This window comes from Pseudophryne corroboree, chromosome 7, assembly GCF_028390025.1.
Source record: "Pseudophryne corroboree isolate aPseCor3 chromosome 7, aPseCor3.hap2, whole genome shotgun sequence".
Lineage (NCBI taxonomy): Eukaryota > Metazoa > Chordata > Amphibia > Anura > Myobatrachidae > Pseudophryne > Pseudophryne corroboree.
In genome coordinates, this window is record NC_086450.1 from 206,871,320 (window position 1) to 207,159,677 (window position 288,358).

The 288,358-nt window shown below is 46.6% G+C and overlaps 1 protein-coding gene and 1 pseudogene across 3 annotated transcripts; one reads left to right on the top strand and one right to left on the bottom strand.

Annotated features, from left to right (window-relative positions):
• Positions 1–44,401: 44,401 nt before the first annotated feature.
• SMARCAL1 (SWI/SNF related, matrix associated, actin dependent regulator of chromatin, subfamily a like 1) lies at positions 44,402–228,145 on the bottom strand. Of its 3 annotated transcripts, XM_063933958.1 has the most exons (19): positions 228,001–228,145; positions 227,185–227,282; positions 219,428–219,532; positions 193,234–194,002; positions 165,028–165,078; positions 140,050–140,310; positions 135,934–135,984; positions 111,934–112,117; positions 108,807–108,957; positions 107,865–108,023; positions 97,782–97,847; positions 94,377–94,517; positions 94,078–94,296; positions 93,574–93,644; positions 91,908–92,010; positions 67,679–67,861; positions 46,475–46,575; positions 46,230–46,326; positions 44,402–44,918 (listed from the first exon to the last, which is right to left on the bottom strand). In XM_063933958.1, exons 4-19 carry the CDS (start codon positions 193,961–193,963, stop codon positions 44,751–44,753), a joined length of 2,736 nt encoding a protein of 911 aa, XP_063790028.1. In that variant the 5' UTR covers positions 193,964–194,002; positions 219,428–219,532; positions 227,185–227,282; positions 228,001–228,145; the 3' UTR covers positions 44,402–44,750. The 3 variants fall into 3 exon arrangements, with proteins under 3 accessions (XP_063790028.1, XP_063790027.1, XP_063790026.1); XM_063933957.1 differs by lacking the exon at positions 219,428–219,532; XM_063933956.1 differs by lacking the exons at positions 219,428–219,532; positions 227,185–227,282.
• Positions 228,146–250,751: 22,606 nt separating this feature from the next.
• Positions 250,752–250,870, top strand: LOC134946249 (5S ribosomal RNA; annotated as a pseudogene).
• The last annotated feature ends 37,488 nt before the right edge of the window (positions 250,871–288,358 follow it).

Sequence of the window (288,358 nt, forward strand, 5' to 3'; positions counted from 1 at the left end):
GTCTCCTGCGGATCCCGTCTATACCCCATGGTCCTTTTGGAACCCCATCATCCTCTACGGACTAAGAGAAAAGGATTTACCGGCAGGTATTAAAATCCTATTTTAAAAAAAACTTTTTTATACTTAACGATCCACGTGGACTACGATTGGAACGGTAATCTGTGCCGAGCGAAGCGGTAGCAGAGCGAGGCACCTTGCCCGAATGCGAGCCAAAAACGACACAAAAAAAAATAAAAAAACTCATATCGACCTTTTGACCTGTCGACCTAGAACATGCCGACCTTATGACCATGTCGACCTTCTGACCCTGTCGACCTAGTGGCTGTCGACCTATAGTGGTCGACCTAAATATTGTCGACCTAGACACTGTCGATCTAATGATCCACACCCGCTAGAACTATGGAGCGTAGGGCTTCCATGCGAAACTTGGAAACTTTCACAAATCTGTTGAGAGATTTGAGATTGAGAATATGTCTGTATATCCCATTTGGCTTTGGTACAAGGAACAGGGACAGATATAATAGCCCCTTCCTTTTTGAGCCTGAGGAGCTGGCACTATTACTCCTGACTGGAAGAGTGATTGAACCACCTTTTGTAGTATCAAAGACTTTTCTGTGTCTGATGGAAAGCTTGTGCGAAAATATTGCTGATGGGGACCTCCTTTGACAGAGATGGCGCACCCGTGAGAGACAACCTCTTGCACCCAAGCATCTAAAGTGGTTTTGATCCAGACTTCTTCGAAGTGATGAAGTCGGCCTCCCACCCAGAGGTCCCCCAGGGGGACGCCCGTCCCATCAGGCTGTGAGTTTATCAGGTTTTGCTGGGCGTCGTCTTCCTGCCCATGGCTGCTTAGTCTTGGGCTTAGTAGACTTTGAGACATTTGATTGCCTAGGTAACGCTTATCCTTTCGCTTTTCCTTGTGGCTGAAAGGTACGAAAATTTGAGCTCTTAGGCCATGGTTTAGAAGCTGAAGGGAGAAAATCTGTTTTGGCAGCTTCCAAGATGCCACTATTTTGTTTAGTTCTTCTCCAAACAGAACATCTCCCTTAAAGGGTAGTACTTCCAGAGTTTCCTTGGAGTCTAAATCCACTTTCCAAGAGAGTAACCAAATAATGCATCTTGCAAACACTGATGTTGCCGACGCTTTTGCTGCCAACACACCAGCATCAGATTGTGCTTCCCCAAAGAAAGAAGTCGCTTTATTGATACAATCTAAATATATTCTGCACTCTTCTGATATAACTAGAGGCAATTCCTCCTCTATTGCCTGCAACCAAGATCCAATAGCTTTTGCTGCCCATGAGGCTGCTATGTAGGTCAGTGAAAAGACAGATTAGAGGCAATTTCCTTTAATGATGAAATGGTTGTGTGATATGAGAATCCACTGTGGGAGGAGTCTCCCACCTAGCACTATCCTCCAAAGGGATAGGATAGCGAGATGAGAGTAGTTTAGACAGAGGAAACTTTTTACCAGGGGTAAAAAGATTGCGGTCTAATTTTCCATCACATGATCAGAATGTGGAAATTATGATCTGATTATTTTCTGTAATTTAAATACATCTGTATTACTAGCAACAGCCGCAGGTTCATCTTCAGATAACTAGAGGATCTGTTTAATTGCATCTATTAATGCTGGTACATCTACAGCAGGCATGCCCAAACTGCGGCCCTCCAGCTGTTGAGAAACTACACATCCCAGCATGCCCTGACACAGCTTTAGCATTCTCTGACAGCAAAACTGTGTCAGGGCATGCTGGGATATGTAGTTTCACAACAGCTGGAGGGCCGCAGTTTGGACATGCCTGATCTACAGTAATAGAAGCCTCCTCTGCTACACAAGAATCCTTGACAGAGAGTATTCTCTGCACCTTCCTCCTCAGATGACTCGTTTGAGTTTGATAGAATAGTGGACTGAGAGGAAGATGTAGAAATATCTAGTTAATCTAGAATGCTGTTTGTTCCCTGGCAAAATCTTTTGAAATGCTATAGATGTCTGTGCCAGACTTTGAACTGAACTCGACAGACTTTCCACCCAGGGTGGATTTGTATCTGGGGCGGTTCCGGTATGAATGGTCGACCATGTTATGGTCGACAGTCATTAGGTCGACCACTATTGGTCGACATTGACATGGTCGACATGGACACATGGTCGACACATGAAAATGGTCGACACATGAAAGGTCGACATATGAAAAGGTCGACATGAGTTTTTAAAAAAAAAATTGGTGTCGTTTTTTGCGTAAAGTGACTGGGAACCCCAATTAGTGCACCGCTTCGCTCGCCATGCTTCGGCATGGTGCCTTCGCTCCGCTACCGCTTCGCTCGGCACACTTTACCCTTCCAATCGTAGTCCATGTGGATCGTAAAGTATGGAAAAGTTCCCCAAAAGAAAAAAAAGTTAAAAAACTCATGTCAACCTTTTCATGTGTCGACCATGTGTCCATGTCGACCATGTCAATGTCAACCAATAGTGGTCGACCTAATGACTGTCGACCATAACATGGTCGACCATGTGAACGGATACCATCTGGGGCAGGTACTGTCATAGGGGGACCCATTGTTGGTGTTAGTCTGTGCATCAGGGTACCTAAGGGTAACAAGGAGGTTCCTGTGTAGGTACGGGAGTAGTTGACTGATCAGAAGCTGTATAACATACAACACATAGTCCATCTTGTACAACATCCTGTGCAGATAATTAACAAAAAGGGAGGTAATCTGCGCACTGGGGTGGTTTTACTGTATGGGATGTGCTGCTAGTCAAAAGGGTGTCCTTGCCCTTTGGTTCAATATGGATATCTGGTTTTCACCTGACTGCGCTCATCCCCTACAGTTTGAGTACTCGTGAAATGATGCAAATGGATGCTTATATAAAGGTGTGTTTTACTTTCACATGTATCAAATATGACACTCAATATAATGAAACAGTGCGGATAAATATTGTTGAACATGAAAAAGGTGGTAATCACAATGTGTGCTCCACGGGGAGCACCTGTTTAACTCAGTCCTTTAATCACTCAAATTGGTGATTAAATCCTTTAGGTTCTTGGCGTGTGTGTTCTGACACAAAGGCCAATGGGCTGGAAAAAAATATATAAATGTAATGATTAAATCTGGCTGTGTTGCTTTAAAAGTCAAATATAGATTTTCCAGTGGAAATGTCTCTAGTCCTGACCGGACTGTGTGGGCTTTAAAAATCTGTCTTTAGTAATTAGATTCATATAGTTGCAGAGGACGGCGTCCCGTACCTCTGCGTGTGGAAGTCAGGTATTCGTGCACTATCGTTGCGGCCGTACTTGTAAGATGTACAGGTGCGGGGGGCAGCAGGAACCTCCTGGCAGCTCCGGACAGACTCGTCCCTCAGCTCGCGCACCCGCTCTCCGGTTCGTCCTGTTAGGGATCTCCCCGTGTGCCTGCGCCGCTCGCTGGGTTGGTCGTGTTCGCGTGGGGGGGAGCTCAGCCGCAGGATCTAAACAGAGCCTGTGGCAGTGTTGCACCTCCCCACAACGGAGTACTCACCTGTGTGGTCCTCCTGCTGCCCGTCCGTCTGTACTGCTTACCGATGTCTGCGCCGTAGGTCCGAGGGTCTCACAGCACTCTCCTGTCCTCCAATGGTTTGATGTCTCTTAGTCGTCTCCTCCAACGCGTTTCAACCGGATCGGTCTTCCTCTGGGAGTCTTTGCAGTGTTCTGATAGTGGTGGATGTTAAAATGGCTTGCGGGCGGGACCAGCATCAGTTCCTCCTTTGTTCCACTGATTTGATTGGTGGTTGAGGTTGTCAGTATTGGATGTTAAATTGGCTTGCGGGCGGGACCAGCATCAGTTCCTCCTTTGTTCCACTGATTTGATTGGTGGTTGAGGTTGTCAGTATTGGATGTTAAATTGGCTTGCGGGCGGGACCAGCATCAGTTCCTCCTTTGTTCCACTGATTTGATTGGTGGTTGAGGTTGTCAGTATTGCAGGGGGCAGATCACATGTTCCTGCAATCTGTCCCATTTGTAAGTTTCAGAAACAGGGAAAGTATGAAAACATGGCAATGCAAATGAAATTCCTTTTTTTTTTTGGATTGGTGGTTGAGGTTGTTAGTATTGCAGGGGGCAGATCACATGTTCCTGCAATCTGTCCCATTTGTGAGTTTCAGAAACAGGGAAAGTCTGAAAACATGGCAATGCAAATGAAGTTCCCTTTTTTTTTGATTGGTGGTTGAGGTTGTTAGTATTGAAGGTGGCAGTACTCCGTTGTGGGGAGGTGCAACACTGCCACAGGCTCTGTTTAGATCCTGCGGCTGAGCTCCCCCCCACGCGAACACGACCAACCCAGCGAGCGGCGCAGGCACACGGGGAGATCCCTAACAGGAAGAACCGGAGAGCGGATGCGCGAGCTGAGGGACGAGTCTGTCCGGAGCTGCCAGGAGGTTCCTGCTGCCCCCCGCACCTGTACATCTTACAAGTACGGCCGCAACGATAGTGCACGAATACCTGACTTCCACACGCAGAGGTACGGGACGCCGTCCTCTGCAACTATATGAATCTAATTACTAAAGACAGATTTTTAAAGCCCACACAGTCCGGTCAGGACTAGAGACATTTCCACTGGAAAATCTATATTTGACTTTTAAAGCAACACAGCCAGATTTAATCATTACATTTATATATTTTTTTCCAGCCCATTGGCCTTTGTGTCAGAACACACACGCCAAGAACCTAAAGGATTTAATCACCAATTTGAGTGATTAAAGGACTGAGTTAAACAGGTGCTCCCCGTGGAGCACACATTGTGATTACCACCTTTTTCATGTTCAACAATATTTATCCGCACTGTTTCATTATATTGAGTGTCATATTTGATACATGTGAAAGTAAAACACACCTTTATATAAGCATCCATTTGCATCATTTCACGAGTACTCAAACTGTAGGGGATGAGCGCAGTCAGGTGAAAACCAGATATCCATCCTGTGCAGATAACCCCACAGAGCACATTTTACATAAAAGCAATAATGGGGTTTCTGACTGTTTGCAATCTTTTGCCTTATTAGACATAACTGCAAAATATGTGTGTCACACTCACACACTGTTATGGCAACAAATGTATAACCAAGTGTAGTATGTGACAAAAGTCAGCAATTTAACTGCTGCTTGGAATAACCCTGAAAGCACCTGTCTCACAGTGTATAAAGAAAATGCATATATAGCAGAAAAAAGATAGATCAGACAGCAGTACTAGCAAAAGTCACATACAATGCAGATAAATACCCAATAAAATAACTGCAATAGGGCACTTGAATCAAATACTCAGCCTGTTTTTGAAAGCAGGTAGGATATAAGTGTTTGTAAAAACCTGGCTCCTTGGAGATGTTTGTTCAGAGAGACTGAGCCCAGCGTTCCCGGAGACCTTGCTTGCTGGAAATCTGCAGTAGACCGACACCCAAAGCCCGGGGAGGGGCTACAGGTTAAGTGCCACCTCTCCTTGCTGGTCTTCCACCCCAGGAACTAAAGGCCTTTAAAAATTTAGTGTATACACTAAAACCTGTGCCTTATATGCTCTGGTGGTCTAATGGAATCCTTGACTGGAGCCAGTGTCCACACCAGCATCGTCTCTCGGGACATGCGGCGGACCGCAATTTAAATGCAAGTCCTTTAAGATGGGACCCTCTTACCTGCCCTCATATGCTAGCCACACAGCCTTGGTGTCTTCACAGTGAGCGGTGCTAGATGCGGTGTGCGGCCCCTGCCACAAGTACCCATCTCGGGAGTTTCGGCGCCAGCTAGGGGTGATGGAGCTGTAGCACTGACAAGCTCAGAGAAAAAAAAAACTTTTAAAATTGAAAGCATAGGGCCAGGGGTGTATCTAGGGGTCTGAGCGCCCCTGGCAAAGTAAGGAACTGGCACCCCCCACCTCCCCCACCCAGGGACCCAGAGGGGGTAGTTACTGCAGAGCCGGCCATAGGCATAGGCAAACTAGGCAATTGCCTAGGGCATTTGATATGCCTAGGGGCATCATCAGCTTCTGCTGATTAAAATGATATGCAACATGCCTATATTCTGTATGTAGCATTTCATATGCAGATACAGCCACAGTCTCAAACAGTATATTGGCATGCTGCATATCAGTTTAATCAACAGAAGCTTCTTGTGCATCCTAGCCACATAGTAATGCAAATAAGATGCATTTTCATAAACAAAGTGCCCGACGTTAGCATTGATGCAAGATTTGTGAGGACACATCTGTATCCAAGCAGAGGCAGAGGTCACAGTGTTAGTGGAAGTGTGAGTGCTGTGTGCATGTGAGTGGGTTGGTTGTGCAGTAGTGTTCAGAATATGTGTAAGGAGCATTATGTGTGTCATGTGAAAATGCATTAATAATGTGCAACATATGTGTAAAGGGCCACTATGTGTGTCATTATGTGTATAAGGGCATTAATAATGTGCGGCATATGTGTAACAGGGTACTAATGTATGTGTGTCATTATGTGTATAGGGGCACTAATAATGTGCAGCAAATGTGTAGGGGGCACTATGTGTGTCATTATGTGTATAAGGGCATTAATAATGTGCGGCATGTGTGTAAGGGACATTATGTGTAAAAGGGCATTAATAAAGGTTGTCATAATGTGTAAGGTGCATTATGTTTATAAGGACATTAATGTGTCTCATATGTGTAATGGGCATTACTGTGTGGAATTGTGTATAAATGCATTACTAATGTGTGGCATTATGTGTATAAGGTGCTCTACTATGTGGTGTTGCAAATAGAAAGGGCACTACTGTGTCGTCTAATGTGAATAAAGAGCAATAAGGTGTGGTGTAATGTGAATAAGGAGCAATTCAGTGTGATGTAATGTGAATAAGGGGCTCTACTGTGAGGAGTAACGTTTATAAGGTAAAGTGATACTACTGTGGGATGTAATATGAATTATGGACACTATCGCAAGATAAAATGTGAATAAAGTTGCAGTACTGTGTGGCATAATTGGAATTGGGGTTACTATTGTGTGGCCATGCCCCTTCCCAGCAAGAAGATGCCCCTTTTTGGGCTGTGCGTCAAATGTGCGAACTGTTCCTATTTAAAATATAGGGGGTACAAGGACTGCTATGGGTGAGGGGTAATGGTGCTGGGAAAAATGTGCAAGGTCAGAGGCAGAACCAGCAGTGGTGCTAGGGGGCACCAGCCAAAATCTTGCCTAGGGCATCATATTGGTTAGGGCCGGCTCTGGAGTTACAAATAGGCTGAGGTCAGGGACACTGAAGGAGAATTACAGGGAGGGTGCAGGTAGGGACAATGAGGTGGAGGGCTTAGAGGGAGGCTGAGATCAGGGACACTTAGGGGCAATTACAGGGAGGGTGTGGACAGGGACACTGAGGGGGAATTACAGGAGTGGGTGGGCAGGGGCACTGAGGGGGAATTACAGGAGTGTGTGGGCAGGGACACTGAGGGGGAATTACGGGGAGGGTACGGGCAGGGACACAGAAGTGGAATTACAGGAGGTTGTGGGCAGGGACACTGGGGGGGGGGGTCACAGGGAGGCTGAGGTCAGGGACACTAAGGGGGAATTACAGGGAGGGTTCGGGTAGGAAAAATGAGAGGCAGGGCCTACAGGGAGGTTGAGGTCAAGAACACTGAGGGACAATTACAGGGAGGGTGCGAGAAGGGACACTGAGAGGGAATTACAGGAGTGTGCGGGCAGGGACACTGAGGGGGGAATCACAGGGAGGCTGAGGTTAGGAACACTGAGGGAGAATTACAGGGAGGGGTGCAGGCAGGGACACTGAGGAGGAATTATGATGAGGGTGCGGCAGGGAGACAGAGGGGGAATTACAGGAGTGTGCGGGCAGGGACACTGAGGGGGGAGTCACAGGGATGCTGAGGTCAGAAACACTGAGGGAGAATTACAGGGAGGGTGCACACAGGGACACTGAGTAGGAATTACAAGGAGAGAGCGGGCAGGGACACTGAGATGGAATTACGGGGAGGGTGCAGGCAGGGAGACTGAGGGGGAATTACGAGGAGTGTGCAGGCAGGGACACTGAGGGGGAATTACGGTTAGGGTGCAGGTAGAGACACTGAGAGGGAATTACAGGAGTGTATGGCCAGGGTCACTGAGGGGGCAGTTACAGGGATGGTGCAGGCAGGGACACTGAGGGGGAATTACAAGGAGGGTGCGGACAGGGACACCGAGTGGATATATGCACACATACATACAGTTAAAAACCCCTCTCTAGGTGTGATGGCACTACATGTCCCAGCAAATCCAGTTGACAAGGTGTGCTGGGACTTGTAGTCTCAACACAGCTGAACAGGCAGTGACTGGTCTAGATACCTCTCCATACAGAGCTCTTTGTAAGCTGTGATCCAGACTGCCAGGATAGACCATGCAGTGCAGCTACGGTACCGCAGAAAATGTACAGGTATGCTCATGCTGCACTGCTGACTGGTGCTGATTTTAGTGGCTGGTGACAGATCGCGTGGGACCAATGAGAAGGGGAATGGATGAGGAAGAGGAGGTGCAGCTATATTCACCATCATTGTGACTGTAGTCACAGAGAGTGTCAGAGTGCAATACGCTTCTGAGAGTCCGGCAGTGGATAATCACTGCTAAGTATGTACTCAGTGAGTACTATGTCATTCTACCCCTTGGCGCAGTTGGCACTGCCGGGCGGCGCCCCCCTCTTGACCGGCGCCCCTGGCGAGTGCCATCCTGGCCAATAGGAAGATACACCCCTGCATAGGGCTGTATAGCAGCCCCGTGTAAAGATGCACCAACAAAAAACTGATCTGCCTGAGCATGGAGGCAGGGTTATAGGGGAGAGGAGCCAAGCATTCTGGGAAGCTGGAAAGCTTAACTACTTGATGCCCGGACTCTCATCCACTGCCTACAACCCCCTTCCCCCCCGATGTTCTCTCTATGGAGCCCTATGAATCCCTAATTATGTAGAGAAATATATGGGCCTGGGGGTGGTTTAGACCTGAGTGTAGATGTGCTACAGCACATCTACGATCAGTTTCTGACATGCGGGGGGACGCTCAGCACAGGGCTAGTCCGCCCCGCATGTCAGGCCCTACTCACCCCTGCACGGGTGCGACGGCGGCGATGCTTTCACACCCAACAAGTAGCTACCTACCTGCGCAGCCTAGCTGCACTGGCAGGCGGCTACCCATCGCGTTCCAGGTCGCAGCGGCTGCGTGATGTCATGCAGCTGCCCGCCCCCGGAGAGGTCCGGACATGCCTGCGTTGTTCGGACCGCACCCCGCCAACGGCGTTCTAACACCGTTGGCACGCACCCTCCTGCCCCATGACCGCCTCTGCCTGTCAATCGGGCAGAGGCGATTGCACCAGTGAGATGCTTTTAGCATCTCACTGGGACTAACTGGGTGCGAGCACACTCCACAAAATACTTCAAAGTGCGATCACTGCCGTTGCAGCTACCGCCTCTGAATCACCCCCCATATGTATTAAAAATCACGGAAGTGCCATAATGTTTTTTCATTGTACGTGCACAGAAAGGATCCTGCACACAGTGCCCATTAAGCCACAGCCTGATTGACAGGCTATGGTCATTTGGGGGCAGGGGTTGCCACAAAGCGTGTTCCTGAAAATGGGGGCTAATTGCTCTTATTTTCTGGGAGGGCCTGTGTTTTTCGACACAGTTTTACTGGTCCCGGCTTAGCAGATTCACAGACCCACAGAACAGAGAACCAGTGCGGTGGTGGAAGACTTTGCACTTGATAAGATTCAAGTTATCCAAAACCTCAGGCCCACCGGGACTGCCATATTCTCAGTTTTAAAGCCACTCATGACCTGGCTAAAAGTTGGCGGTTATGCAACCATACAGGCAGGTCTTTTAATTTTTTATTTTTCTCTTACGTCCTAGAGGATGCTGGGGACTCCAAAAGGACCATGGGGTATAGACGGATCCGCAGGAGACATGGGCACACTAAAAAGACTTTTACTGGGTGTGAACAGGCTCCTCCCTCTATGCCCCTCCCCCAGACCTCAGTTAGACTTTGTACCCAGGAGTGACTGGACACACACTAGGGGAGCTCTACTGAGTTTCTCTGGAAAAGACTTATGTTAGGCTTTTTTATTTTCAGGGAGACCTGCTGGCTACAGGCTCCCTGCATCATGGGACTGAGGGGAGAGAAGTCAGACCTACTTCTTCTTAGTTAAGGGCTCTGCTCCTTAGGCTACTGGACATCATTAGCTCCAGAGGGTTCGATCACTTGGTTCGCCTAGCTGCTTGTTCCCGGAGCCGCGCCGTCACCCCCCTCACAGAAGCCAGAAGAAAGAAGCCGGGTGAGTATTAGAAGAACAGAAGACATCAGACGGCAGAAGACTTCAGTAACGGAGGTACAACGCAGCGGTAGCGCTGCGCTCCATGCTCCCACACACATCACCAACGGCACTTACAGGGTGCAGGGCGCTGGGGTGGAGCGCCCTGGGCAGCAGTTACTGGGGTAAATCTGACTGGCAAAGACCATATTTGGTGCCCGGGCATCGTATACCATACCCCCGCCAGTATAAATATTTCAAATTTGAGCGGGACTACAGCGCGCCGGGAAGGGGCAGGGCTTAGCCGCACAGCTCACCAGCGCCATTTTCTCTCTCTCCACAGCCGCTGCAGAGGCGCTGGCCCGGTCCTCCAAGCTCCTTCAAAGTAGCAAGGAAACAAAACGGGGGCGGGGGCACATACAATTTTGGTGCTTTTTATTGTTAATGACAGCGCTGACCTCATATATTATTGCTTTGTAGTATATGGGCGCTGGGGTGTGAGCTGGCATACTCCCTCTGTTTCTCCCTGTAGGCTTCCCTGTGGGTCTGTCCCCTTGTTTGGGAGTGTGGGTGTGTCGGTACTACGTGTCGACATGTCTGAGGCGGTGTTCCTCCCCGGAGGAAGTTACTGGGGGTGCAAAAAAGGATTTGGGAATGACTGTCGGCACAGCCGACTGCTGATTGGGTAAATATGTTGAGTACACTGAATGCAAATGTGGCTTTATTGTCTAAGAGGCTGGATAAATCTGATTCTCAGACACAAACATGGAGGAAATCCATGGAGGACGCTTTGTCTCAAGTACAGACCCCCTCGGGGTCACAGAAACGTTAATTTGCCCAGATGGTAGATACCGATGCCGACACGGTCTCTGATTCCGATGTCTATTTCAATGAGGCTACTTTACACCCAAGGGTAGTTAGGAGTATTCAGTACATGATCGTGGCTATTAAAGATGTTTTACATATCTCTGAGGAACCTGCTGTTCCAGACACAAGGGTTTGCTTATTTAAAGGGAAAAAGCCTGAGGTGAAGCTACCCCCCTCTCATGAAATGAACGCTCTTTGCGAAAAGGCTTGGGAGTCGCCGGACAAGAGGTGGCAGATTCCCAAGAGAATATTTCTGGCATTTCCTTTCCCCTCTGATGACAGGTATAAATGGGAGTCGTCTACCAATGTCGACAAGGCTCTATCCCGATTGTTCAAGAAGGTGGCGCTGCCGTCTCCTGACACGGCTGCTCTCAAGGATCCGGCGGATCGCAAGCTGGGGACGACATTGAAGGCCATTTTCGTTAATACTGGTGCATTGCTCAGACCTGCTGTGGCGTCGGTATGGGTGAGTAGTGCTATTGCTAAATGGGCTGACAATTTGGCTTCTGATATGGATACACTTGATAAGGATAACATTCTTTTGACTCTTGGTTATATCAAGGACGCTGCTGATTACCTAAAGGATGCGGCAAGGGATATTGGCCTCTTGGGATCAAGAGCCAATGCCATGGCGGTCTCGGCCAGGAGGGCGCTGTGGATTTATCAATGGAATGCTGATGCCGACTCCAAGAAAAATATGGAAGCTCTCCCCTTTAAAGGTAGTGTCTTGTTTGGTGACGGCCTTGCTGACCTGGTGTCTACCGCTACTGCGGGTAAGTTATCTTTTCTTCTTTATGTTCCCACACAACAGAAAAAAGTGCCGCATCAGCAAATGCAGTCCTTTCGGCCTAATAAATACAGAAGAGGTAGGGGTTCGTCCTTCCTCGCTTCCAAGGGTAGAGGAAGGGGAAAGAGGTTGCCTGCAGTGTCAGGCACCTAGGACCAAAAGTCCTCCCCCCGCCTCTACCAAGTCCACTGCATGACGCTGGGGCTCCCCTGCGGGAGTCCGTGCCGGTGGGGGGCCGTCTTCAGTCAGGTCTGGTTTCAATCGGCCCTGGATCCTTAGGTTTTAGACATAGTGTCCCAAGAGTACAAACTGGAGTTTCAGGAGATGATCCCCCCGCCGCTTTTTCAAGTCGGCCCTTCCAGTTTCTCTTCCAGAAAGAGTAGTAGTAAATGTTGCGATACAAAAGCTGTGTCAACAGAGGGTCGTGGTGCCGGTTACACCGTCCCAACGGGGGGAAGGGTTCTATTCGAGCCTCTTTGTCGTGCCGAAGCCGGACGGCTCGGTCAGACCGATTCTGAACCTATAATCCCTCAATCCATACTTGAAAACTTTCAAGTTCAAGATGGAATCTCTTCGAGCTGTGATCTCCAGCTTAGAAGGGGGGGACTTTATGGCGTCAGTCGACATAAAGGATGCCTACTTACACGTCCCGATATATCCTCCTCATCAGGCCTTCCTGAGATTTGCGGTACAGGATTGTCATTACCAATTTCAGACGTTGCCGTTTGGGCTTTTCACGGCCCCAAGGGTTTTCACCAAGGTTATGGCGGAAATTATGGTAATCCTTCGCAAGCAAGGGGTCACAATTATCCCGTACTTGGACGATTTCCTGATAAAGGCGAGATCAAGAGAACAGTTGCTAAGAAATGTGGAACTCTCCCTGTCGGTACTGCGACATCACGGTTGGATTCTAAATTTTCCAAAGTCTCAGTTGATCCCGACAACTCGGCTACCCTTCCTGGGCATGATCCTAGACACGGAGCTACAGAGAGTGTTTCTTCCGGAGGAAAAGGCTCTGGAAATACAGACCATGGTCAAGGAGCTTTTGAGACCGGCAAGAGTGTCGATTCATCAATGCACTCGAGTGCTAGGAAAGATGGTTGCGGCTTACGAAGCCATTCCGTTTGGCAGGTTTCATGCTCGGGTGTTTCAGTGGGATTTGCTGAACAAATGGTCCGGGTCTCACCTGCACATGCTCCGGAAAATAAGTCTATCTTCCAGGACCAGGATTTCTCTCCTGTGGTGGCTGCAAGGCTCTCACCTTCTAGAGGGACGCCGATTCGGAATCCAGGATTGGGTCCTGCTGACCACAGATGCAAGTCTCCGAGGCTGGGGGGCAGTCACGCAAGGAAGAAGTTTCCAGGGAAAATGGTCAAGCCAGGAATCTTCTCTCCACATAAATGTTCTCGAGTTAAGAGCTATTTACAATGGCCTCCTGCAAGCGAAGAACCTTCTTCAGGGTCTCCCTTTCCTGATCCAGTCGGACAACATAACAGCGGTGGCGTACGTAAACCGTCAAGGCGGAACAAGGAGCAGGGCGGCAATGGCGGAAGCCACAAGAATTCTCCGCTGGGCGGAACAGCACATGAGCGCTCTGTCAGCAGTCTTCCTCCCGGACATGGACAACTGGGAAGCAGACTTCCTCAGCAGACACGATCTCCATCCAGGAGAGTGGGCTCTTCATCAAGAGGTATTTGCAGAAGTGACAAGGTGTTGGGGAATTCCTCTGATAGACATGATGGCGTCTCGCCTCAACAAGAAGCTACCGAAGTATTGTTCCAGGTCGAGGGACCGCCAAGCCTGTGCGGTGGATGCCCTGGTAACTCTGTGGGTGTTTCAGTCGGTGTATGTGTTCCCTCCGCTTCCTCTCATTCCAAAGGTGTTGAGGATCATAAGACGAACAAGGGTTCAAGCTATACTCGTCGCTCCAGATTGGCCTCGAAGGGCCTGGTATCCGGATCTTCAGGAATTACTAGTGGAAGATCCTTGGCTGCTTCCTCTAAGAGAGGACCTGTTACTGCAGGGGCCCTGTGTGTTCCTGGACTTACCGCGGCTGCGTTTGACGGCGTGGAAGTTGAACGCCAGATCCTAGCCAGGAAGGGTATTCCCGGGGAGGTCATCCCCACTCTCCTTAAGTCTAGGAAGGAGGTCACGGCAAAACATTATCACCGTATTTGGAGAAGGTATGTGTCGTGGTGTGAAACCAAGGCAGCTCCTGCGGAGGAGTTTCACTTCATTTTTTACAGGCAGGCGTGGATGCAGGCCTGAAATTGGGTTCCATCAAAGTGCAGATATCGGCTTTATCTATCTTCTTTCAAAAAGAATTGGCCGTCCTTCCTGAGGTTCAGACTTTCGTGATGCATATCCATCCTCCATTTGTGCCACCCGTGGCACCGTGGGATCTTGAAGTGGTGTTGCAGTTTCTTATTTCTCACTGGTTTGAACCTTTGCGTAAGGTTGAGTTGAAGTTTCTCACTTGGAAAGTGGTCATGCTTTTGGCCTTGGCGTCTGCCAGACGAGTGTCCGAGTTGGCGGCTTTGTCTAATAAGAGCCCATATTTGATTTTTCATGTGGATAGAGCGGAATTGAGGACTCGTCAACAATTTCTGCCGAAGGTGGTTTCTTCGTTTCACATAAATCAACCTATTGTGGTACCTGTGGCTACGGATGCTGTGGCAGTCCCAAAATAGGTTTGAAAATTTATGTGGCCAGAACGGCTCCTACTAGAAAAACAGAGGCTCTGTTTGTTCTGTATGCTTCCAACAAGATTGGAAATCCTGCTTCTAAGCAGACTATTGCACGCTGGATTCGTAATACGATTCAGCACGCTCATTCTTCGGCTGGGCTACCGTTGCCGAAGTCAGTAAAGGCCCATTCTACCAGGAAGGTGGGCTCATCTTGGGCGGCTGCCCAAGGGGTCTCGGCACTTCAACTTTGCCGAGCGGCTACATGGTCGGGTTCAAACACTTTTGCTAGATTCTACAAGTTTGATACCCTGGCTGATGAGGACCTTATGTTTGCTCAATCGGTGCTGCAGAGTCGTCCGCACTCTCCCGCCCGGTCTGAAGCTTTGGTATAGACCCCATGGTCCTTTTGGAGTCCCCAGCATCCTCTAGGACGTAAGAGAAAATAGGATTTTAATACCTACCGGTAAATCCTTTTCTCCTAGTCCGTAGAGGATACTGGGCGCCCATCCCAGTGCGGACTGTTCCTTGCAGTTGTTTTGATACTGGTTATTTTCGGTTACATGAGGTTTGTGTATCAGTTGTATTCAGCTTCTTGCTGTTGTTAATTCATACTGTTATCTGGTTTCCTGTTGCTCCAGTTATACGGTATGTTTGTGGTGTGGGCTGGTATGTTTCTCGCCCTTAGTTAACAAAAATCCTTTCCTCGAAATGTCCGTCTCTCCTGGGGACAGTTCCTAACTGAGGTCTGGGGGAGGGGCATAGAGGGAGGAGCCAGTTCTCACCCAGTAAAAGACTTTTTAGTGTGCCCATGTCTCCTGCGGATCCGTCTATACCCCATGGTCCTTTTGGAGTCCCCAGCATCCTCTACGGACTAGGAGAAAAGGATTTACCGGTAAGTATTAAAATCCTATTTTTTGGGGGTGTTCACAAATCTTTTGTACACATTTCTTATATCATCTGGTATAATAAAAGGCTAACGCTGCTTCTCACCTATATAGGGGATTCAAGTGTTTTGCAAGCCGACAGCCACTAGATGGCGCCCGATGGAGCAATTCAATTGTTGCTCCGTTCAGGCATGCACAACCGCCAGCACTGACATTACTGTTATGTTGTTCCGTTATTTTTACGGGATTTGTAACTAGTATACAATAATAGTGTTCCTTCTAGGAATGAAATAGGGCAGGGCGCCGGACTCCGGGGGCATATCTGCGCGAAATGGGGCATGGCCATGTAAATAAGGGGGCGTGGCCATGGAAACTTCATTTTTAGTGGGCGGTGCGGCCCACAGACGTTGCTATAGGGGGCGTCTGTGGCCGGCGACGTCACTGTTGGGGGCGTGCCAGAACCGACGGATGTGCTGGGCTTCCACCAGCTCTCTCCCATAACGTGAATGGATGCACACGCTGGGAGGGCAGGAAGCGGGCGGCTGTTCTAGCAGGGCGCCGCATAAGGGGCAGGGCGGATTTTGCCTTTAAAAAATTGGGCAGGGCGCAGCGCCCTGCTAAAACAGCCTAGCGTGAACACTACTATAAGCGGGGGTCACTGACGTACTTGATTCTAATACAGTATCATGGATATCCTCATTTTGGATCATCCCTTAGTCTCTGTTTCATATGCCTAGTCCAAGTAAGGAGTCCCGCTCTTGGAGGTTTCCTTCCTCCTTGTTACTTATATCATAGTGATAATTTTGATACGTTTCTTAAACACAAGTGGTTTGAGTTCCAAGATGAGAACTTCGAACTTTAGGATACTCGCATATTTTTTGGGGATACTTCCAAGACAGTCCTCCTTGGCCATATTATCGCTTATATATAGAAGCTTCTTAAAAGTACAAAATGTAAATTATTCTTTGCATTCTGCTAGGTCTTACTATTTTCAAGCAACGATCATTGCTTATAAAAAGGTAATGAACGTTTTTTGTTATTTCCAGCTAAGCTTTAGTTGGATTATTCTTGGAATTGGTTTCTAGGTGGAATGATAATGCAGGCAAACTTCTCACTCATCTGTCTAAACCAGAGGTTCTCAAACTCGGTCCTCGGGGGCACACACAGTACATGTTTTGCAGGTCTCCTCACAGAATCACAAGTGAAATAATTAGCTCCACCTGTGGACCTTTTAAAATGTGTCAGTGAGTAATTAATACACCTGTGCACCTGCTGGGTTACCTGCAAAACATGCACTGTATGGGCCCCCAAGGACCGAGTTTGAGAACCTCTGGTCTAAACCTCTTTGTGGTGAAATACCCTGCTCAGCACACTCTCCTCACCCATTCTACTGATATAGTGAAATTATGTCATACTTATTACTCTCGTCTATATATTAGGGGGTAGATTTACTAAAATTTCTAAAAATGAAAAGTGGAGGCCATAGCAACCAGATTCTAGCTATAATTTATATCTGTTGCATTCTAGAAAATTATAGATAGAATGTTGCTGCTATGGACAATACAACCAAATAAACCCGTAGATGTTCACATGATACAACCTTAATTCATCAGCTATTGGCTCTAGTGAAATTTCCGAAGCTGAGCACAGTTCAGAGAGAAATCTAAAACTGACATTTTTGAGGAGGAAATTCAAGGTGCCTTCTCTTTAAGCCTTAATAAATCCCTGGGCCTTGACAGGTTCACAGCATAATTTCATAAATTCCAGCAGCCGGATTCCTTACTATGTAACATGACCTATTTCAACATCTCCATATGATGTGGCCTGATTACCTCTCCCGTAACTCAGCTCATATTACCCTACTGTTAAATCCAGGCAAGGATCCTCTTAAATGTGGATTTTAAATTACTGGCCAAGATTATGGCCAATAGGTTTCAGTCCATTCTCCCTTCCCTCTTGACTGAGCATCAACTTGGCTTTGTGTCAGGACGACACTCAGTTATGGAGATTTTGCTATAGCTTCAACTCCTCTTGCTGAATCTTCTATGCTACTTAGCCTTGATGCAAATAAAGCGTTTGACACAGCTTAGTGGGACAATCTGCACAAGATTTTATCAGAGCTTTTCGGGCAGGGATATACAGATATCATTAGATGCTTCCACAATCTTGCCCCGTATTATCAAAATAGGCTCTAAAGAAATCAATGTCTACATTCACAGAAAATCTCCTGTATATTTAACATTTTTCTTTGACCTTTTCATGCAACAGCTTGAAGATTTGGTACAGTCTCTATCCTCTCATGGGAAAATAAATATATTAATAAATGGTCTAGTTTCAGAATACCCTCTATCAATTACAAACTCTCCCTTGTCCTACTGCCTAGTTAAGATATTACCGAAATCAACACCTTCTTCCGTTGCTTTATCAGGGAAAAAATAAAATCTAGAACTTTATACTCTGCTGCCCAATTCTATTATCTCCGAGACTGGCTCCATGGTGTTGAGATTATGGGGTCTATTTACTAAGCCTTGTACAGAGATAAAGTGGTTGGAGATAACGCCCCTGCCAACGATCTCCTGACATTTTTCAAACATCCTGTATCATGGCAGTTAGGAGCTGACTGGCTGGTACTTTATCTCCATCCAAGGCTTAGTAAATAGACCCCTATACTCCTACATATTTAGAATGTAATTTCTTTTACATCTTGACTCTCCCTCTGTTCTTCCATATAAATGACAATGAGATCCCACACTCCCTACCTTCGAATTCCCTCCTAAGGAACACAAGAAAATTGTGGCACATTTTATGCCATAACTTTAGGCTTAACCAATATCAATCAATTAATTTACCATTTCTGGGTAACCCATCCTTTCAGGAAGTAGGAACATTCCCTTTTATCCTATAGAGAGTGGTGGGCCTCTGTAGAGTCGGTCAGAATTTAAAGTAGCAGTTTAAGAAGCAGATGACTTATAATCACCTGAATAAGGCTTTTCCAAGAGTGACTTCTTTCAATCTAGCCTTTATTCAAGCATAGCATTATGTTAAAATGGAGTCCGCAATTTTACTAAAGCCCATTTGTCCAACCCTCTAAGTGCCTAACGTTTATCACATTCTCCTCCTCATAAAGCCATCTTTTCTCATTATACCTTTCTGCTTAAGCCTGTTATGATGCTCCTAGACTGGACTAAGCAATTGGGAAAAGCACTTTCCTAAACTGTCTACAAGCTCTATATTCCGAACACTTATAATCTCCTACAAATTATTATGTTGAGATGTTCTTTTAAAATCTTTCATAGGACATACCTTTCTCATTTTGAAATGGGTCTCAACTACTCATGCATGCGTTAAGTGTGGCTTTCTTCGGGCAGGCCTATTTGATTGTTTGTAGCAATGCAGGTGTTGAATAAGCATATGTAGGTTTGCTAATGATTTTATAATGGTTGCCCCTTAACTGCAGAATGGGCCATATTTGCGATGCTCCCACGTGGCATTAGGTTATCCATGGGTGGCTGTAAGCTCCTCTTCACATTTTTAGCTCCAGCAAAAAAATAAAAAAAAATCTTCCAGATGTGGATTCAGACAACCCCATCCTTGTTTAGAGAAAAGTTGTTTTATCTTTTTCTGTATGGACTGGGTTGAGGTCTTTCTTCAAATAGAAAGCAGCACCTAACGATTAATATATGGGAGAGCTTTATTGGTATTTTATCATAATCGGTACAACAATGTAACTTAAAGTGTTTCTGTACCACTTCTTGGTATGAAGCAAGCATGTACTCCAATGACTCCCTAATGTTTGGTAGGGACTGATACTTATTTATTTTTTTGACCATGGCATGCCTCAGGGATATCTATACTTTTATTTTATCATATGACCACTGTTGTACCTCATAGATATGTTTGATAAATTTGCTCTTTGTATGTTTCTTCTGGAATGGTCCACTTCTTTTATTATGAGCTATGTGTTCTTTAAGTCTATTGACATTATGCTTCTTTTTTTGGTATGGTCTCCATATCTTAGACTTAACTGTCGTTAGTGCTGTTGGGTAAGCTTGCTGGCAATGTGACAGCCAAAGGCAGAGAATCTCTAATAATATTATGGCACTAGAATCAGTTTAGGGCTGCTTGCTTGGCATCATCAATATGGAAGTGCAGTGGTTGAAGGCAATTTGCTTTAGCCAGGTTTTCTTTGGTGTATCACATGCTATTTTCCATCCATCCAGGCGTAAGTTATTTAGGCACTGTTATGGTACTCTTTTGGGCTCCATTCTGCAGACATGTCCGAAAAACTTTAAACGCTGTCTTTAAATACAGGATTCACTTGTGGGTTGAGTGGAATAGTTGTGGAATAGTTTCCGATGTTTTAATTTCTCCAGCTGTCTGTTAGTTCTACTTGTTGTATATTTCGTACCTCATTTGGAAATGTTCCAGCCTTGTTACAGTAGGTCGTTTTTAAGGATTGTCCATGATTCTGAACAATAAAGTAATATTGTTCTGATGCATTGAATACCATAATTTTTGTGGCAATAGAAATGTTTCATTGGCTCCAGAGGCCTTTGTTCAGAGATGAAAAGGCAGCTGTGGCACAACCTATACGACTTGTGATGTCGCTTGTAGCTGCTATCTGTTGACCATTGATAGTTAAACCCAGATATTTAAAGGTATCCACTTGTTCAATGATGTTTCCATCTAGGTTTAGCTGCACAGTAGTTCCAGAAAAAATGTACTTATTTTTTTTTCTTCCACTTTTATTTGTAAGTCAGAGAGAATGCAGATTGCGCTGTCAACGGCAGCCCGTATGAGGAAGGTCAATTCCCCAAAAAAGATATATAGAATATGGAAAGGTTATACTCGTGCCGGCTGTTGGTCAAATAGTAAATAACAATGTATAAAATGTAACACTTAATTTATTTGAACATTCATAAAAGAAAGTAAAATACTCCCATTCATCAAAGGAAAATGGTATAAATATAGCAACTGCTAAAATTCATATATCTAAAAATGCAGGGTGCCACTAATATTTTTGTTTATTGGATATAGTGTCCACGGCTTCTGGCTAGGGCTCTATTTCCACATTGCTCACAAGTCATTAGATGACACAGTTAGTTACCAGACTTGCTTCCGGATGAAAAGTCCCCCTAGGTATCTTGTGCAGATAAGATCCAGATGGCAGCAGGGAAAAATCCGGGTCTGTGATGTGCTTGTGTTGGAATTTTTTATCCAGTGGATGCAAAGAGTCCATGAATTGCCAGGGGATCTGTTGAAATGAATCCAATGCAGGTGGTCCTGCAAGATGTGGCTCAACGCGTTTCGCTGGTCTGATCACTACCAGCTTCCTCAGGAGCATATTATTTGTAAGTCAAGCTTTTCTGCATCTGTGTAGAGCTTATTTAGAATGTTTTGGACACACTGCATGTTTTTGGTGATAAAGATGGAAGCCATCTTTGTTCACAGACACCATGTTTTAATATGTCTCATTGATATTTGATAAGTCTGTTTAAAATGTTTTTCAGTTCAGAGCTGATTTTGGAACAAGTAGAAGGTTTTGTACTTTGTATAACATATATTGTGACCTTTTAAGTTGAAAAACAAATCTCTATTTTTCAGTACTTTCTTGCTTGAAAAGACATGTAGGCTTCAAAAAGGTAACTGTAGCTAGACATGTAGGCTTCAAAAAGGTATCTGTCCCGTATGTGGAAAGGCAGGTGTGAAAACAATATCAGACAAATGTATGTCACGTTTTTAGCAAAATTCCCCAGAGTTAACCCAATATGTTCATATGTTAATTATAGAAGTTTCTCGATATATAACGTATAAGATAAGGTTTTGTTAGCCAATAAGATAGAGCTTTGTGTCAGGAAACTACGACACTGTATGCAGATTTAAGCTTCTTTGTATTGTACTGTTTTTGAAATTAAATGCTCTGTTATTTCCTACTTCACATGTGGCCAGTCATTACAAAGTTGTTTTCTGGTCACTGGCTACAGCCGTGAATGAACCTGATGGTTTCCCTCTTCAGGGGTTGCCTTTATCATCGGCTAGGAAGACAATGGGGGTAATTCAGACCTGATCGCTCTCTAGCAGTTTTTTGCAGTCCTGCGATCAGATAGTCGCCGCCAACAGGGGAGTGTATTTTAGCTGTGCAAGTGTGCGATCGCATGTGCAGCTGAGCAGTACAAAAAAACTTTGTGCAGTTTGAGTTGCCCAGAACTTACTCAGCCGCTGCGATCTCTTCAGCCTGTCCGGGCCCGGAATTGACGTCAGACACCCGCCCTGCAAACGCATGGACACGCCTGCATTTTTCCAACCACTCCCTGAAAACGGTCAGTTAACACCCACAAACGCCTTCTTCCTGTCAATCTTTTTGCGAACGGCCATGCGAATGGATTCTTCGTAAAACCCATCGCACAGCAACAATCCCCTTTGTACCCGTGCGACGCGCCTGCGCATTGCATACGCAGTTCGGACCTGATCTCTGCACAGCGAAAAAAGCTAGCGTGCGATCAGGTCTGAATGACCCCCAATATCAGCAAAGACTAGAACTGTGATGGCTGTATATTTGCCAGTAACAGTGCCTATTTCATTTTGAAAAGTTTTTATGAGAATCCAGTCCATAGCTATGTTGAAGAGCATGGGTGATACTATAAAACCATGCTTGACGTCAGTTGAGATTGTGAATGGTTGAGACATTTGGTCCGCATGTTTAACTTTGTTTGATCGGTTATTGTATAGAGATTGAGGGTGTTATGTGGGATGTTCTCCACCATAAGGGCACACCAAACATTCTCGGTCCACACTGTCAAAGGCACATTTAAAGTCAACAAAAACTAGAAAAAGTTCTTTCTTTGACTGTAGGTGTGACTCGAGTATTTGTCTATTAGCGAAAATATGGTCACTCTACTGAGCCTAAATCCAGATTGTTGTTCTCTGCAGTTGCTTTCTTGTAGCCTTGAGTGTAGAACTGATGTTAATATTTTGCTGGATGTTGTTAGTAAACCTATGCCTCTGTAGTTTTAATTATTATGGCATTTTTGAAGTCTTCTGGCTCACAGGAGTCTCTCCAGGTAATTGCATATATGTCTCTAAATTGGCTTACTATTAACTATGTTTTTCTTTTTTTATTATGTCTATTTAAATATGTTGTTTATAATGTGAATAAATGAACACAAATATTCTGGTATGTTAGCGTTTCATTATCCATATCAATCTTGTCTGTATGATTTTTTGGAGATTCAGTGATCTCCATTTGTGAAGCTGCTGCATACCTATAATAGATTCAAAGGTTCTTTGAGTTGTCAGCGCCTAGTACACATTTTTCTTTTAAAGTTTTTTACTATTAACTCTCGTCCTTCTTTAAAAGCTTGGGCTGGTACATTATCAATAGGTTTGGTATGATTTACCGGGGCTCGGGATCCCGGCAGTCAGGAGACCAACGCTGGAATCCCGACAGCGAGTCCCCTCGCGGGCTCGCCATGCATTGGGTGCGGTGGCGAGCACACACTATGATATCCTCCCTCAGGTGGTGGCATATCCCTTATCAATGACTGGTGCTTTTCAATTCTTCTGCTTTTTAATTGCTCTTGTAATTTCATCAGCATTTGGGGGGTTATCCGTTACGTCACTACAATATTGAAGGTCATTGTTTTCCAGTAACTGAGGTCTGGGGCAATTTAATAGGTGCTTAAAGGGTTCTTACCATTTTTCAAGATTGCCGCTCATTTATTTGATATGTTGGCCATTTAGCACTTTCATATTTGTAGTGGAGGTTCTAAATTTCTCTTACGTCCTGGAGGATGCTGGGGACTCCGTAAGGACAATGGGGGATAGACGGGCTCCGCAGGAGACATGCACACTTTAAGAAAGACTTTAGATCTGGGTGTGCACTGGCTCCTCCCTCTATGCCCCTCCTCCAGACTTCAGTTTTGATACTGTGCCCAGAGAAGACTGGGTGCTTTTCAGGGAGCTCTCCTGAGCTTTCTGACAGAAAGTATATTTGTTAGGTTTTTTTTATTTTCAGGGAGCCTGCTGGCAACAGACTCCCTGCATCGAGGGACTGAGGGGAGAGAAGCAGACCTACTTCTGTGAGTTTCAAGGCTCTGCTTCTTAGGCTACTGTACACCATTAGCTCCAGAGGGAGTCAGAACACAGGTCTCACCCTGGAGTTCGTCCCGGAGCCGCGCCGCTGTCCTCACAGAGCCGGAAGATAGAAGCCGGGTGAGTATAAGAAGAAAAAAAGACTTCAGAGGCGGCAGAAGACTTCATGATCTTCACTGAGGTAACGCACAGCGGTGAAGCTGTGCGTCATTGCTCCCATACACCTCACACACGGCAGTCACTGTAAGGGTGCAGGGCGCAGGGGGGGCGCCCTGGGCAGCATATAAACCTCTTTTCTGGCAAAAATAGTATATATACAGCTGGCCACTGTATATATATATATATATATATATATATATATATATATAAGAGCCCCCGCCAGTTTTCAGTATATTTGAGCGGGACAGAAGCCCGCCGCCGCGGGGGCGGGGCTTCTCCCTCAGCACTCACCAGCGCCATTTTCTCCACAGCACAGCGCTGAGAGGAAGCTCCCCGGACTCTCCCCTGCTTAATCCACGGTGAAAGAGGGTTTTGAAGAAGAGGGGGGGCACATAATGGGCGCATTTATAAATTACAAACAGCGCTACTGGGTAAACATATAATTATATAGTGTTTTTTCCTGGGTCATATAGCGCTGGGGTGTGTGCTGGCATACTCTCTCTCTGTCTCTCCAAAGGGCCTTGTGGGGGAACTGTCTTCAGATTAGAGGATTCCCTGAGTGTGTGGTGTGTCGGTACGCGTGTGTTGACATGTCTGAGGTAGAAGGCTTTCAGGAGGAGGAGGTGGTAAAAATGAATGAGGTGTCTCCGTCGACAACGCCGACACCTGACTGGATGGATATGTGGAATGTTTTAAGTGCTAATGTAAATTTATTGCACAAAAGATTAGGCAAAGCTGAAGCTAAGGAACAGCCAGGGAGTCAACCCATGTCTGTCCTTATGTCGCAGGGACCTGCGGGGTCTCAAAAGCGCCCACTATCCCAAATAGTAGACACAGATACCGACACGGATTCTGACTCCAGTGTCGACTACGATGATGCAAAGTTACAGCCAAAATTGGCTTAATGTATTCGATATATGATTATTGCAATAAAAGATGTTTTGCATATCACCGAGGAACCCCCTGTCCCTGACACGAGGGTACACATGTATAAGGGAAAGAAACCTGAGGTAACCTTTCCCCCCTCACATGAGTGAACGAATTATGTGAAAAGGCTTGGGAATCTCCAGACAAAAAACTGCAGATTCCCAAAAGGATTCTTTTTTTTTTTTTTTTAAATACAATTTTTTATTGTTTGTAGATAAAGAAGCCAACAAGCAAAAGATACATCGTCAAATACATACTTAGCAGTACGGGTATATTTTAACAAGAAAAACGAATCCAAGTACTATGTAATAATTTGAAGGGAGACAGCAACAAAGGTAGTGCAGACTGGATTACAAATTAAGGATCTGATAATGCTTGTCCATGTAACACTAGGACGATGACATATAACAAGAAATAATTTTAAAAGGATAAAAGAAAAAAGAAAAATTAAGAAAAGAGAGGAAAACAATGAATGGGTGGGGAAAGGAAGGAGGAGGGAGGGGAGGAGGGATGAGGGTCCGATCTCTATTTTCAGGAGGGGTTTGGGATGGTTTGCAGTCATCTAAATAGTATTAATTAGAGGACCAATGTTGAGTGGAATTAGGACTTTGCAATAATACGTAAATGATGCCAATCTGTATTTTCGAATACTTTCATAATTCTGTCTCGGGTGGGTGTGTCTAAAGAATGTATGAATGGGGACCATTTAGCATAAAATTTGACCACATGTCTATCCACATCGGGAAAGGTACTGTTTCTATCAAAATAAAGTAGCTGTAGGAGTTTCAACTTCAGTTCTTGCAAGGAGGGAGAGGAGGAGGTGATCCAATGAGTAAGAATAATTTTCTTTGCAAGTGTTACAATGGTAGCTAGCAATGGAATATAGGGGGAGAGATCTTTGTTGGGAAGCCAATTCTTAAAATTTGCACATAGACAGGCTAAAGGGTCAGGGAATAAATGGGTGGAGAATAAAGAGTTTAGGTATGCAATTATTTTATTCCAGAAGCGTTTTATCTTCCCACACTCCCAGAAACAATGGAAAAAATTAGCATGATAGTAATGACATTTAAGACAGGAGCCTGATGTATCTGGGATCATATGACTTCTTTGAGCGGGGGATATGTAAGCCCTATTTATTGTTTTCCAATGGACTTCCTGTAAGTAGGAGGATTTCAGGTATTTCATGATTTTAGAGTTGTGTTTAGTGAGAATCGAAGGGGAGTCAATGTCTTGTATGTCGCTTTGCCAAGTTAATGACAGAGATTGCCAAGATTTCGTGTTGGAGGATGGTAACAGTAGATTATAAATCAATTTAATACGATAGGGGGAAGAATTTAATTGACGTAACAGTGAGTTAATGGGGTCAATTGAGTTTGGGTATCTAGTTTCTGGATCTAAAGAAAAGACGTAGTGCCGCGATTGTAAGTACATGAAGAAGTTAGAGGTATGTAGGGAGAACTGAGATTGAAGAGTAGAGAAAGCCAGTATTTGGCCTCCTGGGTCAAAAACCTGTGATGTAAGTGAAAGGCCTTTATCTCTCCAAGTGTGGAAAATAGGATTGGATAACGAAGGTTGGAATGATGGATTACCCCAAAGTGTGTTATAAGGGGAAGAAGACGGATTTCTTGTTAATTTTGTATTGATGGTGATCCAAGACGAATAAGTGTCCTGAAACATAATATGGTGCAAAATATTAGAGGGTATTTCGGATTTTTTGGAGTGAAGAAGGGCACTTGGAGAGTACGGACTGAAAAGAGCAGAGTCTAACGAAGATGAGGTGTAAGTAGAGTTAGCAAGAAGCCAGTCTGAGATGTATCTGAAATGGGTCGCTAATGTATATAACTTTAGGTTTGGAAGGGACATACCTCCGTGGGATTTGTGAGTTTGTAATTTGTGTATAGCAATTCGGGGGCGCTTGTTTTGCCATATGAATCGAGAGGTGATCTGATCAAAACGTTTCAAATCAGAAATAGAAAGACCAATTGGTAGCATTTGTAACATGTAGAATATTTTAGGGAAAATTATGCTTTTAACTACTGCTATTCTCCCTATGACAGATAATGGTAGATTTAGCCATGAGTCATATAGAGAAGAAATTTTGCCGAGAGTCGAAGTAAAATTTAGTTTATATAGAGAGGAGAGATCTGATGGAATACGTATGCCTAAATATTTGATTTCTGTTTTGAGTAAAGATGAGAGGGGAGGATCCGAGGGAATTTGAGTGATGAAGCTAGGGCCTTCTAATTGTAGGATTTCCGACTTATTCATGTTTATCTTAAACCCTGCCTGAACGCCAAAGTTAGCAATAAGTGAAAATAAACTAGGTATAGAAATAGAAGGGTTAGACAGAAATAGTAAAAGATCATCCGCATATAAAGCAAGTTTTAATGGGATATTTCCGATTTGGATGCCATGAATGTCTGGGGAGTTTCTGATAGAGATTGCCATTGGTTCAATGGCAATGGCGAAGAGTAGAGGAGAAAGGGGACAGCCCTGACGGGTACCTCGCGAAATTGTGAAGGGAGCAGATAAGTATCCATTACAGTAAAGCTGTGAGGATGGAGAGGCGTAAAGGGATTGAAGAATCGCAATAAAAGTTGAGGGATAACCAAAAAGTCGCATGGATCTAAAAATGTGTGACCATTCCAATAGGTCAAAGGCCTTTTCTGCATCTAGGGCCAGTACAATGTTATCTAATGATGTAGGGTGCAATTTTAAGTGTTGTATTACGGAAAGTACTTTACGGACATTTGTCACAGAGTGGCGGCCCCAAATAAACCCGGATTGGTCTGGGTGAATTATGTGAGGGAGGGAAAATTTTAGACGGTCTGCTAATATTTTTGTAAAAATTTTGTAGTCTGAGTTTAACAGAGATATTGGGCGGTAGGAGCTTGGAAGGGAGGGGTCTCGTCCTGGTTTGAGAAGAACTTTGATTGTGGCACTATTAAAATATAGGGGAATGGAGTTTGATAAGATTATTGAGTTGAACAATGCCAACAGGTGTTTATCAATTTTGTCAATTAGTAGTTTATAGAACTCATTAGAGTAGCCATCCGGTCCTGGAGCTTTATTAGGTTTCAAATGTTTGATAGTAGAACGAACTTCTTCCAGGGTAATGGGTTTGGTTAAAGAAACGAGAAAATCGGAAGGAATTTGGGGTAAGAGTGGAAATGACCAAGGTTGAGAGAGCTCATCAGAGGGGGGAGATTGGCCGGAGTATAATGTTTCATAGAAGGACTTCATGATAGATGCTATGGACTGGGGGTCGTTAGTTAAAGACCCATCAGGGAGTTTCAGTGGATGTACTAGCATGGGAGGAGATGAACCTTTCAACAAATTTGTGAGGAGTTTACCTGTCTTATTACCAAACTTGTGAAACCGGTAATCAACTTTAAATTTATATTTGTCGCCCATCAGGGAAAGAAATTCATTAAACTGGAGTTTTATAGTTAAATATGTGGATTTATTAGACTGGGAGGGATGGGATTTGAACGTTTGAAAAGCTGTGGAGAGAGCACGTTGTAAATCTATATAGAAATTAGCATACTTCTTCCTTAAGGCCGAGGAGTATGAAATGATATTGCCCCTAAGGACGGTTTTGGCGACTTGCCAGAACAAAGAGGGGTCTAATGTTGAGTGTTGTTCATTTGTGAAGTAAAAGGAGTCCCAGGACGCTTGTAGGGAATCACAAAATTTTGTAGAGTTAGTAAGGTGGGAGGGGAATCTCCATTGAGGGGATAGGGAGTGAGAGGGACGTAAAGTGATAGAGAACCAAACTAAGGCGTGATCAGAGATAGCAATAGGTTCAATGGCAGTGTCTGTAACTGAGGGGAAAAGCTGATGTGAAATAAAAACATAATCGATTCTAGAAAATGTATCGTGAGCGGAAGAATGGCACGAATATTCTTTTTCTATGGGGTTAAGAGCGCGCCATATATCGATTAGTTGTAGGGTTTCAGAAAAGGCAGGAATACCAAGTTTAGGGAGGAGTTGAGGGTTTCTAGAAGTGTTGGAGCGGTCTAAATAACTAGAAGAAACTAGGTTGAAGTCGCCACAGACAATAAGGTTATCATTAGAAAATGGTGTCAGTTTAGCTATTAACATCTGGAAGAAGGATTTTTTGTACGTAGTTGGAGCGTAGATATTACAAAGAGCCATACTTTGTGAGTCAATAGTGAGGTTGACGATTAAGTATCTGCCATTAGGGTCACTTTCTGAGGATATTATTGATATGTTAAGATTACGTTTTGCTAAGAGAACAACACCTCTAGATTTAGAGTTATATGGGGCTGCTGCTATGAGCGACCAGTGTGACATCTGTAATTTCATGGATTCCTGTAGAGACAGATGGGTTTCTTGAAGGAATGCTATGTTTATATTCAATTTGGACAAATACATGAGGATTTTGCGACGTTTAGCCGGGGAATTAATTCCACCAACATTCAGGGTACCAATCTTTAGGTCAGACATTTAAACAACCATGAGAGGAGGGAGAATCTAAAAATCAACCATATTCCCAATGATCGGATCCGATAGGGGGAGAAGGAAACGGGGATAGGGGGGGGAGGGACATAGGAAGAAAATGGACATATACAGAAAAACTTGGTTAACGTTTGACAAGCAAACAAACTTCCGGGCCAAGAATTTAAAATAACGACTAAAATTATTCTAAACATAGCAACTGGTCCGGAACAATGCTCCGAATGAATTCCCGACATCGGCATCTGGGAAAAAGCTATAATATGTGGTCTAGTAGAGCTAGTCTAAGGTATGTGACAGTAGGTATGGGAGATGATGAGAAATATTCTTATTTAAAATTAAACATCTTTATGCAAAAAAATTGTGATAATCAAATATGGATAACAAGGCAGGCTCAGATAAGAGTCGATTTTGGTGGCGGCTGTACGATAAAATGATATGTAGAATTCTACATTGAGTTTAGGAACATGGAGGAAATTGATCGACATATTGAGGATTATCACAAGGTTTAATGCAGGATTAACCTTTTCTAAATTAATCTAGGTAGACTAAACAAGAACATATGAAGGGGGGGAAGAACCTTAATGTTACAAAGTTATGAGGAGGGCCTGAAGATCAAGTGTCAGGGATGGGGGTGGCATCTGCGATGTCATCCTGTGTTTCTGTAGGCCCCTCTTGAAGGTAGGACGCTGCGTCTTCCGGTGTGGAGAAATCCAGGTGCTTGTCTCCATCGTAGAGGCGGAGTTTCGCTGGGTAGAGTAAGGAAAACTTGCGCTTGGCGGATACTAGCTTTGAACAAATTGGGTTGAAGGCTTTCCTAGCTCTTGATAATTCAGCAGAAAAGTCTTGAAAAATAAGTAGACGGTTGTTCTCCCACTGTAGGGATCTAATTTTCCTAGACGCAGTCCAAATGGCCACTTTGTGAAGGTAATTGAGGCATCTGAAAAGAGTGACCCTAGGTCTGCCTTCAGCAGAGCGAGGCAAAGGACCCACACGGTGAACACGCTCAATCACTAGGTCCCTGCAAGAGTCAGCAATACCAAGGAGGGTAGGGAGAGTAACCTGGACAAACGGAGAGAGATCTTCTCCTTTAACAGATTCCGGAAGGCCTACCAGCCTTATATTATTTCTTCTGGATCTGTTTTCTGCGTCATCTAGTTTCATCCACAGCTGGTAATTTTCTTTTTCAAGACGTTTGACGCATCCCTGAACATCGGCCATATCATGACATAGGCCGCCAATTCTATTTTCGTTAACAGAGACTTTATGCGAGAGATGTTGCAATTGTAGGGAGATATCTGAGACTGCTTTAGATAACAGTGGAGATACAGCCTGGGTAATGGCTTCCGTCAGATCCGCATAAGTGATAGGTGAGTCAGAGGATCTGCTGGATGTGATGTTACGTGGAGGGGATTGTGATGCGATTAATTTTTTGGGGGCCGGAGATGAAGGGGGGGTAGTAATACCAGGAGCCATAGTGGAGTTAGCTCTTCTTTTCTCTTGTCTGACTGGGAGGGAGGAGGATGATGCGGAGGTTGCAGGATTGGGAGAAAGAAAGCGGTCCATTGACAGAAGAAGGAGGGGAAGGATCAGCAAATATTATTTCCCTGCAGTATATAAAGAAGCTGAATGGCATATGCAGAGGCTGTTGTAAAAGCTGGTAGGAAGCAGCAGAAATTGCTCTCTAAGCAAAGGGTATGCTAGAGGAATGCCCTGAAAGGGAGTGAATTGGTATGTAGGTCGTGCTGAGTTTCACCTGCTGTGGTGATTGGTGAAAGGCTGCAAAAATAATAATAATAACAGCTTACCGCCAAGGGACTCCTAAGTGTGGAGCTCTGATTTTGCCGTTGGTAGATCTAGTAGTGCAGCTGATGTGGCTAGTGACTAAGCCAGGTGAAACCTGCAGCAATAGGGAGATGCAGCGCAGTGAGAATCTCTATGGCGTGGATGTTGTGATCTCTGGGCGTCCAGAGGCAGTATTTGCCTTCGGTGTGTCCTGCCTGGGGTGCTTCACGGTGGTGGGCAGAGTGCTACAGCACGTGGTGTTCAGTCTGGTGCTCTGAGGGGGGTATTGCAGCGGCGTGCTGGCTGGTGAGGGTGCCCCGTCTCGAGAGTGGGGCTTGTCGGAGCAGTCAGAAGGCACAGGACGTTTAGCAGCTGTGCCTGGCTTTAATGTGTCCTGCCAGAGGGAGGTCACGCGGGAGTGCGGTGCGCTACTGACGGAAGCGTTCGGTCTGTGGCATCGAGAGTGTCACTGTAGTGGATTGCTGGCCGACGGGGGAGACCCGTAGTTGATGTGCGATTTGCCGGGGCAGTCAGAAGTTTGAGGCGGGCGGGAGCAATGCCCGTCCTTAATGTGTTCTGCCGGAGATGAGTCAGAAGGGTGACCGAGGCTCTGCAGATCTTGGCACTCGTTCAGGAGCTCTGAGAGGGTCGCTGCAGCGGCGTGCCGCCTGGCGGGAGAAGTCCCGTAGAGGGAGTGCGGCTTGTCTGGGCTGACAAATGTCAGCAGGGACGTGCGGGAAGGATCCGCCGAGGAGATGGGGAGGGTGTCTGCTCTTGGAGACTGACAAGTCAGTCGTTATAGCGATGCCGGGTCGGGAATCTCTGGAGCTCAGCTGTATTGCGTCTCTACAGCATGAGGCCGGAACCGGAACCCCAAAAGGATTCTTATGGCGTATCCTTTCCCGCCAACGGACAGGATACAGTGGGAATCCTCCTCTAGGGTGGATAAAGCATTGACAAGCTTATCCAAAAAGGTAGCGCTACCATCCCAAGATACGGCTACCCTCAAGGATCCTGCGGACCGCAAGCAGGAGGTTACCTTTGTCAAAGTCGAAAAATATCGTGCTTCACATTGCCATATACTAACCCCATGCACATGCCCGCTGCTCGTGCATTTAGTCTGCTGTACGTGCACATGTCCGCAAATTGCGTACACTCGCTCCGGCGATTACGCGCGGTATATGCGTATTTACGGTAGAGTTTATGAGCTTGTAGCGGGCCGACTCGTTTATAGCATAGTTAACCTTTATAGTGTGTTTTGTAGATATTAATCCCCTTAATAATGTCTGCAAGTATGTTTAGTGTAAATGGTTCGTGGACATGGGGATTCCTCTTTGCATGATACGAAGGGTCTGACAAGGGTTGAACAGCGGTGTCTAGTGTCTAACTAAAGAGTATTTTATTAGAAACATTCCGGTGTTGGTTAGGAAGAGATCGGTCGCTCCAGCGTATAGTTATATGTAAAAGTAGTTTATGGGCTTTAAATGTATTTGCTGTTTTATTACACATGAGGTGGGAGTCCTGAGGATGCCTCCCACCTGAGCAGTTGGATAGAGACACATCCCCCCGTACGAACCCACCTATGACCTTTTGTTATAATGCAGAGACAAATTCCTGTGTCCAATGAACAATGAGATTATAGGACCTTTGTAGTGTACAGTATGCTGTGTATATAAAGACCCCCATAGCCAGACCAGCTCTCACTTCTCTCCACAAGGTTTTCCCCGTGATGACTGAGAGCTGGTTTCCAGATAGCGCATGCGATTCATTCCCAAGTGTGTAAGTTTCTCTGTGGCCATTTCGTTACTCAGTGTGTATGCAATTGTTCTCTTTTGTTATCCTTTAAGTGTTTGCCATTTATTCTCTGTTTATTTGTATTTGCGATCGTTCGCTATTGTGTGTATTCCTGTATAGTTATTCTGTTTAGTTATTAATGTTAGGACTGTAGTGTATAAGCTGTTAACTGTACTTTTCCCTTTTACTTACTAAAAATCATCTGGTAAGGTGTTGGAACCTAACAAGTGTTTGTGTGATTCACCATATAAGTGCTAAGGGTTTCAGAGCATCTCAATTGCTCAAACAGCTTGCATACTCACAAAGGTTCAGTGTTACACCATTATAGTACCACGGTATTAAGGTTTACAGTGTAAGCATATTCTGTGTTTAAAGTTTATAAAGGTTACTGTCTGTGTGTACGCTCGCTGTGTGTATTCCGTACACTCAGCGCAGCGTGTGTACGTAACTTGCGTACCACGTGTGAGGTCTTTGTACGCAAATAGCGTACGAAGTGCGTAGCACGTGCACGTGGTTTAGCGGCCATTACGGCTACACGGTATTGGTAAATAGCTTATGTTAAAAGGTAAATAATTAGCTTTATCACCTTGAACAATGGTAAAAAACAAAAATATATAAAAAAAAAAAAATATGCTATACACATATGTTTACATATAGGCGTGATATGATCTAATTGGATATTTATATCTAAGGGTTCTTGAAAAATCAATGCAATAATGTTTTTCCACTTTGCTGTTTTTCCTGAAGTTATAAAAAATCCTTAAAGAATCGTTAGAGGAGCCCATTGGCCCTTGAGAGCGTATCTAAGTTTTAGAAATTATATTATCAGGAATATACATATATATATATTTTTTTTTTTATTATTATAATGACTATTGACACTACCATTCTAATAGAACAAATATATGGTAATTATTTGGCTATGAGACATCCACAGGTATATTTATGTATTTAAATTTTAATAATTGTTTTGTTATAATTCTCCTGCCTCACTGTTTGGTTTTATTTATTCTAAATATTGTATAATGATTTAAATGGCGAGGTATAAAAACCTTTTATTATTTATATTTCCCTAGATTGTCTTGCTATATGAATAGAAGCTTGCAAACACTCATTATATCAGTTTTTAATTGCTTAATTGTTTATAGACAGCTGTATCAATGATTAGTGAGGCTAGGAGTATAAAAATGCCCAAGGATCTGGAGGCGGTACTTCTGATGAAACAGCCCCAGGATTGAGGCTGAGAAACGCGTCAAGCATTCCTCCCAGTATCCTGTCTGGTATCCTGCTTCTCTCCACCACCAGAGACTACAAGCACGTCTTCGAACGGCTCCAGCTACAGGCACGTCTCTGACGGCTCCCGCTATATCACTGCAAGTGAGCGGTTCCGAGCGTTCAGTTCACCAATACATTCTGCTTTATTTCATCCCTTCGGTGCCGCAGTCAAGCGGCGTGGGCAGCCGGCGCCCAACATTTTCAAAGGAAATACCGAATAATTGCAATCAGCAGAGGCTGGGGTAAGCACAATACGAGACTGTCAAAATAGCGTTCCATGCTTAAATGTCATTGTGCTGTGCACGGAATTGTGCTAATTAAAATCACCCGTAAAAAGCCTTTTCTAAAGTACGGAATAAGTATTGGGAGCAGATATTATAAAGTGGACAAAACAAAGGTGAACTGTTTATATTTACACCACGGATGGACTTTTAAATCCATAAAATCATCTTATGAGCCTATACGTCTAATTAACCCACATGTGGAGCTCCCAGCAAGGAGCCCTTTTTTAAATTACAAGTGCTATATTACCATCTGAAGCACAGGTGGTTATATCGTTTTAGGGGATTTTGTTAATATGTCCATCATTTGCTGCTACTAATAAGTATTGATGCTTGCTATACTATATATGCTGTGTTATCAAATTACAGGATACCAGGTTTTATTTTTGTGATTATCATATATATATATTTTTAATAAATTGTATAATACTTTCAATGACAGCGCTTCTTTGTTTTTTACCATTGTCCATGATTTTTTGAGGTTCAGCACCTCAAATTGAGAAGCTGCAGTCAATGTAAAGTATAGTTGTCTCATAGCCAATTTTACTAGCGCTCACTTGTTTTATTTTTTCTTGTGTATTTTGGAACTTTTTGCTGATTAGTGAGCAGCTCAGTAGTTACCATGTCAGGATTGAAATGTATTTCTGAACGTCTAGAGAGACGAAGTAAATACACTGTTAATTTCGTGGATAATGTTGATAGATCTGATTTTGAAGGGAATAACGATATGTTCAAATTATTTAACAAAATGGAGTCATTGTGTTTAGCTGAAACCCGTCACTGGTGGGATCAGATCACCCTCCAAAAATATTTGGATAGGGATCTGATTCCAAGAGGTTTGAGAATATTTAAGAACTCCTCATTTAAAGATGATGAACTATTTATGGAGAAATGGAATAATGCTTTAGATGATTGCTCTAAAAACCTTATGAAATTATTAATTAAACACAGGGCGGAAAGGGTCTTAGAAATACAGAAAGAAATTGAACAAGTCCACGGAGATCTAAAGAAATTTTCACAACACCCAAGTTTTGAGATGAGAGACAATAGGATCAACTGCAGAGTGGAAGAATTTGAAAAAGAACTAATTAATAGAAAGGATGAGAAAATGTACCGAGATAAAGAAGACTATGATAGGGATCAGATTCGCACATATAATAGAAAAACAATAGAACCGAACCATGAGATGTCCCATAGGGATTTTTCTGGAACTAGAAATAACAAGAGAGGCCGTTTTAATTCCATAAATAGGGGTTACCGGAAATACAATACTAGTCCATATAGACAACAACAACATAGACAAAGAGATTCATCACAAAGAGGTCATAGACAATATAATAATAGAAGAGACCTCCCACCCAGAGAGATCTCTACACATAACAGATTTGAACCACTTAGTGATAAGATATCTCAAGCTTCTGGATCCTCTTCCTCCTTTAGAAGTGATAATAGGAAGTTTTCACCCACTCGACAACAATCACGTTTTTTAGAGAAGGGTCACTACACCAATCACCAAAGATCTCCACAATTGCGAGGAAGGGAGGACTACGAACTAAATTGGAATGGAAAAAGGGGAAGGGAGGAGGTAGAAGAAGAAAGAGAGGATGTAGAGGAGGGAGGTTCAACAAGAATTCCAAACAAGAATGCCAGGAGGAGATGAGCCCCACTGGGGTATTCAATCTGTCTGATAAACCTATATCTGTGGATGAGATGACATTGCTCAAAAAGGGCCTTAAATTTGCCCCATCCGCTAAACCGGATTTGTTTGGTTTATTTGTTGACCTTAATAGGTTTGTGAGGTCCTTGAGCCGTAAGAGGTACTTTGCTATTAAGGAATTAAATAAAAAAGAACTCACAGGGAACCCCATTGTACTAGATTCCAATGATCAAATTCCTTTGGAAATGTTGGAATCTTTACTCTCTGTAAATGTGGAAGGTTCTGAAGTACCTCCAACATCAATAAAGATATATGATGTTAATAATAAAGAAATATCTTTTAAAAAACCATCAGAGTTCTATCCTCTCCAATATCAGGGACCATTTGTGGAAAGCTTTTACTCTTCCACCATGGAGGACTTTAGGAAATTATGTCAGAAAGTAGAGTCCAGAGGAATTAAGAGCAAATTTCGTGGGGATAATCTTACCAAGAAGGAAAGATTAGCCCTTAAAAAACTAACAGCAGATACTGATTTGGTGTTTAGACAAGCCGATAAAGGCGGAGGTCTAGTGATACAAAGTAGAAAGGATTATCTTTTTGAAGCTAATAGACAGTTGAATAATATTTCTTTTTATAAGAAACTATAATCTGACCCCACCTTGGGTTACCAGAAAGAGTTAAAAACCCTTTTAGATACAGCTCTTGTTGATGGCATTATATCAAAAGATACATGGCACTTTTTATTTTCTTTGCACCCGGTTATTCCCATATATTATCATTTACCCAAGATTCACAAACACATCACAACCCCACCCGGTCGACCTATAATTTCTGGTGTAGGTTCCCTAACCACTAATTTATCTTCTTTTGTTGATGCACATCTCCAAGGTTACGTAACGTCTCTTCAATCCTATCTAAGAGATTCTTCCGACTTTCTGAATAAAATAAATCAGATTGTCTGGAAAGATACTTATAAAATTATAACATGCGATGTGGAAGCACTTTACACCAATATCCCACATGAGAAGGGGATATTGGCTGTGCAACATTATTTACAAAAAGATCCGAATGTTTCTGAGTCGTTATGTAATTTTTTATTATCATCTATACAATTCATATTATCACATAATTATTTTTTGTTTGAATCACAATTTTTCCAGCAGTCACTGGGGACAGCCATGGGGACCAAGTTCGCCCCGAGCTTTGCCAACCTCTACATGGGGCGTTTTGAGGAGCGCCACATTTGGGGTGGCGGACACGGGGCGAGCTTGGTCTTCTTTGGGCGCTATATAGATGATTTATTTATTATTTGGGATGGGGATTTTACCACAGTCACGGATTTGGTTCAGAATCTTAATAATAATGAATTTAATTTAAAATTCACACACAATGTGAGCGATATCACTCTTAATTTTTTGGACATCACGGTGAAGGTGATTGATAATCAGCTTCATACTGTCACTTTTATTAAAGATGTGGATTGTAATAAGTATCTTCATTTTGATAGTTGCCATCACAGGAGCTGGAAGGCTAATATACCCAAGGGCCAATTTATGCGAGTTCGCAGGAATTGTTCCAATAATGCGGATTATGCTGTTCAAGCAGAGGCTATGTTTACATCCTTTTTGAAACAAGGGTACCCAAAAGAACTGCTAGAAAAAACGTTTACAGAAGTTAGTTTAATGGATAGAAAAGGGCTTCTTGTGTCTAAGAAAGATAAGTCCTCCAATTCTACAACACATAGGAAAACTAATGCTAAACATCCCCTGACCTTTGTGACAAAATACAATTCATCAGCTATGGAGATTAAACGTATCATTAATAGAAATTATAGTCTTTTGAAGCTTGATAAATATTTGAAGAATGATATACAAGAATCTCGGAAAATTGTTTTTAGGAAAGCAGATAGCCTAAAACTTAAATTAGCACCAAGTATGCTGAGACCAGATTCCACTAAAGAGGCGATTACGGGGAATTGGTTGGGGTCAAACCCGAAACCAAAAGGGTTTTTCAGATGTGGCAAGTCAAGGTGCCATACATGTGATCATGCAGCACATCGATGTAATACCGTCACATCATTTAGCAATAATGAATCATATAAGTTAGAATCTTTTCTCAACTGTCAATCATGTTATGTTATTTATGTCATCTCATGTGGGTGTGGGGTTCAATATGTGGGCCGTACCACGAGAACACTTAATGTTCGGTTTCTGGAACATAGGAGGCTTCTTATTAAAGATAATAGAACACATAGTTTACCTTGTCATTTTGGATTGTGTCCTAAGGGGATTCTCAAGGACATTAAAGTACAAGCTATTGAACAGATCCCCCCATCGACCAGAGGGGGAGATAGATATAAGAAGTTGTGCCGCAAGGAGGCCTTTTGGATCTACAAACTTGGAACTATGGTTCCTGCGGGCCTGAATGATACTATCGAGCTCAACAATATTTAATTGTGTGAATAGAGGCTATAGATAGGCATCCCAGGTGCACTACCCTTTTCCATCATTTCCAGAAAAAATTCCTTATTTCTCCCCCTTAGCAGACTTCCAAACACAGTTTCGGTTCTATCTCTCCCTTTATTTTCAGGTTATAATGTTTAGTAAGTTTAGAACATTGAGGAAGTTCTGAAAAGGACTGGCGAAGCCCCAATGATCATCTAGACCCCCCAATATTATACTGGGTTAGGTAGCTCCGCATTAATTTAATCAGTAGTTCTAATTGGGTGTAGTTTTTATGTTTTTTCAAAAAAATAAAATAAAAATATATAAAAATAAATAAATAAATAAATAAATAATTTTTTTTTGATACTATACACATATGTTTACATATAGGCGTGATATGATCTAATTGGATATTTATATCTAAGGGTTCTTGAAAAATCAATGCAATAATGTTTTTCCACTTTGCTGTTTTTCCTGAAGTTATAAAAAATCCTTAAAGAATCGTTAGAGGAGCCCATTGGCCCTTGAGAGCGTATCTAAGTTTTAGAAATTATATTATCAGGAATATACATATATATATATATTTTTTTATTATTATTATAATGACTATTGACACTACCATTCTAATAGAACAAATATATGGTAATTATTTGGCTATGAGACATCCACAGGTATATTTATGTATTTAAATTTTAATAATTGTTTTGTTATAATTCTCCTGCCTCACTGTTTGGTTTTATTTATTCTAAATATTGTATAATGATTTAAATGGCGAGGTATAAAAACCTTTTATTATTTATATTTCCCTAGATTGTCTTGCTATATGAATAGAAGCTTGCAAACACTCATTATATCAGTTTTTAATTGCTTAATTGTTTATAGACAGCTGTATCAATGATTAGTGAGGCTAGGAGTATAAAAATGCCCAAGGATCTGGAGGCGGTACTTCTGATGAAACAGCCCCAGGATTGAGGCTGAGAAACGCGTCAAGCATTCCTCCCAGTATCCTGTCTGGTATCCTGCTTCTCTCCACCACCAGAGACTACAAGCACGTCTTCGAACGGCTCCAGCTACAGGCACGTCTCTGACGGCTCCCGCTATATCACTGCAAGTGAGCGGTTCCGAGCGTTCAGTTCACCAATACATTCTGCTTTATTTCATCCCTTCGGTGCCGCAGTCAAGCGGCGTGGGCAGCCGGCGCCCAACATTTTCAAAGGAAATACCGAATAATTGCAATCAGCAGAGGCTGGGGTAAGCACAATACGAGACTGTCAAAATAGCGTTCCATGCTTAAATGTCATTGTGCTGTGCACGGAATTGTGCTAATTAAAATCACCCGTAAAAAGCCTTTTCTAAAATACGGAATAAGTATTGGGAGCAGATATTATAAAGTGGACAAAACAAAGGTGAACTGTTTATATTTACACCACGGATGGACTTTTAAATCCATAAAATCATCTTATGAGCCTATACGTCTAATTAACCCACATGTGGAGCTCCCAGCAAGGAGCCCTTTTTTAAATTACAAGTGCTATATTACCATCTGAAGCACAGGTGGTTATATCGTTTTATATCGTTTTAGGGAATTTTGTTAATATGTCCATCATTTGCTGCTACTAATAAGTATTGATGCTTGCTATACTATATAAGCTGTGTTATCAAATTACAGGATACCAGGTTTTATTTTTGTGATTATCATATATATATATTTTTAATAAATTGTATAATACTTTCAATGACAGCGCTTCTTTGTTTTTTACCATTGTCCATGATTTTTTGAGGTTCAGCACCTCAAATTGAGAAGCTGCAGTCAATGTAAAGTATAGTTGTCTCATAGCCAATTTTACTAGCGCTCACTTGTTTTATTTTATCACCTTGAAGTCCATTTACTCACATTCTGGTACCTTACTCAGACCGGCGATTGCATCGGCCTGGGTTTGTAGCGCGGTAGCAGCATGGACAGATACCTTATCAGCGGAAATTGAGACCCTAGATAAGGATACCATTTTATTGACCATAGGGCATATAAAAGATGCTGTCCTATATATGAGAGATGCTCAAAGAGACATTAGTCTACTGGGTTCTAGAATCAACGCTATGTCGATTTCTGCTAGACGAGTCCTATGGACCCGGCAATGGACAGGTGATGCCGACTCAAAGAGGCATATGGAGGTATTACCTTACAAGGGTGAGGAATTGTTTGGAGAAGGTCTCTCGGACCTGGTCTCCACAGCTACAGCTGGTAAATCAAATTTTTTTGCCTTATATTCCCTCACAGCCTAAGAAAGCGCCACATTATCAAATGCAGTCCTTTCGATCACAAAGAAACAAGAAAGTACGAGGTGCGTCCTTTCTTGCCAGAGGTAAGGGCAGAGAAGAAAAAAAAAAAGAAGCTGCACAACACAGTTAGTTCCCAGGAACAGAAGTCCTCCCCGGCCTCTACAAAATCCACCGCATGACGCTGGGGCTCCGCTAAAGGAGTCCGCCCCAGTGGGGGCACATCTTCGAGTTTTCAGCCACATCTGGGTTCACTCGCAGGTGGATCCCTGTGCAATAGAAATTGTTTCTCAGGGTTACAAGCTGGAATTCGAAGAGGTGCCTCCTCGCCGGTTTTTCGAATTGGCCCTACCATCTTCTCCCCAGGAAAGGGAGATAGTGTTAAATGCAATTCACAAATTGTATTTTCAACAGGTGGTGGTCAAGGTTCCCCTGCTTCAACAAGGAAGGGGATATTACTCGACCCTGTTTGTAGTCCCGAAACCGGACGGTTCGGTCAGACCCATATTAAATTTAAAATCCCTGAACCTATACTTGAAAAGGTTCAAGTTCAAGATGGAATCGCTAAGAGCGGTCATCGCCAGCCTGGAAGGGGGGGATTTTATGGTATCTCTGGACATAAAGGATGCATACCTTCATGTTCCCATTTATCCACCTCATCAGGCGTACCTAAAATTTGCGGTACAGGATTGTCATTACCAATTTCAGACGTTGCCGTTTGGTCTCTCCACGGCCCCGAGAATTTTCACCAAGGTAATGGCGGAAATGATGGTGCTCCTGCGAAAGCAAGGTGTCACAATTGTCCCGTACTTGGACGATCTCCTCATAAAAGCGAGATCAAGAGAGCAGTTGCTGAACAGCGTATCACTTTCACTGAAGGTGTTACAGCAACACTGCTGGATTCTCAATATCCCCAAGTCGCAGTTGGTTCCTACGACTCGTCTGACTTTCTTGGGCATGATTCTGGATACGAACCAGAAAAGGGTTTATCTTACAATAGAAAAGGCCCAGGAACTCATGACTCTGGTCAGGAACCTATTGAAACCAAAACAGGTGTCAGTGCATCACTGCACTCGAGTCCTGGGAAAGATGGTGGCATCATACAAGGCCATTCCCTTCGGCAGGTTCCATGCGAGGATCTTCCAATGGGACCTACTGGACAAGTGGTCCGGGTCACATCTACAGATTCATCAGTTGATCACCCTGTCCCCCAGAGCCAGGGTATCTCTCCTGTGGTGGCTGCAGAGTGCTCACCTTCTAGAGGGCCGCAGGTTCGGCATTCAGGACTGGATCCTGGTGACCACGGATGCGAGCCTCCGAGGTTGGGGAGCAGTAACACAGGGAAGAAATTTCCAAGGTCTTTGGTCAAGTCAGGAGACTTGTCTTCACATCAACATCCTGGAACTAAGGGCCATATACAACGCCCTACGGCAAGCGGAGACCTTACTTCGCGACCAACCAGTTCTGATCCAGTCAGACGTCACCGCAGTAGCTCATGTAAACCGCCAAGGCGGCACAAGGAGCAGGGTGGCGATGGTAGAAGCCACCAGAATTCTTCGCTGGGCGGAGAATCACGTAAGCGCACTGTCAGCAGTGTTCATTCCGGGAGTGGACAACTGGGAAGCAGACTTCCTCAGCAGACACGACCTGCATCCAGGAGAGTGGGGACTTCATCAGGAAGTCTTCGCACAGATTGCAAGTCGGTGGGGACTGCCCCAGATAGACATGATGGCGTCCCGCCTCAACAAAAAGCTACAGAGGTATTGCGCCAGGTTAAGAGACCCTCAGGCAGTAGCTGTAGACGCCCTAGTGACACCGTGGGTGTTCCGGTCGGTCTACGTATTTCCTCCTCTTCCTCTCATACCCAAGGTGTTGAGAATAGTAAGAAAAAGAGGAGTGAGAACAATCCTCATTGTTCCAGATTGGCCACGAAGGACCTGGTATCCGGATCTGCAGGAAATGCTCACAGAAGATCCGTGGCCTCTTCCTCTAAGACAGGACCTGTTGCAACAGGGGCCCTGTCTGTTCCAAGACTTACCGCGGCTGCGTTTGACGGCATGGCGGTTGAACGCCGGATCCTAGCGGAAAAGGGTATTCCGGATGAGGTCATTCCTACGCTGATAGAGGCTAGGAAGGATGTGACGGCTCAACATTATCACCGTATATGGCGAAAATATGTTTCTTGGTGTGAGGCCAGGAATGCTCCTACGGAAGAATTCCATCTGGGCCGCTTCCTTCACTTCCTACAAAACTGGAGTGAATTTGGGCCTGAAATTAGGCTCTATTAAGGTTCAGATTTCGGCCTTATCAATTTTCTTTCAAAAGGAATTGGCCTCTCTCCCTGAAGTACAAACTTTTGTGAAGGGAGTACTGCATATTCAGCCTCCTTTTGTACCTCCGGTGGCGCCTTGGGACCTTAAGTTTCCTTAAGTCACACTGGTTTGAACCACTTAAAACGGTGGAGTTGAAATATCTCACTTGGAAGGTGGTCATGTTATTAGCCTTGGCTTCGGCTAGGCGAGTGTCGGAATTAGCGGCTTTATCATATAAAAGCCCTTATCTGGTTTTCCATATGGATAGAGCGGAATTGCAGACCCGTCCTCAATTCCTGCCAAAAGTGGTCTCATCCTTTCATATGAACCAACCTATTGTGGTGCCTGTGGCTACGCATGACTTGGAGGATTCCGAGTCCCTTGATGTGGTCAGGGCTTTGAAAATTTACGTGGCCAGAACGGCTAGAGTCAGAAAAACAGAAGCACTGTTTGTCCTGTATGCAGCCAATAAGATTGGCGCCCCTGCTTCAAAGCAAACTATTGCTCGCTGGATCTGTAACACGATTCAGCAGGCGCATTCTACGGCGGGATTGCCGTTACCTACATCGGTCAAGGCCCATTCCACTAGGAAGGTGGGCTCTTCTTGGGCGGCTGCCCGAGGGGTCTCGGCACTACAGCTGTGCCGAGCTGCTACTTGGTCGGGTTCAAACACCTTTGCAAAGTTCTAAGTTTGATACCCTGGCTGAGGAGGACCTCCTGTTTGCTCAATCGGTGCTGCAGAGTCATCCGCACTCTCCCGCCCGTTTGGGAGCTTTGGTATAATCCCCATGGTCCTTATGGAGTCCCCAGCATCCTCTAGGACGTAAGAGAAAATAAGATTTTAAACCTAACGGTAAATCTTTTTCTCGTAGTCCGTAGAGGATGCTGGGCGCCCGTCCCAAATGCGGACTACTTCTACAAGACTTGTATATAGTTATTGCTTACATAAGGGTTATGTTATAGTTTTCATCAGTTTTGGACTGATGCTATGTTGTTTTCATACTGTTAACTGGGTAGTATATCACAAATTATACGGTGTGATTGGTGTGGCTGGTATGAATCTTGCCCTTGGATTAACAAAAATCCTTTCCTCGTACTGTCCGTCTCCTCTGGGCACAGTTTCTCTAACTGAGGTCTGGAGAAGGGGCATAGAGAGAGGAGCCAGTGCACACCCAGATCTAAAGTCTTTCTTAAAGTGCCCATGTCTCCTGCGGAGCCCGTCTATCCCCCATGGTCCTTACGGAGTCCCCAGCATCCTCTACGGACTATGAGAAAAAGATTTACTGGTAGGTTTAAAATCTTATTTTTCCATTGCAGTTGCGTAATATGCTGTACGGCAGCCGTGAATCATGCTTTCTTTTCCACCTCTTTTTCTGCTTTGAGTTGTTTTTTAATTTGTCAACTAAGACGCAGGTCTCCATGTCGATATTTGTTTGTACATGCTTTAATATAAATATGTTTAAAAGAAATAAACAGCATAGTATGATATTTTTACCCATTTTTCCTGTATACTTGTGGAAGTTTGGAAAAATTGTATGGAGTAATAAAAATTACTTGCTGCAAAAAATTATATATATTTTTTCTACTACCATATGCTTCAGATTACAGTGTTCTGCCTCCCTGTGACACAGTCCCAGTTCAGGTGAAGAAGAGAGAAATCATACTACTGTTTATCTTTAATTATGGCATATAATTAACATAATACAAAAATGGTCTATACAATAAAGGTTTTCTTTCTCCAATCAAACAATAAACTTTCTTATTTTGCAGACATTTTTTAAAAGTAATCTTCAATCTTCCTCTTCTTGCACGGGCTCTCTGCTGGGATTTCTAGGTCAACTTCCTCACAGGCCTCCAGTAACAGAGCTTCATCCATATCATCCCCAGCATTTTCCTGGGAGAACGACCTCTGGAATAGGTCATAAATGGTTTTCTGTTTTGGGTCCTGTGGCAAGAAACATGGAGACAACGGATTAATATTAGCAAACATTAGAGCTGCATTTAATGGAGGGATGCTAAAAGTTTATTCTATACTTCAAGCTTGCAATATCATTGCTACTGACCAAGTCATTGCTAATGGCTTGTAATCAGAATATGTTCTATGTGGGGCTGGGAGGGCCTCGTCTGGCGAACAGACCTACAGAAAGTAGATTAGCTATCTGTTCATCATAGATCTGTGGCGTAATTGACACGGCTTTTCTTAGCACTAGAAATGACTCTATGTCCTGAATTTTAGCAGTTGCTATGCGCACCCTAGTTTATTTCAACTAAAAGCATCAGACCAGTTTTCAAATGAGCAGACCGTTTTAATGCTTTGTGGCAAATATAAAATACTGATTGCAGGTGCCTGAAGCTCTCTACTGAAAAGGAAATAGATGCATCCACAGTGCCCCTAGTGTCGGAGCTGGATATAACTAGGGTCTCCCTGTAGATCAGGATGATTTTCTATCCCCTGTGATGTTTTCTCTAACTTTATAGGAAGAAACCTGAGACCTGGGAATGTGAATTTAAGTCGCATAGCTGCATGTGTAAAAAAACAGTACTACTGTATATAAATTACAATATTTTTCTGGCAGGAGCAATCCTCCTCGGGAATACAACTCATGTGCTGACTGAACCAGTGTACAGTAAGTTGTCACAGTGGTGTGGAGACCAAATGCTGTGGGTTTACTTGCATAGTGGCAGCAGCCTAATTCTGGTTAGCTGCAAAATCAGGAGGACAAAAAGCGTACGGTCACCCTTGCCGGTTATCAGCATAGGTACTATGCTCGTAAATGTTTACAAAGCTCCCCGTAATGTCTCATACTGTGCATGAAAAGATACTGCAGAACACAGCCAGCATGTGTGCCTGCTGCACTGTACTCTCTACATACATCACACGAGAATGAAACACACATTCTGAGGTCACCACATTCATTCTTACAATACAGTACATAGATATGACATGCTGTGAGCGCAAATCAACCAAAGTGCGTCATAACATTATTGCAGGAAAAGTGTCAGCTATTTACTATCCATATGTGCTAGAAAGAAAGCACACACATTCTTAATTACACTGTTTAGATACATTTGTGATGGTATAGGGAAGAAAACATTGATGTTTTTTCTCTGTGTTCTTAGGTTGTTTCTGAGGCTCTGCATTTTAACATCTTTAGGAAGATGTATTTCACTACAGTATGAAATTGCGGACTGGCATTTTAGTATCTAGACACCTCAGGGAGGATTTCATTGTTCTGTTTTATAGGTCACATCTTACCTTACAAAAAAAGTCAGTAGATTCTGTTGTTTCTGAAAAATTAGTCTCAGACAGTCCGGCCTGGCCAAGAACTTTCATTTTTTCCTGAATCATTGGCCTGTTGGAAAGTGATTAAACGCACCATTACGTCTACCTTAATAATCAAATACTAATTAATAAAGAAAATCATTCAGTTACAACCTGCCACAAAGGCAGTTCATATAACAACCATTAATACTTAGTTATTTTCATAATATTTTCCTTACCACAAGTAGTCATCTGCGGTCCCTTTAGCTACAAGGTAATGAATATTCACAGAACTCGTTTGGCCTATCCTGTGGACCCGATCTTCTGCTTGAATCAGGACCTAGGAAGAGAAAGTATGTGAAGACCTCTGATTTACGACCTGAATATCACCTGTACATATAACAGAGTTTCCAGTGTAAATGTCATAACCTCTAGGAATCACAGACAACCTGAAATCACACAAGAGGTGCATTGTTGTCTACAGTAGATTAGTTGAAATTTGGCCATTAAGGGGGGTACACACGGAGAGATCCGTGTTTTAAATCTAAGCAATCTGTGTATGCCCCCCCAGCGATAGTGCGTCGCTATCGCTGGTGCTAGATTGGCCTGCATGCAGGCTCAATCTAGCGGGTCGCTCACTTCAGCGCTGTGTGACGTGAGCGGCCCCCCGTCGTCTCCCCCTCGCTCAGCACACATCACACTGTGCTGAGCAAGGGGGGGGGGGGGGAGAGATGTGTGCTGAGCGGTCTGAGTTAAGATCGTTCAGCACACACCTCTCCCGTCAGTACTGGCCTTTAGGGGTCCTGTACTCACGTTATCTGTGCCCATTCCTGCTAGTCATTAAGACAATAAACTTTGGTTAATAGAAGTGAATTTACTGGGAATTTACAAGGAGACAGAGCGAAATACAAACAGAAGATAGAGATTAGGTTAATAACTAAATGCTGTTCAATCAATTTGTCTCCTTCTAATTTTGATATTAATCTTAATCCCTAAATGGAAATTGTAATAGGGTGTAGGGGTCTGAGACTGATGACATTATGGACAGTCACATTTAACACGGCAATGTTTAGTAAGGTAAAACCAACCAGTTTTGTCTTTCTAAACACTGTTGCTTTAAATAAGACCGCTAACTCACCAACATCTTGTCAGTTTCAGAATCCTGCACACTATTACATTTACCCATAAATCTTAAAATGATTACATAAGTAAGTGCGTGTTAGTTAACAGGACATACGGCCCTTCTCATATCTGAATGGTGGGTTTTCCTCTTCCTCCAATTAAGAGACACATGAAGAAAATGGACAGAAGGATTCAACTGGCACAGCCTGCAAATGCGGTTTGTATATAGTGTGGCAGATGCGGTTTGTACCATGATGCACGCACTCACCTAAACCTCCCCACTAATGTAATTTTCTCTTACGTCCTAGAGGATGCTGGGGTCCACATTAGTACCATGGGGTATAGACGGGTCCATTAGAAGCCACTGGCACTTTAAGAGTTTGATAGTGTGGGCTGGCTCCTCCCTCTATGCCCCTCCTACCAGACTCAGTTTAGAAAATGTGCCCAAAGGAACCGGTCACAGCTAGGGGAGCTCCATAGGAGAATCTCTGTTTTTGTTTTATTTTAATAGAGTTTAGGCACAGGGAGGCTGCTGGCAACAGCCTCCCTGCTTCGTGGGACTAAGGGGGTGAGTAGTGTCCGCTCTAAGGGGTCTGAGCCACTATCTCTGCTGACAGGACATTGAGCTCCTGAGGGGAATGAACGTTCGCCGCCACAGGTGATCGCTCACCCCCGCAGCATACCGCCACCCTCTTACAGAGCCAGAAGACTTCAGTGGCGAGTGAGTCACCGGTCCCCTGGCAAGCGGGGAGCTGGTGTGAAGATGGCGGCAACAGGGTAGGGAGCGCAGTGCTAACTGCGCTCTGGGGCTCAGCGGTACATTGTGCGGCGCTGTGAGGCGCGACCTGAGCCAGCGCCTACACCCAGGGCCGGTTCTTGCCCTTGCGGCGCCCCGGGCAAAAGTTAGGGGCGTGGCTTAACATGGGGGCGTGGTCAGTCACGCCCCCCATTTGTAGCGCCGCTGGAAAAAAAAAATGAAAAAAAAAAAGTATAATTACTGTACCCCGCTACTGTTTCCAGACCCTGCAGACCGGCGCCGCTCTTCTCCTCGGATCTATGGCACAGCACAGCATAAGCACAGCATAAGCGCTAGAGGTCAATTATGACCCCTAGCGTCTATGCCACAATGCTGTGCGGTGCGCGATGACGTCATCGCGCACCGCACACCAAAGGTCCTCTCCATGAAGGGAAACTAGACGCTTAGCGTCTGATTCCCTTCAGAGCGGGGGAGGACCAGCGCCACGAAGGGAAACCAGACGCATAGCGTCTGGTTCCCTTCTCACAGCGGGAGGGGGGGCACAGCGGGGGGACACTGCTGGGGCGCACACTGACAGTGGAGGATCTTGCCATGGTGCGGCGCCCTCCGGATGGCGCCGGCGCCCTCCGGAAGGCGGCGCCCCGGGCAAAAGTCCTGCTTGCCCGTGGCAAGATCCGCCACTGCCTACACCCTACACTGCAGTGACGTGCGGTGGGGTGAGGCAGATTCTTTCCCGTCATACTAACGTTCGTGCCAGAGTTTTTACTGTATAAAGTATATGAAAAATACAAAGAATATGTTTGAAATATCTTCTTTGCATTATTCAAATCATTTTTATATCCAAAACTGTGTAAAAAGTCTATGGCAGGTGAGGCAGTGCCACACCTGTGTATCCTTTCCACACATCTCTAATCAAAACTCACAAAATTTTCAGGAGTTTATACTGCTGTACATGTGTATAATGCCCCCATGTACCCATTGGCTCATATATTGCATGTAAATCTGGCTCTGGTGCAAGCCAGTGCCTCCTGAGCAATTTAGCTCACCACACGTCCCTGCTACACTGGTCAGAAGCCTGTCAGGGACCCCGGATCACTGCCAGCAGATATTCCTCAGGCCAGTATAAAGAACCAGAGAGCGGGAAGCAGCGCCATGGAAGGGGGCGGAGCTTCTCCTCAGAGTGAACCCAGCAGTGTTCAGCGCCATTTTTCCTGCATGCAGAGACACTGACAGGGAGAGCTGTTCCACCTCATCGACTCCAGCTATCTTGTAGGGTAACAGGGGCTTGTAGAAGGGGGGGGGGGGGGGGGGGGTTGGGGGGTTGGGGAGGCGGTGTATGTACTGTGTAACCTATAAAGGTGCACAGTAAGCACTGGATAGTGGTTTTCTTATATCTAAAAAGCGCTGTGTGTGGGTTGGCTCCAATCTCTGTGGCTCTCTTGGCAGTCTTGGGGGTAAACTCTGTCTGCTTTTTCCGTGTGTGTGTGTGTAGTGTTTGTTGTCCCCAACTGGCCATGTCTAGGGGCTCTGTGTCATATGCTGCAGAGGATATGTAAACTCAGGATGACCCCATTCCATGTAATCAGGATTGAACTGTTTTAGCACAGATTCCTGCTAAAGAGCCTGAGTGGTTAGCCTCTCTTAAGGGTATGATCTCTCAGATTTCTACTAGGGTAGCGCAAACTGAGACAGCAACTCAGGTTTTACAAAACTCTATGGCTGTATGGTCCGGTTCTGTTCCAGGGGCCCCTAGCATACACTCTCAATAACGTGCTCTTGCCCAGATTATGCAAGATGACACGGATACCGATTCTGACAGGCAGATGGTGAGGGGGATGTGCTGAGGGGTGCGGCATCTCTTGCAAAAGGGGTGCAGTTGATGATTGAGGCCATTAGAGATGTGTTGAATTTTACTGACGCAACACCTGAGCAGGTTGAAGAGGCTTACTTCACGGATAATAAAGCCTCGTTATCCTTCCCTGCGTCTATAGAATTGAACGCTATATTTGAGAAATCCTGGGAAAACTTCCAGATCCCCAGAAAGGTTCTGGTTGCTTTTCCCTTTCCTGAGGAGGATAGAAAGAAATGGGAAAACCCACCCATAGTTGACGCATCTGTTTCCAGACTGTAAAAAAAAGGTGGTTTTACCTGTCCCGGGATCTACCGCGTTAAAAGAACCGGCTGATTGCAAAATTGACACTACGCTCAAATCCATATACACAGCTTCAGGGGCGATATTGTGACCTACTATTGCCTGTGCATGGATCTCTAAAGCTATAGTAAAGTGGTCAGGCACGTTACTTGAGGAATTGGATTCAATGGATAAAAGTGACGTTGAATTGTTTTTACGTAACATACAGGATTCTGCTGGATTTATGGTGGAGTCATATCTTCTATGTCTGTTTCGGCACGCAGAGGACTCTGGCTACGCCAATGGTCTGCCGACGCGGAATCCAGGAGAGGTGTGGAGAACCTACCATACACAGGTCAGGCTCTATTTAGGGAAGCGTTGGATGCGTGGATTTCCACGGCAACTGCGGGTAAGTCACCTTTTCTTCCCTCAGCTACACCTGCTACGAAGAAACCTTTGTCTTCATTCCCATCACAGTCCTTTCGGACAGCAAAAACAAAAAAGGCCAAGCCTTCTAACACCTTCTTTAGAGGAAGTCGTGCAAAATCCCAAAAACCTGCTACTGCAGGTTCCCAAGACCACATCAAAATCTTCAGGTGGACCGCACGGCCTGGAGGAAGGGCCGGTGGGGGTGAGGTTCAGTTGGTTCAGCCACGTGTGGGTGTCGTCCGGCCTGGACCCCTGGGTGCAGGAGATTGTGTCCCAGGGTTGCAGGCTGGAGATTTAAGAACTCCCGCCTCACCGATTCTTCAAATCAGGCTTACCAGGTTTACTGGTAGACAGGGCTGTCCTACAGGAAGCCAACCAAAAATTGGAAAAGTCAAAGGTCATTGTCCCAGTTCCACCTCAGATGCAAAACAAGGGTTACTATTCGAACCTTTTCGTGGTTCCGAAACCGGATGGTTCGGTCAGACCAATTTTGAATTTGAAAATGTTGAACCCCTATCTGAGGGAGTTCAAATTCAAAATGGAGTCTTTGAGAGTGGTGATCGCAGGTCTGGAGGAGGGGGAGTTCCTGGTATCCCTGGATATCAAGGATGCGTACCTCCACATTCCAATTTGGCCGCCGCATCAGGCTTATCTCCGATTCACACTGTTAGACTGTCACTATCAGTTCCAGGCACTGCCATTTGGCCTCTCCACAGCACCGAGGGAGTTCACCAAGGTGATGGCAGAGATGATGGTTCCCCTCCGCAAACAGGGGGTGAACATAATCCCATATCTGGACGATCTGCTGATAAAGGCATCGTCCAGGGAGAGGTTGTTGCAGTCCATTGTTCTCACGACTCATCTGCTCAGGGAACATGGTTGGATCCTGAATCTTCCAAAATCACATTTGGAACATCAGGAGGTTGTCTTTTCTGGGAATGATCCTCGACACAGAGATTCAGAGGATGTTTCTTCTGGAGGAGAAAGCGTTGGTGATACAAACAATGGTCAGGCTGTCTTGAAGCCAGCCTGGGTTTCGGTTCATCAGTGCATTCGCCTTCTGGGGAAGATAGTGGCCTCTTACGAGGCTCTACAGTACGGAAGGTTTCATGCTCCTTCCAACTGGATCTCCAGGACAAGTGGTCGAGATCACCGGAGAATACATCTGTTGCCGAAAGCCAGGATTTCACTCCTCTGGTGGCTACAACTACCTCACCTTCTGGAGGGCCGCAGGTTCGGGATTCAGGACTGGATCCTTCTAACCACGGATGCAAGTCTCCGGGGCTGGGGCGCAGTCACTCAAGGGGAAACCTTCCAAGGAAGGTGGTCAAGACTGGAATCCAGCCTACCAATAAACATTCTGGAACGGTCTTCTCCAGGCGGCCCATCTTCTGCGAGATCGAGCCATTCAAGTGCAGTCAGACAATGTAACGACAGTGGCTTACATAAACTGACAGGGCGGAACTTAGAACAGAGCTGCAATGTCAGAGGTAACAAGAATCATCCTCTGGGCGGAAAAACACGCGTTGGCGCTGTCAGCAATCTTCATTCCGGGAGTGGACAATTGGGAAGCGGACTTCCTCAGCAGACATGATCTCCATCCAGGAGAGTGGGGACTCCATCCGGAGGTATTCATGGAGGTAACAGATCTTTGGGGTGTACCTCAAATAGACATGATGGCCTCTCGTCTCAACAAGAAGCTTAGGCGGTATTGTTCCAGGTCGAGGGACCCGCAAGCCGTGGCAGTGGACACCCTGGTGACTCCGTGGGTGTTCCAGTCGGTGTACGTGTTTCCTCCACTTCCACTCACTCCAAGAGTTCTAAAGCTCATAAGGAGAACAAAAGTTAAGGCAATCCTCATTGCTCCGGACTGGCCAAGAAGGGCTTGGTACGCGGATCTTCTGGATCTACTGCTAGAAGAGCCGAGGCCTCTTCCTCTTCGGGAAGACCTGCTGCAGCAGGGGGCGTTCGCTTATCAAGACTTACCGTGGCTACGTTTGACGGCATGGAGGTTGAACGCCAGATATTAGCTCGGAAGGGCATTCCGAACAGGGTTATTCCTACCCTGATACAGGCTAGGAAAGGAGTAACGTCTAAACATTACCATCGTATTTGGAAAAAATATGTATCTTGGTGTGAGTCTAAGAAGCTTCCTACGGTGAAGTTTCAACTGGGACAGTTTCTCCTCTTCCTGCAAGCAGGTGTGGATATGGGCCTGAGGTTGGGATCCGTAAAGATTCAGATTTCGACCCTATCCATTTTCTTCCAGAAACAGTTGGCTTCCCTCCTGGAGGTTCAGACCTTTTTGAAAGGGGTTCTGCACATCCAGCCTCCCTTTGTGCTGCCTACGGCACCATGGGTTCTTAACGTGGTGCTGCAGTTTCTCCAATTGGATTGGTTCGAACCTCTACAGGAGGTTGAGGTCAAGTTTCTCACATGGAAGGCTGTCACTTTGTTGGCCTTAGCTTTTGCTAGGCGTGTGTCAGAGCTGGAGACTTTGTCTTGTAAAAGCCCCTAATTGATCTTCCATGACGATAGAGCTGAGCTCCGGACACGTCATCAGTTCCTTTCCGAAGGTTGTGTCAGCATTTCATATCAACCAACCTATTGTGGTGCCAGTTGCTACTGACTGCTCAATTTCATCAAAGTCCTTGGATGTTGTAAGGGCTCTGAAAATCTATGTGAAGAGGACTACTCGACACAGAAAATCGAACTCACTGTCTGTCCTGTATGATCCCAAAAGGTTTGGGTGTCCTGATTCTAAGCAGATGATCTCTCGCTGGATCAGGTTCACTATCCAGCATGTGTATTCTACGGCAGGATTGCCATGTCCTACGTCAGTTAAGGCCCACTCTACTCGTAAGGTGGGTTCTTCCTGGGTGGCTGCCCGGGGTGTCTCGGCTTTACAGTTTTGCTGAGCGGCTACTTGGTCGGGGTCGAACACGTTTGCAAAGTTCTACAAATTCGATACCTTGGCCGCTGAGGACCTGAAGTTTGGTCAATCAGTTCTGCAGGAGCTTTGGAACATCCCCATGGTACTAATGTGGACCCCAGCATCCTCTAAGACGTAAGATTTTAATTACCTACCGGTAAATCCTTTTCTCGTAGTCCGTAGAGGATGCTGGGCGCCCGCCCAGCGCTTCGTGATCCTGCAGTGGTTACTTAGTTCAGTACTGCTTAGTTCTTGGTTAAGTACTGTTTTGTTACTTGGTTAAGTAATCTTGTTCAGCCGTTGCTGAGTTTTTAAGCAGGATAGCTTGGTTTGCCTTGTATGTGTGAGCTGGTATGAATCTCGCCACTATCTGTGTAAAATCCTTCTCTTTAAGTTGTTCGTCTCCTCGGGCACAGTTTCTATACTGAGTCTGGTAGGAGGGGCATAGAGGGCCACACTCTCAAACTCTTAAAGTGCCAATGGCTCCTAGTGGACCCGTCTATACCCCATGGTACTAATGTGGACCCCAGCATACTCTACGGACTACGAGAAAAGGATTTACCGGTAGGTAATTAAAATCCTATTTAAAATATAGTAATATGTAACCATATTATTAGCACATGGAATTACATGATAGAACAATGGCTATACAGAAGCAGCACTGCTAGCTGTGTCGTTAGAGGGGACATGTAGATATATGAGTGGTCCCCAGTGCAGACACATCTTGGCTTGTCATGAATTGATGGAAGTCACTAAGAGGGTTTTCTCCACCCTACCTTGCTATACGCAATCAAAAATAAGATTTTACTTACCGATAAATCTATTTCTCGTAGTCCGTAGTGGATGCTGGGGACTCCGTAAGGACCATGGGGATATAGCGGCTCCGCAGGAGACAGGGCACAATAATAAAAGCTTTAGGATCAGGTGGTGTGCACTGGCTCCTCCCCCTATGACCCTCCTCCAAGCCTCAGTTAGGATACTGTGCCCGGACGAGCGTGCATAATAAGGAAGGATATTGAATCCCGGGTAAGACTCATACCAGCCACACCAATCACACCGTACAACCTGTGATCTGAACCCAGTTAACAGTATGATAACAACGAAGGAGCCTCTGAAAAGACGGCTCACAACAAGAATAACCCGATTTTTGTAACAATAACTATGTACAAGTATTGCAGACAATCCGCACTTGGGATGGGCGCCCAGCATCCACTACGGACTACGAGAAATAGATTTATCGGTAAGTAAAATCTTATTTTCTCTGACGTCCTAGTGGATGCTGGGGACTCCGTAAGGACCATGGGGATTATACCAAAGCTCCCAAACGGGCGGGAGAGTGCGGATGACCCTGCAGCACCGAATGAGAGAACTCCATGTCCTCCTCAGCCAGGGTATCAAATTTGTAGAATTTAGCAAACGTGTTTGCCCCTGACCAAGTAACTGCTCGGCAAAGTTGTAAAGCCGAGACCCCTCGGGCAGTCGCCCAAGATGAGCCCCCTTCCTTTTGGAATGGGCTTTTACAGATTTTGGCTGTGGCAGGCCTGCCACAGAATGTGTAAACTGAATTGTATTACAAATCCAGCGAGCAATCGTCTGCTTAGAAGCAGGAGCACCCATCTTGTTGGGTGCATACAGGCTAAACAGCGAGTCAGATTTTCTGACTCCAGCCGTCCTGGAAACATTTTTCAGGGCCCTGACAACGTCAAGTAACTTGGAGTCCTCCAAGTCCCTAGTACCCGCAGGTACCACAATAGGTTGGTTCATGTGAAAATCAGAAAACACCTTAAGGAGAAATTGAGGACGAGTCCTCAATTCTGCCCTGTCAGAATGAAAAATTAAGTAAGGGCTTTATATATGATAAAGCCGCCAATTCTGACACACGCCTGGCTGAAGCCAGGGCTAATAGCATCGTCACTTTCCATGTGAGATATTTTAAGTCCACAGTGGTGAGTGGTTCAAACCAATGTGACTTTAGGAAACTCAAAACAACATTGAGATCCCAAGGTGCCACTGGGGCACAAAAGGAGGCTGTATATGCAGTACCCCTTTTACAAACATCTGAACGTCAGGCACTAAAGCCAGTTCTTTCTGGAAGAAATTCGACAGGGCCGAAATTTGAACCTTAATGGACCCTAATTTTAGGCCCATAGACAGTCCTGTTTTCAGGAAATGTAGGAAACGACCCAGTTGGAATTCCTCTGTAGGGGCCTTCTTGGCCTCACACCACGCAACATATCTTCACCAAATGCGGTGAAAATGTTTTGCGGTTACATCCTTCCTGTCTTCGACCAGGGTAGGGATGACTTCATCTGGAATGCCCTTTCAGGATCCGGCGTTCAACCGCCATGCCGTCAAACGCGGCCGCGGTAAGTCTTGGAACAGACAAGGCCCCTGCTGGAGCAGGTCCTTTCTTAAAGGTAGAGGCCACGGGTCTTCCGTGAACATCTCTTGAAGTTTCGGGTACCAAGTCCTTCTTGGCCAATCCGGAACCACGAGTATCGTTCTTACTCATCTCCCTCTTATGATTCTCAGTACTTTTGGTATGAGAGGCATAGGAGGGAACACATACTCTGACTGGTACACCCACAGTGTTACCAGAGCGTCCACCGCTATTGCCTGAGGGTCCCTTGACCTGGCGCAATATCTGTCTAGTTTTTTGTTCAGGCGGGACGCCATCATGTCCACCTTTGGTTTTTCCCAACGGTTTACAATCATGTGGAAGACTTCCCGATGAAGTCCCCACTCTCCCGGGTGGAGGTCATGCATGCTGAGGAAGTCTGCTTCCCAGTTTTCCACTCCCGGAATGAACACTGCTGAGAGTGTTATCACATGATTTTTCGCCCAGCGAAGAATCCTTGTAGTTTCTGCCATTTCCCTCCTGCTTCTTGTGCCGCCCTGTCTGTTTACGTGGGCGACTGCCGTGATGTTGTCCCTGGATCAATACCGGCTGACCTTGAAGCAGAGGTCTTGCTAAGCTTAGAGCATTGTAAATTGCCCTTAGCTCCAGTATATTTATGTGGAGAGAAGTCTCCAGACTTGATCACACTCTCTGGAAATTTTTTCCTTGTGTGACTGCTCCCCAGCCACTCAGGCTGGCATCCGTGGTCACCAGGACCCAGTCCTGAATGCCGAATCTGCGGCCCTTTCATAGATGAGCACTCTGCAGCCACCGCAGAAGAAACACCCTTGTCCTTGGAGACAGGGTTATCCGCTGATGCATCTGAAGATGCGATCCGGACCATTTTTCCAGCAGATCCCACGGAAAGGTTCTTGCGTGAAATCTACCGAATGGGATCGCTTTGTAAGAAAACACCATTTTTCACAGGATCCTTGTGCAATGATGCACTGATACTTTTCCTGGTTTTAGGAGGTTCCTGACTAGCTCGGATAACTCCCTGGCTTTCTTCTCCGGGAGAAAACATCCTTTTTTGGACTGTGTCCAGAATCATCCCTAGGAACAGTAGACATGTCGTCGGAAAAAACTGCGATTTTGGAATATTTAGAATCCACTCGTGCTGTCGTAGAACTACTTAAGATAGTGCTACTCCGACCTCCAACTGTTCTCTGGACCTTGCCCTTATCAGGAAAGCGTCCATATTTCTTTTAAGAAGAATCATCATTTCGGCCATTACCTTGGTAAAGACCCGGGGTGCCGTGGACAATCCAAACGGCAGCGTCTGAACTGATAGTGACAGTTCTGTACCACGAACCTGAGGTACCCTTGGTGAGAAGGCAAATTTGGACATGTAGGTAAGCGTCCCTGATATCCAGTGACACCATATCGTCCCCTTCTTCCTGGTTCGCTATCACTACTCTGAGTGACTCCATCTTGATTTGAACGCTTGTATGTAAGTGTTCAAATATTTCAGATCTCACCGAGCCGTCTGGCTTCAGTACCACAATATAGTGTGGAATAATACCCCTTCCCTTGTTGTAGAAGGGGTACTTTGATTATCACCTGCTGGGAATACAGCCTGTGAATTGTTCCCAATACTGCCTCCCTGTCGGAGGGAGACGTTGGTAAAGCAGACTTCAGGAACTTGTGAGGGGGAGACGTCTCGAATTTCCAATGTACACCTGGGATACTACGTGTAGGATCCAGGAGTCCACTTGTGAGTGAGCCCCCTGCGTGCTGAAACTCTTGAGCTGACCCCCTACCGCACCTGAGTCCGCTTGTACGGCCCCAGCGTCATGCTGCGGACTTGGCAGAAGCTGTGGAGGGCTTCTGTTCCTGGGAATGGGCTGCCTGCTGCAGTCTTCTTCCCTTTCCTCTACCCCTGGGCAGATATGACTGGCCCTTTTGCCCGCCTGCCCTTATGGGGACGAAAGGACTGAGACTGAAAAGACTGTGTCCTTTTCTGCTGAGATGTGACTTGGGGTAACAAAAGGTGGATTTTTCAGCTGTTGCCATGGCCACCAGGTCCGATGGACCGCCCCTTTATACGGCAATACTTCCATGTGCCGTCTGGAATCTGCATCACCTGACCACTGTCGTGTCTTCGTCTGGCAGATATGGACATCACATTTACTCTTGATGCCAGAATGCAAATATCCCTCTGCGCATCTCGCATATATAGAACTGCATCTATAGTCAATAAAATCTTGTCCCTGTCAAGGGTATCAATATTTTCAGTCAGGAAATCCGACCAAGCCCCCTCAGCGCTGCACATCCAGGCTGAGGCGATTGCTGGTCGTAGTATAACACCAGTATGTGTGTATATACTTTTAGGATATTTTTCAGCTTCCTATCAGCTGGCTCCTTGAGGGCTGCCGTATCTGGAGACGGTAACGCCCCTTGTTTTTATAAGCGTGTGAGCGCCTTATCCACCCTAAGGTGTGTTTCCCAACTCGCCCTGACTTCTGGCGGGAAAAGGTATACCGCCAATAATTTTCTATCGGAGGAAACCCACGTATCATCACACACTTCATTTAATTTATCTGATTCAGGAAAAACTACAAGTAGTTTATTCACACCCTACATAATACCCTTATTTGTGGTACTTGTAGTATCAGAAATATGTAACACCTCCTTCATTGCCCTTAACATGAAACGTGTGGCCCTAAAGGAAAATACGTTTGTTTCTTCACCGTCGACACTGGAGTCAGTGTCCGTGTCTGTGTCGACCGACTGAGGTAAATGGGCGTTTTTACAAGCCCCTGACGGTGTCTGAGACGCCTGGACAGGTACTAAATTTGTTTGCCGGCAGTCTCATGTCGTCAACCGACCTTGCAGCGTGTTGACATTATCACGTAATTCCTAAATAAGCCATCCATTCCGGTGTCGACTCCCTAGAGAGTGACATCACCAATACAGGCAATTTGCTCCGCCTCCTCACCAACATCGTCCACCTTTTATTCTAAGCAGCTCAGGAGAGCCACCTAGATTGCACCCTTCTCGTCGGGCACAAAAATCTAACTGAGGCTTGGAGGAGGGTCATAGGGGGAGGAGCCAGTGCACACCACCTGATCCTAAAGCTTTTATTATTGTGCCCTGTCTCCTGCGGAGCCGCTATATCCCCATGGTCCTTACGGAGTCCCCAGCATCCACTAGGACGTCAGAGAAATAGCAAAGAGATATTCAACGGGCTGAGCTATTTCACTGCTTATGGGGGTGCCCCATAATCCGGAGATTCTGGGTCCAGATATGGAGATATGTTACTCAACACCTAGTTAATTATTTACCACTTACTCCTGAATGGGCAATATTTGGTGTAATGCCGGAAGGAACTAGGATGGCACAGGGCGTTACAAAATTGCTGATGATAATTTCTGCAGCAGCTAAAAAATGTATTCTACAGATGTGGCTACAGCCCTCGGCCCCACCAATATCACTTTTTCTGGGGAAGATCTTTCATATTTTCAGAATGGAATGGCTGGAGGCCACTTTACAAAAGGAAAGGTTTACCATAAAATTTTTCGAGACATGGGAAAGCTATATAGAAACCCTGTCCCGCCCATTAAAGGAACAGGTATGGAGATGTTTTCACAACACTCTGGTACGAAACTAGGGTTTATGGCCAGGACCCCCCAATTACACTTGTGGATGGTTAGTTTTTTTTTTCTTCTATATTTAGTTTAGGGGGGATCACAAGGTCTCGCTCTGGGAGAGAATGGGTGTAGATACTGTGAGGGCATGGATCCGGGCTCATTTTGTTTGTTTTCAATACTTAAAAGACACTTTATCATGACTCATATGTATACCTTGGTTCTTATATTAGATCACAATGCTGCTTTGCACTTATTGCTTGATAAATAAGTGTTCACGCTATGTATCTTACTGATTGTATACCTCATGTTATGGATCTTATTGATTGTATACTTCGATGCACTTTGATGTGAATCTTTGTTATATATAGTATACTCTGCGCTATATAACCACTGTATCAGGTTAAACTATAGTGTGCAGTCTGTCATATAGAATAATTGACTCAGTAGAACTGTGAAGGTATAACAAAAAATTTTTTATCTAATATTTAAAAAGCGGTATACATTTCATACAGAATAAGCAGCATGTATTAGGCAACAATTAATTTATAATCACAATTAGTATAGCATATAATGAGATAAGATATCTTTGTTATATTACTAAAAAATGAATGAAAGTACACTGGCGTCCCAGTGATTAATAAATGTCTCGTAAAAATAATCACGGCTTTATTTAGTAATTAACTTTTGTATATATTGAGGTATAATTACCCGTGTGCAGATTTCTGTGAGTATGGATAAGCAGGATCCGTTAATATATGTGCACATAGATGGGTATGCAGTTAATTGAACTGATTGAAGCTGGTTTGGAAAAGGCCGTATATTTTTCACGGCTGAATTCCGGATAAAAATGGTTCTTATTGACCTGTGTGAAGATCTCCAAAGAACCCACCTCCTCAAACCGGGTGTTAGACCTCACTGCGGAGGCCAGTAGCAGTCATTCGGTACAGGTGAGCGGAAAACTGGACGTCTGTGATAATGGTAATCTCCTCAAGCCGGGTGTTAGACCTCACTGCAGCGGCCAATATCACTCACTCGGTACGGGTAGACAGAGAACCTGACGTCTGCAGCACAGCACCTGGACGGATGTCAGCGCCCTCGCCCAGAGCCGCTGGCCGGAGCGCCCGGCGTGTAACCAAGCCGTGATGGGATATAGCTGTGAAGATCGTTGGCTGTGAGACCGTTTGGCAAGATAGGTCAGCAGGTAGTGCCGAACAGCTGAACTTCGGAAAGTGGGCGTCAACGCGTTTCGTCTCCTTGGCAACCCGGTTCCGGTATGAATGGTCGGCCATGTTATGGTCGACAGTCATTAGGTCGACCACTATTGGTCGACATGGACACATGGTCGACACATGGAAATTGTCGACACATGAAAAGGTCGACACATGAAAAGGTCGACATGATTTTTTTAAACTTTTTTTGGTGTTGTTAATTGCGTAAAGTGACTGGGAACCCCAATTAGTGCACCGCGTCCCCTCGCATGGCTCGCTTCGCTCGCCACGCTTCGGGCATGGTGCCTTCGCTCCGCTACCGCTTCGCTCGGCATAGATTACCGTTCTAATCGTAGTCCACGTGGATCGTAAAGTATGGAAAAGTTCCCCAAAAGAAAAAAAAGTTAAAAAACTCATGTCGACCTTTTCAATGTCGACCTTTCACGAGTCGACCATTTTCATGTGTCGACCATGTCAATGTCGACCAATAGTGGTCGACCTAATGACAGTCGACCATAACATGGTCGACCATGTGAACGGATACCAGCTAACCCGCCGTGGGCGGATGATTTATCTGCTCAATTAAAGAAGTTGAACCAGTCCCTGACTACAAAAAAGTCTGACCATCTCTCGCCTAAGTCCAAGAGGTCCTCTAAGCGAGCGCTCGTCTCCTCACAATCCACTGCTGTCACTGACACCTCGTCTGATGAAGACAGCACATACACTGACCCCACAGGTTCTGACTCAGATACGGCTGATGGGGAGGGTAGTTCACATGTGGATGTTCCTGATCTTTTGGAGGCTATTAAGTTAATTCTGCAGATTACGGATGATCACGAGCCATCCGTTCCTCCTAAAAAAACAGATACGTTCAAGCGTCAGAAGGTGATTAAACAAGTTTTACCTCACTCTGACCACCTAGTGGATATACGTCAGGAACCCTGGCAAAGCCCGGGTACGAATTTTGTGCCTCAAAAGAAGTTGCTGCCTCAAAAGAAGTAGACTCACATGTGGCTAGGATGGTGGTTTCCTCAGCTCTACCGGTCACTACCGTCACGTCTCTAAAAGAGCCTACGGATAAACGTGTGGAGGGTTATCTAAAAGCGATTTACACCCTCACGGGTGCTGCACAAAGGCCCACTATTGCAAATACATGGGCGGCAGAGGCTATTGAAGCATGGGCCTTGGAGTTAGAAGCTGAAATCTCCTCTGACCATGCTAGACAATGCTTGTCATATATTGTCACAGCTTCTCGCTATATTAAAGAGGCGGCTTCTGATGCCGGTATCCTAGCAGCCAAGGCCTCTACTACGTCAGTCCTGGCTCGCAGGATATTGTGGCTGAGATCCTTGCTGTGGATCTGGACTCTAGAAAAACCCTGGAGGTACTCCCTTTTCAAGGGGGATATTCTGTTTGGGGAGGACTTAAATAAGATAGTGGCTGACTTGGCTACTGCCAAAACTGCCTGTCTGCCTAATACAGCTCCTTCTGTGCCGAATGCCAAAGGCACGTCCTTTCGCCCCTTTCGTCCTTCAGGTAAAGCAAAAGGTCAGGCGTACCATAAGCAGGCCCACACTTCCAAACCTGGTAAGCCGAAGCCCAAAAGAGCCTGGCCTGCCAAATGACGGGACGGGCCTCCCCCTGGGGGATCCCAGGGTGGGGGGCCTGGCTTCTAGGGTATACCCAGGAATGGTTGAAAACCACTTCAGATGCCTGGGTACGGGAAGTCGTCACTCGAGGTTACGCCATAGCCTTCAAAAACCGACCCCCTCATCGATTTTGCCAGACAGACGTCCCGTCGGACCAGACAAAGGCAAACACTCTGCATTCGGTGGTACAGACCCTCCTGGATACAGGAGTCGTAGCACAGGTGCCTCTTGCTCAGAGGGGCCGGGGGTACTATTCTCAGCTGTTTCTAGTCCTGAAACCGAATGGGTCCTCCCGGCCCATTCAAAACCTCAAGGCACTGAACAAGTTTGTGAAGGTTTCCAAGTTCCGTATGGAAACCCTTCGCTCCATAGTTCTGGCCTTGGAACCTGGGGACTACATGGTCTCCCTGGACATACAGGATGCTTACCTGCATATTCCTATAGCAGTGTCACATCAACAATACCTGAGGTTCGCTATTGGCAACCTCCATTACCAGTTTCGGGCGTTACCTTTTGGTTTAACAACGGCTCCGCGAGTCTTCACCGAAGTCATGGCGGTGATGACGGTGGTACTCCGCCGTCAAGGGGTCAGGATACTGCCGTATCTGGATGACTTGTTAATCCTGGCAAATTCCCCAGATCTTCTCCTGCGTCATCTGGATATGACGGTCCGGTTTCTACAAGCCCACGGGTGGCTCATCAACTGGAAGAAATCCTCCCTGGTCCCTGCTCAGAGCATGGTGCATCTGGGAGCGCTGTTGGACACTCACAACCAGAGGTTGTTCTTGTCTCAGGAGAAAGTCCTGAAACTTCAGGACAGGATTCGTTGCTTCCTTTCTCGTCCGCAAGTGTCGATACATTCAGCAATGCAGGTGCTGGGCCTCATGGTATCAGCATTCGACATGGTGGAGTATGCTCAATTCCATTCTCGCCCCCTCCAGAAGCTGATTCTAGCCAAGTGGGACGGCCTGCCTCACCGGATCAGGTCTCAAATGATCTCTTTGACTCCGGAGGTCCATCTGTCGCTGCTCTGGTGGCTCCAGGACCGACAATTGTGCAGAGGCCGTCCCTTCTGGATATCCAACTGGATCCTGTTGACGACAGATGCCAGTCTAAGAGGTTGGGGCGCGGTGCTGGAGCAGCACTCCTTGCAGGGTCGGTGGACCAAGGAGGAATCTCTCCTCTCGATCAACATTCTGGAATTGCGGGCGGTCTTCAATGCGTTGAACCTAGCCCAGCATTTGATTCAGAACCGTCCTGTTCAAGTACAGTCGGACAACGCCACCAGAGTGGCTTACATAAATCATCAAGGCGGCACTTGAAGCCGTTTGGCAATGAAGGAAGCCTCACGGATTCTACGTTGGGCAGAACGCCCTCTACCGGCCATATCGGCAATATTCATTCCGGGAGTCCTGAATTGGGAAGCGGACTTTCTCAGTCGTCAGGACGTGCATGCCGGCGAGTGGGGCCTCCATCCAGAAGTGTTTCAACTCCTCGTGTAAAGGTGGGGTCTTCCAGATGTGGATCTGATGGCGTCTCGACACAATCACAAGGTTCCGGTCTTCGGAGCAAGAACAAGGGATCCTCAAGCAGCATTCGTGGATGCGCTGGCAGTGCCGTGGAGGTTTCGGCTGCCGTACGTGTTCCCTCTGGTGTCACTCCTGCCCAGGGTAATTCGGAAGTTCAAGCAAGAAAAAGGAAATCTGCTTCTCATAGCTTCGGCGTGGCCCAAACGGCACTGGTTCTCAGACCTGCAAGGCCTATCGTCAGAGCGTCCCCTTCTACTTCCACAACGCCCAGACCTCCTCGTTCAGGGCCCCTGTGTCTACCAGGACCTAGCCTGGCTGTCTTTGACGGTGTGGCTCTTGAAGCTTCCGTCTTAAGAGCTAAGGGTTTTTCTGAAGAGATCATTAAAACTATGTTGCGGGCCCGGAAACCGGCCTCTGCTCGGATTTACCATCGGGTCTGGCATTCCTACTTTGTTTGGTGCGCATTTAACCATTATGACGCTTCCAAGTTTAGTACAGCCAAACTTTTGGCTTTTCTACAGCAGGGACTAGATTTAGGCCTGCGTCTGGTCTCCCTCAAGGTTCATATTTCTGCCTTGTCGGTGTGGTTGCAGAGAAAAATTGCGACTTTACCTGATGTTCATACTTTCACTCAGGGTGTGTTGCGTATCCAACCTCCCTATGTCCCGCATGTGGCTCCTTGGGACTTGTCGGTGGTTTTGGAGGCGTTGCAGGAGCCTCCATTTGAACCTCTTGGTTCAGCTGACCTTAAATGGCTTTCCCTTAAGGTGGTGTTCTTGCTGGCTATTGCCGCTGCTAGAAGAGTGTCGGATTTGGGTGCCTTGTCTTGTAGTTCCCCATATCTGATTTTTCACCGTGACTGTGCGTTTCTTAGGACTCGTCCCGGATATTTACCTAAGGTGGTTTCTTTGTTCCACCGTAATCAGGAGATTGTGGTTCCCAGCTTTTGTCTCTCCTGATTTGTCTCCCAAAGAGCGGTCTTTGGATGTGGTACGGGCTCTCCGTATCTATGTGAAGAGAACTGCTTCTATTCGAAAGTCTGATTCTCTCTTTGTTTTGTTTGGATTTCACAAACATGGTTGGCCTGCTCACAAGCAGACCCTGGCCAGGTGGATTAGAATGGTGATTGCGCATGCTTATGTGAAGGCTGGTCTGTCAGCTCCTGTTCACATTACGGCCCATTCTACTTGGTCTGTTGGACCTTCTTGGGCGACCCAACGTGGTGCGACCCTTGATCAATTGTGCAAGGTGGCTACGTGGTTCTCCGGGAACACGTTCATAAGGTTCTATACCTTCGATACTGCCGCTTCCCAGGATGCTTCCTTTGGACGCCGGGTTCTTGTGCCCGCTACAGTGCGTCCCCTCCCATAAGGAACTGCTTTAGGACATCCCCATTGTCCAGACTTGTGGAGCCCAGTGTACCCCGCTGCAGAAAACGAGTTTTATGGTAAGAACTTACCCTTGTTAAAACTCTTTCTGCGAGGTACACTGGGCTCCACAAGGCACCCACCCTGACGCACTTAGCTTCTTTGGGTTGATATGGCATTAGCCGCTGACACTTCTCTTGTCGTGAGAGTGTGGTGTATGTGGCTACTAACCGTTGTCGTCTCTTTTCCTGCTACTGCATTGGGCTGGTTAACTAAACTGAGCTCCTGTGCTTGGAGGCGGGGTGATATAGGAGGCGGCGCTGTGCATTCTGGGAACAGTCAAAGCTTTGAGCCTGTTGGTGCCTCGGATCAAGATCCTACTCTCCACCTCATTGTCCAGACTTGTGGAGCCCAGTGTACCTCGCAGAAAGAGTTTTAACAAGGGTAAGTTCTTACCATAAAACTCATTTGTTTTTTTTGTTTTTTTTATAAAAATGTGTTGGATAGGTTTTAAATAGATGTTCTAATCCTAATTCAAGCATAAGAATACTGAGCAATTTTTTGAAAAAAATATTAGCCAGTTAAGAAGTAGACGTACACATGTCCACTAAGAGAGATAACGTCCATTTAAATATTTGCATTTTGGTTCAGTGACCTTTTTATTGTATTTTACAGTCTATAGAAACTGTCTGTGTTAGCGAGGGAATGCGGTCAGGATGCCAGCGGTCTGGATACCGGCGCTCGAAATCACGGTGCCGGAATCCCGACACATGGCCAAAATGTTGCACCTAAACTTCAACATCACTTGGAATGCCGAAGCTTGAATCCCACCTGCAAACGTCCCAAATGGCAGTATGCCGGTGTTTCCTATGTTTTATCCGCAAGAGTTGGAAAGTTAGGTTTAGGCTGCGGGAGAAGGGTTAGGGTTAGGCTGCGGAGAGGGGGGGTTGGGTTAGGCTGCGGGGAGGGGGGGTTAGGTACCTGCAGGGAGGGTTAGGGTGTGGGGAAGGGAGGGTTAGGATTAGGCACCACTGGGGAGGATTAGGATTAGGGGGGGATGGTAAGCATACTTACCAGACCCCTGATTGGATACTGAGCATCAGGATGCCAGTGTGGGTCTTTTTACCGCCGGCATCCCAAAGCCAGCATCATACCCTTAGGGAGAGATTGGATTTTAGAAATGGTGACATTCTTATCGCCTCTGAAAGGCAACTTTTGCTATTGGTTCATGATGTAGCTCACTGCTCAAGACGGACTCAAGGATTGAGTGGTAAACTCTAGTTCTTTGAATCAACTTAAGAAGGGGTTATGTGATGGGTTATGAGTTTTCAGATCTAGGATACAGATTTAAAGCAGGAATAATAGATGGCAAAACTGGCCTGGTTCTGGCATTTAAATTATTGCTGCTTTGAATCTGCAGCCGAGAACTAGAATCGCGCTTCTTCTGACTACTCGGAACCAATAAAATAACCCCATAGGGTTCAATTTACAACAACATGAGGCTGATTGGGAATGCAGTTCAGCTAATGTACAGAAATGGCAATAGCACACCTACAATTCCAGGAAAGAACAAGAAACAGCAAGAAATATGTAACGAACCATAGACGATTATTTAGCAGTCCTAAAGCGCTGATTTGACATACTCTCATTTATGTTCTTCATAAATAGTACACGATAATTACACAAAGTTAAAGACACTAGTATGGACAATATGTTTGTGTACTGTACATAATAGGATAGTGTTTTCTCTTAATATTGATAAGCAATAACTACGGTATATTTACATCATCCATTGTGACTCAACAAGAGTCCTGCACACCTGCTCTGCTTTAATCAGTTGCTGAACCACATCCCTTTCCTGCTCTGGAAATGCCCAAGCATTACCACAGCTGTCCAGCAAAGGTCCTGGCTATATGTAGGTACCACTCTATCGAGCAAACCGATAATGTACGGGTTGCATGGAAAACCCCTTTAAAAGATACAATGATAAAATAAAGTGGCACCATTAAGACATTTAGTTGTGCACAGATTATATACAGTATTTTAGTTGAAGTATTTACAAATAGTTGGAAATTACCCCCAAATATTACAAGTACATGCAGTTCTACAACTGCCTGAAATGCATTACCCACAAAAGTCCAACTAACCTATATGAAAATTGTGTCTTCATACCCATAATGAGGTTTACAAATAGATCACGAACGTAACAAGTGGCTTCTATGATCCATCTGTATCTGGTGTTTGCTGTATTGACTTGTACAACGTTTCTACATTTTTCAACCACACACTTTGATCTACTTTATTTTTTAGTAACCGACACACAACACTCACCCCAGGATTCCAAAACAACTCGGCAAATACCACCAAGTCTGCAGAGGACAGAGTCAGACCCATGTTAGCAGCTGTGATGGACAACACAGCAACAGAAACCTTATCCGAGAACTGGAATTTCTGGCACAGAGACTGGCGGTCGGCTGATGAAGTGCTGCCGTCAATACGAATAAACCCCACACTCTACAGGAGAAGCAGAATTAGGCAAATTAAGACTGCAATCAGAAATATTATTAATGTATTTGGTCATTTGTCTTATCACTAAAAACCACCATGGGCAGGAAGTAATGGAGTCTGACTTCACCCGACATGTCGGCTGAACTCGGACGTTTTTTTTTTAAAGGGGCAATTAATTACATGGTTTTGCCCTGTACATGACTGCCCATTTAAAAAATTGTCAGAGTTTGGCTGGCATCCTGCATGTCGGGTGATCTCAGACTCCATTACATCTCGCCGCATGTATGGTAAGCATTATGTCTAGCCCTATCTAGGTTAGTTACCTATAAGTGATTTGCAGCTAACTCACCAATAGTAACATTCTTTGTAATACCTTATGGGCTCTACACACAGTGCGATCCCCCGCCGAGCTGCCCGACGGCGGAAACGGCCGACGGGCGATTCGGCGCTGGAGGGGCGTGAAGCTTCTTTACTCCTCCCGTCACCCGGCTCCATAGCAGTGCAGGCAAATATGGACGATCTCGTCCATATTGGCCTGCATGCACAAGCGACGGGGCCGCGCATCGTTCATCGCTGGTGCCTACACACTGAAAGATATGAACGGTATCTCGTTCATTAATGAACGCGATCGTTCATATCTTTCAGTATTATCTGCCAGTGTGTAGCGCCCATTAATCTTATTTTTTAATCTACCCAAGTAAATTTTCATCGGGTTGCAGAAGAAGGGGTAGAGTGTCAGGACTGTTATCCAATATCTGCCTATTATTCTTGGGTAAGTCTTTTCTGGAGCAGCATTGCTGCAGCAATTCCAGAAGTGACCATTGAGGATTGGAGGACAGATAAGTGGAGTACAGATGGGGTAATGTTTCACTTGCTTTCACCAAGGAGTTCAGGGCTTTGGCTTATTGTAGATAGATTGGGGTTTGAGATCAGGAGGAGCAGGGAAGGACACAGTTATGTTACATATCAACACCGATAAAGTTAGAGATGGATGGACAGCCCACTAAAACACTTCCAGCAAATTAGGATATAAACTTGGTACACTGGAAAGAGAGCAAAAGTTGATAGAGTTTAGTAAATAGTTTAGAAGCTGGTATAGGATGTAACGTTTGGAGATTTAGGAGAACAGTATGAGAAAGATTTGGGCGGTACCTCAATAAGCAGTGTGGATGAATACAGAGACAGTGTGCAATATATTCTAGATAGGGAGCAGGGGTTAGTTAAGTAAAATCTCGAGGAGTAGGGGTAGGGGGTTAGAAGAAGAGATAAGGATGTGAAAATAGATATAGGAAATGTATGGTAACAGATAAACAAAATAGGCAAACTAGAATTAATGAGTTTGGAAATTAAGTTCTCCGATAATTATCAAGCGATGGTCGATTGTAAATCACCAGATAATTTTACAAAAATTCCAATATCATTGTATATGACATTGCCCCTCTGCAGCTAAACCAACAACAATGCTGCTGGCTGCATCTAGAGAATATAAGTCCATACATAATTTACGGAAAAGTATTAAAATTTATTATACTAAATGGGGGGAGTGGCTTGGCAGCCATCAGGACAAGTCGTGCCTCACTAGAGCTCTGGCTTGTTCCAGATCATTGGGCCCCTTCAGCCCCTTTACCGCTGCTATTCCACCCCAATTAGTGCCTCTTCCCGTGTCACACCCGTCATCTTGACAGAAATTGTGCTTGCGGAGCCGGGAGAGACCTCCTGTCTCTCTGCAGGTTGCCGTCTTCCCCTCCCCTTCAAGCCGGGGACTCGATTTTGAAGCCGATCCCGGAACCTCAGCCCCGTGGGTGACATGCCCTGCTGAAACTGGGGCGCACGGCCCGCCCGTCCCCGCCTCTCTCCAGGGAGGCCGCTTACTGCCTACCACTGTACCGCCCGGAGGAGCTGCTGATCGCCCGCACAGCGAGAGACGGGAGCTGGCGCCCGCCATTGTAGAAGTCCGGCTCCTTGCTTCTGATGAGGCTCCATCAGACCTGCTGTCTGCTGCCTCCCTGGGACGCCTCCATAGGAGATACGGTGTGGGGATCCGTAGCCCCCTGCTTCCCTGACGCACATCTCTGCAGAGTCCATGTGCTGCTTTGAACGCCACCGGTGAGCCCGCTGGCGGGGAGGTAAGCTGCTGGGGCCTGTTCCTTTCCTCTCCTCTGGAGACGCGTCACAGTGCGGGGACTGTCAATCCACAGCTGGGGGTCTCCCTGTATAATCTGCCCTCCCCTGCCTCTTGCATGCCCATGACTGCCCTGCTGTGTCCAGGAGGGCAAAAACGTACGCATCGACCTAGTGGCTATAAGCTTCAGAGGCACCTATCTGACGCGTCTGGTGACCTGCCCCTTGTGGGTCTCTCTCCAGCTCCTTGTTTGTCGCCCAGAACCCCGGCCTTACCACTTGCGGACCCTCCCCACTACACCTGGAGCACCGGAGTCTGTGTAGCTCTTCTCTACAACTGGGCACGATACGGTCCATTGCTGCACAGATACCTGCTGGCCTCTGCTTATGTGTCATTCTCTGTGCGTGGTGGGGTTCTCCTGGTAATTGCTCTGTGACGGCCCTCCGTGCGAAATGGCTGCCTATTCCTATTACTATTGATCCTTTATCTATGGGTCTCATGCTCTGAACCGGGACCTCTATACCTCATGGGTCGATGACTCATCTACTTGTGTAGTACCCACAGCATACTAGCCGTCGCAATTCTCCTACAGGCCTTCACCTGCGATCTCCCTTTCTGTACTGCGCTGACATAGTCTCTTAACATGCCGACGAGAAGGGGGGGGGTAAACCCCCCAAACGGCCTGCGCCTGTACAATTTCCTAAAACATCTGCCTCGAGTCAAAAATCGTCTCTTATGTCCTCAGCGAGCTCCTTAACGCATTCACGCCTATCTACATCTCCTGCTCTCCATGCATCGGGGGACCCGGGGTTGGACCTGGACCCCAAGCTCCCCTCACCACCCAAACGATGCTCAAAATGTTCTCAGCCTTTCGCTCGGACATCCTGACTGGTGTGGATTCCTCAATTCAAACACCCAGGACTGATCTAGTGAGCATTGCAAGCCGCACTGAACATCTCGAAGATAAAATGCAGGAGCTAGTGACATCTCATAATGATCTACTCACCTCGCATTCTGAGTTGCAAAATGATGTGTCCTCACTTAGTGAAAAGATAGCCGACTTGGAGGACAGATCGAGGAGAAACAATCTCAAGATTAGAGGTGTACCAGACTCGGTAGCTCTGGCAGAACTGAGAGACTAATTAGAGATGAGCGGGTTCGGTTTCTCTGAATCCGAACCCGCCCGAACTTCATGGTTTTTTTCACGGGTCCGAGCAGACTCGGATCCTCCCGCCTTGCTCGGTTAATCCGAGCGCGCCCGAACGTCATCATGACGCTGTCGGATTCTCGCGAGACTCGGATTCTATATAAGGAGCCGCGCGTCGCCGCCATTTTCACACGTGCATTGAGATTGATAGGGAGAGGACGTGGCTGGCGTCCTCTCCATTTAGATTATAAGAGAGAGAGATTTACTGGAGCTTAGGACTAGGAGGAGTACTGTAGAAGTGTAGAGAGTGCAGAGAGTTTACTAGTGAGTGACCACCAGACAGTGCAGTTTATTTAATATATCCGTTCTCTGCCTGAAAAAAGCGATACACACAGTGACTCAGTCACATACCATATCTGTGTGCACTGCTCAGGCTCAGCCCAGTGTGCTGCATCATCTATATATATTATATATCTGTCTGACTGCTCAGCTCACACAGCTTATAATTGTGGGGGAGACTGGGGAGCACTGCAGTGCCAGTTATAGGTTATAGCAGGAGCCAGGAGTACATAATATTATATAGTGAGTGACCACCAGACAGTGCAGTTTATTTAATATATCCGTTCTCTGCCTGAAAAAAGCGATACACACAGTGACTCAGTCACATACCATATCTGTGTGCACTGCTCAGGCTCAGCCCAGTGTGCTGCATCATCTATATATATTATATATCTGTCTGACTGCTCAGCTCACACAGCTTATAATTGTGGGGGAGACTGGGGAGCACTGCAGTGCCAGTTATAGGTTATAGCAGGAGCCAGGAGTACATAATATTATATTAAAATTAAACAGTGCACACTTTTGCTGCAGGAGTGCCACTGCCAGTGTGACTGACCAGTGACCTGACCACACTGACCACCAGTATAGTTAGTAGTATACTTATATTGTGATTGCCTGAAAAAGTTAAACACTCGTCGTGTGACTTCACTTGTGTGTTGTTGTTTTTTTTATTCTATAAAAATAAAACTCATTCTGCTGACAGACAGTGTCCAGCAGGTCCGTCATTATATAATATATAATATATACCTGTCCGGCTGCAGTAGTGATATATATATATTTTTAATATCATTTATCATCCAGTCGCAGCAGACACAGTACGGTAGTTCACGGCTGTGGCTACCTCTGTGTCTGCACTCGGCAGGCAGTCCGTCCATAATTGTATACCACCTAACCGTGGTTTTTTTTTCTTCTTTATACATACATACTACTACGACATCTCTTTATCAACCAGTCTATATTAGCAGCAGACACAGTACAGTACGGTAGTTCACGGCTGTGGCTACCTCTGTGTCTGCACTCGGCAGGCAGTCCGTCCATAATTGTATACCACCTAACCGTTATTTTTTTTTCTTTCTTCTTTATACATACATAGTTACATAGACATCTCTTTATCAACCAGTCTATATTAGCAGCAGACACAGTACAGTACGGTAGTTCACGGCTGTGGCTACCTCTGTGTCTGCACTCGGCAGGCAGTCCGTCCATAATTGTATACCACCTAACCGTGGTTTTTTTTTCTTTCTTCTTTATACATACATAGTTACATAGACATCTCTTTATCAACCAGTCTATATTAGCAGCAGACACAGTACAGTACGGTAGTTCACGGCTGTGGCTACCTCTGTGTCTGCACTCGGCAGGCAGTCCGTCCATAATTGTATACCACCTAACCGTGGTTTTTTTTTCTTTCTTCTTTATACATACATAGTTACATAGACATCTCTTTATCAACCAGTCTATATTAGCAGCAGACACAGTACAGTACGGTAGTTCACGGCTGTGGCTACCTCTGTGTCTGCACTCGGCAGGCAGTCCGTCCATAATTGTATACCACCTAACCGTGGTTTTTTTTTCTTTCTTCTTTATACATACATAGTTACATAGACATCTCTTTATCAACCAGTCTATATTAGCAGCAGACACAGTACAGTACGGTAGTTCACGGCTGTGGCTACCTCTGTGTCTGCACTCGGCAGGCAGTCCGTCCATAATTGTATACCACCTAACCGTGGTTTTTTTTTCTTTCTTCTTTATACATACATACTACTACGACATCTCTTTATCAACCAGTCTATATTATTAGCAGCAGACACAGTACAGTACGGTAGTTCACGGCTGTGGCTACCTCTGTGTCTGCACTCGGCAGGCAGTCCGTCCATAATTGTATACCACCTAACCGTGGTTTTTTTTTCTTTCTTCTTTATACATACATAGTTACATAGACATCTCTTTATCAACCAGTCTATATTAGCAGCAGACACAGTACAGTACGGTAGTTCACGGCTGTGGCTACCTCTGTGTCTGCACTCGGCAGGCAGTCCATAATTGTATACTAGTATCCATCTCCATTGTTTACCTGAGGTGCCTTTTAGTTGTGCCTATTAAAATATGGAGAACAAAAATGTTGAGGTTCCAAAATTAGGGAAAGATCAAGATCCACTTCCACCTCGTGCTGAAGCTGCTGCCACTAGTCATGGCCGAGACGATGAAATGCCAGCAACGTCGTCTGCCAAGGCCGATGCCCAATGTCATAGTACAGAGCATGTCAAATCCAAAACACCAAATATCAGAAAAAAAAGGACTCCAAAACCTAAAATAAAATTGTCGGAGGAGAAGCGTAAACTTGCCAATATGCCATTTACGACACGGAGTGGCAAGGAACGGCTGAGGCCCTGGCCTATGTTCATGGCTAGTGGTTCAGCTTCACATGAGGATGGAAGCACTCAGCCTCTCGCTAGAAAAATGAAAAGACTCAAGCTGGCAAAAGCAGCACAGCAAAGAACTGTGCATTCTTCGAAATCCCAAATCCACAAGGAGAGTCCAATTGTGTCGGTTGCGATGCCTGACCTTCCCAACACTGGACGTGAAGACCATGCGCCTTCCACCATTTGCACGCCCCCTGCAAGTGCTGGAAGGAGCACCCGCAGTCCAGTTCCTGATAGTCAGATTGAAGATGTCAGTGTTGAAGTACACCAGGATGAGGAGGATATGGGTGTTGCTGGCGCTGGGGAGGAAATTGACCAGGAGGATTCTGATGGTGAGGTGGTTTGTTTAAGTCAGGCACCCGGGGAGACACCTGTTGTCCGTGGGAGGAATATGGCCGTTGACATGCCAGGTGAAAATACCAAAAAAATCAGCTCTTCGGTGTGGAGGTATTTCAACAGAAATGCGGACAACAGGTGTCAAGCCGTGTGTTCCCTTTGTCAAGCTGTAATAAGTAGGGGTAAGGACGTTAACCACCTCGGAACATCCTCCCTTATACGTCACCTGCAGCGCATTCATAATAAGTCAGTGACAAGTTCAAAAACTTTGGGTGACAGCGGAAGCAGTCCACTGACCAGTAAATCCCTTCCTCTTGTAACCAAGCTCACGCAAACCACCCCACCAACTCCCTCAGTGTCAATTTCCTCCTTCCCCAGGAATGCCAATAGTCCTGCAGGCCATGTCACTGGCAATTCTGACGATTCCTCTCCTGCCTGGGATTCCTCCGATGCATCCTTGCGTGTAACGCCTACTGCTGCTGGCGCTGCTGTTGTTGCTGCTGGGAGTCGATGGTCATCCCAGAGGGGAAGTCGTAAGCCCACTTGTACTACTTCCAGTAAGCAATTGACTGTTCAACAGTCCTTTGCGAGGAAGATGAAATATCACAGCAGTCATCCTGCTGCAAAGCGGATAACTGAGGCCTTGACAACTATGTTGGTGTTAGACGTGCGTCCGGTATCCGCCGTTAGTTCACAGGGAACTAGACAATTTATTGAGGCAGTGTGCCCCCGTTACCAAATACCATCTAGGTTCCACTTCTCTAGGCAGGCGATACCGAGAATGTACACGGACGTCAGAAAAAGACTCACCAGTGTCCTAAAAAATGCAGTTGTACCCAATGTCCACTTAACCACGGACATGTGGACAAGTGGAGCAGGGCAGGGTCAGGACTATATGACTGTGACAGCCCACTGGGTAGATGTATGGACTCCCGCCGCAAGAACAGCAGCGGCGGCACCAGTAGCAGCATCTCGCAAACGCCAACTCTTTCCTAGGCAGGCTACGCTTTGTATCACCGCTTTCCAGAATACGCACACAGCTGAAAACCTCTTACGGCAACTGAGGAAGATCATCGCGGAATGGCTTACCCCAATTGGACTCTCCTGTGGATTTGTGGCATCGGACAACGCCAGCAATATTGTGTGTGCATTAAATATGGGCAAATTCCAGCACGTCCCATGTTTTGCACATACCTTGAATTTGGTGGTGCAGAATTTTTTAAAAAACGACAGGGGCGTGCAAGAGATGCTGTCGGTGGCCAGAAGAATTGCGGGACACTTTCGGCGTACAGGCACCACGTACAGAAGACTGGAGCACCACCAAAAACTACTGAACCTGCCCTGCCATCATCTGAAGCAAGAAGTGGTAACGAGGTGGAATTCAACCCTCTATATGCTTCAGAGGTTGGAGGAGCAGCAAAAGGCCATTCAAGCCTATACAATTGAGCACGATATAGGAGGTGGAATGCACCTGTCTCAAGCGCAGTGGAGAATGATTTCAACGTTGTGCAAGGTTCTGATGCCCTTTGAACTTGCCACACGTGAAGTCAGTTCAGACACTGCCAGCCTGAGTCAGGTCATTCCCCTCATCAGGCTTTTGCAGAAGAAGCTGGAGACATTGAAGGAGGAGCTAACACGGAGCGATTCCGCTAGGCATGTGGGACTTGTGGATGGAGCCCTTAATTCGCTTAACAAGGATTCACGGGTGGTCAATCTGTTGAAATCAGAGCACTACATTTTGGCCACCGTGCTCGATCCTAGATTTAAAGCCTACCTTGGATCTCTCTTTCCGGCAGACACAAGTCTGCTGGGGTTGAAAGACCTGCTGGTGACAAAATTGTCAAGTCAAGCGGAACGCGACCTGTCAACATCTCCTCCTTCACATTCTCCCGCAACTGGGGGTGCGAGGAAAAGGCTCAGAATTCCGAGCCCACCCGCTGGCGGTGATGCAGGGCAGTCTGGAGCGACTGCTGATGCTGACATCTGGTCCGGACTGAAGGACCTGACAACGATTACGGACATGTCGTCTACTGTCACTGCATATGATTCTCTCAACATTGATAGAATGGTGGAGGATTATATGAGTGACCGCATCCAAGTAGGCACGTCACACAGTCCGTACTTATACTGGCAGGAAAAAGAGGCAATTTGGAGGCCCTTGCACAAACTGGCTTTATTCTACCTAAGTTGCCCTCCCACAAGTGTGTACTCCGAAAGAGTGTTTAGTGCCGCCGCTCACCTTGTCAGCAATCGGCGTACGAGGTTACATCCAGAAAATGTGGAGAAGATGATGTTCATTAAAATGAATTATAATCAATTCCTCCGCGGAGACATTGACCAGCAGCAATTGCCTCCACAAAGTACACAGGGAGCTGAGATGGTGGATTCCAGTGGGGACGAATTGATAATCTGTGAGGAGGGGGATGTACACGGTGATATATCGGAGGGTGATGATGAGGTGGACATCTTGCCTCTGTAGAGCCAGTTTGTGCAAGGAGAGATTAATTGCTTCTTTTTTGGGGGGGGTCCAAACCAACCCGTCATATCAGTCACAGTCGTGTGGCAGACCCTGTCACTGAAATGATGGGTTGGTTAAAGTGTGCATGTCCTGTTTTGTTTATACAACATAAGGGTGGGTGGGAGGGCCCAAGGACAATTCCATCTTGCACCTCTTTTTTCTTTTCTTTTTCTTTGCATCATGTGCTGATTGGGGAGGGTTTTTTGGAAGGGACATCCTGCGTGACACTGCAGTGCCACTCCTAAATGGGCCCGGTGTTTGTGTCGGCCACTAGGGTCGCTAATCTTACTCACACAGTCAGCTACCTCATTGCGCCTCTTTTTTTCTTTGCGTCATGTGCTGTTTGGGGAGGGTTTTTTGGAAGGGACATCCTGCGTGACACTGCAGTGCCACTCCTAGATGGGCCCGGTGTTTGTGTCGGCCACTAGGGTCGCTAATCTTACTCACACAGCTACCTCATTGCGCCTCTTTTTTTCTTTGCGTCATGTGCTGTTTGGGGAGGGTTTTTTGGAAGGGCCATCCTGCGTGACACTGCAGTGCCACTCCTAGATGGGCCCGGTGTTTGTGTCGGCCACTAGGGTCGCTAATCTTACTCACACAGCTACCTCATTGCGCCTCTTTTTTTCTTTGCGTCATGTGCTGTTTGGGGAGGGTTTTTTGGAAGGGACATCCTGCGTGACACTGCAGTGCCACTCCTAGATGGGCCCGGTGTTTGTGTCGGCCACTAGGGTCGCTTATCTTACTCACACAGCGACCTCGGTGCAAATTTTAGGACTAAAAATAATATTGTGAGGTGTGAGGTATTCAGAATAGACTGAAAATGAGTGTAAATTATGGTTTTTGAGGTTAATAATACTTTGGGATCAAAATGACCCCCAAATTCTATGATTTAAGCTGTTTTTTTAGTGTTTTTTGAAAAAAACACCCGAATCCAAAACACACCCGAATCCGACAAAAAAAATTCGGTGAGCTTTTGCCAAAACGCGTTCGAACCCAAAACACGGCCGCGGAACGGAACCCAAAACCAAAACACAAAACCCGAAAAATTTCAGGCGCTCATCTCTAGAGACTATATTACCAAATTGTTCCAGAAGCTTCTCCCAACAGCGTCAGCACAAGATTTGCTTATTGACCGTGTCCACTGCTTACCCAAACCGCGTGGTGGTTTCTCGCCTAGTTTCCAGAGGGACATTTTGTTGAGAGTCCACTTCTTTCACATTAAGGAAGATATCCTCAGGGCCGCCAGACAGGCGGAAGATTCTGACACTACGGGTAGCTTGCAAATATACCCTGACCTATCTCAATTCACCCTGGACAAGAGACGGGCATTCCGCCCAATTACGACCGCTCTCAGGGACAACAACATCCAATATAGATGGGGATTCCCGGTCAAGCCGATTGTCAGATACAGTATGACTCTTCCTCCTACATAATCTCCACATTTGAAGCCGGAGTGAAGTTGCTAGGCGACTGGGACATTCGTATTCCACATTCTAAGGCTGCTTCACCAGCTCCTGTGTCGGGCACCTGAAACCTATCGTCAATGTGTTGTTTGCTTTCTTTTGATTGATATTCTGAGTGCATTCAGTGGTCCAGATACTTTCCATAGAGACCTTATGTTAAATATATGCTGGTACCATTGTTTGTACTCAGATTTAGCATTTCTGTGTTATCGGTTCCCACTGGCTTTTTTTTTTAAGTTCCCATGGTTGTTTGTTTGCTTTAGACACTACGCCCGGTGCTGATTTCACGGTTACCTTTTCCTATTGGCTATTACACTTCTGTGGGTCAGTTCGTGATCCTGGGCACAACTGTTGTATTATATGACGCATTACCCACTAGCACGTGCCTCAGTTGACCGAGCTGACTAGCGTGCTGTGCTAGTTGCTTTTGCTAGTTATGTTTTCCTCTAATTAGTGGTTCCATGGTTTGAGTGAGACCCTTTAGAGCCCACTCCCCCAATGGTTTTTGTTTTGCCACCATGTTTTTTCTGTGGCAAACAATGTGGCCCTGAATGCAGGGCTTTTTCTGTGCTTTTTTTTTCCTCTTCTCTGATTTCCTCTCTTCTGCGCCTCCCTCTCTCTCCCCTTCCCCCTCTGTTCTTGTCTCTCCCTGTGAAGTCCAATTCCATTTCCGACTCTACTACGATTGAACTTGATCACCTAATCCTTCCTAGTGGTTAAGTTTTACTCTTTGAATGTACATGGCCTGAACTCCCCTTGTAAAAGATGCCAAGCCTTAGAAACCTTTCATAAGGAAAGGGCTGGAGTTGTTAGCCTCCAAGAAACACACTTCCTAGCCTCTGCCCCTCCTACTCTCCACAATCTTCGCTACCCGGTACGTTACTTTGCAAATGAACCCTTTAAGAGAAACGGAGTAGCTATTTTATTCCACAACACTATCCATTTTAACTTGTACTCTCAATTTTCAGATAGGAAAGGGAGGTATTTGATTCTAGTGGGGAAGTGTGAGGGTGTTGAGATTACGCTTGTCTCCCTATACGCCCCAAATACTAATCAAATCCCTTTCTTGCGCAAGTTATTTACCACCATGCATAAGGTTCAGAAGAGTAGACTGGTTGTTATGGGAGATTTCAACCTGGTTCCCGATGAGAAGCTTGATAAAACCTCTCCCCCCTCACAGTCCCCTACGAGGGTCTCGTTCCCAGTCTCACTTAGGCCGTTTACGTTTGGCGTTTGATCTGTATGATTTTTGGCGCGTACAGTCCACTACGGTTAAAGATTACACTTTTTTCTCCCATGTCCACAACTCATACTCCCGCATCGACCTGATTGTAGTAGATAAGTGGCCTTTATAACGTTCATCTAAGTCGACCATCTCTCCAGTTACTTGGTCAGACCATGCAGCAGTGACATGGTCATGGAAAAACAATCCAGTTCTTTACTAGACCCTGGAGATTACCGGAGTATATCTTGAAGTCTCCAGAGGCTTCTTCTGATATCGCAGATGCCCTATCTTTGTACCTAGCAACTAACTCCCCTTTGGATAAGTCTATTCCTGCGCACTGGTGTGCCTTAAAGGCGGTTCTGCGTGGTGTCATTATCCAAACGGGGGCTAGATTGAAGAAACAATACTTGACTCAGCAGGAAGCGTTGGAGACGCATCTGCTTCAAGCTGAATCTCTCAATAGATCTCAACCCTCATGCCATTTGAAACGGGAAATAGTTTCAATTAGGAACCAGCTTCAGAAATAGTTTTTAAGTCGCATGCAACATGCCTACGCTAAACTTCAACAGAAATACTATTCCTTGGGTAATAAATCTGGTAAATTCTTAGCTCACAAATTAAGATTACGTCAAACTAGAAACAGGATTAAATTCATTCAGACTCCTGACAGGCGTAAAATGTAAAATCCGTCTGACATAGCGAATGCCTTTGCTAACTTTTATACCAACCTGTATAATTTAGCCTTAGATCCCGATACTACCCAACCCACCCCCCTCCTTGATCTCCTCCTTTTTAGACGACTTGCAATTTCCTCAGCTATCCTTCAGTGAGGTGGACTCTCTTAGTGTGCCCTGGTCCACGGAGGAAATAGCATTAGTTATTAAATCCTTGCCATCAGCGAAGGCCTCTGGTCCGGATGGATTTACTAACTCCTTCTACCAACAATACGCCTTAGATCTCATTCCGTCACTTTCTGCCCTATATAACCATGCTACTGAGTGCGGTTCTCTGTTACAATCCCCAAACCTGGAAAAGATCCATCTTTCTATCAGAATTATAGACCAATCGCTCTGCTTAACATGGATCTAAAAAAAAATGCCAAACTTATTGCAAATAGGCTTTCTCCCCTTATCCTGGGTTTGGTCCATCCGGACCAGGTAGGCTTTGTAGGAGGACGACAGGCATCAGATAATACGAGGAGAGTTTTTGACCTTGACGAATATATCTCTCATAGGGGGGTATAGGCAATCTTCCTTTCCCTAGACGCTGAGAAAGTGTTTGTTAGGTTACATTGGGGCTTTCTCTATAATCCTTTGTCCAAATTCGGTTTACGGGGCCCCATCCTGTCCTCAATTTCAGCGCTGTATAGTTCCCCTACTGCTGTTGTGTTTAGTAACAGTTTCTCCTCCTCTCCCTTTAAAATTTCTAACGGGACCAGACAAGGGTGCCCTTTGTCTCCCCTTATGTATATTTTAGCAATAGAACCCCTTGCACTGGCGATACGCCAATCCTCCGCTTTCCCGGGTATAAATGTGGGGTCATCTCTCCATAAGATTGGTCTGTTTGCTGACGACGTCCTCCTATTCGTAACAAAACCTGTAACTGTATTGCCGATCCTCCATGAGATTATAGACCGCTTCAGCGGAGCGTCATTTTATAAGCTGAACACGTCCAAAACTGAGGCTTTTCCGTTTAATTTGGACTTAGAGAAGCTTTCCGCTCTTCAACTCCGCTATAAATATAACTGGAAGAAAGACTTTCTTATCTATCTTGGTATCAATATCCATAATTCCCTATCTACAGTAACGGAAATTAACTATACTCCAATGTTGTCCCAGTTAGACTCTTTATGTAAATCATGGTTCAGTCTGGAGATATCTTGGTTGGGCAGAATTGCTTCCTTTAAAATGTCGATCTTGCCACGGCTAACGTATCTTTCCGAGCAATCCCCTATATAGTTCCCCTGAGAATTATAGGTCGAATCCACTCATTCATTTTGAATTATATCTGGAAGAAAAAAAAAACCCGAATTGCATATAGGCGCTTAACTAGACCGAGGAAGTTTGAGGCTCTGGAAGTACCGAATTTAAGGAAATATCAATTTGCTTGTATAGTGGCCCAATTAAGTGACTGGTCTCTCCCTATGGGCAGGAAACAGTGGGTGGATTTAGAGAGACAACTGTACACCCGCACTCCCTTGATCGATCTACTGTGGATCCCGACCCAACAGAGACCTCCCTCACCTGTCACCACACGTGCTATCGTTGACTCCCTCACTGCGTGGGATTCCCTAGTGGTTTCCTCTAAATCTGTCTCTACCTTCCCGAAAGCTTTCCCTACTTGCTCTCTCGAGATTGGTTCCAGACCTACATCTTATTAAGTGGATTTCCTGTGGTATTGATACCATCTCTGAGTTGGTAGACAGCATAGCGATTACTCCGTTTGGTGTTTTGCACCGGCAATACCATCTCCCCGCTGGAGAATTGTTTTCATATAATCGTATTGTACAGTACATTGGCTATCTTGCTCCTTCCGATCCTCAGGTCCAATACTCTTGCCTTCTCCCACTATACTGACGAAACTTGCTCTGGGTAATTGCAAAGGTTCCATTAAGTTTTGGTACTCTAGTGTACAGGAGGTTGAGTGGGGGGTAAAATCTACCATACAACTTAAATGGGAGATGGACTTAAGCTGCTCCTTTTCCCAGCAGCAATGGGAGTCAATATTTCTCTCATCTCATAAGATGTCTAAATGTACCAACCACATAGAAACGCATTTTAAATTATTGCATGGTCTCTACTTTACCCCTGTCAAACTACACAAAATTTGGCCTACGGTTTCCAATTTATGTTGGAGGAATTGCTCAGAGTTAGCTGACACTTTTCATATATTTTGGTCATGCCCGAGAATACGCCAGCTGTGGAGGGAGGTATTTGCATTGGCCTCTACTGTTCTCCATACTTCTCTTCGGGAATTGCCCACATTGGCGCCATTCCATATTTACCCAAATGATATCGCATATGGGGATCGCTATGTTCTAGGTCATATTTTAATTGCTACCAGGGCTGCGATAGCGCAAGATTGGAAGAACCCTTCCCCACCCTCACTCCTTAAAATTATTCGGAAGATACATCATTCTTTTCAGATGGAGACCATGGGTCTACCATATTCCTCTAGATCTAATTCCCCGCTGGTTAAATGGTCCCGTTGGCAAGAGTATTCGACTTCAATTGACGGGGCTAATCTGTTATTTGAATCAGATTAATTATCTAAATGGGGGAATACCTGTGTTTATATGTATTGAGACATATGTTTACAGCCCTATCCTGCCCTCCAGATTTGCTTCTTTTATGATTGCACCATATTGTTTTTGTATGTTTTCTATTTATATTTACGTCTGTGTTTTTGTTACTTGGACTTAGTTCTCCCCCCCCTCCTCTCCCCTATGTCCTCCTCCTTCTTTCTGTACCCCTTTCCCCCTTCCGTATTAAACGGAACAAAACGTCTAATAAAAATGATCATGATAAAAAAAAAAAAACAATTATTATACTAAATGATATATGGATGTTTTTCCCATGTGTTTGTAATAAATATAATAAATGTTAACAATGTTATCTATCTATCTACATAAAAATGGATGTATGTGTGTATTGTGTATATACACCAAACTTGGTACACGTATGATTTACAATCTGGAAAAAAATACTGTGGGAGTAAGACACCCCTAGCCGCCCAAGGGGTCGCAGAGATGAATAGTGACACTCCTGATGCCGTTTAAACCCAAGTTCAGCCCCCATCAGAATGGGGGGTGAGTAGGGGGAAAAAATAAAATGTCCAAAATGACCGATATTAGTGTCAAATCCATAGTTTTCGGGCTCGCAAAACTGATCGCGTTTTGAAAATTGATATGCTTCTTAAACTGTCCGTTAACATACAGAATATGTATCTTCACGCTAATTCTTTTAGGTGTTGGGTAGTGAACTTAAACTTGAAGATGGTCATAATGAAAATAGTCTTATTTCGTTACGAATTCCACGCGGGCGAAGCTGCGGGCAAAAACCTAGATATTTATAAAAAGACGCATATCAGCAATTTAACACATAACAAATCTAAAATTAGAGGAAACATATCAGCACCAACATAGACAGCAAATGCAATCCACACATCCCTGATGGGATGAGATCAAAATATAGTCAGCCAGGATCCCGCAGTCAGAAGACAGACAATGCGTAGAGCACGAACAACGTCCAGGAGGGCCAATGAAGAAGCATCTGTGGAAATTGACTCCCGCGGAAAAGCAGGAAGTACAATGTCTTGGTTAAGATAAAACGCAGACAATACTTTTGTTGAAAGGAAAAGCATCCAATTCGGAAACCCTTTAGCCGAAAGTAATTGCCAGACGAAAGATGACCTTCAAAGTGAAGGTCTGAACTGCCGTAATGTAAGCTAACCGTCCTTGGAAAAGGACCGACAAGATTGAAACCTGCCCCTTGACGGATGACAGATGAAGGCACTTAGATGGGTTGGCATCGGGATCCCGGCATTCGGGATGCCGGCAGTTAGAATACAGACAGTTGCATACCAACACTTAGGATCCTGACACCTAACCCTCCCCCCCCCCCCCCCCGCAACCTTTCCCTATTCCTCCCACCCTGCAGTCCAAACCTAACCGCCACCTGTGGCTTACCTAGCTACAGAGTTGGCAGTCCTTCGTTTGGGATTCCAGCGCCGGCATTGCGATCACTACTGGGGTGCCGGCGTCTGTATTCCGACTGACGGAATCCTGACCGAATACCCCTTAGATAATCCATCCTGAAGAAAAGACAAAAGGCGAGGAAAACGGAACACTGCCGCCGATAGCTGTTTACGCTCACACCAGGAGATATATAACTTCCAAACATGATGGTATATTTTGGAAGTAACTGGCTTGCAAGCTTGTTGCATAGCCTCAACTACGGCCCTGGAAAACACCTTTTCTCTCAAAATCTGGGGGCGAAGGAGGTCTGGACGCAGAGGCAGATGGTACGGATCTTCTGCTACCATGACTTGAAGTAAGGCGTACCACTGATGACGAGTCCAATCCGGGGAGATCGGAATGATCGGGAGAGCCTCTCGTCTGATTTGCTATAGAACTCGAGGAAGCATTGACAGAGGTTGGAGGAAATACACCAGACAGAAATTCCAAGAAGCGGTCATGGCGGCCACAAAAGATGCTTGAGGAACTCATGTATGAGAGTCGTACCTCGGAAGTTTTCTATTTAGGCAAAAAGCTATTAGATCAATGGGGGTCATTCAGACCTGATCGCACGCTAGCTTTTTTCGCTGCGCTGCGATCAGGTCAGAACTGCGCATGCGTATGCATCGCATTGTGCAGGCGCGTCACTTGGGTACACAGCGGTTCGTTGCTGTGCGATGGGTTTTACGAAGAATCCATTCGCACAGCCAATCACACGAAGACTGACAGAAAGAAGGCGTTTGTGGGTGTCAACTGACCGTTTTCTGGGAGTGGTTGGAAAAACGCAGGCGTGTCCAAGCGTTTGCAGGGCGGGTGTCTGACGTCAATTCCGGTCCCGGACAGACTGAAGTGATCGCAGCAGCTGAGTAAGATCTTTTTGTACTACTCGGCTGCACATGCATTCGCACACTTGCACTTCTAAAATACACTCCCCTGTAGGCAGCGACTATCTGATTGTAGCGCTGCAAAAAACTGCTAGTGAGCGATCAGGTCTGAATTAGGCCCAATGTCAAGTTTTCCACACCTGGATACGAGATCTGCAAACATCTCCTGGTGCAGATTCCACTCCCCTGGATGAACTGTGTGATGGCTCAGAAAATCCACCTCCAAGTTGTCCACTCCTGGGATAGGGACAGCGGAAATGGCAGGAATCCAAAGCTCTGCCCATCGTAGGATGTGGGAGACCTCCTGCATAGCACATCAGCTGCGAGTGCCTCCCTGTTTGTTGATGTAAGCCACTGCCGTGGCATTGTCCAGGTGGATGCAAACAGGATGGCCCTGTTGAGATTGTATCAACACATTGATAATTCTGGTGCTGACCAAAGACCCTTCAGGTGCATATCCTGAACAATCGCATCCAACCTGTTAAGCTGGCATCGGTAGTGACAAGTACCTAGTTACAAACTGAAAAGGGGCACCTCCGCTCAGATTCGGAGCCTGGAGCCACCATAGAAGCGACTGATGAGTTTGAGGTGATAGTCTGAACAGTTACGTGTCCAACAGAGAACCCATCCTTGACCTACAACGGAGAATCTGGTTCTGACGAGTTTCAGAATGAAATCTGGCAAACGGAACTGCCTCAAATGCTACTACCATTTTCCTCAACAGGAAACTGACTTGGGAAAATGTATGATCCGGTCGAAAGACATGTATCAATCGTCAACTGAAGATGTTGTTTCAGAAGAGGCACAGAAGAACCTTGAGTAGCAGGTCATCTAGATATGGTGTAACGATGCCAGCAGACCTGAGCAGGGAGATCATGCGGGCCATGACCTTGGTGAATACCCTGGGTGCCAAAGGCCAAAAGGAAAGGCCTGGAACCGAAAATGCCACTGTCCCAAAGCAAAGCAGAGAAGAAGATGATGATGATGACCCTTCCATATGGGGACGTGGAGGTAGGCATCTTTGCTCTCTATTGAAGTGAGATACTCCCCCGCTTTCATGACGATGATGACTGAACGCACCTACTCCATCTTAAACTTCTCCAGATGGAGGTAAGAATTCAACAACTTTAGACTGAGTATAAGGTGGAAAGACCCATCCGGTTTTTCCAGGAGAAACAGATTGGAGTAAAATTCCTGGCCCTGTTGGTGTACAGGAATTGGGATAATTACTCCGGAACTGAAAAGAGGATAAACCGCCTGTGTTGGAGCCCTTCTTCTGGAGTGGTCCAGAGGAAGAGGAGTAAAAAACAATGGTTTCGTACGGGACCCTCTAGGTCCAGGATGCAACCCCTGAATACAACCAAACCCACCCAACGATCCAGGCGGGACTGAATACAGACATTCTGAAAACTGCACAAATGGGCTCACACCATCCACCTGAAAGTGTGCTGGGGTTCCAAGGCCGTTACGCGGCCTGTTTGGCTGCTGGTTTGACAGAACGGTGGGTTCCCGGGACTCCCCGGCCTCAAAAGACGGGAAAAGTGGTACATACCATAGAAAGACTGGAAGGTTCCCCTACCCTAGGGCCGAAGGGAATAGAACCAGGGAGATATAGATATTGGGACTCTTACCACCCAAACCCTGTAAAATAAAATTGGTAAGTTCCGGACCAAACAGGAATTCACCTTTGAAGGGACCGCCTCTATTGTGTGCTTTGATTCTATATCAGAATTAAAGGACCGAAGCTACAAGGAACATTGTGCTAACACAGTCAACGCGGAAATGCAAGACAGTACAGAAATGGAATCTAACAAGGCATCACCCACATAGATGAGAACCTCCATGATCTAGCCTGCTAAGGCAATAGCCTTAGACTGGTCATCGGAATGAAAGCAAGAAACTACCTGAGCCAGCCAGGCGTCCACAGCCATAATCACCCAAGCGCTAGTCAAGACAGACCGAAGCAAGACTCTTGACAGTGTGAACATGGACTTTAGGCCGTCCTCAATCTTCCTGCCAACAGGATTTTTAAGCGTAACCAACTAAACCATCGGGATAACAGTTGCCAACCTGGTAGTAGGAGTGTCCACCTTTGGTGGAACTTCCCAAGGTTTGGTGTCCTCCTGTGCAAACAGATACAGATATCTGAACTTCTTTGGAGCCTGGAACTTCGTATCTGGCTTGAGCCAGGCCTCCTTTATTGTCTTTCTGAAGTGTAAGAACGTTGGAAACACAGACACCTGTTTCTTTTTATGTTTGAAGAAGGCGGCAGAGCTGGTTTCAGGAACTGAAGAATCCTGTAAAGTTTGACGTACTGCGTCAACTAATAGAGCAACCCAGAGCTAGATTGGGTATCCTCTTCACAGCCCGAGGTATCCTCCCACTCAGGATCCACCTCTCCCTCTTCCTGAGAAAATTCAGTAGATCCTGGATCATCTCCTGGAAAGTCTAGGGCAGGGATGGGGAACCTTTGGCCCTGCAGCTGTTATTGAACTACACATACCAGCATGCTCTGCTACAGTTTTGCTATTTGGCCATGCTAAAACTGTTGCAGGGCATGCTGGGATGTGTAGTTCAACAACAGCTGGAGGGCAGCAGATTCCCCACCCCTGGTCTAGGGGATATACTTTCTACTGGCTGTAGCCACCGCTGATACTACCATCCTATTTAAAGATGTAGCCATCCCTGAAAGACACTTGCCCATATTATGGGCCTATAGTTGGTCCTCAGAGGAATCAGACAAGGGATGTGGCTGAGCGCAGGGAAGGAGTCACTGACTTTAAACTGGCGTAGCTCCACTGTAGTCTCCACCATAGACCTGGCACATTCAGGCACCTCTGACTCACCTGTAGAAGCTCTCAAGTGCAGGTCCATCATCGACCAGGAACATGCTGCGCAGAGTGGCCCAGGTCCATGCACCCTTTAGACAATTTCTTGGCACAAATAGAATGCGCAAAATAAACAGCCGAGCCAGGCTTGCTCTTAGGAACTTTGTCTGGTTTCCCTGACATGAATCCAAAAGTCCTAACCAGGAATAGTGCAGCAGATGTTGCCAACAATCTACCTAAAAGTGCAGGCAAGGCAGGATGACAATAAGCACAGAATACAACAGAGATATAATGAGAGAGCACCAGTAAAGCTAAATTACTCTGAAAAGTACAGCAAGCTAGTGATACTGAAATGTACTATACAGTATAACCAGAAAAACAAATGATGTTTAGGGCACACAAGTCCAAATCAACAACCGTGGTGGCCCTCCTCAATAACGCACAGCACCTTGAGTAAAAGGCCTTAGGGCGAAGCAACATCTGTTCTACTATGCCTCTACTGCTATGAATTACCGTAATACAGCACTGAATTGCTTCACCAAATCCGATGAGTGCCGCCTTGTTCCTGTGTGTGTGAGCAGGGGGACATGCCAGTCACCCTACTGAACCCTGGTCCATCTATATATAGCAGCTGCTTATCTGTATCCCAGCAAGAGAAAGTCTCCCTCTGTGCAGAGAAAATGGCGCTGGGAGCTCCCTAGGACAGGCATGTCCAAACTGTGGCCCTCCAGCTGTTGAGAAACTACACATCCCAGCATGCCCTGACACAGCTTTAGCATTCTCTGACAGCAGCACTGTGTCAGGGCATGCTGGGATATGTAGTTTCACAACAGCTGGAGGGCCGCAGTTTGGACATGCCTGCTCTAGGATCTTAAGCGGCGCCAGCTGACTGAAAGGATGCCTTCACACCTTTGCTGACCGAGAATGCACCGCCGGCAGCCCCTGCACCCCCCACACACACACTCACAATGCCTTAGTGCGCTCTGTAATCCAGACTCAGTGCCTACGCAGGGCCACACCAACAGAAGCCACACTGAAAAAAGAGAGAAGGGAGATCTGGCTGCGGCAGCCAGAAAGCCGGGTGCCAGGTCACACAGCAGTAATGGTCACAGCCCAGAGCTAGTAAGTAGACTGTGGCTATTCCTACCTGACCGGCGCCTCCTCGGATCGTGGTCTGAAGCTGGCAGAGTCCCAGTGACTCTGGTTTGGTGACTCTGCAGAGGCTTGGGTAGAGTGAGATACCGTACAAAAATGGCTCCTAACTACACCCTCCCTATTGGTGCTTGTCGCCTATGAACAGGGACTAAGCACCCAATTTTTAAAATAAAAATAACATAGCATAAACCTAGCTACAACCTAGATGGAAAACTGTGCCGTCACTCCAAGGCACAAAAACGAAACAGAGCTGCTGCTGAAGGTGGGAGGAGTTGGAGGGAGGGGGGGGGAGAATAGCTGTTAACTGTTTTAGTGCCAAACTCCAATACCACACACTCTAAGCCAGTGTCATAAGGCAGCGTCCCCTAGATGGATGCTAGAGGAATATACACTGCTCAAAAAAATAAAGGGAACACTAAAATAACACATCCTAGATCTGAATGAATGAAATATTCTTATTAAATACTTTGTTCTTTACATAGTTGAATGTGCTGACAACAAAATCACACAGAAATTATCAATGGAAATCAAATTTATTAACCCATGAAGGTCTGGATTTGGAGTCACACTCAAAATTAAAGTGGAAAAACACACTACAGGCTGATCCAACTTTGATGTAATGTCCTTAATACAAATCAAAATGAGGCTCAGTAGTGTGTGTGGCCTCCATGTGCCTGTATGACCTCCCTACAACGCCTGGGCATGCTCCTGATGAATAAACACTCAGAGAAGCGCTACCATTAAACAGTCTAATAAAATTTATTATTAAAAATAACTGACACAATTTCAGTAAAAAAGACCGCTTATCCTGGAATATTAAACATATAATATACACCAACCATTTAATGATTGCAAATGGTTACCATTTGCAATCATTAAATGGTTGGTGTATATTATATGTTTAATATTCCAGGATAAGCGGTCTTTTTTACTGAAATTGTGTCAGTTATTTTTAATAATAAATTTTATTAGACTGTTTAATGGTAGCGCTTCTCTGAGTGTTTATTATTCTGTGTATTTTTTGGGTTGAGGATCAGCACCTCGACCAGGGAAGCTGCAGCCAGAGAACAGTAACTATTCTAGGTGTCGTATAGCCATATTTCCTAGCGCCCACCCACTTTTCTTTTTTCTTATGCTCCTGATGAGGTGGCGGATGGTCTCCTGAGGGATCTCCTCCCAGACCTGGACTAAAGCAACTCCTGGACAGCCTATGGTGCAACGTGGCGTTGGTGGATGGAGTGAGACATGATGTCCCAGATGTGCTCAATTGGATTCAGGTCTGGGGAACGGGCGGGCCAGTCCATAGCATCAATGCCTTCGTCTTGCAGGAACTGCTGACACACTCCAGCCACATAAGGTCTAGCATTATCTTGCATTAGGAGGAACCCAGGGTCAACCGCACCAGCATATGGTCTCACAAGGGGTCTGAGGATGTCATCTCGGTACCTAATGGCAGTCAGGCTACCTCTGGTGAGCACATGGAGGGCTTGTGCGGCACCCCAAAGAAATGCCACCCCACACCATTACTGACCCACTGTCACACCGGTCATGCTGGAGGATGTTGCAGGCAGCAGAACGTTCTCCTTGGCGTCTCCAGACTCTGTCACGTCTGTCACATGTGCTCAGTGAGAACCTGCTTTCATCTGTGAAGAGCACAGGGCGCCAGTGGTGAATTTGCCAATCTTAGTGTTCTCTGGCAAATGCCAAACGTCCTGCACGGTGTTGGGCTGTAAGCACAATCCCCACCTGTGGACGTCGGGCTCTCATACCACCCTCATGGAGTCTGTTTCTGATCGTTTGAGTAGACACATGCACATTTGTGGCTTGCTGGAGGTCATTTTGCAGGGCTCTGGCAGTGCTCCTCCTGTTCCTCCTTGCACAAAGGCGGAGGTAGCGGTCCTGCTGCTGGGTTGTTGCCCTCCTACGGCCTTCTCCACGTCTCCTGATGTACTGGCCTGTCTCCTGGTAGCGCCTCCATGCTCTGGACACTACGCTGACAGACACAGCAAACCTTCTTGCCACAGCTCGCACTGATGTGCCATCCTGGATGAGCTGCACTACCTGAGCCACTTGTGTGGGTTGTAGACTCTGTCTCATGCTACCACTAGAGTGAAAGTACCGCCAGCTTTCAAAAGTGACCAAAACATCAGCCAGGAAGCATAGGAGCTGAGAAGTGGTCTGTGGTCACCACCTGCAGAACAACTCCTTTATTGGGGGTGTCTTGCTAATTGCCTAAAATTCACACCTGTTTTCTATTCCATTTGCACAACAGCATGTGAAATTGATTGTCAATCAGTGTTGCTTCCTAAGTGGACAGTTTGATTTCACAGAAGTGTGACTGACTTGGAGTTACACTGTGTTGTTTAAGTGTTCCCTTTATTTTTTTGAGCAGTGTATATTATCTAACACACAGCCAATGGGCTATTTAAGAATTAGTGATTACAACACACTTACTGTAATTTCATTAAAGTGCTTCAAAAACTATAATCTAAGTAGCAATTAGAGTGTTACCAATTTATAAATGCAACAAAAGTATGTTTCAGAAGGAAGTCAAGTTAGGTTTACGACATCTTGGCAGACATAAAAATGTTTAATGTACTTTGTTTTCTGAGGACAAAGGGAAAATAAATGTGTGTCAGCATTTTGTGTGATTGTTGAAGTGGAGAAGGTTGTACAAGGTTTGTGGATAACACAAGTGTATTAGTCACAGCAGTTAAACATTATAATGAAAGAAATATTCAACTTGCTGACAGGAGAGGGCAACATAGATGTAACAGAACTATTGATCTTCGCCCGAGTGCCAAGAAATGGGATCACTGTCTGATCTGACTATAGGGGCAGCGTAGAGCCCGCATTATTTCTGCATCAATTTACCTTTTTTCCCAGCTCTTCACAAACACTGTCCAGGACCAGCTTGTGATGGGCAAACACCAGGAATTTCTCTCGCCCACTCTCCAGCAGATCCATAATGTACTCTCTGCAGAAATGTTATTTGGAGAGAGAAATATTAATACTAGATTTCCATCTATACATTTGGTAGCATTGTAACCACATAATGAGACAAGGATCTTTGCCCCCAAATAATTGGAAAACGTTAAGATTAATGTGCTGCTTGGTTTTGCATCCTATATACTGTACATTTCTTTATTTCTAAGGCTATCACTTTACATTTTTCAAGACAGATATGGGGTCCCTTTGGAATACATTATTTTTTAGGCGGTGTTGTACAGGACATCTAAGCCAACATCCAAGAAATATTTTCCTAGGTGGTAGTACAGCTTTAAAAGATCTAAGTAGCAATTTATGTTTCCTTACTTGAACTTGGTCCAGGGTAGTAAGTCTGAACCTCAGCTGCTGAACATTAAATGCCAATGATATAGGAAAATACAGCTCATATTACAAAATGGCACTAGACTTCCCCGTTTCCTTTTGCTTACCTGTCAGCAGCTGGAACACATACTGATATGCAGCCCTAATACAGCGCTTGGTGCGCATACCCATCAGCAACCTGCCACATCTGTATGTTCTTTGCGTCTGTAATGACTGTTAAACTTCAGCTGACATTGGTAAGACAAACTATACGGTAAAGTACAGCACTGTATTGCAGACAGAGCTGTAATTAGCTATATTGGCTGCTCAGAACACAAATCCAACCTAAACTTATAAATAAGGCAAAGGCCGCTGAACAGCTAGGACTGATTTACAAGCCATTCCATCTACATACTGTATTGAGCTCAAGTGATACTGAAATAGGTTGGATCGCCACTTGTGACGGGGAGTGGGCAAATTGACAGAACTGTGGGTTATACAGAGGCACCAATTATGCCTTATGCTGTACACACCCGCCAGCTGCAGAGTCCCATGGGTGGAAAAATTTGTAGTTACCGATCACCGGTGGGAGAATAGATGCCGTGCATTCACAGTAAGGAGAGAACTAGGGGGCAGGCCAGCATGTTCGTTAGTGCTGGGCATGCCCCCTAGAGTGACGAACAGGGGACGTTTCGCAAAACCATATCCCCTCCCCAGCTGACCACACCCCCTTTTCGGGAAGGTACACACAGGGACTGGCATGAACACTAGATGTAACAAATGCATGCTTATAGTGCTGGTGCCTACTTTCACAAGTGGTTGGATGTAATCAGCGCAGTCGTACAGATGCTGCCAATTCTGAAAATAGGTGGAATTTCACAAACTTTTTTTTTTTTAAACAGTTTTTCTTTAGTGAAGCATATACAGATTACATATCAAAAGCACTTTTGACACGTATGACAATGGTATAATGTGACATATTACTTATCAAAAACAAATTTGACATGCATAACAATGGTATTATGTGATATATTAACAGTGTTAATCACGTACAGTATGTAAAACCATGCGAAGTGTAAACTATGTCAATATCATGTATTTCATGAGAAGTCCAGGGCCTGTAAACAGATAAACTTTTTAGTTAAACACTGTACCACTTATATAACCTGTGACAGGATCGATTGGGACAACTGAAGAACAAACTCATATTTATATACACTGTAATACTCACGTGACACACTGGATCTTGGCCTCTGCTGTTCTGTTGTAGAAAAGGAGAAGAGCTTCTTTCTCTTGAACTTTCTGTGATAAGGAGATATGTTACAATATGTAGAATGGATGCAACTGCTTATAATAGAATATTATTATTATTCATTTTTATAATAGAAAATTATTTTTTACTGGGGTTAAAGACTAATAAAGACATATCAATGCTTTTAAAATGAATAATTAAGAGAAATTCTGACACAGCAAAATAGAGATCATTTAAATGATCCACGACACCCATAGAGTGAGAATAGAACCTATAGCTAGTGAAGCGAGCCACAGAGCCTGCAGCATTGCGAGCCTGCAAGGGGACTCGTACCGCTTGCTCCGCTGCCAGCATTCTGGCAGGCGGGATGCAGCTGTCAGGATCTTGACAGCCGGCATCCCGTCCGCCAGTAAATAGTATGTATTCCCTGTGACTCTAATAATAACTGTATCGGATCACAAAACCCACATCCAATAAACTCACACTCTTGAAGCCTTGTGCCATTTCCTTAGCAGCCGCTGCAAGCGCAGCCTTGGTCTTCATGCTGATGCCTTCAGCGGCGATGACGACCATTTTGCGCTGTTTGGCCGGCAGCTGGGACAGAACATCGGATTTCAGTCTTCTAATCATTATGGACTCCTCCAGCAGCAGTTTGAGCTCACTCAGGTTAGAGGATCCAGAGTAATCCCACCCCCAAGGCATCTGAAAAGGAGACACCATTTAGATTGTCATGATGTACTGCATTCCCACAATTACTGATGAAGGCAGTACACAGTGCTTACTTGTTTGGCATCACAGTAGCGGCTTCCAAAGTCATGGAAGCGAGGGAAGAATGTGGGTCTAACAGCGGCAATTTGTGTGTACAGCTCCGCTGGCCTTGACATGGCTGGAGTGCCAGACAGTAAAATGACTCTCTTTGCATTCTGCGGCGGAGACAAACTATAGTAAGTCACTCACATTCTTTCCCAAGCACTGCAGTAATACAAACACTATTTGTTATTATTTATTAGTAGTTTCTTATATAGCGCAGCATATTCCGTTGCGCTTTACAATTAGAACAACAATTATAGAACAAAACTGGGCAAAGACAGACAGACAGAGGTAGGAAGGCCCTGCTCGCAAGCTTACAATCTATAGATAGAACTTCAAAACAAGGCTTGTATGTTAAATGTATGACCCTAAGTAGGTGCTATTATCATGTGGCATAGGACAACCAGAGAAGAAATACCTTGCTGTGGCTGGCGGCTTACTACTGTATATGTTTTGCAAGTGTATGTAACTCAGATCTCTGCATTACTATTATCATAAAGGATGTATGTCTCTTTTGCTGGTTTATTATGTTGTGTTGGTGAAATTAATTTGTTTTGTTTATTTTCTAGCCTAGATTAATCTATCCTTTACATGCGTCTGTGGCATTCTGGTGGGCGGGATGTCACTGTCGGGATATTGAGAGCTGACATCCCGCCTGCCGGAATAACATATGTAACCCTTTGCAGGATGTACAGTAGCTAAAGGCTCCCTTTTACTGCATGGATAATGCCCTATGTGCTGAAACACACTACCCGGCTTTTGCCGGCCGGGAAAAAGCCGGACGGCTTTTTCCCGTGCCGGCATTGTAGTTAACAGTGTGAGGGCTAGGGTCCCTTCACACTGCACGGCCCCGGCCCGGCTGCCGGGTTGCAGCCGGGTCTCACCACTGGAAGGTCCGGCGGCCGGGCGGCCGCCGGGCCGTCTTTGGAGCCAGTAAACCATGTGTGTGAAGGGGAGCTTTCACACACAACGGTTTTTTCTGAAGCCGTGTCTGATGCTGCGCATGCGCACAGCATCACACACGGCTCAAAGCCGTCCTGTGTGCGAGACTCTGCCGGTTTCTCCCGGATGGCAAAAAGCCGGACAAACTTTGTCCGGCTTTTTGCCATCCGGGAGAAACCGGCCAGTGTGTTACAGCCCTATATCTTGAATTCACAGCACCTTGCTCACCATGTGACCCCATAGCACTTGGGCCACAGTGTAACCTCATAGCACCTGTTCCACGTGTAACCTCCTAACCCGTGGGTCAAGTTGTCAATCACAGCACCTGGGTCACACTGAGGCAGCAGAACACCTGGGTCACACTGAGGCAGCAGAACACCTGGGTCACACTGAGGAAGCAGAACACCTGGGTCACACTGAGGCAGCAGAACACCTGGGTCACACTGAGGCAGCAGAACACCTGGGTCACACTGAGGCAGCAGAGCACCTGGGTCACACTGAGGCAGCAGAGCACCTGGGTCACACGGAGGCAGCAGAGCACCTGGGTCACACTAAGACAGCAGAGCACCTGGGTCACACTTATACCCCTTCCAGGCCGCCACCTATGAACACGGGTTATTGGCACATGAGCGCGCATAACCTGTGTTCAGGTGCGATCTTAAAGGTGCAAGGGTTGAAATACCGGGATAAGGGACCCGGTATTTCAACCGTGGTCATAAGCAGGGTTGATCACGTGTTCAACACGGTTCACTGTGCGGTGTGAATGGGAGCCGGGTCGATGCGACCTGTTTCCCGTTCACTCTCTGTGTACAGGCATCGATTGGAGATAAATGTGATCTCCAAACGCCGCCCCCGCTGCGTCACCGCTGACGTCATCAACCCGGTAGCGGGGCGCCTGAGGCGGGTCGCACACTGGGAGCTCCCGTGTCCTGCTCCTGAGTGCAACCCGCCTCAGGCAGTTTGAAAGGGGTATAAGACAGCAGAGCACCTGGGTCACACTGAGCCAGCAGAGCACCTGGGTCACACTGAGACAGCAGAGCACCTGGGTCACACTGAGCCAGCAGAGCACCTGGGTCACACTGAGCCAGCAGAGCACCTGGGTCACACTGAGCCAGCAGAGCACCTGGGTCACACTGAGCCAGCAGAGCACCTGGGTCACACTGAGCCAGCAGAGCACCTGGGTCACACTGAGACACAGAGCACCTGGGTCATTGAGTGACATCAAACTGGGAAATTTTACAGTGTAATAGAGTCACATAACTGGCTAATGACTTTGTAATGAGAAAACAACAATGGGGGTCATTCTGAGCTGATCGCTCGCTAGCTACTTTTAGCAGCCGTGCAAACGCATAGTTGCCGCCCACGGGGGAGTGTATTTTAGCTTTGCAAGTGTGCGAACGCCTTTGCAGCCGAGCGCAGCAAAAACATTTTGTGCAGTTTCTGAGTAGCTCTGGACTTACTCAGCCAATGCAATCACTTCAGTCTTTTTGGCGCCGGAATTGACGTCAGGCAAACGCCTGGACACGCCTGAGTTTTTCCAAACACTCCCAGAAAACGGTCAGTTGACACCCATGAACGCCATCTTTCTGTCAATCACCTTGCGTTCGGCTGTGCGAATGGAATCTTCGCTAAATCCATTGCCCAGCATCGATCCGCTTTGTCCCAGTACGACGCGCCGACGCATTGCGGTGCATACGCATGCGCAGTTTTGCTGTTTTTTTACCTGATCGCTGCGCTGCGAAAATCGGCAGCGAGCAATCAACTTGGAATGACTCCCAATGTTCAGCCACAGAGAACCCTGAACAGGTTTTATGTGGGAACACACACTGGTGTCAAATTTTATAAAAACATCTTATACAGAATAGGAGCACCTCACATACAGTTCATAAGGGTCACAGGAATATCCTTGAAGGGTAAATTGTTGACAACACAGTTTCTCAGCACTCTATTACTGGATATACAGGACGGGTGGTCTTCAGTATGCCGGCTGTCGGGATCCCGACAGCCGGCATACCGACACTTATTCTCCCTCGTGGGGGTCCACGACCCCCCTGGAGGGAGAATAAGCCCGTAGTGTGGCGAGCGGAGCGAGCCCGCAAGGGGCTCATTTGCGCTCGCCACACTGTCGGTAAGCCGGCGGTCGGGCTCCCGGCGCCGGTATGCTGGTCGCCGGGAGCCCGACCGCCGGCATACCATAGTGAACCCATACAGGACAATTTACACATGTATGCAACTCACTAGGACTGTTTACAAACACCCAAAAACGTTTACACCATGAAATCTAACCCCAAATCTATTAGCACTTAATAGAGGGTATGAAGAAGGAATATCAAGCTCTGAAATTAGACTTTTCCATAGAAGAAAATGTACTAATGTCATATATAAGAATACATAAATTATTCATGGCACATTATAATATTGAGGTTCTGTTATACCTTGAGCAGAGGCATCGCAGATTTACATCGAACAGTCTTCACATTCTTCAGAAAATGGGATTCATCCTAAGATTGACAGTGAAACAAGTTACCTTTAGGAGACGATCTACATATCCATATGCTCTAGAAAACAGTTTCCCAAACTTTGCTATCACAGTCCAGGGTTTAAGGAGGGTGTGGTATGACTTGTCGGCGCTTGGGATCCCGGCGCCCAGCATACCGGTGCTGGGATCCCGAGCGCCAGAATGCTGGCAGTGGGGCGAGTGCAAAAGAATCCCTTGCGGGCTCGCTGCACTCACCACGCTATTTATTCTCCCTCCAGGGGTGTCAGGGACACCCCAAGAGGGAGAATAGTTGTCGGTATACCGGCGTCAGTATGGTGAGCACCGGGATCCCGACAGCCAGTATATCAAGTGCCACCCATGTAAGGATAACCATGCATGAGAACAGATGACTTAATCAGTACTTTAGTCAAATTAATTTAACCATCTGGAATCAAGCATTTATTTATATCAGTTATTTATATAGCGTACACATATTCCGCAGCGCTTTTACAGAGAATATTTTCACCATTCACATCAGTTTCTGGCCTAGTGGAGCATCAATCTATATCCCTTACCACATGGACACGCACACACATACACACTAGGGGTAATTATTTGTTTAAAGCCAATTAATCTACCAGTGTATATTTGGACTTTGGGAAACCAACGAACCTGGAGGAAACTCACACAAGTGCGGGGAGAATATACAAACTCCACACAGTTAGGGTCCTGGTTTATTATTGATACTTCCTTTCGTACCCAATCATCAATCAGTGATACTATTATACAGCCTCATGTATTAATTATACTTGCTACTATACAGATTTATAAACACACATCTATTAGTGATACCATTACGCATCTTCATTTATTAGTGACACTTGCTAATATATAGACTCATCTATTTGTTAATTACTAGTATACAATCTGTTTCACAGTGATACGTATTATTATACACCCTCGTCTATTATTGTTATGCAGACTAATCTAGTCATTAAACCTACTTTTATGTAGCCTCATCTATTCAGTACTTGGTATTATACAGCCTGTTTCTTAGCAATGCTTACTATTATACGTCCTCCTCTATTAGTGATCGTTATTATTATACAGACTGATCTGCTTATTGTACTTGTTATTATACAGCCTCATCCATTAATGGTACTTACTATTATACAGCCTCATCTATTAGTAGTATTTATCAGTGATCACGCTGGGATGAAAATTATGTGGGTCCCAGGGACCCATCATTTATAAAATTTGGGGTCCCTCTTCATTGTTTGTGGGTCCCATCATAAATGATTGCTGTTAAATCTGTTAAATGGCTATCAGACCTCTCTAAATTCCCTGTTAATACAGCTCAGCCTCTTCATGTGTACATCACTACACTACATTTCCCTCTATGTGCTGCACTACATCACTACATCCTCCCCATATGCTGAACTACATCACTACACTATATCCCCCTCTCTATACAATCCACTACACTAAATCACTGCAGTATAGAGTAACATTAGAATTATCCCTGCAGGAGAACTTCCCAGCTCCTCTGTCCTGTGGAGCTCCAAAAGAGTAGAACGAGGTGATCTGGTCAAGATCCTGGCAGTCGGGATGCCGGATGTCAAAATTGCGACGCTGGAATCTGAATACTTGTCAGAATGTCGGTGCCGGCATCCCGATCACATTTGGGCAAGAGGAGGGGCAGGGGGAGGTTAGGTTTAGGCTGTGGGGGGAAGGTTAGGCTGCGGTAACGGGTGGTTTGATGTAGGCTGCGAGGAGGGGGGTTTAGGCTGCGGGAAAGCGCGGGAAGGGGGGGGGGGGCTAGGTATTCTATACAGTGGGATGCCGCGGTCGGTATTCTGACCGCCAGCATTTCAGCCCCAACTCAGAATGAGGGCGCAAGGAGGGTTGAGTGGAAGGAGGGGGAACAAATTAGAATTGGGGTGACATGATGGAGGAGAAGGAACAGGAGGGATCAGTTTAGAATAGAGCGGCAGGTTAGAGGGGAGGAGGGTGGCACTGTAGAGGGGATGAAGGAGCGAGTCTAACTCCTAATTGCTATCCCTCCGTGAACCTTCTCCTTAGCAGACAGACAGAAGGCAGCGTCCCCTCATAGAGCAAAGAGCTCAGGGTCACTCACTTGCTGGTGAGTCCATCTCCGGCGCTAACGCGGCTGCTCTGAGAACCCATCATCCTGACATATCAGGCGTCCCCGCAGATCAGGTAATCCACCATCGTACACCGGAGGCCGCGGAGAGCTGCGACACCATGAGGAACGGGCTCCTTTCTCTCCCGGCGGCTGCTATGACGCTGTCATGGCAACTGCAGTGCACCAGATGACCGCGTTCCCGGGGAGACAGGGGAAACTAGTGTGTGTGTGGGGGGGGGGTTACCTCAGTTGTTTTTTTTTTGTCCCCTCGCCTCCTCCCCTCCCGCAGCCGTCTCTCCCCTCGCTGCCTGCAGCCCCCACAACACGTGTCTTTATTTGGAGATGCTGGAAAGCAGTACAGCCGCCGCGCTCCTGCATGACTGACACACAAGGATCTGTGTCAGGCCAGCCCCGTACAGCAGCAGGTAATGTCCCTTCCTATTCTGCCTAATGCCATGCTCCCGTGCGGAGCAGAGGGTGAGGGGAGAGTGAGAGATCACACTCTAGTCTCCATGGTCTCGTCCCCTTCCTCTGCAGTTGGAGAAGGAAGTTGATTGACTGCACAGGACAGCGCTGCTGATTGGTCAGAGCGCGTCCTGATGGACCCAGCGGTTTTTTATTTTCGGGTCCCCACCATCGCTTATAGGGTAAAATACGCGCTATAGCGCATTTTTGCGAACACTGTTTATGTACTTTCTGTAGTATGATGGCTGTGGTATATTTTGTTGATACTCATAATGTCGACATGAGAATGTCAAAATGGTCATAATATCCACATGCAACGCGTCGACACCATCCATATGTCAACATAATGAGAGCGTTGATGAAACGTTCCTGGTGGTCTAGTGGGTACTTACAAAGTACAGCAGGTCCGAAGGCCCCAGCGGTGACTACCGGGTTCGGAGAGGACTTCCTAATGACTTTGGGCTCTCTCCCTAGCGCCCAACCCCCCTGCAGCCCAACCCTAACTCTCCGATCCCTGCAGAATGTTGACATTCCACATAACTGTCAACACTGCGGTGCCAACTTGACTACATACTATTATGAAGTATAAAATGAAGCTGCTCAGTCAAATTAGTAATACTCCTCAGGTGCTGAATGTGAAGGGTTATTCTATACTAGAAGGATAAACAAAACACATTTACCCCTAAAAAAAAATATACGTTATGGTAAGAACTTACCGTTGATAACGTGATTTCTCTTATGTCAACAGGTATCCACAGGATAACATTGGGATATGGTTGAGCGACAGCGGAAATGGCACCAACACGGTCACAAGCTTTCTGGCCTCCCAGGATGCATCGGGGCCTTCACCATATAGTCCCGCCCACTGACTCAGTCAAATCAGTTCTTTCCACAGCGATTTAGGCAGGAGCATCAGGTAGAGACCTGTTTAGGCAATAAGAACACACATGCACACCCTTCCATACAAGAAGGAAGAGGTTTTAGTGATTGTCAAGATCCTCAAATCAGGTGCGTCAGGGTGGGATCCCTGTGGATACCTGTGGAAATAAGAGAAATCACGTTATCAACGGTAAGTTCTTACCATAACGTATATTTCTCTGGCTGGGTCCACAGGATTATCCACAGGATAACATTGGGATTCCCTTTCGCCCGAAGTCTGCGTCATGAGAGGCAAAAGTATCCAAGGCATAATGTCATAATGTCTAATGAATGTGTTTATGGAAGACCATGTGGCTGTCTTACATATCTGTTCTGCTGAAGCACCCTGTTGTGCTGCCCAAGAAGGACCTGCCTTACGTGTAGAGTGTGCAGAGAAATTAGCCGGAGTAGGGAGATCTGCATGAGAATAAGCTTCTGACATTACCATTCGGAGCCATCTCGCCAGCGTCTGTTTACTAGCAGGCCATCCTCTTCTATGAAATCCGTAGAGGATGAAGAGAGATCCTGTTCTCCTGATGGCACTAGTACGATCTATGTAGATTCTTAAAGCTCGGACCACGTCCAGCGACGCTTCTCCCGCAGAAAGTCCCGATACCTGAAAAGCTGGGACTACAATCTCTTCATTCAGGTGAAACTTTGACACCACCTTTGGAAGTTAACCAGATCTCGTTCTGAGAACTGCTCTGTCTGGAAAAAAACTTAGGAAAGGAGACTTACACGATAATGCTCCCAAATCTGACACTCTTCTGGCTGACGCCATTGCCAGTAGAAAAAGTACTTTAGCCGTTAACCATTTAAGATCTGCTCTCTTAAGTGGTTCAAACAGAGGACCCTGGAGAAATTTAAGAACTAAATTCAAATCCCAGGGAGCTGGAGGAATAACAAATGGAGGTTGAATATGTACAACTCCCTGAAAGAAAGTACGTACATCCTGTAAATCAGCAATCTTTCGCTAAAACCATACAGTTAACGCTGATACTTGAACTCTCAAGGAAGCAACTTTCAAACCTTTATCCAATCCTGCTTGAAGGAAATCCAAAATCCTGGATACTTTAAAAGATCTTGGATTCAATTTTTTTCCAGTACACCAATGAATATAGGCTTGCCATATTCTATGATACACACGGGCCGAAGAAGGCTTTCTTGCTCTAAGCATAGTTTGGATTACTTGATTCGAAAACCCTTAGAGGTTTCAACAGCCACGCCGTCAAAGACAGGCGATCCAGATGGCTGTGACAACAAGGACCCTGCATTAGCAGATCTGGATGTTGAGGGAGCAGTATTGGTGCTTCCACGGACATCCTCAGTAAATCTGTGTACCAATGCCTTCTTGGCCAAGCTGGAGCTATTAGAATTATTGCTCCTTTTGCTTGCTTTATTTTTCTCACTACTCTGGGCAACAGAGATACTGGAGGGAACAGATATGCCAGCTGAAACCTCCATTCTACTGACAGTGCGTCTACAAGGACCGCTCCTGGGTCCCTTGTTCTCGATCTGTACCTTGGAACTTTGTTGTTTAGACGAGACGCCATGAGGTCTATCTCTGGTAGACCCCATCTGTTCACTATTGCCTAAAACACTTCTGGGTGTAATGCCCATTCGGTTTCCTGAATGGTGTGTCGACTGAGAAAATCCGCTTCCCAGTTCAGTACACCTGGGACAAATACTGCTGACAATGCTGGGAGATGGAGTTCTGCCCATCTTAGAATGGGAGTTACTTCCTCCATCAGTCTCTTGCTGTGCGTTCCTCCTTGATGATTGAGATATGCTACTGCTGTCGCATTGTCTGAGCGAATCTGGACTGGTCTTTCTTGCAGACTGTCCTTTGCCTGAACTAGAGCCAAGTAAATGGCCCTTATTTCCAACAGATTTATTGGCAGGCGACTTTCCTTTGCGGTCCATTTTCCCTGGAACCACAGGCTTCCGAGTACCGCCCCCCCAACCTTGTAGGCTGACGTCTGTTGTCAGGACTTGCCACTCTTTTATCCAAAATGTTCTCCCCTTGTTTAAATGGTCTGTCTGTAGCCACCACGCTAGAGACCTTTTTACTTTTACTGGAAACTTTATCATCTGCTTTTTTATCGTCTGATGATTTCCGTTCCATTTGGTCAGAATAAGGTGCTGCAATGATCTGGAGTGGAATTGCGCATATTCCACCATGTCGAAGGTTGATACCATCAGACCCAACAGTCGCATTGCTGCATGGACTGACATTGTCTGGGCGTGCAACGCTTCCTGAACCACGACCTGCACCTTGACTATCTTTTTCTCTGGTAAGAGAACTTTCTGTAGGTCTGAATCCAATATGGCCCCCAAATGACCCATCCGCTGTGACGGATTCAGGGACAACTTTTCCCAATTTATGAGCCACCCGTGTCTCTGTAAACAAACTATTGTCTGTTGAAGATGGCTCAAAAGTAAATCTTGCGAGTGTGCTAAGATTAACAGGTCGTCGAGGTATGGGAATATTTTTATCCCCTGTTTGCGCAGACAAGCTGCCATAACCACCATAATCTTGGTAAACACCCTGGCTGCTGTAGCTAGCCTGAAGGGCAAGGCTTGGAACTGAAAATGATCCTGGAGGATGGCAAACCTGAGGTAACACTGATGCGACAGTGCTATAGGCACATGTAGGTAAGCATCCCGTACATCCAGAGATACCATGTAATCTCCCAGTTCCATAGCCAACATTATGGAGCGTAATGTCTCCATGTGGAACTTCGGGATCCAAATGTATTTGTTCAACATTTTCAGATTGAGAATTGGTCGATATGACCCATTTGGCTTCTGGATTAAAAATAGAGTGGAGTAAAACCCCTGTCCCCTTTGTGATGGAGGTACTGGGACAATCACACCTGACTGCAGTAATTTTTGGACTGCTTCTTGCATGGCATTGGCCTTCGACTCTATACGAGACGGGCTGGTGCAAAAAAATCTTTGAGGAGGCTGCCTCCTGAATGGGAACCCATACCCCTGAGATACTACCTTCTGCACCCAAGCATCTGTTGTTGACTGTTGCCATATGTGTGCAAAATGAAGGAGTCTGCCCCCAACCCTGGAATCCTCCAGGCGGAGGCCCGTCTCTTCAGGCTGACGGTTTCTGTTCAGGCTTGGAAGCTGGCTTTTTGCTAGCCCACTGCTTCCCATCCCTGGTTTTAAACTGGGGTTGCTTAGGCTCCTCTTTAGCTTTCGCTTTGCTTTGCCAACGAAAAGAGCTAAATTTTAAACCCTTGGACTTAGGGTTATAGGTAGCCGAAAATCTGACCCTCTTTGATTCAGCCTCTGATTCTAGGATATCCGATAAAGGATTTCCAAATAATATATTACCAACGAAAGGCAATGCTTCCAATTCTTTCTTGGATTCCGCATCTGCCTTCCAGGTACGTAGCCAAACTGCTCTGCGAGCGATTACTGTCAAGGCTGAAGCTTTAGAAGCAACTGTACCTACATCAATTGCTGCTTCTTCCAAGTACTGGACAGATTGTCTTAAACGGCTAAAACGATCCTTTTGCTCCCTAGTAGGAGAAGAGATGTCATTCTCTAGTTCCTCTATCCATTCGCCCATTGCCTTTGCTACCCAGGCCGAAGCCATAGCAGGTCTTACCACTGCTCCTACTAGAGAAAATATATTTTTCAAAAGGCTATCTACCCTTCTGTCTGTGACATCATTTAGTGAGGTAGATGACAGTGGTAAAGCAGATTTATGCACAAGTCGCAGAACATGTGCATCTACTTTTGGAGGAACTTCTCTTTTTGAACACTCCACAGCTGGAAATGGATAATAAGAATCCCATCTTTTAGGAATCTTATACTTTTTACTGGGCGCCGCCCAAGGCTCATCCATCATTTCCGTCAGCTCATCTGACGCTGGGAATTCAGCTTTAACTGATTTTGTTCGCTTAAACATAGGTGCTTTAGAATTTAACACCGTCTTAGCTGGCTCTTCCAAAGAGAGAACAGCCTTCACAGCATTAATAAGTTCAGCTACATCTTCTGAACTAAAACTCTGCGACTGATCATCATACGTAGTATTTGAATCTACTGTATCATCATCTGTTGTATCATCTTGTGTAGTCTGCCACATAGATGTATCTGTCTTAGTCTTACCTGTCTCTTGGTTGCTTGTAGAGGCTACTGGAACCAAGCCGTAGGAAGGGAGCTGCATGTATGGGTTAATAGTGTAACCTAATCCCTGAGGTGGTGCTACCGGAGTTAACTTGTCCGCTATTGACGATAGAGTCTTTGCGAACATATTCCATGGTGGCTCTGTTGGTGGTTGAACCAACTCCTGTTTTTTCTTTTGCTGAAAAGCAAAACAGTTCGCACACAAACCCTCATAAGTGACTAATTGATTCATATCAATTAACACTGACTTACAAGATAAGCATGTTAGGGATGTAGGAGTGCTTGATAAATTCTCCTCGTCACTTTTGCCGCTCACAGACATGGTAATAATCTGTTATTGACTACACAATTTGTGTCTGAAAATCACCTATATATAAGTATATAGAAGTGAGATCAATCTGACCACAGTGCACCTGATTTGAGGGTCAGAACAGGACTGACATTACACAGAAAAGTCAGCACACATACTAGCAGTCAGTCACATGTTAAAGCATTAGACATTGTCATATGAGAATACAACCTCCATAACAACTTATACATAAGTAGGAAAATTGTACTTCTGTTTTTAACTGGTTCTTTTTTCAACATAACATGCAGAAAACACAGCAATATACAGGTCTCATATGCAATAAGTACTAAAAATTAACAATTCATACTAACAAGTAGAGAGAATTTTTAGTACTGTATACCCTGCCTCCGTAGAGCGGGATACAGGGAGACTCACCACACTTCCATATCCAAGCAAATACGCTCGTAAGACGCTGAGTGGATTCAGACGCTACTGATGTACACTACCGCTCATGATAACTGATAACGGACACGGTCGCTCACTGACGGACACGGACGCTCAGCGACTTCCACGTGTATGCAGACGCTAAGGCCTGCGACTCGGTCTAGGCGGGATCTCTAGTGTACACAACCGCAGTGTCTAAGCTGCGACCGAGTACCCTCGTGGTAGCGTCTGAGCCGGAAGTGAGGTCATTCAGTTCATGGACGAGAGACACGCAGGAACTGGTCATGAACTCGGAGGAGGGGCGGCCAGGAGAGCGTCTGAATCCCCCTGTTGACTTAAACTCTAAGGATCGCGGCCTCTACCTAGTCCTGGCGCCTATGATCCCTGGAGCGTAGCGCTGTCGCACTCGAGATGTTCGGCACATCAACACACTGTTTGCAGTCTCCACCAAATCAGTAAGAGGAAATCCATAGACTCACCGTCCCCCCATGCTCCGGCCACAGCCTGGTTACGTCTGCTGGACCTGCTAGAACATCCGACACAGACGCCCGTCGAGACAGCACTAATACCCAAAGGTAAGCGTTGTTGCGACCCGGTGGGGAGTTGTTGGAGCGACTCTTTCTAGTATGCGTTTAAGACGCTGTTAAGAGAAGTCGCTCAAAAAAATAAAAAGTCTACAAAAATAAAATAATAAAAGCTTGAAGCTGCTACTCTCAGCAGCCCTGTGACCATGCGGCTTCCTGCCGCACCAAGCAAAAAACTGATTTGACTGAGTCAGTGGGCGGGACTATTTGGTGAAGGCCCCGATGCATCCTGGGAGGCCAGAAAGCTCGTGACCGTGTTGGTGCCATTTCCGCTGTCGCTCAACCATATACAAATGTTATCCTGTGGATAATCCTGTGGACCCAGCCAGAGAAAAAAAAACACATGGTAGTAGATAATCTTACTTACATATCGTTGCGAAAATATGGAAAGCCTTCAGGCCAATGTCAAGGCTTCTCTGATACTGGAGGTCCCTACACTGCATGATAACAGTACGCAATCTGGGCCATATACTTGTCTAATGTAAGGCTACATACAGAACATAAAAAAATATATATCTACATTGATAGCCAGCTTAACAGGCGTCACCCCCAAGTCCTCCAAATGGCACTACAAGAACCAGCATGCTCTCCAAATGCAGGTCCCATCCACTCCTCTCTAAACTGAGGTATAAAATGAAGCTGCTCACTCAAATTAGTGATACCCCCCAGGTGCTGAAAGGGAGGGGTTTTTCCAAATCTTAGTGCTATTGCCCCTTGGTGTGCTGGGCAAAATCTGTTTTGTGTATCTTTCTATATACCATCATGTTACAACCTCACCCTTTAATGCTACTTACTATGACACAAGTGCTACTTATTTTGACATAGACTCATCTATTAGTGGTGCTTACTATTAGACAGTCTCATGTATTTACTGGTACTTAATATTATACCGCCTCATCTATTAGTGGTACTTTATATTGAACAGCCTAATTTACTAGTGGTATTTTGTATTATACAGCCTTAATGACTCCATGTCCTTACGATCATACAGCATCAACTACTCCAGGTACTTACTATTATACAGCCTTATCTCTTAGAGTTACTTACTATAATAATGATTTTAAAATTTGTTGTAGTTTGTTTGTCCATCTTCCCAAGCAGGTCAAAGCTGACAATATTAATGAGGCTGGAGGACTGGCTGTCGCGTCCTGTAACTATGACGTTGACACTATCCGGCTTCACAGAAGGCAGCCACCTATGGAAAGCCTAAATATACAGAGCAAGGAAATATCAATATGCAATTCCCTTTAACTGATAAGTAAAAAAGAAATTTCCAAGTCAAGCAGAAAAACTTGGTATTTTTTAACACAATATAGGGGTCTATTTACTAAGCCTTGGTTGGAGATAAAGTGGACGGAGGTAAAGTACCAGCCAACCAGCTTCTAACTGTCATTTTTCAAACACAGCCTGTGGCATGGCAGTTAGGAAAAGATTGGCTGGTATTTTACCTCCGTCGACTTTATCTCTCTCCATCCAAGACTTAGTAAATAGACCCCCTATGTACGCTTAATGCATAAACACACACACACACCAATCATTCAAGACAACCTATATGTTCTTTGTATACAAAATACACTTGTATGCTTACTGTACGTATAAAAGTAAACCACACTTGTGCCCACCGGTACACCTAAACATACCAGTATTATTTACTGTTTGTAGAAAATATTTTACCAGGAATACATTGAAAATTACTTCTTGTGTTCTCACATCTCTTGAGAGACAATAGTGAATTGGTTACAGACAGAAAGCATTAAGCATTATGAAGTGTTTTGGTAAAGGACACAGACATACTTCTAGGCCATAGTAACTGAACGATTACGGACTCTGCTTTCAGGTTTGGGTGTAAACATCCTTTTAGGGCAAGGAGTAAATAAAAACCCCACTTTATTTGCAAGACAATTTTCTGTTTCATTGAGGACACAGTATGGATAGTTTATAGAAGCACCACAGCATAACCAAGCAGAATGAGTGACTGAGATTCCTTACCTCTGCCCAGGTAAACCTGACAGATGATGGGGACACCACAAGCAGTGGCCACTCTGTCCTGTAATAGGCAGCAATGCAGATGGCTTGGATAGTCTTCCCTAAGCCCATGTCATCAGCCAGGAGAAGCCGACCATCCCGAGATATAGCAAAGCTGTTAAAACGAGACATAAATGTGAGAACTATAGAGGATATTACGGCATCAAAACTGTGCAGACCCCCAGACAACTAGTATGCTGCAATATTAAGAAAGTAAGAGAATCGTTGGCTACTAATAACCTATTGCCTTTTGCAGTGACACCATTCGTAAGGAGGCAGTGATCCTCTTCATATGAGGTTTGCTTTTCTGGCAGATACTACAGCACTGTAACATGGAAGGGGATATGTGAGGTGGGGGCTATATCCTTCTGCACGGAACATGGAGGTTAAGGCCTGATTCAGAAATACACGGTCGCACTGCGCATGCACCTTAGTGATGCCGCTCGCACTGAGGATTTATTTGCAAAGTGATTGACAGTCAGGGACAGTTTGGGGGAGGCAAAAGGGAGTGGTGGTAAAAACACAGGCGTGTCGCGGCCGTTTTCGGGGAGTGTCTGACCAGTCAAAAAGTTGGAGGGTGCAGCCGGTTTTGCGGTAAAGATAATTCAGGAAAGAAGCATGTTTGCTGTATTACATAGCGGATCACTCGCTGAAACACACTGCCAGCTTGTCAGTAATTTAAATGCACCTTTAACTTTTTCAGCTCTGTTGCAGGTGTTTCTCCCACAATGCATAACACCAGCAGTTTCCTTGTGTCACTGGCATGCTCAGCAACACTGCATTAACATCAGGAGACACAATACCTGGCCATGCACCAGGCCATTCACTATGCAACACAGCATTTGGCGTTTTTAAGAACTGATGAGCACAGTGGAGTAGGGAAGATGTAGCCTGTAATAATCCACTACTGAAATACAACTTGCACCATTCTCCGTCAGCCACTGTAACGCTGCCTACCAGAGTGGATCAAGCTTCTGACCACACTAACATTCATGACACAGCTTTGCAGCAATGAACAAGACCCAATGCTACCAAAAATCTTACAGTGCTTAAAAAACCGAGGTCCACCCAACACATTTTTTCAACTAATGGGGTCACTGAAGATATTTACAGAAACAAGTGGAGAGTCTTCAAAATGACAAGAAGTTGAGTAGGAACAGACGGTGAGTCCCAGCAGCAGATCATTTCAGATGGCATAAAAGAAGCTAGCATGTATATTAGTTTATACAGTAGGCACATAGAGCGGAATCAAAATATTATTGCCGATGGTGTCGAACAGAGCTATTTAAATGTAGCTTCGTTTGGGCGAGATCGGCTGCCAGCGTCTTCACTTCAGCTTGCACCCGCCGGGGCTGGCGAGCTGAAATGTGTGAAAAGTGTTCTGTGGCTTAACATAACACTAATGGGCTCGATCAGCGTGATTGGCGACATCAATTGTCTATCGCCCCCTGCAATCTCCCATCACTTTAGACGGGAGATAGGGGGCGACCACATCTGAATAACATTTTAATTTCCCCCATAGTGTCTTGCAGATAAACTGCATATAGCAGTGGTTCTCAAACTTTTTTGAATCACAATGCCCTAGAGCATCAGAATTTTTTTCACGGCACCCCTAGGCCAAAAGTTTCTTACTGAGAAATTTAGAAAGAAATATTTTAATGAAGCAGTTTTGTTTATAGGTTATCCTTCGTGTCAGTTGTAAGGAAGAAGTTTTGCTTCTGTTTGTCCACATATTTTATGATTGACAGCCACCAGCACTGGTTTTGCCTATTACATTGACCATAAATAATTTGAATTGGTCCTGGACCACCAACTAAGGGCACCCCTGCAAGTGTCCTGAGGCACCCCAGGGTGCCTAGGAACACCGTTTGAGAACCACTGGCATATAGGCTGCTGTGCTGATGGACTGTTACTACAGACAGGGTTAAATGCTACTTCCACCAACTTGAGCACAAGTCGGATAGGAATGGAGAGTCTCTTTAATCAGAGATACATTGAGTGGTGTACTTATATTGCCTTGGCTGTGAAATAACATAGATGAATGGTAGATTTCTCTAATCAGGCTTTAACAAAGGCAGAAGCATGGCAATGCCACCCCTACGTAGAATTTGAGCACCAGCATATACGTCTGGTTTACAGATCAGTGGGAACACATCATAACAGTCTCTTTAAAAACTCCAAAGTGTTACTTGTTAAAAAAAACAATACGCTTTTTGTCAGGAGTGGACAAATTAATATGCAATTCAGGAAAGAGTCATTAAAAACCAAGAGCCATTAAAAACCAAGAGCCAACATTTTCATCCATTGACTTGCAAGACATTAGAAACCAACAGTAATGCCGGCTGTGCCCAGCCCTTATTAATATGACTAATTTATCAGACATGGTTTTGCCATTTGGGGGGGTGTGGGGGGGGGGGGAGGGGTATTTAGGATTTGCATTGTTAATGAACACAATCATTTAATACACATAGATGGCGCAGAGTGCTTGAAGATGAATGATGCATCATCCACCTTTTAGAGAGCTCAGCCCACTGTCACAGACTAGCACGAGTGACAGGGGGAAATGTGACATGATCCGATGCATTTACTTCATTTAGGCAAGCGCCAAACCACATCACCACGTCACGTGGCTAAAATAACTACTACATACTTAAGGGTCTATTTACTAAGCACTGGATGGAGGTAAAGTGGACGGAGATAAAGTACCAGCCAATCGGTTCCTGTCATTTATCAAAACCAGAATGTGATATGGCAGTTAGGAGCTGATTGGCTGGTACTTTATCTCCATCCAAGGCTTAGTAAATAGACCCCTTTATCTGCATATTGTATACGGTTTAAACTAGAGATGAGCGGATTCGGTTTTACTCGGTTTTACTCGGTTCTCAAAACCGAATCTTATTGGCTATCCAAAACACGTGACATCCGTGAGCCAATAAGATGGCGTTTTGAGAACCGAGTAAAACCGAGTAAAACCGAATCCGCTCATCTCTAGTTTAAACTGATCAATATGACAGTGGTTCCTCACACTGTAGCCCATTTTCATAATTAGCAAAAGATTCCAGTTCCCTCCCTCATGCGAGCTGGCACGTACCTTACCCCCTCCCTCTGAAACGGCATCAGGCTGTTGACTAGCTTAGAATCCACCACAGATAAGTCAACTTCTGGGATTTCACTGCGACTTACAGAGGATTTCTCAAACTGGGATGCAAATGCTTGTATGATAGGTTTGGGGAGAGGTTCTACCTCAACTTGCTGTATGCCACGTAGTGCTTCCACTGCAAAACAACCCATAAAAAGACTTGTTAGCATGCTCTGAGGTTAGGACTTGGTGTAAAAAAGATTATTCCAGAGACATGAAAACATGCAAAGTATTCACAAATGAAGCCAATAAGCTCTTTACAGGCCTTTCATTCTTACAAAAATATTTCATTCTTTTCAAAAGTGACAGAACTATAAAACGTTATTATATACTTACAACAGTTTTAGATTAATTACTACTTAACCCTTTGTGTGTTGCATAAACTGTATTGTGATGGCGGCTACCATTCAAATCCCAATGTCCATTTAAATTTACGAAAATAATGTGAAAATGTTCCGGCAGATGGCAGCACCGTCACCGCCTGCGTTTTCCCTATCACTCCCAGAAAACTTTCAGTTGACACCCATAAACGCCCTCTTCCTGTCAAACTCCTTGCGATCGGCTGTGCGAATGGATTCTTCGCTAGAAGCATTGCACAGCAACGATACGGTTTGTACCCGTACGACGCACGTGCGCATTGCGGTGCATACACATGCGCAGTTTTTACTTTTTTTTTAACTGATCGTGCGCTGCGAAAATCGTCAGCGAGCGATCAACTCGGAATGACCGTTTGTTGGGAGCGCTTTCAACTAATAAGTGATAATATGTAAATATAGTATCTATAATAAAGAATTTATTCAATGCAATACCTGTAAAAAAAGGAATTAATTAGTAATAAATGTTTAGAGCTCCTTTTGGAGTGCTTTATAGTTGATAACAGTCCATACGGGTGAGACAGCGGCGGGTTCCGTTAATTGCCAGCGGCTGGAGCCGCAAAGGTTATTACTTTGAACAGTGCTCTCTCTCTGTCCCTAGCTATAACTAACCTTTTGCTGATGATCTTCTCCTTGCTGGCCGGCTGGTTCCCTTGATGGTTTGCACGGGCAGTGCTTCACCGCGTGTTCTCAGAGCTGCGGCGCTGATCTTTGATGTCACTGTTCTATTCTGTCTCCAGAGTGGGTACGGCTTTGTGAGCATCGAACGCTTTTTGGGCTATTTTTTATCAATTTTGACCTCAATGCTTTTTTATAGTAAACATAGTTAACCATGCTATTAATTATTCTTTTTACTTTATTTTATTTATCATTTTTATCATTTTGTATTTTACATATTTTAAAACATATTCATTTTCTTTGCAATACTTGTTTTAATTTTTCATTATTTTAAAAAAATGGGATCACACTGGTTTTATCCTGGTATTTAACCTATTTGGGGTCAATTGATTTTTAATTGAAACTAATTAAAGAATTCATTTTACTATAAATAAGAGACCCCGGATCATGGGCGGTATCCTAGACAAAGGGCTGGAAATAGCCCAAAACGCGTTGAGAGAGAAGGTGCTATCTCAGAGGTAGATGCAGTGGTGTGTCGATGAAGAGACTCAGGAGGTCCGCGTATCATCTGCGACGTGGCCAATATGGGGTCACCAGAATCCTGGTCCGGCCTTCCCTTTTGAACTTGCAGATGACTCGCAGAAGCATCTGTATTGGAGGGAAGACATACACTAGAGGAAACAACCATGGACCTGTTATTGCGTCCACGAGGAATGCACAAGGGTGTCTTGTCCGCACGCTGTGCCTTGGCACCTGGTGGTTGTGCTGAGACGCCATCAAGTGTATGTCTGTGAGATCCCACCGTTGGACCAGCATCTAAAACACCTCCGGATGTAGAGCTCACTTACTGGAGTGAATGTCCTCCCATTTCAGAACCCCAAGAATGAAGACTGCCAACAAGGCTGGTAGATGACGCTTCGCCCAGCGTCACCTCCATTATTGCACCGTTGCTGCAGGTGTCTCCCTGCCGGATTATGTCAGCTGTTGCATTGTCCACTTGCACCTAGACCGGGAAGACCCAGAGGAGGTGCTGAGTACATTGATGGGGGTTTGCTCTCCTTAGCCATCCAGCGGCCCTCGAATGACCAGGTGCTCCCCACACCCGCAAGTTGGCATCAATGGTTATAAGGATACAATCCGGGATCCAGAATGGGAATCCCTGAGTCAGGCTGGACTCTAGAATCCACCAAGAGAGGGATTGTCAAACAATGGTCTGCGCCTTGATATGCCGTTAGGAGCCGTTCCATCTGTTGAGAACCTGTAGTTGCAGAGGAAAGGGAGTTGAATGGAGCGTACTCCACCATATCAAATGTAGCCACCATCGACCCCAGGATCTTCATACACGCATGGATGAAGACTTGGCAATGATATAACAAGTACCTGATCCTGGATTGCAAGGTTAAAACCTTGTCCTGCTGCAGGAAGACTCTTTGAAGGCGAAAATACAAGAAGACTCTTCAAGTGCAGCCATTCCAGCGAAGGCGGTAAAGACAATTTCCGCCAATTTATTTTCCAGACATAAGATTGTAGAAGTTCAACTGTATCTCGAATGTGGTCTTGCAACATGTCCGGAGTCTAGGCCAATAGGAAATCGTCCAAATAGGGCAAAATACGGATGCAGGTGCGCCACCATGACCGCCATAATCTTGGTAAACACCCGAGGGGCTGTAGACAAACCGAAAGGCAGCGACTGAAATTGGAAGTGATCCTCCAGGACGGCAAAGCGTTGGAAGCATTGCTGGTCGGGCCGGATGGGAATTTGAAAGTATGCATTCTGAATGTCCAGAGATGCTATGAAGTCCCCTGGTTACAGAGTTAGGATAATGGATCGGAGGGACTCCATGCGAAACTGTGGAATTCGAAGATACTTATTCAGTTTCTCGAGGATGAGAATAGGTTGGTAGGAGCCATCTGGCTTTTGAACTGGGTAGAGGTTTATATAAAAACCTCGATCTCTCTGTGCGTTGGGGGCCATAATGACTTTGGAGACCAGAAGAGACTGCACTGAGTGCCAAAAAGCATCTGCTTTTGTTGCATCTTGTGGAAGTCTGGTCCAAAAGAACCGGTGAGGATGGTGGCTCAGGAACGCCAGTGCATATCCCTGAGAGATGACTCCTCTGACCCATGCATCCATAGTGGTGTCGATTCACCTTGGCACAAAAGACAGAAGTCGGCATCCCATCCTGGGGTTCCCGAGGAAAAGACCCATCCCGTCAGATTGTGGGCTTCTCTAGCGTCTTTGTAGTTAGACATCTGGTAGCCCAGGGTTGCTTAGTTCGGGACTTAGGAGCCACTGGACGGAGGCTGATATTTTGAGGATGCCTGATATCTGATTCTGCCTAAGGGGATGAAAGGAGTGAAAGGTAGTCTTGGCTCAAGGCGGTGCAGCTGAAGACAAGAAGGCTGTCTTGGACGCCGCCAGTGTAGAAACTATCTTGTCTACTTCCTGACCAAAAAGCGTATCTCCTGCATAAGGGAGTGCCTCAAGAGCCTTTTTGGAGTTGCTAACCACGCGCAAGGAACGCAGCCAAAGTAGTCTGCCTAGCCACAATCGTGGAAGCTGAAACCTTGGATGTTAGGACTCCTGTATCTATGACCACCTTTCGCCTTCTGGACATTGAAGACATGCGCTGTTTCCTACTCTTGCCTTCTATTAGTCCATGTTCCAGTTTCTCTGCCCAATCACCAATAGCTCTCCAAGTGATGGCTACCACATGATAAGCCAATTTGAGGAAATTTTCCAGTTCCGTGGGTTCCTTGAGGAAAGAGGTATCCGGAATAGGTAAGATCGAGGACCTAACCAATCACACCACATGCGCATCAACTGGAGGGGGAGATTCCCACTTGGTCCTTTCCTTAGAAGGAAGAGGATAAAAGGAAGCCAGCTGCTTTGGTACCTGCAAATGTCTGGTCAATTGAGACCAGGCCACCTCCAGAAAGTCAGTTGAGCAGATGTGAGAAAGAGAGTAGACTCATTCTTCTGGCGCTTAAAAAGCGGAACCTTGCCCCAAGGAAATGGGTCAGTGTCTTCAATCTGCAGAACCATTCTAACTGCCCTGAATAGTGCTTCAACGTCAGTCAGGGACATTGACTCCTCAGGAACCAAAGGGGACTTCACATCTAAGGCGGCGGACTCCTGGTCCGAAAGGGATTCCGGCTCTTAGCCCTACTCCGACAAGGAAGTAGAACTCTCCTGTATCACTGGCCTGCATTCAGACACCTGATCTCTATCTAGGAGCTGCATGACAGATATTGAGATGTCCGCTAAGCTCTGCACTAATTGCGCAAAAGGATTGCATCCATGGTGGCTAGTAGAGTTAGACTGGGTAGGCTGCGCCAGCCCTGCACTGACTATAGTTGTACAAGGGGCCGTAGCAATGCGGGCGACTCCCTCCCGGGAGCTGTGAAGCAACGGGTGCACAGGCAGTCGCTGTCAGGATCCTGGGAAGAAAGAACGTTAACACAGACTCCGCATGTACAAGGCATTGGTGCAGTGACCTCTTTGTCAGCTCTAACTTTGGGAGGCATATTCACCAAAATAAATATCACACCTTGCTATAAAAGCAGTGAATAAATGCTAGAGTGCAAGAGAGTAATGCTGACCCAAACTATAATAACTGTGACAGCTATAAAAAAAATATCAATCACTGTTAATAGCATTAATACACCCTTAATATTTGACAATGCAGGAACAGGCTGTTCCTATATAGTGAGTGGCACTAGGATCAAGCACACAGAACTCTCAAAGCACAAGAAAATGTGGGCAATAATACTCAACTGTCCGGAAGGGAAAACAGGCAGGAGTGTAGCTACGGACCAGGCTACTAGGAGCAAGATACAGGGGGAAAGAGTCTGAGCCTCCCTCTCTTTTTAAAGCTGGAGCAGCAATGTGCTTAAAATGGCTGCCCAGTGTTCTGAGAAAGGGGGAAGAGCGAGAGAGAGAGAGAAGTGTGAACCTGAAGCATGCAGCTAGCCAATTGCTTCAAGCAAGCCCCAGGGGTGGGGGAAGAGCTACAGGCTATGCCTACCTGCCACTTAGGTGTCATTAACCCCAGGGACCAGCCTATGCCTGTGGCCTGCATCCTGGTGGTCTAGTGGTGTAGTGCAGCGCACTGTGCCCCCACTGCACCTGCCCCCCGCTGGCTCCTACCAGCAGGGAGGTTGGCCGCACAGTCGCGGTCCCTACAAACAGGGAACCGGTCCCTTACCTACCCAGCGAGGTGTGTGCGCCCTGTAAGTGTACCCAGCGGTGGAAATCACCGACACAGTCGCCGGTGCTGCTGCTATCTCCAGGTGTTGAAATGGCGGTATGGGCGTCCAATGTATGCCTGTATCACGATTCAAGTAGTGAAAAATAAACTACAATCTAAAAAGTAACCCGGGAAGGTGGTGGTGTCCGCTCCTGCTGGCACCAAAGTAGAAACTGGTTGGCACCGGGGGGCGTAGTAAAGGGAAAAGAGAGACCGAACATGCTGGGAACAAAAAGTGTAACCCTTTGGTGCCTGCTTGCTCCCTCATCACCTATAAGTTAGCAGAAGCTCTCCTATGCCTCCTAGTAGAATGATAAGGAAAATAAAGTTATTCTATCCACAGTATGAAAGAGAGTGGTGTAGATAGGGCTGGTTGGTGGATATTTTTTTACTTAAAAATATAGGAGGATGCTACTTTTTACACATATATACAATACAAGTGCGGCTTTTCAAATTACAAGAGACTTATCTTTATGAGACTGAGTTTACTGTACTTCTTCCTCCTCCATCCCCCATGCTACTAATTATGTTGACAGTTACATCCAACTCACTGATAACTTAATAACTGAAAAACTTAAAGCCAGGCAACGCTGGGCACATCAGCTAGTTTATTAGTGTTTGGAACAAACTTCCCTGCCAAGTTCCTTCAAAAACTATGTGCAAGTGTACTTAGACGAATCGATGCTGTTTTGAAGGCAGAGGGTAGTCACACCAAATATTGATTTGATTTTGATTTCTCTTCTGTTCATTCTCTTTGCATTTTGTTAATTGATAAAAATAAACTATTAACACTTCTATTTTTGAAAGCATTCTTACTTTGAAGCATTTTTTCCACACCTGCCTAAAACTTTTGACAGTACTGTGTGTATATTATATATATATATATATATATACACATACATACACATATACATACATACATACATACCATACATACACACACTTCCACACGGCACATTTCAATCTAGGCAGCTTCCCTGGTGCCTTCCGTAGGTATCCCAATGCTGGGTCCTCATGTATTCCACAGTCGGCGGCACTCAGGTAGATAAATGTCAATGACACGCTGATCTGCAAACATTTCTATATTTATTCCACTGATGACGATGGTGGAATAAACATCAAAACGTTTGCAGAACAGCGTGTCACTGACATTTATCTACCCGAGTGCCGCCAGCTGTGGAAAATATATATATTTACTATGGTACTTTATGGTCCACACTCACAGCATTTAAAAAACTTGCTGGGTTACCTGCCCATAAAGGGGCTATTAAGCTTCAAAGCACACAGAAACGAATAGAGGGTGCACTCACCATGCTTAAAAATAGAAGTGACAGAATAGCAGGTCATATCAACGTTTCGGTCCCACACGGACCTTTGTCAAGACCAGTGTCCACCTACTTATCGGTCATTTGGGAGGGGGGGGGGGAGGGGGATATCCCCTACACTAAGTCGATCGGTTGGGAAAAATAAAACAGGTTTGATCTTGACAACTACTGTAGTTGGAACAACCATTTGTGCCTGTTTTTCAGCCATGTGGGAGCAAACGGCTGATTATAGTTTGCTCCTACACACTAGCAGACTATCATTCCAGACAGACAACTATTTGGCTGGTTGGAATGATATTGTTCTGATGTATGCCCAGCAACTCGTGTTTGTAGTAGGCACTGTCACCGATTGTACGGAAAGCTTTTATGCACAATTTTCATATAAATATATTTGTTTAAAAAGTTCAAATCAAATGGGAAAGGACAAAAACATGTCATGAGATTGTCTTTAATTGTAATTTTTGCTGAGTGCCACCAGTCTGTTTTTATAAAGTTATAGATTAATGGAATTTCTTATAGACAGCAATATTATGTTAATGTTTGGTATGGCCACTTGGTGGTGCTAAAGGTTCTGACTGTACCCAGGCACTCACAATGTGATTTAAGCACTTATACTAATACTGACCTGCAGGTGAAAGACATTGCAAGCTCCTGACATTACACTATTGTTTAATAGAGTTTCTAGAGGATTATGTTGGCTAGTGTGTACGCAGCTCTTTTGCTGAACATCTATCCTTTGTTAATCTTGAGCAATTCTGCACCATTTCTGAAAGCAGCATATAAACGTAAAAAAAATCGTAATGCAAACATTGAACGTACTACACATGCTGAGGCTGGTATACAATTAGTTCCGATTATTTTTCTCCCGAATAAAGTGGGCTGATAGTAATTGTTGACTGACGGCAATACTATTCAATCAAACGTCCTATTTTCGTGAGATAACAAATGGGATCCAGGATAAGTATCTAGAACTATGTGTTAGCACGGCTTTGAAGGCTGCTTATCGGGAATTATGCTTCAGGTGCTTGAGGCACCTGAAGCATAATACCCGATTAGTGCTGGGTATCTGGGCTAATTGTATACCCCCAGGTGAAGCAATAAATTACCGCAGCTAACTGAATATCACCCTAAAGGATAGCACATTCTACCTTTCACTAACCTAGGACAGCTAAAAAAGAAGATGAACAGGACCTGAATATATACAAGAAAATAGTTAGCAACTGCGCCTGATAATAAATGAGTGAATGTCTATCCTCAGGTAGGTGTATAACAAACTTTACTTTAATATTGTTAGAATATCACATAGTTGTTCACCGTGTGTGACAAAAGAGAAGAAGGGGGGGAAGGGGGGGGGGGGGGGGGAGGACAGGAAGAATAATAATCAATTGGGGGATAGGCTGGAGAAAAGGGGGGGGGGGTTGATATGAGTAAAAAGGTATTGAAAATTACTCTAGTTGTATTAAAATTTAAATAAAAATAGTGTCTACTAGATGGTGGCATCCCACCTCTCTGTGCTGGAATGATATTGATAAAGCAATGGAAAAAAACTCCATATATTTATCTCTGAGAGTCCAGTAAGCAGTTAGTGTGAAAGATAAATGTCCACATATAGCGGATTGGAGCTGACGGATATATCCCACGATGTTGAGGGGTATCCCTGTGTTGGTCTGGGTGGGGGGACTGGCAGTTAGGGTACAAGTAATTTTGCTCTGGACAAACTTACCTCTCCGGGGTCCGGGCACAGTCATGGTGACGCTCTGCCACAAACGCCCTCCTGGTCCTCAGAACCCCTGGGGGTCAGTTGTAGTCTTACGTGGGGGGAAGGTTGCACCACCTTCGATGCCTGTTTGGGGCTGTCCGCCGGGCCTCGGGTCTCTGAAACTCCTCCTCCTCACCAGGAGGGCGCTCCTAGTCTGTTTTGCTATCATGCAACTACCGTTACCAGAGAGCTCTCACCTGTCTAAGGGCTTGCTACACATTAGACTATATATTATCCGATATATCCTTCCGATCAGGGATTTAAAAAAAAAAAATCCTTCACTAAAATACAGTACATATACACCCATCACCTGTAACATTACAACCACTTGCCTAATATTCTGAAGAACACCGTTGTACCACCAATACAGCAATGACAATCTGAGGATGGACTCCACAAGATGCCTGCAGGTGTCCTGTGGTATCTGGCACCAATACATTAGTAGCAGATCCTAAGTCCTGTAAGCTATGAGGCGGGGCCTCCATGGCTTTGACTTGTTTTTACAGCACATCCCACAGATACTCGATCGGACTGAGATCTGGGGAATTTGGAGGCCAAGTCAACACCTTGAAATCTTTGTCATGTTCCTCAAACAGGGGGCTCAATTCAATTCGGTGACAGTTTGTTTTCCAATTCCCGACTTTGCAAACTCCCGTGCATCGCGGGAGTTTATTTGCCAGGAATGTGATTTTTAGTCACCAATTCAATACGGGCGGAGTATGCAAAATTGGTCGCCATAAAAGGAATTGTCAGGAGGGGCTTTAGGCGGGAATTGGGCTCCCCAGGGTTTTGAGAGGTGATATAAGGCACTACTGAAGTAGAGGAGGAAGCTGCAGCCATTTTGGAAACACATGTGGATAGGAGCATTATTAATCAGAAGCCCGTTTTTATGCAGCAGGATCAACTGCATTAGGTAAATTGTTACTTTAACTTGTGCAGTCCTGTTAGTGAACTTGTGCAGTACTGTTATGCTTTTGTTTTTTTCTCATTTCTGATGGGGGTTTGTCATATGTGTAGACTTGTGCTTGTAATTTATTACTGCAATTAGATGTGTACGTGGGGGCAAGTTTATGTATTAGTTTGAACTTGGCTAACTGACTGGCTTATGATTTAAATTACATGCAGTCCTGAATTCTCTAAAAAATACATGCACTCCTGTTTAGGTAGGTGTTTTCAGTCTGTCTGATTTCCTTCTTTGCTTCTGGCTTGTTTGGATTGCATGCTTCTATGTAGGTTGTGCAGGTTGTAGCATGTCAGTGTGAGGGTGTGTACACATGGTGAGATATTTTCTTTCGATTTTGACTATATAGTCAAAATCGCAAGAAAAGTTAGTGCAGATTGCAAGGTGACGATTCAATCCCGATGCGCGGTCCCGCCAGGTCGGCATCGCAAGAAAAGATAGATTGTGCAGGCAATTCATAAGTTTAAGAAATGTCTGACCATGGTTTTTGTTTTTTTTAGAGGGTGGGGTTCCTGGTCACAATTGCAAGCTGCCATGTCATGTGAGCTATTTGGTGCATGGCATACTTGTAACCCTTTTTGCCCCGGGCTTTTACTTGGAGGGGGAGCCTGTCAGCAAATGCAAGCTGCCATGTCATGTGTGCTGTTTGGTGCAATACGTGTGTGTAACCCTTTTTTGCACTGGGCTTTTTCTTGGAGGGGTAGCCTGATAGCAATTGCAAGCTGTCAAGCCACGCAGGCTTTAGCGGCAACTAAAAAAGAAAAAAAATCTGGTTAGTTCTGCAGTAATGCCATTCACACTCCATGGTGTTGGTCTGTGAAGCAAAAATCCAAACTATACAAATCCGATATTCAGATATAGAATGGACCACGTCCTCTTCTAAATCCTCTTAACAGTCTTCTCAGGCATAGCAATACTCCCACTTCTGCTGAAAACCTCATATGCAGCAAGAGCTGTTAAGGGGAGGGACAGACCACTTGGCAAACTTGCCAGGGGCGGATTGATGTGTTAAATGATAAATATTCTTTGGTAGACTTACAGTGAGGCAAAAAAGTATTTGGACAGCCACCGATTGTGCAAGTTGACCCACTTAAAAAAGATGTGAGAGGTCTGTAATTTTCATCATAGGTACACTTCAACTGTGAGAGACAGAATCTGGAAAAAAAACCTAGGAAATGACATTGTATGATTTTTAAACAATTTATTTGTATATTCTTGCGGAAAATAAATATTTGGACAATCAAAAAGTTTAAAGGCCCATACACACTTGCCGATAAAATGAGCGACGTCGCTCATTTTCCCCCTCCGTGAGCGTCGTCGCTCATTTTATCGGCAAGTGTGTATGCCGCCAGCAACGACCGATTCGTGGCAACGATCGTCGCTGTTGGCTGTGCATGCATGCAGGATCTGGACTATCGTCCAGAACCTGCATGCACGGCTGGCGGAGGCGTGACGTCACTGAGCGGGAGGAGAAACATTAGACGACGTTACTCATAGAGTGACATCGCCTAATGTGTACGGACCTTAACTCAGTACTTTGTAATATAACCTCGGTTGGCAAGTACAGAGGTCAAACGTTTCCTGTAGTTCTTGACCAGGTTTGCACACACTGTAGCAGGTATTTTGGCCCACTCTTCCATGCAGATCTTCTCTAGATCCATCATGTTTTGGGGCTGTCGCCGGGCAACACGGACTTTCAACTCCCTCCACAGATTTTCTATTGGGTTGAGGTCTGGAGACTGGCTAGGCCACTCCAGGACCTTGAAATGCTTCTTACGGAGCCACTCCTTAGTGGCCATAAAGTGCCATAAAGTGGCCATGACTCCTAGTGGTCCCGTCTATACCCCATGGTACTAAATGGACCCCTGTATCCTCTAGGACGTAAGAAATGGAGAATTACCTGTAAAAAAATGTCAGGAATTAGAATTCTCGCCTAAACCCGGATGAAATTGAATTGGTCCAGTCCTTATAAATTTATGGGATTATGAACAGTCGAGAGTTTGAAATAAATTCCCGACTAAAATCATCACTGAGAATTGAGTTGGTGGGAATTAGTATTGTCAACTACAGTCACGAAAACTCCTGATTTTTGCAGACTTTCACCGAACTGAATTGACCCCAGGGAGTACTGTTGCCATGAAGACCTGTACTTGGTCTACAATGTTTAGGTAGGTGGTATTTGTCAAAGTCACACTCAAATGAATGCCAGTACCCGAGGTTTCACACCAAAAGATTACCCAGAGCATCACATTGCCTCTGCCAGCTTACTTCTCGCCATACTAAATCCTGGTGCCATCTCTTACCAAGGTTAATGACAAACACACACCTGATGTAAAGAAAATGTGATTCATCAGATCAGGTCACCTTCTTCTATTGCTCAATGGTCCAGTTTTAACACTCATATGCCCACTGTATGCACTTTCAGCAGGGAACATGGGTCAGTATGGGCACTCTGACCTTTCTGTGGCTAAGTAGAAAGTTAGCATTTACTTTTGCAGCAATTTGTATTACAGTAGCCCATCTGTGGGATCAGACCAGACAGGTTAGCCTTTAATCCCCAAGTGCATCAATGAGCATTGGGCACCCATGACCCGGTTGCCGGTACACTGGTTGTCCTTCCTAGGATCACTTTTAGTGGGTACTAACCATTGCATACCAAAAGACCAACCATTTTGGAAATGCTCTGACCCAGTCGCATAGCCATTACAATTTGTCCATAATATATCCCACAATTGATATGTGCCATTGTAGCGAGATAATTAATGCTATTTACGTCACCTGTCAGTGGTTTTAATGTTATGGCTGATCGGTGTATCTTACACAGTGTTCCAGATCATTCAGTGCTGTTGGACCATAGATTTGTATGTTTATAACAAATAACTACATAACAATATAAATGAGTTGTTTATTGTAACTAGTTATTAATAGAGACAGAAGGTCTCCATGTAATGCATCAACTGGGCCTATGTTCAATTATGCCAACCCCTTACTCATTAATTCAAAATATTGGGCAATATATTATAGCCTTCGAGGTGCAGGCAGTTCGGGAATTTCTGCGAGTCGGCCTGGTTTGCCTTGTAAATGATTGCCGCTTTAAAAATACAGGCAGACTTGCAGAAATTCCCAAACAGCCTGCACCTCGCAGACTGTTACATATTGCCCATGGTCATATATAGTGGCAGATGCTCAATTAAAGCAGAGATACCCCTCCCTTGCAAGCACCTGAGTGATATCACTAAACTAATTGAGCATCTGCCTCTATATATGTCTGTTGTGAGAGGCAGAAAGGATCTTGCATTAGGAGGAGGTGCAGGTCCTGATATGCCATATGTAGGTAGGAAGCTCTTAGCTTAGATATATTAAGTAAGGAGCCATTATCATGTGGGATTTTGCTGGCTAATCATAGACCCAGATTGGGGTAATGGAGGTGTGGGGTGCGGTGCCTCTGGATTGGCTGGGCTGGATGGCTCTAGTGTGGCATACCTTTACATTCTATTAATACTTATCACATACTAATTTCTTTACTAACACTATTTCTTCCTTATTTTAATTACATCTAATTTTTTGTGGCACTTTCTGTATATAGCTTCAGCTTCCTAACACTAATTTATTAACACTATAGATTTTTCACTGGTATGCTGCCCTGGGCTTTCTGGCTTATGCTGATTTTTGGGGTACCGCACCCTGCACCTAGATATAGCGCTAGGGACCCCCAATATACAGAGAGGCCTTGACGCGGTTTGGGGGCTTATTCACACATTTGCACAAATATATGTAACCGAGAGCTCTGAATTCTAATATTGGGGCAGATGTATTAACCTGGAGAAGGCATAAGGAAGTGATAAACCAGTGATATGTGCAAGGTGATAACGCACCTGCCAATCAGATCCTAACTGTTAATTTACATATTGGAGCTGATTGGCTGCTGCCTTTATCACCTTGCACATATCACTGGTTTATCACTTCCTTATGCCTACTCCAGATTAATACATCTGCCCCATTGTGTGGGATTTAAATCTGGTTACTGGTATCATTCAGGGTGCTGGGGGAAACAAAATCCAATATTGCCCATGGTGTCAGAATGGGTAAATTAAGATAATTGTTCATCTCGGTAGAAAAGAAAACTTCCATCCGTTATACCCTCTGATTCTAAGAAATCACAAACATTTCTGTGAACTCCTTTGTACTTTGCAGAATTTCCTTCCATTTTTATTTTCCAGGGAGTCAGCGTGTGCTGCCAGCATGTGTTCCCATACAAGGGCTAAATAGCAACAGTCTCCCCTCTCCAATTCACAGCGTCACGCTTTTCAGGCATCTGCAGCCGCTCATTCACTGTTTCTTTTCATTTTTGCATGTTCTTAAAAACAAACATGAAAGCGTTCTGTGGTGCCCGGAGCCCAAACAGAGAACAGAATGCGGATCCAGGCCATGGAATGACATCTCCTTTCATTCCTACACAAAGGCGCGTTCCGCAGCCAACAAAAGATTACTCCTAATCAGCTCAAGTTCTACAGTTTCATCTTTTTTCATTGAAAGTGACAGACAACAATGGCCTGCTGTACAATACACAAGGCATCATATTCGCAGAGACTGCAGACATAATTAAAACTCTTTGGGAATCATTGCAGGGCACTTAGGAATGTATTGTAGACCACAAATGTAGCAAAATATGAATATACTCATTAGTTAATGAATGGACCATCAGCTACTGCCGATTAATAAAGTGTTGGCACCTGCAGGGACATTTCAGAGTTGATACAGATATTCCATAAATGTGGGGATTTTCAGTTAAAGAAAAAAAAAAAAGGATATTTAACATTTGAATTAAACTTGTCAGGATTATCAAGGTAATTTTAGGATTAGCCAGATAAGGTAAAAAATTCTGTAGGTGAATAAAAAAGTCAGTCATACAATACAAAATGGCAGTGATTGCGAGGGTATGCACCTAGATGTGCACCTGAATGCAGGTATTTGGGGAAGACAGGCAGAATCTGGCACGAGTTGAGTAGATTAAAGGTGTTCTTGGCCATGCGTGGTGTAGGACACAATAATGCACACGTGTAACAAAAAGGTGCTTAACCTGAAATAGTGGACATGGAGCAAGATTACTGAAATAAAGTCAGGCTGTAAAGTGAGAACCGTTATTTTCATATCACAAAAAATAGGATTTTAATTACCTACCTGTAAATCCTTTTCTCACAGTCCATAAGGGATATTGGGGAATTAGTATGATGGGTATAGATGGGGTCCAAAGGAGCCGGTGCACTTACAATTTCTTCAACTGGGCTCCTCCCCTCTATGCCCCCCCCCTCAGGCAGTAATAGGTAAAATAGTGCCCAAAGGAGAATGGACATACTTGCGAAACGGAACATAACAACAATGAGTGGCGAGATTCACACACCAGCACACCAATAACATAAAACGACCAGCAACGGCTGGTAACAAAACAGCAACAGTTGAACAGGTAACCATATAAGAGAAAACCTGCAGAAAAGTAAACGCACTGAGGTGGGAGCCCAATGGGCCTAATTCAGCCCTGATCGCTCGCTAGGGTTTTTCTGCACTGCTGCGAGCAGATAGTCGCTGCCCATAGGGGAGTGTATTTTCGGTTTGCAAGTGTGCGATCGCATGTGCAGCCGGGCGGAACAAAAAAATTTTGTGCAGTTTCTGAGTAGCTCAGAACTTACTCAGCCGCTGCGATCACTTCATCCTGTCCGGGGCCGGAACGGACGTCAGACACCCGCCCTGCAAACGCTTGGACACACCTGCGTTTTTCAAAACACTCCCAGAAAACGGTCAGTTGACAACCACAAACGCCTTCTTCCTGTCAATCTCCTTGTGATCGGCTGTGCGAACGGATTCTTCATATACTCCATCGCTGGGCAACGATCCGCTTTGTACTTGTACGACGCACCTGCGCATTGCAGTGCATGCGCAGTTCTGACCTGATCGCAGCGAAAAAACCTAGTTTGCGATCAGGTCTGAATGACCCCCAATATCCCTTATGGACTATGAGAAAAGGATTTACCGGTAGGTAATTAAAATCCTATTTTCTTTAGCATCCATAAGGGATATTGGGGAATTAGCACGATGGGGATGTCCCAAAGCTTCCAGAACGGGCAGGAATGTGCAGAGACGTCTGCAGCACCACCTGTCCAAACTGGTTATCCTCTTTGGCCAGGGTATCAAACCTGTAAAATTTCACAAAGGTGTTCTTCCCCGACCAGGTAGCAGCTTGGCATAGTTGCAAGGCCGAGACTCCATGGGCAGCCGCCCAGGAAGACCCCACTGATCTTGTAGAGTGGGCCTTCATGGACCTAGGAACAGGTAAGGCTGCCAACACATAGGCCTGTTGGATAGTAAGCCTAAGCCAACGAGCAATGGACTGCTTAGAAGCAGTGCAACCCTTTTCTGTGCATCATATAGCACAAACAAGGAATCCGTCTTTCTGATCTGAGCCGTCCTCTTGATACAGATCTTCAAGGCTCGCACAGCATCCGGTGCCTCCAGAGGAGCAGAAATGCCAGAACTTGACGGAACCACAATAGGCTGATTCAAGTGGAACGCAGAGACGACCTTCGGCAGGAACTGCTGCCTAGTCCTGAGGTCCGCTCTGTCCTCGTAAAAGACCAAGTAGGGACATTTACAAGATAGGGCCCCCAATTCTGAAAAACGCTTAGCAGAAGCCAGGGCCAATAACATCACCATCTTCCACGTGAGGTACTTGTCTTCTACTATCATCAGAGATTTAAACCAGGAGGACTGTAGAAATTCCAACACTACATTCAAATCCCAGGGTGCAGTGGGCGGCACAAAAGGAGGTTGTATGTGAAGGAGCCCTTGCAAGAAGGTCTGAGCTTCTGGCAAAACTGCCAATTTCTTCTGGAAGAAAATTGAGAGAGCTGAAATCTGGACCTTAAGGGAACCCAGACATAAGCACTTATCCACACCAGCCTGCAGGAAACGTAGGAAAAGTCCCAAGTGGAACTCTGCAGGTGGATACGTGCGTTCCTCGCGCCAAGAGACATATCTTCTTCAGATATGATGATAGTTTTTTGTCATCACAGGTTTCCTTGCCTGAACACAGGTAGCAATAACTTTTTTGGAAAGGCCTTTGTGAGCTAGGATCTTTCGTTCAAACTCCATGCCGTCAAATGAAGTCGCCGTAAGTCCGGGTAGACTAATGATACTTGTTGAAGCAAATCTCTTCTTACTGGCAGAGGCCAAGGGTCTTCTACGGACATGTCCAGAATATCCGCGTACCACGCCATCCGAGGCCAATCCGGAACAATCAGTATTGCCTGGACTCTTTGATTCCTGATTCGCTTGAGCACTCTTGGGAACAATGGAATCGGAGGAAATAGGTAGACCTGCCAGTAAGGCCAAGGCGATGTCAGTGCATCTACTGCCCTTGCCTGAGGGTCCCTGGTTCGTGAGCAATACCAGTGAAGCTTCTTGTTGAGTTGGGAAGCCATCATGTCTATTTGTGGGCAGCCCCACCGGTCGATGATCTGCTGAAACAACTGATGGTGGAGACCCCAATCTCCCGGGTGGAGATCGTGACGATTCAGGAAGTCCACTTCCCAGTTGTCTACTCCCGGAATGAAGATTGTGGACATTGCTCTTGCATTTCTTTCTGCCCAGAGGAGTATCTTTGACACCTCTCGCATGCAGGCCCTGCTTTTTGTCCCTCCTTGACGATTTATGTACGCCACTCCTGTGGCGTTGTCCGGCTGAACTTGGATTGCGTGATCCCTGAGTAGAGGAGACGCTTGAAGCAGAGCATTGTAGATCGCCCGAAGTTCCAGAATGTTGATCGGAAGTAGGGCTTCGTGGACTGGCCACCTGCTCTGGAACTGAGCACCCCAGGTGACAGCTCCCCATCCTCTCAGACTCGCATCTGTCATGAGGAGGATCCAATCCTGAATCCCAAAACTTCGTCCTTCCAGTAGATTTGAGGATTGCAGCCACCACAGGAGGGAAATCCTGACCTGAGGTGACAACCGTATTATCCGGTGCACCTGAAGATGCGATCCGGACCACTTGCTCAGGAGATCCAATTGAAATGTTCTGGCATGGAACCTTCCATACTGGATCGCTTCGTATGAGGCTACCATTTTCCCCAACAATCTTATACAAAGATGGATGGATATTCGAGTAGGCCGTAGAACCATTCGGACCATCTCCTGGAGTGTTCTTGCTTTGTCCTCCAGGAGGAACACTTTCTGGGCCATAGTATCAAGCAACACTCCCAGGAACAGGAGCCGCTGAGTTGGCTCCAGGTGGGACTTCTGTAAATTGAGAATCCGCCCATGGTGTGGTCTATATGGAGCAATAAAAGCTCCCTGGATCTCGCCTTTATCAAGAGATCGTACAGATAAGGGACAATATTGACCCCCTGGATCCGGAGTTGGAACATCATCTCCGCCATCACCTTCGTGAACACCGTCGGAGCTGTGGACAGGCCGAAGGGTAGAGCCTGGAACTGGTAGAGATCGTTCAGCAGGGCAAACCTCAGGTAAGCCTGGTGAGGTGGCCAAATCGGGATATGGAGATAGGTGTCCATAATATCCAGGGAGACCATGAACTCCCGTTCTTACAGGCCCGCAATCACTGCTTGCAAGGATTCTATCTTGAACTTGAAAATCTTTAGGTAAGGGTTCGAGGATTTTAGATTCAAAATGGGCCTTATCGAACCGTCCGGTTTCGGTACCACGAACAGGTTGGAGTAGTAACCCTTTCCCTGTTGTTGCAGTGGCACTGGAACAATGACTTGGACCTGGACCAATTTTAGGATGGCCTTTTGCAGCGTAACACGCATATCCTCCAAAGCTGGTTAGCTTGATTTGAAAAATCTATAGGGAGGAGCGCAGTCGAACTCCAGCTTGTAGCCCTGAGAAATGAGTTCCTTTACCCAGGTATCCTGGAAGGAGCTTTTCCAGATGCAGCTGAAGTGATGCAGCCGAACTCCCACCTAGAGATCCCCTCAGGGTGGGTGGACACTGTCATGCTGAGGCCTTAGTGGAAGCTGAACTAGTGCTCTGGTCCTGAGAACCTGCGGTTGCTGGTTTTCTGGTCTTACCTCCGGTGTCTCTAGCCGCATTGGAGGCACTTCTGGCCCTAGATCTAAATCTGTTAGACCGAAAGGACTGGGCAGACAGCCCCGGGTAGGAACGTCTAGCCGGCGGGGCCCCAGAGGGGAGAAATGTGGATTTCCCCGAAGTAACTTTAGAAATGAACGTACCCAATTCCACCCCGAAGAGCCAATCCCCTGGAAAAAGGAAGAGACTCTACACTGCGCTTAAATTCTGCATCAGCTATCAACTGACGCAACCAGAAAGCTCTGCGCGCCGACACTGCCACAGCAGTGGGACCTCCTAGCATTAATATTGCCTATCTCCTTGAGAGAGTCACACAGGACGCGTGCAGTGTCTTAAATGAGTTTTAGGAGTCACTGTAGTCACCAGGGACATATCCCCCGAGAGGCCCTCTTGAATTTGAGCAGCCCACGTATGAATGGCAAGAGTCATCCAGCAACCCGCTATGACCGGTCTTTGTGATACACCAGCCACTGTGTAGATAGACTTCAGTGTAGTCTCTATTTTTCTATCCCCAGGGTCCTTTATGGTAAAGGAGCCCGGAGCTGACAGTACCGCCTTTTTAGTTAGGCGAGAGACTGATACGTATACAGCCGGGGGTTCTTCCCAGAATTTCCTTCCTTCTGGAGCAAATGGGAAAGTGTGCAAAACCTGTTTTGTCACTTGATATTTCTTATCTGGATTTTTCCAGGCTAACTTAAACAGGTCATCCAGCTCTGCAGAATCAGGGAAAGTGACACAGAGTTTGTTCTGTGTTAAGGAAAACGACTGCTGTGCTGCAGCGTCCTCTAGAGGGAGTTTTACCACGGTCCGTATAGCAAGAAAGAGGGGCTCAATACCCTGTGTAGAAGGGGAATCCCCAGTAACAAGATCCAAGTCCTCCCCCTCCTCCTGTACCTCCTCATCAGTCTGAGCGTAAAGCAGGGAATCCACGTTTTTGTGTTCCTAATCTAGAGAGGGAGGGCTGTGGAGCATCTGTTCTTGCAGCTAGGTCTGCAACAGCCTGCTGCAGTTGTTGAGTTTTCTGAGTATTAGCAGTGAGCTGAGATGACATATCTGACATCATGGATTTTATGGCACCTAGCCAGGAAGGCTCTTGACCCTTCCCCCCAGCCCCCTCACTGAGTTGTGACGACTGGCTGCATTGTTCACATGATATGGAACCAGATGTAGAGGGAGAGAATTTGGTGTGACATACACTGCATAATTGGTGTTTTACCATGTTTACAGTAAACAACACTTATACACACATACAAGAAATATAATAGCAAGCCTGCCCTTACTGTATGTGAGAGGGGGACAGAGAGAAGGGAACAGCACACCCAAGCTTAACAGCCTCAGTGAGACTACAAACTGTTATATCACAATGTAACACCAGAGTTTCAGTCCTTTTCAGGACACAGATTGTGTACAATAGCATCTCTCCTATTTTGCTACACCCTTGTACCAATTTTCCTGCGTATCCTGCATGTCTGGAGGAGCTGTGTATGCCTGCTGCTGCAGCTTTAAGCAGAGGAAGGCGCCAAAACGCCACTGGTCCCGCTCTGAGGAAGCTCCGCCCCCTGTAATGGTGCCAGAGCTTCATAGATATTTATACTGGCAAAGTCTCCATAAAAGTGTAAAAACATCACAGAAGGGTTAGTTTTCACTACCTCTGCCAGTGTACACAGGGGAGCTATAGCGGGTCCCGCCCGGGAGCGTCCTGTAAGCCACCCCTGCATTTTTGCTGCACCAAGAACCGGGGGACCCCCCAAGCGGGGCCCCCGGTTTGTACTCACCACTCTTCTCACCTTCAGGCTACTGTTATGGGTGTGCGGCGTGCTGCGATTGTGACCGCTAAGGCGCAGTGTCACGCTGTACAACAACCTCTCAGGACGGTGGTCCTGCAGCGGGGAAGCGGCTCTGACGCCTGAAGAGACCGGAAACCACCCCCCCATCCCTAACTCCCACGGTGCAGGTATGCTGTTGACCAAACAGCATACTGAAAATAATAAAGTTTTAAAAGAAACTGAAGAAAACTCTCTGGAGCTCCAGAGTGTGCATCCTCTCCCGAGGGCACTTTTTTCTAAACTGCCTGTGGGGGGGGGAGGAGCCAGCACACCCAGTTGAAGAAACTGAAAGTGCACCGGCTCCTTTGGACTCCGTCTAAACCGCATTGTACTAATTCCCCAATATCCCTTATGGATGCTAGAGAAATACTTGTTTTTCTTTTTGCTTACAGAGATCAATAAGAAATTGGGTGTTAGCCCTATAAATCTGCTAACACCCAATTTGCACTGTACAGTTGCATTGACAGAAGTGCATTTCCAGGATTACATAGCAAACACAATAAAGCATTTTTAAAATATTGGAGCTGCACAAAAAGCAGAATTAAGCCAGTCAGCTGTATGAGGTCCAAGGAAAGGAATCTGGCCGATGTGAGGTTAGTAGGCTCCTGACTCCTGACCTATGCGACTGCCATAGACTGCATCCATCTCCCTAATCCCAATTCTTCACAAAGATGCAACTCAAGCATGAAGTCAGGTGTGCTGTAATTTCAAACATCCTACTATATATGTTTACAAATATCTCATATCTCGGAATATAAGAGTGATGACAATATGATCACTGGCTAACCACCACAAGACTTTACATATGTAAATGTATATAGTGTATGATTATTTGGCTAAAGCTTTCCACAGAGTTGTGGCAATGGTGACATCTTCAGGTCGGTTATAAAATCATGTGTTTTACACGGATTCAGTATGCTTTACAGGCGTCCGGGATGCCAGCTGTCCATACCCCGACAGGATGCCGGCAGCGGAGAGAGCGTTAAGAGCCCCCCTGCGAGCCCGCTGCGCTCATCACACCGCGGGCTCTCCACAGGATCTATTCCCACTCTATGGGTGTCGTGGACTCCCACAGAGTGGGAATACCCTGCTGCGCCGGGATTCTGGCTGGGGGGATTCCGGCGTCGGTATCCTGACCGTTGGGATCCTGACAGCCGGAAAATTGACTGCATCCTGTTTTACACTTATGCCAACATCCAATTACAACTATTACATAATGCAACCACAACAGATCAGCATACATACAAAATAATATTAAAATTAGTTTTATTCAATAAAAGTCAATACTGAATTTAGAACTAGAGGTTTTGTGGAAAGTTGACACTGCAAAGATTCTCAGAAGTGAACTTAATACTTAATAATAATACTTGATAATAAAGATCAACAATAATAAGAGCCCACCAAACTCCCTGTCGATAGAACATGCCCAGAGCCTAATGTCAGAGGAAAGCAACTTGTAATAACCTGCATATGAACGTATATACAGAAAATATTGTATTTCTTGTCATTATACAGACAGATGTTATGAATCTCCGATACTTATGTACTTTACATACATTCACAATCTCTACACAGACCACAAGTGACCCTAGAAATGTATACTGCTCTCCACCGTGAATGCACATAATCACATATTTCTAAAGCTGGTCACTCCCCAGCCGATTACACTAGGTCATGAATTATGGGCCTTATTCAGGCCTGGCCGCTGCTGTGTCTGGCAGCGCAGTTTGCCTATATCGGCAAACTACGCACACACTGCGTTTGCGGGGTGGTGATTCAACTTCGAGGGGCCGTGCTAGGCCAAACGGGGGCGCGCTGGGAGCATTTTTGGGGTAGCTGCATTACGTCACACGCAGATGCTCTGATTTCAAAAATGGTGGCGGACAGCACGACAATCCAGCCAGGTTGTGCTGCCAGGGGTCAAACTGAGTTCACTTATCGTGAGGCGGCACCACACATGCTAGGCAGCCCTGCAATGTGCTCGCCCGCCTCCAGCATGTGAGGCGATGGATGCAGATCTTGCTGCGTATGCAGCAATCTGCATCCATCTCTGAATAAGGTCCGATTTCCCTTTGCCCAAGCAGATGGATCACTTGCCATGTCAAGTGCTTTTGTAAAATAACAGTGCACACAATGTCTGATATGGTCATTTAAGGACATCCCTAATAATCCTATAGGGACCAATGGCCCATTCATTATCAGGTATCACGGTTACGTTAGTGTCACACACACAGCAATATTGCAAAAACAGTAACTGTGGGGGGGGTTCATCAAAGGGATGATTCCTCTTTAAAGAAAGAAGTTCTATTCTTTCTGTTGTCCCCTAATTCACTCTTGTAAACAGTTTCCAGACTTCTTTATCTTAGAGACATAATTAGTGCAATTTTCTCATCTGCTAATCCTACAAACAAATGAAATTAAACTATATAGCTCCCTACTGTTCTCAATTGCAAACTCATCATCAGAGGAAGCTGTTTAGAATTTCTGACCTCACGGCATTGAGATTGCTACAAATACTGACAATGGCGGAAACAAAGCGAAGGAGGTTTATGACATTTCAGTGAATACGGTTCAAATGGAATTATGTGCTATATAATTGCAGCAATTTCCCTGCTTATTACAATATGCTCTTTTTACAACCTGAAAAACGATTAGAGAGCAGCCCTGGCCAGCAGGAAGCACAGTATCTTCTATAACGACCTTTTTATCTGAGTCTGACAGAGCGCTGGGCTCGCACCAAGCAGAGGATGGCAAGAAATTTTAAGCTTCATCAACAGTTATTAACAAAATCATTCCAAAAATAAACCCACTTTCCATTAGCTTCAGTTAGCAGTGCATGTGTGTCCAGCATCCAGATCTGATAGATGTACAGAGTGTACGCTGGCCCCTGGGATATGAAGAATTTCATACTTTGTTAAACATTCAGGTTGGGTATGAAATGGTGGCGGCACCCCGACAAGAAGCAGGTACCCTAACCCTCACCTTTAGGGTTAAGTGCACCCTTTAGGTGCCTAACCCTAACCCTCTCCCCCACAGCCAAACTATAACCCCCTGGGTGGCGCCTAAACCTAACGTCCCCGCACCCTAAATCGAATCAATCTAATTGTCCGTTCATCCCAGCAGCCTTTTCCTAACCCCCCTCCCCTCCCCGCACTAAAAACCTAACCCTCCCCCTCACACCCTAAGTCCCCCAAGGGTCGCCGAACCTAACCCTACCATCCCCGCTGTGTCGATGGTCGGAATGCCGGCGTCGGTGTCCTGGACCCCAGCATCAGCATTCCGTCGTGTGTTGGAATTCCGGTGCCGGTATCTTGCCGGGATCCAGACAGTTGGGATTGTAACCGCATTCCATTTTACAACTGTGTGCATCAGAAGTGAGAATATCAGGAAAAGGACATTTAGTGACATAAGCCAATACAGACATAGGGAAAGCAAGCAATTGGTATAACAGGGTCCTAAAGTATCAGACCCGTCTCTGCCTTTAAACTGGTATTGTGAAGGGAAGTTTAGAGAATACATGTCACTGTACTCTAACCAGGCACACTCACAGGGTAATTGCAGGACCACTGGTGCTTACAAGCAGTGATACTATCCATCATGAAGCAGGAGCAGATTTCAAGGTTAATAGATACATGATTTCATAAAAGCTACATCTAAGTATTCCAATACAACATATGTTGAATAACTAGCCTTTTTGTATAGAAATTAGCATCTAAGCAAATAGATAAAGAATCTTACTCAGTTTTTGGTAATCCTCCAGCAAAAAGCTCCATTTCCTGGTCTTCGTGTCTGTAAAGGAATAAATACTTAGGGAATTCTATTTGGCATTAAAAAAAAACAGTCCCCCTACACAAAACTCGTATCTGCCTGCATTTCATCAGTCTTCCAAATTTCTGTAATGGGAGGAGACTTGATGATGTGTTTTTCAGTAAAAGGTGGCATTATGGCTCCGCCCCCACAGGAATTGTCACAGTAGTAGGGCTGTGATGAATAGAAACAAGTCACCACGCTCCCTGCCATTGCCCTTGGGACCTCTCCACAGAGATCTCTCGGAGGCAACGTTCTATGTTGGCAAATTTGGCACAACTGCACATCAAACAAACTCATAGCTAAACCTTCCCTGTGTGTTATAGTTGTACAGAGCCTGATGAAGTCCGCTATCTGCAGGACAGTTATGAATATTCATGAAACAATAAACAAGAAAAAGCGCTAGGAAACTGGATGAGAAATTTCTGACAATTTTAATAAAGAATAAGAATTACTGTTGCAACAGATAAGTAAAAAATTCATTAGAATCAATTAAAAAATAGGGCCTAATATAGCACTGCAAGATTTTTAGAAAGTCCCATATGCTGTATATGGTGTATATAATTAGCCGGTACTCAAATGAAACAGTACATCCCAAAAGCTTGTTTGCCACAGTCCAGGAACAATATTGCGAATGGAAAGAAGATTACTGCAATTAGTGACCTTACGTAGCTAGGTTCAAGAGGTGCAGCAGCTGGACTCTGACCACACATCCCCATACAAACGCCTAGAAGTCGGATAAAGGAACTTTTCTCATCAGCGATTTGGATAACTGCATCATTGGACCGGAGCAAAAATAACTGGACCAAGCAGCGTCTTGAACCTAGCTTGAACCTAGCTATGAATTTTTTACTTATCTGTTGCAACAGTAATTCTTATTCTTTATTAAAATTGTCAGAAATTTCTCATCCAGTTTCCTAGCGCTTTTTCTTGTTTATTGTTTCAGTTTAGGGTCTAACTAACCCTGTTATATTAGCTGCTCTAAGAAAGACCACTCACTACGAGCGCCAAAGGTTTTACTTGTTAATTCCATTCCTCCACTTATGAATATTCATGAGTATTAATAAGCCTGTGAACAGCTCAAGATCTGACAGGAGCAAGCTGAGTGCGCCCCTGAGACTTCATGACATCATCAAACTATGACCCCATTGATACTAAATGATTACAGAAGACCAGTGATGTCTAGGGAGTCTTCCAGGTACAAGAAAGTGAGGGACAGATGCAGAACCATAACATATTTTCCCAAGAACAGTATATGTATATATTAACAGTACATTGGAATTAGGCTTTTGCTCACACTATACTGTTCAAGATGATCACCATCAGAGGGACAATTGTGTTTTAAATATTTATGGAAAAAAATTGTTGTTTTTTGTCAATGAGTTTCCTAAAACAAACACAAGTTTTACACCCAACTATTTCCCCAGCGAGCCACACTGCTGAAACTGTAACAATAGGTGCCCAGAAAGATGCCAGGGCTTATTAGCCTAGCAAACTCACACTGTAGGCAGCTTAACGGCCAACTTGCAGAAACAGATGCCCAGAGTCATTCTGTTAATGCTGGCAGGGTATTTGCTGAGCTCCCCGGGCTAACACACATGGGAACATGTGCAGCCATAGCAGTCATAAGCCTACTGGTCTATGTGTCTGTACACAGCTTGAGGGAAGGTCCAGTGAATTTAGGGAACTCCTGCGGGCTTTTTTGGGGCTATGTAGCATCTAATCATACAAAATACGCTAAACAGCATACCTCACCTGCCTACCCCCCCTTCTCTCTCAGATCTCTGAACAAGTGAGACGTGCCCCGCACCCTCCCTACAAAACTAAACAAAATGTAAAGTTCTTTGAAATAAACAGAAAGATACAACCGGGGCCTCTGGTGACTGACCCTTTTTAATATTAGTTTTGTTTCCCTATTGCATGACAGGTAACACTTTAGTACTGTTGTACTGGCTGCTAAATGAGGACGTAGTCGCAATGTAAGACACAGTAGGTGCACACGATTCACCTCTTCTTTCAGGTCATGTCCAAGTTACTTGGTACCTTCTCAGGAGAGATTCTTTCTTTATGCACAGACTGCATATCCTCATTGGAAACAGACTCATACTCTCATACATTATTTCTCAGCCCTGACAAGGCTTTTTAATGGACAAAACCATAATTCCCAAAGCTATTTAAGTCAGTACAACTCCTAGTGGGCATATATCACGTACGGGGATGGCAGACAAACAATTCTGATGGTCTGGAAAGTAATATAGAGGCAATGATTAAATGTGCTGTGGGCTTTTTAATAATATAGCGTCTTCCAAACTCAAAGAATTCCTAATTTCAATGAGTACACTGTACACACAGTGCATCCGGAAAGTATTCACAGCGCTTCACTTTTTCCACATTTTGTTAATGTTATAGCCTTATTCCAAAATGGAATAACTTATTTTTTTTCCCTCAAAATTCTACACACAATACCTCATAATGTCAACGTGACTAAAGTTTTTTTTGAGATTTTTGCAAATTTATTAAAAATAAAAAACTAAGAAATCACTTGTACATAAGTATTCACAGCCTTTGCCATGAAGCTCAAAATTGAGCTCAGGTGCATTCTGTTTCCACTGACCATCCTTCAGATATTCCTACAGCTTATGTCCACTTGTGGTAAATTCAGTTGATTGGCACACACCTGTCTATATAAGGTCCCACACTTGACAGTGCATGTCTGAGCACAAACCAAATTTATGAAGTCAAAGGAATTGTCTGTAGACCTCCGAGACAGGACTGAGTTGAGGTACAAATCTATGGAAGGGTACAGAAAAATATCTGCCCCTTTGAAGGTCCCAATGAGCACAGTGGCCTCCATCATCCGTAAATGGAAGAAGTTCGGAACCACCAGGACTCTTTCTAGAGCTGGCCGGCCGTCTAAACTTAACGATCGAGGGAGAAGGGCCCCAGTCAGAGAGGTGACAAAGAACCCGATGGTCGCTCTGTCAGACCTACAGCATTCCTCTGTGGAGAGAAGAGAACCTTCCAGAAGGACAACCATATCTGCAGTAATCCACCAATCAGGCCTGTATAGTAGAGTGGCCAGATGGAAGCCAATCCTTAGTAAAATGCACATGGCAGCCCGCCTAGAGTTTGCCAAAATGCACCTGAAGGACTCTCAGACCATGAGAAACAAAATACTCTGGTCTGATGAAACTACTCTTTGGCGTGAATGTCAGGTGTCATGTTTGGAGGAAACCAGGCACCGCTCATCACCAGGCCAATACCATCCCTACAGTGAAGCATGGTGGTGGCAGCATCATGCTGTGGGGATGTTTTTCAGTGGCAGGAACTGGGAGACTAGTCAGGATAGAGGGAAAGATGAATGCAGCAATGTACAGAGACATCCTGCATGAAAACCTGCTCCACAGCATTCTTGACCTCAGACTGGGGCGACTGTACATCTTTCAGCAGGACAACGACCCTAAGCACACAGCCAAGATATCAAAGGAGTTGCTTCAGGACAACTCTGTGAATGTCCTTGAGAGGCCCAGCTAGAGCCCAGACTTGAATCCGATTGAACATCTCTGGAGAGATCTGAAAATGACTGTTCCCATCCAACCTGATGGAGCTTGAGAGGTGCTGCAAAGAGGAATGGGCGAAACTGCCCAAAGATAGGTGTGCCAAGCTTGTGGCATCATATTCAAAAAGACTTGAGGCTGTAATTACTGCCAAAGGTGCATCAACAAAATTTTGAGCAAAGGCTGTGAATACTTATGTACATGTGATTTCTTAGTTTTTTATTTTTAATAAATTTGCAAAAATCTCAAAAAACTTTTGTCACGTTGTCATTATGGGGTATTGTGTATAAAATTGTGAGGAAAAAATGAATTTATTCCATTTTGGAATAAGGCTATAACATAACAAAATGTGGAAAAAGTTAAGCGCTGTGAATACTTTCCAGATGCACTGTAGAATTGCAGGTGGTTAATTTTATCATTCCAAAATAAAAAAATTAAATAATTTTCAAAATATACACAAGAAGCCAGTAACAGGAAATCAGGTTCTTACCGTAATTCCGAGAGCTCATCTGTTTAAAAAACCCAATGATCTCCGCATGATAGCCCACCTCCACTTCAAATCGAGAGCGAGAGATCAGCAAAGTCCTGCCCCTTAGAGTGGCATTTGGTCGCTGCCAGTTATTACACATGGCAAGCAGGGTATTATTGCTGGCACCCCCACTTGAAGATGGAGGTGGTGAGAGGATCGTCACATCTTCCATCCCCTCTAAGGGTTTAATAAGGACATTCTGCAGCCGCTGAACTTCACTCACTATAAAGAAAGAAACTCTGTTACCCCACAGCATATCATACGGTATTGTGAGAATACAATGCTCTCCATGCTGTACTGTCAAACACAGATTCATGAAGAATGATGGAGCAACACAATGACAAAACTGCAATAAGTTTGCCCTACCTTCAGCTTTAATGAATTAAGCACCGTCAAAATCACAATAATCTTCTAACCGTACTTCTCCATGGATCTATCCTGATCAGGACTGAGATTGTAGGGAGTTCCCAAATGCAGCAATTTATATGCAATTTCATATAAAATAACCAAATTGGCCATCTGAGTAAAAGTGGGCATGAGCAACTTTGTGGAAGAATCTCTGTTACACCCGAAGCTATTACTGGCATGGCAAACCCTGCATCTGATTGAATCCCTCCCTTAAAAAGAAAGTAAGGCCTAAAAAAGTAAGTGAACCTGCTGTAAATGACAATGAGCTGCATTGCCTTGTTGTTGTTGTTGCTGCTGTTCTTTTTAAGTGCCATCAAGTCGCTGCCGACTTATGCATTGCCTTACCTTTGTTCTGTTTTATCAGAAATTACATCTAAGTGTTGCCAAAGTTCCATGAAAACCCGTCACATATCCTACAGCTATACCGTAAATCTATCTGTGTGTGTGTGTGTGTGTGTGTGTGTGTGTGTGTGTGTATATATATATATATATATATATATATATAGAGAGAGAGAGAGAGAGAGAGAGAGGGAGAGTATATTTGTAAAAATCCAAACAGTCCACTTCCTGGAACTTGCAGGGATACACCAGCACACCTGAGGAAGGAGACATGAAACAGCTGTTGGGACATGCTGAAGTGCTGTAGCAAAGAGGGTTCAGAGCACAGCTCCCCGCACTGACTGAGACATGCTGCAAGTATATGATGTTTACCCTGAGTCAGGTTTATGACTATGGAGAGTATTCCGAGTTGATTGCTAGCTGTCGTTGTTCGCAGCGCAGCGATCAGTGAAAAGAAACGGCTAATCTGTGCATGCATATGCACCGCAATGTGCAAGCGCGACGTACGGGTACAAAGTCCTTTGTGGTTTTGCACAGGTTCTAGCGAAGCTTTCAGTTGCACGGCCGAACGCAGGAAGATTGACATGAAGTGGGCGTTTCTGGGTGTCAACCGACCGTTTTCAGGGAGTGCTTAGAAAAACGCAGGCGTGTCAGGGAAAACACTGGGCGGGTGTGTAACGTCAAAAGCCGTCCCTCCGTCTTTAGAATCAACGCACACGAAGAGTAACTACAGGGCTGGTCTTGTTTTGCACAAAATGATTTTGCAGGTGCTCTGCTGCACAAGTGTTCGCACTTCTGCATAGCGAAAATACACTCCCCAGTGGGCGGCAACAATGTGTTTGCACGGCTGCTAAAAGTAGCTAGCGAGCGATCAACTCGAAATGACCCTCTATATCCATGCTGCTATATGTTTATGCTGCTTAGAGGATTATTAAATAAGTGTTTGGCTATGTGCAAAGGTGTGCTGGATTATCCCTGCAAGTTCCAGAAAGTGGACTGTTTGAATTTTTACATATTGGGGTATATGCAATTGCCGGCGAATCGCGGCAATTTTTCGCCCGTTTTTTCGACCGTCGAATTCCGGCAGGTGGGAGCCGGAATTCAACATATTCAATAAAAAACGGATTCGACAGTCCCGCTGTCGAAAAACGGCCGATTTGACGGATTTTGATTAGATTTTTAAAAATGTTAAAAAAACGGGGGAAAACGGGGGAAAAACCCGGAAAAAAAATTGCGTGGGGTCCCCCCTCCTAAGCATAACCAGCGTCGGGCTCTTCAAGCCGGTCCTGGTTCTAAAAATCCGGGGGAAAAACTGACAGGGGATCCCCCGTATTTTTAAAACCAGCACCGGGCTCTGCGCCTGGTGCAAAAAATACGGGGGACAAAAAGAGTAGGGGTCCCCCGTATTTTTTACACCAGCATCGGGCTCCACTAGCTGGGTAGATAATGCCACAGCCGGGGGTCACTTTTATACAGCGCCCTGCGGCCGTGGCATTAAATACGCAACTAGTCACCCCTGGCCAGGGTACCCTGGAGGAGTGGGGACCCCTTCAATCAAGGGGTCGCCCCCCTCCAGCCACCCAAGGGCCAGGGGTGAAGCCCGAGGCTGTCCCCCCCATCCAAGGGCTGCGGATGGGGGGCTGATAGCCTTTTGAAAAATGAAAGAATATTGATTTTTCCAGTAGTACTACAAGTTCCAGCAAGCCTCCCCCGCAAGCTGGTACTTGGAGAACCACAAGTATCAGCATGCGGGAGAAAAACGGGCCCGCTGGTACCTGTAGTTCTACTGTTAAAAAAATACCCAAATAAAAACAGGACACAGACACCGTGAAAGTAAAAGTTTATTTCATACATGCCGACACATACATACTTACCTATGTTGACACGCCGACTCTGGGCTCGTCTCCAATGTCGCCGACGATCCGGGGTACCTGTGAATAAAATTATACTCACCTGATCCAGTGTCCTGGTCTTTTATTATAATCCACGTACTTGGCAAAAAAAAACACGAATTCCCGGACCGCACGGACTGAAAGGGGTCCCATGTTTACACATGGGACCCCTTTCCCCGAAAGCAAAGACCCCCCGTGACTCCTGTCACAGAAAGGTCCCTTCAGCCAATCAGGAAGCGCCACTTCGTGGCACTCTTCTGATTGGCTGTATGCGCGTCTGAGCTGGCAGACAGCGCATCGCACAGCTCCCTCCATTAGTTTCAATGGGGGGAACTTTTCGGTCAGCGGTGGCGTTACCCGCGGTCAGCCGCTGACCGCGGGTGACCTCACCGCTGACCGCAAAGTTCCCACCATTGAAAGTAATGGAGGGGGCTGTGCAATGCGCGTCTGAGCTTAGACGCGCAGAGCCAATCAGGTGAGTGCCACGAAGTGGCGCTTCCTGATTGGCTGAAGGGACCTTTCTGTGACAGGAGTCACGGAGGGTCTCTGCATTCGGGGAAAGCCTTTCAGTCCGCCTGGTCCGGGTGTTCGGTTTTTTTTTTTTTGCCAAGTAGGTGGATTATAGTAAAAGACCAGGAAACTGGATCAGGTGAGTATAATTTTATTCACAGGTACCCCGGATCGTCTGCGACATTGGAGACGAGCCCTGAGTCGGCGTGTCAACATAGGTAAGTATGTATGTGTCGGCATGTATGAAATAAACTTTTACTTTCACGGTGTCTGTGTCCTGTTTTTATTTGGGTATTTTTTTAACAGTAGAACTACAGGTACCAGCGGGCCCGTTTTTCTCCCGCATGCTGATACTTGTGGTTCTCCAAGTACCAGCTTGCGGGGGAGGCTTGCTGGGACTGAAAAAAACAATATTCTTTCATTTTTCAAAAGGCTATCAGCCCCCCATCCGCAGCCCTTGGATGGGGGGGACAGCCTCGGGCTTCAACCCTGGCCCTTGGGTGGCTGGATGGGGGGGACCCCTTGATTGAAGGGGTCCCCACTCCTCCAGGGTACCCCGGCAGGGGTGACTAGTTGCGTATTTAATGCCATGGCCGCAGGGCGCTGTATAAAAGTGACCCCCGGCTGTGGCATTATCTACCCAGCTAGTGGAGCCCGATGCTGGTGTAAAAAATACGGGGGACCCCTACTCTTTTTGTCCCCCGTATTTTTTGCACCAGCACCAGGCGCAGAGCCCGGTGCTGGTTTTAAAAATACGGGGGATCCCCTGTCAGTTTTTCCCCCGGATTTTTAGAATCAGGACCGGCTCGAAGAGCCCGAGGCTGGTTATGCTTAGGAGGGGGGACCCCACGCATTTTTTTTTCAGATTTTTACCATTCCATTAAAAAAATAAAAATAATAATAATAATATTTTTAAAAATATATAAATAATACTTGTGCCTCCAAAATAGACAAACCAAGTACCTAATCCCTTCTAATATAAATAGATATGCTATTACCAATAAAAAAAACACTAAAAAAAACATGTTTTTAAAAAATTTTTATTAGATTCCGCCAGCAAAGTGTGGCGGATTAAAAATGACGAATTTACTGTCTAAAAGCACTGTTGTCGGATTTACAATCTTCAATTGAATATACTTTTGTCGAATTGCCGCATTTGTACCATTGCAGAAATGTCGAATTTGACAAATGTCGAATTTCAAAAAGTCGAATTTGGAAAGTCCATTTTTTTGACGAAAAGTACTGAATTGCATTGTCGAATTTTTTTTTTTGGCGAAAATGTCCCGTTTTTCGACATTTTCGGGAATTCGACCGCAATTGCATATACCCCATTAACTATTGCTGACCCTGCACACACAGTGAACTTATTGAAGGAATCATGTGTGCGAACTTTTTGAAACTATATATATATATATATATATATATATATATATATACATACATACATACACTAGAGATACAGAAATAAAAGGAGGCGGCGCACATAGTGCAAATCACTTTTATTTAAAACAGGTAAAAATAAGATTTTAAACCTACCGGTAAATCTTGGACTGCGTAAGGACCATGGGGTATAGACGGGCTCCGCAGGAGACATGGGCACTCTAAAGACTTTAGAATGGGTGTGCACTGGCTCCTCCCTCTATGCCCCTCCTCCAGACCTCAGTTAGAGAAACTGTGCCCAGAGGAGACGGACAGTACGAGGAAAGGATTTTTGTTAATCTAAGGGCAAGATTCATACCAGCCCACACCATCCACACCGTATAACATGGAATATACGAACCAGTTAACAGTATGAAACAAAACAGCATCAGCCCAAGACTGATCAAAACTGTAACATAACCCTTATGTAAGCAATAACTATATACAAGTCTTGCAGAATTTAGTCGCACTGGGACGGGCGCCCAGCATCCTCTACGGACTAGGAGAAAAAGATTTACCGGTAGGTTTAAAATCTTATTTTCTCTTACGTCCTAGAGGATGCTGGGGACTCCGTAAGGACCATGGGGATTATACCAAAGCTCCAGGCCGAGCGGGAGAGTGCGGATGACTCTGCAGCACCGATTGAGCAAACATGAGGTCCTCCTCAGCCAAGGTATCAAACTTGTAGAAGTTAGCAAAAGTGTTTGAACCCGACCAGGTAGCTGCTCGGCAAAGTTGTAATGCAGAGACACCTCGGGCAGCCGCCCAAGAAGAGCCCACCTTCCTAGTGGAATGGGCCTTTACCGAATTTGGTACCGGCAATCCAGCCGTAGAATGAGCCTGCTGAATCGTGTTACAGATCCAGCGGGCAATAGTCTGCTTAGAAGCAGGGGCGCCAACCTTGTTGGAGCATACAGGACAAACAGTGCCTCTGTTTTCCTAATCTGAGCCGTCCTGGCTACATAAACTTTTAAGGCCCTGACTACATCAAGAGACTTGGAATCCTCCAAGTCCCCCGTAGCCACAGGCACCACAATAGGTTGGTTCATATGAAATGATGAAACCACCTTAAGCAGAAATTGAGGATGAGTCCTCAACTCTGCTCTATCCACATGGAAAATCAGATAGGGGCTTTTGTTAGACAAAGCCGCCAATTCATACACCCGCCTCGCAGATGCCAAGGCTAACAACATGACCACTTTCCAAGTGAGAAATTTCAACTCAACTGTTTGAAGAGGTTCAAACCAGTGTGACTTCAGGAACTGTAACACCACGTTAAGGTCCCATGGTGCCACTGGGGGCACAAAAGGAGGCTGGATGTGCAGCACTCCCTTTACAAAAGTCTGGACTTCTGGGAGAGAAGCCAATTCCTTCTGAAAGAATATAGATAGGGCCGAAATCTGTACCTTAATGGAGCCTAACTTCAGGCCCATATCCACTCCCGTCTGTAAAAAGTGGAGAAAACGGCCCAGGTGGAAATCTTCCGTAGGAGTATTCTTGGCTTCACACCAAGAAACATACTTCCTCCAGATACGGTGATAATGTTTCGCCGTCACCTACTTCCTAGCCCTTATCAGAGTAGGGATGACTTCCTCCGGAATACCTTTCCCAGCTAGGATTCGGTGTTCAACCGCCATGCCGTCAAACGTAACCACGGTAAGTCTTGGAACACGCAGGGCCCCTGCTGCAACAGGTCCTCCCTGAGAGGAAGAGGCCATGGATCTTCTGTGAGCATCTCCTGAAGATCTGAATACCAGGCCCTTCGAGGCCAATCTGGAACAATGAGTATTGCCTGCACTCTTTTTCTTCTTATGATTCTCAATATTTTGGAGATGAGAGGAAGAGAAGGGAATACATAGACCGACTGAAAGACCCATGGTGTCACCAGGGCGTCTACCGCTACTGCCTGAGGGTCCCTTGACCTGGCACAATACCTCCGAAGCTTCTTGTTGAGGCGTGACGCCATCATGTCTATTTGAGGCAGTCCCCAAAGACTTGTTATCTCTGCTAAAACTTCTTGATGAAGTCCCCACTCTCCTGGATGGAGATCGTGGGGTATATTTACTAAAATTCGTATTTGTACCGATTTGGAGTGAGATTCATCACGAATGACATTGAATGTGTAAATTTGCAACTTTTTGAATTTGTTACGCCTCATTTACTAAGCTGTCGTATTTGTATTTTTTTCGTGTATTCCGATGTCGACGTCATTCATGGTTTTGTGAGGTAGAATGCGGAAGATTTATTGGTTTTGCGGCCGTGTTATGAGGTTTTTTTTACGACTGCGTCACATTTTGGTTACGGCAGTGTTTGCCCGTTCACGGACGCGTTTTTTTCCTAAATTTTGTTTTTGTCACTCGTCCGTGATTGGTTTGATTCGTGATGGAGGAGTGTCTGTGCACATTACTATAAAAACGCCCCAAACCGTCCGTACCTCGTGGGTTTAGCTAGTGGAGAGGTGAGAGGAAGGTGTGTTAGGAGTTGGTGAGTTGTTTGGAGTTTTTGGCGGTTTGGAGGAGGTTCTTTGTGATTGTTGAGTGCTGTACTGTGTGTGTAAGTAGTCTTGTCATACTTGTGTAGTTATTTAAAAGTCTGTCTAGTTTTTTGTCATTGTTTTTTTTATCACGTCTATTGTCATTGTTTGTGAGTGAGTGAGTGTGTGTGTGTGTGTGTGTGTGTGTGTGTGTGTGTGTGTGTGTGTGTGTGTGTGTGTGTTTGGTGTGTAGTGGTAGTGGTGGAGTGTGTTTACTGTATTTTCTTCTCAGTGTTATTTGTTGTTTGTCCTGATTATGTCCCAGTCAGAGGTGAGTGGGAGGGAGGAGGTGAGTGAGAGGGAGGAGGTGAGTGAGGTGGAGGAGGTGAGTGAGAGGGAGGAGGTGAGTGAGGTGGAGGAGGTTAGTGAGGAGAAGGGGGAGGTTGTTGCTGCGGCCTCCAGTGATAGTGATGGTGTTGTGGCTCCGCAGCCACGCACCACTACAAAGACTGGCCGCAATGTAAAATTCAGTTACGCAGAAAATATGGCTTTGGTGCGGGAGCTGATGAGGCATCATCGGCAGTTGTTTGGCCATGATGCTGCAAAGGTGTCGTCACGCAGGAAGACTGTTCTGTGGGGAAAGGTCGTGGCGGCTGTGAATAGTGAGGGTGTGGTGAGGCGGACCAAGGACATGTGACGTAAGCGTTTCTACGACATAAAGCGCCGTGTCAAGGCGAAGATGGCCAAGGAGGCTAAATCAGCCCGCCAAACCGGGGGTGGACACCCCTTCCGTGCATCTTACCGTGAGTGGGAGGAGCCTGTGCGTGTACTCATTCCGCCAGAAGTGGTTGGTGCCAATCATGTCCGGGATTCGGATCGGCCAAGGCAGGATAGTGAGTTTTTTATTTATTTTTTATTTTAACATCTGTGCTTTGTCCTTATTTGTCTGAAATGTCTTCTATCTAATTGTGATTGTCAGTTTGTTCATTCTTCTAATGTGTTGGTGATGTAGTGCAGGCCTGCCCAACCTGTGGCTCTCCAGCTGTTGTTAAACTACAAGTCACAACATGCCTTGCCACAGTTTTGCTATTAGGGAATGTTAAAACTGTGGTAGGGCATGCTGGGATGTGTAGTTTCACTACATCTGGAGAGCCACAGGTTGGCCAGGCCTGATGTAGTGTTATTCTCAATTATGTATCTTTTTATCCTTTGTCTGGTTTATTTTTTCTGGTTGCCTTGGCCTTTTTCTGGTGTTTTATGTCAAAAGTAAATGTTTGTAGGTGTATTTTAAAGAAGTGTGATGAATATGTTTTTTTCAATGGTTTTTTTTAGATACATTTCATAGCATTTATGTTTATTGTGTGTTGTTCTGGGTTGTCATTTGTGTGCTTGATGTGTTTTTTTCATGCATATTTGGTTGTGATGTTTCCAAGTTTTAGCAGATATTTGTGGCTAGTGTTTGATTCTTAGCCTCAAAAATTGGGACCTTAGCGTGCAATATTGCGGTTGTGTCAAGCTACGACGTTTTGGTTTTAAGTAGTATAATTGTTTGCATTATGCGCCTTTGTGTATGGATTATTTTTCAATTTTTTAATAAATTTAAAGTATACACACCCAATGAAGTCAGGCCAGAAAAGCATAAGCATCGTTTAGTTTACTTCTCATCAGGTACCACATATGTTTACATCACAATAATGAATTTGCATAAACATATCACCAAAATAGTATGTTCATAAGGACATTCTTCATATTTCTACAGTACGCCAGAGAAGCAGCACAGCCAGGCCACATCCAACACTGGCAAGAGATGCAGATGGTGGCAATGCAGGTAAGATTTAACTGTAAACACATATTCTGCAAACACATAGAAACACAAAATGTTAATGATTATCTTATCACATAGGCTCTTCTTCGGCAAATCCCCCTACACTAAGGCGCCCATCACAGGGCTCGATTACTGTGGCTACGAGGCCACCCAAGAGACGCAGTCTGGAGGCTCAAGCTCCAGCACCAGCATCACCACCCCAACGGTGCATCTCCGCAGTGTCGGCCGTGCCACCACTAGCTCTTTTGGCCAGTCCCCAAAGTGAGGAGCCACAATCCCCTCAGTTGTCTGGTGAGTAAACATAACAATTACGTGTAAATAAGTAAACAAACAGTGGTGTAGATTTATTAACCTGGAGAAGGCATAAGGAAGTGAAAAAACACTGATATGTGCAAGGTGATAAAGGCAGCAGTACAAAATAAACACAACTGTTAATGTACATATTGGATCTATTTGCCTTGTGCCTTTATCACCTTGCACATATCACTGGTTTTTCACTTCCTTATGCCTTCTCCAGGTTTATACATCTGCCCCACTGTTAGTGCAGAGCAAAAAATATTACACAAATGACCAGTCATCCTTGCAATAATCAACAACAACAAGCAGATGGTGTTAAGGTATTTTTAGATGGTTAATTGTCAGATGTGATGTTGGCCATATCAACACATTTTTGTAACATCATTTTTGGAGTAAAAAACCAACATAAATGTAAAGTCTCATCCAATTGTTTTGCATGGCCAACAACACCACTTCTAAACATAGGGCACCTTAATACTTTTTCACCCATTGTTAATGTGTACATTTTAGACCACTATATTTGTTAACGTTTTGGCCAGACCACTGACTGCCTTGAACAATGTATGAGTGTATTGGTCAACACATTTATTGTATTGTGTGTGTTGTTCCAAAGGAAGCTTCATACCCAATATGTAAATGTAGTACTTTGTATGTGTTAGAGTTCTTCGTGTTTAAACCGTAATTATGGCTCAGAATCCTACTATTCCCACAAACTTTTACCAACTGAGTAGTGAACGTTAGAAGCCACATATTTTTAAAAAAAGGTGAGCAACATAGTTAAGTTTATGCCACAATCTATTTAGCAATTACAACATTAATATTAAGAAGTAATGCATGTTGACGTAAGACCAATGCTACATATTGACTAAATAGTGTCTGTCTTCAACCCCATAAAGACCCAGCCATCATCACCGAGGATGACTAGCAGGAACGTGACCAGGAGACCTTCACACTCCACCTGCAGCTCATCGATCCTACTCAGCCAACCACGCCGCAGGACATACCCCAACCACCCCAAACATCCCACAGCCCCCAATTGAGCACAACACAAGTCGACACACAAATGGGCACTGAGTTTTGGAGCCGTTGGTCATCACAACAGGCGCAACACTACGCATGCCTCAACACCCACAGCCAATACCTGTCAAGTCTGCCCCATAATTTGCCTAGACTGAGTCGCAACTCAGGCAGACTTATAGTGCAGGTGGGCAGAATCGCTAACTCCATGGAGCAGATGAGGGCAGACAACAGCCAAATGCAAACAAACCTACAACGCATCTTGGATGAACAGCAGCGGCAGCAACAATCACTAATCCAGATCATACAACACAACCAAATGATCAATGACAACCTATCACGCATAATAGCTAACAACACTGCCGCTAATACGCAGCTCACAGCAAGCTTGAACAATCTCAGTCAAAGCCTTAGTGTGTTGGCATCACACCATGCCACATCTAGCTCGGGGACAACAACACCAAGCCACACCCCAGTTCATTCCCCAGTCCGACGCTCAAGTCGAACCCGCACCAACGAGCCAGCACAATCCTCGGCACCCAGCACACACAAAAAACACAAATAATAAAGGTTGGTCAGAATATGTTGACCATTAAAATGTTTTTTCTTTTAGATTTTTCACAAAAATTCGTGTGTTAAAATGAATAAATTGTGAACACGGAATATGTGTATTGTTAAACCACATGCACATTAGTGTCTTGGGCCAGATGTGGATTGTTAGAAATATATTGCCTGCCCCTAGGTGTCCTCAGCTCAACGTGTGTCTAATCTATGGCACCCAGCACATTGGCCATGGCCGCAAGATCAGATAAAGCTACCCTGACTGCATGCCACTGCGACTCCTGGGTAGGGAAGCAGAGAGAGGCATCTATGTAGCCATCCAAAACATCCAAAACCTGAGTGGCCATTCAAAAATTAAAGGTGAGTGTCATGACCTGTAATCAATACAATACTGTGTTCTATTACATTACAGAAGCACCACTTAGACATAGACGTGTATGTATGTTTAAACTGGTGATGAGCGGGTTCGGTTCCTCGGAAACCGAACCCCCCCCCCCCCCCGAACTTCACCCATTTTACACGGGTCCGAGGCATACTCGGATTCTCCCGTATGGCTCGGTTAATCCGAGCGCACCCGAACGTCATCATCCCGCTGTCGGATTCTCGCGAGATTCGGATTCTATATAAGCAGCCGCGCGTCGCCGCCATTTTCACTCGTGCATTGGAAATGTTAGGGAGAGGACGTGGCTGGTGTCCTCTCCGTTTATTAATGTTGATGCAAATATTTGTGCTTATTGCTTAATTGTGGGGACTGGGGAGCAGCTGTATTATATAGGAGGAGTACAGTGCAGAGTTTTGCTGACCGTGACCACCAGTATATGTTGTCTGCCTGAAAAACACTCCATATCTGTGCTCAGTGTGCTGCATATATCTGTGCTCACACTGCTTTATTGTGGGGACTGGGGACCAGCAGTATTATATAGGAGGAGTACAGTGCAGAGTTTTGCTGACAGTGACCACCAGTATACGTTGTCTGCCTGAAAAACACTCCATATCTGTGCTCAGTGTGCTGCATATATCTGTACTCACACTGCTTTATTGTGGGGACTGGGGACCACCAGTATATTATATAGGAGGAGTACAGTGCAGAGTTTTGCTGACCAGTGACCACCAGTATACGTTGTCTGCCTGAAAAACACTCCATATCTGTGCTCAGTGTGCTGCATATATCTGTGCTCACACTGCTTTATTGTGGGGACTGGGGACCAGCAGTATTATATAGGAGTACAGTGCAGAGTTTTGCCGACAGTGACCACCAGTATATATAGCAGTACGGTACGGAAGGCCACTGCTCTACCTACCTCTGTGTCGTCAAGTATACTATCCATCTAGATTCTATACCTGTGGTGCATTTTAGTTTTTGCAGTTTGCTGACAGTGACCACCAGTATATATAGCAGTACGGTACGGAAGGCCACTGCTCTACCTACCTCTGTGTCGTCAAGTATACTATCCATCTAGATTCTATACCTGTGGTGCATTTTAGTTTTGCAGTTTGCCGACAGTGACCACCAGTATATATAGCAGTATGGTACGGAAGGCCACTACTCTACCTACCTCTGTGTCGTCAAGTATACTATCCATCCATACCTGTGGTGCATTTCAGTTGTGCGCAGTATATATAGTAGTAGGCCATTGCTATTGATACTGGCATATAATTCCACACATTAAAAAATGTGGAGGTTAAAATAGGGAAAGATCAAGATCCACTTCCACCTCGTGCTGAAGCTGCTGCCACTAGTCATGGCCGAGACGATGAAATGACATCAACATCGTCTGCCAAGGCCGATGCCCAATGTCATAGTAGAGAGCATGTAAAATCCAAAAAACAAAAGTTCAGTAAAATGACCCAAAAATCAAAATTGAAAGCATCTGATGAGAAGCGTAAACTTTCCAATATGCCATTTACGACACGGAGTGGCAAGGAACGGCTGAGGCCCTGGCCTATGTTCATGGCTAGTGGTTCAGATTCACATGAGGATGGAAGCACTCATCCTTTCGCTAGAAAACTGCAGTGCCACTCCTAGATGGGCCAGGTGTTTGTGTCGGCCACTTGTGTCGCTTAGCTTAGTCACACAGCGACCTTGGTGCGCCTCTTTTTTTCTTTGCATCATGTGCTGTTTGGGGACAATTTTTTTGAAGTGCCATCCTGCCTGACACTGCAGTGCCACTCCTGGATGGGCTAGGTGTTTGTGTCGGCCACTTGTGTCGCTTAGCTTAGCCATCCAGCGACCTCGGTGCAAATTTTAGGACTAAAAATAATATTGTGAGGTGTGAGGTGTTCAGAATAGACTGAAAATGAGTGGAAATTATGGTTATTGAGGTTAATAATACTATGGGATCAAAATGACCCCCAAATTCTATGATTTAAGCTGTTTTTGAGGGTTTTTTGTAAAAAAAACATCCGAATCCAAAACACACCCGAATCCGACAAAAAAATTTCAGGGAGGTTTTGCCAAAACGCGTCTGAATCCAAAACACGGCCGCGGAACCGAATCCAAAACCAAAACCCGAAAAATTTCCGGTGCACATCACTAGTTTAAACTCACCTGAATTAAATATTTTTAAAAGGTGGCCTGTGAGATACTAATTACATCGCCAGTCACAGGCTGGAAGCTGCCAGTAGCCATAAAGTGCAACACAGGCAGGAGTTTGTGCAGGCCTGAGACAGAGCGAGAGCGTACTGTCTCAGGGTCTAGGTTCAGTTTGACAAGGTCATACAGAGGGAAAATATTATTTACATTTAGTCGGAGCATCTGTATAACATGGTCATCAGCAATTTTGTTATCGTTTAAACGCCCACTAAAAAAACAAGCCATGGCCAGCCTACGTGGAACATGTACAACCTGCTGACCCTGTTGATTTTCCTGGCCTGGGTTTATTGTAGCCTCATGGAGCAGTGTCAGGCATCCCCCAGCAAACAAGACAGCAGTACTACACACAGTAGCAGCCGTTTCAGATTGAGAGTGGTGAAAAATGTGTTGGGGCCCCTTTTAAAGGTCCAAAAAGTCAGGTGTGACTAATGTCGAATTGACAACACATGTAAACACGCTTCTCAAAAGCAGGTCTACTTTTTTTTAGGCTTTTTGTACGATTAGTAATTTTTTGCGGCCGCACATGCATTTTCACGGAAGAGATTTCAAATACGAATGTTTAGTAAATGACCGAGTTCTATATCTAAACAACCACGTTTGACCGATGGTGTATTCATTCGTATTTTTACTACACAGCCGTAATAAAAATACGAATGCCCTCATCAGTGCCGAGATTTGTGCTTAGTAAATTCCCGAGATGACACTTTGAAGAAAAAACACCAAATCGGTCAAAATCGGGAGCTTAGTAAATATACCTCCGTGTCTGCTGAGGAAGTCTGCTTCCCAGTTGTCCACTCCCGGAATGAAGACTGCTGACAGAGCGCTTACGTGATTTTCCGCCCAGCGCAGAATCCGTGTGGCTTCCGCCATTGCCACTCTGCTCTTTGTCCCGCCTTGGCGGTTTACATGAGCCACGGCTGTGACGTTGTCTGATTGAATCAGAACCGGTAGTTCGCGAAGAAGATTCTCCGCTTGTCGTAGGCCGTTGTATATGGCCCTTAATTCCAGTATGTTGATGTGTAGACAAGCTTCCTGGCTTGACCATGTTCCCTGAAAATTTCTTCCTTGTGTGACTGCTCCCCATCCTCGGAGGCTCGCGTCCGTGGTCACCAGAACCCAGTCTTGAATGCCGAACCTGCGACCCTCTAGAAGGTGAGCACTCTGCAGCCGCCACAGGAGAGATACCCTGGCCCTGGGGGACAGGCTGATTTTCTGATGAATTTGAAGATGGGACCCGGACCACTTGTCCAGAAGGTCCCACTGAAATGTCCTCGCATGAAACCTGCCGAAGGGGATGGCCTCGTAGGTTGCCACCATTTTTCCCAGTACTCGAGTGCATCGATGGACTGACACTCTTTTCGGTTTTAACAGGTCTCTGACCATGTTCTAGAGTTCCTGGGCTTTTTCCATCGGGAGAAAAACCCTCTTTTGTTCCGTGTCCAGAATCATGCCTAAGAAAGATAGCCGAGTCGTTGGAACCAACTGTGACTTTGGTAGATTTAGAATCCAGCCATGTTGCTGCAGCACTCTCAGAGAGAGCGACACGCTTTTCAGCAACTGATCTCTCGATCTCGCTTTTATCAGGAGATCGTCCAAGTACGGGATAATTGTGACTCCCTGCCTGCGCAGGAGCACCATCATTTCCGCCATTACCTTGGTGAAAATCCTCGGGGCCGTGGAAAGCCCAAACGGCAACGTCTGAAACTGGTAATGACAGTCCTGTACAGCGAATCTCAGGTATGCCTAATGAGGGGGATATATGGGGACATGAAGGTATGCATCCTTTATGTCTAGTAACACCATAAAATCCCACCCTTCCAGGCTGGAGATAACTGCCCGGAGCGATTCCATCTTGAATTTGAACTTTTTCAAGTACAGGTTTAGGGATTTTAAATTTAGAATGGGTCTGACTGAGCCATCCGGTTTCGGAACCACAAATAGGGTTGAATAGTACCCCTTCCCCTGTTGAACTAGGGGAACCTCGACAACCACTCGTTGTTGACACAGTTTTTGGATTGCAGCTAAAACTATCTCCCTTTCTGGGGAAGAAGCTGGTAAAGCCGATTTGAAAAACCGGCGAGGAGGCACGTCTTCGAATTCCAGCTTGTAGCCTTGGGATACAATTTCCATTGCCCAAGGATCCACGTCTGACTGAACCCAGACGTGGCTGAAGAGTCGAAGACGTGCCCCCACCGGCGCGGACTCCCTCAGAGGAGCTCCAGCGTCATGCGGTGGATTTAGTAGAAGCCGGGGAGGACTTCTGCTCCTGGGAACTAGCCGTAGCAGGTATCTTTTTCCCTCTACCTTTACAGCTGGCGAGGAAAGAAGAGCCCCGACCTCTTCTAGTCTTATGCGACCGAAAGGACTGCATCTGATATTGTGGTGTTTTCTTTTGCTGTGGGGGAACATAAGGTAAAAAAGTGATTTACCCGCGGTAGCTGTGAAAACCAGGTCCGCGAGACCTTCCCCAAATAAAAACCTCACCCTTGTAAGGCAAAACTTCCATATGCCTCTTTGAGTCGGCATCACCCGTCCATTGGCAGGTCCACAGGGCTCGCCTAGCAGAAATCGCCATGGCGTTGGCTCTCGAACCTAGCAGCCCAACGTCTCTCTGAGCGTCTCTCATATATAAGACTGCGTCTCTAATGTGAGCTAAGGTCAATAAAGTGGTATCCCTATCTAGGGTATCAATGTCAGCTGACAAGGTATCTACCCAAGCTGCTACAGCGCTACAAACCCAAGCCGACGCTATTGCCGGTCTGAACAAGGCACCCGTATGTGTATACATTGATTTTAAGGTAGTCTCCTGTCTGCGATCAGCAGGATCCTTGAGGGCTGCCGTGTCCGAGGATGGTAGCGCCACCTTTTTGGACAAGCACGTTAAAGCCTTGTCCACCTTGGGTGAGGATTCCCACCGTAACCTGTCCTGTGCCGGGAAAGGATACGCTATAAGAATTCTCTTGGGAATCTGCAGTTTCTTGTCTGGAGTTTCCCAAGCTTTTTCAAAGAACTCATTCAGCTCATGAGATGGGGGAAAAGTTACCTCAGGTTTCTTTTCCTTAAACATGCATACCCTCGTGTCAGGGACAGAGGGGTCATCTGTGATATGCAAAACATCTTTTATTGCAATAATCATATAATGAATACTTTTGGCCAACCTTGGGTGTAACTTCGCATCATCGTAGTCGACACTGGAGTCAGAATCCGTGTCGGTATCAGTGTCTGCTACTTGGGACAGTGGACGTTTCTGAGACCCCGAAGGGCCCTGTGACACAGTCAGAGCCATGGATTGACTCCCTGTGTTATCCCTGGACTCTGCTTTGTCCAATCTCTTATGTAATAAAGACACATTTGCATTTAAAACATTCCACATATCCAACCATTGCCGACGGAGACACCACAATCATCTGCTCCACCTCCTCCCTAGATGAGCCTTCCGCTTCAGACATGCCGACACCCCCGTACCGACACCCCCACACACTCAGGGATATATCTATATGGAGACAGTCCCCCAAAAAGGCCCTTTGGAAAGACAGAGAAAGAGTATGCCAGCACACACACAGCGCCACCGGACACTGGAATAAAATCCCAGCTAGTACAGCGCTTTTATAGAAATATATATACAATTACACTCACTGTGCCATTAATGTGCCCCCCCCCCCCCTCTGTTTTGCCCTCTGTAACCGTGTTCAGCAGGGGAGAGTACGGGGAGCCAGCTTCTCTGTCACAGTGCTGTGGAGAAAATGGCGCTGGTTAGTGCTGGAGGATCAAGCCCCGCCCCCTCAGCGGCGGATTTCGGTCCCGCTCAAATTATTTATACTGGCGGGGGTTCTTTAATATACCGTTTCCGCAGTATATAATCCATATTCCAGTGTCCCCTGAAGCTTATATTGCTGCCCAGGGCGCCCCCCCCCTGCGCCCTGCACCCTTACAGTGCCCGCTGTGTGTGTCTGTGTGGGAGCAATGGCGCGCAGCGTTACCTCAGTGAAGATCTGAAGTCTTCTGCCGCCTTTGAAGTCTTCTTTCCTTCTCAATACTCACCCGGCTTCTATCTTCCGGCTCTGTGAGGAGGACGGCGGCGCGGCTTCGGGACGAACGGCGAGGGTGAGACCTGCGTTCCGACCCTCTGGAGCTAATGGTGTCCAGTAGCCTAAGAAGCAGAGCCTATCATTTAAGTAGGTCTGCTTCTCTCCCCTCAGTCCCACGATGCAGGGAGCCTGTTGCCAGCAGTGCTCCCTGAAAATAAAAAACCTAACAAAAAGTATTTTTCAGAGAAACTCAGTAGAGCTCCCCTGCAGTGCACCCAGTCTCCTCTGGGCACAGGATCTAACTGAGGTCTGGAGGAGGGGCATAGAGGGAGGAGCCAGTGCACACCCATTCTAAAGTCTTTAGAGTGCCCATGTCTCCTGCGGAGCCCGTCTATACCCCATGGTCCTTACGGAGTCCCCAGCATCCTCTAGGACGTAAGAGAAATCCCTTTAACAAAGGATCAACATTAACACATAAGATCACTGTGACATAGAATCCACATTAAATGAATGAGACTCGTACCGAGGTTCTCACCTGTGTGGACTGGTTACCACATGATGTATACAAAGTAAATGCTCCAATCTCTCCCTGCCAGTAAGAGCTGTGCTGCACTGGGAACCGGGACCTCACATCGCGCCAGTGGCTTATGGGACAAGGCCGCAGGTCGTCGGGACACCAACACAGGCAGAAGGCACAGACCGGTGGTCAGCTTGGAGGCGGGTACGTCTAGCAGGCCACGCCTCTACTAGTTTCGCATGTAGCTTCATCAGCACAGCTTTTACCGGCAGGGAGAGAGTGGAGCTTTCATTTTGTATACATCATGTGGTAACCAGTCCACACGGGTGAGAACCTCGGTACGAGTCTCATTCATTTAATGTGGATTCTATGTCACCGTGATCCTATGTGTTAATGTAGATCCTTTTTTAAAGGGATTTTACCTGTTTTAAATAATAGTGATTTGCACTATGTGCGCCCCCTCCTTCTGCTTCTGTATCTAGAGTATCTCACTCCAGGAGTCCGGAGCTTCTACAGGAGGATTGCAGCGGTTTTTTTGAAAGGCTAGAAACCTTTCAGAGTTTTGTCGACCTTAAGGATTCTTTTCCATTTTCTAAGTGGAAACTGAACATTGACCAGCGCACCTGTACACCATTTCGTTTATATATATATATATATATATATATATATAAAATCTATCAACGAAATGGTGTACAGGTGCACTGGTCAATGTTCAGTTTACACTTAGAAAATAAGATTTTACTCACCGGTAAATCTATTTCTCGTAGTCCGTAGTGGATGCTGGGAACTCCGTAAGGACCATGGGGAATAGACGGCTCCGCGGGAGACTGGGCACTCTAAAGAAAGATTTAGGACTATCTGGTGTGCACTGGCTCCTCCCCCTATGACCCTCCTCCAAGCCTCAGTTAGGACACTGTGCCCGGACGAGCGTACACAATAAGGAAGGATTTTTGAATCCCGGGTAAGACTCATACCAGCCACACCAATCACACCATATAACACGTGATAGGAACCCCGGTTAACAGTATGATAACAAATGGAGCCTCTGAAGAGATGGCCCACAACAAAACCCGATTTTTGCAACAATAACTATGTACAAGTATTGCAGACAATCCGCACATGGGATGGGCGCCCAGCATCCACTACGGACTACGAGAAATAGATTTACCGGTGAGTAAAATCTTATTTTCTCTGACGTCCTAGTGGATGCTGGGAACTCCGTAAGGACCATGGGGATTATACCAAAGCTCCCAAACAGGCGGGAGAGTGCGGATGACTCTGCAGCACCGAATGAGAGAACTCCAGGTCCTCCTCAGCCAGGGTATCAAATTTGTAGAATCTTGCAAACGTGTTTGCCCCTGACCAAGTAGCTGCGCGGCAAAGTTGTAAAGCCGAGACCCCTCGGGCAGCCGCCCAAGATGAGCCCACCTTCCGTGTGGAATGGGCTTTTACAGATTTAGGCTGCGGTAAGCCTACTGCAGAATGCGCCAGCTGAATAGTGCTACAAATCCAGCGCGCAATATACTGCTTAGAAGCAGGAGCACCCAGCTTGTTGGGTGCATACAGGATAAACAGCGAGTCAGTTTTTCTGACTCCAGCCGTCCTGGAAACATAAATTTTCAGGGCCCTGACTACGTCCAGCAACTTGGAATCCTCCAAGTCCCTAGTAGCCGCAGGCACCACAATAGGTTGGTTCAAGTGAAAAACTGAGACCACCTTTGGGCGAAACTGAGGACGAGTCCTCAATTCTGCCCTATCCATATGGAAAAATCAGATAAGGGCTTTAACAAGACAAAGCCGCCAATTCTGAAACCCGCCTGGCCGACGCCAGGGCCAACAGCATGACCACTTTCCACGTGAGATATTTTAATTTCACAGTCTTAAGTGGTTCGAACCAATGTGATTTCAGGAATGCCAAAACCACATTGAGATCCCAAGGTGCCACTGGGGGCACAAAAGGAGGCTGAATATGCAGAACTCCTTTGACAAAAGTCTGAACTTCAGGCAGTGAAGCCAGTTCTTTCTGGAAGAAAAACGACAGAGCCGAAATCTGGACCTTTATGGACCCCAATTTAAGGCCCAACGTCACCCCTGCTTGCAGGAAGTGCAGGAATCGACCCAGTTGAAATTCCTCCATTGGGGCCTTCATGGCCTCACACCAAGCAACATATTTCCGCCAAATGCGGTGATAATGTCTTGCAGTGACATCCTTCCTGGCTTTGATCAGGGTAGGGATGACTTCCTCCGGAATACCCTTTTCCTTTAGGATCCGGTGTTCAACCGCCATGCCGTCAAACGCAGCCGCGGTAAGTCTTGGAACAGACAGGGTTCCTGCAGCAGCAGGTCTTGTCTGAGCGGCAGAGGTCAAGGGTCCTCTGCCAGCATCTCTTGAAGTTCCGGGTACCAAGCTCTTCTCGGTCCATCCGGAACCCCGAGTATGGTTTTCACTCCTCGCCTTCTTATTATTCTCAATACCTTGGGTATGAGAGGTAGAGGAGGAAACACATAAACCGACTGGTACACCCACGGTGTCACTAGAGCGTCCCCAGCGATCGCCTGAGGGTCCCTTGACCTGGCGCAATATCTTTTCAACTTCTTGTTGAGGCGGGACGCCATCATGTCCACCCGTGGTCATTCCCAACGGTTTACCCGCATTTGGAAAACTTCTGGATGAAGTCCCCATTCTCCTGGGTGTAGGTCGCCCATCGGAGAATCCTTGTGGCTTCTGCCATCGCCATCCTGCTTCTTGTGCCGCCCTGTCTGTTTACATGGGCGACCGCCGTGATGTTGTCTGATTGGATCAGTACCGGCTGGTTCTGAAGCAGGGGCCTTGCTTGGCTTAGGGCATTGTAAATGGCCCTTAGCTCCAGAATATTTATGTGAAGCGAAATCTCCTTGGAAATTTCTTCCCTGTGTGACTGCACCCCAGCCCCGAAGGCTGGCATCCGTCGAATCTGCGGCCCTCTAGTAGATGAGCCCTCTGCAGCCACCACAGCAGCGACACCCTGTTTCTTGCTGACAGGGTTATCCGCTGTTGTATCTGTAGATGGGACCCGGACCATTTGTCCCACAGGTCCCACTGGAACGTCCTTGCGTGGAACCTTCCGAATGGAATTATGCTTCGTACGAAACTACCATTTTTCCCAGGACTCGTGTGCATTGATGTACCGACACCTGTCCTTGTTTTAGGATGTCTCTGACTAGAGATGACAACTCCTCGGCTTTTTCCACTGGAAGAAACACTCTTTTCTGGTCTGTGTCCAGAATCATTCCCAGGAACAGAAGACGTGTCGTCGGGACCAGCTGTGACTTTGGAATATTGAGAATCCAGTCGTGCTGTTGTAGCACTTCCCGAGAGAGTGCTACCCCCACTACCAACTGTTCTTTGGACCTCGCCTTTATCAGGAGATCGTCCACGTACGGGATAATAAAAACTTCCTTCTTGCGAAGGAGTATCATCATTTCGGCCATTACCTTGGTAAAGACCTTCGGTGCCGTGGACAACTCCAACGGCAGCGTCTGGAACGGATAGTGACAGTCCTGTACCACATATCTGAGGTACTCCTGGTGAGGAGGGTAAATGGGGACATGCAGGTACGCATCCTTGATGTCCAGGGAGACCCTGTAATCCCCCTCGTCCAGGCTCGTAATAACCGCCCTGAGCGATTCCATCTTGAACTTGAATCTTCTGATATAAAAGTTCAAGTATTTTAATTTTAAGATGGGTCTCACCGAACCGTTCTGTTTCGGTACCACAACCACTGTGGAGTAGTAACCCCTTCCTTGTTGAAGGAGGGGCACCTTGACAATCACTTGTTGTGATTATAGTGTTGAATAGCCACCAACACCGCCTCCCTGGCAGAGGGAGGTGCCGGTAAGGCAGATTTTAGGAAACGGCGGGGGGAAGAACGTCTCGAACTCCAGCATGTACCCCTGAGATACTACTTGAAGGACCCAGGGATCCATGTGAGAGAGCCCACTGGCCGCTGAAATTTCTGAGACGGGCCCCCACCGTACCCGGGTCCGCCTGAGCAGCCCCAGCGCCATGCTGTGGACCTACCGGACGCAGGGAGGACTTCTGCTCTTGGGAACTAGCTGTGTGCTGCAGCTTTTTCCTCTACCTTTGCCTCTCAGCAGAAAGGATGAGCCTCTAGCCCTCTTGCTAATCTGGGGCCGAAAGGACTGTACTTGATAATACGGTGCTTTCTTTTGTTGTGGGGTAGCCTGTGGCAAAAAAGTCGATTTCCCAGCAGTAGCTGTGGAAACGAGGTCTGAAAGACCATCCCCAAACAGTTTTACCCTCTTATAGGGCAAACTTCCATGTGCCGATTCGAGTCGGCATCGCCTGACCATTGCCAAGTCCATAACCCCCGTCTGGCGGCAATGGACCTAGCGCTTATTTCTGATGCCAGCCGGCAAATATCCCTCTGTGCATCACGCATGTATAAGACCACGTCTTTTATATGCTCTATTTTCAGCAAAATATTGTCCCTATCCATAGTTATTTTCCGACAGGGAAACTGACCACGCAGCGGGAGCACTGCACATCCATGCCGAAGCAATGGCTGGTCGCAATATAATGCCCGAGGGTGTGACTATATCTTTTAGGGTAACCACCTGCTTTTTATCAGCAGGTTCCTTCAAGGCGGCCGTATCCGGAGACGGTAGTGCCACCTTTTCTGATAAGCGTGTAAGCGCTGTATCTACCCTATGGGGTGTTTCCCAACGTGACCTATCCTCTGGCGGGAAAGGGTACGCTGCCAATAACCGTTTAAAGATTATCAATTTCTTACCGGGGGAAGACCACGCTTCCTCACACACCTCATTTAATTTCTCAGGTGCAGGAAAAACTACTGGTAGTTTTCTCTCACCAACATAATACCCTTTTATGTGGTACCTGGGGTATTATCATAAATGTGTAATACATTTTTTTATTGCCTCAATCGTGTAACGGGTGGACCTATTTTGAGGGTACCCTAGTCTCATCGTCGTCGACACTGGAGACGGTATCCGTGTGGACATCTGTGTCTGCCATCTGAGGTAGCGGGCGTTTTTAGAGCCCCCCATGACATTTGAGACGCTGGAACAGGCACAAGCTGAGTAGCCGGCTGTTCTGTGTCGTCGACCTTTAGTGTAAGGAGTTGACACTTTCACGTAATCCTTCCATAAATCCAACCACTCCGGTGTCGACCCCGCAGGGGGGTGACATCACATTTACAGGCATTCGCTCCGCCTCCACATCATTATCCTCCTCATACATGTCGACACAGCCGTACCGACACACAGCACACACACAGGGCGCTATATATCACAGGGATATCACCTATAAAGAGTGTTTTCCCTTATAGCTGCCTATATATATCTTGTATACTGCGCCTAAATTGTGCCCCCCCTCTCTTTTTAACCCTTGCTGTAGTGTATTGACTGCAGGGGAGAGCCAGGGAGCTTCCCTCCAGCGGAGCTGTGAGGGAAAATGGCGCCAGTGTGCTGAGGGAGATAGCTCCGCCCCTTTTTCGCGGACTTTTCTCCCGCATTTTTATGGATTCTGGCAGGGGTTAAAAAGCACCTATATAGCCTCTGGGGCTATATATGGTGCCAGTTTGCCAGCCAAGGTGTCAGTATTGCTGCTCGGGGCGCCCCCCCCCCCCAGCGCCCTGCACCCATCAGTGACCGAAGTGTGTGGTGTGCATGAGGAGCAATGGCGCCCAGCTGCAGTGCTGTGCGCTACCTTGGAGAAGACAGAAGTCTTCAGCCGCCGAGTTTCTGGACCTCTTCTTGCTTCTGGCTCTGTAAGGGGGACGGCGGCGCGGCTCCGGGAACGGACGACGAGATCGGTGCCTGTGTTCGAACCCTCTGGAGCTAATGGTGTCCAGTAGCCTAAGAAGCCCAAGCTACCACCACTTAGGTAGGTTCGCTTCTTCTCCCCTTAGTCCCTCGATGCAGTGAGCCTGTTGCCAGCAGGTCTCACTGAAAATAAAAAACCTAAACTATACTTTCTTCCTAGGAGCTCAGGAGAGCCCCTAGTGTGCATTCAGCTCGGCCGGGCACAGAGATCTAACTGAGGCTTGGAGGAGGGTCATAGGGGGAGGAGCCAGTGCACACCAGATAGTCCTAAATCTTTCTTTAGAGTGCCCAGTCTCCTGCGGAGCCGTCTATTCCCCATGGTCCTTACGGAGTTCCCAGCATCCACTAGGACGTCAGAGAAAATGGAATAGAATCCTCAAGGTCATCAAAACTCTGGGATAGTTAGGTTGGTAGGTGTAGAACATTCTGTAGCAACTCAGAGATTTACACTCTTACCAGCAGTGCAGACTGTTTCGGATAAGCCAAGACCTTACTTATATGTACTAAGAACTGAAATGAGAGGGGCTAAGCCAACATATAGCCAATACGTGCATCTAAATTAGCTCTTGTCACACTGGTGCAAGGAGATTGCCGTATTAATCAAACCTCTAAAACAAATTTCACATATATCACTTGTTTCATTTTAGTGCCCATTTAATTCTACTGTAGCGCACGCCTGTGAGACTTTGGAGCATAAATGGATGACACCCTAGGGCGGGTTCTTCACTGGGTCAAAGCATAAAACAGCAGGTAACGTTGTATTTGGAGCAACCATGTTGCAATGCAATGGGTGCAAAAATATTTACTTTTGCATGCAGGGTAAATACTGGCTGCATTTGCATGTATTTTGCTGAGCAGCTTTGTTTTTACACTGCAATTTAGATCAGAGTTTGGGCATGCCTCTCTCACATCTAAATCTCGTTGAACATTATAAATCTGCCAATTGCAGTGCAACACGGTTTTACACCGGTGCAAAATTACTTGCTCTATTGTGCTTTGCTCCCAACTCAGATCAGCCCCCTTATTGTGATAAATACAAGATGCCATTCATTGTCAAACAACATAACTCCACATCAGCCAACCGGAGTTCCTGTCATGGCGTAGAGACTAACACCTCTGGGAATGTTACACAAGGACATCAAATTATATCTTCTTATATTTGTGCGTTATATATTTTAGGTTGTCCCAATTATTTCTGTTCCCCACGTCCACTTACTTAGACTTGTATAATCTTCCAGGCTGAAACTCCACATTTTGGTCGTGGGATCTAAAACACAACATGAAATACATGGTCAGTCTTAAACTTACAGCCTACAGGAAATCAATATTACAGCTTCTTCAGGTCTAATAAATCTGTTTGTGCAGCTGGAGCTCTGTGACCAAAAATTATTTGCTGTGGTCTAAGCAACTAAGCTACGTCTCTAAGCCGATAGTGATTAGACCGTAGAGTGTGTCGTACAGCAGGAAAGTCATCCGATAACTTCAACATGACGCAGTGTGAAAAGGTAACATAGGTTAACTGCTTACAACAAAAATATGTGCAATAATATTACTGCCTGCCACTGTATCAGAGCTGTTTTCTGCATTTGTCCCTTTTATTAAAAAAATTCCTTTTGTGTTTATCCAAGTGAATTATTTGTAGATAGATAAAAAGGTTTATGACAGAGCTCTATATATTTTTATGTAAGTGCCACCACATCTGCTTGCAAAGCTGCATTCAGGGCTTCTCCCACAAGGTACAAGATATAGCAATTCAACAAACCTGTGCAAAGGCAATAGGATCATTTCATTGTTTCTATAATAAATGTGCCTTTCGGCAAAAAACTATGCACGCCTTGATGGCCATCTGCTAGTAACAGGAGTTATCTTGCACATTTAGCAGCCACCTAACTTGCACCGGAGGGTGGTAGTGGGAATGTACGGACGTTAGCTTACCAGTCCCACCCCATGAAGAGAGAAGGCTCTGTGTTCTCTGTAGGCTCAGGTACTTGAGGTGCACTTTACTCGAGACTATGAGCCTGATTCAGACCTGATCGCGCCTCTGCGAGTTTGCAGAGGTTTGCGATCAGATACTCGCCGCCCAGACAGAGTGAATATCTGCCCCGTGCGAAACGCTGGTCAGCTGCAAATCCGTTTGCCACTCACTCATCATTTAATGTTTTTTTTCCAATCTGTGCGTAGCCCAGGACCTGCTCCAACAGTGCGATAGAAACAGGCTGTTCGGGGCTGGAGCTGACGTCACACACCCTCACTGAAAACGCTAGGGAATGCCTGTGTTTTTCCTGACACTCCTAGAAAACGGGCAGTTACCACCCTATACATCAAAAAAGATGCTGGATTCTTACGCAGTTTGCCCCCGCGCGTGTGCACTATGATCTGTACGCATGTGAGTTGAACAATAATCATCCGCCTTACAAATTCGAACAGCAGCGATCAGGTCTGAATTAGGCCCTATATGAATGTTATGTTTGCAGCTGTTTTAAAAACACAGAGCCTATACATCTGTGACATCTATTTCTGCATAACATGCAAGTCGACAAGCCAAGCTTTCACCCCAAGACTCCCTTCTGTACATTAGGAATCCAGAGGCATAGCAAGGGTGGGAGTAAACTTGTTCTATTTTAGGAGGTGAATAAAAACATAAAGAACTTTTTTTCTTAAAATAAATAAATATAACCCATAATCCCGTCTAGATATAGAAGCAAAAAAAAAACCCATAACAGTGGTAATGGCACTCAGTCATTCCATCTGTGACAGGCTAAACCGAAAGGAGAAACCCCAAACAATGGCATTCTCATACACTGAACACACTAGTTGGGGGAGAAGATATTATAGTTATAGCTTTAGTATTTAGGGATGATAAAAGGAGATTTATGGTAGACTTATTATGGTTAAATCGCTTTCTGCGAGGTAAACTGGGTTCCACAGGGAAAACATTGGGGTGTAGAGATGGATCTTGATCCAGAGGCACCAACAGGCTAAAGCTTTAGCTTGTCCCAGGATGCATTGCGGGGCCTTCTCTATATAACCCCGCCTCCAGGCACTGTGAGCTCAGTTTTAGTTAACCAGTCCAATGCAGAAGCAGGTAAAAGAGAAGGCAGATGTTAGTCACATAGAACCACGTTCTCACGACAGGAGAAAGGACTAGCGGCTAATGCCATACAAACCCAAAGAAGCTAAGTGTGTCAGGGTAGGCGCCCTGTGGAACTCAGTGCACCTCGCAGAAAGAGATTTAACCATGGTAAGTCTACCATAAATCTCCTTTCCTGCAACGGGCTACACTGTGTTCCACAGGAAAAACATCGGGAATACCCTAAAGCAGTTCCTCAAGGGAGGGGACGCACCTTAGCGGGTATGAGAACCCGGCGTCCAAAGGAAGCACCCTGGGAGGCGAAAGTATCAAAGGCATAGAACCTAATGAACGTGTTCACTGAGGACCACGTAGCCGCCTTGCACAACTGTTCTGCAAACGCATCACGGCGGGCCGCCCAAGAAGGTCCAACAGACCGAGTATAATGGGCTTTAATAGCAGCAGGAGCTGGGAGTCCAGCCTGCGCATAAGCTTGTGCAATCACCATTCTAATCCATCTGGCCAAGGTTATTCGCAGGCCAACCATGTCTGTGGAAACCAAACAGTACAGAGAGGGCATCTGATCTCCTCATAGAGGCAGTCCACTCCACATATATACGGAGAGCCCGTACCACATCCAAAGACCTTTCTTTGGAGGACAATTCAGATGAGATGAAGGCTGGAACCACAATCTCTTGATTAAGGTGAAAAGATGACACCACCTTAGGCAAATAACCAGGACGAGTTCTAAGAACTGCTCGGTCACGATGAAAAATCAAAAAGGGTGGACGACAGGACAAAGCGCCTAAGTCTGACACTCGTCTAGCAGAGGCATTAGTCAGCAGAAACAGGACCTTGGCTGTGAGCCATTTAGGGTCCACAGATTCAAGAGTTTCAAATGGAGACTGTTGCAGGGCATTCAGAACAACAGACAGATCCCATGGAGCCACAGGAGGGACATAGGGAGGCTGAATCCGCAGTACGCCCTGAGTGAATGTATGAATGTCAGGAACAGATGCAATTTTTCTCTGAAACCATACCGACAAGGCAAATATGTGAATCTTGAGGGAGGCCAGACGGATCTCTTAAATCCAGGCCTTGTTGCAGAAAAGCCAGAAGTCTGGAAGTACTAAACTTGTAAGCATCGTAATTTTTAGCAGCACACCAGGTGAAGTAAGAATTCCAGACCCTATAATAAATCCGTGCAGAAGCTGGTTTGCGGGCCTTCAGCATAGTTTGGATAACCACCTCGGAGAAACCTTTGGCCCTCAGGAGTGAAGCTTCAAGAGCCACGCCGTCAAAGCCAGCCTGGCCAGGTCCGGGTAGACACAAGGGCCCTGCACGAGGAGGTCAGGGCATTGAGGAAAGAGAAGAGGACGCTCTATCGATAGACAATGCAGGTCTGAGAACCAATGCCGTCTGGGCCACGCTGGAGTGACTAGAAGTAGTATTCCTCCTTTTTGCTTGAACTTCGGTAGTACCCTGGGCAGGAGTGACACTGGAGGGAATGCTTAGGGCAGCCGAAAGTTCCATGGAATTGCCAGTGCATCCACGAATGCTGCTTGAGGATCCCTTGTACTTGATCCGAAGATCGGAACTTTGTGATTGTGTCGAGACACCATCAGGAGTTGAAAAACTTCTGGATGAAGACTCCACTCTCCGGCGTGCATGTCCTGATGACTGAGGAAGTCCGCTTCCTAGTTGAGGACCCCCAGAATGAACACTGCCGATATCGCTGGCAGATGGCGTTCTGCCCAACAAAGGATTTTTGACACTTCCATCATTGCCAATGCGGCTTTGAGTGCCGCCTTAATAATTTATGTAAGCCACCGTGGTTGCATTGTCTGATTGTACTTGAACCGGCCTGTTCCGTATCAAAGGCAGAGCAAGAGTCAAAGCATTGAACACTGCCCGCAATTGCAGAATGTTTATGGGGAGGAGAGATTCCTCCTTAGTCCACTGACCCTGGAGAGAGTGTTGTTCCAGCACCGCACCCCAACCCCTCAGACTGGTGTCCATAGTCAGGAGGACCCAGTTGGGAATCCAGAAGGGACGGCCCCTGCTCAACTGCTGGTCCTGTAGCCACCAGGTCAGTGACAGACGAACCTCCGGAGTCAAGGAGATCATTTGAGACCTGATCCGATGAGGCAGGCCATCCCACTTGGAAAGGATTAACCTCTGTAGAGGGCGGGAATGAAATTGAGCGTACTCTACCATGTCGAATGCCGACACCATGAGGCCTAGTACTTGCATCGCCGAGTGTATCGACACTCTTGGGCGAGAGAGGAAGCATCTTATCCTGTCCTGAAGTTTCAGGACTTGCTCTGGAGACAGAAAAAGACTTTGACTGTGTGTGTCCAGCAGTGCCCCCAGAGGTACAATGTCAGAGCAGGGACCAGCGAGGACTTCTTCCAGTTGACGAGCCACCCGTGGGCTTGTAGGAAGTTTACCATCAGTTGTAGATGACTGAGGAGGACATCTTGGGAGTTCACCAGGATCAGCAGGTTGTCCAGATACGGCAGGATCCTGATTCCCCGACGACGCAGATGAGCCGTCATCATAGCCATAACCTTGGTGAAGATCCGATGGGTCGTGGCCAGTCCAAATGGCAGAGCCCGGAACTGATAATGAAGGTTGCCAACATCAAACCGCAGATATTGCTGATGCGATATGGCAATAGGTATATGCAGATAAGCATCTTGTATATCCAGAGATACCATATAATTCCCAGGTTCCATGTTCAGTACAATCGAGCGCAGCGTTTCCATACGGAACTTGGACACTTTCACAAATTTGTTCAGTGATTTGAGGTTGAGTATAGGCTGGAAAGACCCATTGGGTTTCGGGACAAATAGTATCCTCCGCCTCTCTGGGACAGGGGATCCGGCACTACCACTCCTGTATCCAGGAAGGAACGCACAACCAGGTGAAGAGCTTGCGCCTTCAACGGGTCCGAAGGGATAACCGTCGTTTGGAACTGGCGAGGAGGACGTCTCTTGAAAGAAACTGCGTACCCGTGAGAGACGACTTCCCGCACCCATGCGTCTGAAGTGATCTTTAACCAGACCTGGGTGAATTGCAGAAGTCGGCCTCCCACCCTGAGATCCCCCAGGGGGAGGTCCGCCCCGTCATGCAGCAGGCTTGTCTTGTTTGGAAGCAGGCTGACGGGCAGCCCAGGATTGTTTTGCTTTGGGCTTAGTGGTTTTGGGAGCACGAGCTTGTCACGGGTATGCCTGACCTTTTGCTTTCCCTTGAGGTCGAACGAAAAGTGGTACTCTTTGCCTTCTGTGCAGAAGGTTTAGTATTTGGGAGAAAGGCAGTCTTAGCAGCCGCTAAGTCAGTTAATATCTTATTGAGATCTTCCCCAAACAGGATGTCTCCCTTAAAAGGGAGTACCTCCAAGGTCTTTTTGGAGTCCAGGTCCACCTTCCATGACCTCAACCACAGAATTCAGCGAGCCAGGATAGACGTAGTCGACGCCTTGGCAGCCATCACACCTTGCTCAGCGGACGCCTCCTGAATGTAGTGGGAGGCGGTGGCAATATGAGACAGATATTGTCTGGCAGTGTCAGATATATCCTGAGGCAGCTCTTCCTCTAATGCCTGAATCCATGCTTCAATGCCTTTTGCGGCCCTGGAGGCTGCTATAGTGGGTCTATGTACAGCACCTGTAAGGGAGTAAATAGACTTCAGGCATCCTTTGACACGCTTATCTGTCGGTTCCTTCAGTGAGGTGACAGTGGTGACAGGGAGAGTAGATGACACCACAAGACAGGGTGACATGGGTTTTCCCACTTGTTACACAACTCAGCAGAGAGAGAATAACGAGCTAGCATCTTTTTAGACAGGGAGAATTTCTTTCCTGGAGAAGACCAGGGTTCCTGACGTATGTCAACCAAATGGTCAGAATGTGGTAAGACTACTTTAGTTACCTTCTGACACTTAAATTTATCTAGTTTCTAAGACGCAGTAGTGGGATCTACATCATCATCGATTTGTAGAATCAGCTTAATTGTCTCCACTAGGTCAGGGACATCAACTTGCGTTGTAGTTTCCTCGTCAGAAGCGACTGTATCAGTGTCTGACAGATTAGTATACTCCCCATCCTCATCAGAAGTATCATCAGAGATATTAGTGGATTGTGAGGAGGAGGTGGCCCGCTTAGATGACCCCTTGACTGCATAGGGATGTGGGGTAGGTTTTTGTCTAACCAAAGATTGATTCAATTGTTGTATCTGAGTAGACAGAGTATCCACCCAGGGCGGATTAACCAAAGGGACAATATGTGACTGCAATGGCACAGGAGGTCCCATAGGGGGCGTAAGACCTGTCACAAACGTATTAAGCATATTTGAGAACGCCGCCCAAGGTGGCTCCTGATTGGCTACAGGAGCAGCGGACTGACTGGTAGATGTATGGCACGTATTACACAGACCATCATTCAAAGCTTCCCCCCCTCAAGCAAATCCCTGGTGCATGCGCTGGATGATACAGGAACGTCCACAGATTTTCCGTCCTTTGTGTTCGACATAACAGTGAATGTAACCGCAGAGCGTATGAGTACGATACAGCCAGACAAAGGACAATACCTGCGAATAAGTCCTCTAGCATGTGACCGCGTACACAGTACACAACACCAGCGTCTAAATCTGGTACTATGTGACTGCGTACACAGTAGAATACACTTAACGGTAAATACTGTGCAGCACTATGTATGAGAAGCTGACGCACCTAGTCCTAGGGTAGAGAATACAGTGATAGATACAGCTGTGATAGACTGAAAGTGAAATCCACACAGCAGATACAGGCACACACAGTCACAGGGACAATGCAGATAATTATTTTAGTCAGACAATGAAACTGCACTGGATTAGCTCTGGAATTTTTTCTCCAGGTTTTCCCAGAATTTCTCAAATAATGCGTTTAATTCCTTAGATGCAGAGAAGGTAAGGGAGACTTTCTTATTGTCAGGAAAATAAGCCTCCTCAACCTGTTCAGGAACTTTGTCAGTAATGTGTAAAACGTCCCGTATAGCCTCAATCATGAGTTGCACCCCCTTAGCAAGGGAGGCCTCCCCCCTCAGTATATCCCCATCACCGTCCCCTGTATCAGAGTCGGTATCCGTGTCGACTTGCATTATTTGGGCAAGAGCACGCTTTTGGGGGCATATACCAGGGGATTTAGATGAGGTAGTGGGAGTTGAATACGACAAAACCTCTACAAATTGTTTTAAAACCTGTGTTTCAGTCTAATAATGAGCTATCCTAGATTAAATCTGGGACAGTGATCGCAAAAACGCGCTATGGCGCGTATTTTACCCAAGAATTTATGGTGCTGACTCAAAAATAAAAAAACGCAGGGTCCCTCAGGATGCGCTCTGACCAGCAGCGCCTCCCCTCACCGTCTGCTCCGCGCGCATATGACAGGGATCATCCTGCTGTCACAGCAGTCAGTGACAGCAGCGGTTTGTGGTATAGTGGACGCTGGCTCCGCTCTGGCTGCCTGCTGCGATCGGAAGTCTCAGCTCCGATCCCGCAGCAGAGACAGAGGGGGCAGAACTAGCCTCAATGAAGTGCCCGCGGCCAGCGGCATTATGCAAGACAGCCAGGTACTACAGTGAGCCAGCCTGACTCATAGTGCGCTGGCAGGTGTCCGCATCGCTGAGGGAGGAGGTGAGGCTGTCCGGCCGGAGGAATGTTCCTTTCCCCTTCTCCATCCCCCAGCATGATTGGACGCTTTGTGCCCCCTTGATGGCTGGATCCACCCCTGGCACCAGCCACCCTATCGAGTATACAGCGCTATTCACTTCTGGCCAAGGAGGATCTGAGTATTATGCTGACTGGAAACCACTGCGGTGGCTGCAGCCTGTGTATCGCGGTAACTGCAGGCAGCCACGGAGGATGTAGCAGGGAGGCGGGGGGGATGGGATGGGGAGAAACACTAAGCCTGGCCCAGTCAATCTGCTCTGCCGTGTCTGCCCCTAGTACATGCAGGTCATGCCGCGATTTGCAGGTAATTAGGGGGCGGGGCTTAACACAATGAACTTCCCGCCCCCATCAGAGACCTGTGCCTGAGCTGCTGTAATTGGTAGTATATCTCATGCTGCTCTCTCTCTCTCTCACACAGACACTTACTGTCTTGTTCCTCTATATCCAACACTCTCAGTGGCGGATCCAGGAGGGGGGGCACTCGGGCCCGTGCCCCCCCTGTCATTTCTGACCTCCGTCCCCTCCGTCCCCCTTCTCCCCCTGCGCTCCCCCGTTCTCCCCCGGCGCCGCACAGGGAGATGATGGGCGCCCGCTGAGATTGTGTTACCAGCGGGCGCTCGTCTCCCTGCACAGCGGTAGCCGGAGGCAGGAGCTCAGTACTGAGCTCCGGCTTCCGGCGCTGTCACTGTGCGCCGTGCGCTATGGGAGAGATGTCAGTCATGACGTCTCTCTCATAGTGCTGAGGAGCGGACGCCCAGGGAGGAGGACTGCAGCGGCGCGGGAACGGGGCTCGGTAAGTATGTTTTTTTCTTCCTTAATGCAGCGGGGGCATCTCCTGGGGGCAAACTACGGGGGACATTACTACTGGGGGGCATCAACAAGGGGCATTACTACTGGGGGGGCAAACTACTGGGGGCATTATAACTGGGGGGCATCTACTGAGGGCATCACTACTGAGGGGTCATCTATTGGGGGCAGCTACTGGGGGACATTTTTACTGGGGGCATTACTACAGGGGGGCATCTATTGGGGCAAACTCGTAGGGGGCATTATTACTGGGGGGTCATCTATTGGGGGCAGCTACTGGGGCATTATTACTGGGGGGCATCTACTGGGGGCATTACTACTGGGGGGTCATCTATTGGGGGCAGCTACTGGGGGACATTTTTACTGAGGGGCATCTACTGGGGCATTATTACTGGGGGGCATCTACTGGGGGTATTACTACTGGGGGGTCATCTATTGGGGGCAGCTACTGGGGGACATTTTTACAGGGGGCATCTACTGGGGGCATTATTACTGGGGGGCATCTACTGGGGGCATTACTACTGGGGGGTCATCTATTGGGGGCAGCTACTGGGGGACATTTTTACTGAGGGGCATCTACTGGGGGCATTATTACTGGGGGGCATCTACTGGGGGCATTACTACTGGGGGGTCATCTATTGGGGGCAGCTACTGGGGGACATTTTTACTGGGGGCATCTATTGGGGGCAAACTTATAAGGGGCATTACTACTGGGGGCAAACTACTGGAGGACATTATTACTGGGGGGTATCTACTGGGGGACATTATTACTGGGTGGCATCTACTGGGGGCAAACTACTGGGGGACTATTACTGGGGGCCAACTACAAAGGTGCCAACTACTGGCGGCGTAACTACAGGGGCATTACTACTGGGGGGTCATCTATTGGGGGCAGCTACTGGGGGACATTTTTACTGAGGGGCATCTACTGGGGGCATTATTACTGGGGGGCATCTACTGGGGGCATTACTACTGGGGGGTCATCTATTGGGGGCAGCTACTGGGGGACATTTTTACTGGGGGGCATCTACTGGGGGCATTATTACTGGGGGGCATCTACTGGGGGCATTACTACTGGGAGGTCATCTATTGGGGGCAAACTTATAAGGGGCATTACTACTGGGGGCAAACTACTGGAGGACATTATTACTGGGGGGTATCTACTGGGGGCAAACTGCTGGGGGACATTATTACTGGGTGGCATCTACTGGGGGCAAACTACTGGGGGACTATTACTGGGGGCCAACTACAAAGGTGCCAACTACTGGCGGCGTAACTACAGGGGCATTACTACTGGCGGCTTAACTACAGGGGCATTACTACTTGGGGGCTAAACTACAGGGGGGCCAAACTACTGGGGGCTTAACTACAGGGGCCAAACTACTGGGGGATAACTACAGGGGCCAAACTACTGGGGGCATTACTACTGAAGGCTAAGCTACAAGGGGGCATAACTACAGGGACTAAACTACAATGGGGCAAACTACAGGGGGGCATTACTACTGGTGGCTAAACTACTGGGGGCATTACCACTGGGAGGCTAAACTAAAGGGGGCAGGGGTAAACTACTGGGGTCATGACTGCAGGGGAATTACCACTGGGGGCATTACTACAGGCAACATTACTACTGGGGGCAATACGGGCATTGCAAAAGGGGCACCACTACTTGGGGGTCTATATAAGGGGCACTACCAGTACAGTGGACATTGCATAATGAGCGCTACAACTGTGGGCATTGTATAAGAAGCGCCACCTCACATGCACCGAAGCCGCACGCAAATGTACTTGCCCCTACCATGGTGCCCCCCCTATCATTTTCTTCTGGATCCGCCCCTGAACGCTCTCATGCCCCTCTCACACCCTGACACTGTCTTGCTCCTCTCTCTCCCTGACACTCTCTCTCATGTGCCTCTCCCTCTCTCCGACACTCTCTCCCTGACACTCTCTGTCTTGCTCCTCTCTCTCCCTGACACTCTCTGTCTTGCTCCTCTCTCTCCCTGACACACACACACACACACTCATGTGCCTCTCCCTGACACGCTCTCTCATGTACCTCTACCTCTCTCCCTGACACTCTCTCTCATGTGCCTCTCCCTCTCTCTCCCTGACACTCTCATGTGCCTCTCCCTCTCTCACCCTGACAATCTCTTATGTGCCTCTCCCTCCCTCTCCCTAATACTCTGTCTTGCTCATCTCTCTCCCTGACACCCTCTCATGTGCCTCTCCCTGACACTCTCTCATGTGCCTCTCCCTCTCTCCCCAACAGTCTCTCTCATGTGCCTGTCCCTGACTCTCTCTCTCATGTGACTCTCCCTCTCTCTCCCTTGCTCCTCTCCCTGACACTCTCATGTGCCTCTCCCTGACACACTCTCTCATGTGCCTCTCCCTCTCTCTCTACCTGACTCTCTCTCATGCGCCTCTCCCTCCCTCTCCCTGACACTCTGTCTTGCTCCTCTCTCCCTGACACTCTCTCATGTGCCTCTCCCTCTCTCATGCAGATCTTCCTCCCTCTCCTTGACACTCTGTCTTGCTCCTCTCCATGACACTCTTGTGTACCTCTCCCTCTCTCCCTGACACTCTCTCTCATGTGCCTCTCCCTGACTCTCATGCGCCTCTCCCTGACACTGTCTTGCTCCTCTCTCCCTGACACTCATGTGCCTCACCCTTTCTCTCTCTCATGCAGCTCTCCCTCCCTCTCCCTGACACTCTGTCTTGCTCCTCTCTCTCCCTGGCACTCTCTCATGTGCCTCTCCCTCTCTCTCCCGGACACACTCTCTCATGCGCCTCTCCCTCCCTCTTCCTGACACACTCTCCAATGCTCCTCTCCATCTCTCTCCCTGATATACTCTCTCATGCGCCTCTCCCTCTCTCCCTGACACCCTCTTAAATGCCCCTCTCTCTCTCTCCCTGACACTGTCTCTCTCTCTCTCCCTGACACTCTCTCTTTCTTACTCCCTTCTCTCTCTCCCTCTCTGACACACTCACTCGCTCCCCTCCCTCTCTCTTGCTCCTCCCCTCTCTCTGTAACACCCTCCAGTGATCACAAAATACGCGTTATAGCGCATTGACCCAGTTTTTAAAAATGAGTGGGTCTTGCAGGACGCGCTGATGCCTGCGTGCTCTGTCAGCCAATAAGAATTCACTGACCTGCTCCACTTGTCTGCCCTGATACACTGACAGCGGCCAGCCGCATAAGAGCAGCCTGACCCCACTGCCTCACAGTAACAACCCATGCAGCAGCAGAAGCTAGCGTACCTCCTGGGCAGCAGAATGTCTGTCTTCAGCCTTCACCCGCTCCCTGTGACAGAGACCGGCCGAGCCCCTTTCTATCCACAGTATCTATCCATGCCCCCTCCCTACCAGTACACCTGCCCCTAACCCCCCCTTGATCTCCAGTACTGCCCCAGCTGCTATCTACCCAAGCCGCATCCCTAACCCCAGTACTGCCTGCCCCTAAACCCCCTCCTTGCCACCCTGTACCACCCCAGCTATCTACCCGTGCCTCCTCTATACCCCCAATACTACCAGCACCTAACCCCCTCCATGCCCCCACTACTGCCCTAGCTGCTATCTAGCCGGGTGTGGTTCATCAAATCGACAGTATCTAGGTCGACAATGTTTAGGTCGACCACTATAGGTCGACAGTCACTAGGTCGACATGGATGGAAGGTCGACAGGGTTTCTAGGTCGACATGTGCTAGGTCGACAGGTCTAAAGGTCGACATGAGGATATAATTTTTTTTTGGCGTCATTTTCTTCGTAGAGTGACCGGGATCCCAAATTAGTGCACCGCTTCGCTCGCCATGCTTCGGGCAAGGTGCCTTCGCTCCGCTACCGCTTTGCTCGGCACAGATTACCGTTTCAATCGTAGTCCACGTGGATCGTTACGTATGAAAAAATTCAAAAAAAGAAAAAAATAAGATTTTACTTACCGATAAATCTATTTCTCATAGTCCGTAGTGGATGCTGGGGACTCCGTCAGGACCATGGGGAATAGCGGCTCCGCAGGAGACAGGGCACAAAAGCAAGCTTTTAGGATCACATGGTGTGTACTGGCTCCTCCCCCTATGACCCTCCTCCAAGCCTCAGTTAGGTACTGTGCCCGGACGAGCGTACACAATAAGGAAGGATCTTGAATCCCGGGTAAGACTCATACCAGCCACACCAATCACACCGTACAACTTGTGATTTGAACCCAGTTAACAGTATGATAACAATGAAGTAGCCTCTAAAAAAGATGGCTCACAACAATAATAACCCGATTTTTTTGTAACAATAACTATGTACAAGTAATGCAGACAATCCGCACTTGGGATGGGCGCCCAGCATCCACTACGGACTATGAGAAATAGATTTATCGGTAAGTAAAATCTTATTTTCTCTAACGTCCTAGTGGATGCTGGGGACTCCGTCAGGACCATGGGGATTATACCAAAGCTCCCAAACGGGCGGGAGAGTGCGGATGACTCTGCAGCACCGAATGAGAGAACTCCAGGTCCTCCTCAGCCAGGGTATCAAATTTGTAGAATTTAGCAAACGTGTTTGCCCCTGACCAAGTTGCAGCTCGGCAAAGTTGTAAAGCCGAGACCCCTCGGGCAGCCGCCCAAGATGAGCCCACCTTCCTTGTGGAATGGGCATTTACAGATTTTGGCTGTGGCAGGCCTGCCACAGAATGTGCAAGCTGAATTGTACTACAAATCCAACGAGCAATAGTCTGCTTAGAAGCAGGAGCACCCAGCTTTTTGGGTGCCTACAATATAAACAGCAAGTCAGACTTTCTGACTCCAGCCGTCCTGGAATTATATATATATATATATATATATTTTCAGGGCCCTGACAACGTCTAGCAACTTGGAGTCCTCCAAGTCCCTAGTAGCCGCAGGCACCACAATAGGTTGTTTCAGGTGAAACGCTGACACCACCTTAGGAAGAAACTGGGGACGAGTCCGCAGTTCTGCCCTGTCCCGAATGGAAAATCAAATATGGGCTTTTGTAAGACAAAGCCGCCAATTTTGACAATCGCCTGGCCGAGGCCAGGGCCAACAGCATGGTCACTTTCCATGTGAGATATTTCAAATCCACAGATTTGAGTGGTTCAAACCAATATGATTTGAGGAATCCCAACACTACGTTGAGATCCCACGGTGCCACTGGAGGCACACAAGGGCTGTATATGCAATACTCCCTTGACAAACGTCTGGACTTCAGGAACTGAAGCCAATTCTTTCTGGAAGAAAATCTATAGGGCCGAAACTTGAACCTTAATGGACCCCAATTTGAGGCTCATAGACACTCCTGTTTGCAGGAAGTGCAGAAATCGACCTAGTTGAAATTTTTTCGTGGGGCCTTCCTGGCCTCACCCACGCAACATATTTTTACCACATGTGGTGATAACGTTGTGCGGTCACCTCCTTCCTGGCTTTGACCAGGGTAGGTATGACCTCTTCCGGAATGCCTTTTCCCTTAGGATCCGGCGTTCAAACCGCCATGCCGTCAAACGCAGTCGCGGTAAGTCTTGGAACAGACAAGGTCCCTGCTGGAGCAGGTCCTTTCTTAAAGGCCGATGCCACGGTTCCTCTTGGAACAGACATGGTACTTGCTGAAAGCAAATCCCTTCTTAGCTCCCGAGGCCATTAGTCCTCTGTGAGCATCTCTTGAAGTTCCGGTTACCAAGTCCCTCTTGGCCAATCCGGAGCCACGAGTATAGTTCTTACTCCTCTATGTCTTATAATTCTCAATACCTTGGTTATGAGAAGCAGAGGAGGGAACACATACACCGACTGTTACACCCACGGTGTTACCAGGACGTCCACAGCTATCGCCTGAAGGTCTCGTGACCTGGCGCAATACCTGTCCCATTTTTTGTTCGGGCGGGACGCCATCATGTCCACCTTTGGTCTTTCCCAACGGTTCACAATCATGCGGAAAACTTCCCGATGAAGTTCCCACTCTCCCGGGTGGAGGTCGTGCCTGCTGAGGAAGTCTGCTTCCCAGTTGTCCACTCCCGGAATGAACACTGCTGACAGTGCTATCACATGATTTTCCGCCTAGCGAAAAATCCTTGCAGTTTTGCCACTGCCCTCCTGCTTCTTGTGCCGCCCTTTCTGTTTACGTGGGCGACTGCCGTGATGTTATCCCACTGGATCAATACCGGCTGACCTTGAAGCAGAGGTCTTGCTAAGCTTAGAGCATTATAAATTTGCTCTTAGCTCCAGTATATTTATGTGGAGAGAATTCTCCAGACTTGATCACACTCCTTGTGTGACTGCTCCCCAGCCTCTCAGGCTGGCCTCCGTGGTCACGAGCATCCAATCCTGAATGCCGAATCTGCGGCCCTCTAGAAGATGAGCACTCTGTAATCACCACAGGAGAGACACCCTTGTCCTTGGATATAGGGTTATCCGCTGATGCATCTGAAGATGCGACCCGGACCATTTGTCCAGCAGATCCCACTGAAGAGTTCTTGCGTGAAATCTGCCGAATGGAAGCGCTTCGTAATAAGCCACCATTTTTACCAGGACTCTTGTGCAATGATGCACTGACACTTTTCCTGGTTTTAGGAGGATCCCGATTAGCTCGGATAACTCCCTGGCTTTCTCCTCTGGGAGAAACACCTTTTCCTGGACTGTGTCCAGAATCATCCCTAGGACCAGCAGACGTGTCGTCGGAACAACTGCGGTTTTGGAATATTTAGAATCCACCTGTGCTGTCGTAGAACTACTTGAGATAGTGCTACTCCGACCTCCAACTGTTCTCTGGACCTTGTTCTTATCAGGAGGTCGTCCATTTTCTTTGAAGACGAATCCTCCTTTCGGTCATTACCTTGGTAAGGACCCGGGGTGCCTTGGACAATCCAACGGCATCGTCTTGAAACTGATAGTGACAGTTCTGTACCACGAACCTGAGGTACCCTTGGTGAGAAAAGGCAAATTTTGGGACATGGAGGTAAGCATCCCTGATGTCCCGGGACACCATATAGTCCCCTTGTTCTTTGCTATCACTGCTCTGAGTGACTCCATCTGGATTTGAACCCTTGTAAGTGTTCAAATTTTTCAGATTGAGAATAGGTCTCACCTAGCCTTCAGTACCACCATATAGTGTGGAGTAATACCCCTTTCCTTGTTGTCGGAGGGGTAATTTTATTATCACCTGCTGGGAATACAGCTTGTGAATTGTTTTCAATACTGCCTCCCTGTCGGAGGGAGACATTGGTACAGCAGACTACAGGAACCTGCGAGGGGGGAAACCTCTCGACATTCCAATCTGTACCCCTTGGATACTACGTGTAGGATCCAGGGGTCCTGTACGGTCCCAGCGTCATGCTGAGAACTTGGTAGAAGCGGTGGAGGGCTTCTGTTCCTGGGAATGGGCTGCCTGCTGCAGTCTTCTTCCCTTTCCTCTATCCCTGGGCAGATATGACTCTTATAGGGGCGAAAGGACTGAGGCTGAAAAGACGGTGTCTTTTTCTGCAGAGATGTGACTTAGGGTAAAAAACGGTGGATTTTCCAGCAGTTGCCCTGGCCACCAGGTCCCATGGACCGACCCCAAATAACTCCTCCCCTTTATACGGCAATACATCTTTGTGCCGTTTGGAATCTGCATCACCTGACCACTGTCGTGTCCATAAACATCTTCTTGCAGATATGGACATCGCATTTACTCTTGATGCCAGAGTGCAAATATCCCTCTGCGCATCTCGCATATATAGAAATGCATCCTTTAAATGCTCTATAGTCAATAAAATACTGTCCCTGTCAAAGGTATCAATATTTTTAGTCAGGGAATCCGACCAAGCCACCTCAGCTCTGCACATCCAGGCTGAGGCGATCGCTGGTCGCAGTATAACACCAGCATGTGTGTGTATACTTTTTAGGATATTTTTCAGCCTCCTATCATCTGGCTCCTTAAGTACGGCCCTATCCGTAGATGGTACCGCCACTTGTTCTGATAAGCGTGTGAGCGCCTTATCCACCCTGAGGGGTGTTTCCCACCGCGCCTTAACTTCTGGCGGGAAAAGGTATACCGCCAATAATTTTCTATCGGGGGAAACCCACGCATCATCACACACTTCATTTAATTTATCTGATTCAGGAAAAACTACAGGTAGTTTTTTCACCTCACATATAATACCCTTTTTTGTGGTACTTGGAGTATCAGAAATATGTAACACCTCCTTCATTGCCCTTAACGTGTGGCCCTAAAAGAAAATACGTTTGTTTCTTCACCGTCGACACTGAAATCAGTGTCCGTGTCTGGGTCTGTGTCGACCGACTGAGGTAAATGGGCATTTTACAGCCCCTGACGGTGTTTGAGACGCCTGGACAGATACTAATTTGTTCGCCGGCCCTCTCATGTCGTCAACCGGCTTGCAGCGTGTTGACATTGTCACGTAATTTCCATAAATAAGCCATCAATTCCGGTGTCGACTCCCTAGAGAGTGACATCACCATTACAGGCAATTTGCTCCGCCTCCTCACCAATATTTTCCTCATACATGTCGACACACACGTACCGACATACAGCACACACATAGGGAATGCTCTGATAGAGGACAGGACCCACTAGCCCTTTGGGGAGACAGAGGGAGAGTTTGCCAGCACACACCAAAACGCTATAATTATCCAGGGACAACCTTTATATAAGTGTTCCTCCCTTATAGCATTTTAATATATATACATATCGCCAAATCAGTGCCCCCCCTCTCTGTTTTAACCCTGTTTCTGTAGTGCAGTGCAGGGGAGAGCATGGGAGCCTTCCCACCAGCCTTTCTGTGAGGGAAAATGGCGCTGTGTGCTGAGGAGAATAGGCCCCGCCCCCTTTTCGGCGGGCTTCTTCTCCGGAGTTTTAGATATCTGGCAGGGGTTAAATACATCCATATAGCCTCAAGGGCTATATGTGATGTATTTTTCGCCATACAGGTATTATACATTGCTGCCCAGGGCGCCCCCCCCCAGCGCCCTGCACCCTCCGTGACCGCTGTGTGAAGTGTGCTGACAACAATGGCGCACAGCTGCAGTGCTGTGCGCTACCTGATGAAGACTGAGAGTCTTCTGCCGCCTGGTTCCGGACCTCTTCATCTTCAGCGTCTGCAAGGGGGGTCGGCGGCGCGGCTCCGGGACGAACCCCAGGGCGAGCCCTGTGTTCCGACTCCCTCTGGAGCTATGTCCAGTAGCCTAAGAATCCAATCCATCCTGCACGCAGGTGAGTTGAAAATCTCTCCCCTAAGTCCCTCGATGCAGTGAGCCTGTTGCCAGCAGGACTCACTGAAAATAAAGAACCTAAAAACTTTTTCTAAGTAACTCTTTAAGAGAGCCACCTAGATTGCACCCTTCTCGGCCGGGCACAAAAACCTAACTGAGGCTTGGAGGAGGGTCATAGGGGGAGGAGCCAGTACACACCATGTGATCCTAAAAGCTTGCTTTTGTGCCCTGTCTCCTGCGGAGCCGCTATTCCCCATGGTCATGACGGAGTCCCCAGCATCCACTAGGACGTTAGAGAAAAATGTGAAAAACTCATGTCGACCTTTAGACCTGTCAACCTAGAAACCCTGTCGACCTTCCATCCATGTCGACCTAGTGACTGTCGACCTATAGTGGTCGACCTAAACATTGTCAACCTAGATACTGTCGATTTTCAGACCGGATCCCATCTAGCCATGCCTCTTTTCTACCCACAGTACTTCCTGCCCCTAAATCCCTCCTTTCCCACCAGTACTGCCACAGCTGCTATCTACAATTAACCCCTAACTACTCCCAGCACTGCCTGCCACTAGCCACCCCAACACTGTTTCAACTGCTGTCTAAACTTACCCTCTCCCTACCCCCAGCGCTGCATGCCTTTACAGCCCCACTCTACTCCCAGCTCTGCCCCAACTTCTCCCTGCTTCTGCCCCAACTGCTACTTGCTTTTTTACCCCTCTATCCTAAATGCCACCTGGCTCCCGCACAGTCCCAACTGCAGCCTTCCCTCACCCCTCATAAAGTGTGATGGGACCTAGAAACGGTGGAGTAGGACTCCAATTTTTTATAGGGAGGGGTCCCTAGGACCCACAATTTTTTTTCACTCAGCGCGATCACTGCTGGGATATCATCCCCTTAATAGAAGCCACCCACTGGGGTTCGGATTCAGAAGGCTGAGACAGTATATTGAATTCCTGAGTACATGGAATAGACTCCTCTGGAGAAGATACATACTCTGCAGCACAAGACACAGAGTCCCTGGACATTGTAATGTGAGATATATAACATAAACACACACACACACAGGAAAATGTCAGACACAGTTTCCCCCAAGTACCTTCAGAGAGACACAGAGTTCAGGAGCCAGCACACACAGCGCCCAGTAGGCAGTTATAATAAGAGCCTGGCGCTGACTGAGAAACCTTAATGGATTACTCAGTTAATGTTGTAAGTAAAACAAACACTCTACCCCCTTCTACACCCCCTGGTAGCGTACAGGATAGCTGGAGTGATGTGGAGGGTCAGCGCTCCATGTTAGCGTGTCTGTGTTAGATCTGCAGGGAGAAAATGGCGCTGAAGAGTGTAGGATCTGCTCTGAGGAGAAGCTCCGCCCCCTTGTAATGGCGCGTCTTCCCGCACTTTTAAATCTTTATACTGGCCTGAGGTAATAAACGCTGGCAGTAGACAGAGTCCCCTAGCTGTGACCGGCTCCTCTGGGCACATTTTCTAAACTGAGTCTGGTAGAAAGGGCATAGAGGGAGGAGACCTTGCCCTACAGTCACGGAGACCAGTCGCAGCTACTGTGAGATGGCGCTCAGCATCTCAGTCAGGGAGTAAGGGAGAGTGTGAGGCAGCTCCAGGGCGGGAACACCAGCAGTAGATGGCGCCCGGAGCTGGGGGAGGGGCTACAGGTTAAGTGCCTTATCCCATATGCTGGTCCTCACCACCTGGTACTATGGAGCATTATTAAACATGGATAATGTATTATCCGACCTGTGCTCTCCTGCCCTGGTGGATATAGTGGGGTCCCTGTACAGCCACAGTGTCCACGCCAGCGTTGCGGTCGGTCTCCAGAGACCGCGACTGGAACGCAATTTAATGGTGGGTCCAGCCTCTTACCGCCTCCCTTAGTAGCAGCCACTCGATCCAGGAGAGCGTCTGCGGTGGTGCGTCTAGGAACCGGAGTGTCTACGCTGCACGTACCCATGTACAGAGCCAGCGGGAGTATGCAACGCCACTGGGGAGGTGATGGAGCCGCAGCACAGCAGGTCACACTGACATATGAAGTGCTGCAACCCTTGAAGTCTTCTAATAGCTTTTTCAGGGCTGCCTGCGCAGTCTTCCCTGTTAAGTGACCTGCGTATGCAGGCACCAACTCTAAAACTGAGCTCACAGTGCCTGGAGGTGTGGTTATATAAAGGAGGCCCCGCAATGCATCCTGGGACAGTCTAAAGCTTTAGCATGTTGGTGCCTCTGGATCAAGATCCATCTCTACACCCCGATGTTTTCCCTGTGGAAGATAGTGTACACCGCTGCAGAAATCTAAGATAGGTATTGTCCAAACAGACTCCATGTTGAAAAGGCAAAACATGTTACTTTATGCAGTACACCTTTAAGTATTCAAAACACAAGAAATAGTCTCATGTAACCAAGTAGATTGTTTTGTTAACTTCATAGTATTGGAATGCATAGAACCTTCACTACACCCAGAAATAATGAGAGAATCGATAAGGAGGTGTTCACCAGATGTAGTATGATGTACCCCAACACATAGCTCACACACATCTTAGAAGTAGCAATAAGATAAGAGATTTTTTGTATAATGAGCCTTATGTATCCAATTAATTGTATGACTCACAAAAATTCTACGCATGCATTTGTTTATTAAGAAAGAATATAATGTTTGACATCACGCAAAATAAACTAGAGACTGCCTGACGGGATTGCTGTGAATGTGTCTGTACTCTCCCAGCGCTGAAACTTATGGAACTTCTGACACACACATAGTACTCTGGTCGCCAGTGATCCAAGAGAGTTATATAATTTAGATCTATCAGGGAAAACTACTTTAATAAGACTAGTAGCAATATTTATGTCTCTAAAAGATACTCTGAGGGGGTATTCAAATTACAAATGAAAATACATCGATTTTTCCCAATGTTTCACCTGTATTTTTTTTTATAGGCTATCCAATTTGGTCCCCTGTAAAAAAAAATACATTGTCTCCCGAAAACACACTGGTTCAGTGATTCTGTGTGTTTTCGGTAGAAAAATACCAGGTTTTGGGTGAAAACAGGGCTGTTTATGGGAATCCCCAATAAGCCGCGTCTAGCGCCAGCTTATCGGGGCAAATAGAATAGCCCCCGGCAAGACAATTAGCTGCGGTAATTAACTGCGGCTAATTGGATATCCCCTAATTGTAGATTCAATATAATGTCTTAGTTCCTTTATCAATACATGCCAACTGATCAGCCACATATAATTATTATCCTATTTTAGTAACTGTGACCAGATGACCTCGCTCTACCAAGTAATCACGGATTTTTGATCCACTGACTTAAACTAAAAATTTACAAGATCAAATTCCCATAGAGAGGGAAAAGGAAGGAGAAACCAGGTATGATTGAAGTGCACTCAACCCAATTATCATTTTTTTGATGTAGTCATTGTAAACAGAAATGTATATCCACAGCAGTAATATTGAATAAAGGCTTAAATGCCCATTGACCTTAATTAATATTGAAAAATTATTGTTATCATGGGACTTAAATATGTCCTTTATTAATTTTTGAGTGAAGTATTAAAATCCAAAAGAAACTAAATGTAATAAAGAATAAACAAATTGTGAATAAAGATTTCAAAACAAAGCATGTGTCAATCCCTTTATGGGGTATATGCAATTCCGGGCGAATTGCGGCACTTTTTCGCCCGTTTTTAAATTCGACCGTCGAATTCCGGCAGGTGGGTGCCGGAATTCGACATATTCAATAAAAAACGAATTCGACAGTCCCGCTGTCGAAAAACGGCCGATTTGACGGATTTTGATTAGATTTTTAAAAATGTTTAAAAACGGTACAAAAACCCGAAACAAAATTGCGTGCGGTCCCCCCTCCTAAGCATAACCAGCCTCGGGCTCTTTGAGCCGGTCCTGGTTGCCAAAATACGGGGGAAAAAATGACAGGGGATCCCCTGTATTTTAACAACCAGCACCGGGCTCTGCGCCTGGTCCTGGTGCAAAAAATACGGGGGACAAAAAGAGTAGGGGTCCCCCGTATTTTTTGTACCAGCACCGGGCTCCAATAGCTGGACAGATAATGCCACAGCCGGGGGTCACTTTTATACAGCGCCCTGCGGCAGTGGCATTAAATACCCAACTAGACACCCCTGGCCGGGGTACCCTGGAGGAGTGGGGACCCCTTCAATCAAGGGGTCCCCCCCCCCAGCCACCCAAGGGCGAGGGGTGAAGCCCGAGGCTGTCCCCCCCATCCAAGGGCTGCGGATGGGAGGCTGATAGCCTTGTTGAAAATGTAAAAATATTTTGTTTTTTGCAGAAGAACTACAAGTCCCAGCAAGCCTCCCCCGCAAGCTGGTACTTGGAGAACCACAAGTACCAGCATGCGGGGGGGAAACGGGCCCGTTGGTACCTGTAGTTCTACTGCAAAAAAAATACCCAAATAAAAACAGGACACAGAGACCGTGAAAGTATAACTTTATTACATACATGCCGACACACATACTTACCTATGTTGACACGCCGACTCTGGCCACGTCTCCAATGTCGACGTCCGGGGTACCTGAAAATAAAATTATACTCACCTGGTCCAGTGTCCGGTTCTTTTATTGTAACCCACGTACTTGGCAAAACAAAAAAACGCATTTACCCGAACCAGACGGACTGAAAGGGGTCCCATATTTACACATGGGACCCCTTTCCCTGAATGCAGAGACCCCCCGTGACTCCTGTCACAGAAGGTCCCTTCAGCCAATCAGGAAGCGCCACTTCATGGCACTCTCCTGATTGGCTTTGCGAGTCTGAGCTGGCAGACAGCGCATCGCACAGCTCCCTCCATTAGTTTCAATGGTGGGAACTTTGCGGTCAGCGGTGGGGTTACCCGCGGTCCGCGGGTGACCTCACCGCTGACCGCAAAGTTCCCACCATTGAAGATAATGGAGGGGACTGTGCGATGCGCGTCTGACAGCTCAGACGCGGAAAGCCAATCGTGGCGCTTCCTGATTGGCTGAAGGGACCTTCTGTGACAGGAGTCACGGGGGGTCTCTGCATTCGGGGAAAGGGGTCCCATGTGTAAACATGGGACCCCTTTCAGTCCGTCTGGTTCGGGTAAATGCGTTTTTTTGTTTTGCCAAGTACGTGGATTACAATAAAAGAACCGGACACTGGATCAGGTGAGTATAATTTTATTTTCAGGTACCCCGGACGTCGACATTGGAGACGTGGCCAGTCGGCGTGTCAACATAGGTATGTGTGTCGGCATGTATGTAATAAAGTTATACTTTCACGGTGTCTGTGTCCTGTTTTTATTTGGGTATTTTTTTTGCAGAAGAACTACAGGTACCAACGGGCCCGTTTCCCCCCCGCATGCTGGTACTTGTGGTTCTCCAAGTACCGGCTTGCGGGGGAGGCTTGCTAGGACTTGAAGTTCTTCTGCAAAAAAAACAATATTCTTACATTTTCAACAAGGCTATCAGCCTCCCATCCGCAGCCCTTGGATGGGGGGGGGACAGCCTCGGGGTTTACCCCTGGCCCTTGGGTGGCTGGGGGGGGGGACCCCTTGATTGAAGGGGTCCCCATTCCTCCAGGGTACCCCGGCCAGAGGTGACTAGTTGGGTATTTAATGCCACGGCCGCAGGGCGCTGTATAAAAGTGACCCCCGGCTGTGGCATTATCTGTCCAGCTAGTGGAGCCCGGTGCTGGTACAAAAAATACGGGGGACCCCTACTCTTTTTGTCCCCCGTATTTTTTGCACCAGGACCAGGCGCAGAGCCCGGTGCTGGTTGTTAAAATACGGGGGATCCCCTGTCATTTTCCCCCCCGTATTTTGGCAACCAGGACCGGCTCAAAGAGCCCGAGGCTGGTTATGCTTAGGAGGGGGGACCCCACGCATTTTTTTTCCTGATTTTTATCCCATTCCATTAAAATATATATATATATATATATATATATATATATATATATATATATATTATTTTTTTTTTACAAATATATAAATAATACTTGTGCCTCCTAAATAGACAAACCAAGTACCTAATCCCTTCTAATATAAATAGATATGCTATTACCAATAAAAAAAACACACAAAAAAACAAGTTTTTAAATTTTTTTATTAGATTCCGCCAGCAAAGTGTGGCGGATTGAAAATGACGAATTTACTGTCTAAAAGCACTGTTGTCGAATTTACAATCTTCAATTGAATATACTTTTGTCGAAATGCCGCATTTGTACCATTGCAGAAATGTCGAATTTGACAAATGTCGAATTTCAAAAAGTCGAATTTGGAATGGCCGTTTTTTTGACGAAAAGTACTGAATTGCATTGTCGATTTTTTTTGGGGGGCGAAAATGTCCCGTTTTTCGACATTTTCGGGAATTCGACCGCAATTGCATATACCCTATATGTTTTCTTGTGTTTTTTATAAATGCATAAACATGCAAGTATAAATGTACTGCACTGTATCAGTGATATTTTATTATGAGACCAATAATTTACGTGTCAACTGGAGCTATATGCCATATATCACAGAGGGAAAAAATATTAGCTAGTTATTACCGTATATACTCGAGTATAAGCCGACTTTTTCAGCACTTTTTTTTGTGCTGAAAAAGCCACCTCGGCTTATACTCGAGTCAGTGACAGGCAGAGGCAGAGCAGTGTGAAGGAGGGACACGGAGCGCACAGCGCGCGGCTCTCCTGTGTCCCTCCTGCATCTCCGGCGGCAGCAGCGGCGGTTCTATTACAGGAAGTACCCGTTCGTGACCTCTGATCACGAACCGGCACTTCCTTTAATAGACCCGCCGCGGCCGCCGAAGATGCAGGAGGGACACAGGAGAGGCGCGTGCTGTGCGCTTCGTGTCCCTCCAGAAGACAGCGCGGGATCGACGGAGGGGTAAGTAACAACACTGTGGGGCATACCTGGCACTTGGGGAGGGAACGTATCTGGCATCATGAGGGGGCGTATCTGGCAGCACTGTGGGGGCATATCTGGCAGCACTGTGGGGGCATATCTGGCAGCACTGTGGGGGCATATCTGGCAGCACTGTGGGGGCATATCTGGCAGCACTGTGGGGGCATAACTGGCAGCACTGTGGGGGCATATCTGGCAGCACTGTGGGGGCATATCTGGCAGCACTGTGGGGGCATATCTGGCAGCACTGGCAGCACTGTGGGGGCATATCTGGCAGCACTGTGGGGGCATAACTGGCAGCACTGTGGGGGCATATCTGGCAGCACTGTGGGGGCATATCTGGCAGCACTGTGGGGGCATATCTGGCAGCACTGTGGGGGCATATCTGGCAGCACTGTGGGGGCATATCTGGCAGCACTGTGGGGGCATAACTGGCAGCACTGTGGGGGCATATCTGGCAGCACTGTGGGGGCATATCTGGCAGCACTGTGGGGGCATATCTGGCAGCACTGTGGGGGCATATCTGGCAGCACTGTGGGGGCATATCTGGCAGCACTGTGGGGGCATAACTGGCAGCACTGTGGGGGCATAACTGGCAGCACTGTGGGGGCATATCTGGCAGCACTGTGGGGGCATATCTGGCAGCACTGTGGGGGCATATCTGGCAGCACTGTGGGGGCATATCTGGCAGCACTGTGGGGGCATATCTGGCACTATGAGGGCATATCTGGCACTGAGGGCTGTGTACGGCTAGAGCTGCATTTCCCACCCTAGGCTTATACTCGAGTCAATAAGTTTTCCCAGGTTTTTGTGGTAGAATTAGGTGCCTCGGCTTATATTCGGGTCGACTTATACTCGAGTATATACGGTAAGTCACAAACTTGTTACATGGAATTGTTTCCTAGTGATTGCATATGGTAACAGAGTCTCTACATCCGCCCTTCAGGATATGAGTGTAGTGCAGAGGTTCCCAAACTTTTTTGAATGACGGCACCCTAGAGTATTAGTTTTTTTTTTCACGGCACCCCTAGGCCAAAAGTTTCTCTTTGAGAAATTTAGAAAGAAATATTGACTGGAGTAAATTTTGTTTATGTGTCATCCATAGGTTCAGTTATGTGGTGAGGGACAAGATTTGCTTCTGTTTGTCCACATATATTATTACTGACAGCCACCAGCACTTGTTTTTACCTATTACATTGACAATTAATAGTTGGAATTGGTCATAGACCACCAACCCAGGGCACCCCTGCAAGGGTCCCGAGGCACCCCAGGGTGCCACGGCACACAGTTTGGGAACCACTGGTGTAGTGAGTTCTGTGTAGCATAATACTGCATGAATGAAACAATGTTGCTAATTATGTGACTATTGTATTGTATCAAAGAACACCACGCTATATAGCCAGACTAGCAATGTTACATACACAGGGAGAACTAGTGGGGTCATAAAAACACTTCAATGATATAAATATGCGTCTGACTCACAATTATGTATCTATGTAGGTTAGTTTCTAACTTTTAATGTAAATTCACAATATTAAACTGCCTTATTTTTTTTATGGCCCACTAGTTCTCCCTGTATCCAGGCAGTGTATGGAACATTCAATATTACTGCTGTGGATATACATCTCTGTTTAAAATGACTACATCAAAAAATTGATAATCGGGCTGAGTGCACTTCAATCATACCTGTTTTCTCCTTCCTTTTCCCTCTCTATGGGAATTTGATCTTGTAGCCGTACCCAAACCAGTTGGTAGCACCTGTCTGCAGAGGCGTTATTAGGGTTTTCGGAGCCCAGCGCAAGATGGAAAATGCCCCCCCCCCCCCCCCGCACCAAAAGAAGCATGTGCGCGCGGCAGAAAAATGGGCGTGGCCACACACCAGAAGGGGTCTGGCCACGCACCAGAAGGGGTGTGGCCACTGAAAATGCCCCACAGTGCCAGTTACAATGCCCCACAGTGCCAGTTACAATGCCCCACAGTGCCAGTTACATTGCCCCACAGTGCCAGTTACATTGCCCCACAGTGCCAGTTACAATGCCCCACAGTGCCAGTTACATTGCCCCACAGTGAGAGTTACATTGCCCCACAGTGCCAGTTACATTGCCCCACTGTGCCAGATACGTGTCCCACTGTGCCAGATACATGCCTCACTGCGCCAGATACATGCCCCACTGCGCCAGATACATGCCCCACTGCGCCAGATACATGCCCCACTGTGCTCCCCCCCCCCCTGGTCACTCACCGCTTGTGGCTCGCCTCTGATATGTGAGGGGAGGAGAGCGCAGCGCCTCTCCTTCCCCTCACTGCTCCAGGTCTCCGGCGGCTGTGTGGCTCCGGGTCGCTAGCCAATCAGAGCTCGAGGACCGGCAGCCAATCAGGAGCCGGTCCGCAAGCTCTGATTGGCTAACGCCGCCGGAGACCGGACACACACAGCGCTGCTGGCAGCGGCGGTGAGGGGAGGGAGAGACGCTGCGCTCTCCTCCCCTCACATTTCGGCGTGACGGGGGCGAGTGGGGCATGATGCCTTGGCCGCCGGCGTCGCCCTCCTCTCCTGGGCCTGCCAAGGCGCACAGGGCACGTGCCCCATTCGCCCTACCCTAGTTACGCCTCTGCCTGTCTGAGCCTTCAACCTCCGTTCACATATACATATGTGAATTCCCAAATATAAGGGTTTAAACAGAGACAATGGAAGGCACCCCAATTTTGTCATATACATACGATTAACTTATCTTGGGGCGGGTCACTTTCCAGACCTGGTGGGAGTGTCTCTCTGCCTTACCAGTGTTGAAACCTCCAGATTAAACTAAAATGTATAAATCCTTGGAGAGTAATTAATTGCATGGTGATAAAGTACCAGACAATCAGCTCCTAACTGCCATGTTACAGGCTGTGTTTGAAAAGTAAATGACAGGAGCTGATTGGTTGGTACTTTATCACTGTGCAATTTAACACTCTCCAAGGCTTGAAAAATCAGGACCTTAGAATGTTAAGGATTCCCTCTTATCATCAGTAACCACGTTACTGACTGCAGTCACACAGTGCGGGTAACTTGCTGCTTCTACGCCGACAGTTGGAAACACTTACTTCTGGATATGCGTGGACAACAGCTCCTGAACTTTGTAAACTAATTCCCCCAGGTTCCTTACTCTGGATCAATCTGCACTCAGCTTGGAGACACTGGGCTCAAACTAAAACAGCCAGAAAACAGAATAGCATTTTGCGCTATTCTGGCGGTCACAAGATACAGAAAATGAGTCTTAAAGGAAAGATGTTTATTGCTCAATGTCTTGAAAAAACAATTGCCCTTGCAGATGGTACTTGGGGAACAGGTGTATTACCAACCTTCGCAATATAAAGATCCACAGGTGACCTGGAAACCACGAACTGTTTGAGAACCACTGGTCTAGGATCACAAACGGTCACAATCTCCTCACTGACTTAAATACAACTAAAACCTACATAAAACAGTGACCATATTCTACCTGCTGCTAACATCTACACCACTTACTACACCCACTCACCACCTGATATGCACACTGCCTTGGATTCATATCTGTCTGTGCCTCTACTCTGACCATCGAGCCAAACTACTGTAGTACGGTCCTGTTTCTAGTTAATTAGTCTGTGAGACGTTCACATTAAATAACGACATTTTAAGAAAACCTTCATTTATAATAACGTAGTCGGTCAGTCAGATCAGCAGTATGGTATAAATAGAAAATCATGTAGCGCACTTACCATAGTTTTTGCTGGGAATAGTTTTGAACAAGGAGATGATTTTTGCATTGTATCCTACTTCAACCCGGAATCGCCCCTCTGTGTGTTTGGCACACTTCCCTTTTGTTGCAGATGCAATTCTTTTAGGGAGAGCTGCATCTAAGGCACTACCACTACCCACCTTCTCTCTCCCTTCCGTCACTGCCTTGTTATCAGTAGGCACAAGGGGCTTGGCATTGGTTGCCGTACCATAAAACTGAGAAACGTTTGTTGCATTCTTTACATGTCCAATGCCGGCTATAACTTTTCCAGAACCAGAATGCACTTCAGAAAACTGGGATGAGTTACTGGCTGGTATAAGAGCCGTTTGTACATCTGTAGTCATATTACTGACAAGATGGTTATTGGCACCCAGAGAGTGGGCCTGTGCCGTTACCACATTGCTATTTGTTTGGAATGTTCTACCAGATGAGTTCACACCAACATTTTCAGGTCTTGGAGAGGTGTCTTTAAAACTACTGCTATGTCCAACTTCTTTACTTGTTAATGGTTTACTGAAACCTTGCTGCCTGTCCTGCAGCAGATTCTTCCCCAGCCGCTGTACATTTGAAGACTGAGTGTCAGAAAAGACAGACGCATTCTGCTTAATTCCATTCTTCTCGGCAGCAAGTCTCTCTGCTCTCCTAGCTAATGCTTTCTGTCTATTCTCTTCAATCTTTCTCTTCTGCTCCTCTGTAAGACAGGCTGACATCTTCTCCGATTAGCCCTTACTGCAATTACCTGTCACAAACTGGAAGACAAGAGATCTTAGCACTTGTGCACATAGCTAACTGAGGTGTTATCTGCTATTAATCTAAATATTGAAGATACTGTAACTGTATTACAATTTTAGGATGTGGCAAACAAAATCAATTAACAGTATTTTACCCTTGAGGAACACTTCTATACCTCATTTCCAAGAGAAACTTTCACTAGAGGTTATATATTTCATTATTACATAGAAATTGGCATACCGCACATAGGGGGTTGTTAAGGTTTGTTAGCAAACCACAAAAGCAAGCAATTGGGCAAAACCATGTTGCACTACGTGGGGCAGATATAACATGTGTAGAGAGAGTTAGATTTGGGTGGGTTATGTTTTTACTGTGCATGGTAAATAGTGGTTACTTAATTTTTACACTGCAATTTAGATTTCAGTTTGAACACACCTCACCCAAATCTAACTCTCTCTGCACATTATATCTGCGCCCACCTGCAGTGCAAAATGATTTTGCCCAGTTGCTTGCTTTTTTTGGTTTGCTAAGAAATTTGAATAAGGCCCATAACGTGTATGACATTCTATAAATAGCATGCTAAATATCTTATGTACAGCAGAAGGAGTGTAGATGGGTCAACACTGCAAAAGTACAAAAAGGGAACATAAAAATAGGTTTAAGGTACAGGAACAGTTACTGTATACTGGGTATAAGGATTTATTATGCAAGGACAGTAGAGCATGTTGTGTTGTGTGACATGAGTTCTGTGTTTCAGTACTGGTCTACAAAGCTGTTCAGTTATGTTGTATTTGAGAAAAAGGGAATGTCCTCTTTCATATTACTATAATGTATGAGACAGTGAGGTTGTCGACAGTTCAAGAAAAATCAGGAGGGAAGGTGACTCTAGATGGAGGGAAGACAAAGAGTTCGGTTATAGCCATGTTGAGCTTGAGAAAGCACACGGACATCCAGGAGGAGATGACAGAGAGGCAACAAGAAACCCGAGAGAGGTCAGGAGATGAGAGTAAAAGTCAAGTGTCGTCGGCACAGAGCTGATATTGAAGTCCAAAAGAGCTAATGAGTTAAACCTAAGGAGGAGGTGTAGAAAGAGAAGAGCAAATGGCCAAAGTCAGATACCTGCAGGAGGGGATGTGATCCAGGGGACAGGTAGAGGGGGAAGATCATATGAAATGGGAGTGGAATGTATCGCCGGCGGTGAGGCGGAAAGAGCAAAAGAGGAGTTGGCTGAAGGGAGGGCAAGGGCAGCAGAAGAGAGTTGGGAGGAGGAGATTCATGACACATTGCCTCCTTTTTCACTTCCAAAATCGAGGCTAAGTCAGCTGCAGAGAGGGAATGTGTTGAATGTGGCAAAGAGGTGGCGGGTATTGGAGGACTGTGAAGAGAGGAGTGGTTGTTAGCAAGGGAGATGTCGGAACTGTAGCAAGAGAAGATGAACTTGTAGTGGTGGAAGTCCGCCTAGTATTGAGAATTCCTCCAGCGGCTTTCAGAGATATGTGAGCATTTTTGAAGGAGCCATATGAATATGGAGTGCCAAGGTTGGGTTTTGGGCATTGGGGGCGATGTGAGAGATGAGAAGAGAGTGAAGGAGAGGAGATGGTGGTCAAAGATTGGGAAGGGAGAGTTGAAGTCTGAGAGTGCACATAGATGGGTGAAGACAAGGTCAAGGCAGGGCACGAGACAGTGGTTGGGGGAGGAGGTCCATTGAGAAAGGCCAAAAGAGGAAACAAAAAGTTTTGTGGATACTGGGTCACTGGGGATGTCAGTGGGGTTGGTAAAGTTGCCTAGGATGATGGAGGGGAGGTCTGAGAAGAGGTAGTGGGGAAGCCAGGCAGCAATGTTATTAAGGGATTGGGAAGTGGGGACAGGGGGACCATAGATGACTGAGACACGGAGATGGATGGGGTAAAAAAGCTGGAAAGAGTGAACTTCAAAGGAGAAGAAAGAAAGGGAGGGCTTAAGGGGGAATGACCCGAAAGTAACAATTGAGGGATAAGCAGGATGCCCACCCCACCACCAGGGCAATCATTAAGCTTGATGAAATGGGTGAAGGAGAGGCTCCCATAATTGAGAGCAGAGGGGGAAGCAGTGTCTGAGAATGAAAGCCAGATTTCAGTGATAGCAAGCAGGTGAAGAGAAGGAGGTTATGGATACCGGGCAGTTTATTGCAGATGGATCTGGAATTCCTTTAAGCAGGGTTGGCTGGTTTAAGCCAAATGTTTTTTGTTTTGTTCTTTGTTTTTTATTAAACCCCTCCTTTTTTTTTATTATTATGCTGCGACTACAGGCAAGTTCTTTAAAATTATTCCACATTCTTGTTGCTTGTAGTCTTCATTGGAGTGAGCTGAACCAATTCAGTAAATTCACACTCCACAAACTCCTCCCCTAGCAATCCTATAGGACAGGAGAAAACCTGCAATTAACATTCTCAATCTTAAAAGGTAAACAACTCCCAGAAATTAAAGAGGCAATACACAGCGAAACACCTCATGGCTTAATCTTCTGTATGTTTATTTCAATTCAAAAGCTTCAGCCTTAAGGTGGCCATACACTAAGCCGAGGTATTGCATGCAGCCTTGCATTTAATACCTCGGCAACTCCCCGCCGGCGGCTATATTGTATCCAATACATTGCATGCAGTCATTTTACATACGATGTTTCACATGCAATCCCATTCACTACTCCAGGATACGATGAATCCTTGGTGCAGCAGTGACAATCTCCGGATCTGATCCAATGCGATGAGCACAGGACCGCACATCGGATTGGAATTGCAAGTAAATGACACACAATTTTACACTTTTCACAAGATTTATTGGCATGATGGGTCAAAATCATGTAGAAAAGGGCCAAATCGTACTAGTGTGGAAGGAAGACAGCAAGGAAATGGTCTATGGCGCTAAGGTGAGTGGTGTATAATTAATAAGTGTAAAATTCTGTAAATCAGCAGCCACCCGGAGCTGGAGATGCCGAATCCAGACAAACAGAAACACAAATAAATATTCCAGGTGGCGCTTACAAGTACAGAAAACAATTAGACATGTTAAAAAAATTTAAAAAATAAGATTTCTCTAACGTCCTAGTGGATGCTGGGGACTCCGTAAGGACCATGGGGAATAGACGGGCTCCGCAGGAGACAGGGCACTTTAAGAAAGAATTAGGACTACTGGTGTGCACTGGCTCCTCCCTCTATGCCCCTCCTCCAGACCTCAGTTAGAATCTGTGCCCGGCCGAGCTGGGTGAACTTTAGTGAGCTCTCCTGAGCTTGCTAATAAGAAAGTATTTTGTTAGGATTTTTTATTTTCAGAGAGATCTGCTGGCAACAGGCTCTCTGCTACGTGGGACTGAGGGGAGAGAAGCAGACCTACTAACTGCGGATAGGTCATGCTTCTTAGGCTACTGGACACCATTAGCTCCAGAGGGATCGAACACAGGAACGCACCCTTGGTCGTCCGATCCCGGAGCCGCGCCGCCGTCCCCCTCGCAGAGCAAGAAGCCGGTGTGTGAAGCAAGAAGACTTCAAAAGCGGCGGCAGAAGACTCCAGTCTTCATATGAGGTAGCGCACAGCACTGCAGCTGTGCGCCATTGCTCCCACATCAAACCCACACACTCCGGTCACTGTAGGGTGCAGGGCGCAGGGGGGGCGCCCTGGGCAGCAATTAAGTACCTCTTGGCATAAAAGGGCATATATACAGTTGGGCACTGTATATATGCATGAGCCCCCGCCATTATTTTACACAAAATCGCGGGACAGAAGCCCGCCGCTGAGGGGGCGGGGCTTCTTCCTCAGCACTCACCAGCGCCATTTTCTCTCCACAGCTCCGCTGAGAGGAAGCTCCCCAGGCTCTCCCCTGCAGATTCACGGTAGAAAGAGGGTAAAAAGAGAGGGGGGCACATAAATTTAGCGCAATATCAGTATATACAGCAGCTACTGGGTAAACACTAAGTTACTGTGTAATTCCTGGGTCATATAGCGCTGGGGTGTGTGCTGGCATACTCTCTCTCTGTCTCTCCAAAAGGCCTTGTGGGGGTTCTGTCCTCAAATAGAGCATCCCCTGTGTGTGTGGTGTGTCGGTACGCTTGTGTCGACATGTTTGACGAGGAAGGCTATGTGGAAGCAGAGCAGGTGCAGATGAATGTGGTGTCTCCGCCGACGGCGCCGACACCTGATTGGATGAATATGTGGAAGGTGTTAAATGATAATGTAAACTCCTTGCATAAAAGGTTGGATAAAGCTGATGCCTTGGGACAGTCAGGGTCCCAACCCATGCCTGATCCTACAGCGCAGAGGCCGTCAGGGTCTCAGAAGCGCCCACTATCCCAAATTGTTGACACGGAAATCGACACGGATTCTGACTCCAGTGTCGATGGCGATGATGCAAAGTTGCAGCCTAAAATGGCTAAAGCCCTCCGCTACATGATTATAGCAATGAAGGATGTATTGCACATCTCAGAGGAAAACCCTGTCCCTGCCAAGAGGGTTTATATGTTTGGGGAGAAAAGGCAAGAAGTGACTTTTCCCCCTTCACATGAGTTAAATGAGTTATGTGAAAAAGCTTGGGATTCTCCTGATAGGAAAATGCAGATTTCCAAACGGTTACTTATGGCGTATCCTTTCCAGCCAACGGACAGGTTACGTTGGGAATCCTCCCCTAGGGTAGACAAAGCTTTGACACGCTTATCTAAGAAGGTAGCCCTGCCGTCACAGGATACGGCCGCCCTAAAAGATCCTGCGGATAGAAAGCAGGAAGGTATCCTGAAGTCCGTTTATACACATTCAGGTACCCTACTAAGGCCGGCAATTGCGTCGGCCTGGATGTGTAGTGCTGTAGCAGCATGGACAGATACTCTGTCTGAGGAGCTTGATACCTTGGACAAGGATACTATATTGCTGACCCTGAGGCATATAAAAGACGCTGTCCTATACATGAGGGATGCCCAGAGAGACATTTGCCTACTGGGCTCTAGAATAAATGCAATGTCAATTTCTGCCAGAAGGGTCCTGTGGACTCGGCAATGGACAGGTGATGCCGACTCAAAAAAGTACATGGAGGTTTTACCTTACAAGGGTGAGGAATTGTTTAGGAACGGTCTCTCGGACCTAGTTTCCACAGCTTCGGCTGGGAAGTCAAATTTTTTGCCATATATTCCCTCACAACCTAAGAAAGCACCGTATTACCAAATGCAGTCCTTTCGATCACAAAGAGGCAAGAAAGTCAGAGGTGCGTCCTTTCTTGCCAGAGGCAGGTGTAGAGGAAAGAAGCTGCACTAGTTCCCAGGAACAGAAGTCCTCCCCGGCTTCCACTAAATCCACTGCATGACGCTGGGGCTCCACAGGTGGAGCCAGGAGCGGTGGGGGCGCGTCTCCGAAATTTCAGCCACCAGTGGGTTCGCTCACAGGTGGATCCCTGGGCTATACAGATTGTGTCTCAGGGATACAAGCTGGAATTCGAAGTGATGCCCCCTCACCGTTACCTCAAATCGGCCCTGCCAGCTTCCCCCATAGAAAGTGAAGTAGTGTTAGCGGCAATTCACAAGTTATATCTCCAGCAGGTGGTGGTAACGGTTCCCCTCCCTCAACAGGGAAGGGGTTACTATTCCACAATGTTTGTGGTTCCGAAACCGGACGGTTCGGTGAGACCCATATTGAATTTAAAATCCCTGAACATTTACCTGAAAAGGTTCAAGATGGAATCGCTCAGGGCGGTCATTGCAAGCCTGGAAGAGGGGGATTTTATGGTGTCTCTGGACATAAAGGATGCTTACCTGCATGTCCCCATTTATCCACCTCATCAGGAGTACCTCAGATTTGTGGTACAGGACTGTCATTACCAATTCCAGACATTGCCGTTTGGTCTGTCCACGGCACCGAGAATATTTACCAAGGTAATGGCAGAAATGATGGTGCTTCTGCGAAAGCAAGGAGTTACAATTATCCCATACTTGGACGATCTCCTCATAAAGGCGAGGTCCAGAGAGCAGTTGCTGATCAGCGTAGCACACTCTCGGGAGGTGTTACAACAGCACGGCTGGATTCTGAATATTCCAAAGTCGCAGCTGATTCCTACGGCGAGTCTGCCCTTCCTGGGCATGATTCTGGACACAGACCAGAAGAAGGTGTTTCTCCCGGAGGAGAAGGCCCAGGAGCTCGTGACTCTGGTCAGAGACCTCTTAAAACCAAAACAGGTGTCGGTGCATCTATGCACGCGAGTCCTGGGAAAGATGGTGGCATCATACAAAGCCATTCCCTTCGGCAGGTTCCATGCGAGGACCTTTCAGTGGGATCTGTTGGACAAGTGGTCCGGATCGCATCTTCAGATGCATCGGCTGATCACCCTATCCCCCAGGGCCAGGGTGTCTCTTCTGTGGTGGCTGCAGAGTGCTCACCTTCTCGAGGGCCGCAGGTTCGGCATACAGGACTGGGTCCTGGTGACCACGGATGCAAGCCTCCGAGGGTGGGGTGCAGTCACTCAGGGAAGAAACTTCCAGGGGCTGTGGTCAAGTCAAGAGACTTGTCTGCACATCAATATCCTGGAACTAAGGGCCATATACAACGCCCTGAGTCAAGCGGAGCCTCTGCTTCGCAACCAACCGGTGCTGATTCAGTCAGACAACATCACCGCAGTGGCTCATGTAAACCGCCAGGGCGGCACAAGAAGCAGGGTGGCAATGGCAGAAGCCACCAGAATTCTTCGCTGGGCGGAGAATCACGTGCAAGCACTGTCAGCAGTGTTCATTCCGGGAGTGGACAACTGGGAAGCAGACTTCCTCAGCAGGCACGAACTCCACCCGGGAGAGTGGGGACTTCATCAAGAAGTCTTCACACAGATTACAAATCGATGGGAACTGCCACAGGTGGACATGATTGCATCCCGCCTCAACAAAAAGCTACAAAGGTATTGCGCCTGGTCAAGGGACCCTCAGGCGATAGCTGTGGACGCACTAGTGACACCGTGGGTGTTCCAGTCGGTTTATGTGTTTCCTCCTCTTCCTCTCATACGCAAGGTGCTGAGAATCGTAAGAAAAAGAGGAGTGAGAACAATACTCATTGTTCCGGATTGGCCAAGAAGGGCTTGGTATCCGGAACTGCTAGAAATGCTCACAGAGGACCCATGGCCTCTGCCTCTCAGACAGAATCTGTTGCAACAGGGGCCCTGTCTCTTCCAAGACTTACCGCGGCTGCGTTTGACGGCATGGCGGTTGAACGCCGGATCCTAGCGGAAAAAGGCATTCCGGATGAGGTTATTCCTACGCTGATAAAGGCTAGGAAGGACGTGACAGCAAAACATTATCACCGTATATGGCGAAAATATGTTGCTTGGTGTGAGGCCAGGAAGGCCCCTACAGAGGAATTTCAACTGGGACGTTTCTTTCACTTCCTACAGGCGGGAGTGACTATGGGCTTAAAATTAGGGTCCATTAAGGTCCAGATTTCGTCCCTATCCATTTTCTTTCAAAAGGAACTGGCTTCCCTTCCTGAAGTTCAGACGTTTGTAAAGGGAGTGCTGCATATTTAGCCCCCTTTTGTGCCAGCAGTGGCACCTTGGGATCTTAACGTGGTGTTGAGTTTCCTGAAATCTCACTGGTTTGAGCCACTTAAGACCGTGGAGTTAAAATATCTCACATGGAAAGTGGTCATGCTATTGGCCTTAGCTTCGGCTAGGCGTGTGTATGAGTTGGCGGCTTTGTCGTGTAAAAGCCCCTATCTGGTTTTCCATATGGACAGGGCAGAGTTACGGACTCGTCCGCAATTTCTGCCGAAGGTGGTGTCATCCTTTCATTTGAACCAACCTATTGTGGTGCCTGCGGCTACTCGTGACTTGGAGGTTTCCAAGTTACTAGATGTAGTCAGGGCTTTGAAGATTTATGTAGCCAGAACGGCTGGAGTCAGGAAAACTGACTCGCTGTTTACCCTGTATGCATCCAACAAGCTGGGTGCTCCTGCTTCAAAGCAAACTATTGCTCGCTGGATCTGTAACACGATTCAGCAGGCTCATTCTGCGGCTGGATTGCCGCATCCAAAATCAGTAAAAGCCCATTCCACAAGGAAGGTGGGCTCTTCTTGGGCGGCTGCCCGAGGGGTCTCGGCATTACAGCTTTGCCGAGCAGCTACTTGGTCGGGTTCAAACACCTTTGCAAAGTTCTACAAGTTTGATACCCTGGCTGAGGAGGACCTTGAGTTTGCTCATTCGGTGCTGCAGAGTCATCCGCACTCTCCCGCCCGTTTGGGTGCTTTGGTATAATCCCCATGGTCCTTACGGAGTCCCCAGCATCCACTAGGACGTTAGAGAAAATAAGATTTTACTTACCGGTAAATCTATTTCTCGTAGTCCGTAGAGGATGCTGGGGACTCCGTAAGGACCATGGGAAATAGACGGGCTCCGCAGGAGACATGGGCACTTTAAGAAAGAATTTGGATTCTGGTGTGCTCTGGCTCCTCCCTCTATGTCCCTCCTCCAGACCTCAGTTAAAGAAACTGTGCCCGGAAGAGATGACAGTACAAGGAAAGGATTTTGGGAATCCAGGGTAAGACTCATACCAGCCACACCAATCACACCGTATAACTTGTGATAACTTTACCCAGTTAACAGTATGAACAATAACAGAACATCAGATAAACCCTGATGCAACCATAACATAACCCTTATTTAAGCAATAACTATATACAAGTATTGCAGAAGAAGTCCGCACTTGGGACGGGCGCCCAGCATCCACTACGGACTACGAGAAATAGATTTACCGGTAAGTAAAATCTTATTTTCTCTAACGTCCTAGTGGATGCTGGGGACTCCGTAAGGACCATGGGGATTATACCAAAGCTCCGAAACGGGCGGGAGAGTGCGGATGACTCTGCAGCACCGATTGAGCAAACGATAGGTCCTCCTCAGCCAGGGTATCAAACTTGTAGAACTTTGCAAACGTATTTGAACCTGACCAAGTAGCAGCCCGGCATAGCTGTAATGCCGAGACCCCTCGGGCAGCCGCCCAAGAAGAGCCCACCTTGCTAGTGGAATGGGCTTTCACTGACTTTGGCTGCGGCAATCCAGCCACAGAATGAGCCTGCTGGATCGTGTTACAAATCCAGCGCGCAATAGTCTGCTTTGAAGCAGGAGCACCAAGCTTGTTGGATGCATACAGGATAAACAGTGACTCCGTTTTCCTGACTCTAGCCGTTCTGGCTACATAAACTTTTAAAGCCCTGACTACATCTAGTAACTCGGAATCCTCCAAGTCACGAGTAGCCACAGGCACCACAATAGGTTGGTTCATATGAAAGGATGAGACCACTTTTGGCAGAAATTGTGGACGTGTCCTCAATTCCGCTCTATCCATATGGAAAACCAGATATGGGCTTTTATGAGACAAAGCCGCTAATTCTGACACGCGCTTAGCCGAAGCCAAGGCTAATAGCATGACCACCTTCCACGTGAGATATTTCAACTCCACTGTTTTAAGTGGTTCAAACCAGTGTGATTTCAGGAAACTCTACACCACGTTAAGATCCCAAGGTGCCACTGGAGGCACAAAAGGAGGCTGAATATGCAGCACTCCTTTCACAAACGCCTGAACTTCTGGCAGAGAAGCCAACTCCTTTTGAAAGAAAATGGAAAGGGACGAAATCTGGACCTTAATTGAGCCTAACTTCAGGCCCAAATCCACTCCTGACTGAAGTAAGTGAAGGAAACGGCCCAGCTGAAACTCCTCTGTAGGAGCATTGCTGGCTTCACACCAAGAAACATATTTTCGCCATATCCGGTGATAATGTTTAGCCGTTACGTCCTTCCTAGCCTTTATCAGCGTAGGAATGACCTCCTCCGGAATACCCTTTTCTGCTAGGATCCGGCGTTCAACCGCCATGCCGTCAAACGCAGCCGCGGTAAGTCTTGGAAGAGACAGGGTCCCTGTTGCAACAGGTCCTGTCTTAGAGGAAGAGGCCACGGATCCTCTGTGAGCAATTCTTGCAGATCTGGATACCAAGTCCTTCGTGGCCAATCTGGAACAATGAGAATTGTTCTTACTCCTCTTTTTCTTATTATCCACAGTACCTTGGGTATGAGAGGAAGAGGAGGAAATACATAGACCGACTGGAACACCCATGGTGTCACCAGGGCGTCTACAGCTACCGCCTGAGGGTCTCTTGACCTGGCGCAATAGTTCTGTAGCTTCTTGTTGAGGCGTGACGCCATCATGTCTATCTGTGGTAGTTCCCACCGACTTTTAATCTGTGTGAAGACTCTTGATGAAGTCCCCACTCTCCCGGGTGGAGGTCGTGCTTGCTGAGGAAGTCTGCTTCCCAGTTGTCCACTCCCGGGATGAACACTGCTGACAGTGCGCTTACGTGATTCTCCGCCCAGCGAAGAATCCTGGTGGCTTCCGCCATCGCCACTCTGCTCCTTGTGCCGCCTTGGCGGTTTACATGAGCCACTGCGGTTATGTTGTCTGACTGAATCAGAACCGGTTGGTCGCGAAGTAGGGACTCCGCTTGACGTAGGGCGTTGTATATGGCCCTTATTTCCAGGATGTTGATGTGAAGGCAAGTCTCCTGACTTGACCACAGGCCTTGGAAATTTCTTCCCTGTGTGACTGCCCCCCACCCCCGGAGGCTTGCATCCATGGTCACCAGGACCCAGTCCTGAATGCCGAATCTGCGGCCCTCCAGAAGGTGAGCACTCTGCAGCCACCACAGGAGAGACACCCTGGCCCTGGGGGATAGGGTGAGTAACCGATGCATCTGAAGATGTGATCCGGACCATTTGTCCAGGAGATCCCATTGAAAGGTCCTCGCATGGAACCTGCCGAAGGGAATGGCCTCGTATGATGCCACCATCTTTCCCAGGACTCGTGTGCAGTGATGCACCGACACCTTTTTTGGTTTTAATAGGTCTCTGACCAGTGTCATGAGTTCCTGAGCCTTCTCCATCGGGAGATAAACCCTCTTCTGATCTGTGTCCAGAATCATGCCCAGGAAGGGCAGACGAGTCGTAGGAATCAACTGCGACTTTGGAATATTCATAATCCAGCCGTGCTGTCCTAACACTTCCAGAGAGCGTGCTACGCTGATCAGTAACTGCTCTCTTGACCTCGCTTTTATGAGGAGATCGTCCAAGTATGGGATAATTGTGACCCCTTGCTTCCGCAGGAGTACCATCATTTCTGCCATCACCTTGGTAAATATTCTCGGTGCCGTGGAGAGACCAAACGGCAACGTCTGAAATTGGTAATGACAATCCTGTACCACAAATCTGAGGTACGCCTGATGAGGTGGATAAATGGGGACATGAAGGTATGCATCCTTTATGTCCAGAGACACCATAAACTCCCCCTCTTCCAGGCTTGCAATGACCGCTCTGAGCGATTCCATCTTGAACTTGAACCTTTTCAGGTATATGTTCAGATATTTTAAATTCAATATGGGTCTGACCGAACCGTCCGGTTTCGGTACCACAAACATGGTCGAATAATAATGCTTCCCTTGTTGAAGGAGGGGAACCTTGACCACCACCTGCTGAAGATACAATTTGTGAATTGCAGCTAACACTATTTCCCTCTCTAATGGGGAAGCTGGCAGGGCCGATTTGAGGTATCGGTGAGGGGGCATCTCTTCGAATTCCAGCATGTATCCCTGAGACACAATCTCTATTGCCCAGGGATCCACCTGGGAGTGAACCCACTTGTGGCTGAAATTTCAGAGACGCGCCCCCACCGGGCCTAGCTCCGCCTGTGGAGCCCCAGCGTCATGCGGTGGTTTTAGTGGAAGCCGGGGAGGACTTCTGTTCCTGGGAACTAGCTGTGTTGTGCAGCTTCTTTCCTCTGCCCCTGCCTCTGGCAAGAAAGGACGCACCTCGGACTTTCTTACCTTTTTGTGATCGAAAGCAGTGGCTAAACGCAGGATTTGCATGGGGGGGGGGGTTTCCAGAACTGGGCGGAGCCAATCACGGGGGTGGGGACTGAGGTATATATCTACACACACACATATATATATATATATATATATATATATATATATATATACACACACACATACACACACACATACATATACACGGGTGGTCTTCAGTATGCCGGCGGTCGTGCTCCCGGCGACCAGCATACCGGTGCCGGGAGCCTGACCGCCGACATACCGACACTTATTCCCCCTCGTGGGGGTCCACGACCCCCCTGGAGGGAGAATAAAATAGTGTGGCGCGCGTAGCGTGGCGAGCGCAGCGAGCCCGCAAGGGGCTCATTTGCGCTCGCCACACTGTTGGTAAGCCGGCGGCCGGCCTCCCGGCGCCGGTATGCTGGTCGCCGGGAGGCCGGCCGCCGGGAGATCGTAGTGAACCCATATACACATATACATAGCATATTAAACATGCACACACACATATATATATATATATATATATATATATACACATACACACACATACAGTACACATATATATACACATGTATATATATATATATATATATATATATATATCATATGTGTGTGTGTGTTTATATGTATGTATGTATATACATGTGTATATATGTAGGCACATGGATATATATGTACTGTAATTAAAATAAAGTAAACTTTTATTGCACTTGCAAGTGCCACCAGGAAGACAGCAGGCTGCAGAGGACGCTAGACAGTCATTAATAATACTCATGCAGCAAAAAAAAAAAAAAAAAAACTTTTTTTTTTTTTTTAGTGGAGGGGGGTTTCTGGGTACTCGGAAACCCCCCCTGGGTGCGCCACTGGAAAGGACTGCATTTGGTAATACGGTGCTTTCTTAGGTTGTGAGGGAACATATGGCAAAAAATTTGACTTTCCAGCAGTAGCTGTGGAGACCAGATCCGAGAGACCCTCCCCAAACAATTCCTCACCCTTGTAAGGTAAAACCTCCATGTGCCTTTTTGAGTCGGCATCGCCTGTCCATTGCAGAGTCCACAGGACCCTTCTGGCAGAAATCGACATTGCATTTATTCTAGAGCCCAGTAGGCTAATGTCTCTTTGAGCATCTCTCATATATAGGACAGCGTCTTTTATATGCCCCAGGGTCATTAATATAGTATCCTTGTCTAAGGTATCAAGTTCCTCAGATAAGGTATCCGTCCATGCTGCTACAGCACTACACACCCAGGCCGACGCAATTGCCGGCCTTAGTAAGGTACCTGAATGTGTATAAATGGACTTCAGGGTACCCTCTTGCTTTCTATCCGCAGCATCTTTTAGGGTGGCCGTATCCTGTGACGGCAGGGCTACCCGCTTGGATAAGCGTGTTAGAGCTTTGTCCACCCTAGGGGAGGATTCCCAGCGTAACCTGTCCGTTGGCGGGAAGGGATACGCCATAAGCATCCTCTTGGAAATCTGCAGTATTTTATCTGGAGATTCCCAAGCCTTTTCACATAACTCATCTAGCTCATGTGAAGGGGGAAAGGTCACCTCCTGCCTTTTTTCCCCATACATATGAACCCTCTTGTCAGGGACTGGGGTTTCCTCTGTGATGTGCAACACATCCTTCATTGCTATAATCATATAACGGATGGCTTTAGCCAATTTAGGCTGTAACTTTGCATCATCATAATCGACACTGGAGTCAGAATCCATGTCGGTATATGTGTCAACAATTTGGGATAGTGGGCGCTTCTGAGACCCTGACGGCCTCTGCGACATCGGATCAGGCATGGGCTGAGACCCTGACTGTCCTAAGGTTTCCGCTTTATCCAACCTTTTATGCAAGGAATTAACATTATCATTTAAAACCTTCCACATATCCATCCAATCAGGTGTCAGCGCCGTCGGCGGAGACACCACATTCATTTGCTCCCGCTCTGCTTCCACATAGCCTTCCTCGTCAAACATGTCGACACAGGCGTACCGACACACCACACACACAGGGGATGCTCTTTTTTGAAGACAGTTCCCCCACAAGGCCCTTTGGAGAGACAGAGAGAGAGTATGCCAGCACACACCCCAGCGCTATATGACCCAGGAATTACACAGTAACTTAGTGTTAACCCAGTAGCTGCTGTATATTATGTTTTTGCGCCTAATTTATGTGCCCCACCTCTCTTTTTACCCTCTTCTACCGTGAATCTGCAGGGGAGAGCCTGGGGAGCTTCCTCTCAGCGGAGCTGTGGAGAGAAAATGGCGCTGGTGAGTGCTGAGGAAGAAGCCCCGCCCCCTCAGCGGCGGGCTTCTGTCCCGCGTTTCTGTACACTATTATGGCGGGGGCTCATACATATATACAGTGCCCAACTGTATATATGTCTAACTTTTGCCAAGAGGTCCTAATTGCTGCCCAGGGCGCCCCCCCCTGCGCCCTGCACCCTACAGTGACCGGAGTATGTGGGTGTAGTGTGGGAGCAATGGCGCACAGCTGCAGTGCTGTGCGCTACCTCAGTGAAGACTGGAGTCTTCTGCCGCCGATTTCGAAGTTTTCTTGCTTCTTTCACCCGGCTTCTGTCTTCCGGCTCTGCGAGGGGGACGGCGGCGCGGCTCCAGGATCGGACGACAAAGGGTGAGATCCTGTGTACGATCCCTCTGGAGCTAATGGTGTCCAGTAGCCTAAGAAGCAGGACCTATCTTCAGAGAGTAGGGCTGCTTCTCTCCCCTCAGTCCCACGATGCAGGGAGCCTGTTGCCAGCAGATCTCCCTGAAAATAAAAAACCTAACAAAATACTTTCTTATAGCAAGCTCAGGAGAGCTCACTAAGTAGCACCCAGCTCGTCCGGGCACAGATTCAAACTGAGGTCTGGAGGAGGGACATAGAGGGAGGAGCCAGAGCACACCAGAATCCAAATTCTTTCTTAAAGTGCCCATGTCTCCTGCGGAGCCCGTCTATTCCCCATGGTCCTTACGGAGTCCCCAGCATCCACTAGGACGTTAGAGAAATATATTTTTGTTTATTATTGATAAAAAAGAGATAATATAGTGTAGTATACACTGATAACACAGACTCCCGGGAGTAATCAATATAAAATAAAACAAATATAAAATCCACAAAACAGTTAGGAGACTGATAGATGCTCACTAGATCATATACTGGCTATACTGATATAAGATAAATGGTTGTAATATTATACATTGATGGCCATAACTGCTGTATAATATATATTGATATGATCTAATCACACAGATGTGCACTCCAGCGCTAGATGTTATGTAAAATAAAAGTTATATGAAAGTCACTCACATGTACATGGAGAATCCTTAGGTGCCAAACAATGATAACAGCACTCCGTATAAGGCACCTTAGACATTCATAATTTGGAGCAGACACTTATGTGTAACAGGGTGTCTGGAACCTCGCTAAATAGCGGGACTGAGGTGTACCGTATATATACGGAGTAGTTGAATGAATGTGATATCAACCGCCCAAGTAATTTATCCGGTCTGGCAGCGGAGGCGATGAATGGACACCCAAGGTGCGTTTGCTGGGGTAAGAAGAAAACCCGTGAAGGTCTTGATGTTTGAAGTTGGCGCTGCGCTTCCGTGCAGGGAGCGCTGCGCGTCCGGCAATGAGCGCCCCAGTGGTGTAGCCTCGGTCCGGCAGCGGAGGCAGATGATGATCACCTGTACTGGGCACCCTGTGTCAAGGTATAGCCGTGGAGATCTCCTTATTGTGAGTCGCGCTGTAACCCGTGCAGGGAGCGCTGTGATGGAAGTAGTCAGCTCCGTCAGTTTGCAGCTGGATCAGGTGTAAAGATGGAGAGCAGTCTCCGTCCGAGCACTGACTATCTCCCCATGTGCTGCACGGGTGTGGTTCATCAAATCGACAGTATCTAGGTCGACAATGTTTAGGTCGACAGTCACTAGGTCGACATGGATGGAAGGTCGACAGGGTTTCTAGGTCGACATGTGCTAGGTCGACATGTCTAAAGGTCGACATGAGGATTTTTTATTTTTTTTGGTGTCGTTTTCTTCGTAAAGTGACCGGGATCCCAAATTAGTGCACCGCATCCCCTCGCATGGCTTGCTTCGCTCGCCATGCTTCGTGCATGGTGCCTTCGCTCCGCTACCGCTTCGCTCGGCACAGATTACCGTTCCAATCGTAGTCCACTTGGATCGTTAAGTATGAAAAAATTCAAAAAAAGAAAAAAAAATGTGAAAAACTCATGTCGACCTGTCGACCTAGCACATGTCGACCTAGAAACCCTGTCGACCTTCCATCCATGTCAACCTAGTGACTGTCGACCTATAGTGGTCGACCTAAACATTGTCGACCTAGACAGTGTCGATCTTCAGACCGGATCCCGAGCTGCACTGGTGTCAGCTGGGCCAATAACGTTCCAGGTATCTGGCTATTAAATGCAAGATTATAGTTCTCTGGATATGCTGGGTGTGGAATAAATTTCTGTCGGGAGAGAATTGTTAGAATGTCCTGTATCCTTAACGCGTTTCAACGCACAGCAGGGCGTCTTTATCCAAAGGCAGGTGTGGATTTTATATTTGTTTTATTTTATATTGTTTACTCCCGGGAGTTTGTGTTATCAGTGTATACTACACTATATTATCTCTTTTTTATCAATAATAAACAAAAATATATTTTTTTTTAATTTTAACATGTCTAATTGTTTTCTGTACTTTTAAGCGCCACCTGGAATATTTATTTGTGGAAGGAAGACCGGGCCTAATTCAGATCTGGTGTCAGCAGCAAATTTGTTAGCAAATGAGCAAAACCATGGGGGTGATTCCGAGTTGTTCGCTCGCTAGCTGCTTTTAGCAGCATTGCACACGCTAAGCCGCCGCCCTCTGGGAGTGTATCTTAGCTTAGCAGAATAGCGAACGAAAGATTAGCTAATTTTCTCGTAACGATTACCCCGCAGTTTCTGAGTAGCTCCAGACTTACTCTGCCATTTTGACCAGCTCAGTCCTTTTTGTTCCTGGTTTGACGTCACAAACACACCCAGCGTTCGCCCAGCCACTCCCCCGTTTCTCCAGCCACTCCCACGTTTTCCCCTGACACGCCTGCATTTTTCCGCACACTCCCAGAAAACGGCCAGTTTCCGCCCAGAAACACCCACTTCCTGTCAATCACACTACGATCAGCAGAACGATGAAAAAATAAGAATTTACTTACCGATAATTCTATTTCTCGGAGTCCGTAGTGGATGCTGGGGTTCCTGAAAGGACCATGGGGAATAGCGGCTCCGCAGGAGACAGGGCACAAAAAAGTAAAGCTTTACTAGGTCAGGTGGTGTGCACTGGCTCCTCCCCCCATGACCCTCCTCCAGACTCCAGTTAGGTACTGTGCCCGGACGAGCATACACAATAAGGGAGGCATTTTGAATCCCGGGTAAGACTCATACCAGCCACACCAATCACACCGTACAACTTGTGATCTAAACCCAGTTAACAGTATGACAACAGAAAGGGCCTCTTAAAGATGGCTCCTTAACAATAACCCGAATTAGTTAACAATAACTATGTACAAGTATTGCAGATAATCCGCACTTGGGATGGGCGCCCAGCATCCACTACGGACTCCGAGAAATAGAATTATCGGTAAGTAAATTCTTATTTTCTCTATCGTCCTAAGTGGATGCTGGGGTTCCTGAAAGGACCATGGGGATTATACCAAAGCTCCCAAACGGGCGGGAGAGTGCGGATGACTCTGCAGCACCGAATGAGAGAACTCCAGGTCCTCCTTTGCCAGGGTATCAAATTTGTAAAATTTTACAAACGTGTTCTCCCCCGACCACGTAGCTGCTCGGCAGAGTTGTAATGCCGAGACCCCTCGGGCAGCCGCCCAAGATGAGCCCACCTTCCTTGTGGAGTGGGCTTTTACAGTTTTAGGCTGTGGCAGGCCTGCCACAGAATGTGCAAGTTGAATTGTGTTACAAATCCAACGAGCAATCGACTGCTTAGAAGCAGGTGCGCCCAACTTGTTGGGTGCATACAATATAAACAGCGAGTCAGATTTTCTGACTCCAGCCGTCCTTGCAATGTATATTTTTAAGGCTCTGACAACGTCCAACAACTTGGAGTCCTCCAGTCGCTAGTGGCCGCAGGCACCACAATAGGTTGGTTCAGATGAAATGCTGATACCACTTTAGGGAGAAAATGCGGACGAGTCCGCAGTTCTGCCCTATCCGAATGGAAGATTAGATAAGGACTTTTATAAGATAAAGCCGCCAATTCAGATACTCTCCTGGCAGAGGCCAGGGCTAGTAACATAGTCACTTTCAATGTGAGATATTTCAAATCCACCTTTTTCAATGGTTCAAACCAATGGGATTTGAGGAAATCTAAAACTACATTTAGATCCCACGGTGCCACCGGAGGCACCACAGGAGGCTGTATATGCAGTACTCCCTTGACAAAAGTCTGGACCTCAGGGACAGAGGCCAATTCTTTTTGGAATAATATTGACAGGGCCGAAATTTGAACCTTAATGGATCCCAATTTGAGACCCATAGATAATCCTGATTGCAGGAAATGTAGGAAACGACCCAGTTGGAATTCCTCCGTCGGAACCTTCCGATCCTCGCACCACGCTACATATTTTCGCCAAATGCGGTGATAATGTTTCACGGTGACTTCCTTCCGTGCCTTAATCAAGGTAGGAATGACTTCTTCTGGAATGCCTTTCCCTTTTAGGATCTGGCGTTCAACCGCCATGCCGTCAAACGCAGCCGCGGTAAGTCTTGAAAAAGACAGGGACCCTGCTGTAGCAGGTCCCTTCTCAGAGGTAGAGGCCACGGTTCGTCCGTGAGTATCTCTTGAAGTTCCGGATACCAAGTCCTTCTCGGCCAATCCGGAACCACTAGTATTGTTCTTACTCTTCTTTGCCGTATGATCTTCAATACCTTTGGTATGAGCGGCAGAGGAGGAAACACATACACTGACTGGTACACCCAAGGAGTTACCAGTGCGTCCACAGCTATTGCCTGTGGATCTCTTGACCTGGCGCAATATTTGTCCAGTTTCTTGTTGAGGCGAGACGCCATCATGTCTACAATTGGTCTTTCCCAACGGTCTATTAACATGTTGAAGACTTCTGGATGTAGACCCCACTCTCCCGGATGAAGATCGTGTCTGCTGAGGAAGTCTGCTTCCCAGTTGTCCACGCCCGGGATGAACACTGCTGACAGTGCTATCACGTGATTCTCCGCCCAGCGAAGAATCTTGGCAGCTTCTGCCATTGCACTCCTGCTTCTTGTGCCGCCCTGCCTGTTTACATGGGCGACCGCCGTGATGTTGTCCGACTGAATCAACACCGGCTTTCCTTGCAGGAGAAGTTCCGCCTGGCTTAGAGCATTGTAGATTGCTCTTAGTTCCAGAATGTTTATGTGAAGAGACTTTTCCAGACTCGTCCATACTCCCTGGAAGTTTCTTCCTTGTGTGACTGCTCCCCAGCCTCTCAGGCTGGCGTCCGTGGTCACCAGGATCCAATCCTGAATGCCGAATCTGCGGCCTTCTAAGAGGTGAGCCTTCTGCAACCACCACAGAAGTGACACCCTTGTCTTTGGTGACAGGGTTATTCGCAGGTGCATCTGCAGATGCGACCCTGACCATTTGTCCAACAGATCCCTTTGGAATATTCTTGCATGGAATCTGCCGAATGGAATTGCTTCGTAAGAAGCCACCATTTTTCCCAGGACTCTTGTGCATTGATGTACTGACACTTTTCCTGGTTTTAGGAGGTTCCTGACCAGATCGGATAACTCCTTGGCTTTTTCCTCTGGAAGGAAAACCTTTTTCTGAACCGTGTCCAGAATCATTCCTAGGAACAGCAGACGAGTTGTCGGGATTAAATGGGATTTTGGAATATTCAGAATCCACCCGTGTTGTCTTAGCACCTCTTGAGATAGTGCTAAAGCTGTCTCCAGCTGTTCTCTGGACCTTGCCCTTATTAGGAGATCGTCCAAGTATGGGATAACTAATACGCCTTTTCTTCGAAGAAGAATCATCATCTCGGCCATTACCTTGGTAAAGACCCGAGGCGCCGTGGACAATCCGAACGGCAGCGTCTGAAACTGATAGTGACAGTTTTGAACAATGAACCTGAGGTACCCCTGGTGTGCGGGGTAAATCGGAACGTGTAGATACGCATCCTTGATGTCCAAGGATACCATAAAGTCCCCTTCTTCCAGGTTCGCTATCACTGCTCTGAGTGACTCCATCTTGAACTTGAACTTTTTTATGTAGAGGTTCAAGGACTTCAGATTTAGAATAGGCCTTACCGAGCCATCCGGCTTCGGTACCACAAATAGAGTGGAATAATACCCCTTTCCTTGTTGTAATAGGGGTACTTTGACTATCACCTGCTGAGCGTACAGCTTGTGAATGGCTTCCAACACCCTCTCCCTTTCGGAAGAGACGGTTGGTAAGGCAGACTTCAGGAAACGATGAGGAGGATCCGTCTCTAATTCCAACCTGTACCCCTGAGATATTATCTGCAGGATCCAGGGGTCTACCTGCGAGTGAGCCCACTGCGCGCTGTAATTTTTGAGACGGCCCCCCACTGTCCCCGAGTCCGCTTGAGAGGCCCCAGCGTCATGCTGAGGTTTTTGCAGGAGCCGGGGAGGGCTTCTGTTCCTGGGAAGGAGCTGCCTGTTGGTGTCTCTTCCCTCTTCCTCTGCCTCGTGGCAGGTACGACAAGCCCTTTGCTCTCTTATTTTTGTAGGAGCGAAAAGGCTGCGGTTGAAAGGTCGGTGCCTTTCTCTGTTGGGGAGTGACTTGAGGTAAAAAAGTGGATTTCCCGGCAGTAGCCGTGGCCACCAAGTCTGATAGACCAACTCCAAATAACTCCTCCCCTTTATACGGCAAAACCTCCATGTGACGTTTTGAATCCGCATCGCCTGTCCACTGTCGTGTCCATAAGGCTCTTCTGGCTGAAATGGACATAGCACTCACCCGAGATGCCAGTGTGCAAATATCCCTCTGTGCATCACGCATATAGATAAATGCATCCTTTATTTGTTCTAACGACAGTAAAACATTGTCCCTATCTAGGGTATCAATATTTTCAATCAGGGATTCTGACCAAACTACTCCAGCACTGCACATCCAGGCAGTTGCTATAGCTGGTCGTAGTATAACACCTGCATGTGTGTATATATTCTTTTGAATAACTTCCATCTTTCTATCTGATGGATCCTTAAGTGCGGCCGTCTCAGGAGAGGGTAACGCCACTTGTTTGGATAAGCGTGTGAGCGCCTTGTCCACCTTAGGGGGTGTTTCCCAGCGCGCCCTAACCTCTGGCGGGAAAGGGTATAATGCCAATAACTTTTTTGAAATTATCAACTTTTTATCAGGAGCAACCCACGCTTCATCACACACGTCATTTAATTCTTCTGATTCAGGAAAAACTGTTTGTAGTTTTTTCACACCATACATAATACCCTGTTTTACGGTATCTGTAGTATCAGCTAAATGTAACGTCTCCTTCATTGCCAAAATCATATAACGTGTGGCCCTACTGGAAAATACGTTTGAATTTCTACCGTCGTCACTGGAATCAGTGCCCGTGTCTGGGTCTGTGTCGACCGACTGAGGCAAAGGGCGTTTTACAGCCCCTGACGGTGTTTGAGGCGCCTGGACAGGCATTAATTGATTGTCCGGCCGCCTCATGTCCTCAACTGACTGTTTAAGGGAAGATAAACCATCACGTAATTCCACAAATAAAGGCATCCATTCTGGTGTCGACCCCCTGGGGGGTGACATCTGCATATTTGGCAATTGCTCCGCCTCCACACCAATATCGTCCTCATACATGTCGACACCACGTACCGACACACACCGCAAACTCACAGGGAATGCTCTAATGAAGACAGGACCCACTAGCCCTTTTGGGGAGACAGAGGGAGAGTCTGCCAGCACACACCACAAAGCGCTATATATACAAGGGATATCCTTATATTAAGTGCTCCCTTATAGCTGCTTTAATATATATATATATAGCCATTAATGTGCCCCCCCTCTCTGTTTTACCCTGTTTCTGTAGTGCAGTGCAGGGGAGAGACCTGGGAGCCGTTCTGACCAGCGGAGCTGTGACAGAAAATGGCGCCGTGTGCTGAGGAGATAGGCCCCGCCCCTTTTTCGGCGGGTTCTTCTCCCGCTATTTTTCCAGTCAGGCAGGGGTTAAATATCTCCATATAGCCCCTATGGGCTATATGTGAGGTATTTTTAGCCTTGTATAAGGTTTATATTTGCCTCTCAGAGCGCCCCCCCCCAGCGCTCTGCACCCTCAGTGACTGCCCAGTGAAGTGTGCTGAGAGGAAAATGGCGCACAGCTGCAGTGCTGTGCGCTACCTTATGAAGACTGAGGAGTCTTCAGCCGCCGGTTTCCGGACCTCTTCACGCTTCAGCATCTGCAAGGGGGTCGGCGGCGCGGCTCCGGGACCGGACTCCACGGCTGGGCCTGTGTTCGATCCCTCTGGAGCTAATGGTGTCCAGTAGCCAAGCAGCAAATCCACTCTGCATGCAGGTGAGTTTACTACTTTCCCCCTAAGTCCCACGTTGCAGTGATCCTGTTGCCAGCAGGACTCACTGTAAAGAAAAAAACCTAAACTAAACTTTCTCTAAGCAGCTCTTTAGGAGAGCCACCTAGATTGCACCCTTCTCGTTCGGGCACAAAATCTAACTGGAGTCTGGAGGAGGGTCATGGGGGGAGGAGCCAGTGCACACCACCTGACCTAGTAAAGCTTTACTTTTTTGTGCCCTGTCTCCTGCGGAGCCGCTATTCCCCATGGTCCTTTCAGGAACCCCAGCATCCACTTAGGACGATAGAGAAAACTTCATTACGCCGTGAGTAAAATACCAAACTTTTGTGCTAATTTACTTGGCGCAGGTGCGCTGCGTACATTGCGCATGCGCGGTTTGCGACTAATCGCTCCGTAGCGGAAAAAAATAACGAGCAAACAACTCGGAATGACCCCCTATGTGCACTGCAGGGGAGGCAGATATAACATGTGCAGAGAGAGTTAGATTTGGGTGGGGTGTGTTCAAACTGAAATCTAAATTGCATTGTAAAAATAAAGCAGCCAGTTATTTACCCTGCACAGAAACAATATAACCCACCCAAATCTAACTCTCCCTCCACATGTTATATCTGCCTCCCCCTGCAGTGTACATGGGGGGTCATTCCGACCAGATCGCACGCTGCAGCTGTTCGCAGCGCAGCGATTGGGTAAGAACTGTGCATGTGCCGTCACAGTAAACACTATCAAATACAGTCCTAATTAGACACAGGACAGTGTACACAGGGGGTCATTCCGACCCGTTCACACGCAGCGGTTCTTCACTGCGGTGCGAACTGGTCGGAACAGCGCATGCTCGGCGGCTGCATTGCGCACACGTGTCGTTGCAGCAGCCAGAACAAAGAAGAAAGTGATCGCTAGCGCGATCGCAAGAAGATTGACAGGGAGGAGGCATTCCGGGGCGTCTACTCACCGTTTTCCGGGCGCGGAGATCCGAACACAGGCGTGTCCAGGCATTTGGAGGGCGGATGTCTGACGTCAATCCCGGGACCTTCGTCGCTGGATCCGTCGCACAGGTTAAGTAGGTCTGACCCTTGTTTTGCAGGAAACTTTTTTAGCATATCAGGGATGCACAAGCGATCGCAGCCCTGCTATGCTAAAATACACCCCCCCCCATGCGGCGTCAAGTTGATCGCACGAGCAGCAAAAAGTTGCTACGTGCGATCAACTCGGAATGACCCCCACAAGCGGCTCTCCCCCTTTTGCTACACCCTGTACCAGTTTCCAGCGTGTCTGTGAGGCAGGAAGCGCTGAGTGTGTGCTGTTGATGGCTTCTGTAAGCAGAGGAAGGCATCAAAAACGTTGTGGTCCCGTTCTGAGGAAGCCCCTCCCCCATGGCGCAGAAGGTAAGCATATTATTTATACTGGCAAAGTCTCCAAACAGTGTAAAACCTCACACAAGTGCTCAGTTCTGCATTTTTGTGCTAGTTTACACACGGGGATCTTAGCGGGACCCCCCAGAGAGGGTCCCGTACGCCGCACCTGTGGTCTGCCTCACTTAAAACCTGGGGCCCACGGTGTGTACTCACCACTAATGTCACCTTCAGGCAGCGTTAGGGGTGTGCGGCGTGCTGCGACTGCGACAACCAAGGCGCAGTGCCCCGGTGAACAAACAGCCCCTCAGGACGGTGGTCTTGCAGCGGGAAAGCGGCTCTGCACCTCGCAAGGCTGGTGACCGCCCCCCCTTCCCCCCTCTAACTCCCACGACGCAGGTATGTGTTGCCCAAACACCATTCCAAAAAAAAAAAGTGTAATTGAAGAAAACTCTCTGGAGCTGCAGAGATGTGCATCCTCTCCTGAGGGCACTTTTTTCTAAACTGCCTGTGGGAGGGGACATAGAGGGGAGGAGCCAGCACACCCAGTTGAAGAAATTTAAAGTGCACTGGCTCCTTTGGACACCGTCTATACCCGATCGTACTAGTTCTTCCCAATATCCCTTATGAATGCAAGAGAAATTCTGTTTTTAGTTACATAATAAATAAAAAATTAAACTTTATAATAAAACTATAGGTTGTAGAATTCACTCTAGGATTGTTTTAGGGCAGTGTGCTGATCACCGAGGAGGGCACACATGTGCATGCACTCCCAAGAATGGGCGAAGTCTTGTGAGGATGGAGTGTGGCCTACCTCCTCCCCTTTCCATCACTCTGGAGTCATTGCCAGCACTACAGAGATGCTGGGCTGCTCCCAGGCTAGAAAAAAAGTTTTCATGCTGTAAGCATCATGTTCCTAGCATGGGACATATAATAGGGTTGCAATATACATGTGCAAAGTTATATAGGTGCACAGCAGATGCACTATACACGTTCCCAGTGGTGTGTGGCAAATGGGTATCTCACCACACACCGTTTTGTAGTGAAACTGTGGAAGTTTATTACAACAACTTACAGATGTTCGATGTGTGTACCTAGAAACACACAGCAGATATCAACGTGGTAGTCTAATTCCTGCACAGAAATTACAACATGTGATTTTGTCCTGGTCACTTAAGCTGGGTACACACTGGGCGATATATTGGGCGTTAAAGCAAATGGGTGATATATCGCCAGCCCATTGAGGTGTGCGTATGTATCCACAATATGCCAGTAAACGGCGTAGTTCACAGACATATCGGACAAATCAGCGTATCGGACTGTGATTATGGTGCTCTGCCCGTGCACTTGCTGCGGGGGACAACGTCACAGCTAGGCGAGCAAATTCAAATGGTCGCCATCAAGTGGCCAATTGGTAATACTCACCTGAATCGCCACTGTCGGCACAACAGCAAATCCGTTGTAAATGACAGTGTGTACTTAGCCTTAGACTCTGCAATAACTGCAGTTTGTACAAAGTCATTTGCAGTCGCATCTACAAAATTTTCCATACAGTTGTGGAATTTTTAACTCCAGACTCCCCTTCATTGTGGATTTCCTTGGGCTGCATTGCTAAATTGCACAAACATGTTCCTCTTGTTCATCAAATACACATGGCTGCTCAGGGCTTTTACCTTTACACAAACATCCAGTTGTTTCTAATTTCATGTTCCAATCATAGATGGGTTGTCTAGTCGGTGGGGTTTTCCTGAACTGCTTTCTTAAATGTCGTTTAACAACTGTAAAAGATCCCATTTTACTTAATTTGAGCACACGAGACGCCTTCTCCACAGCATTTGCGGCCATCTTGCCTGACTGGTTACATGACACACTTACGGTTAAGTGACCTTGGCCTTCTGTAGTTAAAATTGACACCGTTTTTCCAAGAAACTGTGTATGGTGAGTGTAATCTTAAATAGTCATTCTTTTATAACTTGTTAAAATCTATTTATTTTGTAATAACCCTATATAAGCTCTTTCATTTACCTACATGCAATTTCTTTGTATTATTCTTTTAATTTTTATAGTAAGTCACTGCCTCACCTGCCTATACAGGTTGAGTATCCCATATCCAAATATTCCAAAATACGGAATATTCCGAAATACGGAATGTTTGGAGTAGAACAGAGATAATGAAACCTTTGTTTTTTGATGGCTCAATATACACAAAGTTTGTTTAATACACAAAGTTATTAAAAAATAAGAATTTACTTACCGATAATTCTATTTCTCGTAGTCCGTAGTGGATGCTGGGGACTCCGTCAGGACCATGGGGAATAGCGGCTCCGCAGGAGACAGGGCACAAAAATAAAGCTTTAGGATTAGGTGGTGTGTACTGGCTCCTCCCCCTATGACCCTCCTCCAAGCCTCAGTTAGGATACTGTGCCCGGACGAGCGTACACAATAAGGAAGGATATTGAATCCCGGGTAAGACTCATACCAGCCACACCAATCACACCGTATAACTTGTGATCTGAACCCAGTTAACAGTATGACAAACGTAGGAGCCTCTGAACAGACGGCTCACAACAATAACAACCCGAATTTGTATGTAACAATAACTATGTACAAGTATTGCAGACAATCCGCACTTGGGATGGGCGCCCAGCATCCACTACGGACTACGAGAAATAGAATTATCGGTAAGTAAATTCTTATTTTCTCTAACGTCCTAAGTGGATGCTGGGGACTCCGTCAGGACCATGGGGATTATACCAAAGCTCCCAAACGGGCGGGAGAGTGCGGATGACTCTGCAGCACCGAATGAGAGAACTCAAGGTCCTCCTCAGCCAGGGTATCAAATTTGTAGAATTTTGCAAATGTGTTTGCCCCTGACCAAGTAGCAGCTCGGCAGAGTTGTAATGCCGAGACCCCCCGGGCAGCCGCCCAGGATGAGCCCACTTTCCTTGTGGAATGGGCCTTGACAGATTTAGGTTGTGGCAAGCCTGCCACAGAATGTGCAAGTTGAATTGTGCTACAAATCCAACGAGCAATCGTCTGCTTAGAAGCAGGAGCACCCATCTTGTTGGGTGCATACAATATAAACAGTGAGTCAGACTTTCTGACTCCCGCCGTTCTTGAAATATATATTTTCAATGCCCGGACCACGTCCAACAACTTGGAATCTTCCAAATCGTTAGCAGCCGCAGGCACCACAATAGGCTGGTTCAGGTGAAACGCTGACACCACCTTAGGCAGAAAATGAGGACGTGTCCGCAGTTCTGCCCTGTCCGTATGGAAAATCAGATATGGGCTCTTATATGATAAAGCCGCCAATTCTGATACTCTCCTGGCTGAAGCCAGGGCCAGTAGCATGGTTACTTTCCATGTAAGATACTTCAACTCCACCGATTTGAGCGGCTCAAACCAATGGGATTTGAGAAAATCCAAGACTACATTAAGATCCCACGGTGCCACTGGGGGCACAACCGGGGGCTGTATATGTAGTACTCCTTTTACAAAAGTCTGGACTTCAGGAACTGAAGCCAATTCTTTCTGGAAGAAAATCGACAGGGCCGAAATTTGAACCTTAATGGACCCCAATTTGAGGCCCATAGACAATCCTGTTTGCAGGAAATGTAGGAATCGACCCAGTTGAAATTCCTCCGTGGGGGCCTTCCTGGCCTCACACCACGCAACATATTTTCTCCAAATGCGGTGATAATGTTGTGCAGTCACCTCCTTCCTGGCTTTTACCAGTGTAGGAATGACCTCTTCCGGAATGCCTTTTTCCCTTAGAATTCGGCGTTCAACCGCCATGCCGTCAAACGCAGCCGCGGTAAGTCTTGGAATAGACACGGTCCCTGCTGAAGCAGGTCCGGTCTTAGAGGTAGAGGCCACGGATCCTCCGTGAGCATCTCTTGAAGTTCCGGGTACCAAGTTCTTCCGGAGCCACTAGTATTGTTCTTACTCCCTTTTGCCGTATAATTCTCAGTACCTTTGGTATGAGAGGCAGAGGAGGGAACACATACACTGACTGGAACACTCACGGTGTTACCAGAGCGTCCACAGCTATTGCCTGAGGGTCTCTTGACCTGGCGCAATACCTGTCCAGTTTTTTGTTGAGGCGGGACGCCATCATATCCACCATTGGTTTTTCCCAACGGTTCACAATCATGTGGAAGACTTCTGGATGAAGTCCCCACTCTCCCGGGTGTAGATCGTGTCTGCTGAGGAAGTCTGCTTCCCAGTTGTCCACTCCCGGAATGAATACTGCTGACAGTGCTATCACATGATCTTCCGCCCAGCGAAGAATCCTTGCAGCTTCTGCCATTGCTGTCCTGCTTCTTGTGCCGCCCTGTCTGTTTACGTGGGCGACTGCCGTGATGTTGTCCGACTGGATCAACACCGGCTGACCCTGAAGCAGGGGTTTTGCCAGACTTAGAGCATTGTAAATCGCTCTTAGCTCCAGTATATTTATGTGAAGAGACATCTCCAGGCTTGACCATACTCCCTGGAAGTTTCTTCCCTGTGTGACCGCTCCCCAGCCTCTCAGACTGGCATCCGTGGTCACCAGGACCCAGTCCTGTATGCCGAATCTGCGGCCCTCTAACAGATGAGCACTCTGCAACCACCACAGAAGAGACACCCTTGTCCGTGGCGATAAGGTTATCCGCTGATGCATCTGCAGATGCGATCCGGACCATTTGTCCAGCAGATCCCACTGAAAAGTTCGTGCGTGGAATCTGCCGAATGGAATCGCTTCGTAAGAAGCCACCATCTTTCCCAGGACTCTTGTGCATTGATGCACAGACACTTTCCCTGGTTTTAGGAGGTTCCTGACAAGTTCGGATAACTCCCTGGCTTTCTCCTCCGGAAGAAACACCTTTTTCTGAACCGTGTCCAGAATAATTCCCAGGAACAGCAGACGTGTCGTCGGGGTCAACTGAGATTTTGGAAAATTCAGAATCCACCCGTGTTGTTGCAGCACTAGTTGGGTTAGTGCTACTCCGTCCTCCAGCTGTTCTCTGGACCTTGCCCTTATCAGGAGATCGTCCAAGTAAGGGATAATTAATACGCCTCTTCTTCGCAGAAGAATCATCATTTCGGCCATTACCTTGGTAAAGACCCGAGGTGCCGTGGACAATCCAAACGGCAGCGTCTGAAACTGATAATGACAGTTTTGCACCACGAACCTGAGGTACCCTTGATGTGAAGGGCAAATTGGGACATGTAGGTAAGCATCCTTTATGTCCAGGGACACCATAAAGTCCCCTTCTTCCAGATTCGCTATCACTGCTCTGAGTGACTCCATCTTGAACTTGAATTTTTGTATGTACAGGTTCAAAGATTTCAGATTTAGAATAGGTCTTACCGAGCCGTCCGGCTTCGGTACCACAAATAGCGTGGAGTAATACCCCTTTCCCTGTTGTAGGAGGGGTACCTTGACTATCACCTGCTGAGAAAACAGCTTGTGAATGGCTTCCAATACCGTCGCCCTGTCTGAGGGAGACGTTGGCAAAGCAGACTTTAGGAACCGGCGAGGGGGAGACTTCTCGAATTCCAACCTGTAACCCTGGGATACTACCTGCAGAATCCAGGGGTCCACCTGTGAGCAAGCCCACTGTGCGCTGAAATTCTTGAGTCGACCCCCCACCGCTCCTGAGTCCGCTTGTAAGGCCCCAGCGTCATGCTGAGGGCTTTGCAGAACCCTGGGAGGGCTTCTGTTCCTGGGCAGGGGCTGCTTGCTGCCCTCTCTTACCCCTTCCTCTGCCCCGAGGCAGATATGACTGTCCTTTTGTCCGCTTGTTCTTATAGGACCGAAAGGACTGCGGCTGAAAAGACGGTGTCTTTTTCTGTTGGGAGGGGGTCTGAGGTAAAAAGGTGGATTTTCCGGCAGTTGCCGTGGCCACCAGATCCGATAGACCGACGCCAAATAATTCCTCCCCTTTATACGGCAATACTTCCATATGTCGTTTGGAATCCGCATCACCTGACCACTGTCGCGTCCATAAACTCCTTCTGGCAGATATGGACATCGCATTTACTCTCGATGCCAGAGTGCAAATATCTCTCTGAGCATCTCGCATATAAAGGAAAGCATCCTTTAATTGCTCTATAGTCAATAAAATACTGTCCCTATCCAGGGTATCAATATTTTCAGTCAGGGAATCCAACCAGACGACCCCAGCACTGCACATCCAGGCTGAGGCGATGGCTGGTCGCAGTATAACACCAGTATGTGTGTATATACTTTTTAGGGTAGTTTCCATTCTCCTATCAGCTGGATCCCTGAGGGCGGCCGTATCAGGAGACGGTAACGCCACTTGTTTTGATAAGCGTGTGAGCGCCTTATCCACCCTAGGGGGTGTTTCCCAGCGCGCCCTAACCTCTGGCGGGAAAGGGTATAATGCTAATAACTTTTTTGAAATTAGCATTTTTCTATCTGGGTTAACCCACGCTTCATCACATACATCATTTAATTCCTCTGATTCAGGAAAAACTACAGGTAGTTTTTTCACCCCCCACATAATACCCCTTTTTGTGGTACTTGCAGTATCAGAGATATGCAAAGCCTCCTTCATTGCCGTGATCATATAACGTGTGGCCCTACTGGAAAATACGTTTGTTTCTTCACCGTCGACACTAGATTCAGTGTCTGTGTCTGGGTCTGTGTCGACCGACTGAGGTAAAGGGCGCTTTACAGCCCCTGACGGTGTCTGAGACGCCTGGGCAGGTACTAACTGGTTTGCCCGCCGTCTCATGTCGTCAACTGATTTTTGTAATGTGCTGACATTATCACGTAATTCCATAAACAAAGCCATCCATTCCGGTGTCGACTCCCTGGGGGGTGACATCACCATTATCGGCAATTGCTCTGCCTCCACACCAACATCGTCCTCATACATGTCGACACACACGTACCGACACACAGCAGACACACAGGGAATGCTCTTATCGAAGACAGGACCCCACTAGCCCTTTGGGGAGACAGAGGGAGAGTTTGCCAGCACACACCCAAGCGCTATAATATATATGGGAACAACCTTATATAAGTGTTGTTCTTTATAGCAGCTTAAATATATCAAAATATCGCCAGAAAAATGCCCCCCCTCTCTGTTTTACCCTGTTTCTGTAGTGCAGTGCAGGGGAGAGTCCTGGGAGCCTTCCTCACAGCGGAGCTGAGCAGGAAAATGGCGCTGTGTGCTGAGGAGAATAAGCTCCGCCCCCTATTTCGGCGGGCTTTTCTCCCGTGGTTTTAGATAACTGGCATGGGTTAAATACATACATATAGCCTCAATGGCTATATGTGATGTATTCTTTTGCCATAAAGGTATTAAATATTGCTGCCCAGGGCGCCCCCAGCAGCGCCCTGCACCCTCCGTGACCGCTTGGTGTGAAGTGTGTGACAACAATGGCGCACAGCTGCAGTGCTGTGCGCTACCTTCATGAAGACTGAAGAGCCTTCTGCCGCCTGTTTCCGGACCTTCAATCTTCAGCATCTGTAAGGGGGGTCGGCGGCGCGGCTCCGGGACGAACCCCAGGGTGAGACCTGTGTTCCGACTCCCTCTGGAGCTAATGGTGTCCAGTAGCCTAAGAATCCAATCCATCCTGCACGCAGGTGAGTTGAAATTCTCTCCCCTAAGTCCCTCGATGCAGTGAGCCTGTTGCCAGCAGGACTCACTGAAAATAAAAAACCTAAAAACTTTTTCTAAGCAGCTCTTTAGGAGAGCCACCTAGATTGCACCCTGCTCGGACGGGCACAAAAACCTAACTGAGGCTTGGAGGAGGGTCATAGGGGGAGGAGCCAGTACACACCACCTAATCCTAAAGCTTTATTTTTGTGCCCTGTCTCCTGCGGAGCCGCTATTCCCCATGGTCCTGACGGAGTCCCCAGCATCCACTTAGGACGTTAGAGAAATATTGTATTAAATGACCTTCAGGCTGTGTGTATAAGGTGTATATGAAACATAAATGAATTGTGTGAATGTACACACACTTTGTTTAATGCACAAAGTTATTAAAAATCTTGGCTAAAATTACCTTCAGGCTGTGTGTATAAGGTATATATGAAACATAAATGCATTCTGTGCTTAGACTTGGGTCCCATCACCATGATATCTCATTATGGTATGCAATTATTCCAAAATACGGAAAAATCCGATATCCAAAATACCTCTGGTCCCAAGCATTTTGGATAAGGGAGACTCAACCTGTATTTTTCACCCATCTCTGATCAAAACTCACCAGATTTCCAGCAGTATATACTGCTGTATCTGTGTATAATGCCCACATGAACCCTTTGGCTCATACAGTATATTGGGGGTAATTGAGACCTCATCGTAGCAGCAAATTTATTAGCAGTTGGGCAAAACCATGTGCATTGCAGGGGGTCAGATATAACATGTGCAGAGAGAGTTAGATTTGGGTGGGGTGTGTTCAAACTGAAATCTAAATTGCAGTGTAAAAATAAAGCAGCCAGTATTTACCCTACACAGAAACAAAATAACCCCCCCAAAATCTAACTCTCTCTGCAAATGTTATATCTACCCCCCTCTGCAGTGCACATGGGTGGTCATTCCGAGTTGTTCGCTCGCTTGCAGTTTTTAGCAGCCGTGCAAACGCTATGCCGCCTCCCACTGGGAGTGTATTTTAGCTTAACAGAAGTGCGAATGAAAGGATTGCACAGCGGCTACAAAGTTTTTTTGTGCAGTTTCAGAGTAGCTCAAAACCTACTCAGCGCTTGCGATCACTTCAGACCATTCAGTTCCTGTTTTGACTTCACAAACACGCCCTGCATTTGCCCAGCCACGCCTGTGTTTTTTCTGGCACACCTGCGTTTTTCCAAACACTCCCTGAAAACGCCCACTTCATGTCAATCACTCTGCGGCAGCCAGTGCGACTGAAAAGCATCGCTAGACCCTGTGTGAAACTACAACGTTCGTTGTAATAGTAAGTCACGCGTGCGCATTGCGCCGCATACGCATGCGCAGAAGTGCCATTTTTTTGCCTCATCGCTGCACAGCGAACGAATGTAGCTAGCGATCAATTCGGAATGACCCCCATGGTTTTGCCCAACTGCTAACAAATTTGCTGCTACGATCAGGTCTGAATTACCCCCATTGTGTGTAAATCTGGCTCTGGTACTAGCCAGTACCTCCTGAGCCATTTTGCTCACTGCACGTCCCTGGTACCAACCAATCAGCTCCTAACCGCCATGTTAAAAGCTGTGTTTGAAAAATGACAGTTAGGAGCTGATTGGATGGTACTTTATAACCGTGCTATTTATTACTCTCCAAGACTTGATACCTCTGGGCCATAGATTTTCTTCTTAGTTAACACCTGTGCTAACGTAATTGAAAGATGGGTAATGCCGCTTTAAATCATGTGACCTGGGAATGGCGCCCTAACCTAACCCCCCTCCCGGCCCTAACCCGCCCAATATACTTACGAACGGGATGTCGGCGACGCCATTCTAACGGGTGTCGAGATTCCGATTGCTGGGATCCAGACAGCAGGTATCTTAAACACATTCCCTTGCTGGAACATCTACTCCATAGAAAGATAAGCAGTAAAATAGAAGACTGCCCCCAGTATAAACTGTTTATATACATTATATAAGGCTGAATACTCTCACAGGTTACATACATTATACAGAGATGGTTAGTACCTCCTGGTTATACCCCTTTCACACTGCCAATGCCGGATCCCACCCGGGAATTGGAAACGGGTCCTTCCCGGGTGGGATCCGGCATTGGACACTGCTGCTGGCTCCCCCGACCCAGCAATATGCCGGGCGGGTTGCCATAGCAGCGGGGGCGGCGCTGGGAGATGAAATCATCTCCGCGCTGCCTCTCCCTGTTGTAGTGAATGGGTCCAGGGTCGCATCGACCCGGGAGCCCGGTTACGCTGCCACTGACCCGGTATTCAACCCGGGAATAACACTGCTTTATTCCCAGGTTGAATTGCCGGTGCAGGCAACCCAGGATTTCCGACATGGCGCATTCACACCCCACACTGACCCGGGTCGATACCGGGTTATTTGTGCGGTGTGAAAGGGGTATTAATATACATTATACAGGGATGGGTATTACCCCCCAAATAATATACATTTTTATACAGGGATGAGCAGTCTCCCCCATGTTACACACATTATACAGTATTGAGAGATACACTGGCGGGTAACTTGGTCTCCCGCAGCACACATGATCAGTAACTGCAGAAGGAACTGTCAGTCCCCGGACACATTCACACGCTGGATATTTACCCGATTTATATTCACCCGCCTCGCTCTCCATGACAGCAAAACATCTGTATTCCCCGCTTGCTATGATCAGACATCGTCATCCCGGCGACAGCGCTGATTTGACGTCATCAGACAGTCCGGACGCCATGCCTGCTACTGGCACGTTGGCCCTTTCTTCCATGTGATCATTCATTGATTGAACTGTCTAGGTATCTTTCTTCAGCCCAAGCTGTAATTCTTTCTTCTCATAGATAAATGTGCAATCGTCTGCCGCTCAGGAGAGGGAGTTGATGCTGTTAATGCATAAAGTACTTATAGTAATGGCATTATTGTAAGTTCCATCATGCAGATTTTAACAACTATAACATACAGTACATCTGCTCTAGTCACTTAGACGAGGCTGAAGTTAGCTTCTTATTCGCCAGCTTCTTATTCACTTCTTATTCAAGCTCCAGCTTCTTATTCACTTCTTATTCAAGCTCCAGCTTCTTATTCAGATCATTCAGTTTTGCAAGTGTTAATGAGTCTTGGGCAACAAATTTGACACCTAAAATTCACAGTATAGGGTCCCTTTCATATGACCCACATGTATTTTGCCTTGCCCAACACTGGTTTGGGCATGAAATACGCTGACAAAGTGGGCACCTTAACACTATAATTTCTCTAACGTCCTAAGTGGATGCTGGGACTCCGTAAGGACCATGGGGAATAGCGGCTCCGCAGGAGACTGGGCACAAAAGTAAAAGCTTGAACTAGCTGGTGTGCACTGGCTCCTCCCCCTATGACCCTCCTCCAAGCCTCAGTTAGATTTTTGTGCCCGAACGAGAAGTGTGCATGCTAGGTGGCTCTCCTGAGCTGCTTAGAGTAAAAGTTTATTTTAGGTTTTTTATTTTCAGTGAGTCCTGCTGGCAACAGGCTCACTGCATCGTGGGACTAAGGGGAGAAGAAACGAACTCACCTGCGTGCAGAGTGGATTGGGTTTCTTAGGCTACTGGACATTAGCTCCAGAGGGACGATCACAGGTTCAGCCTGGATGGGTCCCGGAGCCGCGCCGCCGGCCCCCTTACAGAGCCAGAAGAACGAAGAGGTCCGGTGAAATCGGCGGCAGAAGACGTTCCTGTCTTCAACTAAGGTAGCGCACAGCACTGCAGCTGTGCGCCATTGCTCTCAGCACACTTCACACTCCGGTCACTGAGGGTGCAGGGCGCTGGGGGGGAGTGCCCTGAGACGCAATAAAAACAGAAATACCTTAGGATGGCAAAAGAAATACATCACATATAGCTCCTGGGCTATATGGATGTATTTAACCCCTGCCAGTTTTCCAGAAAAAAGCGGGAGATAAGGCCGTCGTGAAGGGGTGGAGCCTATCTCCTCAGCACACAAGCGCCATTTTCCCTCACAGTTCCGCTGGAAGGACGGCTCCCTGACTCTCCCCTGCAGTCCCTACAGAATCAGGGTAAAAACGAGAGAGGGGGGGCACTATTGGCAGCTAAATTATAAACAGCAGCTATAAAAGGGAGTAACACTTATATAAGGTTATCCCTATATATATATATAGCGCTCTGGTGTGTGCTGGCAAACTCTCCCTCTGTCTCCCCAAAGGGCTAGTGGGGTCCTGTCCTCTATCAGAGCATTCCCTGTGTGTGTGCTGGGTGTCGGTACGATTGTGTCGACATGTATGAGGAGGAAAATGATGTGGAAGCAGAGAAATTGCCTGTATTAGTGATGTCACCCCCTAGGGAGTCGACACCTGACTGGATGGTTGTATTTAAATGTCAGCACTTTACAAAAAACTGTTGACGACATGAGACAGCCGACAAATCAATTAGTGCCTGTCCAGGCGTCTCAGACACCGTCAGGGGCGATAAAACGCCCGTTACCTCAGTGGGTCGACACAGACCCAGACACGGATACTGAGTCCAGTGTCGACGGTGAGGAGACAAACGTAATGTCCAGTAGGGCCACACGTTACATGATCACGGCAATGAAGGAGGCATTGAACATTTCTGACACTACAAGTACCACAAAGAAGGGTATTATGTGGGGAGTGAAAAAACTACCAGTAGCTTTTCCTGAGTCAGATGAATTAAATGAGGTGTGTGATAAAGCGTGGGTTTCCCCCGATAAAAAAGTGCTAATTTCTAATAAATTATTGGCACTATACCCTTTCCCGCCAGAGGTTAGGGCGCGTTGGGAAACACCCCCTAGGGTAGATAAAGCGCTCACACGTTTATCTAAACAAGTAGCGTTACCGTCTCCTGATACGGCCGCCCTCAAAGAACCAGCGGATAGAAGGCTGGAAAATATCCTGAAGGGTATATACACACATACTGGTGTTATACTGCGACCAGCCATCGCATCAGCCTGGATGTGCAGTGCTGGAGTGGCGTGGTCGGATTCCCTGACTGAAAATATTGATACCCTGGATAGGGACAGTATATTACTGACTATAGAGCATTTGAAGGATGCATTACTATATATGCGTGATGCACAGAGGGATATTTGCACCCTGGCATCGAGAGTGAGTGCTATGTCCATTTCTGCCAGAAGAGAGTTATGGACGCGACAGTGGTCAGGGGATGCGGATTCCAAACGACATATGGAAGTATTGCCGTTTAAAGGAGAGGAGTTATTTGGGGCCGGTCTATCGGACCTGGTGGCCACGGCAACGGCCGGAAAGTCCACCTTTTTACCCCAGGTCACCTCTCAGCAGAAAAAGACACCGTCTTTTCAAACTCAGTCCTTTCGTTCCCATAAGTACAGGCGGGCAAAAGGCCACTCATTTCTGCCCCAGGGCAGAGGAAGAGGAAAAAGACTGCACCAGGCAGCCTCTTCCCAGGAGCAGAAGCCCTCCTCTGCTTCTGCCAAGTCTTCAGCATGACGCTGGGGCTTTACAAGCGGACTCGGACACGGTGGGGGCCCGTCTCAAAAATTTCAACGCGCAGTGGGCTCACTCGCAAGTGGACCCCTGGATTCTGCAGGTAGTATCACAGGGGTACAAACTGGAATTCGAGACGTCTCCCCCTCGCCGGTTCCTGAAGTCTGCTCTACCAAAGTCTCCCTCCGACAGGGAGGCAGTTTTGGAAGCCATTCACAAGCTGTATTCCCAGCAGGTGATAATCAAGGTACCTCTCCTACAACAGGGAAAGGGGTATTATTCCACGCTGTTTGTGGTACCGAAGCCGGACGGCTCGGTGAGACCAATTTTAAATCTAAAATCCTTGAACACTTACATAAAGAGGTTCAAATTCAAGATGGAGTCACTCAGAGCAGTGATAGCAAACTTGGAAGAAGGGGACTATATGGTGTCTCTGGACATCAAAGATGCTTATCTCCGTGTCCCAATCTAGTACAGAACTGTCATTATCAGTTTCAGACGCTGCCGTTTGGGTTGTCCACGGCACCTCGGGTCTTTACCAAGGTAATGGCCGAAATGATGATTCTTCTTCGAAGAAAAGGCGTTTTAATTATCCCTTACTTGGACGATCTCCTGATAAGGGCAAGGTCCAGGGAACAGTTAGAAGTCGGAGTAGCACTATCTCAGTTAGTGTTACGTCAGCACGGGTGGATCCTAAATATTCCAAAATCGCAGCTGATTCCAACGACACGTCTCCTGTTCCTAGGAATGATTCTGGACACGGTCCAGAAAAAGGTGTTTCTCCCAAAGGAGAAGGCCAGGGAGTTATCCGAGCTAGTCAGGAATCTCCTAAAACCAGGCCAGGTGTCAGTGCATCAGTGCACGAGGGTCCTGGGAAAAATGGTGGCTTCTTACGAAGCGATTCCATTTGGAAGATTCCATGCAAGAACGTTTCAGTGGGATCTTCTGGACAAATGGTTCGGATCGCATCTTCAGATGCATCAGCGGATAACCCTGTCGCCAAGGACAAGGGTGTCTCTTCTGTGGTGGCTGCAGAGTGCTCATCTACTAGAGGGCCGCAGATTCGGCATTCAGGATTGGATCCTGGTGACCACAGATGCCAGCCTGAGAGGTTGGGGAGCAGTCACACAGGGACAAAATTTCCAAGGCTTGTGGTCAAGCATGGAAACATCTCTTCATATAAACATTCTGGAACTAAGGGCCATTTACAATGCCCTAAGTCAAGCAAAACCCCTGCTTCAGGGTCAGGCGGTATTGATCCAATCGGACAACATCACGTCAGTCGCCCACGTAAACAGACAGGGCGGCACGAGAAGCAGGAGGGCGATGGCAGAAGCTGCAAGGATTCTTCGCTGGGCGGAGAATCATGTGATAGCACTGTCAGCAGTGTTCATTCCGGGAGTGGACAACTGGGAAGCGGACTTCCTCAGCAGACACGACCTTCACCCGGGGGAGTGGGGACTTCATCCAGAAGTCTTCCAAGAGATGGTAAACCGTTGGGAAAAACCAAAGGTGGACATGATGGCGTCCCGTCTCAACAAAAAACTAGACAGATATTGCGCCAGGTCAAGGGACCCTCAGGCAATAGCGGTGGACGCTCTGGTAACACCATGGGTGTACCAGTCAGTGTATGTGTTCCCTCCTCTGCCTCTCATACCAAAAGTACTGAGAATCATAAAAAGGAGAGGAGTAAGAACTATACTCGTGGTTCCGGATTGGCCAAGAAGGACTTGGTACCCGGAACTTCAAGAGATGCTCACGGAGGACCCGTGGCCTCTACCTCTAAGAAAGGACCTGCTCCAGCAGGGACCTTGTCTGTTCCAAGACTTACCGCGGCTGCGTTTGACGGCATGGCGGTTGAACGCCGGATCCTGAAGGAAAAAGGCATTCCAGAAGAAGTCATCCCTACCCTGATAAAGGCCAGGAAGGATGTAACCGCAAAACATTATCACCGCATTTGGCGAAAATATGTTGCGTGGTGTGAGGCCAAAGAGGCCCCTACAGAGGAATTTCAACTGGGTCGCTTCCTACATTTCCTGCAAACAGGATTGTCTATGGGCCTAAAATTAGGGTCCATTAAGGTTCATATTTCGGCCCTGTCGATTTTCTTCCAAAAAGAACTGGCTTCAGTGCCTGAAGTCCAGACGTTTGTCAAAGGGGTACTGCATATACAGCCTCCTTTTGTGCCCCTGGTGGCACCTTGGGATCTCAATGTGGTTTTGGGGTTCCTAAAATCACATTGGTTTGAACCACTCACCACTGTGGAATTAAAATATCTCACATGGAAGGTGGTAATGCTGTTAGCCCTGGCTTCAGCCAGGCGTGTCTCAGAATTGGCGGCTTTATCTTATAAAAGCCCTTACCTGATTTTTCACACGGATAGGGCAGAATTGAGGACTCGTCCTCAATTTCTCCCAAAGGTGGTTTCAGCGTTTCACGTGAACCAGCCTATTGTGGTGCCTGCGGCTACTAGGGACTTGGAGGACTCCAAGTTACTGGACGTAGTCAGGGCCCTCAAAATATATATTTCCAGGACGGCTGGAGTCAGGAAATCTGACTCGCTGTTTATCCTGTATGCACCCAACAAGCTGGGTGCTCCTGCTTCTAAGCAGACGATTGCTCGTTGGATTTGTAGTACAATTCAGCTTGCGCATTCTGTGGCAGGCCTGCCACAGCCAAAATCTGTAAAAGCCCATTCCACAAGGAAGGTGGGCTCATCTTGGGCGGCTGCCCGAGGGGTCTCGGCTTTACAACTTTGCCGAGCAGCTACTTGGTCAGGGGCAAACACGTTTGCTAAATTCTACAAATTTGACACCCTGGCTGAGGAGGACCTGGAGTTCTCTCATTCGGTGCTGCAGAGTCATCCGCACTCTCCCGCCCGTTTGGGAGCTTTGGTATAATCCCCATGGTCCTTACGGAGTCCCAGCATCCACTTAGGACGTTAGAGAAAATAAGAATTTACTTACCGATAATTCTATTTCTCATAGTCCGTAGTGGATGCTGGGCGCCCATCCCAAGTGCGGATTGTCTGCAATACTTGTATATAGTTATTGTTACAAAATTCGGGTTATTATTGTTGTGAGCCATCTTTTCAGAGGCTTCTTCGTTTATCATACTGTTAACTGGGTTCAGATCACAGGTTGTACGGTGTGATTGGTGTGGCTGGTATGAGTCTTACCCAGGATTCAATATCCTTCCTTATTATGTACGCTCGTCCGGGCACAGTATCCTAACTGAGGCTTGGAGGAGGGTCATAGGGGGAGGAGCCAGTGCACACCAGCTAGTTCAAGCTTTTACTTTTGTGCCCAGTCTCCTGCGGAGCCGCTATTCCCCATGGTCCTTACGGAGTCCCAGCATCCACTACGGACTATGAGAAATAGAATTATCGGTAAGTAAATTCTTATTTTTCTATTATGAATAAGTAGCTGTAGTTTTGCAAGGGTTAACGAGCTTCGGGCAACAAATTTGACACCTGAAATCAACAGAGTCGGGTCACTTGCATATGACCCACATGGATTTTGCCTTGCCCAACACTTATTTGGGCATGAAATACGCTGGCAAAGTAGGCACCTTAACACTATCATTTTCTATTATGAATAAGTAGCTGTAGTTTTGCAAGGGTTAACAAGTCTCGGGCAACAATTTTGACATCTGAAATCAACTGAGTCGGGTCACTTGCATATGGCCCACATGGATTTTTCCTTGCCCAACTCTGGTTTGTGCATGAAATACGCTGGCAAAGTGGGCACCTTAACACTATCATTTTCTATTATGAATAAGTAGCTATAGTTTTGCAAGGGTTAACGAGTCTCGGGCAACAATTTTGACACCTGAAATTAACAGAGTCGGGTCACTTGCATATGGCCCACATGGATTTTTCCTTGCCCAACACTGGTTTGTGCATGAAATACGCTGGTAAAGTGGGCACATGCACCATATTATGATTTACTATTTTGAATAAGTAGCTGTAGTTTTGCAAGGGTTAACGAGTCTCGGGCAACAAATTTGACACCTGAAATCAACTGAGTCGGGTCACTTGCATATGGCCCACATGGATTTTGCCTTGCCCAACACTGGTTTGGGCATGAAATACGCTGACAAAAGTGGGCAACTTAACACTATAATTTTCTAGTAGCTGTAGTTTTGCAAGGGTTAACAAGTCTCGTGCAACAATTTTGACACCTGAAATCAACTGAGTCGGGTCACTTGCATATGGCCCACATGGATTTTTCCTTGCCCAACTCTGGTTTGTGCATGAAATACGCTGGCAAAGTGGGCACCTTAACACTATCATTTTCTATTATGAATAAGTAGCTATAGTTTTGCAAGGGTTAACGAGTCTCGGGCAAAAATGTTGACACCTGAAATCAACAGAGTCGGATCACTTGCATATGACCCACATGGATTTTGCCTTGCCCAACACTGGTTTGGGCATGAAATACACTGGCAAAGTGGGCTATCATTTTCTATTATGAATAAGTAGCTGCAGTTTTGCAAGGGTTAACGAGTCTCGGGCAACAATTTTTGACAAATTAAATCAACAGAGTCGGGTCACTTTCATATGACCCACATGGATTTTTCCTTGCCCAACACTGGTTTGGGCATGAAATACACAGGCAAAGTGGGCACATACACCATATTATGATTTACTATTTTGAATAAGTAGCTGTAGTTTTGCAAGGGTTAACGAGTCTCGGGCAACAATTTTGACACCTGAAATCAACAGAGTCGGGTCACTTGCATATGGCCCACATGGATTTTGCCTTGCCCAACACTGGTTTGGGCATGAAATACGCTGACAAAGTGGCACATACACTATAATTTACCATTTTGAATTAGTAGCTGTAGTTTTGCAAGGGTTAACGAGTCTCGGGCAACAATTTTGACACCTGAAATCAACAGAGTCGGGTCACTTGCATATGGCCCACATGGATTTTGCCTTGCCCAACTCTGGTTTGGGCATGAAATACACTGACAAAGTGGGCACGTTAACACTATAATTTTCTGTTATGAATAAGTAGCTGTAGTTTTGCAAGGGTTAACGAGTCTCGGGCAACAATTTTGACACCTGAAATCAACAGAGTCGGGTCACTTGCATATGGCCCACATGTATTTTGCCTTCCCCAACACTGATTTGGGCATGAAATACGCTGGCAAAGTAGGCACCTTAACACTATCATTTTCTATTATGAATAAGTAGCTGTAGTTTTGCAAGGGTTAACGAGTCTCGGGCAACAATTTGACACCTGAAATCAACTGAGTCGGGTCACTTGCATATGACCTACATGTATTTTGCCTTGCCCAACACTGGTTTGGGCATGAAATACGCTGGCAAAGTGGGCACATACACCATATTATGATTTACTATTTTGAATAAGTAGCTGTAGTTTTGTAAGGGTTAACGAGTCTCGGGCAACAAATTTGACACCTGAAATCAACAGAGTCGGGTCACTTGCATATGACCTACATGTATTTTGCCTTGCCCAACACTGATTTGGGCATGAAATACGCTGGCAAAGTAGGCACCTTAACACTATCATTTTCTATTATGAATAAGTAGCTGTAGTTTTGCAAGGGTTAACGAGTCTCGGGCAACAATTTTGACACCTGAAATCAACTGAGTCGGGTCACTTGCATATGGCCCACATGGATTTTTCCTTGCCCAACTCTGGTTTGTGCATGAAATATGCTGGCAAAGTGGGCACCTTAACACTATCATTTTCTATCATGAATAAGTAGCTATAGTTTTGCAAGGGTTAACAAGTCTCGGGCAACAATTTTGACACCTGAAATCAACAGAGTCGGGTCACTTGCATATGACCCACATGGATTTTGCCTTGCCCAACACTGGTTTGGGCATGAAATACACTGGCAAAGTGGGCACGTTAACACTATCATTTTCTATTATGAATAAGTAGCTGCAGTTTTGCAAGGGTTAACAAGTCTCGGGCAACAATTTTTGACAAATTAAATCAACAGAGTCGGGTCACTTTCATATGACCCACATGGATTTTTCCTTGCCCAACACTGGTTTGGGCATGAAATACACAGGCAAAGTGGGCACATACACCATATTATGATTTACTATTTTGAATAAGTAGCTGTAGTTTTGCAAGGGTTAACGAGTCTCGGGCAACAATTTTGACACCTGAAATCAACAGAGTCGGGTCACTTGCATATGGCCCACATGGATTTTGCCTTGCCCAACACTGGTTTGGGCATGAAATACGCTGACAAAGTGGCACATACACTATAATTTACCATTTTGAATTAGTAGCTGTAGTTTTGCAAGGGTTAACGAGTCTCGGGCAACAATTTTGACACCTGAAATCAACAGAGTCGGGTCACTTGCATATGGCCCACATGGATTTTGCCTTGCCCAACTCTGGTTTGGGCATGAAATACACTGACAAAGTGGGCACGTTAACACTATAATTTTCTATTATGAATAAGTAGCTGTAGTTTTGCAAGGGTTAACGAGTCTCGGGCAACAATTTTGACACCTGAAATCAACAGAGTCGGGTCACTTGCATATGGCCCACATGGATTTTGCCTTGCCCAACACTGATTTGGGCATGAAATACGCTGGCAAAGTAGGCACCTTAACACTATCATTTTCTATTATGAATAAGTAGCTGTAGTTTTGCAAGGGTTAACGAGTCTCGGGCAACAATTTGACACCTGAAATCAACTGAGTCGGGTCACTTGCATATGACCTACATGTATTTTGCCTTGCCCAACACTGGTTTGGGCATGAAATACGCTGGCAAAGTGGGCACATACACCATATTATGATTTACTATTTTGAATAAGTAGCTGTAGTTTTGTAAGGGTTAACGAGTCTCGGGCAACAAATTTGACACCTGAAATCAACAGAGTCGGGTCACTTGCATATGACCTACATGTATTTTGCCTTGCCCAACACTGATTTGGGCATGAAATACGCTGGCAAAGTAGGCACCTTAACACTATCATTTTCTATTATGAATAAGTAGCTGTAGTTTTGCAAGGGTTAACGAGTCTCGGGCAACAATTTTGACACCTGAAATCAACTGAGTCGGGTCACTTGCATATGGCCCACATGGATTTTTCCTTGCCCAACTCTGGTTTGTGCATGAAATATGCTGGCAAAGTGGGCACCTTAACACTATCATTTTCTATCATGAATAAGTAGCTATAGTTTTGCAAGGGTTAACAAGTCTCGGGCAACAATTTTGACACCTGAAATCAACAGAGTCGGGTCACTTGCATATGACCCACATGGATTTTGCCTTGCCCAAAACTGGTTTGGGCATGAAATACACTGTCAGAGTGGGCACGTTAACACTATCATTTTCTGTTATGAATAAGTAGCTGCAGTTTTGCAAGGGGTAACGAGTCTCGGGCAACATTTTTTACACCTGAAATCAACTGAGTCGGTTCACTTGCATATGACCCACATGGATTTTTCCTTGCCCATCACTGGTTTGGGGATAAAATACGCTGGCATAGTGGGCACCTTAACACTATAATTTTCTATTATGAATAAGTAGCTATAGTTTTGCAAGGGTTAACGAGTCTTGGGCAACAATTTTGACAAATGAAATCAACAGAGTCAGGCCACTTGCATATGACCCACGTGGATTTTTCCTTGCCCAACACTGGTTTGGGCATGAAATACGCAGGCAAAGTGGGCACATACACCATATTATGATTTACTATTTTGAATAAGTAGCTGTAGTTTTGCAAGGGTTAACGAGTCTCGGGCAACAATTTTGACACCTGAAATCAACAGAGTCGGGTCACTTGCATATGACCCACATGCAACAGCCTCCCTGCTATGTGGGGCTAAGGAGGGGAGTAGTGTGCGCCCTGCGGGGTCTGAACCACTATCTCCGCTGACAGGACACTGTGCTCCAGGGTAGATCGAACATTCGCCGCCACAGGGGATTGCTCACCCCAGCAGCATGCCACCAACCCCCTTACAGAGCCAGAAGACTTCGGTGGCGAGTTAGTCACCGGCCCCCCTGACAAGCGTGGAGCTGGTGTGAAGATGGCGGTATCAGGGTAGGGAGCACAGTACTAACTGCGCTTCAGGGCTCAGCGGTACTTGGTGCGGCGCTGTGAGGGGCGACCTGAGCCAGCGCCTACACCCTACACTGTTTAAAAAGCCTGTCAGGGTCCCAGGATCATTGCCAGCACATACCTCAGGCCAGTATAAAATTCAAATCAGAGCGGGAAGCAGCGCCATGAAAGGGGGTGGAGCTTCTCCTCAGAGTGGACCCAGCAGCGTTCAGCGCCATCTTTCCTGCATGCAGAGACGCTGACAGGGGAGAGCTGTCCCTCCACATCAACTCCAGCTATCTGTACAGTACCAGGGGGTTGTAGAAGGGGGTGAGGCTGTGTAATAGACTTTGTAACCTATTAAGGTACACAGCTCTGGTAAGGGGTATCCTTTATCTTAAAAAGCACTGTCTGCCATTTTCCTGTGTGTGTGTGTGTGGGGGGGGGGGTGTTTGCTGTCTGAGGGGGGCGGCATCTCTTGCAAAGGGGGTGCAGTTGATGATTGAAGCCATTAGAGATGTGTTAAATATTGCTGACGCAATACCTGAGCAGGTTGAGGAGGCTTACTTCACGGATAATAAGAAAGCCTCGCTAACCTTTCCTGCGTCTAAAGAGTTAAATGCTATATTTGAAAAATCCTGGTAAAAACCTATAGGACAAATTCCAGATCACCAGAAAGGTTCTGGTAGCATTCCCCTTCCCTGAGGAGGATAGAAAGAAATGGGAAAACCCACCCATAGTTGAAGCATCGGTGTCCAGACTGTCAAAGAAGGTGGTTTTACCTGTCACGGGATCTGCTGCGTTGAAAGAACCGGCTGATCACAAAATTGACACTACGCTCAAATCCATATACACGGCTTCGGGGGCGATACTACGGCCTACCATTGCCTGTGCATGGATTTCTAAAGCTATAGTAGAGTGGTCTGGCACGTTACTTGAGGACTTGGATACAATGGATAAAAGTGACATTGAATTGTTCTTACGTAACATACAGGATTCTGCGGGATTTACTGTGGAAACCGTGAAAGACCTGGCTTCGATGGCTGCTGGGATATCTTCCATGTCGGTCTCGGCTCGTAGAGGTCTCTGGCTGCGCCAATGGTCTGCCGACACGGAATCCAGGAGAGGCGTGGAGAACCTACCCTACACAGATCAGGCTCTATTTGGGGAAGCGCTAGATGCGTGGATTTCCACGGCAACTGAGGATAAGTCACCTTTTCTTCCTTCAGCTGCGCCTGCTACGAAGAAGCCCTTTTCTTCAGCTATGTCACAGTCCATTCGGACTCCAAAATCAAGAAAGAACAAGCCGCATAACACCTTCTTTAGAGGAGGACGGGCAAAATCCCAAAAACCTGCTACTGCAGGCTCCCAGGACCAGAAGCCTCCTTCTGGTACATCAAAATCCTCAGCATGACGGTGGACCACAAGGCCTGGAGGAGGGCCGGTGGGGGTGAAACTCAGACGATTCAGCCATGTTTGGGTGTTGTCCGGTCTGGACCCCTGGGTACAGGATATTGTGTCCCAGGGGTATAGGCTGGAGTTCCAAGAACTCCCGCCTCCTCCCGATTCTTCAAATCAGGCTTACCAGCTTTGCTAGCAGACAGGGCTATCCTACAGGAAGCCATCCAAAAAGGGGAAGGGTCACAGGTCATTGTCCCAGTTCCACCTCATATGCACAACAAGGGTTACTATTCAAACCTTTTCATGGTACCAAAACCGGATGGTTCGGTCAGGCCAAATTTGAATTTGAAATCGTTAAACCCCTATCTGAGGGAGTTCAACTTCAAAATGGAGTCTCTGAAAGCGGTGATCTCAGGCCTGGAGGAGGGGAAGTTTCTGGTATCCCTGGATATCAAGGATGCGTACCTCCACATTCCAATTTGGCAGCCGCATCAGGCTTATCTCCGTTTCGCACTGTTGGACTTTCAGTTTCAGGCACTGCCATTCAGTCTCCCCACAGCACCGAGGGTGTTCACTAAGGTGATGGCAGGGATGATGGTTCTCCGCAGGCAGGGAGTGAACATAATTCCATACCTGGACGATCTACTGATAAAGGCAATGTCTAGGGAGAGGTTATTGCAGTCCATTGCTCTTACGACTCAACTGCTCAGGAATCACGGTTGGATCCTGAACCTTCCAAAATCACATCTGGAGCCGACAAGGAGATTGTCTTTACTGGGGATGGTCCTCGACATGGAAGTGCAGAGGGTGTTTCTTCCAAGGGAAAAAGCGTTGATGATTCAATCCATGGTCTTGAAACCTGCCCGGGTATCGGTTCATCCGTGCATTCGCCTTCTGGGGAAGATGGTTGCCTCCTACGTGGCTCTACAGTGCGGGAGATTCCATGCTCGACCCTTCCAGCTGGATCTCCTAGACAAATGGTCGGGATCTCATCTGCACATGCACCAGAAGATACGTCTCTCACCAAAGGCAAGGATTCCTCTCCATCTGGTGGTTGCAAATGCCTCACCTTCAGGAGGGCCGCAGGTTCGGAATCCAGAACTGGATCCTTCTGACCACGGATGCAAGTCTCAGAGGTTGGGGAGCGTTCACCCAAGGGGAAACCTTCCAAGGAAGATGGTAAAATCAGAAAGCCATTCTTCCAATAAACATTCTGAAACTTAAGAGCCGTGTCTTCTCCAAGCGGCTCATCTTTTACAAGATCGGGCCATTCAAGTACAGTCGGACAATGTGACAACGGTGGCCTACATAAACCGACAGAGAGGAACAAAAAGCAGGGATGCAATGTCAGAGGTGACAAGAATCCTCCTCTGGGCAGAAAGGCACACCTTGACGCTGTCAGCGATCTTCCTTCCAGGAGTGGACAACTGGGAGGCAGATTTCCTCAGCAGACACGATCTCCATCCAGGAGAATGGGGCCTCCATCCGGAGGTGTTCACAGATGTGACCAGTCATTGGGGTGTGCCTCAAATAGACATGATGGTCTCACGTCTCAACAAGAAACTTCAGAGGTACCGTTCCAGGTCGGGAGACCCACAAGCAGTGGCGGTAGATGCCCTGGTAACTCCATGGGTGTTCCAGTCAGTGTATGTGTTCCCTCCACTTCCACTCATTCCAAGAATTCTAAAGCTCATAAAGAGAACAAGGGTTCAGGCAATTCTCATTGCTCCGGACTGGCCAAGGCGAGCTTGGTACACGGATCTTCTGGACCTACTGCTGGAAGATCCGTGGCCTCTTCCTCTTCGCGAGGATCTTCTGCAACAGGGACTGTTCGCCTATCAGGACTTACCGCGGCTATGTTTGACGGCATGGCGGTAGAACACCAGATCTTAGCCCGAAATGATATTCCAAGCAAGGTTATTCCTACCATGATACAGGCTAGGAAAGGGGTAACGTCTAAACATTACCATCGCTTTTGGAAAAAATATGTGTCTTGGTGTGAATCCAAGAAATTTCCTACGGTGGAGTTTCAACTTGGATGGTTTCTCCTCTTCCTGCAAGCAGGTGTGGATATGGGTCTGCGTTTGGGATCCATAAAGGTCCAAATTTCGAACTTAAACATTTTCTTTCAGAAACAATTGGCTGCCCTCCCTGAGGTCCAGACTTTTTTTGAAATGGGTTCTGCACATCCAACCTCCCTAAGGCACCCTGGGATCTTAACATGGTGTTGCAGTTCCTGCAATCGGATTGGTTTGAGCCTTTACAGGAGGCTTAGATTAAGTTTCTTACGTGGAAGGCTGTCACTTTGTTGGCCTTAGCTTCTGCTCGACCTGTGTCAGAATTGGGGACTTTGTCCTGTAAGAGCCCCTATTTAATCTTCCATGAAGATAGAACTGAGCTCAGGACGCGTCAGCAGTTCCTTCCAAAGGTTGTGTCGGCTTTTCATATCAACCAACCTATTGTGGTGCCAGTGGCTACTGACTCCTCGATAACATCAAAGTCCTTGGATGTTGTGAGGGTTTTGAGGATCTATGTGAAGAGGACTGTTCGTCACAGAAAATCGGACTCTCTGTTTGTCCTGTATGATCCCAAGAAAATTGGGTGTCCTGCTTCTAAGCAGACGATTGCTCGCTGGATCAGGTTCACTATCCAGCATGCATATTCTACGGCAGGATTGCTGTGTCCAAAATCATTTAAGGCCCACTCTACTCGTAAGGTGGGGTCTTCCTGGGCAGCTGCCCGGGGTGTCTCGGCTTTACAGCTTTGCCGAGCGGCTACTTGGTCAGGGTCGAACACGTTTGGTAAGTTCTACAAGTTCGATACTTTGGCCTCTGAGGACCTGAAGTTTGGTCAATCAGTTCTGCAGGAGCCTCCGCGCTCTCCCTCCCGTTCTGAGAGCTTTGTTATATCCCCATGGTACTAATGTGGACCCCAGCATCCTCTAGGACGTAAGAAAAAATAGGATTTTAATTAGCTACCAGTAAATCCTTTTCTCGTAGTCCGTAGAGGATTATGGGAGCCCGTCCAGCGCTTTGTTTTCCTGCAGTGGTTATTTGGTTCAGTAAAACTTTTGTTTTTAGTTAAGTACTGCATTGTTACTTGGTAAGTAATGTTTCAACGGTTGCTGATTTTCAAGCTAGTTAGCTGACGGGATGCGATCACAGATTGATTGACAGATGATGGGCGTTTATGTGCATTTGCAGGGAGTGCTTAAAAAAATGCAGGAGTGTCATGGTGGTTTTCAGCGCATGCATCTGACGTCAGCTGCAATTGCTGTGACTTAAAACATGGTGTCCAATGCAACTGCATACTCAATATTCTGAGTAGCCCGGGGTCAACCAAAATTGTCAAAGGTACTTATTATTTGTGATGAAACTGCGAACGCCTTGGTGGGTGGATTGTCCTGTGCTGGACATCATTTTTACATGCTGTGTGCTGACTGGGGAGAGAGGGAGTGTCCTCTCCCTGCCTGATGTGCACCCATTGTAGCGGTCATGGGCGCACCCCTTCCCCTCCCTTCCCCCTCCCCCAATCCCCTCCCTATGCAGAGCGTTTGGCCACTACGGTTGCTACCAGAGGAGGCTGCTGCCCCTGGGCTGCAGCGCTGACCAAGTATTGCAGGGGGTGATCACAGAACACATATAAGGACATCCCTTACAGACTTGGACAAACCGTGCATCATTCAGCACAACGGCCACACGGCATTACAACGTCGGACCTTCCCACGGACGTTCTCCATCTGCCTAGCGTCCCACCCTGATCCAGCGTCCTCCAGCGACGGACCCGCTTCACGGACGTCTCCTGTCTGCACCAAATCCCGGCTTTCGCTCCAGAAGCACGGCGCAGGACCACTTCACCTTGGACTCGGGTAATATCCTTATATATTACCCGAACTGCACAATACAACCAATATTGCTGTATTATATCTGGTCTATCACGACCATTAGCTTCTTCCCCCCCCCCCCCCCCTTCCTTTTCCAAAGGATCTCTTTATAATCATTGTTCTGTCAAACATTATATGGCACGGGTTAATTATAACCAAAGTTCCCTTATCCCGGTAATTGATGCCTTTTTTGATGGCTTGTTCATTTAATTTGAATTTTCTCTAACGTCCTAAGTGGATGCTGGGGACTCCGTCAGGACCATGGGGAATAGCGGCTCCGCAGGAGACAGGGCACAAAAATAAAGCTTTAGGATTAGGTGGTGTGTACTGGCTCCTCCCCCTATGACCCTCCTCCAAGCCTCAGTTAGGTTTTTGTGCCCGTCCGAGCAGGGTGCAATCTAGGTGGCTCTCCTAAAGAGCTGCTTAGAAAAAGTTTTTAGGTTTTTTATTTTCAGTGAGTCCTGCTGGCAACAGGCTCACTGCATCGAGGGACTTAGGGGAGAGAATTTCAACTCACTTGCGTGCAGGATGGATTGGATTCTTAGGCTACTGGACACCATTAGCTCCAGAGGGAGTCGGAACACAGGTCTCACCCTGGGGTTCGTCCCGGAGCCGCGCCGCCGACCCCCCTTACAGATGCTGAAGATTGAAGGTCCGGAAACAGGCGGCAGAAGGCTCTTCAGTCTTCATGAAGGTAGCGCACAGCACTGCAGCTGTGCGCCATTGTTGTCACACACTTCACACCAAGCGGTCACGGAGGGTGCAGGGCGCTGCTGGGGGCGCCCTGGGCAGCAATATTTAATACCTTTATGGCAAAAGAATACATCACATATAGCCATTGAGGCTATATGTATGTATTTAACCCATGCCAGATATCTAAAACTCCGGGAGAAAAGCCCGCCGAAATAGGGGGCGGGGCTCATTCTCCTCAGCACACAGCGCCATTTTCCTGCTCAGCTCCGCTGTGAGGAAGGCTCCCAGGACTCTCCCCTGCACTGCACTACACTACAGAAACAGGGTAAAACAGAGAGGGGGGGCATTTTTTGGCGATATTTTGATATATTTAAGCTGCTATAAGGAACAACACTTATATAAGGTTGTTCCCATATATATTATAGCGCTTGGGTGTGTGCTGGCAAACTCTCCCTCTGTCTCCCCAAAGGGCTAGTGGGGTCCTGTCTTCGATAAGAGCATTCCCTGTGTGTCTGCTGTGTGTCGGTACGTGTGTGTCGACATGTATGAGGACGATGTTGGTGTGGAGGCAGAGCAATTGCCGATAATGGTGATGTCACCCCCCAGGGAGTCGACACCGGAATGGATGGCTTTGTTTATGGAATTACGTGATAATGTCAGCACATTACAAAAATCAGTTGACGACATGAGACGGCCGGCAAACCAGTTAGTACCTGCCCAGGCGTCTCAGACACCGTCAGGGGCTGTAAAGCGCCCTTTACCTCAGTCGGTCGACACAGACCCAGACACAGACACTGAATCTAGTGTCGACGGTGATGAAACAAACGTATTTTCAAGTAGGGCCACACGTTATATGATCACGGCAATGAAGGAGGCTTTGCATATCTCTGATACTGCAAGTACCACAAAAAGGGGTATTATGTGGGGGGTGAAAAAACTACCTGTAGTTTTTCCTGAATCAGAGGAATTAAATGATGTATGTGATGAAGCGTGGGTTAACCCAGATAGAAAAGTGCTAATTTCAAAAAAGTTATTAGCATTATACCCTTTCCCGCCAGAGGTTAGGGCGCGCTGGGAAACACCCCCTAGGGTGGATAAGGCGCTCACACGCTTATCAAAACAAGTGGCGTTACCGTCTCCTGATACGGCCGCCCTCAGGGATCCAGCTGATAGGAGACTGGAAACTACCCTAAAAAGTATATACACACATACTGGTGTTATACTGCGACCAGCCATCGCCTCAGCCTGGATGTGCAGTGCTGGGGTCGTCTGGTTGGATTCCCTGACTGAAAATATTGATACCCTGGATAGGGACAGTATTTTATTGACTATAGAGCAATTAAAGGATGCTTTCCTTTATATGCGAGATGCTCAGAGAGATATTTGCACTCTGGCATCGAGAGTAAATGCGATGTCCATATCTGCCAGAAGGAGCTTATGGACGCGACAGTGGTCAGGTGATGCGGATTCCAAACGACATATGGAAGTATTGCCGTATAAAGGGGAGGAATTATTTGGCGTCGGTCTATCGGATCTGGTGGCCACGGCAACTGCCGGAAAATCCACCTTTTTACCTCAGACCCCCTCCCAACAGAAAAAGACACCGTCTTTTCAGCCGCAGTCCTTTCGGTCCTATAAGAACAAGCGGACAAAAGGACAGTCATATCTGCCTCGGGGCAGAGGAAGGGGTAAGAGAGGGCAGCAAGCAGCCCCTGCCTAGGAACAGAAGCCCTCTCAGGGTTCTGCAAAGCCCTCAGCATGACGCTGGGGCCTTACAAGCGGACTCAGGAGCGGTGGGGGGTCGACTCAAGAATTTCAGCGCACAGTGGGCTTGCTCACAGGTGGACCCCTGGATCCTGCAGGTAGTATCTCAGGGTTACAGGTTGGAATTCGAGAAGTCTCCCCCTCGCAGGTTCCTAAAGTCTGCTTTGCCAACGTCTCCCTCAGACAGGGCGACGGTATTGGAAGCCATTCACAAGCTGTTTTCTCAGCAGGTGATAGTCAAGGTACCCCTCCTACAACAGGGAAAGGGGTATTACTCCACGCTATTTGTGGTACCGAAGCCGGACGGCTCGGTAAGACCTATTCTAAATCTGAAATCTTTGAACCTGTACATACAAAAATTCAAGTTCAAGATGGAGTCACTCAGAGCAGTGATAGCGAATCTGGAAGAAGGGGACTTTATGGTGTCCCTGGACATAAAGGATGCTTACCAGCATGTCCCAATTTGCCCTTCACATCAAGGGTACCTCAGGTTCGTGGTGCAAAACTGTCATTATCAGTTTCAGACGCTGCCGTTTGGATTGTCCACGGCACCTCGGGTCTTTACCAAGGTAATGGCCGAAATGATGATTCTTCTGCGAAGAAGAGGCGTATTAATTATCCCTTACTTGGACGATCTCCTGATAAGGGCAAGGTCCAGAGAACAGCTGGAGGACGGAGTAGCACTAACCCGACTAGTGCTGCAACAACACGGGTGGATTCTGAATTTTCCAAAATCTCAGTTGACCCCGACGACACGTCTGCTGTTCCTGGGAATGATTCTGGACACGGTTCAGAAAAAGGTGTTTCTTCCGGAGATGAAAGCCAGGGAGTTATCCGAACTTGTCAGGAACCTCCTAAAACCAGGGAAAGTGTCTGTGCATCAATGCACAAGAGTCCTGGGAAAGATGGTGGCTTCTTACGAAGCGATTCCATTCGGCAGATTCCACGCACGAACTTTTCAGTGGGATCTGCTGGACAAATGGTCCGGATCACATCTGCAGATGCATCAGCGGATAACCTTATCGCCACGGACAAGGGTGTCTCTTCTGTGGTGGTTGCAGAGTGCTCATCTGTTAGAGGGCCGCAGATTCGGCATACAGGACTGGGTCCTGGTGACCACGGATGCCAGTCTGAGAGGCTGGGGAGCGGTCACACAGGGAAGAAACTTCCAGGGAGTATGGTCAAGCCTGGAGATGTCTCTTCACATAAATATACTGGAGCTAAGAGCGATTTACAATGCTCTAAGTCTGGCAAAACCCCTGCTTCAGGGTCAGCCGGTGTTGATCCAGTCGGACAACATCACGGCAGTCGCCCACGTAAACAGACAGGGCGGCACAAGAAGCAGGACAGCAATGGCAGAAGCTGCAAGGATTCTTCGCTGGGCGGAAGATCATGTGATAGCACTGTCAGCAGTATTCATTCCGGGAGTGGACAACTGGGAAGCAGACTTCCTCAGCAGACACGATCTACACCCGGGAGAGTGGGGACTTCATCCAGAAGTCTTCCACATGATTGTGAACCGTTGGGAAAAACCAATGGTGGATATGATGGCGTCCCGCCTCAACAAAAAACTGGACAGGTATTGCGCCAGGTCAAGAGACCCTCAGGCAATAGCTGTGGACGCTCTGGTAACACCGTGGGTGTTCCAGTCAGTGTATGTGTTCCCTCCTCTGCCTCTCATACCAAAAGTACTGAGAATTATACGGCAAAAGGGAGTAAGAACGATACTAGTGGCTCCGGATTGGCCAAGAAGAACTTGGTACCCGGAACTTCAAGAGATGCTCACGGAGGATCCGTGGCCTCTACCTCTAAGACGGGACCTGCTTCAGCAGGGACCGTGTCTATTCCAAGACTTACCGCGGCTGCGTTTGACGGCATGGCGGTTGAACGCCGAATTCTAAGGGAAAAAGGCATTCCGGAAGAGGTCATTCCTACACTGGTAAAAGCCAGGAAGGAGGTGACTGCACAACATTATCACCGCATTTGGAGGAAATATGTTGCGTGGTGTGAGGCCAGGAAGGCCCCCACGGAGGAATTTCAACTGGGTCGATTCCTACATTTCCTGCAAACAGGATTGTCTATGGGCCTCAAATTGGGGTCCATTAAGGTTCAAATTTCGGCCCTGTCGATTTTCTTCCAGAAAGAATTGGCTTCAGTTCCTGAAGTCCAGACTTTTGTAAAAGGAGTACTACATATACAGCCCCCGGTTGTGCCCCCAGTGGCACCGTGGGATCTTAATGTAGTCTTGGATTTTCTCAAATCCCATTGGTTTGAGCCGCTCAAATCGGTGGAGTTGAAGTATCTTACATGGAAAGTAACCATGCTACTGGCCCTGGCTTCAGCCAGGAGAGTATCAGAATTGGCGGCTTTATCATATAAGAGCCCATATCTGATTTTCCATACGGACAGGGCAGAACTGCGGACGCGTACTCATTTTCTGCCTAAGGTGGTGTCAGCGTTTCACCTGAACCAGCCTATTGTGGTGCCTGCGGCTACTAACGATTTGGAGGATTCCAAGTTGTTGGACGTGGTCCGGGCATTGAAAATATATATTTCAAGAACGGCGGGAGTCAGAAAGTCTGACTCACTGTTTATATTGTATGCACCCAACAAGATGGGTGCTCCTGCTTCTAAGCAGACCATTGCTCGTTGGATTTGTAGCACAATTCAACTTGCACATTCTGTGGCAGGCTTGCCACAACCAAAATCTGTCAAGGCCCATTCCACAAGGAAAGTGGGCTCATCCTGGGCGGCTGCCCGGGGGGTCTCGGCATTACAACTCTGCCGAGCTGCTACTTGGTCAGGGGCAAACACGTTTGCAAAATTCTACAAATTTGATACCCTGGCTGAGGAGGACCTTGAGTTCTCTCATTCGGTGCTGCAGAGTCATCCGCACTCTCCCGCCCGTTTGGGAGCTTTGGTATAATCCCCATGGTCCTGACGGAGTCCCCAGCATCCACTTAGGACGTTAGAGAAAATAAGAATTTACTTACCGATAATTCTATTTCTCGTAGTCCGTAGTGGATGCTGGGCGCCCATCCCAAGTGCGGATTGTCTGCAATACTTGTACATAGTTATTGTTACAAACAAATTCGGGTTGTTATTGTTGTGAGCCGTCTGTTCAGAGGCTCCTACGTTTGTCATACTGTTAACTGGGTTCAGATCACAAGTTATACGGTGTGATTGGTGTGGCTGGTATGAGTCTTACCCGGGATTCAATATCCTTCCTTATTGTGTACACTCGTCCGGGCACAGTATCCTAACTGAGGCTTGGAGGAGGGTCATAGGGGGAGGAGCCAGTACACACCACCTAATCCTAAAGCTTTATTTTTGTGCCCTGTCTCCTGCGGAGCCGCTATTCCCCATGGTCCTGACGGAGTCCCCAGCATCCACTACGGACTACGAGAAATAGAATTATCGGTAAGTAAATTCTTATTATTAGCTATCCATAGACTTCTCTCTTGTTGCAATTATTACAGAGAATGTATTTAGCTACTATTTGTTTTTTCATCAGTTACATTCCATTATTGTTTATAGTACTGGATTATAAACTAGCCACTTTCTAACCATCTTCTCCATTTGTTGGAAGACAAAGGACATCTGCTTGTGTTCATTTTTGAGGTATATATTCTGACAACCTTTTTAGGTGTAATTACCAGGAAAGTTTTCACTCACCTCACTAATGTTCTAGTGTTCAGCCTTAACTTATTACAGGTTACTAGTTAGAGCAATTTAGCTCAAATTTACTCTCTTCATATCTCTACTACATTTGTTCAAATATGAAGTATTTATTCTGACGACCTTTTCAGGTGTAATTACCAAGAAATTTTTCACTCATTTTACTAATGTTCTAGTGTTCAGCCTTAACCCACTACAGGTTGCTAATTAGAGCAGTTGAGTTCAAATTTATTCCCTTCATATCTCTACTATTTCTTTCCCATATTTTCCTATTTTCAGGACTCTCACCATTGATTCAGGGATATCCGTCCCTGTCTAACATTGGCAGCAGATCCCCTATTTTCTTCTCCCATCTATCAGCTACCCTATTCTTACTATAATTTTCGTGAACTCTCATCAGTGATTCCAGAGCCCACCAACATTGGATATACTTTCTACTTTCATACCACACTGGCAACGCTCGAATCCTTCCGATCTTGGAAGCTAAGCAGTGTTGGGCTGAGTTAGTACTCAAGTGGGAGACTATTGAGGAATACTCAGTTCAGTAGAAGATTGGGACGACCATGCTCAGCGTCTAACACTGACAGCAGATTCATCTCATCTATTCAGTCTTTTCTATTCTCTTTCTTAAATACAAGTGGCCAGTTATTATAACCATTATCATCATTGAGGAGCAGTAACCGATCGACTTGCATTAGTTCAGGATTATATTTTCAGGCAGTTAGCTGTGGCAAATCTGTGTCTGAAACCCGGACAGTACTGGAACGCTCATCAAGCATTTATGCCAATATCATTCGTTCCTGTTTCTTTTTGTTTTCTTTCTTCTTTTTTGTTTGTATATCCAACTACTAATTAATTATTTTATTGATATTGTTAATAAAGTTATATTTTTATAATAATCATTGTTTCATTTGAGACTTCAAGAATAATAAGAGTGCGCCCACAAAAGAGTCTTCTTTTCTCCTTCCCCTTTGCATGTTCTGTGAATGAAATGATGCAAACAATCCATTTTAAGTCCAGGTTGTGAGGCAACAAAACATGAAAAATGCGAAGGGGGGTGAATACCAAGGCACTGTATATACATTCATGTTATCATGCATGTAATATATGTGTTGTATGTAGTTTCTGATTGTCCATTACCTACGTTGTGAAGTTCCCTGGTGGGCCACCCGGGGTGCCGGGCCGCTTGCCATCTGTGGAAGCCGCCCCCCCTTAGTGTGACATCTGGTCACGGCTTTTGTACATGGCTGCCTATAGCTAGTACTAACGTGCCCGATATTACGATAAGAAGCCCACGCTGCCCACCTGAAATGAGGTACACGCACAACACCAGTTACGTCACGCACCTCGAAGAAAGAGTGGTGGCAATAGGTCGACAGGGTCAAAAGGTCATCAGGGTAAAAACGTTGACATGCAAAGGGTCAACATGCAAAAAGTCAACAGGGTAAAAAGGTCACCATGACAAAGTTAGTTTTTTGGTGTCCATGTTGACAACTGTCAACATGGACCCCAATTAGTGCAAAGCCTACCCTCGCGTGGCCTGCTAAACTTGCCATGCTTCTGGCACACTGTTGGATTCTCACTCTATATCCACGTGGATCATAAAGTAAGAACAAGTTGGTTAAAAAAGACATGAAAAACACATGTTGACCCTTTCCTGTGTCAACCTTTTTAATGTCAACCATTTGCTTGTGTCGATTTTTTGTCAATGTTGACATAAACTATGTTGACCTTTTGGTGCGTGGACCTAGACACTGTCAACCATTGACCAGATACCGGTAGTATAAAAATACATGTGGGTCATATGCAAGTGAGCCCACTCTGTTGATTTCAGGTGTCAAATTTGTTGCCCGAGACTCGTTAACCCTTGCAAAACTACAACTACTTATTCATAATAGAAAATGATAGTGTTAAGGTGCCTACTTTGCCAGCGTATTTCATGCCCAAACCAGTGTTGGGCAAGGCAAAATCCATGTGGGCCATATGCAAGTGACCCGACTCAGTTGATTTCGGGTGTCAAATTTGTTGCCCGAGACTCGTTAACCCTTGCAAAACTACAGCTACTTATTCAAAATAGTAAATCATAATATGGTGTATGTGCCCACTTTTCCAGCATATTTCATGCCCAAACCAGTGTTAGGCAAGGTAAAATATATGTGGGTCATATGCAAGTGACCGACTCAGTTGATTTCAGGTGTCAAAGTTGTTGTCCAAGACTCGTTAACCCTTGCAAAACTACATCTACTTATTCAAAATGGTAAATTATAGTGTATGTGCCCACTTTGCAAGCGTATTTCATGCCCAAACCAATGTTGGGCAAGCGAAAATACATATGGGTCATATGAAAGGGACCCTACTCTGTGAATTTCAGGTGTCAAATTTGTTGCCCAAGACTCATTAACCCTTGCAAAACTGAATGATCTGAATAAGAAGCTGGAGCTCGAATAAGAAGTGAATAAGAAGCTGGAGCTTGAATAAGAAGTGAATAAGAAGCTGGAGCTTGAATAAGAAGTGAATAAGAAGCTAACTTCAGCCTCGCGTCACTTAGGGACTTTTTTCTTAAGGTATTTGTCATATTCTTCCAGAATTTTTTTTTTTCTTTTTTCGGAGGATTGTTGCAAGGTCATTATGTGTTCTGTTTAATACAAAAATGGGACGCTTAAATATTGATTGAGTAAAAGCCGGAACACCGAACCGAATCAGCGCCCTGTGGCAAACTCTGCCATTCTGGAGCTTGTAGTGAGCGTCTCCCTCCTAGGCGTGTCCTGTACGGCTGGTGCCTGTGACAGCTGTCACCAGGGACATGGGGAGGGCGACATTACAACCTCTCTCTATGGTTTGGACAATCACGGATTTTACTACATCACCGGACCATACAGAGAGGCTGTAATATCTCATACCCTCCAACATTTGACACATAAAAATCGGTACAAATTAGGAAAGGGGGTATTGGGCACACCCCTTTTCCTATACTTTCAATGGAAGTTTGGATAGACAAAAATCGGAACAGACCATAAAAAAAAGGTACTGTACTTGCCAAAAAAGTACATTTGGAGGGTATGATATCTCCCTCCACAGCTGTCACAGACAACCCCCAACAAGTAGATATTTACGTCACAGACAACCCCCAAGACGAGACAACTCACAGATGGGGATGCACATTACGAGCTCCAGAGTGGAAGAGGTTGCAGCATGGAGCTGTTTCGAGGTCTGGACAGTTCCCGGTTTTACCAAATCCCGCTTAAAAATCCCAAATAGTTTGGAAATTGTTATCCCTGGTCCGATCCTGAACTGATTGTTACTCTTTGGGAACAATTGACCATAACCATAACATTGTGTCAGTATATCATTCTACCACTAGTACATATCTATAATACTGTATTTCTCACTGAAAGGGGTCAATCCAATTATCCACATTACATTCGCGGGTGCTAGTTAGCCCAGTAGTTGCACTTTACGGCAGCCTGCACTCGCACTAAACTATGTGAATTATGGCTGAGAGCGGATGATGAGGGGTGCGAGATGTGGTGCCATAGCTGGCGATTCAAAGCTGCTCCAATGGCAGCTCACACTCGCAGGTAAATATGCTACATTCTGTGGCATCCTTGGTACCCAAATATGAAAGGTAACCTCAGGTTCAGATGTGTTTGAGTGGATGCAATGTTTAGTGTTTTAAAAAGTTTTCAACACAAACTTTGAACTAGAACACTTATAATAACATCATAAAGAAGGTTTAAAAAAACTATCACATTTTATACAATAAGATTTATCTTTCTCTGCTTAATAGGTGCAATTTTTTTTTCTATGCATTTTTGAGATTTTTAATTAATGTTTATCCATGATCAGTAACTAGAAAAACCTAATAAGAACTGCAAATTCAGTAAAAATTACATGATAGGGTAATATAGTATTCGGTGATTCAGAGAGACCATATTTTGTGCCTGATTCATATTTGTAAATAAAGCAAAAAAAAAAAGCAAACAATTGGGCAAACGATGTTGCACTGCAGGTGAGGCAAAAGTAACATGTGAAGAGAGATTTATGGGCCCTAACACTGGGCAATAATACTGAAAGATATGAACAATCTCGTACATTAATGAACGAGACACCGTTCATATCTTTCAGTGTGGAGGCACCAGCGATGAACGATGCACGGCCCCGCATTCGTTTATCGTTGGTGCCCCGTCGCTTGTGCATACAGGCCAATATGGACGAGATCGTCCATATTTGCCTGCACTGCTATGGAGCCGTGTGACAGGGGAGTGAAGAAACTTCACTCCCCCCCATCACTGCCCCCCCGCGCTGTTGGCTCGCCCGTCGGCCGTATCCACCGTCGGGCAGCTCGGCGGCGGATCGCAAAGTGTGTAGGGCCCATAAGATTTGGATGGGGTGTGTTCAAACTGAAATCTATGTTGCAGTGTAAAAATAAAGCTGTCCCATGTTTGTGGGCTACATACAAAAGCAGCCAGTATTTACCTTGTACAGACGAAATGTAACCCACCTAAATCTCACTCTGCACATGTTACATCTGCCCCACCTGCAGTAGATCATTGTTTTGTCCAGTTGCTTGCTTTTTAGCTTTTCATGCTTTTACAAACATGAATCAGGCCCTGTGTGCAACATGCATCCTTGCTCAACAGCTAAGTTTCCTTTCAAACTATTTTTTTTTTAAACTATTTTAAAACGTTAAAATCTATTATACAACCAATATTCTAACAAATGGTGATAAGAAAATGATAGCTCCACCAAACCCAGGACCTGAAAATTATCACTTTGAAGTTGTGACTGAGGTCCATGTTTGTAAGAAAAGCAAAAAAAAGCAAGCAACGGGGCATAATCATGTTGCACTGCAGGTGGGGCAGACAGTGCCAGACCGGGGCATGAAGGGCCCACTGGGAGACTGCAGTGGTAGGGGCCCATGCCAGAGGGGGTATGTCTAGCCCAGGCTTTTTCAACCAGTGTGCCGTGGCACACTAGTGTGCCGCGACCAGTTGCAAGGTGTGCCGCGGAGCCAAAGCAGCTTACTGCACCTTCAGAGTGAACTGTTGGCCCAGGCTCTTCTTAGAGGATCAGTCGTGCTCCGGCCGTGACCTATACCTTGAAGACGCGGCGGTGTGATATCATAGGTCACGGCCGACGCGTCTCACCACCCAGAGAGCCCACCCGCCTTCATACACATCTTCTAGTTACTGCCTGCGCCCACAGCTTTCCTTGCCCACCCACATCCACACCTGCCCGACCGCCCGCTGCTCAGTATTTGCAACACTCCACTATAAACAACCCCCGCCACTGAGGGACAGGGAGGAGGACAGCTGACCGGTAGGGGCTAATATTTGTTAATTTATTTCTCCTGTGGTGAACAATTGGATTTATGTTGGGGAGCAATGTGATTGATTTATGTGGGGAGCAATAGGATTTATGTAGAAACCAACATGATTTATGTGGGGAGCAATGTGATTGTTTTTTCTGTGTAGGCCAGTGCATGCGTGGTTTTTTTTTTACTGTGAGGGCCAATGTGTGTTTTTTGTTTTTTTTCTGTGGGGATCTGATGGTGTGCCTTGGCAATTTTAAAATATTGTTCAGTGTGCTGCGAGTAAACAAAGGTTGAAAATCACTGGTCTAGCCAATACATATGCTTGGTCAACCATAAGAATGGACATAATCTGCAGACAACATGGCTACTACATTGCTACTTCAGGTATGTGTCCGGACTGCCCACTTTTATTGGCAGGAGGGCAAATGTTGGTTTAGATTCCATAGAAATTAACCAAGAACCCATGTTGTTAGTTCTGCTCCCAAGGTAACTGACCCTCTTAGGCCCTCATTACGAGTTGATCACGCCAAGCAACTTGCTGGTGCGATCAACTATTCTCCGCCTATGGGGGAGTGTATTTTAGCATAGCAGGGCTGCGAACGCTTGTGCAGCCCTGCTGTGCTAAAAAAAAGTTTCACACAAAACAAGACCAGGGTATGAGTTACTAACCCTGTGCGTCAGCTCCAGCGAAGAAGGTCCCGGTCCTGATGTCAGACATAGGCCCTCCGTTCGCCTGGACACTCCTGAGTTTTTCTTACCACTTCCCGAAAACGGCTGGAAACAGTGAGTATCTGCCCCTGAACGCCTCCTGCCTGTCCATCTTCTTGCGATCGCCGCTGTGATCACATTTGTCGCTGGCGGCGTCATTGCCCGGTGACTATCGTCGCCAGACAATGGCGCGCGTGCACAATGCCTCCGCATATATAATGTTGACACCACAATGTCGACTCTTATGATGTAAGTAATGTATTTATCACCTTTCATCAGCTAAACATTTGGCTCACTTGTGTCATGTATTACATAGCCATAGTATTCCTTTAGATGCAATCTAGGGTCAGTTGTGCTGGTCAATGTGCTTTCATATACACAAATTGTTCATAACACTAAGTGTTTGAAAATGAACTGCTGAACAACACCAGTAATCAAGTATTTAAGCATTTAACTTTAATAATTGCAACTTCATTATGCTCTAACTTTAGTTTTATTTCAGACAAGCCGTATACCACAAATTGCTTTTCCTCATTACACTCCATGGTATTTTCTTCATAGCAATTATATCCTTCATTCTCCCTGCAACTCACCCATCTGTACACATTTCTGTTTCAATTATCCTCCCCAATTATTAACACTCATGAGCTTTTACTTATCTTTATGCATTAACATAGACAGAAAGGTTTAAAGTTGGCGCAAAAAAAACATACAAATAACCTTACATAAGTGTTGTCATGACTGAGGTTTTGTGAACCCGGTGTTAGTGAAGTCTGTGCGGGTGACTGGAGGATTATATGAATACTACCACTGACCTGGTTTGGGAGTGTTGTGGACTCGGGGTTTCTTCCGGTGACTGGGAAGAGGAACCGCAGCAGAGATGGCCGAATCTAGGTTCTCCTCATGCAGGATTAGGTCAGCAGACAGGAGGCACGTGTGGACGCTGAAGGTCTCCTGAAAGACAGAACTGGAAAGGCGCTGATGAATCAGTGAAGATACCAGGTACAACTGCGCTAAAGTGCACTGGGTGCTTGGAGACACTGAGATGCTTGGAGACACTAAGGTGCTAGGAGGGGCGGAGGCGCTTGGAGACACTGAGGTACTAGGAGGCACGAAAGTGCTTGAATCGCACTGAGGTGCTTGGAGGTACTGGGGTGCGAATAGACACTGGGGTGCGTAGAGACACTGGGGTGCGTAGAGACACTGGGGTGCTGGAAGTACGGAGGTGCTGAGGCACGGAGGTGCTGAGGCACGAGGTGCTGGAGGCACGAGGTGCTGGAGGCACAGGGGTGCTGGAGGCACAGGGGTGCTGGAGGCACGGAGGTGCTGAGGCACGGGGTGCTGAAAGCACGGAGGTAATGGAGGCACGAGGTGCTGAGTCACGGAGATGCTAGAAGCACGGAGATGCTGGAAGCACGGAGATGCTGGAAGCACGGAGGTGCTGAGGCATGGAGGTACTGGAGGCACGAAGGTGCTGAGGCATGGGGTGCTGAAAGCACGGAGGTACTGGAGGCACGGAGGTGCAGAGGCACGGAGATGCTGAGGCACGGAGGTGCAGAGGTACGGAGGTGCAGAGGCACGGAGGTGCAGAGGCACGGGGGTGCCGGAGGCACTGAGGTACTGAGGCATGGAGGTACTGAGGCACGGAGGTACTGAGGCACGGAGGTGCAGAGGCACGGAGGTGCAGAGGCACGGGGGTGCAGAGGCACGGGGGTGCTGGAGGCACGGAGGTACTGAGGCACGGAGGTACTGAGGCATTGAGGTACTGAGGCACGGAGGTAAAGGGATACGGGAGCTCTGGAGATCACAACTTTAGGGAGCTCAGCTTTAAGGCCCACACATAGCTGTGTGTGACACAAGGAACTGGCCCAGATTCTAACTCAGTCTCCCAACTTATACTTCCTGGTCCTTGGTGATTGGAGAGCAGGATTAGGTGATGCAGAGAGTCTCAGACTGGCAGAGGATTGGACAACTCTGGTTCAGGTGAACAGTCACTGTCATGTGACTACTCTAGACTAGGCTGTGATGTAGAATGAGGCCTAGTAGGCCGAGAGAACACTGAAGCCTGAACTTCAGATTACTGAATTCAGCCTCACACAGGAGATCACCACAGGTGGAGCTAATTAACTATTACCTTTCAGGGAACTCAGGAAAACTCATAATGCTGACAAGCTGTTTAACTCAGTGAGTAAAAGACACAGGATCCGGGACAGATGGCAGGGGTAAGTCACCAAATATGAAACCTACAGTCAGGATTGTGACAGTATCCCCCTCTTCAAGGGTGGACTCCGGACACCCATCTTGAATCTTAGAGGAACTTGAGAAATTCATACAGAAGAATTTAGGACCTTCGTTGATGCAGATTCCAAAGGTTTAGGACTAAATTCTTTAACTACAGCGTTACTAAAAGTCTGTAAGTCATGGAACACAGGATCATTACTCTCAAAGAGCATGTTGGCCCACTCCAAAGCTCTTCCTCTGAATGCCAGGAACAGATATCGAGTAACGTTGGAAGGAGTTACTGTACCTGAAGGATCAGACTCCATCAGAGAGAGAAATTGTTCAACCAGAGCGGCATATTGCAATAAATCTCCATCCAAGTAAATAGGTGGTAAACCATCAGACGAAAACTTAGAGGCTGGAACTGGAGAAATCTTTGGCTGGACGAGTAGTACTGGATTGGATCCGAGGATACTTGAATTGGCTGGAGCCAAAGGAGACTGACCAGGCTGGACCTGGAGTATTGCTGGACCGGCTGGAACCGGGACGAACTGACCAGGCAGAGCCTGAAGTATTGCTGGACCGGCTAGAACCGGGACGGACTGACCAGGCTGGGCCTGGAGTATTGCTGGACCGGCTGGAACCGGGACGGACTGACCAGGCTGGGCCTGGAGTATTGCTGGACCGGCTGGAACCGGGACGGACTGACCAGGCAGGGCCTGGAGTATCGCTGGACCGGATAGTAGTCTCTCTGGCTGGGCAGCGCTCTGTAGTCTCTCTGGCTGGGCAGCGCTCTGTAGTCTCTCTGGCTGGGCAGCGCTCTGTAGACTCTCTGGGGCTGGACCCTCTGAACCCCTCACTGGGGCTGGATGCTCTGAACCCCTCACTGGGGCTGAAGACACGGATGCCCCTCCTTGGGCTGAAGACACGGACGCCCCTCCTTGGGCTGAAGACACGGACGCCCCTCCTTGGGCTGAAGACACGGACGCCACTCCTTGGGCTGAAGACACGGACGCCACTCCTTGGGCTGAAGACACGGACGCCACTCCTTGGGCTGAAGACACGGACGCCACTCCTTGGGCTGAAGACACGGACGCCACTCCTTGGGCTGAAGACACGGAAGCCCCTCCTTGGGCTGAAGACACGGATGCCCCTCCTTGGGCTGAAGACACGGATGCCCCTCCTTGGGCTGAAGACACGGATGCCCCTCCTTGGGCTGAAGACACGGACTCCTCTGTGACTCTAAATGGCTTGAATATTCTTCTCTGGACACCCAACTTGGAATAAGGTCTTTTAATCACCGGACCCCAGTCATAAATTTGAGTCTCTTTCAGAGTAGCCATCTTGATACCCCTGTCAGCAGTAGCAGGATCGGCTACTGTGGATGACTTGTAGACATGAGCACTGTGAAACTGAGATTTGTCACCATTCCCTGGCTTACGAAGAATGCAATCTTTAACAAAATTACCGGAATTTCCACAGTAAAGACAGAGGTGTAGCTCCCTACGCCGCTGGCGTTCAGCTTCAGAGAGTTTGGGACGTGGATAGCTCTGATGAACAACTTTTCCTTGCACAGAGGAAGAGACTCTATTAACTGGATGGGACAAAACAGGATCAACAACGTTGGTAGTATTCCTGAAGAGATCAGGCATCACAGAAAGAATATTAGACAAAAGTTCTTGTAACTGTAATAACATCTGGAAGAAAATCTGCAGTTGGTCAGGAGTCTTAGTGCAGAGGGTCAGAGAATCTCTGGAGAAAGAATTTCGCTGCAGACACTGTGCTAACTGATGCTGAGTCGACTCCAGACCTTCCAAGCGTCCTGCAATATTGCTTAGGAGGTCCTGCGTCAGACAAACACTTTCAGCCGGGTCCATGTGGCCAGTTCCTACTGTCATGACTGAGGTTTTGTGAACCCGGTGTTAGTGAAGTCTGTGCGGGCGACTGGAGGATTATATGAATACTACCACTGACCTGGTTTGGGAGTGTTGTGGACTCGGGGTTTCTTCCGGTGACTGGGAAGAGGAACCGCAGCAGAGATGGCCGAATCTAGGTTCTCCTCATGCAGGATTAGGTCAGCAGACAGGAGGCACGTGTGGACGCTGAAGGTCTCCTGAAAGACAGAACTGGAAAGGCGCTGATGAATCAGTGAAGATACCAGGTACAACTGCGCTAAAGTGCACTGGGTGCTTGGAGACACTGAGATGCTTGGAGACACTAAGGTGCTAGGAGGCGCGGAGGCGCTTGGAGACACTGAGGTACTAGGAGGCACGAAAGTGCTTGGACGCACTGAGGTGCTTGGAGGTACTGGGGTGCGAATAGACACTGGGGTGCGTAGAGACACTGGGGTGCGTAGAGACACTGGGGTGCTGGAAGTACGGAGGTGCTGAGGCACGGAGGTGCTGAGGCACGAGGTGCTAGAGGCACGAGGTGCTGGAGGCACAGGGGTGCTGGAGGCACGAGGTGCTAAGGCACGGGGTGCTGAAAGCACGGAGGTACTGGAGGCACGAGGTGCTGAGTCACGGAGATGCTGGAAGCACGGAGATGCTGGAAGCACGGAGGTGCTGAGGCACGGAGGTACTGGAGGCACGAAGGTGCTGAGGCACGGGGTGCTGAAAGCACGGAGGTACTGGAGGCACGGAGGTGCAGAGGCACAGAGATGCAGAGGAACGGAGATGCTGAGGCACGGAGGTGCAGAGGCACGGAGGTACTGAGGCATGGAGGTACTGAGACACGGAGGTACTGAGGCACGGAGGTACTGAGGCACGGAGGTACTGAGGCATGGAGGTGCAGAGGCACGGAGGTACTGAGGCACGGAGGTACTGAGGCACGGAGGTACTGAGGCACGGAGGTAACAGGGATACGGGAGCTCTGGAGATCACAACTTTAGGGAGCTCAGCTTTAAGGCCCACACATAGCTGTGTGTGACACAAGGAACTGGCCCAGATTCTAACTCAGTCTCCCAACTTATACTTCCTTGGTGATTGGAGAGCAGGATTAGGTGATGCAGAGAGTCTCAGACTGGCAGAGGATTGGACAACTCTGGTTCAGGTGAACAGTCACTGTCATGTGACTACTCTAGACTAGGCTGTGATGTAGAATGAGGCCTAGTAGGCCGAGAGAACACTGAAGCCTGAACTTCAGATTACTGAATTCAGCCTCACACAGGAGATCACCACAGGTGGAGCTAATTAACTATTACCTTTCAGGGAACTCAGGAAAACTCATAATGCTGACAAGCTGTTTAACTCAGTAAGTAAAAGACACAGGATCCGGGACAGATGGCAGGGGTAAGTCACCAAATATGAAACCTACAGTCAGGATTGTGACAAGTGTCCTTAGGAAGTTGATAGAATTAACTCCTGATTTGGCACGTTCTGTGTTGTAAAGTCCCATATCCGCATACACTCAATGATGTAACATAATTCTTTATCTCGGTAAAGAAGAAGAAATCATGGTGCAGATCAATTTCACAGGGACAATGTATTTTATTAACACAGAACACTCGCAATATTTACAAAAAATAAGCATGTAACCACTCAAAGTGGATGGAAAGGGGTGCTGGCATCTATCGTCATCAAGTTACCCGCAGAGTAATTTTGAAGTCCGAGGTCAGTCCACCCACGATCCAGAGAACGATCACCACCTGCTTTACGCATTTCGAACACTCCGGTACTTCCTCAGATCGTTCTCTGGATCGTGGGCGGACTGACCTCGGACTTCAAAATTAGTCTGCGCTGTTGTGGTGTCCGGAACCTCCAGTGCTGCGCTTGGTACCATCTTGGGAGGGTAACTTGACGATAGATGCCAACACCCCTTTCCATCCACTTTGAGTGGTTACATGCTTGTTTTTTTGTAAATATTGTGAGTGTTCTGTGTTAATAAAATACATTGTCCCTGTGAAATTGATCTGCACCATGATTTCTTCTTCTTTACCGAGATAAAGAATTATGTTACATCATTGAGTGTATGCGGACATGGGACTTTAGAACACAGAACGTGCCAAATCAGGAGTTAAGTCTATCAACTTCCTAAGGACACTTATGTAAGGTTATTTGTATTTTTTTTGCGCCCACTTTAAACCTTTCTGTCTATGTTATTGCCTTTGGAATTTTTGTGAAGGTTCCTGTGTTGATAAGTTGGCTGCATTTATACCCAGGCAGCGCATTTGTTCAATCATTTTTTTTATATATTATCTTTATGCATTGACAATAACACTCACAACGTCTTGCCACAAAAATTTCCAAACCTCTTACAACTATTTAGCTCTCTGTCCTTCTTTTATTAGCTGGTGACATTTCACCAAATCCAGGCCCCAACAAACTTGCTCCACTCACATTCACCTTATTCGCTGCAGTATAGAAATCCATTAAACCTCATAAACATCACATGTCTCTCATCACCCTCCAAATCACTAAAATGTGCCTTATGGAATTCACACTCTGTTTGTAATAAATTAACATCCATCCATGACCTCTTCATAGCTAGCAACTTCAACCTGCTGGCTATAACAGAAACATGGCTCATACAATCAGACACATCATCCTCTGCAGCACTGTCACACAGTACCTCCACTTCACATACACCTCCTGGCCAGGCAACAATAAAGAAGGTAGGATTGGAAGAATACTATCCCAATCCTTCACATACACAGTTCTACCACAGGTTCCATAATGCACATTCACATAATTTGAAATTAATTCTATTAGAATTTACACTCCATCCTCTGTACATATTGCAGCTATCACTACCAGGGCAACCCAAACAATTTCTGGAAGATTTATCTGGCTGACTCTCTCACTTCCTATCCTCTGACATCTCCACCATCATCATGTGTGATTTCAATATTGCAATTGATAGTTTGAAATCTGCTTCTCATGCCTCCAAACTACCCTCTCTAACCTCCTCTTTCGGTCTCTCACAAAGGACTGACTCCTCGACTCATCAGGAGGGACACTGCCTTAATCTTGTATTCACCAGACTATGCTCAATTTCTGAATTCACTAACACTCCTTTCTCTCTCTCAGATCACAATCTTAACACCTGCATGCCCTCCTCCATTACTTCAGACTCATTGTAACTAATGTCCTACAATTCTCCTCAAAGTGGCAGAAATATTTACACAATTAATTTTCAAGAACTTTCCACTTCTGTGCAACAACTGCTATCACATAATTCTGCATTCACTTTTTCATTATATTGCTATATCACACCTGAACCAGAATCTAGAAATAGCTCTTGATGAAGTGGCTCTGGCTACCCTTCACCCTCCACATAGGCCTAGAGGTCAACCATGACACTCTAAATTAACAAGACACAAAACTCTCACGTAAAGTTGGACATCTGTGACGTACTCCAAACGACTTCCTCACATATAAGACTATTTACCACTCCTATAGTAATGCTCTGGACACTGCCAAACAAACATATGTCCAACTCCCATTTCTGCTCAACCCTTTAATCCCAAGTTACTTTTTAATACATTTAAATCACTTTCATCCAACGCACCAGCCACAATCAATGAGCAAAATCTTGCTTACTACTTCAGGGACTACATTGATAAGAAATGGTATGCTCTTCCTCAGCCAATGACCTGCTCATTTCCGTACCTGAACCCTCTGGCACCTTCTCTTCATTTGATCCCACAAATGAAGATGAAATGTCAATGCTCTTCTCATCCGGCTACTCGACTACCTCTCCTCTTGATCCTATACCCTCACAAATAAGTAAAGCTCTGTCTCCTGTACTCATCCCAACCTTAACTCAAATATGAAATATCTCTTTCTCTACTGGTATCCTTCCTTCACTGTTCAAGCATGCAGTGATTACTCCCATTCTGAGGAAACAAAATTCTGACTCTAACTTTTTCTCAAACTACTGTCCCATCTCTCAGCTCCCATGACCCTCCAAGCTACTTGAAAGACTTGTCTACACTCCCCTCACACACTTTCTTAACACAACTTATTGGACCCACTTCAGTCAGGCTTTCTTTCCCAACACTCCGCAGAGACTAAATGATTTGGTCATTGCTAACTCTAAAGGCCACTATCACTTCTTATTCTTCTAGATTTCTCTGTTGCTTTTGTCACTGTTTAAAACTCTCTTCTCAAACAAACACTACAATCCCTAGGTCTTCAGGTCACAGCCCTTTTTTGGTACTCATCTACCCATCTAATCACTCTTTCAGTATCCACCAACTCTTCGCTACCTCTATCAGTTGGAGTATCGCAAGGCGAAGTCTTAGGTCCTCTGCTTTTCTCAAATTCCTGTATACCACATGTCTTGATAAGCTATTTAGCTCTTTTATATTTCAGTACATGGGTTATACCCAAATCTACTTATCCTCCCCAGATTTGCCACCATCTGTATGACTTTCTACCATTTCATCTTGGATGTCATCTCGCCATCTCAAACTTAATATTTCCAAAACAGAATTAAATATATTTCTACCGACCAGTAGTAGTTACCAACCTGATATCTCTATCACTGTTGAGAACTCGACAAACAGTCCTTCCCTACAAGCTCGCTGCCTAGGTGTCACCCTTGACTCTGAATTGTCCTTTGTTCCCCACATTCAGTCTGTCTCAAAATCATGTTGCATGCATGTAAAAAACATATTCAAAATATGACCATAATTTACACAAAACACTGTAAAAATTCTAATCCATGCTCTCATCTCCTGCATTGATTAATGCAATAGTCTTCTTACTGGTCTTAATAAAAAAGAGACTCTTACCACTACAATACATTCTGAATGCAGCTGAAGGCTAATCTTCCTAACTAGACGTTCATCATCTGCAGATCCACTCTGTAAGTCCATCCATTGGATACCTGTATTCTACATTATTCAATATAAAATACTTTTCTGCAGCAGGGTACATTGGTTTCCACAGGGAAACATCAGGGTGTAAAGTGGATCTTAATCCAGAGGCACCAACAGGCTAAAGCTTTAGGCAGTCCCAGGATGCATTGAGGTGGCCTCTTCTATATCCCCGCCTCCAGGCACTGAGTGCTCAGTTTCGAGTTGGTGCCTGCAGCAGCAGGTCACCTAACAGGAGGGCTGCACTGGGCAGCCCTGAAAAAGCTTTCTGAAAGAAGATTTCTTCAACTGGGCTGTCAGCGCTGTATGTCAGGGTGACACTTCAGCGCTGCAGCTCCATCACCTCCGAAGTGGCGTCATATACTCCCGCGGCTCAGAACCCAGGTACTTGCGGCAGAGGCGTGTCCCGGCTTAGGCACACAGTCGCACACTGCTCTTCTGGTTCGCGTGGCTGCTACGGGGAGGAGGTAAGAGGGTCCCCAGATGGGACCCGCCATTAAATTGCATTCCGACCTTGGGAGTTGGGTTGCGGCACTGGCATGGACACTGCCACAGAACAGGGACCCCACTAGACCACGAGGCACCTGAGTACAGGCCGGGTGTTCTGACACCACATTTAATAAGGCTCACAGTACCCGGGGTGGAAGTCCAGCATAAGGGAAGTGGCACTTGACCTGTAGCCCACTCCCCTGGCCCAGGGCGCCATCTCCTCGCAGATTTCCCGCTCTGGAGCTGCCTCACACTCTCCCTCACTCCCTGACTGAGACATTGGGTGCCATCTTCTGAGCATAGCTGCGGCTGGTCTCCGGGACTGCAGGGCAAGGTCTCCCTTGTAAAGCCACCTGTATACAGCGCTGTGACTTTACAAACACTTAAGTATCCTACATGTCTTTATACAGACAGCGTTAGTTGAGAAAGAGTTACTGGTTCCGCTAATATAGTGTGATACAGTATTTATCCAATATGTATTTTCTAGTGTGTACTCAGTCACATAATACCGGATTTATTTGCAGGTATTGTACTTTGTCTGGCTTTATCGTACTAAGTCGCTCTGTGTTGCATTGATATATAATGTCTAACAGAAAGGGCAGTAAATCAGTGGAAGCTCCTGCAGCATGCAGAGTATGCTCCAAGGATTTACCAGAAAGTTTTGTATGATGGTCTGTGTACCACGTGTTCATACATCCTCTAGTCAGTCCGCAGCTACTGTGCCTACTCAGGAGCCACCCTGGGCTGCGTTCACTAACCTACTGGGTACTCTGGTAGAATGCCTTACGCCCCCTATAAGACCACCTGTGCCACTACAGCCACAGATTGTCCCTTTGGTTAATCCGTCTTGGGCGGAAAATTTATCTAACCAGCTGCAGCAATTAAATTAGTAATTGGTTAGACAAAAATCCATCCCAGGTCACTCCCGTGTCTCTGGGTCATCTAAGCGGGCTGCTTCCTCCTCACAATCCACATACCTCTCCGATGTTTCATCTGAAGAGGAAGGGGAGCAAGTGGTCCTGTCAGACACTGAATCAGGTGTTTCTGATGAGGATTCTCCCTTGCGAATTGATGTCCCTGCCGTAGTGGTTGCTATTGAGCAAATCCTACAAATCTCTGATAATGAGGATTCCACTACTGTGGCTAAGAAAACTGATATGTTTAAATGGCAGAAGGTGGTTAAAAATCTGTTACCCTATTCTAACCATTTAGTAGACATCAGGCGGGAACACTGGTCTACTCCAGGGAAGAAATTCCCCCGGTCTAAACAGGTCTTGGCTCGCTATCATTTTCCTGCAGAGTTATGTAACAAGTGGGAAAATTCACCACCAGTGGATTCTCACGTCACCCGCCTCGTGGTGTAGTCCACTCTGCCTGTCACCACTGTCACTTTGTTGAAGGAACCAACAGATAAGCCTGTGGAGGGATGTCTGAAATCTATTTAATTCTTTACAGGATCTGTGCTTAGGCCCACTATTGCTGCCTCTTGGGCTGCAAAAGGTATTGAAGCGTGGGTTTTAGTCATTAGAGGAGGAGCTGCCCAAGGATATCTCTGACACTGCCAGACAATACCTGTCTCATATTACCACCACCTATTACATTCAGAAGGCGTCCTCTGAGGCAGGTGTGTTGGCAGCCAAGGCGTCGACTACATCTGTCCTGGCTCGCTATATTCTGTGGTTGAGGTCATGGAAGGTGTCTGAATTAGCAGCTGCTAAGACTGCCTTTCTCTCAAATACTAATCCTACTGCACAGAAGGCAAAAGGTACCTCCTTTCATTCCTTTCGGCCTCAAGGGAAAGCAAAAGGTCAGGCATACCCGAGACAATCTCATGCTCCCAAAACCACCAAGCCCAAGGCAAGCCTGCTGCCTACCGGCTGGGAGGCCGACTTCTACAGTTCGCCCAGGTCTGGTTAAAGACCACTTCAGACGCATGGGTGGTGGAAATTGTCTCTCACGGGTATGCAGTCTCTTTCAAGAGACATCTCCTCAGCAGTTTTGCACCACGGTTCTCCCTTCAGACCCATTAAAGGCGCAAGCTTTGCAAACAGTTGTCAGTTCTCTCCTGAGTACAGGAGTGGTTGTGCCGGTACCTCAGTCCCAGAGAGGCAGAGGTTATTACTTGATCCTGTTTCTAGTCCCGAAACCCAATGGGTCTTTCCGGCCTATACTCAACCTCAAATCTCTGAACAAGTTTGTGAGAGTGTCCAGGTTTCGTATGCAAACACTGCACTCAATTTTACTTGCTATGGAACCCAGAGACTATATGGTATCCCATGTTATACAGGATGCATACCTGCATATACCTATTGCCATGTCACATCAGCAGTTTCTGCAGTTTGCTATTGGCAACCTCCACTATAAATTCCAGGCTCTGCTATTTGGACTGGCCATGGCTCCTCGGATCTTCACCAAGGTCATGGCCGTGATGACAGCCCATCTCCGTTGTCAGGGTATCAGAATCCTGCCGTATCTGGACGACCTGCTAATTCTGGCAAATTCCCACGATGTTTCCCTCAGTCATCTGCAACTGATGATAACCTTCCTGCAAGCCCACGGGGTCAATTAGAAGAAGTCCTCGCTGGTCCCAGGTCAGAGCATGATGCACTGTGGGCACTCTTGGACACACACACAGCCAGTGGCTGTTTCTGTCTCCAGAAAAAGTCCTGAGGCTTCAGGACAGGATAAAATGCTTCCTTTGTCACCTCAGAGTGTCGATACACTCGGCGATACAAGTACTTGGACTGATGGTGTTGGCATATGACATGGTAGAGTACGCCTAATTTCATTCCAGCCCTCTACAGAAGTTAATTCTTTCCAAGTGGGATGGCCTACCTCATCGGATCAGAGCTCACGTGATCCCTTTGACTCCGGAGGTTTGTCTGTTGCTGACCTGGTGGCTCCTGGACCAGCAATAAAGCAGGGGCCGTCTCTTCTGGATCCCCGACTGGGTCCTACTGACAACGAACACCATTCTGAGGGGATGGGGTGCGGTGTTGGAGCAACACTCTTTTCAGGGTTGCTGGACCAAGGAGGAATCACTCCTCCCAATAAACATTCTGGAGCTGAGGGCGGTGTTCAATGCACTATCTCTCGCCCTGCCTCTGGTAAAGAACAGGCCTATTCAAGTACGGTCAGACAATGCCACAACAGTGGCATACATAAACCATCAAGGTGGCACTTGAAGCCGCATGGCAATGATGGAAGTGTCAAAAATTGGACTTCCTCAGTTGCCAGGACGTGCACGCCAGAGAGTGGAGTCTTCATCCAGAAGTCTTTCAGCTCCTAGTGGACAGGTGGCCTACCAGATGTAGACCTGATGGCGTCTCGACACAATCACAAGGTTCCGATCTTCGGATCTCGGACCAGGAATCCTGAAGCAGAGTTCGTGGATGCACTGGCAATACCATGGATCTTTCAGCTGCCCTACATATTCCCTCCAGTGTTGCTCCTGCCCAGGGTCCTACGGAAGTTCAAGCAAGAAGGAGGAATGCTTCTTCTAGTCGCTCCATCATGGCCCAGATGGCATTGGTTCTCATACCTGCAGAGTCTGTCGACAAGACGTCCCCTTCTATTTCCTCAGCGGCCAGACCTCCTCATACAGGGCCCTTGTGTCTACTTAGACCTGGCCAAACTGGCTTTGACGGCATGGTTCTTGAAGCATCACTCCTGAGGGCCAAAGGTTTTTCTGAGTCGGTTATCCAGACTTTGTTGAAAGCCTGCATGCTGGCCTCTGCCCGGATTTATTACGGGGTTTGGAATTCTTACTTCACCTGGTGTGCTGATAAGAATTATGATGTCTCTAAGTTCAGAACTTCCAGAATTCTGGCTTTTATGCAATGAGGCCTTGATTTAGGTCTTCATGTGGCCTTCCTCAAGGGCCACATATCTGCCTTGTCGGTATGGTTTCAGCCAAAAATTGCATCTATACCTGACGTTCATATCTTCACTCAGGGTGTCCTTTGGACTCAGCCTGCCTATGTCCCTCCTGTGGCTCCATGTGATCTGACTGTTGTACTAAAGGCCACTCTCCATTGAACCTCTTGAGTTGGTGGACCTTAAATGGCTCACGGCCAAGTTCCTGTTCTTGCTGGCTATTGCCTCTGCAAGACAGGTGTCGGACTTGGGTGCCTTGTCCTGTCATCCATCCTTTTTGATATTTCACCGTGACCGGGCAGTTCAACGAACTCGCCCGGGTTATTTACCTAACGTGGTGTCATCTTTTCACCTTAACCCGGAGATTGTGGTTCCAGCCTTTATCTCTTCGGATTTGTCTCCCAAAGAATGTTCTTTGGAGGTGGTTAGGGCTCTCCGTATCTATGTGGAGAGGACTGCCTCTATCAGGAGGTCAGATGCCCTTTTTGTCCTGTTTGGTTTCCACAAACATGGCTGGCCTGCGAATAAGCAAACTTTGGCCAGATGGATTAGAATCGTGATTGCACAAGCTTATGTGAAGGCTGGACTCCCAGCTCCTGCTGCTGTTAAAGCCCGTTCTACTCGGTCTGTTGGACCTTCTTGGGCGGCCCACCGTGGCGTGTCCGCAGAACAATTGTGCAAGGCGGCTACATGGTCCTCAGTGAACACATTTCTTAGGTTCTATGCCTTTGATACCTTCGCCTCCCAGGATGCTTACTTTGGACGCCGGATTCTCATATCCACTAAGGCACGTCCCCTCCCATGAGGAACTGCTTTAGGACATCCCTGATGTTTCCCTGTGGAAACCAATGGACACTGCTGCAGAAAAGGAGTGTTATGGTAGACTTACCATAACTGCGAGGTACATTGGGTTCCACAGGGCGCCCACCCTGACGCACCTATCTTCTATGGGTTTGTATGGCATTAGCCGCTGGTCCCTTCTCCTGTCTTGCCTGCTCCTGCATTGGACTGGTTAACAAAACTGTGCTCTCAGTGCCTGGAGGCGGGGTTATAGAGGAGGCCCCTTTGCATTCTGGGACAGCCTAAAGCTTTAGCCTGTTGGTGCCTCTGGATCAAGATCCACTCTACACCCCGATGTTTCCCTGTGGAACTCAATGTACCTCGCAGAAAGAGTGTTAACCATGGTAAGTCTACCATAACACTCCTTTTACTCACACACAAGGCCATTAACCAGACTACACCAACGTACATCTCTTCGCTTATCTCAAAGTATCTCCTAACTCGACCTCTTCGCATTTCACAATATCTATGTCTCTCATTCACACTGATTATTCGCTCCCATGCAGGATTGCAGGACTTTCTTCAGGCTGCACGCACTCTTTGGAATTCCCTCCAATGCACCATAAGACTCTCTATTCTCTAAACCTTCAAGCATTCCCTGAAAACTCACATCTAAAGGCAAGCTTATCAAATTCCAGAACAGCCCACATAATCTTTCCTATCCAAATGTATCCCCACTGTACAGTCTACACATATCCTCACATGTTTTCTCTTTCTTCACTTTCCCATCCTCCTGGCCCTAGGCCAACATTGCTGTGTCACCATATCATACTGCCCACCAAGAACCTTTGCAGTCTGGTGGACAATTATGCAATGAATAACACCTACCCTTGTGTGTCAATGCTATCAAAAAACCCTCACTCCTCCATACATTTATTAATATGCTCCTCACCTTCACCCCTATCTATATGTTTTTCCTCTTTTTCCTATAACACCCCCCCTACCCCTTCACATAACCTATCCATGTTCCATATTGAAATCCCCCACCCTGTTGGTCAGCTTACTTCAGTTTTTTTTTCATCCTCTCTTTCCTCTTGACTCCTCTGACCATCAAAGCCTCAGTGTCATCACATCACCTCCGAAATATTTCCTGGTAAGTGGCTACAGGAGCCGCTGGGGAGCTAGTTCTCATTCTGCTGGAAAGCAGAGATCAGGGGTATAATTTGCTAAAAGTAAATTTTGGTCGATATTTGGTCGATGTTTGATCGATTTTGTGTTTAAGGGTCTTAATCACACATTTAATAACAGATGATTTTGACATTGTTTAAAACATTTAAAAAAAAATCATCCATTAGTAACTGTGGAATATGGACCCTGAAAGACAAAATCGACCCAGATCGTTTTTTTGTAAATATACCCCTAAATACCACATTTACTAACATATAATTATTGACATATTTTTTTTAAAGGATTTAAAAAATCATTTGTTAGTACATTTGTGATTTAGGTCCTGAAAAACAAAATTGATCAAAAATTGGCCAAACATCGACCCAAAAAATCAATCAACATCTGCCAAAATCAACTTTTAGTAAATATACCACCATGGGGCTATTCAGGCACCCCACGACCTTGTCTGGGTCTGCCTCTGGCATGGCCCCATGAGGTGAGGGACCTTAGGCAACTGCCTATGCCTCAGCCACCTCTGCTAGACAAGTTAATCATTGAAATTATTATTGCACCAAGGTGTCTCACTGCAACACCTTCACTGTAATGAAAATAAATCACAGCTTATCTACTAATATATCACAAATATATTTTAACACATGTGTCTTTGTTGTTGTTGTTATTATTACAACAACAACAACAACAACAACAATAACAACAACAACAACAACAACAACAACAACAACAGATCAGTCTAATGGACTGTGAGAACTGCTGTTTTAATTATCTACCTAAATCATACTTAACAACTCTAATGGAATGTCCAAGAATCCATCAAAATTGTAAGGATCTCTTTCCAACTACTGGAAGATTAGGTCACCCGTCCCAATCCTGTCTGCTTTTCTTGCGTGTTGGTGGTAGGTGGGGGAACATCATGACACAATACACAGCAATTCCCATAACCATGGTCCTGCCCCCACGCCACCCAATTCTGGGGGTTCCCAAAGGGATATGATGAAAAATAGGCAAGTAGTAAGTGTTGGTATTAATATTCTCACAGTCTCCAGTTGTCACTCTTCTTTAGGACATTATATCTCCATTAGCACCGTCGGTCTAGCCACCAGTAGTCCCAACACTGGATTCTTCAGCCTTTCCTTTTAATTACACCACTCATCTTTCTTGTCCCCTTCCCCCACTGCACAGATTGAATTCCCAATTATATAAATTAAATCTTTCAGTGCAGGTATTATCTTATTTTCATTTTTTAAATTGGTTTTAAGTATTCCTTATTTCTGCAGCGGGGTCCACTGGGATTCCACAGGGAATACATCAGGGTGTAGAGTTTGATCTTGATCCGAGGCACCAACAGGCTAAAACTTTGACTGCTCCCAGGATGCACCGCACCGCCTCCTCTATAACTCGCCTCCGGGCACTGGAGCTCAGTTTGTAAGTTGGTGCCTGCAGAGCAGGTCACTAACAGGTGGGCCTGTGCTAGGCAGCCCTGAAAAGATCTTTTTAAGAAGACTTCAAGGGCCGCAGCACTGTTTATATCATTGTGACATTCTGTGCTGCGGCTCCATCACCTCCCCAGCAGCGCTGCATACTCCCGCGGCCGGTTCCCGGGTACTTGCAGCGGAGGCGCACCGGTCTTCAGGCACACCACCACTGACACGCTCCTGGATCGCGTGGCTGCACATCACGGAGGAGGTAAGAGGGTCCCCCAGGAGGGACCCGCTGGTAAATTGCAGTCCGGTCGCGGTCCCAGGAGATGGACCGCGCCGCTGGCGTGGACACTGTACTGCACAGGGACCCACTATATCCACCAGGGCAGGGAGCACAGGTCAGATTTACTAAAATCCATTTTACATAGGCTCCACAGTACCCGGTGGTCAGGACCAGCATAGGGGATAAGGCGCTGACCTGTAGCCCCTCCCCCAGCTCCGGGCGCCATCTACTGCTGGTGTTCCCGCCCTGGAGCTGCATTTCACTCTCCCTCACTCCCTGACAGAGATTTTGGCACCATCTTTACACAAGTAGTTGCGGCTGATCTCCGGGACTGCAGGGCAATGTCTCCTCTGTAAATCTGCTTGCTTTATCAGTGCTGTGCATTTACAGTCACTTAAGTATTCTACATGTAATTTTAGACAATTAAGAACAAGTGTGCTTCTACCTGAATATTTAGTACAAGTATTCTGAGATATAAATCCAGTATCTACTGTGCATTGTTATATCTATTTATATACATATATACTGTATATGTAGTTTTACTTGTCCAGTGCAGTTTTAATGTTTATCTGTAATAACTTCTGCATTGTACCTGTGACTGAGTGTGCCTGTAGCTGCTGTGTGGATTTCATTCTAGTGTATCACACGCCGTGCTATCACTCAATTCTGGACCCTGGGGGGCTAGGTGCGTCAGGGTCTCATATATATATATATATATATATATATATATATATGTATATATTGTGCTACACAGTATATACTGTTTGGAGTTTTTTACTGTGTATTCCAGTCACCTCATACCGCTTTAATCCTCTGTTTGTGCCCTGTATTTACTGTCACATTAATCAGGGGGTTATTTGCAGGTATTGTATTTGTCTGGCTATATTGTACTGTTACGCCCTAAGGCTACATTCCCTATAATGTCTGCCACACAGGGCGGGAAATCTGCGGACGCTTCTGCATCATGCAGTGCTGGTGCCAAGGATTAACCTGAGGGGGAAGTTTTAGCTGATGGTTCAGGCACTGGGTGCCATACATCTCCCAGTCAGCCTACGGCACCTGTGGCCAATCAGGAACCACATCGGGCAGCATTCTCAAGTATGCTGAATACGCTTTTGACACGTCTTACGCCCCCTGTGGGACCTCCTGTGCCACTGCAGCCACATATTGTTCCTGTAGTTAATCCGCCCTGGGCGGACATTCTTTCTACCCAGTTACAACAATTAAATCAATCTTTGGTTAGACAAAAGTCTACTCCACGCCCCTCTGGGGTTAAGGGGTCATCTAAGCGGGCCATTTCTTCCTCAGAAACCACTAATATTTTGGATAATTCTTATGATGAGGATGGGGAATATACTGATCCATCAGACACTGATACAGTCGTTTCTGATGAGGAATCTACAACCCAGGTTGATGTTTCTGACCTAGTGGAGGCTATTAAGCTGATTCTCCAAATTGATGATGAGATCGATCCCACTACTGTGTCTAAGAAACCTGATAAGTTCAAACGTCAGAAGGTTACTAAAGTAGTCTTACCACATTCTGACCATTTAATTGACATACGTCAGGAATCCTGGTCGTCTCCAGGAAATAAATTTTCCCTGTCTAAAAAGATGCTATATCGTTATCCTATCCTTGCAGAGTTGAGTAACAAGTGGGAAACTCCACCGCCGGTGGACTCTCATGTCGCCCGTCTTGTGGTGTCATCTACTCTGCCTGTCACCACTGTCACCTCACTGAAGGAATCGACGGATAAGCGTGTGGAGGGATGCCTGAAGTCTATTTACTCTCTTACCGGTGCTGTACATAAACCTACTATAGCAGCCTCCTGGGCAGCAAAAGGAATGGAAGCATGGGTTCAGGCAATTGAGGATGAGCTGCCTCAGGATTACCACACTATATTCAGGAGGCGGCCTCTGAGGCAGGAGTAATGACAGCCAAGGCATCCACTACGTCTATACTGGCTCGTCGAATTCTGTGGTTGAGGTCCTGGAAGGTGGACCTAGACTCCAAAAACACCTTGGAGATGCCCCCTTTTAAGGGAGACATACTTTTTGGGGAGGATCTGAATATGATTGTGACTGACTTGGTAACTGCTAAGACTGCGTTTCTCCCAAGTACTAATCCTTTTACACTGAAGGAGAAGAGTACCACTTTTCGTTCCTTCTTGACCTCCAGGGAAAGCAAAGGGTCAGGTGTACCTGAGACAGGCTCGTACTTCCAAAACCACTGAGCCCAAAGCAAAACAATCCTGGGCTGCCCATCAGCCTGCTTCCAAACAAGACAAGCCTGCTGCATGACGGGGCGGGCCACCTCCTGGGGGACCCAGGGTGGGAGGCTGACTTCTGCAGTTCGCCCAGGCCTGGTTAAAGACCACATCAGACGCCTGGGTGCAGGAAGTTGTCTCTCACGGGTACGCAATCTCTTTCAAGAAACATCCACCTCGCCAGTTCTGCTCGACGGTTATCCCTTCGGATCTGTTGGAATCGCAAGCTCTACACTTTGTTGTGCAATCCCTCCTGGACACAGGAGTGGTAGTGCCAGTACCTCTGTCCCAGAGAGGCAGGGGATACTATTCGACCCTGTTTCTAGTTCCGAAGCCAAATGGGTCCTTCCGACCTATACTCAACCTCAAAGCATTGAACAAATTTGTGAGAGTGTCCAAATTCCGTATGGAAACTCTCCGCTCTATTGTACTGGCCATGAAACCCGACGACTATATGGTATCCCTGGACATACAGAATGCTTACCTGCATACTACTGGCTTACCTACTGGCAACCTCCATTATCAGTTCTAGGCTCTGCCATTTGGACTGGCAACGGCCCCTCCGATCTTCACCAAAGTCATGGCCGTGATGATTCTCCGCCATCAGGGAATCAGGATCCTGCCGTATCTGGATGACTTGCTGATCCTGGCGAACTCCCATGATGTTATCCTCAGTCATCTGGCACTGACGGTCCAATTCCTACAAGCCCATGGGTGGCTCATCAACTAGAAAGAGTCCTCGCTGGTCCCTGCTCGGAACATTGTGCACCTGGGGGCGCTGCTGGACACTCGGCGATGCAAGTACTTGGCCTCATGGTGTTGGCTTTCAACATGGTAGAGTACGCTCAATTTCATTCCCGGTCTCTGCAGAGGTTAATCCTTTCCAAGTGGGACGGCCTGCCCCTTCGGATCAAGGGGGTCATTCCGAGTTGTTCGCTAGCTGAATTTGTTCGCAGCGCAGCGATCAGGCTAAAAAATGGCAGTTCTGCGCATGCGTATGCGGCGTAATGCGCACGCGCGATGTACGGGCACAACGAACGATCTAGATTTGCCAGGGTCTAGCGATGCATTTCATTCGCACTGCTTGCCGCAGAGTGATTGACATGAAGTGGGCGTTTCTGGGTGGCAACTGACCGTTTTCAGGGAGTGTGCGGAAAAACGCAGGCATGCCAGGAAAAACTCAGGCGTGGCTGGGCGAATGCTGGGCGGGTCTGTGACATCAAATACGGAACTGAATAGTCTGAAGTGATCGCAAGCGCTGAGTAGGTTTTGAGCTACTCTGAAATTACACAAAATTTTTTTGCAGGCGCTCTGCAATACAACCGTTCGCACTTATGCTAAGCTAAAATACACTCCCAGTGGGCGGCGGCGTAACATTTGCACGGCTGCTAAAACTAGCTAGCGAGCGATCAACTTGGAATGACCCCCCAGGTCTCAAATGATCTCCTTGACTCCGGAGGTTCGTCTGTCATTGAGTTGGTGGCTACAGGACCAAAAATTGAGCAGGGGCCATCCCTTCTGGATCTCCAACTGGGTCCTCCTGACAACGGACACCAGTCTGTGGGATTGGGGCATGGTGTTGGAGCAACACTCTCTCCAGGGTCGGTGGACCAGGAAGGAATCTCTCCTCCCGATAAACATTCTGGAATCGCGGGCAGTGTTCAATGAGTTGACGCTTGCCCTTCCTCTGGTGCAGAACAGGCCTGTTCAAGTATAATCAGACAACGCCACCACGGTGGCATACATAAATCATCAAGGCCGCATGGCAATGCTGGAAATATCAAAAATCCTCCGTTGGGCAGAACGCCATCTGCCAGCAATATCGGCAGTGTGTATTCCCGGAGTACTCAACTGGGAAGTGGATTTCCACAGCCATCAGGACGTTCATGCCGGAGAGTGGAGTCTTCATCCAGAAGTCTTTCAACTCCTAGTGACCAAGTGGGGCCTACCAGATGTAGACCTGATGGCGTCTCGACACAATTACAAGGTTCCGGTCTTCGGATCAAGGACGAGTGATCCTCAGGCAGCATTCGTGGACACACTGGCAATCCCATGGAACTTACGGCTGCCATACGTGTTCCCTTTAGTGTCACTCCTGCCCAGGATACTAAGGAAGTTCAAGCAAGAAAGAGGAATACTACTTCTAGTCGCTCCTGCGTGGCCCAGAAGGCATTGGTTCTCAGACCTGCAGGGTCTCTCGATAGAGCATCCTCTTCTACTTCCTCAACGCCCAGACCTCCTTGTTCAGGGCCCTTGTGTCTACCCGAACCTGGCCAGACTAGCTTTGATGGCGTGGCTCTTGAAGTTTCACCCCTGAGGGCCAAAGGATTCTCCAAGGCGGTTATCCAAACTATGCTGAAGGCCCGCAAACCTGCATCTGCGTGGATTTATTACAGGGTCTGGAATTCTTACTTCACCTGGTGTGCTGCTAAGAATTACGATGCATACAAATTCAGTACCTCCAGACTTTTGGCTTTTCTAGAACAAGGCCTGGACTTAGGCCTTCGTCTGGCCTCCCTCAAGGTTCATATCTCTGCCTTGTCGGTGTGGTTTCAGAGAAAAATTGCGTCTATTCCTGATGTTCATATCTTCACTCAGGGTGTTTTACGGATTCAGCCTCCCTATGTCCCTCCTGTGGCTCCATGGGATCTGTCTGCTGTCTTAAATGCCCTACAAGAGTCTCCATTTGAACCTCTTGAGTCTGTGGACCTTAAATGCCTTATGCTGAAGGTCGTGTTTCTGCTGGCTATTGCCTCTTCTAGGAGGGTGTCGGACTTAGGCAATTTGTCCTGTAGTCCACCCTTTTTGAATTTTCACTGTGACCGGGCAGTTCATTGAACTCGCCCCGGTTATCTACCTAAAGTGGTATCTTCTTTCCATCTTAACCAAGAGATTATGGTTCCGGCTTTTATCTCTTCTGGTTTGTCTTCCAAAGAACGGTCTTTGGATGTGGTGTGGGCTCGCCGTCTCTATGTGGAAAGGGCTGCCTCTATCCGGAGGTCAGATACCCTTTTTGTACTTTTTGGTTTTCACAAACTTGGCTGGCTTGCGAATAAGCAAACCTTGACCAGATGGATTAGAATGGTGATTGCACAAGGTTATGCGCAGGCTGGACTCCCAGCTCCTGCTGCTATCAAAGCCCATTCTACTTGATCTGTTGGAACTTCTTGGGCGGCCCGCCGTGGCACGTCCACTGAACAATTGTGCAAGGCGGCTGCGTGGTCCTCCATGAACACATTCATTAGGTTCTATGCCTTTGATACTTCCGCCTCCCAGGATGCTTCCTTTGGATGCCGGGTTCTTGTGCCCGCTACGGTGCGTCCCCTCCTATGAGGAACTGCTTTAGGACATCCCTGATGTATTCCCTGTAGAATCCCAGTGTGCCCCGCTGCAGAAAAAGAGGTTTATGGTAGACTTTCCATGATTAAATCTCTTTCTGTGAGGTACACTGGATTCCACAGGGCGCCCACCCTGACACACTTAGCTTCTTTGGGTTTGTATGGCATTAGCCGCTGGTCCCTTCTCCTGTTGTGAGAATTTGGTTCTATGTGACTAACATCTGCCGTCTCTTTTACCTGCTGCTGCATTGTATTGGTTAACTAAACTGAGCTCCAGTGCCCGGAGGCGGGGGTTATAGAGGAGGCGGTGCGGTGCATCCTGGGAACAGTCAAAGCTCTAGCCTGTTGGTTCCCTTGGATCAAGATCCAACTCTACACCCTGATGTATTCCCTGTGGAATCCAGTGTATCTTGCAGAAAGAGATTTAACCATGGTAAGTCCACCATACCTTTTTGTATTCTGTATTTAATGGCCATTGTGTTGGATTTCTTAAAATTCATTAAGAGAATACGATTTGAGAAATTTAAACATATGGTTAAAACTGGTTATCTTGATGGGTTCTAATCTTGTGAGCTAAAAAATGTTTATTTGGCTCACAAGATTGGGACCCTTCAGGATTCCAAGTTTTCACCATATGTTTACATCTCTACAAGTGAGTGCCCTATCTTTTAACATTTTTCATGTTTCTTAATCTTATCTTCTTAATGAATTTATATCTCAGCTGAGATTGACAGACTGTCAATGAAGGGCTGTGAGCTGCATCACTATTGTGACTGTATCAGTGAAGGGCTGTGGGGTGCACCACTTCTGTGACTGTGTCAGTAAAGGGATGTGAGCTGCGGCACTGTGAGGTATTGTCTTATAAATAATAATAAAAAAATAATAATAATAATTAAATAAAACTGTCAAAAAAAATTTCATTAGGCGCCAACGTGACACCATTACTAGAATCACTGTGAGTTGCAGTATGTAAAACAAAATAAAAATAAAATGTGTGTGTTGTTCAGGTTCAGGCATTGTATTGCAAAATAATAATAAGATTATTAGGTGCCACCAGTACTAGAATCGTAGAGTCACAGTGTTAAAAAAAAAAAAAGCAGGAGTAGCAACCCAGTACTAGTGCTGTGGCTGCTTCCAGTCATTATTATACATCTACTAAAAGTGGTCCAGGTGCAAAAGTTTAAAAGAGGGCACGTGAAATCTAAATATTTCACAAAGTTTAAGAAAACATCACCTCTAACAATAAAGAGAATGTTTAGTACCAAAAATAATTGTCAACATGCCATACACCACACACAGTGGCAAGGAAATGCTCAGGCCTTGGCCCTTGTTTGAGAGTGGTGGTCATGCTAGTACTACTGCTGTTTCATGCACTAGAAGAATGCTTATTGCAGAAGCCAGGGCCAAATAAGGTCAGGCATCTTTTTCTGTAAACTGATGATGATAATGATGACGATGATGATACAACACCTTCTCACTCTGAGTCTAGTAGAGATGTCACCTTTAAAACAGACAAATCAGTGCCCCCCCCCCCAAAAAAAAAAAATAAGTACACTAAGACTGAAGAACAAACTGTGTGTTCACAAATCCCTGAAGAGAGTCTAGGGGTGTCCACATTAGCTATGTGTGAGTCTGACATTTCTGACATTGTGATTATAGAGAAGCCTCCTTCCACCTATTCTGCACTGTCTGCAAATGTTGGGATGAGCAGTACAAGTAAAGATGGTGACATAACATTGAGGATGCTAGTGTGGAAGAAATGTAACAGAATGAGGTGATATTTGTGAATATGATGCTAATGAGGATGTTGATGATGAGGTATTAATGGCGAGGATGTTGTTTATGTCAGTATGTAAGTAAGTAAGTCAGCCACAAGTGGCAGCAGTCCTTGCTCATGATAAAAAGGCAATTGTCATGCCTGGGCATAAGACCAAAAAAGCCACCTCTTGTGGTTGGAATTATTTTTACCCAAATTCTGACAACATTTGTGAAGGCATCTGTACCATTTGTGAGGCCAAAGTTAGTAGAGGTAGGGACGTTAACCATCTAGACACCTTCTCCCTGTTACGTCATTAGCAGTGAGCTCATGCAAGTTATTTATCAAAATATGAAAATATCCTGTAAATAAATAACAAGCAGTCCAGTATCAGCACAAGCAGTTTGAACCAGCACATGCAATCTCCACAGCCAACACCCTCTTCATCTGCCTCCTCATTAATGATTGGAGGTACTGTGGTCCTTTCAACAAAATGGGGGCCAAAACAAACCAAGCACTTCAGCCACAAAAGTGGTAGTCCCTGTCACTGAAGTGCTTTGTGTTAAATTGTGCATGTCCTTTTTAAATTAATATACATGTATATTAAATCTAGTCCACTTGTATATATTATCAAGGGTACTATAATGGAAACTACTGGCAAGGAATGTGATTTAGGAGTCACTATTTCTAATGACTTAAAGGCAGAGTGGCAATGCAACAAAGCAATGAGAAAGGCATGTCAGATGCTTGGTTGCATAGGAAGATTAATCAATAGCAGGAAAAGAGAAGTAATAATGCCACTGTATAGGTCATTGGCCCAATTTCACCTGGAATACTGTGTCTAGTTCTGGAGATCATATCTCCAAAAGGATATAAATACATTAGTGGGTGTACAAAGAAGGGCAACTAGGAAAGATTAAAAGATCTTAACATGGAGGGTGTGGCTTGGCGGGCAAGCGAGCAGGTCGTGTAGCGTTGGGGCTCCTGCTATAACCCAGCAATAAAGTGCCTTTCCTGCACCCTGCTCAACTTAGCCGCTCCTGGAAAGGTACCCCCCTGCCTGCCTCTCTACCCGGGGGTGCTGTGACTGTGCTGCAGAGCCGGGGGCCAGGATCTCCCATCCCTGCGGGTTGCGGCCCACTCCCCCCAATAGAGCCAGGACCTGGAGCTCACCTTCCGGCCGGAGCTGTGCGGTCGCGGAGGTCCGGGCGACGAACTTCCTCTTCTGCCCGCAGCTGATCCTCCCTGGTGCCCGTTTGAAAGGCTGTGGCTCCTGCTGACGTGGATGCCGGGCGGCGCTGCTACGAGCTGAGCTGGGGGACGCTGGCTGTGTGGCTCCCCTCCTGCTGATGCTTCCCTGCGACGGCCATCTTTGAAGCTGGAAGTGAGGTGAGCTCCTGCACTTCCCTGCCTTTGTTAAAGCTGGCTGTTTGGGCTACAAGGTCTTTGCTCTAAGTTGCTCCACTTCACCACCACCACATTTCTATAAGTCTCCACCCTGCCTGCTTCAGGGGTCCTGACCACAAATAACACTCAAACAAAGAATATACATAAAAAAAAGGAAACCCTTTGATTTGAACATCATGGCAACCGGGGCGTGATCTGACGGCTATCCGGAGCATTAATCCCCTTGCAGAGCTCCTCCCACTTTCCCTGCCTTCTCGCCCCAAAACCCGCTGACCACGCTCAATTCACGGTGCCAAGCAGCTCCTGGGTTCTCCTGCTGTCCACACCCCTATGTGTTCGGCTGCCCACTGCCCGTGTACATGGTAACCGTACCAAACTTGAGCAGTACCTCTGGCCCGACTACCACACGCTAACAGGGCCCCCCCTGTATCATTTCTCTGGAGCTTCTCACTGCAGTCACTACTGCCGCCCTTGCGGGTTTCCCAGACTTATATTCTCTGGAGTGTTTCCTACAACCTCTACTGCAGGGAGACATCCCATGCTACGGGTCTCGGCTTCCTCCATCCTCATGTGAAACTCTCCTGATTGCTATGCCTAGCCACTGACAGGGGGCTATGTTCCTCGACCCCTCATACAAGTTTTGGTGATGAATAACAAACTGTTTCTACCTTCTACGCTCTTCTAATGGGAAGAGGCAGGAGGAGTTCGCAAGGGAAGGGTTCACGGCCTAAACGTGTTGTCCCCCCCAGATCTACCCTTCGCTCATTTCTCTCCGCCACTCAATTCCCGGATTCTCCTTCCTCCACCCTGGAAACTGAAATGCCTCCCCCGTCCATAATGGCTCACTCTCCCCCTTCTGGGGACTTCCAGGCTCAAATGTCTCAATTACGCAGCGAAATCGGAGAGATTCTAACACATGTTCGCTCTTTACCCACCAAGCAAGATATGCAGGCGCTTGAGTCTCGCTTGCAGGACTCGCTTCAGAGCAAGATCACCTCAGTACAATCAGATATTAAACACCTAGGGTCCAGAGTGGTGACATTAGAGGAGGAGAAGGAGTCCGTAGATGACCAAATCGCACACCTCCACGAAGTCATTTCCCAACAGGCTTCAGATATGTCGGCTATCCAAAATAAGCTGGAAGATTTGGACAATAGAGGCTGTCTTAACAACATCAGGGTTCGTGGTCTTCCTGAATCAGTTCCCCCGACGGGTCTCATTGATGCGCTCAACAAAATATTTGGAGAACTTTTGAGCCTTGATCCTAACGATACCATCACCTTTGACCGCGCTCACAGGTCTCTCCGACCGAAAGGATCTGCTTCTGATCGGCCAAGGGACGTCATTTGCAGGCTTCACTACTTCTCGCAAAGGGAGGTGATCCTCCGTAAGGTCCGGGAGTTGGAAGGAGTTGAGTTCAATAAAGTCCGAATACAGATATTTCAAGACCTTTCGTGGAGAACGCTCCAGCAGCGGAGGCTAGTGAAACCTTTAACGGAAGCATTACGCAAAGCAAATCTGAAATATAGATGGGGCTTCCCATTCTCCATCCAAGTCACACACGCCGGCAAGTTTCTGTCTCTTCAATCCCCAGCCGATCTTCCTGCCTTCTGCTCAACGCTAGGACTGGAAGCCATTGCCCTTCCCGATTGGCAAGCATTCAACTTGCCTGACCCGACTCCTCCTGCTTCTTCCTCTGCTAAAAAACCAAGATGGCAGCAGGTTCCACATGCTAAGAAGAAGTCTACCTCTGAAGAATCTACTCGGGCCTATGATCCCACTTGACAGACTTACTCTCCGGGTGCACCCGTGCGGCAGGGGAAGGGCCAGACATGCGGGGCGGGCTATCCCTGTGCTGGACGTCCCCCCGCATGTCAGGGTGGCTGATCGTAGCCATGCAAGCTACGATCAGGTCTGAAGTAGGCCCTATATTCAATATAAGTTACTGCTGGTTTAGGCAAATCAGAACACTAACGCTATATAACGACTTGTAAAGATTGGTACAGTAAGTAATGAAATTTAACTGTTGACCAAATGTACCCTTAAGTCATTAACATTGTTCAGTTCGGCAGAGTGGTTTGGTGGTGCACTTAGGTAGATATTTATTTCCTTTAAATAAAAGTGAATTCTATTGCATCTGAGTTATAGATTTATTCTGTCTCCTATCAGTGCTGGTAGCTCTTGTGACCCCTGCTGTATTGACGATCCTGCACTATACAGAGCCAGTCACTATTGATTACTTGCAGCCAAGAGCTAAATTGTAGTAGTGAGAGGTAGAGCTGTGGAGGGGATGTAATTACAGACCTATCAATAGTTTCCCTGTGTCTCCTTATATGGGAGTATGTCAGAAGCTGTCAATCATCGGGGAGCTCCATCTCCCCACCGGCCTCTACTAGGAAAAGAGCACTCAGCACCACCTCGACCGCAGGAAAAACTTGTTATTATTCCTCATACTCAGACTCTCTAGTGCACATAATTAATGTGTTACACAATTAGGAAGGGGGAAAGGGGGAGGCAGTATGGCCAGCAGATCAGCTCCCTAATATTTGTTAGTGTAAGATCTGGCTGATTTGGAGTTTTCTGCTCTGCAAGTATTCATTTTCTTGGCCTCTTTTTCAACCCTTGTTAGGAATCCTTGGCTATTAACATTTATATTATTTTATAGCTTTTTTTCTTCTCAGTTGCTGCAAAACAGATAGTTGTGATTTTCTTTTTCATTTATTTAATTTTCCAAATTAATAAGTTAAATTAATCAATTTCAATCAATCAATCAATCAATCAATCAATCAATGTTTTATCTGTCTGCCACTACATACTCCACCTCTATTTTCCTGTACTGCCCCGGGGTCTCTCCTTTTGAAACATTCTTTATAGTCTATGGGGTTGTATGGTTTATTGAATTGCCATCCTGTCTGCCACTGCTGTGCCGCAATGTTTCATTGATGTTCTATATTAATAAAGTATCTGCCATGTGTTTGTGCCGCTTCTCTGTTACTTTGTTTAACCAGCCAGCCTTTGGCCTATATTGGTGAACAATATTGTGAGCTGTGAGGCGGTTAAAATTGACTGGAAATTAATGTTATTGGGGTTAATAATACGAACAAAAACAGGCCCAAATGATACGATTTTAGCTGTTTTTAGCAATAGTTTTTTTTTTTTACTCAGATCGAATACCAAAATACATGAGGGTGGTTTTGGCAAAACCAGAAAACAAAACAAAGGATAGTTTTGGCAAAACTAATTCCAAAACATGGGGGTCGGCGCAAATCTCTACTTATCTATCGTGAGGTTGGGCAACCTCTGTATCAGCTGCACCACCTGAAAAATTAGCCCAACATCTCAGTGCGCAGGTAGCACTCCCTCTTGTCCTGCTCACTGATGCTGAGTTGAACATATGAAAGTTTGCATGTTGTAAAATTTACACAGAGAACAGACATATACTGTATATGCTTTCAGAGTCCAGAGACTGGACTCTGAAAGCTACTGCAAAATTTAGATCCTGTCCTGGACCAAGTGTGGTATGATGTGCACGTTTGGACTTTCATGCATATGTATGTCTAAGTGGATTGAGGGAAGGTGTCATGCAAAAGAGGGTGTTAAGTGTGTATATGTGTGTGGCTAAACTGTGCGTAAATTGTGTTTGCAGGCATATGGGCAGATTATGTAAGGCAGTGGTTCCCAAACTTTTTTGAATCACTGCACCCTTTAGTATCAGAATTTTTACCATGGCACCCCTAGGCCAAAAGTTTCTTAATGAGAAATTTAGAAAAAAAAAAATGAAATTGAGGGAAGTGTGCTTATACAGGTTGAGTATCCCATATCCAAATATTCAGAAATACGGAATATTCCGAAATACAGATTTTTTTTGAGTGAGAGTGAGATAGTGAAACCTTTGTTTTCTGATGGCTCAATGTACACAAACTTTGTTTAATACACAAAGTTATAAAAAAATATTGTATTACATGACCTTCAGGCTGTGTGTATAAGGTGTATATGAAACATAAATGAATTGTGTGAATGTATACACACTTTGTTTAATGCACAAAGTTATTAAAATGATTGGCTAAAATGACCTTCAGGCTGTGTGTATAAGGTGTATAAGGTGTATATGTAACATAAATGCATTCTGTGCTTAGACTTGGGTCCCATCACCATGATATCTCATTTTGGTATGCAATTATTCCAAAGTACAGAAAAATCCGATATCCAAAATACTTCTGGTCCCAAGCATTTTGGATAAGGGAGACTCAACCTGTTTATAATCCTTCGGTTCACTTATATGGTGATGGACACGATTCACTTCTGTTTGTCCAAATATTTTATGATTAAAAGCCACAAGCACTAGTTTTGTCTATTACATTAACCATAAATAATTTTCTCTGACGTCCTAGTGGATGCTGGGACTCCGTCAGGACCATGGGGATTAGCGGCTCCGCAGGAGACAGGGCACAAAAATAAAGCTTTAGGATCAGGTGGTGTGCACTGGCTCCTCCCCCTCCAAGCCTCAGTTAGGTTTTTGTGCCCGTCCGAGCAGGGTGCAATCTAGGTGGCTCTCCTAAAGAGCTGCTTAGAAAAAGTTTTTAGGTTTTTTATTTTCAGTGAGTCCTGCTGGCAACAGGCTCACTGCATCGAGGGACTTAGGGGAGAGAAGTGAACTCACCTGCGTGCAGGATGGATTGGCTTCTTAGGCTACTGGACACCATTAGCTCCAGAGGGATCGAACACAGGCCCAGCCATGGAGTCCGGTCCCGGAGCCGCGCCGCCGACCCCCCTTGCAGATGCCGAAGATTGAAGAGGTCCAGAAACAGGCGGCAGAAGACTTTTCAGTCTTCATGAGGTAGCGCACAGCACTGCAGCTGTGCGCCATTGTTGTCAGCACACTTCACACAGCGGTCACTGAGGGTGCAGGGCGCTGGGGGGGGCGCCCTGGGCAGCAATGTATAATACCTTTCTTATGGCTAAAAATACATCACATATAGCCCTTGAGGCTATATGGATGTATTTAACCCCTGCCAGATCTCACAAACTCCGGGAGAAGAGCCCGCCGAAATAGGGGGCGGGGCTCATTCTCCTCAGCACACAGCGCCATTTTCCTGCTCAGCTCCGCTGTGAGGAAGGCTCCCAGGACTCTCCCCTGCACTGCACTACAGAAACAGGGTAAAACAGAGAGGGGGGGCACTTTTTTTGGCGATATTACTATATTTAAGCTGCTATAAGGATACAACACTTATATAGGGTTGTTCCCATGTATATTATAGCGCTTGGGTGTGTGCTGGCAAACTCTCCCTCTGTCTCCCCAAAGGGCTAGTGGGGTCCTGTCTTCAATAGAGCATTCCCTGTGTGTCTGCTGTGTGTCAGTACGTGTGTGTCGACATGTATGAGGACGATGTTGGTGTGGAGGCAGAGCAATTGGCGGTAATGGTGATGTCACCCCCCAGGGAGTCGACACCGGAATGGATGGCTTTGTTTATGGAATTACGTGATAATGTCAGCACATTACAAAAATCAGTTGACGACATGAGACGGCCGGCAAACCAGTTAGTACCTGCCCAGGCGTCTCAGACACCGTCAGGGGCTGTAAAACGCCCTTTACCTCAGTCGGTCGACACAGACCCAGACACGGACACTGAATCTAGTGTCGACGGTGAAGAAACAAACGTATTTTCCAGTAGGGCCACACGTTATATGATCACGGCAATGAAGGAGGCTTTACATATCTCTGATACTGCAAGTACCACAAAAAGGGGTATTATGTGGGGTGTGAAAAAACTACCTGTAGTTTTTCCTGAATCAGAGGAATTGAATGATGTATGTGATGAAGCGTGGGTTAACCCAGATAGAAAAGTGCTAATTTCAAAAAAGTTATTGGCATTATACCCTTTCCCGCCAGAGGTTAGGGCGCGCTGGGAAACACCCCCTAGGGTGGATAAGGCGCTCACACGCTTATCAAAACAAGTGGCGTTACCGTCTCCTGATACGGCCGCCCTCAAGGATCCAGCTGATAGGAGGCTGGAAACTACCCTAAAAAGTATATACACACATACTGGTGTTATACTGCGACCAGCCATCGCCTCAGCCTGGATGTGCAGTGCTGGGGTGGTCTGGTCGGATTCCCTGACTGAAAATATTGATACCCTGGATAGGGACAGTATTTTATTGACTTTAGAGCAATTAAA

Bases quoted from the DNA above. Each gene is read 5' to 3' on its own strand.
- SMARCAL1 (XM_063933956.1), bottom strand. From the start codon at position 193,963: ATGTCAGCCTGTCTTACAGAGGAGCAGAAGAGAAAGATTGAAGAGAAT. The intron at 108,958-111,933 runs GTACGTGCCAGC...TCGTTTTAACAG, and splicing joins TTTCAGAGGGAGGGGGTAAG to CTTTGCTATATCTCGGGATG. The intron at 92,011-93,573 runs GTGAGTATTACA...ACATTTCTGCAG, and splicing joins GCCAAGATCCAGTGTGTCAC to AGAGTACATTATGGATCTGC.